General features: G+C 38.1%; 2 protein-coding genes across 2 annotated transcripts; both read left to right on the top strand.

The window, feature by feature from the left end:
• The first annotated feature begins 72777 nt into the window (after positions 1-72777).
• Positions 72778-74352, top strand: LOC146666156 (putative RNA-directed DNA polymerase from transposon BS). Its single transcript, XM_085410969.1, has one exon. It carries the CDS (start codon positions 72778-72780, stop codon positions 74350-74352), a length of 1575 nt encoding a protein of 524 aa, XP_085267095.1.
• A 7006-nt stretch (positions 74353-81358) lies between these two features.
• On the top strand, positions 81359-197760 carry brinp1 (bone morphogenetic protein/retinoic acid inducible neural-specific 1). Its single transcript, XM_085413997.1, has 8 exons — positions 81359-81661; positions 114613-114880; positions 140424-140614; positions 149249-149418; positions 164877-164982; positions 182208-182444; positions 186142-186364; positions 193164-197760. The coding sequence occupies exons 2-8, from the start codon at positions 114663-114665 to the stop codon at positions 194302-194304; spliced, it is 2286 nt and encodes a 761-aa protein (XP_085270123.1). The 5' UTR covers positions 81359-81661; positions 114613-114662; the 3' UTR covers positions 194305-197760.
• Positions 197761-237139: the final 39379 nt, after the last annotated feature.

The following is a 237139-nucleotide window of genomic DNA, read 5'->3' as shown; positions in this document are numbered from 1 at the left end:
TTTACTGTTTAAAATGAGTCCATTTGTTGAGACAGTATTCAACTGATGCCGTGTACTTCTGTGTTGTCTCAGAGAAATATGTTTTGTCAAAATTATCTTAATAAACTCCATTTGAAAAAATTTCCCTGTGTTTTCTGCTGTGTTTCTTAGGCCTTTATGTTACGCTAGCTGGTAGACCTTGGAAACAGCAAACTCCCAGGACACGACAGATCTCCCAGGATAAGCAATATCAGAGAGCAGAAATATAGCACACTTTGTAGAGCGTTGATGTGGAATAAAGAACCAGATTTACCGCACCGTCTCAAATGTATTCATAGCACAAATGAAAAATGCAAAGGAACAACAAAGAGTACAGTGTTTTTTAGCCATATTTGCCCACCATAAAAATGAAGATTTATTTGACTGATTTTTTTTTCTGTGACAACTACTTTGGCATTCTCTTGCTTACGGTCAAGTGAGAGCTTCTCTTGACTGCTGTGTTTTTGATTAGACAGCAAATCCATATGAGTATGGTGCAGAGAGTTTATACTAATAGATACATTAGATACACACTTGCGGTTACTTATCAACCCATATGGACATACTCTATTTGGTTTTGGCATATTACAGAAACGTTAAACCTTGTATGATATTAGTTTTTCACTTAACTTACAAACGTCTCCATTACTTGAAATGAATACATCCACCAAGGAGGTTGTCTTTTTGGTAGCGTTTGTGTGAGTGTCTGTAAACACGATGCATCCACCAAGGCCTTAAAGGTGAACTTAATGATTTATTGGTTGAAATAAAAAAAAAAGCCATATAACTGTGATTGCTACAAGTTTAGTGTGTATTGTCAACATATAGAAAGTACTGTGTAAGATATCATCGTACATTTGAAATGTAATCTTTCGTTCAAGGTCAATAGATTGATCTGAAGTGATAATAATGAAGCTATTTATTAAAACTATGTTTACTGCCATTGCATGTATTGACATGAAAGATATTTAGGCCATATAGGGAAAGCTATATAGGGATTCTAAATATCACGCCACTTTAAACCGCTGACATCTTCTTCAACATGTCAGCTGTTCAAGGTCAAATAAGGTCAAACTTTCATGTGTTTTATCTTTAAAACTATGATTGAAATTCTACTGCCTCTGTTTGTACTGGCAACACGTAGGAAATGATACTGGTACATGGGAATATTAAATATTACATTGTAATTTGCACCCAAATGTCATGTCATATTTGACCTCTGATCTCACTTTTACATTTTACATCTGCATTTCTTGTAAGTTGACCCCAAAATGTGTATTGCCAAATTTATTCACCTGTACTGTCAAGGGACAGCAAATGAATCCATATTTAAAAACAAAATTGTAGTCAAAAGTTTGTCAAGTATATCAAAATTTCAACTGGGCAAATATTAAAAACCTGGACTTTGCACTTGTTTTTACTGCACTCCAAACTTCATAAAGTACGTTTAAAAACAAAGAAAATAAAATGAATTTATGCAAAATACAATAGTATTCCATTAAAAGTAGATACTGGCCAGAGATTAAGGTTTGCACTCTCTTCTTGTTTCGTATGTGTTCAACAGTATCCCTGTTAGAATTTAGCTTTATGGCTAAACAAAAAAAGTGTAGTAGTACAGCTAAGTTTGTCACTTACAAAGTATTTGCAGCTGTAACATACTGTAAATAAAAGTTCAATGTTTAGCTCTAAAGTGCAATGAGATACATTCATAAAGTTGTGTAAGACATGCCTGGGTTAATGCATTTTCACCACCAGTATCGAGTAGTCAGTTTTACAGATTTTATTATTCTGTCTCAGAAAAAAGTTTGACTCATGAATGACTGAATTCAAAACACACTCTAATGACCTTGTGAGTCATATATAACCCTTTTTGTTGGGGAATATAAATGAAAAAAATGTTTTTCTGCTGTAGTCATTCTTTAGGCTCCAACTCTTCCTTTTAATACACAAGTTCAATCAGTATTTTCAGGACTGCAGCCAAGGCACACAATCCATGTTTATGGACAGCATTCATCTCCAAATGTGACCATGAAACCATTTGGCCTTGCACAGGATACATTTCGTGATGTATCCGTCTGTGTGCGTGCCTGTTCTTTCTGCAAAACGGTGCCTGGTGAAATGTGTTATCCATGCATAAAGCTCGCAACAATAGCCTCGGGGGTAAAAACAGTTGTCAGCTCTTTTCTATAGAATTAAGGTGTGAATGTGTAAGAGAGAAAGATTTTTCTTTTCTCTTGACAACATCATGCACTCCGTGTGTTTATATGTAAATAAAGAGACAGATGTCAGTCTTGTATGGAGCTGTAGGCTCTGAGGATATATTTCAAGAAGTAGAAGGAAAGAAAAGCCATTGTTGCCAAGGAGTTGCTTCCCAACGATATACATCATAGCGTGTTGCTAGGCTCTCAAGGGCAGCAGAGTCGGTAACACATTAGTGTTCAGCAATAGACCATTAGAAAAACAATTTCTTGTTCAGTCAGCTCAGATGAGTATAATAAGTAATGTACTGCAGACAGGAGTTGTTAAATATATTGGTTTTAGCCTTAACTTTTAGCCTTTCCTATTGTTAAATAAAAGTTAATTAAGATCACCGTGCAAGCTGAAATATAGAAAATTAGCACACAGTATGGGAGCACATTACTTTTAGGATTATTAACTAGTATATCGTGTTTAGACCACATTCTCTGTATATTAATAGAACCTTTACATTTATATTTAAAAGAAAAAGTAAAATATATTAATGACACAAATGTGCTAAGCAGTAGACAAACAGAAAACATTACCTCTGATCCGCTGCCATCTGTTTTGTAAGAACTGCTTAGAGTGCATTTAATAGATGGTAAAAGCACAGGGAGAGAAAGGAAAAGACTGGAAATAGAAAGGTAATCATGGGAGCTGTGCCAGTGTGTATTTGCTGCGAGGAAAACGGACGCAAAGGAATGATATCATTAAATTAGAAAACAAAATCAACCTCATACACAGAAGAAAGAAGGAAACAACATTAATAATAAATATGCAATATATATAATACGGCATTATGAATAATAATCCATATTGTAATGTAATGTAATGTAAATGTATGTTTGGATCTCCATTATGTTTTTGGGCTTCATTTACATTTACATTATTAATATATAAAGCATTTAATAAGCTGAAAAATGTAACATTCACAAACTACTCAAAAAAGTAAGTAAGAATGGGAGAAACTGGTGCAGTAGGAGTTTACCGGTGACTCTAATTTCGTGGTCTTGTTCAGTCGTATGTCCCCGAGCACCACCTTAGTACTCAATAAACCCAATTGTGTAGAGGTGACCATCGACTATGATGAAATTAAAAAGATAAACTATCCCAGTATAGATGTCATTATACTGTTAAATATTCCTTTAACACCACATAATGAGTGGCTGCGGGGAAACATACCATTCCATTTAATTACCCTGATGAATGGACTACTGCTGGCCACCACCAGATGGTGCAACAATTTGTATTTTTCTCTGAATGCACAGATTGCATGGCCTGTCAACAGAAGAAGACAATGAGCCTTCACTGGAATCAAAGTACCAAACAAATTTTCAGAGAAACACTTAAATGAAATCAATAACAAAGCAAAAGAGAAATTCAGTGTAAAAGGCTGACATGAAGCCTTATAGCCATGTTGAATTCAGGAAGCTACAACAGAGGCAACTGGAGCTGCCCAGAGTATGGCGGCTCTCCGTCAGACTTTCACACCCTGAGGCGCTGTGCTGCACACAAGGTTGTTTACACTTTTCAAGCCTGTGTACAGGCTCAGCCTCTCACCTCATCTCTCACCCACACATCACTCTCTCGCAGGCGCCCGTGTACTTGCCCACACCTCACTGAGTATCTACTGCCTGGTCCGGGGTAATCCTCTAACTTAAAGGCAGTACAGTCTGCTAGAAGCAAATTGTATTCCTTCAAAATGCAGACACCTCTGAGCTGATGTTTGGATAAAACACCTCAGAGGTGTACAGCAACACTTTCCCTTCCTTCAGTCTTTGCTCATCTTGCTCACCTACATGCAAACAGTTATTGGAAATGTGACATTTAATACAAATATCCCGGCTAGTATCATATTACTCCTGTAATTAAAAAGAAAATGATTTTTTTCAAGGCATACATTCTCTTAAAACATAGTATTTAACAGGTGAGGTGCTTCTAACAATAAGCAGCGTAACATACATTTGTAATTTGTTGCATTTACACACAAACAGGTCGACATATAAGAAAAGTGAATGTTGTGAGCATTATTATTTTCTTCTAACAGTGCTCGGATTGAAATAGTGCAAAATAAAAGCCAATATAGATGCAGACCCTGTAAGCGCATACATTTCTCTAAATTTTAAAAGACATACTGTTCTACTTCCTAACATACAGCACATCTCAGTCCAGGTGCCGCTAGTGTGTGAATGTATTTTCCTGATAGGTGAAGGGAAACCTAGTCTGCAGATGGTAGGTCATGTCAATCCAGCCATTCATCCAACTTGTTATTTTTCAGACCTGCTAGGAGAAGTAACCCACAGCCTCTCCATACCAGTGTGTCCTCAAAGTTCCACAGTTGTATCCTCAGATGTGCTAAGAACAGCTGCAAAGTGCTGCCCCTGGAGATCATCAAGGTTCAACAGTTTTAACAGGATGGTCCACAACAGTTCCCTCTGCTGGAGAAAACTTTTACCCCGACAAACCCTTAGTGGTCTCCTCATCTAAAATTGCCTGGTTGTTGCCAGCTGAATTCTTCTTGAAATTACATACCCAGAAGTAATGCCTGGAGCAATGGATTTTAAACTGCTGCAAAAGTAGCTCTGACAGACGTCCTCATGTGACAGAGCAAAGCCAGGACTGTTGCGTTTACTTATTGATTGAACACTGAGTCTTGAAACATATCGTTAGCTTCATAGCATAAGTGCCTAAGTCATTGACTTAGTCAAATGACTTAGGCAATTATGCTATGAAGCTAACGATATGTGTATTTTCTTCATTATTACGTATATTCAGCCACAGTTAACCTGTAGCCTAATGTAATGTTACTTTTACTAGAAACCAATCTTTCCTTTTGCAACAGCTCTTTGAAAAGGAATAAAGAACAGAATGGTGTCTTTTCTATCGACTCTACCTTTGTTTTCCATGATTCACAAAAAAGGCTCTTGCAGTAACATTTTAGGTGCTGAACATTTTCTGCTCTTGCCTGGTGATCCAGCTGATGTGTAATTGGTTTTGCCTAAATCCTCTACAGGTATTGGGTTTTGTTTCTCTTTTAGTTTGTCTCTCTGCTGACTGCCACAACAGATTAAAATTTTCATCAGGTTGCTCGCTTCTGCTAATGCTGGTCTATCACAGAACATTTTGTTTACCACTTTCAAATGGGCTGAACTAGGTAAGCGTTACAGAGTTCACAGTTACAGGTTTGTTTTATATATCTAGTGGATCTCGATATAACCAAACACGCCTGAGTTGTTTTGACTCGGGAATGATGGACGAGTGTTTGCACATAAAACGGTAAAGTCACAAAGGCAAAATATAAAAAAATAAGCATCTAAATATATAGCGGTACAAGAACAGATTACATAGTGTAGTCTAGTGAGTCTTGCAGATGGCTTGACACGAGTGGTTCTGATCGAGCATGCAGTGGTAAAGATCTTTCTGTGTGGAATTTGGATGTTCAGGCCAAACAGATCAATGTTAGAGATTAATGTTAGTTAGTGGGTGATTATAAATGATCTATAATGCAGGTGTGAAACTGGATAGGTAGCTGTCAGTAACGAGACGATTGGTTAGACTCTGCTTTACAAAACGTTGCTTATTAATGCTAATTAAAGATGTTCAGTGGGATGTATGGAAAAACATCTTCCATGCTTCTTACATGAAGCTCCCTGATGTTTCTTACATGTCTGCAAATTTGTGATCATAAAGCATGTGTGTTAATATCCTTGTAGCTCATATGCTGGTGTTTCTGTACCAGGCACTTGCCTAATTGGTTATGTAGCCCTAAAGATAGATAGATCAATAGATACATAGATAGAAAGATAGACATATATGTATATAGATAGATTTGACTGACAGGTGCAATTGAGCTTTGGCAAAATTGAACTCTTAAGGTTTCTCACATTAAATTCGGAGATACAATTAGATAAAATAAGATTTTGAACACTGAAATATTCTATGTTTTCACAATCCATAAGCATCCTTCTACTTGATCAAAGTGGTGTGCATTTCCATGGTGTTGGGTATTTTACCCTTCATCAGCTATTTAAGGTCCTCAAGGATATTTTCAGGATGTTTTCTTTGAAGTTGTCAAATGCTTTTCTTTTTCTTTCACCCACAATGTTGTTTTGCTTATTTTTTTAAGACCAAAATTATTATTTGACCTCATCCAGCATTGCTGTTTTCCTTGATGGTGATGATGTTATTGCATCACCATTCAATTTCTTAAAAGAAACTGAGTGTAAGCTCATGTTTTTGTAGTGCTGAAGCAGCCTGTGTTAGTTATAGCTTAAATGTGACTGATAAATTTCCTCTGTGAAGGCAACCTAGCCCCACCGTGGCAGATATGGAAATAAGTGGAAAGGAAAGCACAAATGTAAATTAGTGTAAGCAGTAAGTGTAGCTCTAGATAAACCTCTGGCTGGCTGTAAAGACAAGTGCCTCCGTGCACAGAATGCTGAGTGCAGCTATCCCCTTGTAAACAAAGCTTCTGCTATTTAGTTTCAGTTGGCTTAATTAGAATGAATGAGGGGGCCTTGTGCAAAAAAAAAAAAAAAAAAAAGACAGTTTTTGTGGGTGGGGGGGAGAGAGGACTTGGCTACAGTGGATGGAAAGCTGGACTGAGAGATAAAGTTAGTAGCGGGTGGCACGGACCAATTGGACAATGACTAACAGTGCCCTGAGCCAAAATCACAGCCGTAATGAATTTTGGGGAACAACATACATGTTAATGTGGTTTCAAATCGAATTATTATGATTATATCTGCACACCAAGGAGAGATGAAGTGTGTGTGTTTATGTGTGTGCTACACAGAAGTGAAAGAGAACATAGTTTTATGTGTAACTGCTCGAGTGCATTTCCGTCCTTCTTTTTACAGACTGATATTTAGCATTTAAGTCCTGCAGAGGCCCTTCACCATATGTTGCTTGGAACAAATTGTATTGCCAGTGTTATGGAGATTACTTTATAAAATGAAAATGACCTCTCACAGTGAAGGCTCCATGCAATGAACAAAAGCCAGGAGGATAAAAATCTGTGAAATGGCCATGTGCTTACTAAAGTCAACATTTTCAAGTAATCTTGCAGTGATTTCATTGATACATTTTTTCTTTTCTTTGTTTTTTAATTGAAAGATACTGGATGACCTTGTTATGGTACAAATGTTGTTTTTTTTTTTTGCTGTAATGTAACCATGAATGCAATACAGAAATACAGCATTCAGCGTATGCTATTGACTCCTGTTGATGTCACTTGATATCAAGTGATAATTCTTAGTAAATGTGTCTATATTTTATATAATATACTTTGTATTATACTTTTTTTTTTTACCATCCCTCTGTATCTCCTGACAATTATTTATGCACAAGGGCAAACCTAAAAGCCATCATATGCATGAATATGCTACATCCCACTCTCTGTCCGCTATATGGTTGTGTAATGAACTCAGTCAAGCACGTTTTTCTTTTTCTTTTTCTTTTTTGCATAAGACTACAAGATATAATCAGCACAGCTCCAAATCTGTGAAGCTCCACTAAGATTTAAACCAACTGAATGGAAGCATTTCGTATTAATTTTAAAACAAAGCGGGCATATGTTTTTGAACACTGAATTAATCCTGGAAGTACTCTGTGTTCTGATTCAGCTTACTTCTCTGTGCCACAGGGCTAAAATAAACTATTAAAAAGGCATTATTGAGCCACACCGCCGAAGTGACATCTTTCTTCATTCTAAAAAGCTAGACGGCGCACTTTATTTAGTCACAGCTCCGCACACTAATAACAACGATCAACGTGAAAGTGTCCACTGTTATTCTGTGGCAGCATTAAGCTACTATACCTCTCTAACATGTTTGTCATAGGTAAGCTGTGAGATTTCATGAGAGTTGTAGTTACACAAAAATACATCAAAATGTGTGATTGAAGAAACCATCAAATCCATGTTCATGCACAGTCATGACATATTGAAGGTGAGCTGTCACACCCACATGAAGAAGGTGATAATAAGGATGGTGATAATGATGATTGGAGCAAAGCAGGAAACTAATTCGGTATATGTTTCAATAATAGCACACTGGATTATAAAACAATAATGTTGCATGATATCCATCCAACCAAGAATTAAACGACTACCGTAATTGTCGGGCTATAAGCCGCTACTTTTTGCACAAGCTTTGAACCCTGCGGCTTTTAGTCAGGTGCGGCTTTTCTATAGATTTTCCATGATTTTTGTGATATCGTAAGACGATTTGTTTTGTTTGTTCCGCTGTTGTACGGCACTACGTTGCCTGGCGGAAGGATCGGGGTTCAAGAGTGGTATGTTGGTCACATGTCCATCCGCCAGGCAACATAGTGCCGTACAAGTAGCGCGAAAAACAAACTTCAAAGTAGCGCTACGCGTTCAGCGGGAGTCGTGGATGACGAGCGGCGATAAACTTGCGAAAAGCAAGTTGTGCTCAACTCCACCGGTGGATTCTGACAGCGTGGAAAAGTGTGCAAACATCCACGATCACCAACGGATTTCGAAGGACTGGACTGCTGCATGATGAAGAGGAGGACACCGCCACGGCCCTTCAGAGGGTGTTCGACTCCGACACTGACAATGACAATGAGGATTATCTTTGGTTTTGAAAGTGACAACGAAGGAAAGAAGCTGAGAGTGGATGACGAAGCCATCCTGAGCCTGTTCGTATCCAACACTGGAGAAGAGGACTTTGGTGGTTTTAGTGCGCAGGAAGATGGTGGTGAATGACTGACTTTTCTTCTTGTTAAAGCTGTGTCACTGCACCTGAGCCTAAAAGGTAGTCCGAATCTATTTTTCTGGTGTGCTGTAGGTTACTGTTATGTACTACATTTGTTACTCATTTATGAAGCACAGCACATGTGCAAATATGTACCCATAACTTGATTTTCAAAATATTAATAAAAGGGGTGTGTCTCCAAACAGCCATCTCTTTCCTGACAATTCGCTTTGTGCATATTCTCTTACATATGATAAGTCAATATTGAAACACCTGCGGCTTTTGGTCAGGTGCGGCTAATGTATGTACAAAACAGGATTTTCCCCTGATTTTAGCTTGTGCGGCTAATATTCAGGTGCGCTTTGTAGTCCGGGAAATACGGTAATTTAAATTTTTAGTAGAAGAAAGTGATAAATAAAACATTTACAATGCAGACATTAATTAATGTAATTAATCTATATTTTTTGGTGGAAACGCACAAGGCTCTGAACAGTGGTGATTAATCAACATCAATCATCTAAGTTTGCATTCTTCACCCTGTTAGTTTTATAAAGAAACAAGAAAACCCAGAGGATATTCTGTGACGTGTTCAAACATCAACAAGTCTCCCATATTGACTTTGTGTCACCCTACCACTTGGCCTTTTGTTTTGGTGGGGATGGCCTGTCACTGTGATGGCCGTAGAAGGAGGGACGATTTCTCTGAGGAAAGATGTTGAGCGAAAGGTCACGGTGAATAAAAGGCTTTTAATCTGAGTACCTTGTGTCGTGTGCCCAGGGAATATCAAAGTCATCCCATTACTAGTGAGGTCAGACCAGGGCAGCCTCCCTGTTTGCCCACTGCACTATTCTGTGTTTGTGATGCCTAAATACCCAGGGTAGGGTAGTTTTAAGAAAGGTGAGAAGCAGCATGATGTTTGGCCTCATTGTCTATGGCTCTATTTGTTTCTCTCTCTGTGTCCATGTGGTTTTGTGGACTTGTGTGAAGCACACTGCGCTGAGACGAGCTATAGAATGAGGCGGTCTTGCTGATGCGACACAGAGCGAACACCAGAAAAGGTCAGAAGTATTTTTAAGCATTTTTAAATATATCAAGAGTTGAACATTGTGATGCATGATCACAAAACTGAGTAGCTATGGGAACATTCAATAATTCTTTTAGTGCTGTTTTTCTTGCAACTCTTCAGATTTATTCAGATTTCAGCATTTTATTCACACAGTATGCAGTATATAGGGGTATTTGTCTTATTGTACTGGTGGAGCTAGATCATAAAGTTTTAATTAAATGGAAGGACTGTTGTCAGCTTTACAAAATGACTGGGCTTTTATTTTGGAATCACTAGCAGTGTAGGGGATGGGCTGCCAGTCCATTAGGTGTGAAGTGGAATCACTTTTTCCACAACGCTGGGCACAAGCATCCATCATGCCACACTTTCACAACTCTTAAACTCCACAGTGCTCGCTGGCTGCTTTTAAAGTTGCATCTTCCAAACACACACAGAGGTGTTAAGGAAGAAAACACTACAATGCAAACAAAGAAAGAAAGAAAGAAAGAAACAAACCCACCCAACCACCCCCCAAAAATTGCCCTAAACCAAAAAAATCGCCATTTTCTTTTTCATAAATATTGCTTCTTTTGTAGCACATCTATCCACAAGTACTTTCCTTACTTGAATGACATCTACTCTTAGTGGCTCTCTTTTATTATTATATACATAGAACCATTTTTTCTGTGCACAAAATATGTGCACAGGAAATATTTTTAAAATTACAGGAAGACTCATGAAAAACATTTATTTTCCTTAACATTGAGTCAGAATTAGTTGGTCTAAAAAATTGTGTCCAAAGAGGAGAAAGGGTGCATATTACTAAAATATTTCTTGAGAAGTGGAAAAACAAGCAACTGAAATAACTGTAGGTGGTGAATGCTATGGCGAATGCTAAATCCCCTGATACGAACACCTGATCAGGACAAAGCAGGTGAAAGTAATTGACACACAAGGATATTGCAAACACTGCTGGGGTGATTTCTTAAAAAAAGTAATGTATTAGACATTTCTTTTGAAAAGCAGAGCCATGTGTTACTTAATTAGTTGTTTGCATTATATTACATGACCTTAGACAAAAATTGACACAGTAACTGTTCCCACACAGTCACACACATTGACTGAAACCTATATCCTAATGAGGACATAGCCAATAGCAAAACTGAAACCATCACTGCAATTCTACTGTAGAGGCAGGTGTAGACTGACTAAGACTGACTGCTTTTCTTACCTGTTGATCAGCCTCTGGGTTCTGGGGTCATGTTCGCTGACACTCACCTTTTAACATTCCCTACTGGATTAGTACTAGCATGCTGACTTTGCAGATACTTGCAAAGAAATGCTGTCCTGTTAGCCGCATTGGATAGTTGTTTCTGTTTCTGGGCACAGTGTGCGCTTTAACAGCATGTTCAATGCTCCTTTTGTTCCGTGAAAATAAAAGTAATGCCCATATCTCCACTCCTTAAAATTTAAAGACTGGCCCAGCTGACTGTAGCACTGAAAGAGTTATTTATCTGTCCATTGCACAGATAGAAGAACCTTTGTAACACAAGTAATGATGTAATTATAAATTTAACGTGATTACTTAATTTAGTATAAAGTGCTGCATTACAAAACTACTGAAAAATGTCATATGATCGCATTAACACATAACTGTTGTGTTATTGCCAGCGTAGACTGCAATTGTAAACTACTGGATATCATGGCAAAATGTGTAATATGCGCCGGTCCATTTTATGCTTTGCCTCTGAAATGTGACATGGACACACATGCAGAAATTGCATTACTGCATGCAGAAGTTGCCTTACCAGCAAGGAGAGATAATATATTTATTTAAAGCCACAAAGTCAGTACTTAGCAAAGAAACGTATAAAGTACATTCCAGGGTCCTTAATAGCCAGAAATGATTAAGCTAATATGTATATACATGCAAATGCGTTAATAATGTGTGTTTAAATGTTTTCCCGTGATATTTTTAATGTTGGCTTGAAATAAAATATCTCCCTCTGCTGTTACTGCAGCTTACTGCACCTTCTGTCCATTTCATGTTTCGAAGTGTCAAGGTGTGAAATGGACACAGCAGAACGGCATGTCTATTACACGTTTTGCCGTGATATCGGGTTGCTCACATTATTGTAGAGAAATTTAGAGACACTCTATTTCATTGATATTTGCAGGCATTTTAATTATGCATTAAGGTCTTGGACCCTATTCTTTTCTTTTTCACCCACTCTGGTTGAATTTCTGGTGTGCTTACTCATTTTGGGCAAAACTTTAGCTGTCGACACATGGCCTCACATTTGACTAGAATAATTTAGTATGCAGTTTGACTTACTTCAATGTGCCCAGCTTCTGTGGCTTCGAAATAAACCCGACTCATCACTCTTCCACGGGCTGACAGTTGGTTTGAGGTGTTTGTGTTAATTTGCTATGTTTTTGATTTCTGCCACATGTGACCCTGTGCTTAATGGCCAAACATCATTTTGGTCTTATATATCCTAAGTGCATTGTTCCAGATGTTTTGTAGTTTGATTTGTAAACCTAAGCCATGGTGCCAGAATTGCATAAAACATAAGAACACAACATTCAATTTTCACCCAGTTGGTTGATGTTCATTGTTCAGTGTTGCGGTGACTTGAAGGATGTGTTAGTCTAGTCATTTATATGAACTACAACACCCTGATTGAGAGGCATTTAAACAGCTTAGTATCCTACTGAGTTAGACTAAATGAGAAAAGTCAGGAATGGCACGCAGGTCATGAGTCAATGTCTGAGTGACTGTTCCATGACTATTCATTTTGACAGTGTGCCTCTACCCTCACGGACTGCTTAAGTGCAGTTTAGTTTGGCTTTGTGGAAAACAAGAGAATAAAAGCATTTTAAGACAGTGGTGAAATCCCACAAACAACAACAATGGAAAAAGTGATGGCTCCTGGCAACTCAGCAGTGTTACATGTCCCACATGTTTTATGAAATTATATGGACAGCCAGCATCTGTTGCAGCAGCTTCCCTGTCACGAGTACCTCACATCAGGTTTTCTTCTTTTATAATGCTTTGCTCTTTTGCATTGCTTGTGACTCAGGTCTTTCCTCTTAAATCAGGTGAGTTTGCAGAGAAGTGATAGGTGATGGGGCTGTGCGGTATCCAACCACTTCCACTAACTACACCTACATGATTTAATGCAATGTATCAAACAGATGCAAATCAAATGCAACACTTAATTAATTATTTGATGCCAATGATAAAAAAAAAGAAGCTTTTCTACACCCACACACGCCACATATAGCTCAGACGCTTAAGATAGCTTGCTGTCTTTACCAAAGTTCTCCTAGTAAAGAGGAGGAGACTGTCAGTAGCAACCAGCTTCACTACTCTACTGTTGATTGCTCCTCCTTGGGGCTAAAAAATAATCACCCTTTTCTGCATCAGATTTGAGGACACTGATTTGGAAAATTTATCATATTTCTCCAGTCTGCCACTGGCTTCATAACGGCACCATAAAAGAGTTGAGCGAGGGACCAAATAGAAAATTATTACCCCCAACCCCAACATGATAGCATTATACAGCAACTAGTCTGCATATTAAAAAAACAAAACAACTAAACTGTTGTGTCATTAATGACTGGAAACAGAATTATCCAACACTCTCTGTTGTCCAACTGTCCCTGATCATCCATGTCACTGAAATAGTTTTTCCACACACAAAATATATTAATGACACGTCTCATGTCCCACAGCTAAGAATCTTACAACAGAGAAAGAAAGATGAAATATTTCATAGTTATATAAGAGAAGAATGAGGTTCCTTAATGAGATGGGAGTGAGATACCACTATATTGAGGTCGACAAGATATTAAAGAGAGCTGTGGCAACAGAGATGTTGCTGTTCAGAGTCCATGTTATGTATACAACATGGGGACAATGGGAGGAAAAAAAAGGGGAAAGAAATACTGCTTTTGGTCATAAATGTCAATCAGATTTATAAGAATGATCATTTGATCAATGAAGGGTGGTGCTTGCATGTTAAAAAAAGGTGTTTTGCATGGGATGTAAGATGGCCATACTTCACTGGGAAAATGTGCATCTTAGACAGGTTGACCTTTCTGGCTGGGTTCCGGTGAGGCAATGACAACACATTCAGAGAAATTCCATTCTGCTTTTATGCCTTCCTTCCCTTTAGAAAAAGAAAGCATTCATCTTTAGCATACTGAAGTATAGAAGGATGTCTTTTCAAATAATAACGTCTTCTATTATGCTGAACAGAATTGTGGGACTTTCAGTTGTGCAGTTAAATGGCTTTCAAGAGAAGTAAGGAAAATAAAAAGAAAAATTGCTTGTTGATGTGCCAAGGCATTGATTACCATGCTTAGCTTTGCAGCCTCTCATAGTAATATATTCACTTGTGAAGTAATTTAATGTAGAAATTATTTTGCATTTTTGCAGTGCAAAGTGGAGATTGGTGTTTCTAAGAGATAGAAGATGAAGCTGAGAATGAGCCCATGCTTAAAAGGATATGTCTGCCATGCGGTGTTTGATTAATGGCACCACAGGCCTGCTCATCAAGAGGTAATAAAATATGAGGGCATAAGTCGGGCTGCATCCTATGGTTCTGGCAGGTGTGCAGGTCTTCAAGCACAAGCAACTCCAAGGTAGCCGAAATAAAACATCTATGTAGTTTATTTCTAATGCTTTTACTACCATTGATCTTTCACAAAAAGAATTAATATATTTTAGGACTGTGAAAATGTACATGTTTACTACCTACACTGCAATATATATGCACAGAAAAATACATGAATACTATTTCTGACACGCCTAAGAGTAATGCGAAAACTTCAGCAGCCATGGGAAAAAAGCATGCTTTGCAGGCTTCTTCTCTTTAAAAATTGAGGCTTCAAACCCTGTGCTTTGTCTACAATCCCAGACTTCTTCACCACAGACATAGTCTGGCCAAGAAAAGAAGCTGTCACAGAACGTCATGTTGGAAGATGGCAAAACACTGAATACTGTCTTAAAAATCCAGTCATAGGAAATCTCTGTGGCCCCCAAACCGGCTGCCTCCAAGAACTTGATAGGCGAGTGTGTGAGTGCATACGACTGAAAATTACAGTGAAGAATATCAAAACTCAAAGCTGTATTCAGCTGTAGCCCCAGTTCATTTCAAGACATGACACATTTTCCTCTTCCAAATGTATGTATATGTTATTTGTTTCTATGAGTCTTTGCTATTATGTTACTTGTCTTAGGTGCAAGTAATTAAGAAATTGTATTTATATTTAATGCACACCCAGTTAATGATCTTTACACAAATATGCAACAGTCAAACACAGAGACCAGACATTGGAGAATGTGCTAATGAGACAGTAGTTGCTTTATAACAGTGAAAACCACTGACATACCTTCTAAGCAAACCGTGAGCACGTTCACGGTTTAACTGTTGTGGTTTGTTGTTTAGTGTTGCAAATGTGCTCGTCTTCTGCTCCTAATGAATCTCCACGCTGCCTAGATCCTGTAGGCCACATTTCCAGCAGTCAGTATAGGATTTTACTCCACCTGAAAGATGATCTAAACTCGTCTGAATCCACAAAACAACACCGCCAAACAAGCAAAGAGACAGATACTTGAAAAGCAAAAATAAGTTTTGTGCCCTTTATTTTGAGATAATTTGCTGAGATCCATTTTCTCCTTTCAAAAACCCGTCCCTGAAAGAGCCACACTGCAACAGTTCATTCCACTCTTATTGAGCTGTGATTCATATTAACCCACAGGCCATGAGTGCTGTTCCTTAACATGCTGCAGCAACATATTCTAGCTGATATTATCTCTGTATAGCTCAAGTATCCTGTGGATAGCAAAAGTTTAAGCAACCCTGATTAAAATGTGTTATTTCCAAAATAAAATGAAACATGAATCATTTATTTACAGATTATGTTTTATTTAAGTTTTTTACAGTTCCAAACTAATGAAAAAGGAAAAAGGCCTGAAGCAAAAGTCAAGGCATTCTTTATGTATGGTCAGTGCTTCTTTTTTCTTTTTTTCAGATTTGAACTCCATTCTATTTAGCTAAAGGCTTCGAATTTTGTAATACACTTGGGCTGTCTTTAATGCCATTTTCCTTTGAGGTCTAACAACACATTAAAAAAAAAGATTTTTAAGGTTGGGTGTCTCTGCAGGGCCTTGGTGAAACCTTTAACTTGCCTCTCTTGAAGCTGTCCATCGTAGAAGTTGAAAAGGGGATTTTATTCTCATGACATTCAGGTGTTCTTTCTTATTGCATATAACAAAAAGATCAGATGCTAAATTATCCGGTTAAACTGGAAAAGCTTTTCTTGGGAGTTTTTTCTTTCAACTTCATAATGTTGATCTCTGGTTCGAACATAGGAGGAGACTCACATCTCTTTGGGGTGGAGCTGCTGCAGATACTGGAGCAACCCCTTCTCGATAAGGGCGCAACTAAAAGTAGCTTTTTAGGGTTGTTCGTGCACGTGTCGCTACAAAGCAGAAAAGTGCAACTCTCATTTTCTACGTTCATAATGACAGCGCAAACTGAAGAAACTGCTTCACTTCTATTGCCTGATGACCTTGCGTCAATTATTTTAGCTTTTGTTTTGCCTAGGTAGATGCTGATTGTTTTAAAAAAATCACAGCACTTGCAGAATATTATTTAGGCAAAACTGATATAACCTGGCATTTCCCATCAGTGTTGGAGTAAGCAATCCTGGAGCGCTAGCTGCAATCTCAGACCTTGGCAAATAGTTATCCGAGAGTTCAGATCTGCTGGAATATGCACAGTCCTCATTTCCTTTTTTCCAATATAATTAACTAATCTCATTTTCTTTTAACTTTATGCCATTTGGAGACCAATTAATTTTCTACTCTGTTAAATGTTATAATAACAATAACTTTATTTGTACAGAACTTCACAAACTCTTTGTAGTAGCAGCAATTTTAACCATGGGTTCCTTAACCTTTTGCATACAATTGTGCCCCTGAGATATTAGAGTGCAGTTTTGCATACTGTTAAAATAATTTCTCTCTTGTCTTTTGAACAGTGCCTAATGCCTAACATTTTTTGTTGCCAGTAATAACACACAGCTGCATCTGCAAGTAATAAAATGTTACTAGAAATGCCACAATGAATCATGTTTTAAATTTCCTGTTTGCTGAGAGCTTATGATAGTAATAGTTGATAGAGTCCTACTGAGAGATAATTCTATAAGATATTAGTGAAACTGAGTCTCCTGTATAGTTGGGCTTCATAGTGTTTGCCAAAAGAAAAATACCTTTTTTTTCATTGAATACTTGGTTGTATATCATTAAATATACATATCCAGTTCATTTCTTGGACATTTCTTGAGTTGTAGCTTACAATAGTGTCAGTAATTGCAAGTATTTTTCCGACAGACTGGTCAGAAACACACAAATATATATTGCAGATCTATTTATGTGTATGAGAACAGACCAACCTTCCCCCCGTCTTGCAGTTCTAAAGAAATTTGTACCACTGTATTCAATTATTTTCTGTTCTTTAATGTGTTATCTTGCAGATAATAGTGCAAATACTCGTAACTGCAATTAAAAAGCATCTTGTTTTACCAGATTGCTTGAACTGTTTGGAAATAGAAATAGAAATTCCCCCTCCCCCCATTTGAAACCCCTCACATTTTAAAACTGACAAAGGAAACAGAAACATAAGACTGTTTTAATGTAAGAGGTCAGTAGAATAAAGGGTTCGGGGTTTTAAAAGGGGGGGTGTTTCTGGGTGTTTTCATTGGGCTCTTTTTAGATGAAGGCAACATTGCAATGTCTTCAAAAGTTCTTAGAATATAAAATTATGACAGAGGAAGAGATTGATATGGTGTCTTTTATCCAATACACTATAATGAGATGCTGTCAAAATAATTTCATGTCAGACTGTCACTTCGAGCTCCACTCAGTTAAACCAGCTCATCCCGTTCCCAAAGCATCAAATACGACCGTTTGTCCAAGCTGCTGGCATCTCAGAGATACACAGACGGTGGCTTCTGCCATTGCCAACTGCAAACACTCATGTTTGCAAAAATGTCCACATGTCCACAGGTCTGGGGAGCAGTGGCATCAGAATACTGTCAGCCATTTTCATTTTGACTTTATGTGACTTACATGCGCATTGTAACTGAAACATCTTATAGAAACTTGCATATGTGTGAGAAAAGTTACGTGCTGAAGTAGGTCCTCTATCTCCCGGGCATGCCAGAAGGCAAATACAGCTGTAACTGTGCTATTATAGGCTAATCTTTAATGTATTAATTGTGAAATAATGTCACCCATACAAGGCAGTCAAATTAATTTCTATAACATTTTTGTTTCTGAGCACTGGCCCCATTGTTTTTGTTGCTTACATGCAAATTTTTCATAACCAAACCTCAATGCATCTCTGAAACTTCCAGCTCAGACTGAGCAACTAAAGTATCAAATACTGTAGGCATTTAACTAGTATTTTCTATTTACATCCTGTTGCTTGGGCAGCGGAGGAGATGAGCTGTTGCAGAGCTGAGATGTCTGAGAAGTATTATTCCCACCAGACACTCTGAGCAATTACGAAAATTAACTTAGCTCCATATTTGATGGTCCTTTTATTCTTCTGCAACAGACAGACAGACCACAATGCATGATGGTGTTGGCTGATGAAGGCAGTGTTTTCTCTACACTTTTTTTGGGAGTGTAACATTGCCATGTTGTAGTGTGTTAATAGTTGGTGTTTGCTTTGCCAGGGTTGAACTATAGAGAAGGTCAGAGGGAGTGTCTTTGTGGATCTAGAGAAAGGACATGGTAAGGTGTCAAGACATGAACTGTAGTTCTGTATGAGAGGTGTGTGAAGGTAGTGCAAGAAATGTACGAAGACAGCGAGACAGTGATGTGGTGTTTGTTAGGAGTCACAGATGGGTTCAAGGTGGGGTTGGGATTACAGTAGGGATCGCCTTGGAATTTGCAGTGGTGATGGACAGGCTGATAGATGAGGTCATAAGGTCACGAGTCCCCCTAGACTATGATGTTTGCAGATGACTTTGTGATCCATACGTATAGTAGGGAGCAAGTGGATAAGAATCTGGAAAGGTGGAGGTATTCACAGGGGAGAAGAAGTCGGCAGAAGAAAGAAAGAATACATGTCTCTGGATGACAGGGAGAAACAAACTGTGCACAAAAAAGGGTTGAAGACCAGAGTGCAGGCAGGTTGGAGTAAGTGGAGATGGGGGTCAAGGGTGATTTGTGATAGAAAAATAGCAACAAGGGTGAAATGGAAGCTTTACCTGCTATGATGTATGGTTTGGAGATGGTGATGCTGACAAAAGAGTCAGTTCTCCAGGTGCCAGAACTGTAGATGCTAAGATTTTCATTGAGAGTGATGAAGATGGAAAAGAAAGGAGTACATCAGAGGGCCAGCTCAGAATAAGCGGTTTGGAGATAAAGTTAGAGAAGCAAAGTTGAGGTGGTTTGGACATGTGCAGAGGAGCAATACACAGTGGATACACTGGGCAATAGATACTGAAGATAGAGCTGCCAGGCAAGAGGAAGAGAGGAAGACCTCAAAGGAAGTTCATAGAGTTCATGAAGTGAACAAGGGGATGTAGAGGGTTGGTGTGACAGAAGCTTAAATGTAGCAACTGGAAGAAGAAGTGTAGTTGATGAAATTAATAGGTGATGTGGAATAAAGCACTGTAATGAGCTGATTTACTAGTTAGTGTACAATGTAGGAAACAGGAGGTCACTTCATGTATAGCCTGGTCTGTGAGACTGAGGCTGCTTAATAACAAGAACAAGCCATACATGTATTCTTAAATGCAAATGTTTCCCAAATGTTCCTGTTTCTGCATAACTAGGCCCAGATGTATTATCCTGGAGTTCCACTGAGATTTTTACATTTTCACCTTGTAGAAAAATATTTAGAAAATAAAAAGAAATTTCTTAATCTAGCTTGGCTCATGAGTGGATCATCGCAGTTTGATGATACGGTATACAAACTGCTTTTAGTCACAGTTTTCAAATTTCATGCACACAAATTTTCTTCACCAGCGTTACAGCAGAGTTACATTCTTTGAACCTTAATGCTGTGCAATATAATGTGTAGAACAAAGTCAGAATTTCTTACGGCGGCGGTTTAAATGGAAGTCATAACTTTCTACTTTTTAAACTATATGATTTGCACTGTATGTTATTCACTCGCTTCTATTTTATGATTAAAAAAAAGAGCTGCAAGTTTAAAATACGGCAGACATAATGTCTGGAAAAGAGCTTTAATTCTTTTGCATGTGTATCTTTTGTGCTCTCATTCAGATGCACAGCATGTGGATAATTAGCCTTCTCCACTGATGAGACTTTCAGGGGAGGCAGGTTATATACTGCCTCCTACTGCTATCAGAAAAAACTTCTGTTTATAATTATTCAATTAATATGACTGTGTCTTTTGTTTCTCATATTCATATGTATAAGAAGCATGTACGGCTATCTTCTTGGCAGGCAGAGGATGCATAAACCATTTAGCCACGGACACTAGTGTCTGTGTGAAAGGTGGCAAGTTAGCCTGTTATCGTAAGCACAGCAAGTTGTCATGTGATATTGCGTTTAATGTGTCTATGAAATGTCACATTGCTATGCTCCCCAAAGATGTAACTCCCCACCAGTGCTGCACTTTTGTATTTGCAGTGGTTTATACTGTGAATTTGTACTGACACATCCTCTCATTTCTTCATCCCTCTGTTGGGTTCAAATGGGGTCGCACGCAAGATGTCACCGATATTGCAGCTAAAACACTTTTCATGATGTTCATTTGAAGAAAAACACCAGTGGCTGACATTGGGGACCTTCAACAAAAGAGGGCACATAAAATTGCTCTTACTTTTCTTTTCTGAAAGGTACCAAAGGAGAGATTGGCTTTGTGGATGTGCTATAGTGAAGAGGCTTCTGTTGTTCTGTTTCCTACGTTTGCTGTTTGGTGGCAGTGTCCTGAGAATTGAAGCTGGTTGTTTTGACATGACGCTCTGCTTCACTTGCAGGTTTCTGGCTAATTAGGCCTTTCTTTTGAAAACCGTAAGTGTGCACACAGCAGCCTCACTGGCACAGACTGTAGCTCAGCTGTTAGATCCTCTGCCCTATCACCAAAGGTGTTAAAGAAATAATGATATAATGTAACAATAACAAAGCAATAGTGGTCATTTCTTGATTTAGAAGGTATGAAGACCAAAAACCCAACTTGGGTTTATTGGTATCTTAAACCATATTTTTTTCTTTAGCAAGTACATCAAGGCAAAGACCAAATCAGTGTTTGATTAGATGAAACACATAGGAGCAGGTAGCTGTTTCATGGCTTACAGGATTTTTGAGAAACGTACAATGCTTAACAAATTTCCTTGACCACCACCCATGTAAAGTTTATGCCACAGTTGCCCTAATGACTAAAATGTTATTTATGTTTCTATTATGAGTAGGCACAAGCTCTTTAGTCAGAAATAGATTTTTAATATTAAAACATAATAATTGTTTTTGTTCATGAACTTTCCAATTTACTATTTTACAAAATTAGAAGAAAGAAACAAATAGTAAAGCACATAATTATTTTCGATGATGTCGTCAAATTAGACTTATTTACCAGAAATTCTGAAATTAGATTTAGTGGTTGACTGTTACGCTTAGGTAATTTAAAACTCCTCAGAGAAGATGAATGTGCTGTGTCTGTGTTTTTGACCAGCTTCTGAAATATCTGTTTTCTTGGTGGTCTAACAAATTTGTCGAGCAGTGTACGTGCATTAGATTGCATTTTTGACTTATAAATGTCGGGTAGGATACCTTTGTGAATGACGAATGATACAGAATGCACACAAACTCCTAACCCTCAACACAATTCTTGCTGTTTCATGCATCCTGCATCAACACTAATCGTCTCCACTTAGCTAACAATTGCAATATTCAATAATTACATCAGAAGGGAGCACCCGATGGAAGTGGGACATTAAACTTTGCAAGATATAACATTTCCATTAAATTGGAGCTTTTTTCCAATCCTTTTAGTACTGTATGATAGGTGTGATTTTTGGATTTTATACCACTGGCACCTGAAAAAGCTACAATCTCCACCCTATGATGCTTTCCCCCCCTCCAAACAGTAATGATAAAAGAAAGCTGCAGCAATCTCTAGTTTATTTTCCCCATTCATTCAACTTAGCTTCATGCCATACATTTCTCCTGGTCCTCCATGCCCTCCCTGCAGTGCCTATGCTCTGTGCTCCACAGTTTGAGAACCACTGCTTTAGACCAATCTGTCAGTATGTGCCAGCTGCCACTACCAAACATAAGGCAGTAACACATTTGCTTAAAAGCTGAAGCAGAATGTGCTCACTGCTGTGAAAATGAATGCAAACAATTCTCCAGTTGTAATGCATCTCAGTGCCTGCTCCCTAAAAGACCGTCTAAATGATGGAGCCTTTTAGTGAAATCAGATTTAGTCCTAATTGGATGACAGGCGCAGTGTGGACTCCCTCAGGACAGTGATGCACATACATGGGGGTGGATGAAATAACAAGCACACATTGCGCTATAATATAATGCCGAGCAATAAAAGTTCAACAAATAAAATCACGGGAAACTTAAATAGTTCAACTTGTTGTTGGTACCACGCTGGCAAACTATGAGGTGAGAGTTTGTGCTGCTGAGGAGCAAATGCAACAGCTGGTGTTGGATCAATCTGTTGGCACTGTTTATCTTTGTTAGTACCCTTGTGTTTGGCACTTGACACATTTTCTAGTGCTTGCGAGAAACTGTCCAGCACATAAAGGCAGAAATGCATTACAAGTAATCCAGTAAGCCCCACAAGCAACCTTGTTTGAAATGCAATCACTGCCTGGATTATGGTCACAAAGAAAATTTTTTGAGTGAAGGGCATAGTGGTGGTCAAGATGGATGATAGTCTCAAAGCATGAAACTCTAGAGAATACTGAATTTAATTTCAGTTATGTGTTAACAAGCTTGCTGAGCTTTGTGACTGAAAACACTCCACTGGTTTGTCTTATGTTCTATTAGTTCATTTGTCTGAAAATGAATGATCATTTAAAAAAGTCAACATTTTTCTGACCCGTATGATGATGGTGTGATGAATTTCTGCTGTTGCTTAATCCACAGAGAGCCACATTTCCTGTAAACGGAAAACCGAGTAACATATTCAGTTTACTGAAGTGGCTTACACGGCCGTGGGGCCATGCATTTCCACCAAATGCTGTGGGAATTAAAGTTACCTAGTCTATATCTGTATAGATATTCAGCTTGATGTTTTTTCCCCCAATTCAGATCTAATGTGCTTTCAAAGTGTTCCTTTAATTCTTTTGAGCTGTATATAGCCTGAGCAACAAAGCAATGCTAGAGTCAATAATATACACGTTACTTTGCCTGATTTTCCTTTTTGGTGGTGGTGGGGGGGAAGGGTGTAAAACTGGTTATTTGAAGTGGGAAGAAGGCAATACATAAATCAACACAAGAATCTTTTTTCTTTTCTTTCAGTGAGAATTACCAAAGCCTCTTAATTACCCAGAATTCACATTGATTCTCAGTGAAATGGAAACACTAATAGGAACTTCTTCTCTCTCTCTCAGAGCTAAAACCACTGGAGCCCTTTAAAGGGTCTCTATCTGAGAAATGTCCTGCTGCTTTCCCAGAAGGAAGATTCAGGCTATGCAGCCTGTCACGATCTTCAAACATGAACAAAGACAGAACCGGCGGGGCTAGTGCCACCCCATGATATCTCCTCAGAACACACAGCACAAGAAATGAAAAATAAAATTAAGAAAAAACCCCCCAAAACAATTATATTTGGAGTAATGCTCTACAGGAGGCATCTGGGATGCTAGATTACACTTTAGTTTTCACCCAGGTACAAAACAGATGAGGCCTGTCACTAATTTGCTTTTTTCAGCATAATATAATGATGATATGGGGATAGGTGGATGATTTCACTGTCTTAAAAAAAAGGTAAGTGGTGAAAGGTGAGTTTATTCTCACATTTTCACTTAAGCCCAGTTTATAGATTCAGAGCAATATTTGATAACGGTGTGGCTTAAGTGGTTGTCAAGATAGGTAATCAATTCTGGCTTTTGTCCCAAGGATACATTGACCCTTTTTGTGCATAATTGTTTGTCACAGAAGCACAAAAATCAGCTTTTGCAATCAGCACCCCTATAAGGAAAAAGAAGATAAAGAATGGGAAAGAGAGAAAAGCTAAGTAGACAAACAGGCTGTAGCTTCTGATTTTTTCAAACCCAGAGAAATATTAAGGCTTTCAAAGTAGCATTTATTTCCTTCCTTCCTTGTTTGGCTTTCTAACATTGTTGATGGGCATTAGGAGGAGGAGGCAGGGCATCTGACTGGGCGCTGTTGCAGTCCATTGACTGTTTTCTTCAGAGGGAAAGGTCAGAGGATACAGTACGATGGGGCACCTGCTGAAGGTAATCATTAATAAGCCCGCTGTCCTGTCAGCAGCCGCTGGCTTTACCAGATGTGTTCTGCTAAAAAGAAGGAAATGTGTCAGAAGTGCCCTCACATCATTATTATACTAATTGGCAGTTCTAAGCCAACAATCAACATGGATGCTTTATGATACAGCAAACAAAATTTAGGGAATGTTTGACTTGTGTTAGCTGCACATTGTACATTTGACCATTGTCAGTGAAAACCGGATACCACAGAGTTTATTGTTCACCAGGAATCTCTAATTTAAAGCTTTATGTCAGGTTTCCAAGGCAACCCTCTTTCATACACTGAACGATTACCAAGGACAGACCTTTATATTTGAAACCAAGTTGTTCCGCAGGTATAATATTACAACATGGTTCTGCAATGGCTTTAAGATTAATTGCAGTGTTATATGTTATCATGTATTTACAGCAACTTAGGGTTTTGCAACTGATTTTAAAAAATCGTCTTGTTGAAATAAATCATTTGTATTCATGATTCTGTTTTTGCCACGTGACACTATTTAACCTCTCCTCCCTTGATCACCTTTCTCGAGCCACTGTACTCCCACTGCAGCTTCATGCAAATCAGGCCCCTGTCCTGCAGAGGAGAAAAGGTGGGAAACCAAATTGGATCGAATGTAATTCAGTTCACCGAGCAGGGAATGAATCGATAATGCTGAGAAATGGCTTTCGGAGGACTGAGTGCCCACCTTGGGTAAGAGGTTTCTTCTGTTTACAGCACAACCTAGGATTGCATGCTTATGTATTTTACGATAGGTTAATCAAGAATCCCAGTACTTTCTACTTCACTGCTGACATCTCTTCTTGAGATGCTGGCTGTGCAGCACTTCAGAAAATGTCTTGCCTGTTTGATAGTGTGAAAGGTCGGCTTGAATGGTCTTTCCACTGATTTGCATTCTCTTCTTGTAATGTATTCACTGAAAATAGCTGAGCAAACAAATTGGAATAGTTTGTATTTACTCTCAGCGACATCAAACCATTTATATGCAACAATGTTTGCATACTTGCACACACAGATCATGAATATGCACTCAAAATTAAATTTACTGATGCATTGTTTCGTCTGTTGCATTCGCTTTTTTAACACCCAATCATACAAACACATTCACACATGAATGCTCCTACAAATACAAAGAATCAGAATAAGTATGGCTCCTGCATCATTTGTAAAATAACATCACTAGATTGTGTGAGTTTGCTTTTGTTTCTCTGCCCTCAAACTTTGCAATTCCACTATCTATTTTATCACCGTGTTGCCTATGTCAAATCAAGCACACAATTCAGCCCGTGCTGAATATGCATGTTTTGATAACAGCGACCGATTATCTCACAGTCGGTGTAAGAGCTTTGCTGATGCCAATACTCTGCAGACGCTGCACTAGCTTGTCAAATTAGGACATATTTTGTGCAGATTTGACTGATGTATTTGAGAGTCATCAAAATCAAAGCTAGTAAAAAGTAAAAATAGTTAGCATGTTGAAGCATGAGGTGGTGTCATGCAGACACCCAGAAGGAATAAATAAAGGAGACTTAACTGATACACAACACGTGTTCTGCAGACTATAAAAACAGGATCACAAGATATTTCATCACTCCTCTTGCTTCTCAAACCATCTTTTTGAACATCCTTAAAAATCTGAAAAGCGTCAGAACCAGAACAGTCAAGTATGCAAGCTGCACTTGCACAGAGGGTGGTTATTAATGTGCTATTTTTATTTTGTCACTTTAAGGTATACTTTGAATCTTAGCTGGTTTGTGACACTGACAGCACCCCTATTGGAGCTCTTTTTTATTACTATGCAATTATGTATTTTTATCACTTAAAAAAACCAAACACGTGCTCATAAAACCAAATTCCTCTGAGCTATGTGGGACTGGTTATGAAGTACCAAATCTTGACTTTTCTCTTTCATATAACAACAAAAAGAAAAAAAAGAAAAGGAAAAAATGAATAGAGACAAAATAATGAATACAGACACTTCCATTCAGGGAGAAGGGATACTACAATGCATAAATTACTCAAGCCAGTGCTCATCACTGATTGGACATTTCTGACAAACTTCTTCAGTTAGTTGTGTGTCTACAGATGGGTGACAAATCAGAAGAAGACACCAACATTTGCACCAAGCAATACTGTGTATCATAAGAAGAAGGTGGGACAACCACACACTACCAGAATAGCTTCAGGATATTCTGATAAAGATTATATTCTCATTTTATTTTAAGATTGTCTAAATTATTATTATTATTATTATTATTATTATTATTATTATGTTATCATCAACAAATAATTTAGTGATGCCTCATCCCCTATGCAAGGGGCGATTACCATCTTAGAGGAGACACTCTCATCAGGGTACAAATGCTTCAGCATATAAAGTCCTGTACAAAAGTCATTGGCAACGCCTTATTTCTTTAAATTTCATTTCTAGAATATAGTTCTGGTTTTAGATTTGAAGTTCTTTTAAAGTTTCTCTATGGACATTGGCTGTTTTTTCACTCATTTTCATTTTAAGAGGAACTGGTCTTTTACTTTAAATTCTATCTATAAGCACTTTGTTACCAGCAGCCTGTCACAAAAACATCATTTGTTCCCATTTCTTTAGCTGAATCTGCAAAGAATGCTAATGATAACATAGTTTGACAGTCATAATGAATGCAATTTTGTTGTTTTACATGTACAATGTCAATAAAGGGCTAATCTATTCTGTTGCATCAGCAACGCAATTCCCTGAAACTTGGCATATTTTAGCATGTTTTGCTAAAAAGAAACAAAAAAAAAAAAACGAGAGAAAACTGGACACATGGAGGACTAAAAGATTTAAGTGGCATACCTAAAAAGCTATCTTCAGTAGATGAACAGTAGCTGAAAGTCATGTGTCAGGTTTTTGTTGGATAAATTCAGCCTGACAGGACGTGAGAGAAGTGTCTGGCTCTTCAGTTGATTCATCGAAGCCTCATCAGATATGGTCTCAGTGGAAAGGTGGATGTCAAGAAGCCATTCTTAGGCAAAAGAGACAGAGAAAGAAAAGGTATGTCAAATTGCATAAGAACTGAAAATTATCAATCAATCAGTTTTGAAAGTTTTGCCAAAAATTGTCATCAGTATGTATAGAGAAGAACAGGAGAGAGATACAACAGTGTCTGCAGCCAGCTGTAAAACACAGTGGAGGCTCTGTCATGGTTTGGAGCTGCATTTCAGCTGGTGGTGCTGGGGATTTTGTCTTAACACAGAATAGTACGAATAGTAGTTGGTCCCACATGCAGTACCATCTGGAAAGCATTTGATGGAAATCACATGATCTCCAAAATACTGCCAAAGCTGTAAAAGTATACCTGGACAGAAAAAACACACACAACAGAACAGTTTCAATCATTAACTGATCTCCTCAGAATCTGGACCTCAACATTATTGATGCAGTGTGGTGGTGTAATACAAATAAGCACTTCTGAGGGGGCAGGTGAACACAAAACATCTTGTGGAGCAATAGTCCATCCATATCATCCATACCATCATACTATTAAAAGATACAGGTCATACATAATCAAGGGATACTAAAACACTCACAACACTTATATACCCTATGTAAGCCAGATGCACCTTTAGGTTGGGGCTTTTATTTAAAATACCTGTGACTGTCCATAGGTTGTCAGTTGTCAGGCAACACCATGGCAAGCAGGGATCCATTAGCAGACCATTAGCATTTTGTTTGAAAAATTCCTGGCTGGGTTTCTGCTTAATTTGGATTGGAAGTGAGAGGAGGCGGAGAGAACGGAAGGGAAAAGGAAGTCAAATAGACAGGTTGATGTACAGAGTAAGGGGGGGAACGAAGACGGGGAGAAACAAAAATTAGCTTTTCATCTCGTGACAGCAGCAACTCAAAGAGAAAGAGGGGGAATAGCCAAGCTGAGAGAACGGAACAGCTAAAAGATGCAAAGTGGGAGTTACAAAGACTTGGAAATTTGCCGGGGGGATCAAGAGAGACACATAGTGGAAGGTGGGCTGCAAAGAAGTGAAACGAAGCAGGGCACAGTGACAGAAAAAAAAAAAGACATCAAGGTACAAGAGCAGAAGGAGAGGAAGTTAGCTTCAACCTTGTACACATTAAGAATGACTAGTGGAGGAGGGGTGTAATTAAAGTTTCATTAAGTGACACTAACATTAAATAAAAGCCGGTGCAATTAAAGTGTCTCTGTTATGTAAAAAAGTTTTCTTGTAGGCGACTGCCAAACCTACTGAGAATCAACACCTAGCTGCTGTAGCGATACACATATTCAGACAGCATGGTTGTTCGCTATTGGCTGTTATCAAGTCTCTGTAAACGCTCCAACGTTTCCAACAAGTAAGATGCTCAGGGTGAATTAGCAAACAGAAAAAGTAAAAGTGAAAACACCTAGAGATTTTTCTCTTAATTTTGTGATCGATATAGCCAAATTCTTTTGTTTTTTGTGAAGAATGTCTTTAGAGATCCCAAACTATGCAGGACTATGTTGCTCTATTAGTCTATTATTTAAAGCAACAAAACAGCAAACAAACAAAGAAACAAAACAAAACAAACAAACAAACAAAAAAGACAGTGGGCTAAAGAAAACCAGGAATAAAGAATTTTAAAAAAATTACATTCCTGTTTTTACTGAGTTGCAATTTTTTATGATGAAAAAAATTAAAATAAATAAAGAAAAAATAGCATGATCCTGAAGTTTTGTTTTCAAGAATGATTGGCCAATCTTCCCACATTTGTAGTAATGAGTTTATGAGTAATGCCATTTACTAGTTATAGCCATGCATTTTGCTCGTTTAGCCATGGACATATCTAATGGCACTTGAAAGCACTTATGATGGACATAAAGACAGATGTACCCAGTGACTCAAGTCAGCATACCCAAGGAGAGCTGTGTTGCCCTTAGCAACACTGTCTGCTGTTCTTCTCTTTACCCATTGAGAGGCCTCCATGATAAATAAGTATGTCCTACAGCATGGCTGGGACTGGCTAGCTGCCTTGCTTTCATGTAACCAAGCTCCACAAGGAGCGCAAAAAAAAGGAAAAAAAAATGGATAGAGGGGAGAAAACAATCAAAGTAGAGGTACTAAGAAAGTTAGAGAGAAAACAAAGGAGAGAGAGGAACAAAGTATAGATGAAGGGTTGGAAATAAACAACATTTAAGTTCACTGCAGCTACAGAGAACACAAAAGAATGAATTGGAATTTAATGGATTGGTCATACACACGTAATCTGATGCAGCATTGGCAGTGGCCACCAGAGAGTCTCAGCGCAATTAGAACGGGTTTTGGGGCACTGATTTTCTGATAGATGGCTACTTAGAAGCCCTATACCTCCTGAATAAGAAACTCAGGGCAGTGTCTGGGGATGTTACATCAATGCAACTCACGTAACATTCTGAAAATAGAGAGGGGAATGGCGGTAGGGGGGAACTGTGGTATTTGGATTAAATCCACTGATGTACAAGGCACTGAGCGAACATAAGCAGCCGCTGCAAAAAGAAAGGCATATTTCATATGCTACTACACAGCAGCTCCGGGTTTTTTTGTATTAAAAATATCTTTTTATACAAAACTAGGTTTTTTCAGTGAAGGAAGGTTCATTCAACCTCTACAGGGAACAGTTCTTAGACCTACAGCGGAACATTTGCAACACCTGCTAGAAACCACAGCCTTGGGTTTCTGTAGCCACTTACATTATCCATTTTTGTTTTCTTCTTCTACATTTTTCCAGCATAGTGAATGTGAATCATTAAGTGTAATTCTCAACCTTTTCTGATTTATCTTCTTCACAGGTCCTGGGCAACTGGGCCAATTTATTAAATGGTAGATATATTGTGCCCACACGAAAAGAACACTATTAATAATAGGAGCCCTGCAGGAACTGATGATGTTTAGCAAAAACCTAACAGATGACAGAAGTCATGGTTTTTGCTGCTTCATATAACAAAAAACCAAACAAACCTAGCACTCATTCATTCACTCAATGGAAATTTATCTGGAAATATTTGATGTGAACCATTTGTGAGTGCTGGGTTTCAGAGGGCATGTTGGAATTGTGCACCAAAATTTGTTTTTCTAATCCATTGAGTTTTAGAGTACATGCTGTGCAGTTTTCTGCAAGTATTTGGTTTCCAACTTGGGACACAAAGAAGAGAGAATTGACCACCAATAGGGGAAAATATCTAAGATATTTTGGATGCCCTGGGTATTTTACTTTTCAGAAACAGTGTCAATGCTTCAATGACAAGTGCAGATACTTTTTTATGAGGAAAAAGAATCAAAACTAGTATTAACCTCCTAAGACCCGAACTCTTCCACGGCATGCATTTTTAATTTCTCTTTGATATTTGGGCATATTGGGACCCGATGAATGTAAAAAGAAAGAATTACCAGTTTTTTGGTTTTTTTTTTTTTACCTTATTTTTGTTTTTAGGAAAAATAAGAGCCACATATGTGGATATTCATTTAAAATTTTGATAGAACAGTAGCAGCATAATGTCCTCGTAAATGGATATCAGGCCCTTGTAGAGGAACATTGAGTATTTTGGTCTAAATAACCCAAAATGTGATGTCCACATATGTGGACGCCAGGTCCTAGGAGGTTAATATATTTATGATAAGGACTTTAAGTGGATGAGCAAAGATGGGGTGACCTTGAAGACCTTTGATGACTGGCCTTGGAAACTCTTCAAACTCGAGCACCATTTGGAGACGATTGATAGTTTATTGGCAGATATAGTATAATTCACATTGGCTTTATACTAAAGCTGCTTGCTTTCTTCTACCAACAATTCTTTCAATAGTTACCCCTAAAACACAGATTACTGCAAGTACTTACATTTTGCAGAGAAATAACTACTGGGGGCTGTTAGGTGCCTCTGATGCTCACATTACTGTGGAAGTACAGACATCATTACTACAGCTAAGCCACAAAACATTGCATTTTTCCCAAGAGACACCACAAAGTATGTTCAAGTTATATGATTTTAATGCCATAACATATTTCTTTTGAATTATGCTTGGCAGTGACAAATAAATAAAAAAATTTTTTCAAGCTCATTAGAAATATATCACTTCATCTGCATGTTTTGCTTCAACTGTATTGATATCACTCACAAACCTAAAGAAGACATCCTGAGTTCTCACAAATCATTTGCGTTATATAGACTCGGTGTGGATTGGTTTCACAGTGTGGTTTGTAGAAAAGCTTTAGACGAAACCATCGAAGATAGACTTTGGAATATTGAGGTCTGTGAGCAAAGCTTTCCTTTCAGTATGTTCTTTTAGATTTGAGCACAAAAACCACATTTCCCCACCTTCAAAATGTAAGGCTTTGTATGGGTTCATTCTCAAGTGCTGAGAAAGACAGCAACTGGACTTTTTTGGGGGTTGTTAAGATTTTTCCCTCTCATCCAAGAAGCTTCCTCAGTTCTAAAACAGCTGACGGAGGCTCCTAGTTTTTTTTTTTTTCTTTCAGAACTGAGCAAGCCTTTTGGACGAGAGGTGAAACCTTTTTACAACCCAAAAGAAGTACAGTTGCCTTCTTTTTAAGGACTTGAGGCTACTGTGACCAGGATGACCTAGAGCCTACACAGATGTCTATTATGTATCCGAATTATTCAGATATGTGGGTGGAAGATTGTGTGTATGTGCCTCAATCTGCTTGTGGTTTAACTGAAAAGTGCTCCAAAACTGTTTTCAGATTTGCAAGTGTATTGAGATTTTTAGTGTAGATACACTTGCAAATGTGAGCATAGATATAACAACTGATCTATGTGCGTGTCGCAGCCAGGAAATTTTGAACATGAATTTCATGGATTTTAGATTATGTTTCCAGCTTTTGTTTGTTTATTTATTTTCCACACACACACATATACATGTGCATTTTTGTTTCTGGAATGAACTTACTTAAATGTGCGTGTGTCACCCATGTCACGATCCTGGGTCTTTTGACCCAGCGTTTTGAGTTTTAGTTTATGTTTAAGCCCTTCAGGTTTTCTAAGTTCATTTTTTATCATGCCTAGGTTGTTCTAGTTCTTTGTTATTAGATTCCCCTTGTGTTTTCCACCCCTGTTAAGTCTCCCTTGCCCTTCATGTGTTTCATGTCTGCGTCTTATGTTTCCTGTTTTATTTTGAAGAGGTCTTGTGTTCCTGTGTTCATCGTGTCTAGCTTTACTCTTCCACTGGGACATCGTTATGTTCATGTGTGTCAGCTGTTTCCCCCATGTGCTCCCACTTCTCTCATTAGCCTCCTGTGTGTATTTAGTCTGTGCCTTTTCATTCAGTCTTTGTCGGATCGACTGTGTTGCTCCCATACCAAGTCCTGTGTTCAGGTTTTCATATATATATATATATATATATTGTTATGGTTCAAAAATATTGGAGATGGACACCAGAGGAAAAACCCACAATAACAACACTGGTCCGGTCGGGTTGAGTCAAACGATGATTTAATGATCACACACGTGGGAGATGGACACTGTATGCAGACAGTCTCAGATCTCATCTCAAAAAACACATCACCATAGTTTTATGAAATCAGGGTATTAGAACGCCCCCTCATGCGTAGTGACAGGTGTAATACAATCAATGTTGACAATTTTATTTAACACAAAGAATAACATTGTCTCCTTCCCGAGGGCAGACGCTGACTGCCCCCGTCTCCTGGAACCGTCTGTACCCTGCTAAGACACAACATGGCAGCTACAAGGACTCTTTCATTTATTAAGACCATCAGTGTGTATTGCTCTAAATCAAGTATATAATATTAAATGAATATTGCTGGATCAGCTACTTCTACTTAAAACATATTAAAACATGACTAAGCACAAAATCATCAAGAATAACATCTTATAAGTGCTGTGTAAGCGCGTGCGGCCTTCCAAGCTCAAAGCCTTTGCCCTCCATAGATCAGCCAGACTCGCGCTGGCTGTAGCTTTTAACCTTTAATTACCTTGAGCACAACTCTAGAATGAGCAACAAACTGCAATGTGTATGGAATGATCATGGTTACATCTGCAATGAAAATCATGTTATTATTCTGGTACCTGTAAGAAAAGATCAAACTAAAGTTATCACCATCACTGTAATGCAAAGAATAATGTAAGATCAAAAACTTCAATTTATGCTTAATGCAAAGCTGGTTATATACTTCTAATGAACTAATAATGGCATATTAAAATATTAAATGATAATGAGAAAAACATCCCCTCCTTATTCTACAATTTATATATATATATATATATATATATATATATATATATATATATATCTATATATATATATATATATATATATATATATATATTATATATTATATATATATATATATGCTCATCATCATCATCATTGCCATGTTTAGAGTTTTGTCTGTTTTTCTGTTTTTCATAGTTCGTGCTTCCTTTCTAGTTTACCCAGTTTAGGTTATCGCTTAGGTTGCATTGTTTTTGCCCTTTTATTTTGTACTGTTCTGTCTGCCTTAATAAACAGCACATCATCAGTTAAGTTTGAGTTTTAGAATGTCTGCACCTGGGTCCACTCTTCAAACTCCACGCAGTTTGCCTCGGCAAACTGTGACATCCATGTATTTCAATGTACGGACCATGTATGGACTTGGCCTGAACCTGAACCAGCTCAGACTTGTTTTGTGCTTATTGGGGATTCTATACATCCTTTTAAAGTCAATGAAGCTGACTAAAAACATGAAGGATAACTGTGAATGGGTGCAGGTGTGAATTTCTGTAGCAGGAAGAATTATGAGTTCTGAGGAGGCCAATCCACGACTGATTTTGTTCCATTGTGTAATTTTTCTAACTAGTTACTCTTTTACTGCATTGGCAGTGGTTTTGGGATCACTGTCGTGCAGAAAAATGAAGCTGTTGCCCATAAGAAGCTTTTCAGAGGGCACTGGATGGTAGATCAAAATCTGACAAGTTCTTTTCTGTGCTCATAATTTCATCATTTTTGACAAGATTCCCGACACTACTGTCTGAAATTTACCCCCAGAACCATGACAGAGCCTCAAACGTGTTATACAGTTGGCTGAAGGCACTCACTATCTACTTCCTGACCTTAAAAATTGATAAGTGACAAGTGGATAAACAAAAATGAGTGAGAAAGCAGTTAATGTCCAAAGAAAAATTTAGAAAGACTTGCACAGAACTATTGCACAAGATCACATTAAAAAATGAAAAGAGTGTCTGCTGCTTGAAAAGACAATAGAAAGAAAAGACAATTAGCTCAAGACTTTTTCTCAATAATGTAATTGCTCATAACATGATAATTACATGGACTTTATTACTGAAGAATAAATTAAAGTTCCCCTTGAGCTGGACATTTATTAATTCCCACCTCTCTGTGCAGTTTCTGTTGAAGCTTAAACGTACAATTGTAAAATAGCCAGTAAGCTTATTTTGTATATTATTGAGCGTACATAGCACTTATATATAGAAACAAAACTTCACTGAGTCAGTACTGCAGTTATGCATTAAAATTGTATCTTTTGTGGGCCCTTACATCACTGAAGGACTTCCACAGGAAATTAGTAATTCAAAGAACCGTATCAAAAGCTGTCACTCTTTCAAAGAACAGCCAGATGGTGAATATATGAGCTGATGTCCAGGGAATGTGTTCTCCTACACCAAAATGGCTCAAGGACACAGAATACACAGCAAAACACAAAACAGAGCATTGTTTTATGGGGAAAAAAATGAAATAAAACAAATAAAAAAATTATCTCCTCCCTTTAAAACAAATGAGAAAATAGTGATGCTATAAAAACACTTGAATTGCATAATTAAAATGACAACAGCACAGTGCGGTATGAAGGAGAAGGCCATGGCTTTGACCACCATGGTTCACCACTAATAGAGGTTTGCAATCACAAAAAGGTCATTTCATTGTGTCCTGGTGAGGCAGGGGCTCTTTGAAGGGAGCAATTACAGCATTCACTGCTGCCAGGGCCCTGACTTATTTCTCTTCAGAGAGTGTGCTGTACACATAGTCCATTTTGCTTTTGTCCCATTTACCATCATTCTGTCTTCACATGCTGTTCTGAGCTCTTGTTACGACTGCTGTGGCTTCCAGTACAAAGACCTAATTACAGTAATGGCAAGGGATAAACAGATAAACAAGCAAGCAGACGAACTGCATGCCATGAAGGCAGTTTGATAATATGTAAACCTCCCACACTGCTTGCATAAAATCCATTCCAACCAGGCAGTTAGCTAGTCAGGGAAACCAGCTAAAGGCTACACCAAAGCAAATTAAAAATAACTATTAATATGATGCGGCTCTGTGAAATTATTCAGGAGATATCCAGCAGTCTCATAAAACAGGCCATTAAAATTAAATAAAATGTAATTCAAATACATTTTTGAACTAGAGTTTGATCATGTTTGAACATCAGCATGGATGTGTATGTGAGGTGTGAACATATTCTAAGCATACCCAGTGAGAGTAGCTCTAGGCTGAATACTCAATGGGTGACTAATGAAAACTTGTTTTACCACCGTTGCCTTGGATATCTGGATGTAGTGCTTTAGCGTGACTGTTCATCGTGCCCATCGTTTAACCATGGTACCCTGGCTCTACGAAGAGAGCTTGGTGCAGGTGTTAAAGAAGGATGAGGGAGATCTAGGAATCTTTTGTTGCCCTTGATACCGCATAGTCCAGGATTATTGATCCAAGGAAAGCCACTCAATCATGACTGTGTGCCTTCTGCAGAGCCAGCACAAATCCCTTGCTTAAAATTGGAGTCCCGAGCCCCTTTTCGTTTGTCAAACAAAAACAGACACCTAAATTGCACACACAGAGAGAAAAAAAATGTGCGTATGTGTGCATCCACAGCAATAAAACATTTATGGTCCACTCTTGCAAAATATTTTTAGTCTAGTGCTCATTTTTTTTCTTACCCAAACCACAATTCAAACAGATTTTAGAGTAAAGGTAAGACGATAGAAGCTGCACGAGAAGACAAATTGTACAAACGGAACAAATGTAACTACAGACTACTGTATGTGTTAGCTAACTGATTTTGACGCTTTCTGCTTAAAGGCAACCCAGAAGCAGGACACAAGGAGAGGTAGGGGGTTTATTAAAGGTTAAAACTGGTGGATTTGCAGATTGACTAAGCTTTGGTTTGCAGTGCAAGCTGAAACCGGAGATGGCTGTCCTAGAATAAGGCTGGCAGAGTCAGAACTGGTGTTAGGTAATGGAGTCAGGCTGGCAGTTGGAGGTTAGCAGGAAGTGTGGCAGAAGGAGAGTGGGCAGGCAGGCAGAAGAACTGATGAAGTCGAGCAACTGGGAAGACATGATAAACCTTGACACATGGAGAATTAAGTTAGTGGGAGTAAACACACAAAAAAACCCAAACTTAAGTTACCATAAAATCTGACATAATGATCTGGGGAAGATTAGATTAAACACTCGGGCAGATATACTGCTGAGACAAAAGAGGGATGGGATGCAGGCCTATTAATCTGGTGGTTGCTCCAGAACTGGTAGGAGTTGCCGCCCCCACATCTCAAGCCACATATAAGCACACGATGTGCTTTAATGCACTTATTTGTGTAGTAGATTCGTTTTAGGATTTCAATTCTGTGCACTTACTAGTGATGAGGTTTGCAGTATCTGACTGCGTTAGGTACTGCCTTTGGTGTATATTTGCAATGAACCATGTTTTACCATGCACCTAATTATTTTTCACAATGAACAATGACGGTGCGGTTACCTGTAATGCCTGGAAATATACCTGCTGTGTGCTGCTATATGTGATAATTAGCTGGCATTATCATCAGTAATGATAACACATTCTCCTTCTACTGACTAAAAATAATTTTATAGTGTGAATGCACCTATGGAACCAAAAATATCAAGTGTGCAGTCTAAAAGAGGGGAATAGAGAGATCAATAAGCAGCAGACTGGTAGAGAACATGACATTAATAGACTGGTGATCTATTTCCTGCCCAGTGCATCCCGGTCCAATTGCAAACTGGCATAGAAGACGATAACTTTTTATAAATGTACTTCTTTGTTAAGCTCAATGTATTTAAGCAATATAATAAAAAACACTGAAAACTGAATGAATAGAGTAAGTGGAAGTTCACAGGCTCAGATATTTAAAAAAAAAGTCAAAGTTTAATGGTAAAAGAGAGAGGCAATGAAGTGAAACAGGAAATTGCACATGAGCACAGAAAGCCACTCTAATTGTGAGTCTGTGGAAGTTACTGAAAATAATCAACACAAAGTCAATGTTGTGACCACTGCAGATTTAACAACTGACCATGAACCTCTGCACATGGCAAATGGAGTATACATTAGAAAGGCAAGGGAGAGGGGCTAACCTGTTTGAGCTGATTGATGATGATGTTTGTCTGACCCACTCTGGTGGCACAATTTCATAATAAACCAAGCATCCATCCATCTATCCATCTATCTATCTATCTATCTATCTATCTATCTATCCATCCATCCATCCATCCATCCATCCATCCATCCATCCATCCATCCATCCATCCATCCATCTATCTATCTATCTATCTATCTATCTATCTATCTATCTATCTATCTATCTATCTATCTATCTATCTATCTATCTATCTATCTATCTATCTATCTATCTATCTATCTATCTATCTATCTATCTATCATCCTTCCACCCATCTGCCTACAGCAGATGTCTGTCTGTGTGAGATCCAAGTGCAATTGTTTGCTTAGACTGCACACTATTATAATCCCTGAGGTGAGCTGAGATGCTAGACACAAAATTCTCTCTGAAGTGGAAAGTGGAAAGGAAAACTCCCAAGTTTGTGTGTTTTGAATGTTTTTGTGTATATTTTGAGTTTCTGCTCAGCAAAAGTCAGATCCCGCTGCTCTACAATGCACACTGGTTCCGCTTTCTAGGTTTTCCCACAGAGTAATTTAATCTTTGCCATAAATCCTCAATACTGACTATACGAACAGACACATGACAAATTAAAAGAAAAATGTGAACACTTGACCCCTACTGTGTGGGTGTAGGCTGTTATGCTGTGGGGGGTATTTTGCTGGCATGGTTTAGAGTTTCTTGTTGGCTTAGAGAGCGAAGAGTCACAAATCAATACCAAGTTTTTTTCCTGAGTGATTCCCTTTATCCGTAGATGAATCAGTTCTATCCTGATGGAAATCATCTCTTCCAGTGTGACAGTTCTTCCATCTATCTGGCACACGGAATCACTGAATGACGAGTATGAAAATGATGTAAATCATTAGCTATGCCTCACCAGTCGCAGCAGTCTCAATCCACCTGAGCACCTATGGGTGATTTTGGACATCAATGGTAGACAGTGCACTCTCACCAACATCAAATCACCCAGTGAAGAAAGAATAATGGTCTGTTTCTCTGGTAAAGCTCCAGAAACTTGTAGATAAATGCCAAGCTATACTGACGATGACTTAAAAGCTTGCTAAGATGCTTTGTTTTTTCCTTTAATTTGTCACCCATCATATAAAGTGACTGAAAGGTATTCCCGTTGCCACACTGCAATAGAACTGATTAATGCTTTGCTTTGTATATTACAAAGTAAGTAATGAAAACACATTAGAAACACCCCAGCAGAATCTGGGGAATGTGTAAATACTAGTTCAAGACTGACATGTTTACAAAATCATAAGAAAATCCTCTCAACACAAAATAAAAAAAAATAATTGAAAGATGAATAGAAAACTGTATGTAGGACACAAAGAACAGATAGTAAAAAGTGGCAGATAATTGCTTTGAGAAAAGAAACTCAGCACACATATTTATCTTGAGTTCATAAATAAATAAAAGTACTGGTAGTGGTTGAATTTAAATAAGCAACCAACAGGGTCAAAAACCAGGGGAAAAAATATGTATTTTTTTTTTCATTTCTCTGATTAGTTTTAATGTGAGGAATGATGGTGCCACAAAAGCCTCGTCATTGAGAGCAGTTGCTTGAGGAACATAAGCGAGGCTTTTGTCATCATATCATTTCTCTGCACAGAAGTTCCGATCGGGAGCATTGTCACGTCTAACCATGCTTATGCCTCGATGTTATCAGTTACCACAGCTTGGGGATAATACACAACAGTTCAGATTAGAGCTCCCCCCCCTAAAAAATCTAATTAATCAGGAGTTTAGTGAGAAAGAGTTTCAGTTTAATCTCCCAAGGGAGGATGCTTCATGTACCTCATTGAAGCATGTCAGAGTTCAGGGGTTTAAGGGATTGTGGCACAGGCTTACCTCGTCTGGACAGGGACAGTTATTGAGTGCACTTGTCCTTGGGGTCAGACAAGGCTTACGTGCTAGTGATGAGAGTGACAATAGCACTGTATTGTGATTGTTTCCTATAGTTTTTGGTTTGGCAAAGGAAAAGAAAAGAAGACTGAATAATCCATCCAGCTAATGTTAAAAAATGTAAAATGCATTAATTGATTAGTTATATGACAGAAAAGGAGTGGGCAAGATAACGTTTACATATAATTTCCATTTTGCTGTTATTATGCTTATGTTATTATGTTATTGTGGAAAAAAAAAGCAACGATGCAATGCTACATTCAGTTACTACTGTTATTGTAATTTGAACAACAAATTGTTACCCTCTCTAGAACATGTAACACGATCTTTTAATCATGCATTTAGCTGTTCGCCATTTCTTTTTTGCATATTTATGGAAATCTTTAAATTGCCATGTTGCAATTATAGCATGACATTCTCAGGGTGTTTATTGCCTGTGAAAATATATTTTATGTGCTCCAAAATGATAAAGCATTTTCTAACAGTAAACAGTGACCAAGAATATAATATCCAAGAGTGTGCTGTCAATAAACACCTCCAAGGCTGGAACTTTCACTGCGACAGAGAGCACCTTTCATTCATGGTTCACTACCCCAGTGCTGGTCCTCAAGAGTCATTTAGCAACAACATAGGATGGAGCTCAGATCACAGATTGATTCTTGGAAATCTTAGCTGGATGTGATATGTGGTTTCGGCATCTCACCTCTTATCATTTAATACTCTTTGTGTACGTCTCTGAAGAGATATCGTTAATCGCTCCTTTGCATAAAAATCCCATTAATTTCTCTCTCCTGTTATCACTGGATACGTTTTAGAGGCATGAGATCCAAAGCAGGTTCATCGCATAATAAGCATATCTACAGTATATTTAATACGGTTTTGTTCAGGTCAAACTGATTATGGAAGTAAGTGAAACGTCAAAAAGATCATATCACTGATCTCAAAATGTTTTTGAATGTATTGTCAGATCTTCGTGATTTTCTTTAAAAAGATTGGTCAGATTGAGGCAACATTAGTTTGAGAATCTGATTGGTAGAATTTTGGCATTTAAAATAATGTTAGTCTTTTGGTTGCTTACATGACAAAAATGACTTAAAATGTAATGCAACCTTTGATTGTAACTAATTATCTTATTATACTATTAAATGTTGAACTGAATTAGGTTGTACTAAGTGATTGAAAACAACATAATCAACGTGGCATCCTGAAAATATTAAATAGTTATATGGAAATGTTGCATTGATGGATCAAGAGAGGAAAAAATTATCAGGCTACGAATGTGTTGTAACTGACAGCTTATTGTGTAGAGGAGCAGACCTTTTTACATCATTAATGAAAATCTTTTTTTTGTTTTGATGTTTTTTAAAATTTAATTTGCAACATTGAGCAATCTGTCAAGTAGCTTTAATGAAGACAATGTTCATTATAGACAATCATTCATTATAGGCTAACTAAGGATACTCTGAATATTTTCAATAAATTAATAGGCACCTGCTAAAAGGTTGGATTCATTATTTGACAGGAACTGAAGCAGAGAAATGGGCAAAGGCCAGATGATGATGGCAAAACAACCCAGAGTATCTCCTTAACTGGAAATCTTGCTGGATATTTCTGGTGTAAAATGTTTAGTGTTTAGCAAAAGTAAAGTACCCAAGAAACGACAGCCAGTAACTGAACTGGTAATTGCATCACATATCCCCCAGGTGTTCTTTTGGAGGTCCACAATGCCCAGTCTACACGAATCTATATCAAACAACTTGAGGTCTTTTCATATTTTCTAAGATCCAAGTTGCACAGTGGAGACTGCAGCCAACTTCTTACGAGCACACTCACATGAAAGGTGTTTCAGAAGTATCTCAGTATGTAGGTGCTTTTAAAGAAACTGCTAACATTTTGGGGTTGCATGCACATTGTGACAGCACCCTCTTATAATGGGAGCAAGTTCAGAAGTGTTACCTCTGCTGCTAACTTAACATGGCATTCAGCAAAGATGCAAACACCTGTGTAGAAAAGGAAAAGAGAAATACAGAAGTCAAGAATTGATATGACACACACACACACACACACACACACACACACACACACACACACACACACACACACACACACAGACACACACACACACACACACACACACACACACACACACACACACACACACACACACACACGCTTTGAAGGAAATACAAACAAATAATGGCAATGTGGCATTTCCATTTGGGGAATAATAAAACTGATGAAAATGTTTGATTTTGATTTTTGAGTAACTTGTATTCATCCTACTGGACTTCAGAGTATCATGATGTGGGGCCTCAAATGTCCGAATATGCCTGACGCATTCCACATGTCAGCAAGCAGTACATGGTAATCATCAGTAACCAGGCAAGGCCCTACTTCAGAAGGAGTCAATATCTGTCAGCAGTTAGCATCAGCAACCTGCAGTTCAGGCCTGGCCCCTTACAGCAGACCTGTCAGTATGCCTCCGGCGTTGCATCATTAGTATAACCCCATGTCAGCGCTCACTCATGTTGTAGCCAAGTATCCACTGTTTTTGTTCACAAATAGTTCTAAATAAAATCTGTCTCCAAACTCCATATATTCACATTGATATTCTTCATGCAATGTGTTATTATTAATTTTGCCATGTGTCCTTATCCATCTACCATCAGTTTTATGTTTTCTGTTGCTATGTTTCATCTGGAACAACTAAATCATTCGGGGGTTACAACACTTTTAATGATGAGGTTACTGATTAGACCTGGTTTTCCATTTTTCAACTGCTTTGAGGTTGTTGATGATGCTGAACATCCTAAATAAAATGAAAACAAACAAACATAAGGTAACTAGCTACCTCAGTGTATATAACACCTCAGTTCCTAAAGGGTTGAGATGATTTGTCAAATGTAAATTACAAAAAAATAATGCAGTGATTTAATAGAACTTAGAAAACGGACCAAATGCATAATCTGAAAAAATGTGACAAGAAAATTATTAGCTCATTTTCAGTTTAATGGCAGCAACAGGGACAGGGCGATGTTCACCACTGTGTAATATTTCTTCTTCTTTTGACAACAGCCTGTAAATATCTGTGAACTGAGGAGACTGGTTGCTGGACTATTGGGAATGTTATGCCATTCCTGTTAAACTGGAGTTTTTCCTTCCCTCTGTTGCCAAAGTGCATGCTCTAAGGGGGTCATATAACGTTTGTGGTTTTATCTAAATGTTTACGTAGCTTTCACTTCTTAAACATATTGAACCATATTTCTAACTGGATGGCTACGCTGAGAAGGCCCCAGGGCCGACCTAGGGCATGTTGGTAAAATGATGGATGACTTGGAAGATATGTACTACTTAGATATCTTTTAGACCTCTAATGAACAAAAATTGCTCAGTTGGTGAATGTGCCTCAGTGAATGTTTGAAAAGAGGTTAAAGTCTTTGTAATGTTGGAAACAACAACTTTTTACTCTTTTTAACCAAATTTAGATGTACAGTAGACATCCAGATTTAGCCCTGAAAACAACATCCACGGATGTCTGGTGCTTGGGAGGCAAACGTTATCTGTCTACCCCAAGTATATGGTAAACACATGCACAATGTCTTGCAAGATAAGATTATTTTATATCCTGATTCATTCTCTGTCTGAAGCATTGGCAATAAATGTGTAGTCTGGGGAGTGTTTGGCTTCTTTCTGTGGTTTATAGAGAGACAGAATGAATGGCCACTGTCACTCATGTCAGATTCAGTGCTTGTTAGAACACATGAAAGAATATGAGCAGTCCTCTGCATGCATTTTGGATCAAACACTGCACAAATTACAGGATGCTAAGAGAATCTAGACTGAAGAATATAGGGCAACTTGAGTTCTGTTTTCCTTCAGAATTGCATAAACAGCAATATAAGATTTCATTTCAATTGCTTATTGGATAAAATGCTTGAGTTGGATGCTAAACCAATGCAATGATAAAGGCTTCCTGTGTCATAAAGAAATAACCAATAGAAAATGTGGCACATTTGGGTTAAAAACTAAAGAATCTGGCCAAAAATCATTTGCAATTTGAGAGTGCAATTTGACAGGCTTTGGGAAAGAAAAATAAAAGTTGTGACACCTATACAGTGACATAAGTTTTGCACCACAACAGATGTGCTTGCAAATGAGATGATGTGTAATGCAGTATAATGACAGAAGCAACAAACAGCCTACACAGAGAAGACCTCAAATATATCCACGTATATGCATTTGAGAAATATATATATACATTGTTGTATTAAGCAACAAGACATCTACAGAATCACAAGAATGGCACCCAAAGATCCTATGGACTTGTACCTGCTCTTTGCATCAGTAAAACAGGGCTTTGTTTCTGGGCATCAATTTTTCATCAAAATGTCCATCTATCTTTTAACTTGTGTATGAGTGCCTTTTTGAAGGCATGCCGAATGAGATGGGTCCTCTGTTTTTCACAACAAGTGATTTGTTGCTCCGAGCTGAATTCCTTAAGAATTAAGAATGAGCTCTTGTCTGTTTTTGTGAATACAAAAACACAAGGGTGAAGGCTGTCAGCGCTGTGGGTTCGGTCTGGGGAGCATGGTGGAATGCACTGTGAATGTCTTTTGAGAAACATACCAACTCCATCACTGTTTTCACTAAAGTCATTTTCAGATTTGAGGAGTCATTGTCTGGTTATCTTGGCAGAGGGATTGACTTTGATGGATCTCCAGTTGTTCTGCAGCCTGTGGGTTTGATGCAGCTTGTTTGCTAATGACCTCACCATATTACTCTCCACCACCCACGCCTCTTCTTGGAAATTATCAATAATAATGTCATGAGCTGAGATTTTTCAACTGCACTGCTCTGTTTAATAAACCACAAATTTAGACGTAGATTTACTGTGCACAAATCTCTTCCATAGACAGCATACACCTGCCTTGGCTGTGGATTTAGTACAAAAATCTTATTCCATATGTGCTTTTGGAAGCCTTTCAGCAGAGCCTTTAAGCTTGATGTCTGTCTGTTAAACAGCTGGTATACTCCTAGGCTACTTTTTTGAGGTTTGCAGGGCTGCTTTTATAATGGCAACACATTCAATAATGCTAATCTTGAGTCAAAGGAAAAGTTCTAAACTTTCATAGCATAGCGGATGCTTTTTCTTGAAAAAAAAAAAAGGCCACTGGTAGCCTTGGGGCCTGCATCATCCAACGGTGTAACAATGAAGCCACCCACCACTTTGCTATAGTCTTGATTCATTGGTAGCAGGCACCACAAAAACACTTTTTGCAGAAAGGCATTTGCAGTAAGGCATCAGGATGACAAAGTCTTCTCTGCTCTGTGTCATGGAGTGTTTGACTTGTAGGCAGACTGAATCATTATCTGTGCAATTACACAACTTAATTACGACTGCTAGGGGCAAGCCCCGCATACTGTCCATCTGTCAGGCGCCCTTGAACTCAATCCATCTTTTTTGTCCCTTTTCTTTGGATTTACATCCAAGGATGAATGAAACTGGAACTTAAGACAGCTGAGGGCTGTCATCCATCTGCTGTTTCTGTATCCTGATTGACTGTCTTGTTTTTCAGCATTTTGAGCAAGTGATGTTCAAGTTGTCTTTAAAGTTGAGATAGTATTCTTTACTGGGAATATATGGACGTTGCCTCTTGGAAATACCCCAAATCTCCAGACTCAGTGTCTGAATAGAGATTGTCTACTTTTCAGTTGACAACAGTGGCTGTGTCTTAAACAAGAAATCATTCAAAACATAGATGTAGCCATGGTGATGTTTATGAACTATTTGAATATCAGTGCATGTTTTATATATATATATATATATATTAGGGGTTATATTTGGATGGGAAAGTAGACTTGGGAAGTTAACACAATAATTAATTTGCTTGTTATTAATGAAACAAAATCAGTAATATTAATTAATAATAATACATTTTAATATTACATTAGTTTACAGCAAGTAAAGTAAGCCTTGAAACCAGTGACTGAAGCCAAAAACACAACAGAAAACTGTGATTAGAAGAGATGAGGCCATGTTCCCCACAGACTTCCATGAAATCAAAATCGCTTCCTACTGGATTAAAAAAACAAATTAAAAAAAATACAGGCATTTCTGCATTAGCCCTTTAAAATCTGGAGTCCATGTTCATCTTTTATATACAGTGTAAGGAATTTACTTGCTGGTTGTGCCAGCCTTAAGTCTTTTAGGTACTTCACTGGCTTGTTTTTCAGCCCTGAATGGCTGCAGTACTTTGAAGTAAAATAAAAATTGTTTCCATGTTTAGAATGATCTTTTTTTATTTCTATGAATTTTCCTGTAGGAAGAAAAACATATATTTTTTAACCAGATGTAAATTCATGATGTCTAAGGTTAGCCACCCCTAGATTACTGTAAGACAGCTAGACAGTGGTAGGACCTCCCACTTTTTTGTTTCAATATAGGCAGAGTGATTATGTAATGCTGTATAAGCATGAACGTGAACTCACATACCGTTTTCCCTCTCTTTTCTCTGGTATTTTTTTTTCTCCAGTGCAGATTGCATTGTAACGAGGTAAGGTATTGTTCAATGCACGAGGCAAACACTAACCCCCTCTGCTGTTTTGTTTGGCTTTCTTTTGTTCTACTCTTTCAAATTCATGTTTGTGTGTTCTGTTTGTTTGGTCCAATTTCCTTTGATTGCTTTCTTTTGTTTCATTTTTAGTTAGGCCTTAGCATGGTTTTTCTTTGTTGTGTGCTAGGCCAGCTGTTCATTGTGCAATATCATTATGCTGCCCTTCCCCAAGACAAATTTTGTCGCATAGAGCTTCATTTGTAGATGTCTGCGGATCTTTTGTAATATCATTTTTTTTTCTTTTTTTACATTTTGTGCTCTGTAATTAGCATGGCCATGCAAAAGGCAGGGAGCCGGCACTTTACTCCCTTAATTGTGTGTTTTGTACTCAGTAGTTTAGTTTCTTGCATATATACTTTTATTTAGTTTATATTATTTATTTTGTGTTTTTTTTAGCACCTTTGAGCAGGTGTTTGGTAAGGGAACCAGTCCCAATCTCCACTGGCGTCTTTTTTCTGTTTAGGATTTTGATTTTCAAATATCTCTGGCCCAGTAGTTCTGTTTAGGAATTTTGAATTAGGATAGCATCTTAGTTTTTTAACAGAACTACTGTATAACATAGTCAGAAATCCATTTACATATGATAAACTTTTTATTGTTCATTGTTTTCACCAGATTTCGTGTACCGGTATGTGATTTGTACCAAGTCCATTTTGATGTACACTAATGTTTTGTATAATCAGGTTGATGGAGTCTTCTTGTTTTGCGCATGCTGTTTCCTTCATTCCTTTTAAAGGAAAGGTCATTTACGTTTTTTGAAAATCTGTGTAGGCCATGCTTCCTCAACACTATTAGAAACCAGACGTGTTCACTGGAATGTACAGTACATCCTGGTTTGTGAATATTCTTTGTTGTGTAGCTGTTCACAGGTGTTTTTTGTTTTTTAAAAAAAATACATAAGTATTTTTTACTAACTTAAAATACATAAGTATTTTTTAAAAAAAAGCAAAATTAAGCTGTACACAGTAGCACAGCTTTTATTTTGATATTTACTGATTTGTTTATTTCAAACACCCCTTCTGATGTCTGTCAGATCAGAAATCAACAGATTAAAAATCAACTATTTCAAGAAAATGATCACTTCATAGAGACTATGGTCTTTCGTGATCACTATTTCTACTGGGTTGTTTATCAGGTGATAATACATGTCGCTCATCTTCCTAATTGCTAGATGGCCTCATTTAGGGCAGAAGAAGCTGTTCCTTTCTTTCTTTCTGTTTTTTCTATTCGTGTCCTTTCCCGGCATTGTGCAGCAATTGGCAAATGCAAAATGAACAGTACTAAAGAATAATTATAAATGAATCTGTATTAAAATTATATATAATGCTAATGGGAAAAAAGGGTAATAGAGAGTAGATAACTAGGTGACTTACATTAGGAGCTGACTTTTAATGTACACTTACATTTTGGACTTGTATTTTTAAGAAATCATCCAAACTAGTCAGTGCATCAAGCACAAGCTTTGTCATCTCTTCATCATCAGACACTCAAACACACTACATGCTGCTACTCATGTTTTGCAGACTCGTGCACAAACTTTGATGTGTTCTTTCATCTTGCTTGTACTGTACTGTTGCTTGTACCAGACACCTGGTTCACTTGTGCACGAACTGTGACTGTATGTGTGTGCTATCTTTTCATCTGAGACAGTTTGTGGTTGACACTGTACAATGATCCAAAAGATTTTGGAGTATGCCTGTAAAAAAATGAAAATGATGAAAAATATTTGTAGAAATTCCATATAAACTGACGTGTATGACTGCAGGAGGTTAGGTCAAGAACTAACATTTCTCACATTTTAATATTTGCATAGACTTGCACTTAGCTCCCTTGTCTTTCTGGTGTCAGACAAAGGCACTAAAGGAGTTCACTTATTTATTTTAAATCAGACAAGCTTACCCTTTATAAGCTAATGATGACTATTGTTGCTTGCCTTAGGGTGGCTTTAATGACATGTTGTAATAATGTTATAATCTCATAACAGTGGCAAACATAGATGAGGATAAGGCAAATACCATTGCTACCTGGCTGTCGCCAATAAAAGAAGGTCAGAAATGTGATGTTTCTACTCAGGGCTCTCAAATGTTCAGCTGGTTAAGACAACAAAGAAAGCCTGGTCACATGTGCTGTTATAGAATAACACTGTTGGGCTCTTCATGCTTTTAAGTGGGAACTGATACAACAAACCAAATTTTAATTAAACATTAATTAAAAAATTATTTTTTTAAAAAGTCATGGGTCAAAGGGGGGTGTAATTAAGCATGACCTGGGGTCTATCTGTGCATGTTTCAGGCAGTGAGTGACAAAAATTATGAGAACTGTTTATCACAACTCTGGATACTGTTCAAATCTTCTAGCTATGCAGGGATGTAGTTTTTAATTTGCTGTATTTTTCCACTTTTCATAAAGAGTCGAGTAAATCCCAGAAGCTGGGATGTGTGTGGAGTTTTTTCTTTCCCCCCCACCTTTTTTCATTTACCATCTTTTGTTGTTTATTTACAGCTAACACTAAGTTCTTATTCACTTGCTACGAAAACAACTCTATTCTTAAAAATCAATTGATATGCACAATTTAGTGCTTTCCCTGCTCCATTACCTCCCATGAATATCAATAGGATAATTTAAAACCTTCAAAACAATACAATATATCCAATACAATAAAATTACATGCAATCAACAGTTAAGAAGTGATCATGTGCATGCTTTATAATTTCCATTTTAGTGGAATGCACAGTTTAACAGAATAAATACCGCAAAGCTTGTGGTGCAGTCCATGCTGTTTCATTGATTCATTTTGATTTACCACGAATGGAGATCCCTTAATCTGCACTGTAGTCCTATAGTGGCAGACATCAAATAGATCCATACACACTCACATTATTCATGAAGCTGAAAAATGAAACCACGATGACTGACTGACCCTCTCATTTATGCAAACACACATGCTCATACATAAAAAAAGACAAGAACCGAAAAACAAACACACACACACACACACACACACACACACACACACACACACACACACACACACACACACACACACACACACACACACACACACACACACACACACACATATATCCTGTGACCATAGCCTGCTTTGAAACCAGAGTCCAAGTCAGAATAGATCTGTCAGGCTAATCAGTAGTCAGAACAAGCTTGAGAAAGAGACAAGAGATCAGTCGCTTCTACTTGCTGTTAGTATTCTGTATTTATTCTCAAACACTTTCGGGCATTTTATTATTATTTTTAGTTCGGTGCAACAAAAATATGTAACAAAAAAATAGAGGAGACACTTAGAAAGAGATTTACCCACAATCCTCTTTTAAAGTAATACATTTAGAGCTGAGATTTGTCAAAAACATTCAGTTACAGTTAGTGATGGAAAAGTATACGACTGTCCATTGAGCAAATGAATTTGTATGAGTTTCACTTTCTAAATCCCAAATTTGGGGAAGCAGAATATTTGAATAAATCACAATTTCTACATGATTTACATCTTTCTAGTCATCAACTAAATGGTAATCATTTAAGTCAGAAGTAATTTAAGTAATTTAAGTCTTCCTACCTAAAGGAAGATTTGAGAACTGAGATGGAATGATGCAAGGTACTCGTGTGAGCTATTATTACACATACTGAATGCCAAGGGACACTTATGATGACTTGTAACCCTCAACTACAAGAAGTCATGCAGCACTCATGCCACCAAAACTTCTTGCAATCGATTTCATGGCATCTTGATCCTTTTAAGAACTCAAGAAGACCTGTAATAACACTAAGAACCCAAAAGACTTGGGACACTGTGTACAATGTAAATAAAAACAGAATACAACAATATTTAAAATCTCACAATCTCATATATTTTTCACAATACAACCTACAAACACATCTGATGTTAAAAATAAGAAAACATACCATTTTAAGAAAAAATATTTGTTCATTATGAGTTTATGGAGACATCTGATTTAAAAAAAACTGCATGTATAAATTTTGGAACAACTTTAGAATAGTGCTCCTCAGTGTAACATTGCAAAGACTTCGAATATCTCATCATCCACAGCACATAACATCATCAAAAGATTCAGAGAATCTGTGTGCAAGGGACAAGGCTGAGAATCAATATTGAATGCCCATGATCTTCAGGCCCTCAGGCATTAAAAAGGCAGGATTCTGTCATGGAAATCGGTGCACAGACTCATGAACGCTTCCAAAAAAATCATTGTCTGTGAACACAGGGCTCTCCTCAAATGCAGGATAAATCATAAAAAATAAAGAACTCAGAAATGATTATAATCCAGAAACATCTTGTCTTGGTCAAAGCTCATTTAAAATGGTCTGAAAGAAACCAGAAAGCCGTTCTGTGGTCAGACAAATCGAAATTTGGGGTTGTTATCAGCAATGAGTTTAAAAGCCTGCATTCATGGTATGAGCCTACTGTAGTTCCTATAGAATTAGCAGCTAGCACTGGCATCTGGAAAGACACCATTAATGCTGGAAGGTAAATATAGGTTTTAGAGCAACATATGCTCCATCCAGACAGTTTAATTAAAGCATTGTGAAATGAAAAATACAACAAGATGACCCAGGACTGTTGAGCAGCTAAAATCAGACAAGAATGGATCAACATTGCTCTCCTGAAAGTCGAGCAACTCAACTCAGACACTTATGAATTGGTAAAACAAGAGTGAAAGCTGGTAACCATGGGGAACCTTTCCCAGCTATTTAAAGATGCAGGGCTCCCATCAAATTCAAAATGAACTAACACTTTTCCTAAAATTTTACAATTTCTCATTCTAAACATTGAATTTTTTTTCTATGTCCTATGATGAAGAAAATTTTGAGATTTAACTGGAATAAAGCAAAATAACTGGATTCTGTTTCTGTTTACATTTTACATGGTGCACCAGCATTCTCAAAATTGCATTTCTGGTAAGGCCTGTAAAAAGGTAACATTTTCAGCTAAATATCAATCTTATTTCCCATTTCTGTCACATTTTATGGGGACTGAAAGCAATAGCCTACCAAACAAATACACAGCAACTGTAGGTTGCTGGTCAGAATGCTCAGAAAATGTAGTTTTTCTTTGTGTGCGTCCTTACATCATATCATCTTTGCTATAATTTCCTCTGCGGTATGAACCTTTTGCTCTACCGCATTTACTTTGCCAACAATGTTGTTCACTCGTTGCGAGCAGGTTTTGAAGCATTTCGCTGTGTTGTTAAGAGACCCTCATCAGATCTGCTTGTTTGTGACCCTGCGTTAGTTTTCACAGCTCTTGGTAGGCTGTGTTGGTCATAATTAAAATCAGCTGGCTCTGTATGTGTTTGTTTGCTCATTGCAGTGTCATGCTTATTTGCCCTTCTTAGGAAATCTGGCCCTTATCGCATTAACCATATTCTAGTCCACAGTCCTTACTTCATAGTAGCTTGAAGCATTTTAGAAATAGCCGATAGAAAGGGGTAAAAGAAATTAAAGGGAGCTTAAATAGCAGGTTTGGGGCGATGGGAGGGTAAGTTAATTTCGACTGTAATGATCAGAACTGGAGCTGGCTGGTTGTTGTGAAATTGCTGCTGTCCATTTTCTGCAGACAGGAGTCCTGTCAACACAAAGCAAAGGAAAGCACGAGAAAATGTGCGTTTTCATGTCGAGGGTCAGTTTGTGTCCCCTGCAGTGTGTGTGTGTGCATGAGCTGTTGTGTGTCACTGCCATGTGTTTACCCGGTGTTATGAGCTACAACCTTGGCACTGTTTTTATACTCCAGACATGCTCCTCCACCCACGTAGTTCTGCTAGCGAGGAGATCTGGAATGAACCGTCCCTACCACCCACCCAGCAATGTTCTAACAAGTAGCTGTACAGTGTGAGTGTCAGTGTGTGTGTGCAGAGTAATATAGCATAGCAATAATGCAAAGTCTTTTTCTTCACTGTCCCACCTTTTTCCCGTAAAAGTTGTAATTGCAGCTGTTTTATCCAGTATTTCGCTTCAGCTTAGAAGCTGCTGTAGCTGCTTAGACTTGTGCTTACCTTTTTACATTGTGCTGTCTTGTACAACATGTTCCATGAAGGATATACATTTATCAGACTAAAAGTCTTTTACCGCCTGTATAACTCAAACTGAGGAATTTTCATTGTTTTAATTAACAATTTACCTCCCTACTTGTTTGCCCCAGAGCTCTCTTTAAAATATATACATTTAAATTTCATGTTCGGGCATTAAAAATAGACAACAAAATACCTCATAATGCAGTAGCATATCACAGCTGTGAAATGTGATAAACTGTCAAAATATAGCCAGCCCACTGGGGCCTGTGTGACCTTGAGCCCTTAGGGTTATTGCTGACAATGTAGCTTCTGTATTTAATGCTTGTGATGCGATGCAAGAGGAACAAAACACTGGATGCTCTTTAAAATTACAACCATGTGGGTTATGCTCATGATCTTCCTCCAGATTGTGATATTATTGCTATTATACTTTTTAAATCTTGGATAAATATAATGAAAAAGAAATATGAAAAGGGCTAAATAAATAAAATATGATACATTTTAACACTAATTTGAATAAGAGCAGAGCTTACATTTGTCCTACAAGATATTTGTTTAGAAAGTATATAAATTTGATCCAGCTGCACTGGATTTAAATTTAAACTTCTCTTCCTGGTATACATGTGTTCACACAGTGGGTGTTCACCATATAATATTTGCTATGATGTTGGCTGATAAACAACTCAACCTCTGCGTGTTTCCTCCAAGGACCCAACGACTGAGCTGCCCGTGCACAGATGAATTTTGTCCCTTAGCAAACAAATCAATAAAACTCATTTCCTTTTGGTCAATTGTTAATTAAATGCCAGTTTCCCCTCAATTAAAAACAGACTGAAGTGCAGAATATGGCATGTAATCATATTTTCCCTCTGCATTCCCCAGAGCAATTGCACGTATACAGAGATGATTGCTAATGCAAAATAATTTTCTGATTTGGATCTGCAAATTGCTGTTGCCTTTGTGGTATCATCAAAGCTAGGTAGGTTTTATCAGCCTCTGACTTGGTAAATTATTTTAATGTTGATGAGTTAGATTACCCTTAAAGTAAAGCTTTCCAGTATGCTAAAGGTCATTCAGTATTATCTAAAGGTTGCCTGAAAATTATGCAGAATAAGAAGGTGGTGTTAAATCCCAGCAGTAGGTATATGTATTTAAAATGTGAAACAGAAAAATGCAGCAGTCATGGTTTTCTGTCAGTACAAAGTGTTTCTATAACTGTGATATTTCACTAAGGGATAATGAAATGTCACAGTGAATCCACCACTTACCTTAGCTTTCAGTTTTGAAAATCTGCTATGGTTCATGAACAACTTGCAAAGTCTTTTGCTTTTCAGGAAGCCGTTGTGCCTTAAGAGGCACCATATTACTTGAAGCCAACACCCCTTCAACCAGCCCTCCCTTGACTGTGATTCTAAGAATTCTAATGAATTCAAAACTGGCCTTGGTGAAGTCACCACGAGCCAGGATCGTTTCAGGTACATGTGCGGAGGAAAGGGGAGGAGGGGATGGTCTGGGAGCTTAAACGGGAGAGGAATGACCATGGATCAAGCTGTGGTGCAGAGATGTTGCCCAGTGGGCTGCAGTCTGAGTGAGATACAGCATATAGCTTATGACAGATGTTTCTCTTGAAAATGCATCACCAGACTGAGCTTCAATTCATCCAGGTTCTCCTGGGTATCAAAGAGAATACCTAACTGGAATAGCCTGAGGTTTAACAATTTTCAACTTCAGTTCCCTCCTGTTTCCTGCACTTGAATTTTACATATACTTGCCACATTCAGAGACAGAAAAGTACACATGCTGTCTCTCTTCATTGCTATGCATCCACCCAAACACATACACATGAGATTGTTTCCCCTTGAGCATTAATATTCTTATACAATCTCCACAGTTGTAGTCACAAATATGTCTTTTCCTCTTTTGCAAAGCATCCCTGAAGCAAGACTGATTTGCTCAGTATTGCTTAACACACATGCACACACGTGCGCGCGAGCATGCTATTTGGATTTTGCCATTGCCTTCATTTATACTAGTTTTTTAAAAACAAAACAATGCGGTGTGAGTGTGATCAAAATGCTGAAAAAGAAAGAAAATAATATGATGCGAAATTATTGATGTTGTGGCAGTGAAATTCTAAATCTGAGTTTTATCTCTTTGTTATTGCAGAAAACCTGATGAAACACAATCATTCTGATACCTAATGGCTTATGCAATACAATGATTCAATGAAAATAATCTCTCAGAATCAGTGTGATGCTGATATGCTAAGTAAAAGGCCTCGTTGGCTTTTAACACTAAATGTAGTCAGTCCTTCATTTACCCAAGCAGATTAATTTGTTTGCGAGTGTATGAGGTAATCAACAGCTGTAATTAACTTTTGGTTTTGGTTACCTTAGCTATGATTTTAGAACTGAGGGGTACGCTATAGAGCAAGTTAAGCACAGCTAGACTTTCTTTACATTGACTGTAAAGGAAAGAAGAACATGGCAATCAGCTGTCTTTGTTATCCCAGGCTTCACTCTGCTACCATGAAAGGAGGACATCTGATACAAGATTTGACTCTCATTCCACACAGAGTAGACTGGGTAATTGATTACTTATTAATCTCAGTGCATATGGTATACTCTTCTTATTAAGCCTCATTGTAATGTGAAACATAAACACATTTAGAAATGTCCCAAAATCTTTCCAAGGGATACTGTCTTCACTAGAAAAACTGCTGATTATTTCCAAGACCTTTAAAAAAAATCTATTTTTATGTTTTTCTGTGTTATGTTGATATGCATCTCTTGTGGTTCTGCAAAATCACATTTGTCAGGAACAAAGATGAAAGTGGTGTGGCACCATTGTAGTGTTGCAAACAATGATTTAGCACTTGCAAGGAGAAGTGCTTTAAACCTCTAGAAACTAGGTTTTTAATCTGAAGAGTTTCTCTAAAATATTTAATACTGCTGAAAAAATAAGAAACTATTATACGGCTACATACACAGAAATTTTACATCATTCAACATCTTGATTTTATTTAACTGTTATTTATAGTTAATTGTTAATTACCTGTCTCTCAAAGGGATAAACCATCTGAGTTAATTTTCATTGATTTCATTTTCAATTTTTTTTTCATAAAGTTGCCTAATTTTCATACAATCTCAATACTATGACTGAGCTAAGGTAGAGGGGGTGTTGAGAAGAACTTGTCAGATCTGAAAAATAGAAGGTTTTTCTCTCTTTAGATTGCTCCCTGAGCAGGTAAGCCTTGGTGTGATCTTTTCAGTCCCCAGTTCTGAAAATCTGAGATTGATGCCAAGGATTCATACTGCTCCTCCATAATGTTCAGCAGCCTGTCCTCTGCTGTGGCGATGGCTTCAGCACTGAGCACATGGCCCACTGTTTTCATGCCAGATGCAACAGTGCAACTCCTGTTATACATTTGGAGCAGCTTGTGAGGGCGTTTGTAGGGTTCCAAAAGGAAATTATCTTCCAGCAGGTAAAGAGACAATTATTATTGCCACACAGTCACTCTCATCATAAAGCACTTATGAATATCTTGCTATAAGTGCTCATTCTTTTTGCATCTATTATTTAGTTTTAGAATGATCCACAGGCTTGAAATGAATTTATCACAGCTCCTCTTGAGTGCCATGTACAATGACAAAAATATTTCAAGGAGAAAATGCCATGGCTCACAGCCAATCAAAAGCAGGATGTAAAACATGTACAGTAAATGCACTGAGAAACCACCACCAATAAGAGCTAATTGCATTTAATGAACATTCTTTTTTAATTTTTTCAAATTTCAAAGAGAAGTAGTGAGGGTGTAATGCAGAAGCATTTTCAGCAATGGTGCCTGGGTTTCATCTTTCATGCATGAAGCCAGAACATACACCTCTGGATGATGAAGACTGGTTCTGTAGTGAGCAGGATGGATATTATAAATCATCTGCTACTGCCACTAAAGCCAAGGGGGTGGGGAACTGGTCCAGTGCGCACTGGCAGACAGCAGCAGATGATTTGAAGGGTTACCATGTTTAATTTCTAAGGCAGCAGATAAGGTCAGCATAGTGTGCTGTAAGTCTCTTTATTGCTATTAAATACTAACTTAACATATAGGATGTAGTATGTATAGAAATTTGCAAGTGTATTTGCAGATATATGCATCATCTAACAGTGAAAATAAGCAAACGTGATCTGTGTACCACAGTACAATGCTGCCGCACAAGACATTTCCAACCGATGCACTAGATTAGACTAGTTCGTATTCGGATCTTGTGTGAGTCATTTGTCTCATACTTGCACCTTTGTTACCTGTGGTGCAGGTAACAAAGGTGCGATGGTAAGAGATTGCCGCCTGACCAGGCATGATGCTGTGTGAAAGAATATGTCTTTGGGGGAAAAAAAACAACCCAAGACAAAAAGAACCCTCTCACTCCTTGACCATCATGTTTTGACTTAGAGAAAGTCTGTAAGAAGAAAGATTTGAAGCTCCTGGCCTGCTAATTTCTGCATCCTCCCATAGTCGCACATGCTAGGTTAATTGGTGATTCTAAATTGGCTCTTGGTGTTGATGCAAGGTAGATAATGTTCGTAAGTGCTACATGTGGGTGAAAAAGGTACACGTGACCTGTAGTGCAGAGCACTCTAAATGCTCAGGAAGACTTGAAAAAGGCCTTTTCAAACTGTCAGTCTATTTAAGCAAACAAACAAACATTAAAAATACAATAATGAAAGTATTGTGAAAACTGCAATTTTCTGCTTTTTTATTCAAGGAAAACTGAACTATTTTGTGGATTAAGTAGACTCTAACATGTTTCATTTCATTGTACTTATTCTTTCATTGTGACTTATAGTCTACAAACTAGCCAGTTTATTTTGTACCATATGAGTGGGTGTGTCAGGGAAATTCACAATTCTAGGTGGCAAATTATTGAAATTTACATAAATATTTCGTCTACTCTATCATAATTAGTTATTCTATTTTTGTTCTATTATGTTTTTCAGTTTTGGAATAGCAAATTTATTGAAGCTGGGTCCCGAGTTCATAGTTAATATCAATGAGCATGGACTAAGCAGAAAGATGACCTGTTCTTGCTGATTAAGAGTAGTTTACAACAACATAGCAGTTTTTAATCATCAAAAAAAGAGTATAAAAACTGGGCAGGCTAAGATGAAATTTGAGTTAATAAACAATAATCAAATAAAAATAGTATGTAATTAAACACTTAACTTTTAGATTCATTAGCATTAAATAATCATTTTAAACATTTTCCAGGTCTGGACTTTTTGTTACTTTATGTTGTATATAATTTGAAAAAGCATCAAAATGATTGGATATTTGCCTTCCTAGTCTGCTACACCTTATTATTAAGCAGATGAGTGATAAACTTGCATTTGGTCCCTCTTGACTGGACATAAGCTGAATAGAAGTGAGGCCATCATCAAAAATAGAATTTTCACTCGTAAAAAAAACTCTTAAAAAGAAACAATGCACTGCACCAGCTCAGCAGCGCTGAAAGGGCTTTAGACCACAAGAAGACAATTTACAGACATATTTCAGCAGTTCAGAAAAACAACTTCTCAACATCTAACCAATTTCAGAAGAGTCTCAAGGTGGTAGGTGTATCATTATCACAGTCCGCAACCAAGAAACACCATCACTGGTGTAAATACAGTTATTTGGTTGTTCTTGAGTTTACAACAAGATGGAAACCACTGGTTACACTCAAGAACATGTAGACCAAATTAGACTTTGCCAGAAAAACTCTAAATGATGTTATTCAGTTCTGGAAAAACATCTTTGAACAGATGAGATCAAGAATCTATATTTGAGGTTGTAGAACTTGTATCAGAGTAATGGGAATAGAAAAGTATTGAGAAGGAGAAAAATAGCTCACAATCCAAATTATATCCCATTATCTGTCAAGTCTGGGGAAGGCAATGTTATAGCATGTCTCGCTGCCAGTAGAAGCAGACCACTAGTATTTATTGATGATGTGACTTCTAATAGAAGTAGCAAGATTAAAACAGAAACCACCCCCAGAAAATCTGCTCTTCAATAACAGCTTGATTCTTTGATATAAAATAATTTAGTGGTGTACCTACAATATAACATGGGGAACATTAAGAATAACAATGAAATATCAGAGCAATCTATGCATAAGATTGAAGAGGACTGACATGCAAATTAAAAGCTCAAGCCAGAAACTGCATTCAATACAAGGGTTTCTTCCTTTCTTCAAGTAATAAAATGTATTATATGTAAATTCATATCACGCAAGTCTTAAGAAGACAGAATTATCCATTACTCTTGTTGCATCCAATATTTGTGGAGAAGTAAAATATGCGTCAGGGTCAATGCAACAGACTCAATGACAGGACACTCTGGAAAACGTTTAAAGACTTTGTTTACCTCCTTAAATGCACAATCGTAAAAATGCAGAATGTTACTGAAGTTGAAAAGTGGGGTTTTCAAGGCGTTTAGTTAGTTTGTTATTACTTTCACAGACGGAATTGCAGGTGAGACTTCTTTGTCTTCCACGGGTAAAGCTATGAAAAAGTGTTTACTGCTTTAGGATTTCTTATTTCTCAGTTGTTGTTTTTTATTACTCATGCTTAAATGTTTCAAATCAACAAAATAAATAAATAAATAAATATCCAACAAAGATAACCTGAATAAATGCTAAATATATTTTTAAAATAACAATTTCACTTATTAAAGCCTATCCAAACCTACCTGAACCCGTGTGTAAAAGTTATTGTCCCTTAAACCTGATAGCTGGTTGTTGTGTACCCTCGGCAGCAGGAACTGCAGTCAAGCATTTCCAATAACTGGCAATGAGTCTTTCACATCGCTGGGGAGGAATTTTGGCCCACTCTTCTTTGCAGAATTGTTTGAATCCAGCCACATTGGAGAGTTGTCAAGCATGAACGGCCTGTTTAAAGGTCATAACAAAACATCTCAATCAGATTTAAGTCTGGACTTTGACTGGGCCGTTTTATTTCATTTTTTTCCATTCAGAGGTGTGTTGGATCATTATCCTGCTGCATAATGCAAGTGCACTTGAGCTTAAGGGTTTAAATTGATGGCCAGACATTCTCCTTCTGGATCCTTCATGGTTCCATCAGTTACAGCAAATTGTCCAGGTCCTGAAGGAACAATGAAGCCCTAGGCCATCACACAACCAGTGTTGCTTTTTTTTTTTTAATCAAATGTTGTGCTAGTTTCATGCTAGATGTAATGGTGAGTTAAGCCTTCCAAAACTTTTGTCTCATCAGTCCACAGAATATTTTATCATCAGGATGATGTTGAGCAAGCGTTTGCATTCTTTTTCCCTTTCAAACTCTCCCATGGATGTGTTTTTTTGTGTTTTTTTTTTCTCTTTCTTCTGATCTTAACTGTAAGCTAATTTAGGCCTGTCGTACTGTGGATGGGTGCTTTGGTGACCTCCTGGACGAGCTGTTAATGCGCTCATGGAGTAACTTTTCAAAAGCCAGCAACTCCTGGGAAAGTTCTTTATTCTTCCAAGTTTTCTCCATTTGTTAATGATGACTCTCATCGTGGTCTGTTGGAGAAAAAAAAAATCAGAAAGGGGGGAAATACTTTGTTTTACAGCACTGTATATTTGCAGGGACTCTCTTTTTCTCCACAGGCTCACACGCAGGTAAGGTCTCTCCAAATCCACAGGTTTGAACTTGGGTGAGTATTTCTTTGTGAGCAGGAATGGGTCAGGCCGTTTTCTCCAGGAACAAGGCAGACAGGCACACCAGGACAGAAGCTGCAACAATGTAGGATAGATCATGTAAGCACAGAGCATGAGTTGACAGGCTAGCAGGCAAGGGCTCAAACCAAGAAGTTTTAATTACACTGCCACACTGAATAGTTTAATAATCTGAGAATCAGGGTTATATATTGCTGGTGATAGTTGATGAAGATCATCATGGGGCAGTCACGTGTATTCCTGGGAGGAGGTAATCCAAGTAAACCTCTCGCACGGGTAGAGGAGAGAAAGGAAGATAGTGGATCTGAACCGTAGAGGGGGTCTCTGATAAGATGAGGGTCTTTCAGCAATTCGATTCTCAGGTTTTTAATAGTTATTTGGTCGGTAATCTTGAATATCGCCTTTGGTAATGCTGAAGGACTTTTGAAAACATGTCTTGCAATTCTGTCTTTTCAAAAATGCAAAAAGAAAATAATTCGGGGAGGCCTAACAGTTTCTAGTCCCTGCAGTAATTTATACTTGTTATGGATATAAACTGTGTGCAGTGCCCAGAGGAAAGTCACAGAAAAAAGGTATTTTCTTCAAGTACTAGTAGGAAATAAACACACAAACATTTAAAACTAAAGGGTGATCAATTTTGATTTCACCGCAGCATAATTTAATGCAAGTTCCAATATTTTACCAGACCTGGTAGCTTTATTACAGCTGTGCCCACATATCCTAGATCAGTGGTTCTTAACCTTGTTGGAGGTACTGAACCCCACGAGTTTCATATGCGCATTCACTGAACCCCTCTTTAGTGAAAAATAAAATATGATTTATTTCAAATTCAAGACATATATATGTTTTTTATTGGTGCACAAAATGAGCCGTGCATGTCACGGTGGAGGCTCTGCTGAACCCCTGAGACCGACTCACCGAACCCCTAGGGTTCGATCGAGCCCAGGTTAAGAACCACTGTCCTAGATTATAGACACTCAAACATAGCTAACACTCTAGTTTCTTTAAAGTGAAGGTGAAGAGCCGACCAACAACAATCATACAGTTTGGATAAAATTGAGGAAAAAAATATAGAAATTTATTTATTTTTCTTTATAGGGTTGTTTGAATCTAATTGCATTGTTTCACAAGTCTTGCTAGTGGTATTGGGAATAATGCTTTTACTGCATGTTCCTAGGATTTTGCCAGTCCCAGTAGGAACACAGCTAAATGAACACATTAAATATTTATAACATATGTGAAATGAAAATAAAATAAATGGTATTAATACAGAGATAACACAGATGCTAATTGTGTGGTGCTGCTTGCATTAGTCTAAAGGATAAAACCTTTTACTAGCTTAATCCTGCATAGCGTTATTTCCGATTGGATATTAATTTACTATCTTCTGTTGGGATCATTTTGAGTTCGTCCCTCACACACTGTTTACCCTCCAACTTCACTGCTGGCTATCTATGTAACTGCACAGTCAGGTTTATCCACCCAGTCAAATTAATCCTCAGGAACAGCTTTGAATGTACTATATCGCTGCTGGATTTGGCGCATGCACATAATAAAAGTGTCATTCAGGGGGGGACTAACACACTTTTTTTGGCAGAAGCTTAAAGTCAAAATATATATTACCTACCCTCATGGTTTTCCATTTATTTTCCCAAAGTGCATGTTTCCTTGAAAATAAAGGCAAAGAAAGTGTGGTTACTGGGGAGGTCTATATTTCTCTAGAATTAGAGGCTGTTCTCAACCATCCCCCAATCACAACTTTGAAGGCCCTTAAAGAAGCCGAAATGTAAAAAGCTGGCAAGGTCTACCAAAACATTTACAAAAACTTTGGTGTTCACCAATCCACAGTAAGGTATTATTTACAAGTGGAGGAAATTCAGGACTGTTGATCCTGCGAGATCACACAAACAACTCAACATGAAATGCTGAACAAAATAAAGTGAAACAGCAAGAGATGCCTACAATTTGCTTGAGTCTTTTTTTATTCATCCATTAAGAGAAAATTACACAAATTCACAATCCTCTGGCGTGTACTAAACTGCTTTTGAAGGGGGAAAAAAAGCCTCTGCAGACCAACAACAAAACCTCGTCCAAATTGAGTCATGACCATGGTGGAGAGAGTGTTATTGTTGGTTGCTTTTCTGTCTCAGTTCCTGGGTGTCTTGTTATGACTGACCAAACAATGAATTAAAAAACAACAAAACAAACTGCATTATGAGACTTAAAGAAGAATTTCAGTTCAACAGTCCCTAAGCTAAAGCTTAGGAGAGGACGTCTGATGCAACAAGAAAATGACCCAAAGCATTGAGTAAATGAACAAAAGAATAGTTGTGAAACAGTTTATGTTTTGGATAGGTCAAGTCAAAGCCCTGACTTTAACCTGATTTAGAAGCTGTGGTCTGACTAGAGGAAAGCTGTTTAAAAAAAACTCTCTCAGACATATTGATGAACAAAAATATGTTTTTTTCTCTACAGAGGAACGTTCCAGGTCTACTCATTACATGAAGTACAACTATCTCTGTGTTATTTAGGTTAGTCAGATTGTGTTTTTCTACACTGCTGTGCAAATGTTTCGAGCTACCTAGTATTAGGAAAATGGGAAATAGGTGCAGTATGCTATTAAAACACTATTTCTTTGTGTGTTTTTCTCTCCAGATATGCTTTTACTGCATTGGCAGTGTGTTTGGGATCATGGTCATGCTGTCAAATGAAGCTGTTGTCAATCCATGCTTGTTATTGCACGGTGAATAAACATCTGATCGTACTTTTCTGTGTTCAGAATTCCATCAATTTTGACAAGATCCCCAGCACCACTGGCTGAAATGCAGCCCCATCTGTGTGTTACAGCTGTCTGTAGACACTTACTATTAAATCACTCTTCTAATCGCCTCCATACATACCATTTCAAACACAAACTTTGCATTTGGATTCATGGTTCAATATCCTGAAATGAAATCCCAAATCATTACCGAGCCTCAGACGATTTGAACCAAAAATGTCAGATTTGGATTTATCACTCTATAAGATCTTGTGTAATTTGGCATTTTTCAGCCTTTTCTCTCCCTTGCTTAAGAATGGCTTTTTGACAGCCACACTTCCACTGAGGCCATTTTGATGAGGCTTTGGCAAACAGTAGATGGATCAACTACACGCCAGATGCTTCTCTCAGGTCCTGTGGAACACCTGACACATGAGGACATGACTTTTTTTGTCCTCCACCTTTTTTTAAAGATACTCTGCACAACATGCTAAGCTGTCCCAGGTTTTTAGGAATCATCTTGTTGGTGCAAAATACTATTTAATGCCCGTCAGACTTTATCTATGTTAACTTTGGCTTTTTTCATAGACTCAAGAAAAGAAATCTGAACAAATGATGTGTTTTTGAAACATGCTGCGAGTAAGAAAGTGCCTAAAGATACAAAAGAAAATTATTGAAAAACCTTCAGAGAGCCTGGAGAATTATTGCTCATCACTTGAAGAACAGCATCTTCTTGGAAGCAAAATATGGGGAAATTAAAGGTGGTTCAAGATTTTTGTACAGCCCTAATTATTGTGACTCTGATGATGATAATACATTTTTAAGAAAAATCAAAGTAAACAAAGTACTTTAACTGTATTGTACATAAAAAGGAATGTGGAATTACATCTTTTGGAAAATTTTTGGAACAACTTTGGAAAATTTGCATGCACATGCAGCTCTAACCTTACTTCAAAGAGAAATGTTTTGAACCACTTTGTTAATGACAATGACTTTCATGCCACATTTTTCAGACTATTGGGGTCTTAGCTTACTCGTGCTCATTTTATCTAATTACATTTATCAAACAACAAAGGCCAGAGAAGGCAGAGGAGATGCACACTAATTACATTAGAGCTGGAGGAAGACTGGCACATGGGATGAAGTGATTTGGCAACTCTCAGCCTTACTGACAGTGCTCAATAACTTCAAGCCCATCCCAGCTGTTTATGAGATTGCGCTTTCATCCAGACATCAGTCACATTTAAGATGTTGCCTTAGTCTTTATGCTACAGACCCTTACTAACACGAATAGTGAAATCATGAAGCAGCAGATGTTATTGAGTAAGTAAATCATATCAGACGAGGACTGGGTGAAAAATTGTCAAGTAACAAGAGCATTAACGTGTCTGTGAACAGAATCCAAATGTACTGTATTTAGGAATTTTCCCACAGCAAACACACATCGTAGAAAAGTCTTTTTTTTTTTTTTTGTCACTACAGACTTTGGAGTTGACTTTTCTCCCATGCTATTTTAATATTGTCACAAGACTCTCATCATGATGCAAAACCCATTCTGTTTGTATTCTGCACTATTTTTTCTCCAGATGCTTGGCACAGTGAGCTCCAGGAATACCAGGCTGCTCAAACAGGTCCCGGAGAGCAAATCCAGCATCGCTTTGTGGCAGTATTTTCCCTAGAAGACAGTGTCGCTCTTACTACTGTACAAGCTTTTCAACACAACTCTGAATCTTCTGTTGACACAAAAGGGTGTTTGTGTGTCTGTGAGTGTGTATTTTTGTCTGCGTCTATGTGTTCGTCAGTGTTTACTGAGGGGATACAGACAGGAACTTAGTAGTTTGCAGCTGTCACAGTGAGATGTCAATATTTATGACATGTTGTTTGCTATCTGGTGTGAACTTTTTCTCCTTCAGACGTCTGCTTCAGACACACTATTTGCACATTCGCACAGCATTATTAAGCATCGTGAATATAAACCACAAAGCCAGGACAATTAAATTAAATGCAGAGCAATGCTTCATTTTTCAGGAGGGCCCTTTTCACACATAGCCACGCTGCACATCACAGAGATGGGAGCGCTAAGCTGCCTAGTAGAACACCCAAGTCTGTTTGCCACTGGAGCAAGGAGAATAAGGCAGAAAAAAAGCACTGATTGTTTTTCTTTTCTGCCCAAATATATTTTTGTGACTTGTCTGTGAATCAGACTGGCAACCTTATCGTTGCAATCCCCTCTTGGTGGAAGTATGAGGTAAAACCATAAAGGTCTACATGATGACTTATAAATGCAGAAACGAGAACAAAACAAAAGAAAGTGCCAAAACGTTTCATTTGTCTTTCATGGGAACGCCATGCGAATTTGTCTATTTATTAAATTGGAAAATCTAATCAATCTGGCACTGAACCAACTACACCTGCATGTGGGCATTTTTTTTGTCGCTCTTCTTTCAGGCATAATGGAACTGACAGCCATTTGACCCAGAATGAAGGCAATGCTTCAGTCAAATGGAAGGAGTTCTGACACCTTCCCCAATCCCTTTAGGCCTGGCTCTGTGCATGCTTCAGCCACTGTTTTTCTTTCTTTTTAACAGCACACAACTTTGAGCAAGCAGTCTCGCTGACCTTCTATAACTCTTTTATCCGAGATCCACAAATTCAATCTTCCACAATATATGTTTTCCCCCCCTCCTGATTCATTTACTCTCTCACATTCAGTAATGTACTGCAGTTCTCCTTCACTGTCCACATTTGTTCTCAAATTTTCATCTCGAACGCAGATCTCTTGATTGCTTCCATGCTGTGATTTGTAATGAGAAACAGGTGTGCACAGTGTTTTGTGAATCTGGGACTAAGCACAAGTACATAGATACAGGGATTTGCGTATGCAGTTTTTTTCTTAGTTGCACATTAATCAAAAATGTTCTAAACTTAAGGCCAAAGCTTCTGTGATGTGTTAAAGTCCACAAGGACCAGACATCTACAAGCATCCTTGTGCACTGGGTGATTAAAATATCATCACAGCTTAAATTAGCACTTCATTAGTAACACTGGTAATTTCACAATGGAGCACTCTGTGAGAAAAATAAAACACTAGACTTTAAAGAATAAGGAGACTAAAGAGCAATACGCTTCAAGAAGAGTTCAAATCTGAGGATGTTTTCACCGTGCTACGTTGAAAACATAAATGATGAACGAGTAAACAGGTAAAAAGGGCAGAGAAGCAAAATCCAATCTGAAAAAGGAGACAAAAAAACCACACACACACACACACACACACACACACACACACACACACACACACACACACACACACACACAGATACATACTGCAGATATAGAGTTAGAGTGGGGGAAGAGAATGCTAAGGACAGTAAGAGTTGCTGTCAAGTGGAAAATGGAAAAGTGGGAGGCGTGAGATTCCGTCACTGCTGGCTAGAATAACGCATATTTTGAGAACAGAGAGCTTCAGACCAGTCCACAGCATGCTACTGAGCCCTTTAGACAGCCTCTGGTCACATCCTAATCACTGTTTTATTATTTAGAGTGAACAACTGCTCTCAAGGCAGCTTTGTTTTCTTTTCAATTGGAATTCTGTTGCATATGTTTATTCTTCCTTTCTGTCTGGCGTGAGAAACAAACGAAGCCCAGTTTTTCTTTTTTTCTTTTCTTTACTTTTTTTTTAATTGCATGGTTTGCCAAGAGCAATAAGAGCAGAGAACTCCCTATAGTCAGCAATTTGAAAGAGTTGGATTTTTTAAATTGGACTCCATTTGTACTGAAGTTTCCCAGTGATAAACTTTTTAGTGCCTGTTTTTATATGCAAAACATCAAACATTCAGACATGTAAAACATTATCTGAAGATTATGGTCACGTGAAAATTACATCTGAAATGCATTAAATTACATTTGAGACTATCTAGTGCTATTGCGGCGTTATAACAGTGTTAGATGTCTGCTGACAACTATTACTTCTATTCCTGCTCATCTTGATTAAAACGTTAACAAAAATTTTTACAGCAGTAATTTTCTATCATACAAAATTCATTTTGTTTACATAATTCTTGCTGTTGCTGCACATCAGGGGAAATTCAGTGAATTCAAATGAACAATTTAGTGAACTTGTCTCATCCTACTAATCCCATAAAATCACTCCCTTTTGATCTAAATGCAATCTTCCGTGTGCTAGCCACTCTGCTGAGCTGGTAAAATGAATACCATTTTTACCCTTTTCCTTTGCTAATTAGTGACAGAAACCACGTACTGTGGAAACTGACTGGAATTAGCGATGGCACGACCAAGCGATAACTTTAAGGTGACATGAAAACTGAGCAGCCATGTACTTTATTTTAACTGTTAAAATTCTGACAGACATTCAAAAATACATCTTCATCTTCAAAGAAGCCCTTAAAATTTTCATTTAATTATCTGCAACACCCTAAGGTGGCGAGCACCCACACTGTGCTCAGTCCTTTGCTTTTGTGCCAGATGGGCAATTAGATGTATGGTAAGTGCATGCTGAGCAGCCACCCACATACGGGTTGCAACATTGCCACATGTGGTGAGCTAACCTGTAACAGCACTCTTACTATATTTTATGCCTCATTCAAGGTCTTTGGAACGAAGTTAAAACTTTCTTCGAATTGTCACAGCAGGTTTTAAATAGATGTTACTTTGGATGAAAATATATTTTTCTTTGATTTGCAATTTAACATTAAACACTGCGTAGGAAAAAAAAAACCTTATTACAGTAGCTTTTAGTTCACACATCTACCTTCCTGTGAAAGGTAATCAGTCTAGAAGCAAATTGTTTAAAGTTCTGCAGCCTTCTACACCACACACGCTCAACTGATGCGTCACCAATGTTGATTTGAAGCAATACACTGCCATTTAGAGTGAAGCTTAATGTCAATTAGTTTGGATCTCTGTGAAACATTTTTCTAATTGTATGGATCACAAGGACAAACTGAAATGAAATACCACGCGTCTGTGTTGGTGATGCCTCATGCCACAGAAGGATGTCTAACGCTGAAGTGCCATCAGTTCCATATCATGTTTGCATATAGCTATAAAGTACAACACAACACATATGTGTCCCTGCTTCTGTAACAGAATGTATTTAGCGCGGCATTTGCCAGGCTTTACATTTAAACACAAGGCTTTAGTGCTACGTTAGCTCCTCTTTTTTCTTTCATTTTAATTGGCCATTAATCAATTCTTTATGTCCAGTTTGTACAATACAAGGCTGGGCTACACCCTACTAAAGTCACCAATCTGTACTTATGTTTCTTGGTATTTTCTTTCTTTTGCAGTTAATAAATAGATTTAATTGTTGTGTTTGGGTGAAGTTAAAGTGCTGTTCAATTAACAAATAAGCACTCTTATACAGATTTTTACATCAGTTTTCATGTAAGTAAAACTATTAAAAGTTGTTGCTTTTGTGTGTGAATCCATCTGGCTGTCTTATTATCTAGAAGCTTCACAAAAAACGAGTATGTTTTTCATTATAGTAGCAGTAAGGCTCGAATGGTGTCATCTTCATTCATCTGTGTTTCTCCAATTTGACCCCCCTTTTCTGGGCCTTGCGAGAAAAAACCCCACAAACTCATGACTGATGGACCTGCTGGCTATTTGGACATCTGTCTTCTCCTTCATAGCACTGGCAGGGAGAGGTCTGGGTACAGTGTGACAGGCTTCCGCAACAGCGTGTACTAACACCAGGGTAGAAACATTTCTGTGGCCTAAGCCATAGAGATCAGCCATTAGTAAGTTGTCAATCTAGCATGCAGTAATAGTCTTCTGGGCAGCTAGGAGGAAGATTCAACCCATGGCTTCCAACAAGGAGGTAGATGTGAAATCATTACAGCCCTGATAAATTTAGCACCTGTAAGGGTTTTGTGCCTGGGTTGCTGTTGAATATGACCCAATTACTGTAGTTATGTGGCTAATGGAGTCGAATCTGCAAAGTATATTTTTAACTGACAGTGATATCCTTCACACCCATAATGCTGCATTGTACAAACTTTGGTAAACTTCGACAATGAGGAACTCATGCTGACAAATAATTGAACGTTGAGTAGTGGTGCATGGAAGCATGTTGCTTTTAAGGATATTATTAAGAGAGATTAAACGTGTATATCCAAGAAAGTTTTTCGCAATGGACTGATTCCAAATTAAATCCTATTTGTTTTTTTTCTAGACTGTAGTTTGTTTATTTGTTTTTTGCAGTAGAATTAGTAGTTTAGGATGCAGGACATGTTGTGTAGAGATTGGAAGGTTGGTGGTTCGGCTCCTCCGGTGCACATGTCTAGGTGTCCTTGGGCAAAATGCGTAACCCTGTATTGCTCCTGATGCATCCACTGAAGCATTAGTGTGTGGCAGATGCAAAAAGCACTGCATTGTGGGAATGTGTCTTGTAGATAAAAGCACTTAGAGTGTTTATTTAGACTGGAAAGGTGCTATAGAGGTACCAGACCATTTCCCAATTAGTGAACATCAGGGCAGGACTGGTAATCTGGCACACCCGGTACGCACTTTTGGGCTGATGGATTGACAGCGGATTGCCCAATCAAATCTCTTAACACGACCAGCCCCTACCCTAGCTTCGCACCTTGTAAAAAAGTTTCGTATGGAAGAAGTGGCGAGAATGTGGAGCTGGAAAGCTGAGAGAAAACAATGAAAAGAAAGTAAAAATAGATGCAGCAGAATGTGTCAAATTAACCAGCATGTTAGTTGTTGGGGCTGCTGCACCAGTAACACCAGGAACAACTAGTAACCTGGCCTCACAGTCACAAGAGGCTTCTGCTGCTACCAGCAGCTGTGGAGAAGGTGAAATTAACGTGGTAAGAAAATAGATGGAGGGAGATAATTAGGAAGGGAGAGATTCAAGGACTCAGGTAGAATGAATGGCTACTTCGACCATGACCCGCTGCTAATAGCCAAAGCGTAGCTTTTAATTGTCACATGCTGCAGTGCCACTAAGAACAGCAACTGTGCCAACCTGATTAAAACCTGTTTCAATATCAATAAGTCCAGTCAAACAGGTGAACATTACACATCAATAGTATCATGTACAAGTGCTGATGATGTAGTTCATCAATTTCAAAATGTTTGAGAGGTCATCGGGTTTTGTTGAATTGAGCACACTTGCCTTTTCTTAAGTATTATAATAACGCTTAATCCTAATGATAACTGATAACATTATTATTACTTGTAAAAACGTGCCCTATGGGCACTTTCTGCCAGGCCTACTGTGCTTGTTGGCTTGCCTCATGTATTAAAAGACCGATATCTATGTTAGTTTATCATTTTATTCTTTTTTATCTTCATTCTTACTGTATTTAGTCAGATGACAAAAATGACTGTTCACAAACACCAAACAAAAGAATAATAACTAAGTATATGTCTCCTTAATTTTAAGCTAAATATTGGTTGCATAAGACAAAGTAATCAATGACAGGCACTATTAGAATCACTGTTTGACTAACACTTAGAGATATGCATTAAAACACATTCCAGTTACCCCAAAGTGCCACTGGAATCAAAATTTGTCTAGCAAAATGTATTTACAGACAGCAACAACATACACGTTACATGCATGTAATTTCAGCGCCTACACGTGCTGTCACAGTTTGTTTTCAGATCAGTTACTACACTTGATATGCAGAAATAGAAAGGATTTGAATATCATAAACATAATTTCCAAAAGCTATATAGATGGTTATAATCCTGTTATTCTAGGCAGTTTAAATAAGTAAGTTTCATCCAGACAGACTAACCTAGGAGGATTTAGGGAAGAGATATAATTACGTTACGATCATTACAGAAATATTTTTTATCATTTTATGTAACTCTGCATGTACAATGTTCAGTACCACAAAGGCACCGCAGGTTATACTACAGATGTGAAAGACTTTTTTTAAATGACATCTGCAGTACATCACAGTTCTGTCTGCAATGTAAATCTAAATGGTAATGGTTTGTATTTGTATAGCGCTTTACTAGTCCCTAAGGACCCCAAAGCGCTTTACACATTCAGTCATCCACACGCCGCTGTCAGACTCTGTGTTCTTCTTCTGTTTTATGTTGCATTACCCATTTTGCTGCTGTCTGTGGATAAGATTACAGCTACCTATGTTTACGATCGCCACACTCTACTTCGGATTAAATCAACTATGAAATCTATGGATGAAACCTGGAAATATTTTCGAGGCTTCTCTCCACCTTCCGGGCGATCAGCTGTTGCCCATTACGTCCCTTGCTTGCCTGGGCCAGGGAAAAACCGGAGCCGCCGTTCCCGGACAAATCACCGTCAGAGAAGACGAGGAAGGAGAGCGGGCATCCAAGTGAGACTACGGAAATATAAGAGTACCGCTGATTTAACGGCCTGCTTGGAGTTCTCAACAGTGGATGTTTTTGCTAAGGCGGACCTCCAGCTTAATGCACAGTCTCCTCGCATGGGCTTCATCAGGACGCCGTGTCTGAAAACAGTTTTTCCAGACCATGTGAGTGACCGTCCTATTGTCCCACGGATTATACTAAACGGTAAAAAACCCCGAGGAGTATGCAGTGCGAACCTACACCAAGCCCCTCAGGGTGTAAACAGTGACACTCCAGCACCGCCGATTAACATGGCTCTATTAAACTGCCGCTCGATCTCAAATAAGGCATTTGTTCTCAACGACCTTTTCATTAGGAATAACCTGGACTTTATGTTCCTAACTGAAACTTGGCAGCGGAATATGGAATTTGTCCATTTCAAAGAACTGTGTCCAGCAGACTGTAAGTGCTTAACCACACCGCGTCTCTCAGGACGTGGTGGTGGGTTGGCAGTTATTTCTAGAAACTCCTTTTTTTGTCGGCTGGTAAAGACCCCCTCCTTTAACTCCTTTGAAATCCAGATGATGAAGATCAATAGGACTCATCCCTTCTATGTGATTTTAATCTATAGGCCACCAGGACTAGCTAGGAGTTTCTTAGTGGAGTTTGGGGATTTTCTATCCTCCACCATTAAGCTGGAAAAAATTCTTCTGCTGGGGGATTTCAATCTTCATGTTGACGACAGTTCATGTCACGCCGCTTCGGATTTTCTTACTCTCTTAGACTCTTTTAACCTTGTCCAACATGTGACTGGGCCAACACACAGTGGTGGCCACACCCTGGACCTGATATTATCACTGGGTCTGGATATCGGCCCAGTTCATTGCAGAGACATTTTTATTAGTGATCATAAATACCTTTTATTTGATCTCTCTTCTACTTATGACACTCTACCCTCTGTTTATGAGAAGCGTTCACGATTAATCAGCGACTCAGCGGTAGAAGAATTTAGGGAATTGTTTGTTAACAATTTATCTGAAACAGACGATATAGATCAGCAGATGACCTCCTTCAATTCACAATGTCAAAAAATTCTAGATAAAGTGGCTCCTCTTAAAATCAGGAAAGGCAGTACTGTCAAACGCCCGCCCTGGTTTACAGAAGCTATCCGCAGCTTTAGGCGAATATGCCGTAAAACCGAGCGCCTGTGGAAAATCACAAAACTCGAGGTTCACAAGCTTCACTTAAAAGAACTATTATCTACCTTTAATGACATGGTGTCAGATTCAAGAGCCACCTACTTCTCTCAACTACTTGCAGTAGGAAAAAGAAACCCGAAAATTGTCTTTGATACAGTGAGTAGCTTTGTCTCCCCCCCAACGCCATGTACACCCGTCTCTTCAGATAAGGACTGCAGTGAATTTTTAAAATTTTTCCAAGATAAGATTAGTTGCCTAAGACATAACATAACTCCCTCAGGAAACCCCACCAACCATGATCGTCCACACCCCATAATTATGGAATCTTTCCTCCCAGTTTCTTTAGAGGATTTATTGGAAACACTGACTCAATTGAATCCTTCAACGAGTTTAGCTGATGTCTTACCTACTCGTTTATTCTGTAAAGTTTTTGAGACCATCGGGCCCTCTGTGGTCACGCTGATAAACCATTCATTGCTATCTGGCTCTGTCCCCAGGTGCTTTAAACAGGGGGTTATTCAACCTCTGCTGAAAAAGCCTAACCTGGATCCAACACTTCAGTCAAGCTACAGGCCCATTTCAAAACTTCCTTTTATCTCAAAAATCCTAGAAAAAGTTGTTTGGCTACAAGTAAAGAAAGCGCTGGAGAAGCATAACATTCTTGATAAATTTCAATCGGGTTTCAGAAAATTACACTCTACAGAAACAGCTCTGCTGAAAGTCACAAATGACCTCTTGATGGCTGCAGACAGGGGTGATTGCTCAGTCCTGGTTCTTCTGGACCTTAGCTCAGCTTTTGATACCGTTGACCATCAGATCTTAATCGATCGCTTAAACTGCACGGTAGGGATATCAGGATCTGTTCTAAAGTGGTTCACCTCATTTCTGGAAGATAGGACGCTTTTAGTTTCAGTGGGAAACTTCCAATCAGACGTGGCTAAGCTTCTATGTGGAGTTCCACAAGGTTCGGTTCTAAGCCCCCTATTATTTTCACTATATATTCTTCCCTTAGGCCGGATCATTAGCGGTTTCAAAAATATTTCCTATCATTTATATGCGGACGACATCCAACTATACATTTCTTTTAAATCCTGGGAATTAGACAAGCTATCCACTCTTATGGACTGTCTTAAGGAAATCAATCTTTGGATGACAAACAATTTTCTGCAGTTGAACGCAGACAAGACCGAGTGCTTAATCCTAGCCCCGGAGAATATCAAGCCACAGATTAGTCAACATCTGGGTGCTTTTTCATCGTCGATAAAAGCCACTGCCCGGAATCTTGGGATAATTTTCGACCAATCTTTGTCCTTTGATGTCCATCTTAAATCCGTGACCCGCTCTTGCTTTTTTCACTTAAGAAATATTGCCAAACTCAGGACTATTGTCTCCACAACCGAACTGGAGATGCTTGTCCACGCCTTTATCTCCTCCCGGCTGGATTATTGTAATGCACTCTTTTCCTGCGTATCTAAGGCCTCACTAAATCGGCTCCAAGCGGTTCAGAATGCTGCAGCAAGGCTTTTGACCCATAGCAATAAATTTTCCCATATCACTCCTATACTAAAATCCCTGCATTGGCTTCCGGTTGAGTATAGATATAAGTTCAAAATCCTCACCTTTACGTTTATGTCTCTACAAGGTGGGGCCCCCATCTATATCTCGGAGCTTCTCCAGCCCTATTCTCCAAAGCGAACTCTTAGATCCACTGATAGCGGTCGTCTATCTATCCCACGGACTCGTCTGAAAACAAAGGGGGATCACGCATTTCAAACCCTGGCTCCTATACTGTGGAATGGTTTACCCCCCCCACTACGCACCATCGACACGATGGCTTCTTTCAAAAAACAGCTTAAAACTCATCTGTTTAGACAGGCATTTGGGAAATGTTAATGCGTAACATGTTGTTTTATTTTATATTTATATTGTACTATTGCTTTTTTTTTTTTTTTTTTTTGATGATATGCTTTTATACTTTCTTTATGTTGCTATATTGTTTGTTTGACATGTTTTCTTGTGAAGCACTTTGTAACAGCGTTTTGTCTTAAAAAAGTGCTATATAAATAAATTTTACTTACTTACTTACTTACATTCACACACACAGTCACACACTGGTGATGCCAAGCTACATTGTAGCCACAGCCACTCTGGGGCGCACTGACAGAGACGAGGCTGCCGGACTCTGGCGCCACCGGGCCCTCTGACCACCACCAGTTGGCAACGGGTGAAGTGTCTTGCCCAAGAACACAACAACCGAGACTGTCCAAGCCGGGGCTCGAACTGGCAACCTTTCGATTACAAGGCGAACTCCCAACTCTTGAGCCACGATCGCCCCATCTATTAAACTATCTTTTATTTCCATTATAACTGGATAGATTATCAGGATTTATTTATACTTCAAGTGTTGCTGGAGATTCGACCTTTCCATTTGAAAAGCCACGATTCAAAGAAATCTTCAGGAAGGTGCCTACAACTGTTGCATTCCCAATTGTTGCACTTCCAAGATCAGCTGTCTCCTGGGACTGAGACAATATCAGAAGTGTCTTACCTGGGATAAGAAAATTGTTTCGGATGAAAGAAAACTTTTCATTTACTTTGGAAATCAGGCTACTGCAGTCTGTACAGGCACTCGATCCAAGGTGTTTGAAGTCCAGCATGAAGCTTTTGCAGTCTGCAAGGAATTGGAGTGCCAGGTCATCTGCTGAAGTTGGTGGTGGTCAGTCCACTGTGTTTTGTCAAATCCAAAGTCAATACAGTTGTCTACAAGAAGATTCAGAGCAGTTTATGCTTCCATCTGCTGTAATGCTTTATAGAGATGCCAATTTTGTTTTCCAGCAGGACTTAGCACCTGCCCACAGTGCCAAAAGTACGACCAAATGGTTTGCTGACCACGATATTGTTGTGCTTGACTGGCCAGCCAACTCATCTGATGTGAGCCTCAGAGAGTCTGTGGGGTATTCGCCAGGAAAAAGGTGAGAAAGACTTGACCCCAAATTCCAGACGAGCTGAAGACCATTATTGAAGCAACCTGGGTCTCAGTAACACCTCTGTAGTGCCACAAGCTGATCATTTCCATGCCAGGCTGCACTCAGGCAGTAATTTGCTGTAATGTAGCCCCAGCCAAGTAATGAGTGTATAAATAAACATCCTTCTGATAAGGTGGACATATCCCTATTATACATGATTTTGATTGATCTTAGGAAATATTGTAATAGAGAAACAGTTTTTTTTAGTTTAATGAGGTAAAGTGAAATGAAAGTTTACCTTTTTTAATTAAATCCAGAAAATAAATGTACTTTTCCACAATATTCACATTTTTTGAGATTTAGTTGTATAATAAATGATAAATATATCAAATATATTAACATATTATATATTTTTCCATTATTTTGAAAACTATCTTTCTAATGTTGTGGAGAAAAAAAGGAAGAAATGAAACCAATGAAGCCAATAGTTAGAAACAATAGAGGGGGCTGATTTTCAGAGGTGGGACCAAGTCATTGTTTTGCAAGTCTCAAGTAAGTCTCAAGTCTTTATCCTCAAGTCTCAAGTCAAGTCTCAAGTAATGTCAGGCAAGTCAGAGTCGAGTCTCAAGTCACTGGTGTATAAGTCCGAGTCAAGTCACAAGTCTGAAACTTTGAATTTCAAGTCCTTTCGAGTCTTTAAAAAAAAAAAACGAAAAAATAATGTTGCAGTTATGCTAAATGTAAATATTAGACCATGTAATTTTAAAATCTGTGTTTTTCTCAACACATGACAAAATAGTGAACTTAGAAAATATACACAAATTGTGAAATTGCACCTCTTTAAAATGCAGCTCAATTAAACTTAGCTCCAAGAATAGTTTTCACCGACAGTTCTGAGATAAGCTGCATGTTATTCTTGGATGCGGTTGTAGGACCGGCTTTAAAATCGCATGACAAAAATATCATACACATTAAAAAAAACTGTATCACCAACGTAGCCTGGACAACATTTGCTAGTTAGATGAAGTCAGCTATCTCATCTTAGCATATTTATATGCATATTTATAATCATACGGTTCTTGGAGTGAGTGCATACACTCGTGAAGTTTAGTAACTTCAGGTCACTGCAACAAGCCCAGGTACAGTTTACCGACGGATGGGTGCAGGACCTTGAAATGCACCGTGTAGAAAGTAAAGACCATCGTACATATCATAAGTTTACCAGTCTCACAAATCGTCGTCATAAATACACATTCCTTAACCGTTTATTAATAGGACCTTTGAGCTCAACGGTAATTAATTAGTAGTGGAAATAATTTCTGGTAGCATCACAGAAATGTAGCAGTGACAATAATACTGTATGCTGTAATCGTACTGGGCAATTAGTGATACAAAAAAACCTGTTTTATCCTGTGAATAAAAGTATATGTTTTTGTCAATGTACCATAATAACAGAAGCGAAACGCAATATTGTGTCAGGACAATTCACTATTTATGCACAATAAACAAAGGAGCATAGCGCGACAATTTCTGTTCAGCGCCAGACTTGCTTGTAACTTATATCACCAATTATGTTATGAAAATGAGGTATTAACTACTAAAAAACACTGACCTTCGTGTAAATGCTTGGAGCAGACTAACCTGTGAGCTGGAGTGTTCTGGGACGTTATATTTGATCTTTGAATGGCTGCAATCCAGGCCATCCGTCGCGTCTTTGTTACTTCGGAAACATGGCTCGAACAATTTCTCTTCAACGACGTAATCCGATAACAACCGATCTCTTTACCCGTCGGCTTCCCGTGGCTGTCATGCGACCGGCTATTGCAGTTAATAATACAACAGCTTCTTGACATTTTTGTGTTTCTTTTTATCGCTGTGTAACTGATTTTAATTGAAAGCCTGCGTGCGCTAGTACCGCTTGCCACGAGTTCCCAGAATCCTTTGCGGTTCTACCCGTGAATGACGTCACATTTTCAATCTCTATATAATATGCATGTTAAATTTTATATTTGGGGTAAAATATCAAGTCTTTTCAAGTAAACTGGTTCAAGTCCAATTCAAGTCCCAAGTCATTGGTGTAAAAGTCCAAGTCAAGTCACAAGTCTTAGAACATTTTTTCAAGTCAAGTCTAAAGTCATAAAATTAATGACTCGAGTCTGACTCGAGTCCAAGTCATGTGACTCGAGTCCACACCTCTGCTGATTTTCTTCTAAACGTGTGATTACTTAAACAAACTTTAAAGACATTGGCACAATCTCCATACCTAAATAATGAAGCTTAAACGTGAGTCAAAGGCAAAGATGCAATTACAACATTTTTTAAAGCCTTAAGTAAATTTTCTTTATTTTCACCACTCATTATTGAAGAATGTGTCAGTGATTCCATAACTTTCATAATTACAGACTGTTAAAGCAGACTGAGTTGAAGGAATTGAATGTTGAGTGATATCCTTTTATGATCTGCACTTGGCAATAACTTAAGTTTAGTTTCTGCCAACAATCTTATCAAAAAGCTTAACTGGGTAACTGCTTTTTCTCCAAAAACAAAACTGATCTCAATACACCAAGAAAAGGGGACTTTTCTCTCTGAGTATCCACGGTTTTGATTTTCTGTGACCCAATAATTATATTAGTATGTTGTGTTTGTGTTTGTCTTCAAAGTCTGATTATATTTATTCTTGTGGGATTTATATAGTCTGAGACCAAAAGTGCCTGGATTTATCGAATATGCTTAAATTGCATGTAATTTACTGAGAAAATCTGAAGTCAACAAATAAAACGAAACAAGAAAGCAGATGGAAAAATGCTGCACAGTGTAATTTTGTTTGGATTTCGGTTTAATTTGAGTCTTCAATCAAACTACTTTTGACATAAAGTCTGTTAAGAAGCATTTTGATTCCAAGATATTGTGTTACTGTGCTGGACACAATTTTCTTCTGACCACAGATTTCAAATAAAAGATTGATTTTCTTTCATTGCCTCTTTCTTTACAGTAGGCCAACAGCTCTGCTAGCATTGACCCTATGGACGTAGGGAAACTCAAGATATGCATCTATCCAACACTCTTGCCATGACCCAGTCACACAAACACTCTAGAGTAGTACATATTTCATCATAGGTAAATCCCAAAGCAACAGTGGTACTTTTTTGTGTGGTATTCATGACCAGCATTCACAAAACAGCTTTTGTCTGCAGTATTGCAGCAACACATGGAATAATGCATACCGACAAATCCACATCAAGCACTTTGCTTGCTTTCTTGTGTTTGATTAAGCTTTGACAGCAATACAGTATGCAACTACACACTTTCAGTAAGTACCACTGAAAATCAGGTGGCTTATGTATCCCAGACTGGCTGATATTTACTTTGTTGGAACGTAACCACTGACAAAAGGTGTGAGTTGTTCAGTTATTGTTTGATATTATAGTGTTACTCCACCGCAGACAGCAGGAATCCAGATTTTCAAAACAAAATGAGAATAATTAAATGTAAGAGCCGTCTTGAACATGTCAGTAATTTCCCTTGGTGACAGTAAATCTTGGCAGGAAAGGGGGGAAATTTCAAATTAAAAGCTATTATCAATTGAATCGTGAAATGTAACATCAATGATCCCTGGAGCATTTTATGACTGCAACTGCAAAAGAAACTTGTCACGTGTCACCACCACTTCCAGGCTAATGACTTTGTAATGGCACCATTTATCCATTTAGCCTCATTGAGTTCCACGCAATGTTGGACCCGCCAGGTTCTTTAGCCGATGGTGGATGCTTCAAGTACTTCACTGCAAGTGGACCATTGGAGAGCTAGTGAGTTGCAAAACTCTCTGTGACAGCAGTGGATATAGTGATGTCAAAATCAGTTTAAAAGTTATCCATTTGACATGCTCCAGCTTTGAGCTACAATAAAGACTGTGAGCTTCCAAAATCTACCCCCCCCCCCCCCCCCAAAAAAAAAACAAAACAAAAACAAAAAACATAAACCCCACATCTAATAACCTGTGTCAGATATACTTTTAAAGTATCCGTTTTGGATTATCAAATAGAGTATTAGCTCCTATGACACACTGTAGTATGCCAAGCTGTTAATGCCATTTCTTCTTTTGTGTGTGTGTGTGTGTGTGTGTGTGTGTGTGTGTGTGTGTGTGTGTGTGTGTGTGTGTGTGTGTGTGTGTGTGTGTTTGTTTGTTTGTGCTTTGCATTTCTGAAAACTATTACATTGGGAGAGAGAGAGTAAACTTAACTAATAAGTACAGTGGTGGGTTCGACCGAATAAATCAGGCATAATCCATCTGTGGTTTTTCAGGTTATATCTATTCACACCTATACATATTTCCACTAAATCAGGATGATACTGCCAAACTAATGGAACCTTTAACATTCAAAAGAAAAAAATTGCCCACAAGGTACCTTAAATATTAAGTAACCTTATCTGACCTGACCAAAGATGGTTTGAGGCAAAAATTTTAGCAGCTATGTTACCAGCTTCAATGCACAGTTCATGTTTATATTTATTGAATCTCAGCAGTAAAAATGTATGTGAAGGAGACAGAAAGACAGAGCAAGCTGTTCTAAGATGAATGCTGATGTAGAAGAAGACATAATGACCTGAGGAGGATTTGTTGCATTTTTATGTTAAGAATTGTAGATGGCTTGTAAAACCTCTCAAAAGTCTTTGTTTTGAAATTTGACTGCAGATTCTACCTATTACTCTGCACTATATTTAGCAGTGCTGGAGATATCCTCATGAAGTGAGGTACAAGCTGATATAATTTTGATGTAATATCTAACGCAGTAGAGTAGAGCGCTTTTGGCTAAGCCTTTGGTCTAAGGAAATATGATCTTATGTCATGCGTATGCTGACCATATGTTGTCAGAATACACCACTCACCAGCACCATAGCAAGGATTTTAGAATGATGCCAGGGGTTCCCTAGTTTAACACCAACATGCCTATACAAATTTGATGTAGCCCCCACAGTGTTATTATAGAATATAAACCCTAACTGTCTGTCAAAGCCACAACATTGAGCACCCATGACCTTATCAGTCATTAATGAAGTGAATTTATACGTTTAATACAGTGTTTGCATTAATGAATTCAGCAGCCATGACACCTGCCACTTTGAGTTAACATTATTACCTGACACACATCACCACAGATCTACTGAGCAGGTTTCGCAGCCATCGACAGAACAACAGAATCTCCCCTGCTGCTTTTCAGAACCATGGACAGTAACCAGAACTTCACTTCAGTTGTGTTTCAGCACCTGGGACAGCAGAGCAAATTTTGCTCCACAAAAATGTGTGCATAAATTGCCATGGTTTCGCTTCCAATGCAACGTGAAACGGGGTCCACAGAGCTATGCTGAATTTTTATGAAGATGAGTTTCTCAGCAAGTCATCATAAGTTCACATTAACACAGACATACAGTCACGTTGTTTTTTTATGTAAAGAACACAGCCTGCACGTGGCATTGTGTGACACCTTCTGCGCAACTCAACGCCTTCTCACTTTGTTGCGCTTTCAGTTGTCTCAAAAAAACAAAACGAAAAAACCCAACAAAAATCCTTGTATGCTTAATAAGCCTGTGTCCTTCTGAGCCCACACCGTACCCAAATGTTGACACCTTAATGAGCAATGACCAGGCTATTTATGGTGCTCATCCTGTAGCCTCGGTGTAAAGAATTAGCATACCTATCAGCTGAAAAAAGTCACGACGCGGCTTCTTATCCTCATCCACCCTCAGTTACCTCGCCTTCCGCCTCATACAGTCCAGACCCACCCCTCACTGCCTGCCATGACCGTCCTCTACAATACGAGACTGTATTCTTTGTACCTCCCCTTTCTCGCCCTCCGTCTGTGGATCCCAGCCTCCCTTCCTAGATATCCATCCACACCTCTCTACCCGCAAACGGCTCCTAGTGTGACAAAAAAAGAGAGCAGAACTGTTTCAAACACGTCGACATAAATCCCACTTCTACAGCTCCCTTTTCTCCATTCCCTCCTGACGGACTTCATTACTTTATTCATCTGCGCGCCAATGCACGAGACCACGCAGAAACGGATGATTTTTTTCCCTTGAGCATGAAAAGGATTGCCAAATCATCCGCAATCCAACATCACCGACTGAGCCACCAGCATGAGCACTGGATACATATGCTCCAGCAGAAGTTGTTGGCGAGAGAACTAAGAAATCTTGGACCACAAATACAGCTAAGAGGGGAGAGTCAGTTTTAGGTAAGTACGGTATATGCTGGCTTAGACCTCTAACAGAATGTGAAGGTATCTTATGTATATTTTTTCCTGTTTATCACTAACCACGAGGAAGTGGTCTGGTAGGCAGGGCTATATTGTGGCACAATTATGGCGATGTTGCGTGGTCAGCATGTAACTAGGGTGGCCGGTGGTGTCCTTTTCAGGATGGAGGTAATTTTCCCCCTTTTCTTTCTCACGGCGAAGCTACCTATCAAGCTCCGCCCGGACTATATGTCGACGTAGCCCTTCGGAGGGTATTAAATTTGATACAATTTGCCGTATAAAGCCTTCATTTTAGACCACCAGGAAAATGACTTATTCTCACAAATTGCATGCGTTCGCCTGCGCTCTCGCTGCACGTTGTGAGGCAGCATCTTCCCCAGGTGATGCTGCAGAAGTGCGGATGTAAAAGGAGCACGAAACACTGAGGGAATCAATGATCTCAGTATTCGGGGTTGGCACATTACGCAGACCTGTTTCAGTGAGTGGCAGTCCGGGGGGCAACATTCAGAGTAGGGGTGTAAATCAGGCCTGCAGTAGTCAGCATCAACATTTGTACTCAAGCTTCTTTTTCTCTCTCTTTGGAGTCCAGATCTAGCGATGATTAGTTCACTCTGAAAGCTGCATTTGCTCTTAACTTTAAATGAGAGTCACCCCGGATTAAAAATAATAATAATGATAATAATAAAGAGTAAATCAATCGCGTCCATTCTTTCTGTTATTACTAGTGTTTTTATTTGCATGTTATTAATAATTATTATGAATATTTCTCCATTGTTTCGTCTCACTGCTTGATATGAGACGGATCAGTGTTTGTGCGCGCCTATGGCCCGTCCTGTACGTAGCTTTGGACGCATGAGGGTGCGCGTACATGAGAGCCAGCACGTACGTGTTTGTTTTGTTGTAAGTGTGCGCGCGCGCGTGTCACCAGTGAGGCAAAGTTGCCGTTCCGTGTTCCCTCAAGTTGCTTTGATTGCTGTTCCACCGGCTAACTGCGAGGGGAGCTCATGCTCTTTTACACTATAGGTGTCATTGTGTGGCTAAAGGCAAGATTACTGTGTGTGATACTGATACCAAGTCTATGAAATTAGAGGAGCAGCTTCTGTTTGAAATTAGTCCGGAAACATTTATCTGCAATTCCACGGCTGCCACTGCAAATTTTGCTTTGTTTGTCAATGTTTCTTTTTGAAATGCTAGCCAAAGTAGCTTTAAGGAACTTGATCAAATGTACGTAGAAAAAAAAAGAAAACAGAAAAAAAACGCAGTTGCAGTTATAATTACCAGGCCGAGAGTGCAAAGCATTAGTTTCATAATGCTGAAGTCACACATATGAGTAATGAACAATAGGGCTGGGTATCGTCACTGATTTCTAGAATCGATTCAATTCCGATTCACAAGGCCCCGAATCGATTCGATCCACGATTCGATTTAATTCGATTCGATTTAAATCTGGGAAATTTTGACAGTCAGAAATATTATAATTCAGATCAGTACATTTACATATTTTTGTATCAATAAAAAGGAAGCTGACACACGCAAGACTTTATCACAGGTGTGAGCATCACAGCAGAGGCCTTTGTGTCAAAGTAGCTGAGGATAAAACACAGAAAAACATGAAGGTGATTTTCCTGGCCTGGGATTTTATAAAAAATATTCTGCAGTACATCAAAAACGAAAGAAAACCATTAATCAACATATGAACATCACCTCTGAAGTTACAGCGGTTTTATTAGAGACACAGCGTTTTGCATTTTGAATAATTTTAAAAAGTTTAAATTTGTTCAGTATTGAACAGCAGAAATGAGGTTTTCTTTTCGGAAGAATGTAAAAGGGAAAAAACAGCGGCCGACAGCCTGTAAACAACAGTAGACTTGTGCGTAACAAGCAAGCGAATAATGAAGAAAGGGAAACTGTTCTTGAAGTACAGAGAGAGAGAGAGAGAGAGCTGTGCATCGCAGTGGAAGCAAAACAGTAAAAGTCTGAGTGAATTCATGACGATGTTTATGTGAAGCGTTTGGATCTTCTTTTGCTGCTGGTTCGGTCAATATTGTTTGGAGAGAGATCAAACTAACAGCTTTAGAATCGGCGCATAAAGGGCGTGCACACAAAGCGCAGACCCGCCGACAGATCAGAGTCAGCGAGCTGTCGGCTTTCAGCCCCGACTGTGAGAAAAGCAACATCTAACTGATTCTGATCCGCGGGTCCCGCTGTGTGTTTAAGTCTTTGTGCAGAATCCGTGTTCCTGCTCTCATTTACTGTCTTAACTGTTTGGTGGTTCTTGAAATTTTGTGAGATTTCACCTGAGATTCTGGCATTTTGGGCAAAATAAATTTATATTAAAAAATCGATGATGAATCGATTTTACGTTATCCAAGCCAGAATCGATTTTAATCGATGAATCGATTATAAGAACCCACCCCTAATGAACAATGCAGGATCTCAGTCTATACTGCACAATCAAGCCTTTGATGAGCATGCTAGAAAAGGGTCTGTGTGGCACCCCACTGTAACTAACCCTGCATACTGAATTTGAAATGTAAGTTGAGCTTTATTTATTATTTTTTTTCTCAAATGAGCATTACACTAAAAGCAAGTGCTTTAACTCTGTGATATTGTTCTGCCTTCTCTGCATGTACAGTAGAGAAAATTGCACTGGCAGCGGAAATTGCAGAAGAAAAGCTCCCTCATTCCGAATGCTTCATTCAATCTGGTGGCCTTTTCAATGGCAAAATGCTGGCAACATGTAATCATATTCAGAGGGAAAGCATTCTAAATCACGCTGCCAAAATGAAAATGCCTGCAGTGGCTTAAAGCTATATTTGTGTCATGGCTTTAGATGACCCAATGTTGATAATGCTTTCAAGGACTGAAAAGAGAACATTCAGCAGCAGAGGTCCTTTTACAGAGCTTGGCAGTGCAACTTACTGATAAATTGTCTGCAAATCATGTGACTGTGATTCTAAAAGACAAGGAAATAAACACCCATGAACATAATTAGGAGGAAATGATTACAGACTTAATGCATTGACCATATGTGCACAGCATTTCTTTATCACTCTGTGTAAAGATAAGGATATTACTTTTCCAACAGTCTGTGTGCTGGATAGAGAACAGTACCAGTCTTGTACTGGCACCAGCTCTCTCCTGCTCTTCCTCTCTGTGTATCTCTCTCTTTGTATTCTTGTATTGGCACAGCATTGTTTTTATGTGGGTGCTGGCTGCAGCTGTAGTGACCAGAAGGCTGCCTCCTAAGAGGTTTGGAGGAAAAGAAAATCTGTTTTTATCAGAAACAAACAACAGGGTCACACAATGACATGTGACAAACTCTACCAGAAATCCTGGCACGTTTACAGTATTTTGGAAACACAGCTGATCTCCACTGAGGGTTTTCTGACCTGTGTGCTGGTGCTATCAGTCCCAAAAGTACATGGGTCTAAACATGCTGTTCTTATAACGCAGTGTTCAAAAAGCCGTTCGCAGCCACAGGCTCATAATTAAAGATGATTACTAGTGCTTATTCTTGCATGTCATGAAATATTAATGCTTAGGAGGATTTCACAGTTTCAGAAGGAATTTTTACTTTACTTATTGGATGGCCATTAAAGACAACGTTTATCTCAACGTTTGCATGGAGTGACACAAACCTGCAAAGAAGGTCTCCATAGTTTTGTGAAGAAAAATATGGGTGTCGTGCAAAGCCTCAGGAGAGCACGATAACAGTGACAGTTTTATTTTTATAAACTATTTAGGCATTCAGTACACGTAATTCTTCAACTAAGTAAAGTGGCCTGTCTCTGGTTTCTCTCTATCTCCTTCTTGCTTTATTCACAGCAGGGGGCCAGAGTCTGAATAGTTGCGACTGAACACGAATACCATTTTATGTTGCATTCAAGAATTAAATAATACATCAAAACCTCAAAAGCAAACAGAAAACATTATACTTACATTAATTTAATAAATAATGTGGATTTGCTTTCTGACTACTGATGAATCTGGAGGTAATTTTATATATGTATCTATACATACATATATATATCTATATATCTATATATATATCTATATATATATATATATATATATATATATATATATATATATATATATATATATAGATATATATAAGGCTAGACCCCCTATGCTAAGCAAGCCTACCGCAGACATGAGCGAGACAGATAAATATGAAGGCATGCCGGCTCGGACGTCGCCCGGATCAACAAGGTCCGCGTCAGGTGTTGAGGAACCAGGGCACCCTGACGAAAAGTGGGCTACTGGAACAAGAAGGCATCGGTGGGCAAGAGACGAAAACAGGGCGTTGTTGGAATGCTACTATGCAAGTAACCCCGGCGGAAGGGGCTACATGAATAGGATGAGGGACCTATGGATTCTTCGATACCCAACATCCACAATGACGGCGAAACAACTAGTAGCTCAGTGTTCCAACATTCGAAAGAAGGGACTGCTCTCACAGCTAGAGATTGACGAGGTACAACACAAATGCTACGGCAAGGAGGAGTCAGGACGCCAGGTCAGGGGGGAGATATCATCACCCCCACCCGAGATTGGGTACATAGCCCCAAGTGCGATAGGAGAAGGATCGTTGAGTGCGAGAGGAACTGACCTGAAAAATAGGATCATGGCCAAGCTTGAAACCTGGATCCCGCGTAGCCGGTTACCAAGATTACGTGAAGTTCCCTCAGAAGGTCTGCTAGATGATGTTAATGCAGCACTACGGGCAATACCTACAACCACGATTACCGACACTAACAAGCTGATCTACAATACGGCAACAGTGATCAGTGAGATGCTTGGCTACAAGTTGAACAGCGACAAGGGGCAGTACCCTCCATGGAGAAGGAGGCTAGAGGGCAAGATCAAAGTAGCACGGAGGGAGGTTAGCCAACTAACGGAGTTGCAGAAAGGTGCGACAAATAAGGTGCCTAAGAAATACAGCAAGCTGTCCATACCTGAGGCCTTGGAAACTGCCAAGCAAAGACTCACAGCCTTGGCCAGCCGCTTGAGGAGGTACACCAGAGAGATAGAAGGCAGGAGAATAAACCAGCTGTTCTCCACAGAACCAGCAAAGGTGTACTCTCAGTGGCAAGGGAACAATAAGAGAACAGCACCACCAAGGCTGGAGACGGAGCAATACTGGAAGAGCATATGGGAGAAGGATGCAACCCATAACGGCAATGCTCAGTGGCTAGAGGATCTGAGGGCTGACCACAGCGACCTCCCTGAACAGGGTCCAGTAACCATCACAGTGGCAGATATCCAAGAAAGGGTCTTCAGTATGAAGAGTTGGACAGCACCAGGGCCCGACATGGTTCACGCCTACTGGCTGAAGAAGCTGACTGCACTCCACGAGCGTCTGGCAGCACAAATGAACCAGCTGCTAGTTAACGAGAGACACCCGGAATGGCTAACTGAAGGCCGGACGGTCCTGATCCCCAAGGACCCCAAGAAGGGACCGGTCCCCTCCAACTACCGACCAATAACCTGCCTCAGTACTACATGGAAGCTCCTGTCAGGCATCATATCGGCTAAGATGAACAGGCACATGGGTCAATACATGAGCGGGACACAGAAAGGAATTGGCAAGAATACCAGAGGCGCAAAACACCAGCTACTGGTAGACAGAACAATCAGCCGAGACTGCAAGACCAGACTGACCAACCTGTGCACTGCCTGGATTGATTACAAGAAGGCCTATGACTCAATGCCCCACAGCTGGATACTGGAATGCCTAGAATTGTACAAGATCAATGGGACCCTAAGAGCCTTCATCAGGAACTCAATGGGGATGTGGCGTACAACACTAGAGGCCAACTCCAAGCCCATAGCACAAGTCACCATCAAGTGCGGGATCTACCAAGGAGATGCTCTGTCCCCACTGCTGTTCTGCATAGGCCTGAACCCCCTCAGTGAGATCATTAACAAGACTGGCTACGGATACCGACTACAGAACGGAGCAGTTGTCAGCCACCTCCTGTACATGGATGACATCAAGCTGTATGCCAAGAGTGAACGAGACATCGATTCACTGATCCACACTACCAGGCTATACAGCAATGACATTGGAATGTCGTTCGGACTGGAGAAGTGTAGTCGGATGGTAACAAAGAGAGGGAAGGTAGTCAGAACTGAGGGGATTGAACTACCAGAAGGCAACATTGCAGACATAGAGGACAGTTACAAGTACTTGGGGATCCCACAGGCGAATGGGAACCATGAAGAGGCCGCTAGAAAAGCTGCAACCACCAAGTACCTGCAGAGGGTCAGGCAAGTCCTGAGGAGTCAGCTGAATGGTAAGAACAAGATCCGGGCCATCAACACGTACGCCCTGCCCGTGATCAGGTACCCTGCTGGGGTAATAGGCTGGCCAAAGGAGGAGATAGAAGCCACTGACATAAAGACAAGAAAGCTCCTTACCATGCATGGAGGGTTTCACCCCAAATCCAGCACCCTGAGGCTGTACGCTAAGCGGAAGGAAGGGGGCCGGGGACTGGTGAGTGTCAGCACCACAGTCCAGGATGAGACAACGAACATCCAAGAATACATTAGGAAGATGGCCCCAACTGACCGAGTGCTCAGTGAATACCTCAGGCAGCAGAAACCCAAGAAAGAGGAGGGAGACGAGGAACCATCATGGAAGGACAGGCCCCTGCACGGTATGTACCACCGGCAGATAGAGGAGGTGGCTGATATCCAGAAATCCTACCAGTGGCTGGACAAAGCTGGACTGAAAGACAGCACAGAGGCACTAATCATGGCAGCACAAGAACAAGCTCTGAGCACAAGATCCATAGAGGCTGGGGTCTATCACACCAGGCAAGACCCCAGGTGCAGGCTGTGTAAAGATGCCCCAGAGACAATCCAGCACATAACAGCAGGGTGCAAGATGCTAGCAGGCAAGGCATACATGGAACGCCATAACCAAGTGGCCGGCATAGTGTACAGGAACATCTGTGCCGAGTATAACCTGGAAGTCCCGAGGTCAAAATGGGAGATGCCCCCAAGGGTGGTGGAGAATGACCGAGCTAAGATCCTGTGGGACTTCCAGATACAGACGGACAAAATGGTGGTGGCTAACCAACCGGACATAGTGGTGGTAGACAAACAGAAGAAGATGGCCGTAGTGATCGATGTAGCGGTTCCGAATGACAGCAATATCAGGAAGAAGGAACACGAGAAGCTGGAGAAATACCAAGGGCTCAGAGAAGAGCTCGAGAGGATGTGGAGGGTGAAGGTAACGGTGGTCCCCGTGGTAATCGGAGCACTAGGTGCGGTGACTCCCAAGCTAGGCGAGTGGCTCCAGCAGATCCCAGGAACAACATCGGAGATCTCTGTCCAGAAGAGCGCAGTCCTGGGAACAGCTAAGATACTGCGCAGGACCCTCAAGCTCCCAGGCCTCTTGTAGAGGACCCGAGCTTGAAGGATAAACCGCCCGCAGGGGCGTGCTGGGTGTTTTTTTATATATATATATATATATATATATATATATATATATATATATATACACACATACACACATATATATATATACACACATACACACATATATATATACACACATACATATATATATATATATATATGTGTGTGTGTATATATATATATATATATATATATATATATATATATATACATATATATATACACACATACATATATATATGTGTGTGTGTGTATATATATATATATATAGATAGATAGATAGATAGATAGATAGATAGATAGATAGATAGATAGATAGATAGATAGATAGATAGATATACCAAAGAGTATCTTGATTGCATAAAATTTTGAAAGAAAGAAATTGGGTGATGAGCAAAAAAAAATCAGGGCATCATCCTTTGATTTAATTCACTAGTTAATGTGTACTGATTGTGCTCTTTTAAAACTTTTAGAAATTAGTGTTGGCAGCATATAAAATCATTTTAACCTATTTTTTTTATACTAAAATGAACAACAGACCTGAAGCAAATTACCTGCTTTCAGTCATATAAATTCTGAAAAGATACCTAAATCAGCCGCTGTGCACAAGCACCATTGAATATTAATGCTAATTAACTTCATCCACCAAGCAAGGAATTTGACAAATCCAATGTGATACAATTTTTATGCACTGAGGGAAGAGGAGGCTCCACATCGACTTTGGTCTGGGTGTAGCTGCTGCTTCTGGTTGTTGCTGTAGCGGGTGAAGCTGCCTTATAAAACATTTATTAGACCAACTATATTGACATATGCTAATTCTGAGACATTCACACTCAAAGCCCCAAGTACCAAAAACTAAACTTGTCATTATCCTAATGTAAACAAGTGAGCCTACCATTTTTAGATGATATTGCATGTGGATGGTTGAAGCGTCTTCTTTTAACACTGGTGTCATTTAGTTTAGAGCCAAGACTGAATAAACATTTAGGAAACATAAACACTAAAGAAGTTGGGGTTATCTGGCTATATTTCATTGGGTAAAGTTGCAGAATAAAGGATCCACTCTAAAGGCTGCTAATGAAGCATTTGTTTCCCAGCCACTTATAATTTAGTAGATATAGCCAATCGACCAGCTGAGCAGCTCTAACAATCATTACAGATCAATTCTATTTGCACAAGCTGCTTTCACAAAAAAGATGTCTCACTCTCTGCAGATCACCTGTGGAATGCTAGCATGGATGGCATAAAAATCCCTATAACAGTTTTTCTCATATACTTGCTCCCAGTGCTTTTGCCTTCAAAAGTGCAAAAGTGGCCTTTTCATATTGGGTTAAAACACTCTCACTCCTCTGCACACCATGCATCTTGACCTAGCACTTGGTGTTTGCCAAGTAGGAGACACTAGATAGAAAAGTGATGCTAAATTGAGCCTCCGCAACCCTGACCCATGTGTCATTAAACACTGCCAGGAAGCTTAGTTATTACTCCCTAAAATATGATAACTCGGACAACACAGTAATAACTACAGTAATTTATTTTGCCTGACATTGCCTTGGTCTTTGCTGGCTTGGTGACAGCAGTGTTGTACATCTACTTGATTTTTTTGTGGAGAAGGAGAAAGATGTTTTGATTTGCAGAGGTCTGCACTGGTCGACGATTATACATAGAGCCTTTAACTTAATTTGCTTCACTCCAGCCTCCCATGTTACCGCTGCTATATAATTTGATCTGCTCTTGTCTAGAAGATGTGTCTGAGGTATTTTGCAAAATGCAAACCTCCCAGTATAGCTTCTGGGTCTGGTTTGTATAGCAATAATGTGCAGCTCTGGCCAGTAATTGGCAGTTTTGTTTTGTTGCTGAGATTTTCCTCCTCACTTGCAAATCCTTGGTAAATTTGTGGGCAGCAACATAACTGTGCAGCCTTTTGCTGTTAAGTGTGTTCCATAATTGAGTTTGGTGTGGCATATGTTCTCTATCAGTATGTTGACGCGTCATATGTGTTTACGTACGTGCTTACCTACAAAAATTATTGTTTTTTCAGCTCTAAGGTGTATACTAGCCACATCTGATAACTAAATAAAGCTGCATTAATAAATACTTTTAATATCAAGAATGGATTGAGTTATCTGTACTTTATAACACAAAACCATTAGGCATAGAGAATTACTGCCCATCTCGTTTCTCCTCAGCTTAATATGGTTCACTGTTTTGCTTTAATAGCTTGCAGCTTAATAAACATTTTTCCTATTAAGCAGCCTACTTTTTAATTAAAAAAAAGCACTTAAATACTTGCATTGAAAGGTACCTGAAGTATAGGTTTTGGTGATATCCCCCTGATAGCTTGTCACTACCTGGGTTAAAACCAAATTTTCACATATTGGGAATACAAAACAAATTAATGCCTAAAAGATGGGAGTCTCTTTATACCATGGGAAGGGAACAGAAGCAACTACTTAAACTATTAAATATAAATTATACTTGGATGTTCCATCAGGTATCCACATTACTTGTTTGGATGATGTGAGTCATTGTATGCATGCAGATATAACTTGTGTGTCACACCTTCAGCAAAACAATGCTGATATTTTAACTACAAATCAAATGTACTGTGATTTTGTCTTTCACAATTGATTCTGGGAAAGCTTATAATGCAGATTTCAACATCTTGAGAAAATTGAACCCATGTTGAAAAAGCAATCAGTGTGACCTTTGTGTGACTCATTTGTAACTGTCACTACTAACTTTTAAAGGACTGAGCAGGTCAGATTTGATTGACCATAAATTTACAAAAAGATTCTTAGTCATTTTGAAGTGTGTCACAGCCGCTTGCCTGACCACTTGTATTTTCGCCCATGAAAAATGATCACAAAAGGCTAAAGTCACCCAAAGAACCTTCAGTTTTCCTGCCATAAATAACGAATTCACATTCTAGTTCACATTCACATGGATAAACAAACATACAATTTCAATTGTTCCACTGAATTGCCTATCAACGTAAAAGTCATAATTTAAATGTGAACAATCACGGGAAGATAATCTTTCTGAAAAAAAATGTTAATTGGATCTCACACAGAGAAGGTTTTAATCTTTTTCATCCTTCCTTGTGCTGACTAACAAGTGTAAAGTACTCCCTACTGGAGCACTTTAGGTACCCCCTAATTATTTCTTAAGAAGATAAAAAAATATTTCAAACAAGCATTTCAAATTATATGGCATTTATCACGTGAAGCTTGAATTGAGATTAGAAGCTGCCATTCTCAGTAGATTTACCATGGCCCAATTTTGAAAAATTAAACAGTGGGGGCTTTTTTGGAGAGAGAGTGGAGTCATGGACTGACCCCATGACCTTTGTGATGCTGGTGAGTCAATGTGCTGTTGGCCAATGCCAGAAGATCGCAGCATCACTGACCTATATTGCAGCCCTGGGCAGTGGCAACCTACACACCAGCAGATCGCTGATCAGAGGAGAATATTGAAAATGAGGTGCAAAAAGATTTTTTATATTCTTTTCTAGCTATGCCTTTCCTACATAAATCTACTGGTTCTGCATTTGTGTTTGTTTTCATACTTAAACAATGACTCAAGAATTTTGAACAACTGAAATATAAAATCAAAGGTCTATTTATTCACTAACAAAAATATGCTTGGTGTAAACTCAATGTTTACTATTATGTTTACTAAATTTCATATGACTGCTTGTTACGACCGAGATGTGCAGATGAGCATCTCTGAATGCACAAAACCTTGGGTACAGCAGTGGAGGACTACACCAGGTGCCTCTCTTGTCAGCTAAGAACAGGAAACTGAGGCTATAGTTTGCACAGGCTCACCAAAATTGAACAATTGAAGTCTGGAAAAACATTGCCTGGTCTGATGAACCTTGATTGCTACTGCAACATTCGGATGATAGGGTCAGAATTTGGTATGAACAACATGAAAGCATGGATCCATCTTGCCTTGTATCAACAGTTCAGGGTGCTGCTGGCGGTGGGGGATATTTTCTCACCACACTTTGGACCCGTTAGTACAAAATGACCATTTAAATGCCACAAATTGTGTTGTTGCTGATCATGTCCATCCCTTCATGACCATAGTGCACCAGTTAGATTGCTCCAATCATCCCAAACATTTTTTTTAACATGACAGTGAGCTCAGCTTAATCAAATAGCCTCCACAGTTACCAGATCTCAATCTAATGGAGCTCCTATAGGAAGTGGCTTAATGGGAGATTCATATATGGATGTGTAGCTAACAAGTCTGTAGCAAATGTGTGATGCTGTTGTATCAACATGGACCAAAATCTCAGAGAAATGTTTTCAGGACGTTGTTGAATCTATGGCAGACGAATTCAGGCAGTTCTGAATGCAGTACTAGTAAGGTGTATCTAATGATGTGGCCGGTAAGTGCAATAACAGCATTAGTGTGTTTCCCCTTAAATGTAAGTCATTAAACAACATGAGCATATTTAGTTGGATAACACAGCTTTCATTTTCCTCAACAACTCTGAGCTGTAAAAGGCGTTGGGCTACTCCAGAAGTAGCACATGAAATGACCTGACACAGCATTTTCACAAAAGTACCAACCTATAGATTTTTTTTATATAGCTGCCCTTGCCTTGCCTGTGACAGAATTTGTGTGTGTGTGTGTGTGTGTTTGTCTCTTGCACATTAAGCATCTTTTTGAATTCCTGAGGCCCAAAATCAGGTATAACAGCAGGCATGTACAGTGGGGCAAAAAAGTATTTAGTCAGCCACCGATTGTGCAAGTTCCCCCACTTAAAATGATGACAGAGGTCAGTAATTTGCACCAGAGGTACACTTCAACTGTGAGAGACAGAATGTGAAAAAAAAATCCATGAATCCACATGGTAGGATTTGTAAAGAATTTATTCGTAAATCAGGGTGGAAAATAAGTATTTGGTCACCTCAAACAAGGAAAATCTCTGGCTCTCACAGACCTGTAACGTCTTCTGTAAGAAGCTTTTCTGTCCCCACTCGTTACCTGTATGAATGGCACCTGTTTGAACTCATCATCTGTATAAAAGACACCTGTCCACAGCCTCAAACAGTCAGACTCCAAACTCCGCCATGGCCAAGACCAAAGAGCTTTCGAAGGACACCAGGAAAAGTATTGTAGACCTGCACCAGACTGGGAAGAGTGAATCTACAATAGGCAAGCAGCTTGGTGTGAAAAAATCAACTGTGGGAGCAATCATCAGAAAATGGAAGACATACAAGACCACTGATAATCTCCCTCGATCTGGGGCTCCACGCAAGATCTCATCCCGTGGGGTCAAAATGATCATGAGAATGGTGAGCAAAGATCCCAGAACCACCAGGACCTGGTGAATGACCTGCAGAGAGCTGGGACCAAAGTGACAAAGGTCACCATCAGTAACACACTACAACGGCAGGGAATCAAATCCCGCAGTGCCAGACGTGTTCCGCTGCTGAAGCCAGTGCATGTCCAGGCCCGTCTGAAGTTTGCCAGAGAGCACATGGATGATACAGCAGAGGATTGGGAGAATGTCATGTGGTCAGATGAAACCAAAGTAGAACTTTTTGGTATAAACTCAACTCGTCGTGTTTGGAGGAAGAAGAATACTGAGTTGCATCCCAAGAACACCATACCTACTGTGAAGCATGGGGGTGGAAACATCATGCTATGGGGCTGTTTTTCTGCCAAGGGGACAGGACGACTGATCCGTGTTAAGGACAGAATGAATGGGGCCATGTATCGTGAGATTTTGAGCCAAAACCTCCTTCCATCAGTGAGAACTTTGAAGATGAAACGAGGCTGGGTCTTCCAACATGACAATGATCCAAAACACACCGCCCGGGCAACAAAGGAGTGGCTCCGTAAGAAGCATTTGAAAGTCCTGGAGTGGCCTAGCCAGTCTCCAGACCTCAACCCCATAGAAAATCTGTGGCGGGAGTTGAAAGTCCGTGTTGCTCGGCGACAGCCCCAAAACATCACTGCTCTCGAGAAGATCTGCATGGAGGAATGGGCCAAAATACCAGCTACTGTGTGTGCAAACCTGGTAAAGACCTATAGTAAACGTTTGACCTCTGTTATTGCCAACAAAGGTTATGTTACAAAGTATTGAGTTGTATTTTTGTTATTGACCAAATACTTATTTTCCACCCTGATTTACGAATAAATTCTTTACAAATCCTACCATGTGGATTCATGGATTTTTTTTTCACATTCTGTCTCTCACAGTTGAAGTGTACCTCTGGTGCAAATTACTGACCTCTGTCATCATTTTAGGTGGGGGAACTTGCACAATCGGTGGCTGACTAAATACTTTTTTGCCCCACTGTATATTAATTAGAATTCTAAACATAGAAGCTCTGTGTACACTAATGTCAATCTTACATGTCCCAATGCATACATTTGCATTCCTGGCATGAGAGCTTGGCTGCCTAAGCACCACTTCCTGTCACATTTAGCATGGAAAACATTGATTGACTACAGACTTATGCATATTTGTTATCATTTGACATTGCCTTTAAGGCATTTTCTCTGTTAGCTCTTGCAACCTCATATCTTTAACTGGCATTCTTACATTTGGTCGGCCTTATTTTTCTTTTATCACTCATGGAATTCTTATATTTAATTTACTGGATGCATTAATTTAGAATAAATAAATATCTGATTCCTATAATGACCTGTCTTTTCCGATGACTACTTATGTTTTAGAGGCAAATTTGCACCTGAAGGCTACAATATTGTTGCGGATTATTAAATATGAACCAGTTTTGCCCCAAGATGGAGAATATGATTAAAAGCTAGTAAATAAAATATGCCATGTTCAAGGCCTTTATATGTTGGTGGTATTGCTTGGCCAGAAGCCCTTCCAGAAGTTTCTCCTGGAGCTCGGCAGCCAGTTTGGATCGAATCCAGGTGGTTATTTGATGCCTGTATATAAATGAATGGGAAACAAAAAGCTATAACTTAGTGGTCACTGGGACTTAAAAACAACATATACAGAATTGCCATTAAAATCTAGTAAGGTTGAGGTTTAAAACTTTTCAACACAGCTTTTAAAACCTGTGAGACTAAATTGACTACCGTCTGATGTAGTAACCGCCACATCAGATTTTCAATTTTAACGGTTGATTAGGTATTTGAGGGCAGTGGTAGTACAACAATCATCTTCATTTCCCTGACATATTTCAGGATTCTTTCTGTCTGCATGCCCTCCTAATATATTATGTCTCTACTTGGCCTCTAAATGCTGTCTGTGTTTTGGTAAATACTTCATATTTTATTTATAGTTTGACTTTTTTTTTTTTTTTTTAAAAAGGTTACTGTGTACACCCAACATGCCATGTAACCATGGCATTGAAATGCATACATTTACAGACAGCAAGTGAAACCTGCTAAATTGAATGCATGTTTTGGAATTTATAAATTGGGGACTAGCTGCAGGGCATCATTCTGTTAAACAGGTAGTGTGTGCCTAGATGCTCTTAAGTAGGGCTGTGCGATATGACCAAAATCTCATATCCCGATATAAGAATTCTATCGTCCGATAACGATATAAATCACAAAAATGTAACGAAAACCCCCCCGAAAAAAAAGGTTTATTTTTTAGCACCTGGCGGCTCTTTTTTACTTATCATCCATAAATAATCTGCTCTTTCACGTGATTCAGTTTATTTTGAAAAGTCTCAACAGGATCTTGAGCTTTATTGTGAAAGGTTTATATGGAACATAAACAAGCGGACACGTGATGCTCTTACCGTCGTTGTTGCTAACCACAACGCATAAAAACAGGCGCTTGTCCGTCTGTAGTGTGGTTATATTAAATATAAGAGAAAGAGAGAACTTTAAGAAATTAATATAGCCACTACAGTGACCATCAAAACGATGAAAAAATATTGCCGTAAACTTTTTTTTTTGCGACACCACAAAACAAACGATAGCGTAAAATGAAACGATAGACGTTTTTATATCGTCATCCGATATATATCGTTATATCGAACAGCCCTACTTTTAAGGCTGCTTGATACACTTCAGTTAACAAGCTAACAAATAACTGTTAAGGTGGCTTGAGATGCAAATAGTTGTAACAGTACCATTGGTTGGTTATGTCATGCCTCTTATCCCACCTTTGCTCTTTTTACCCCTCCTCCAAGCTACGCAGTGTTCCTACTTATCATACACAGGAATTACATAGTGAGTCAGTTTTCAAAATTAAAGACCTTGTTCAAATTAAATGCTCTGCTTTTAAAATGCTTCCAGTGACATTTAAAAGTTGTAGAAGGGACGGAATAAAGATGGACAAGAAATGCACTGGGGTTAAAAGGCAAAAAGCTGTACCTTTTTTCTTTTTCAAAAAAAAAAAAATGCTTAGGTTTTTAATGACATTTTACATTTGAAATCGAATGAACTGGGATTAAACATCTTATAAAAGCAAGTTCTAAAAATGATCCCTACCGAATCCCAAATGCTGTGCCTGCTGAAGAAGAAGCAAAGAGGCAGATGTTGCGATAGAGAAAGTATCTTAAACCAACACAGTTTCTCAAGAAAAAGTCTTCCACTCAAAAACAACCTTTTGATTTGGCCGTATTTGTAAAACGCATAAATCTAACAACTTATTTTCATTCCCTAATAAAAAGTCACTGTTCATTTTCAGACACGGTGGAGTGCCTCTTTCTTAAACAATTATTGAAAAAGTATTATTTTCCAGCTCGGCTTGCTCTCGACTGGTCAGATACTGCCACTTGATCAGGAGCCATTGGTGTCACATTTAAGCTTAATGTGCGCCCTCTTAGAATAATTATCATCGGTGCTCCGAGAGTCACCATAGAAACAAGGACAACAGTTGAGAAGCTTGTTACATTGGGAAAAGTGTTGATGTTAAGCTGTTTTTCAGTCTAAGCCATGATGTTTTCCAAATCCTTAAAGTAAACTTGTTTCTTATACCTAACCAAAAAAACTCTAGAAAGGTAGCCAATGGATTCAAATGATGATGAGGTTTCCTGATCATAAATCATTATGTGACGAGTGTCAATCAGACATACAACCAGCTGTGTTATTAATGCTTTTTTTGTGTGTTATTTTTTTGTTGTTTTCTTTCTAATCCCTCAATCCAAAGATTAATCTATATAAGCACCCACATTTTGCAGGAAAAACAGTTAGGTCAATTGTCAGCATGGTTTCTGGAAAGGAGGATGAAGCATCTGGGTATCTAAATGTAGAAAGGGAAGTGTTGCCAGAGAACTAGCGATAATAAACAGATGTTGAATATAATTATCTGCAAACTTTGTAGGATACGTTTATGGGACACACTGGGGAGCTGTTCAGATGTATTCTTTTATGTTTTAAGCTCTATGCTTAGTAATTTTGGTATTTCCTTCTGACCATGAAAGTCCTTAGCGCTGAGGTCAAAGGTTTATGCTCTGCGGCAGCAACTGCTCTTTTCACTGTCATATATTCCCCAGATCCATTGCACAGTTTTTCACATGGCATAAAATCGATAGCAATGAAGAGGGTCAGTGCAAGAGAAAGGGAGGCATCCTTTAAAATGCCAGAGTACTTATAGTTCACACTTTACTCTCTTTTGATGCATGTAAATGAAAGTAAATCACATCATTTATCATTAACATCATTATGCTGCCAAACAATTCAGGGTTAGTCAGCCGTATTGTTTCCTAACATACAAGTTACCAGTCAGATCTGGGGCACTTGGAAGTTCAAATGCCTGGTTCCATATCGCTAATTAACCTCCCACATCTAATTATCTTATTCAGCGATTCATGTAGGTCTTGATCACTCCTCCCTGTCCTAAGCATAAAGTGGCACAGATGAATATCAAATTAAGCTGTATATCACAGTGAAATGAGGTGGCCCTTCAGACTGACGATCAGTCTAATAAAGCTCAAACACTTATTAAGTGAGCCTGATTTTGCCTAACTAAGCTATTCGGGATAAAGCTTTGTGGCACATGTATATCATTACTACAGGAAAAATGTTTAATCTCCAGAGTCTTATTACCACCTGGTTCCTTGCCTGTTAAAATAAATATTCAAATTACTATACAATACTATTAGAAAGCAAAACACTGTCACTGCAGAAAAGGCTTTGCTTTCCACCAATTCTATTAGGATTGCTAACAAACAATGGCAACGGGTTGCAACTGGGGAATCCATCACAACTGCCTGGTGGTGGGGTGAGACCCAGCCATCTGGCCTTTTCTTTATTCTTTTACCACTGGTTCCAGCGACTGTCACTTACAATGCACATGTGTGGTGTTTAGTAAAGGGGAATGCTTGATCTGTGGTGCATTCATCATTCTCTGTAGGTTATAAGCCCGTCAGAGATTAAAGGAAAATGTGCTGTATGGCAGCTTACCTGTGTTTGGTTGAGAGTGTAGTGTGGTATATTCTCCCAGGCTGTAGACTGGTGGCATTGTGTTTTGGCTGCAGCTGTTTTAGTCCAGTACTGTGTGTCCCACTTCAAAGAAGTGATGATTGGAGGGTGAATAAAAGCTCCAAGTCAGTCAATTGGCTCTGAATTGCCTGAACTTAACTGCAATATCAGCAGTGCAAAAAAGTGGCTGGCGTGGTCAAGTTTTTCTCGGTTTAACTTGCTCAGCCCCTCACATTGACATCAGGGCCAGGTGGATAGGGAGGAAGTGGAAGGAGAGGAGGCTGTGTGCTCGATTTATCAGTAATTATGGAGTGCTATTTTCTCTGTCTCCCATCTATGTCTGCCCTGGGAAGCAGTAGCCATTCTTTAATCTTGACACCCAGTGATCATGTAACACAAGGAAGTGCCTATTAGAGGTGGGGAGAAATTGAAGGGGACCTCTCACCTGATTTTAGGGGTGTTTGGGGTGACAGAAAAGGTGAGTATAGGGATACATGAGTAAGAGGAAGGGAAAGAGGCTCTGACATGAGATGGAGGCTGAAGTAGTGTCGACAATATACAGAACTGGCTTTTAAAACTTCAGAGGATTTGTGCAGAAGTGAAGCTGTATATATGTGTGTGTGTGTGTGTGTGTATATATATATATATATATATATATATATATATATATATATATATTATTTGTGTGTGTAAGAGAGAGGTTGGGAAAGGATGTGAAAAATGTGAACTATAGTAGTTAAGTAGAGCAGGTCTTTGTGCTGTCACCTCTGGGCTTGCTTTACACTGAGTCAAACACAGTCTAGACAATGTTGGAAGTAATTTAACTTTGCTTTGGGATGATTGTGTATCAGATAACATAATCAGGTGATGGCGATCCAGACAAGACTAAACGCTGTATTTTAATACCTCTTTTGATCTGAGTTCAAGTCTACACCTGGTAGACTGAACGCTTCAGTAAAACAAACACCATTTTCACATTCAGACCCAAGAAGCCAGACTGTACAGCTCATTTTTAAAAAAATGTTCCAGGATAATTGCTCTGGTATGTCGATCCATATGCAGGAAACAATACATCAAACCATACCCAATTTGATTATTTCTGAAACACTTCAGAGGGCGATACACTTACTGCCTTCTAGAAAAAAAAATCAGAGACATTGGAAATACACATTGATTGAGTCTCTTACTATGAATAATTTGTCTCCTCAATTGAGTGCAGTGCTGCCGATGCTGTGCCAATCTGGCACCTCACTCCATTAACACTCCTCTCCTAATTGTGGAGTAACATGAAATTATCAATGCCAGGATTTTTTTGGGTCAGTATTAACATTTTCTTTAGACAGAGAAGACAGATATATAATAGTAAGTGTTTAAAATAATAAAATAATAAAAAAAAACTCAAATCCCAGATCACCACACTGTGGGCCTATTTATTATGCTGAAATGCAATTTTAGCACACAACCACTACAAAGTCCAACAAGCAGAGCCAGACAGGGGGAGTTTTTGTGTGTGTGTGTGTGTGTGTGTGTGTGTGTGTGTGTGTGTGTGTGTGTGTGTGTGTGTGTGTGTGTGTGTGTGTGTGTGTTTATATTAAACAGTATCCTGACAAAAAGATGGTGCGTGCTGTGCATTATAAATACTTAAGTACTCTCATATGCTTTCATTAGCCTCTTTAAATATGAACATATTTTAATATAAATTCCCATCAAATCAGTGATGTATGTAATGCTACACTGATTATTTGGCAATTTATTTTCACAATTAGGCACTATTCGTTTTTCACAAAGCCCCAGAACCTAAATTAACCTCAGAACCTATGTGGCTGTAGTTTTAGAGGTGATTTCAATAATTGCAATAATTTTTCCTAAAGTAATCAAAGACAACAGAATTATTATTGATATGGGAACTTCAAATTTGTGTTACTTCATCATGCATCACATGATCCATGTAGGTGTTTGTCTATGCTTTGTCATGAACCAGTGTGTGTTTCATTGATCCCGTTTTTATTTTGTATCACTGCTCACTCAACTACAAAATTACTATACACTCTGTACAGTGTGCGTGCCACAAAAAAAGGTTGAGTCTTAGGGGGCAAAAAAAGCACTTTTTTGTACCTACTTATGATCAAAAAGCAGAAAAATGCATACCATCCCCAAACAGCTCAGTGGTGTGTTGCTGATGGAGCTGATGTAGTTAATTTTAATGATGGAGAGGCCAGTCCAGGTGAAGCTTGCCTGTGCAGTATCCTCTCTGGTGCTTTTTGTGCTCTCAGCACACCAACAAGACAACAATGTAGGGCATGGAAGAGGCAACATGGCACATTCAAGTCACACTTGCGAGCAATAAAAGTGCAATCGTTGTAGTTTTTCCTGGACTGGAATCTGACTACACTAATCTGAATGTAACTCTTGAAAACAAATCACATTTGAAAGAAAAGTGGATTGTGACCTGTCAATGTATAATTGGGATTAGGTGAGATTTCACAAAATGTGCTTTTACTTTGATGCTTCCCCCCGTTCTTTGGTTCAGATGGTTCAGCAGGGAAGTCTTTCATCACTGTAATTGAGCTTAGCAAAAGTTTAATAAAGGAGACTACTTCATTTTTAATTCTTTCACCTCTAGGCTACTCTTTCATTCATTAGTACTCCTTCTAAGCCATACCTCTCAGCTGACATCCGTTCTTTTCCACCTCCCTCCATTATCCTATCCGTTTAAAATTCAAGAGGCAAACTCCTCTTAGTTCATCATCCAATCAAGCAAGCCTAAAATTCACTCCTTCTCTCTTACCCACATGGGAGCTAATCACTAATCAGTGTTTTCTTGATTAACACGTTCAACTGTGAGGTCATTCCTTCTGAGTGACTACCATGTCCTCTTTTCCACTTTACCAAAACAAGCTTGCTTCTCCAGTCATAAGTTATACCAGACCGTTATACCACGTACTTCACACACACACACACACACACACACACACACACACACACACACACACACACACACACACACACACACACACACACACACACACCCTGCAAAAGCCAAAACAAACACAAAAAGCGCTCAATCGAAAAAGAGGATTGCAAGAAAAAGAAGCTTGTTTTTAATTGCAGACCATTTTTCTGCTACTGTGGAATTCACTTAGGCATGTTGTTAAAAAAGCAAAGCATTTTTCAATAAAGCAAAATGTTTTCTCTGTAGCTGACGTCATAGATGTAGAAACATATGCAGTTATGTAAAAACATTTCTTTTTAACTGTAAAAATAAATGACTGGGTATAGGCCTGGGCCATATCATACCGTTCACGGTAATACCGGTATAATGTTAGGCAATGATAAGAAAATGAAATATTGCGATAAAATATGGTTAAAACGTGCATGCGCAGTGCCTTTGTTTACATACGCACATGGCAGAAAAAGCATGGCAGCGACGGAGAATGAGAAGGGCGAAAGCGAATCGTTGAATGAAACAGATGAACCAGAACTGGTTTGTAAAAATGGTGCAACTTCAGTGGTGTGGAACTAGTTTAGCTTTCGTCCGTCAGATACACAACAAAGCACATTTTTTGGTAGAGCATGCTAGCGGGCCGTCGTTATTACCGAACCAATTTTATGTGGTACACGGCGCTCAAAAATTTGTCAAAAAACGTTTTAGTAGGACTTTGCTAAGCTACGAAGCCGCACCACTTGATGGATTGTCGGAGCATTACAGCTATCGTAGTCAGGAGCCTCGCGGAGTGATACGTACAGTGCTTCAACATAATATTAGCGTATGTGTGTGTATAACCTCTTTTTAAGTTTTGTGGATATTTTACATGGTTATGCTGAGGATATGTCAGCCAGTTTCCATTGGAAATGCCTTTTGGTTAAACTGTCAGCAAGGAATTTGCATTTGTACTGTTAAATCTTTACATAACTTTAATGCACATAAAAAAGCTGTTTGTTTAAGTGAAAATACATTGATGGGTTTTTTTTTGCACTAATAAAGTTGTGGAGTTGTATTTTGTCTTGCTTCAATTATATCATCGGTTATATCTTTACCTCAAAATTTCAAATATATATTATGATAAATATTTTTGGCCATATTTCCCTGCCCTAACTGGGTATAAGGTTGTTAGCAGAAAACACCATTGACTTTCCAACTAGCCTATTTTATGGTGTTATTGGAATGTTTTAGAAAAACCTACTGTATGAATGTAAAACCTACTTATCTGTGGAAAAGTAGTGCACATTTTATAATTTATTACTTGAATGAGAGCATCATCTATATTTACCAGTGCCTCGTTTGTGTCAGCTGACCTTCCTTCTCCTTTCTTCTATATATGCAAATATATTTTATGTGTCAATCCGTCTATTGTTAGATTTTGATCTTTATGAAAACATTTTTGATGCATTTATATAAAAATCTGTCATTTCAACCATCGCTAAAGAGAGGGCTGACTTTTCAATTTCTGTATCCTTGATTTAATTATTATTAGCAGAGTTAAATCCTTTATACCCTATAGGGAAAGGATTACCTATATCTAAACCAACTCATTAAATATTTAATCGTAAAGAAGCACTTCCTGTCTTTTCTTAATGTAAACATTTGAAAAAGACCTCGGGAATTTACTCCTGTTCTTCTGAGGCTCATACCGCAATTTTGGCAAAAGAGGCCTGTTAATTATTCAGCAGCAAAAGGAAATCCTGTTATTGGCAATCATGCATTGAGGTGCATATAACAACAGCTGACTTGAATAGGTGTATAAAGCCATGCATTTTACAAGGCTTGTGACAAAGTTTGCATCTGTCTTGGAAAGGAAGGAGGCTAAAGAAGCAAAGGAGGATGGGAAAAATAAAACGCTAACCTTGTAGCGAAAGCCTCTGAGCTACGGCATAAAAAGAGGACAGCTTACGAGCGGAATATAGTGACAGTGGAAGAATTTCAAAGGCAAGAGGTCAAGAGCACTCTATTTTCAAACTTAACATGGGGAATAGGTACATGTTGGCTGCACTAACCCATATCAAGGGCACATTTTTGCAAACGATAACCTCCCAAGAAGAGCAGACGAAGTATGGTGCGGAAAGAAAATTGCTTTTCTCAGCAAAATTCCACTATCCTTTTAGTCATATCAGTCCTGAAAATGTCTGCTCGGGATGCCTTTGTGCATGGGGATCTGCTGTATACACTGCATGACTGAGTGTGTGTATGTGATAGAGCATTTCCCAAAGCACTCCTTTCTTTATTTCATTTTTGTAACCCCCCGCAAATTCCCCAAACACATCATGTGACAACAAGTATCAGCACAGGTTGAAGTAGAGCAAAACTGAAACGTTATAAATACAGAAGCTGTATATCCTTTTAACCCCATTCATACCAGTGATGTTCCCTTTCTGTTTATTGCTTCACGATATTCACATCTGCAAATGGAAATGTTCTGCAGTTATATCAAATATTTCAAGTCCGTTTCTTCACTTAAGCGCCCCTACTTCAGGACAGTGACTATAAATACTCCCTGGGTCAAATGGTAAATCCGTCCAGTTCATCTGGAGGCTAGAATCCAACAAAAGCCATATATTATGTATGTTGATAGATTAATACAGTTCACTCAGCAGTGGGTAGGCTCGTTCGAACTGTGTGGGAGAACGAGCTTGGCACCGAGCAAAAATATCTTTAGAATTTTGATAATAGTACTGACCCAAGCCATGCATAATATGGAACAGTTTAGCTTTGCAGTGCTTAATCTGCAATGAATTGAGATGGGATAACTTTTTTAAAAAAAATAAAATTTCACCATCTGCTCTACGTCTCCGCAGATTTTGCTGATTTATGGAACACAGTCTGTGCCTCCTCCTCCTTTTTCCCCCTTCCCTGACACAAATATATGGATTTGAATTAGAAACAATAGGACCGGTGACCGTCGCCTAAATGTCCCATTCCTTCTGCTGCTGAAGAGCAAGGCTGCCGGTCAGAGAGGGAACTCTTGCCAAAGTCTCGTGATTTACAATTTGTCGAATACTGAATTAGGAAGTCGACATCAAAATGGAAAGAAAATGAGGTCAATAAATTCAGAGATGGCATTGCATCAGAGTGCAGGGAGCAAATGGGGATTGCAAGAGCAAACAAAAATAACCCACTGCAGCTGGAGTAAACCTCTCTCCACATAATGCCAGTGGTCCATTCTCTTGAGAGGACAGCAGCTGTTATGCATTTCTCTCAGAAGAAGCTCCCCATAAAAAAAAGTATAAAAGAGGAATGTTGATGTGAAAAGGTGAAACAGCATTAACTCTTAGAACTATGCTGCCAAATCATTTTCTTCTCTTTCTTTTTTTTTTGTTGCAAACTTGATATATGGACATCTGTAAGTAGAAAAAGACAGTTTTAGGAGGTTAAGGTGGGGTGGCGGGACTAAGAGTGAAACACATCATTCTGTCTGAGCTTAATCTTTTGCTAGAGCTGATAAGGACCACAGTGATAAAGTATATAGAAAACATTACTTTTCCTGCCAGAGTCCTGTAGCACACATATTGAAATGGGATGAGGAAATCATGCTCTCACCTTGATAAGATGATACTTCCTCACATATGTCTTTCTAAAATAAAATGCAGTTCTGCGATCCAATTGCAATCTCACAGTTGCCTCGCAACAACACTTCTTCGCACCCTACCCTCATAGTGTGATTTGGAAAAAAACAATGTTACAGTCACTGGCAATTATGACAAATCAGTCACAGGATGGAGAAACAACGAAGGAGGATCAGCTGTTTAATTCGGTGAGACTTTACGGTCATTCTCTTCAAATAAATGCATAAATTAAATTGTTTCAGATTTTTGAGTAAAACAAATGTGTGCATACGTGAAAAAACAGTAAAGCACGATAGCAGGTTAGGTAGATTTACATCACTCTTATCTTAGAGCAGCTTATATGAGCTGATCTCAGATAAACAGCCTTCTAAGAGATTTTTTTCCTCCCTGCTCGTCCATTGCTTTGGTCTAGACCTTTTAGGGCTAGTCACTGGAAACCATACAGTGGATAACATCACTTGACATTTACATGCATGAGCACGGAAGGTCTGCAGTGCGAACAGTGTCATTTACATCCTCCCAGCAACTCCTGTTCAGGCTCTGATTCATGTCAGGGGCTCCTCTGGGTGCATTTTGAGTATGACCAGCTCGGGGACTGAAATTAATTCTGCCATTTTTGCCTTCATTCTCATATCCCTTCAGTCGAACTTTTGAACAAGAAGTAGCATACAAATTCTGTTACGCTTGGAGGATTGCGCCCTTTTTTATTTTCCCCTTTAAAGGCTTATTGGAAGGTGAGAGACGACATATTCAAAACAACGACTGTGCCCAGCGAGGTAAATCGAAGGAAAGCAGTTAGTGGTTTCTCATCAATAAAACCACAGAGTAATTAGAGAAAGCACTTGAAAGCCAATTTGCAAGTTGACAAATGATCAATCTTCATCTGTAATGCAGCCACAGTAGCCAGCAACATCAGTGGTGGATGTGGTGACAAATGGCTCGCATGTTGTACCATCTAATTTTCTTTGGTGAACGACTGTGATTCTGGCTAAAGAGGTAGAATCCTGCTGTTTTTCCCTATCAGCTTAAAACACGTTTTCCTGGAATGAGATGAACATGGAAGTAAATCAGTAATGCTATGCTCCTTTTTGTCTAAAAGTGCTATTTAAGAGACATACTCTGTTGATAATCATGTTAGCACTCCCATTCGCAATGTTAATAGAAAGGTAAGGTATTAATATGAGTGAAGGAAAAAAAAAACCCAGAGCGAAAAAAAATGATTCAACTGTCACAATATTTTTATTTCCATTGCTCAGAATCCCCCAGGATGTAAATGAATTCCATTTTTATTTCATGCTAAATTTCTATGCCCTGTGGTTTGCCAGCTTGCTTAATTTTTTTGACACCCCAATCACACACCCCAGTGTCTAAGACCATCCGTGGTCTTCGCGCTCACACTTAAACTGAAACCTTATTAATTAGCTTGCTTTATGACAGAGACATTCCCTGTTTAGAAACATCTCATAAACTGCCCCCGCATAGCTTCTGTTCAGCTGGGCAGTCATCAAATCAACCTCGATGCACGCTCTGTGCACTACATCACATGACGGATGCTCTCCTCTGCTACTCCTCTCCCCTGTTTGCATTGATCCTTCCCCTCCCAGAATAGATGTGGACACAATAATTCAGCAGCCAGGTAAATTGGAATAACTCTGACCATTAGTGAATTTGTTTGCTCTTTAAAATCAGCCATTGATCCCCGAGCTGAGCTGATTGGTTGCTGACCAACCAGAGAATTTAATTATCAAACAGAGTGTTGCTTGCTCAGCCATGTTTTCTGAAGGTCAGGGTGCCACTGCAGTCCTTTTTAAAGAAACGGAAGGACCAAGGCGAGACATTGGGTGAGGGGAAGAATCCAGTACAAATGAAGTTAGCCACGGCTGCTCCTCCCATTCCTCTGTTGCTTCCCAGCAATTGCAAGTGGCAGACCATTACCACGCCTTTCCAGACATGACTGTGAGCTCTGCAATAATAATTCTCCAAATTCAGACGACAGTGGTTTGGCATATAGATGCAACTCTGCTCTCTCACTCCTCATTCTGTCATTCCCCAGCATGAATCCTGCATACCCTTTGGTCCCATTGAGGTCATATTAATATGAACTATGGTAAAATAACCCAGAGGAGTATAAAAATTCATAGGCTGCCAGCCATCCATAACCTCGCGTCAAAGGTTTTGCTTCACTACGCGCTTTATACCTGTATCACTGGGAATAAATTCACTCTGAGGCAGCTGTGCTGATAAGAGTTCAGAGAGAATCCCATCTGCTAATATCCATACAATTCCTCTGACTGAAAATGTAGAAAATAAATATTACATACTGGTGACAAGATGTCACATATGAACAATGGACAGTGTAAAAATACAGAATACACTATCTGTTCTAATTCCAGTGAGTCTACCTGTCTCCCTGCAGTAGGCTTCTTTCTATCCTGATCTCTTGCCTCCCTGGGATTTAGAATACAAATAAGCAGAACAAGCCTCCCCATTCTTATGAACTTTATAGAATAAAGAGAGACACTTAGGGCCCCACACTAGGGAGAGAGGAATTGATTGGCAAAGCTAGTGACGGGACCAGAATGGGGATTGAATCCCCTTGAAAGAAGCAGAATGGAGGAGGAGTTGCAGTATGAATAAGGCTGTTTAAAAAGAGGATGGAGAAAACAAGCCTCCCTTGTCCTGTCTTGTGATTTCCTGAAGCAGACATCCTCCCCTTTTTACCCTGCTATTCAAGGGTAAACGTGATCCACTCGCTGTCTCTTCCCCTCTCAGTTCTGTTAATCCACCCCAAAAATAAATACCTCAAATGATATATATATATAAATACCTCAAATGATATATATATATATATATATATATATATATATATATATATATATATATATATATATATATATATATATATATATATATATATATAACAGAAAGTGAAAACAAACCCTATTTGCGCAGATGACCAAGCAAATGTGAGTATGATTTTAGATTGCCATTTGTTTTGATCTCATGCTCTACCTTTGCATAAATGCATTATCAAGGATAGTGTGTTGTTGTGCATTGCTGGTACACACATCTTTTCATCAGTTACAAGCACTCTTGACATGAGAACAAATGTAATTTGCTCCCATTCATGGATTAAAATTGATTGACTTGGCCAGCCCTGCAAATTGTGACCCTTGGTACAGGAATAGAGTTGCATGTGTATTGAGCATGTGAGGCCCAGATTCTTAACAAAGAAATACATACATATATAATCAAAGTGACATGGGACAGTTGGGGTGACCTCTGCCATTTAACGGCTTTCATATGGCTTTCTTTTTGTGAGTATGAGCATCAGCAATGCAATCTGGACTGAATCAGTGAGCTGAGTCTGTTTTACAAGGGCACAGGACCCTGAACTGGGTCTTCCCATGCAGTAGTGCAAGAAGACCCAGCTCAGGTTCTGTATTAACACCTCCTCAGGCACGTGGCTACAGGCCCTTATTCTATCAGTCCCAGTGTCCTAAACTTCTGTGCTGCATAGATATCTGGTATCCTGCATCAAGTTGCCCTAAAGTCAAATGTAATTTAAGTATCAAAGAGACTAAAATTGTCGTACCTTGGACCACATGCTAAAGACCATCTCCGGTTTGCCTGTCACATGCAGCAACATGGTGACTCTAACATCAGTGATAACGATGGCACCTTTTTTTTTCTTTCAGTGCCTTTATTTCCACTGAGTCAGAGGTTACGCAAGATAGGGGTCAGTGAATCTACTATCTTGTAGATTGCGGACTGTCTGTTGGACAGGTCTCAGATTGTGTGGCAGGGGAAGTGCCAGCTTGACGTGGTGGTTAGTAACACAGGAGTGCCACTGGGACTGCTCAGTCCTCGGTTCTATTTCTTTGTACATCTCAGATTTCTATTATAACTCCCCAATCTGCTGAAGTTCTTTAACAATTTTAAAGTGCTGACTCAGACAGTATGATTGTCTGCTCCTAAATATAACAAGAAAGAGGAAATGATGGCTGATTTTAGGGGGAAAAGAATTGTGACCAAGCCCATGAAAAGCACAGGTGAGGAGGCTGGAATAATTCAGAGCTACTAGTGGTTGGGATTCGATTTGAACAATCAACAGGATTGAAGGAGCAACACCATGGTTGTGCAGATGCATACTATGTACTCAGTTTTTTGGTGTTTTCACGAGGATGCTGGAAATCTACTAACAATCTGTAGTTCTGTCTGCATTGTTTTTGTCTGCCATGGTACCAGCTGTAGAGATACCAGATCAATAAACCAATTCAGAAGGCTGAAACTAGTATCTATCTATCTATCTATCTATCTATCTATCTATCTATCTATCTATCTATCTATCTATCTATCTATCTATCTATCTATCTATCTATCTATCTATCTATCTATCTATCTATCTATCTATTAGGGGTGGGGGAAAAATCGATACTGTGTAGTATCGTGATATTTTGTTTGCTAATGTTACAAAAAAGTTTTTGTGGACTGGAACATGCTCTGACTTCAGAGCATGTTGATCCTTTTTCTGAGCAAGAATCCTGACATTCCTTCACTGTCCAAATGTGTTTAACTTTTTTTTATGGCAGCAATGAACATGACAGTTTACTTATTTTCATTTAAGACATGTTTTATTTTAATTAAGTTTAAAACTTTTTTATTTAATGTAAAATTATATTTTGTTTTAATTTACTTTCAAATTCTTCAGTTGCTGAAGGGGCTGCATAGTTTTCACAAATTTCATAGTTCAGAATAGCTATAATTGTACCAGATAGTAAGTTGGACTAGACTGTAATACAAACCGTTCAGTTTTCAACAATAAAACTGACTGAAATGAGAGAAAGACTGAGTGTGAGACTTTGTTATTAGATAAAATGAATATTGATAAAGTTTACCTTTATGTACAGAATCTGAATATCGCAAAATATTTTTAAAAATTGCAATAATATCGTATCGTGCGTTAAGTATTGTGATAATATCGTATCGTGGGATGTATGGTGATTCCCACCTCTACTATCTATCTACATCAAAACGTGGAGAATCGTTATGAGATGTTTGAAAAAAATCATCAGTGAGGCCATGATGTTTTATTTTCTCTTGTGGGTAATGTTTAAATACAGTCTAACATAATCCTAAAAGTAAGTTATTAGAGCCAGACCTCTGTGATGTATGACAACGTGCCATTTGTATTTTCTTGCCTTAAGGCTATCTCTGATATTTGTTCTCAAAATCCTCATATTCCCTCACAGAATTTAGTGCATGCAAATGCATCCAGTATCTCTCTGTCAATGAGGGACTGGATGGTTGACACCCCATCCAGTTAAACCCTCCCTGTGGTTCTCTTCCAAATTATTTGGCTCTCCTTGTGATGACATTCATCGGTTTCCTACACTGAACAGTTCTCTTAGGACCTGGGTAATAGTGATTAACCAAGTATGTTATCTTCTCCCAAGCTAATTTAACATCACCGTCCTTAGTGGCTTATTTACTTTGATTTGCTCCTTGTGAATCAGCATTTCATGCACGTGAGCATAAGCGTGTTCATGGGAGAAATGTGGCAAATGCTCTCTGTAGCTTTCATATATAAACTGAAAGACTTTTAAACCTTCAAAAAAGAGTGTATCTGATTCCTAATCCCATCACATTTCCAGCTGTGCAGCTGGTACACTGCACCACATGCCTCAGCCCCTCAAATACCACAAGTCCATCACCTTGCCCCATGTGGACATTGCTTTTCACCAATGAGCACTGATTCATGAAGGTGCGGCCCTCACATTTTAAAGGCTTCACACAGTCAATGCGTAAACTATTATTTTAACACAGTACTACTAATAAAAAGCATCGTAAAAAATTTAATATAAATTGACCGACTATACATAGTTACTCAGCATTTAGTATAACCACTTACTCGTGCTCGGTCAAGACTCAGTTTTATCAGGTACATTTTGGTATAGAGTGTGAAAATGTTCAGATGGGAAACTCACAAAGCCAGCAGGAAAAAAATCTGTCGTGAGATCATTTTTTTTGGCAGTACAAGAGAGACAGCCATCTACGTATGAATAAACCTGACTGAGGATTTACTCTGTCAGGTGGCCATATGAATGTAAATGCGCTCACTAAGAGGTTTCAGACTAATGCTCCAGGTGGTGGAAATGACAGAGTACTGGGTCAGCTGTAGACATGGTTTTTATGGTAGTGCAACTGCTAAGAGCACAAAGTAACTAAATCAAGTGTTGCAGTAAGTCAGTAAGTAATAGTGAGAAAGACGACCAGTTAGTCATTAATATAATAAATAGGCACATAAGGACGTGTAAGGTGAATTCTGTACATGAAGAAGATGTATATTTTTACTGTACAGTGATCCTGTGATTCTTCATAAATCCTCAACAAATTATGCTTGCTGTGTTTGGTGTATGTAACATATACATACACATGTATGAAATGTTATATGTATATACAGTATATAGAAAATACACATGCTATACAGTATGGAATATTCCTATTAACTACATAATAGTAATATTACTTTCTACCAATTTTCAATTTAGTCGCATTTTGATTCATTCATGACCAGAATATATAATTAATTCTAATTAATTAATTAGTAATAAATTAAAACTTTAAAACGTCCATGAGCGTTATGCACAGAGCCGTCACAGCAGGTCAGCCTTTATCTGAAAACCACTATACCAGCTACTTTATAGGAGAAATATCCACTGATTTTATGTATATGAATAACTCAAAAGCAAACACATTTGTGAAGGAAGCAATGCACTCTCCAACCATAGTAATGTACACAAAGAGCTACGCACAAACTTTCATGAAAATGCATCATGCAAACAGCATTTGTCTCTACATTAGCAATTAAAAATGGAGAAACTTTGATTTGTCATTTCCATTATTTATTGGCCTGTTGTACTGGATGTGCATGTAGTTCTCAGATAACAATATAACTCATAACTCATTAAAGAATTGTTATTAATTATAAAGTAGACTGCTGTATGCAGACAGCACTCCTATAAACCGTTTAAAAAATTTAATTTATATATTAAAAAAAAAATCTCACATTTTCTTTTGACATGGCATTACAAAAATGCTCACTGCTCATTTTAGCACAATCACAAAAGTATTAATCCCTGGTCAGTATTTCCTCTCTCTGTCTCATTATATTGTTTCATTCTGACAGCCAAGCTCAAATTAGTCTAACGTAATTAACATAAAACATGACTGCTATTAAAGCGGGAATAAAGTGTTATTGGAGGAAAGTTGAAATTTCATTACAATCAGCTTATACTTCAAATATGGCAGTGTGATTATTGCTAGTTATATAAGTTGATATTCAAATGATCTCTGATTCTTCCAAGTATTTTTGCAAGGAGATGAAACATTGTTTAAATAATAAAAAATATAGAATTAATTTAACTGACGTGCTAATTTGAGCCATGACATGACAGAAGAAAAAGAAATATAATAATAATAATTAAAAAAAAGAAAAAACCTTCCCCATCCGTATACTATGATTAGTTTAACTTTGGCAATCAAGCAGTTCATCATGTATTTAACTGGAAAAGATTAGGCCCATTAAATTTTCCCTGCTCTTTTATGATGTGTTATTGTGTAATAAACCATGAAGGGAGGGGAAATTTTTGCATAGAGTAGCACTTAATAGCACACTGTTGCTCCACGGCCAGGGGCCAGAGTTCTTAAATGCAATTACTGATGAAAATCTTTTTTTTTCTTATCGGAAACTGCAAGGCATAATTTCAGTGTCAAATAGATATTTTCATTCAAAAGCACAAGGAGTACAAAGAGAAAATGAATAATTTTTAATGTCCAAATTTTTTTTTCCACTTTTAATTTAACAGTATTTAAGTATTAAACTGGGTTAGTAATGCTATAGCATGCACATGTTATGTATATGCTTCCCAATGAGAGGCAGGTTTCTGGCTGGTGCTTTTAGATGAACTTTTCCTATTGATTCTTTTGCTTTTATTGTGTATTGTTTGTGACATATTTACAGAACAACATTATATGTAATAATAAGATTTGTGTGATGACAAAAGCAGTGGTCTAACTGAAAGTTTCTTCTGGTAATAACTGCCACCATTGGTCAAAGGGAGATGTTGATCTTGCATGTTAGTGGATGAGTGTCTTGCATGTTAGTGGATGAGTGTCATAACAAGTCATAAAGTTGCCTCTAACCCTGTCAGAAATTATAATGATAGCTATTACATAACTGGAGAAAGTGTTAATAAAAAACAAAAACAAAAAACAGTCTATGTATGAAGAGGCAGAATGTGCATGTTTTCCTAAGAACAAAGAAAAAAAAATCCAGACATGGAGGGGGCGCAAAGCTAAGAAAGAGCAGAAAATAAATATACACCATGTCACAGTGAAGTGACAATGACAAGGGCACTGTCTTATTTGTTCGGTACAAGACAATTAACCTAACTCTATGACATCTTCTTGTACCGCTAAAATAGACTTTGTCATGTAACAACTCTCTTTCTCTGCATCTCCTTCCCCCCCTTCCCTCTGCTCTTCTCTCCCATCAGGTCTCCACATAATGGAGCGAGAATGAACAGAGAGCGGCTTAAAAAAAAGCATGAACTGGAGGTTTATTGAGGTCATCTGCTTCCTGTTTATATGGGACCATATAACAGTTCAGTCTTCCCGCCAGGATCCGTTGGCCACTGAACAACATGTCACCAAGCAATATGACTGGCTCATCTCTGACCGCGGACCTTTCCACCACTCTCGGAGTTATCTGTCCTTTGTGGAAAGATTCCGCCAAGGATTTACGACTAGATATAAAATTTATAGGTGAGTTCACTTTCAGCCTGTGTACTGATGCCACTCATGCTTTTTAGGGGAATGTCTTTTTACGGCTTTGCTATTTTCAGATTTTGAGATTTTAGTTGCAAAAAGCTGAACTCTGTACATCTTTAACCCATTAAGTGTACTTTTTTATATTTAGATGCAGCCAGTCTCACCCCCGTGAAATTGTTTTATTATATTAATGAAGTGCGGATAAGACTCCTTGCTTTAGCTTGCTACTGTACACCAATACACTGTAGACAACAGAGTAGGTTTTTAATGTTGAAGCAGTATTCTTAAAATGACTTTCGTGCTAAGACACCAAAAAAGTCAAGAGAATGGAGTCAGTCAGCTATCAGTTTCTGGTGAATTTTTATTTTAATTTTCAATGTAATTTATTTTAATTTTATTTACATACCACTGAATCACAGCAACAGTTGTCTCAAGGGGCTTTTTATTGTAAAGCAAAGACCCTACAATAACATAGGCAAAACTTGGCATTTACATCCAGTCTGTTTGTCCTGTCATCCTCCTTTCACCGCAAACCGAATGCAGTATATGATTGGCCGTCCCTGAGCAAGATCCTAGCAGAAGCTTCTTCCTGTTAAAAGGGAGTTTTTCCTTCCCATCATCACCAAGTTTTTACTGACAGGGGGTCATCTGAATGTTGGTTTTTTTCTATAATATATTTAGGTCTTTGCGTTAAGAAATAAAGGGTCATGAGGTTACTGTTGAATTGAATTGAATTGAATCACATGGTGATTAATTGTGATAAATCATTAGAAATTGTAAATTTGTTGTCATCTACATATATAGGAATACCAACTGGGTTGGAATTGATATTTTAAAATTAGTCCATCAACATACTGCACAACTATTCCTAAAATTAGTTTATTTATCATTAAGTCAATTTTTGGGGTCTGTGGGATAAAAAGAAAAAATGCAGCCACATATACAAAATAATATAAAAATAAAAATAATAATAAAAGAAGAAAAAAAGATACAAATTAAAGCTAATATATTTCAATATTACTTCACCTGTAGTGATTCAGTTACATACAGTACCTAGAACCTTCAAGGACGTTATTTTGACCCCACAGAAATTAATTTAAAACAGCAATTGTGGCATGCCAAACTGCTTAGCAACATATATTGCTTACTCATAAACTTACAAGACTGTGCGAAGTGTATATCTAGAGAAAAGAAGAATAATTACTGCAGGGCAAAACAGGTCACCGATGGGATGTTGAGCTGGGTCAGAGTGGGGGTGCGCGTGACGGTACACATGGAGAACCTGGCAAGTTACCGGCTGTGCAGAGCAGCAGGGGAACTGTAGCTGAACTGAGCAGAGAGTCCAGAGTGTGGAGTACTAATCCTAGGAAATAAAGAGTGAAATCCAGAGCAGAGCAGCCGAATCGGATGGGTTTCAGCCTGATGAGCCTGGCTGAGGAGGGGTGTGGATTGAGCAGTGTGGACAGTGGATGACAGAGATGCAGGTCAGGTAAAGTAGAGGCAGATGTGAATGGTGTGATAAACTTTGACTGCTGTACTTTTACAGTAACTCTGTGATTATTTTTTAAATGTAGGCAATGGCTGGTTCAGTCTGTTTCACAGTGAGCACTTTTTTTTTATTTTAATGTAACTAATACCACCTGTGTCGCAAAAATAATCTTTTAGGTTTTCCATACTGTTCTCCTGCAATAGTGAAATTATTGTGTGATGTTGCGAGCCATTTTTATTAGTAAATTGAAATACAAGTTTTTAACTTTATGATAATCGAAATAATTTATAAAACTGGTAAAATAAAAACCTCCAATGATTTTTTAATCCCCTGATAAATTTGTAAGCATGCTCATTTACAAAAAGTGAACAGTTTCTATTTTTTATTGTAGTTTCATTTCAATTGAGACAGACAGAACATCAACCAAAAACCCAGACAAAACGCTCCATAAACATTATGAATAGATTGGCATGTCATTGAGTGAAGTAAGTATTTGATCCCCTTCAAACCAGACAGATTTCTGGCTCCAACAGATTGGCCGTGTGCCCGTGTGATAAACAGATCACAAAGAATCAGTCAAATACAGATACTCATCATCTTGATTCATAACTCATTATGTCCATAAAAGAAAACCTGTCAACAGATTCAGTTTCTTACATTACAACCTCTCCACCACCAAAGACCAGTCAAAGGATGTCGGAGACAAGACCGTAGACCTGCACATGGCTGTAATGTGCTCAAAGACAGCAAAAAGCTTGTTGAGAATTAGAAATAAAATGACCGTCAATCACCTTCATTCTGGAGCTCCATTCAAGGTCTTGCTTCATGGGGTGAGGATGATCATGAGAATGTGAGAAAGGTGTTGGATTATCCCAGAACTACATAACACATAACACCATAATTAGTTGAAATCTTGCAAAGTCCACAAGGTCCCTCTGCTCAAGAAGGCACATGTACAGGCCTGTCTTATGCTTGCCAGTGAACATCTAAATGATTCAGAAAAGGGCTGGGATAAAATGGTGCAGTCAGATGAAACCAAAACTGAGCTCTTTTGCTTGAACTTGAACCGCCATGTTGGGAGGAAGAGACATGCTTAATTTGACCCAAAGAATACTATCCTTCACAGTCAAGCACAAATGTGGAAACCTTATGCTGTTTTTCTTATAAGGGTATAGGACAACTTTATTGCATTGAGAGGCCAATGGATGGGGCCATCTACCATAAAATCCTGGATGACAAACCTATTTCTCTCAGCCAGAACACAAAAGGAGGGTGTGAAAGCTTGAAGTTGACAAGGGGCAGCCAAAAAGCTAAAGGGAGAGTTTTGAGAGTATCAAAAAGAGGAATGGGCCAAAATCCCTCCTGAGATATGTGCAAACCTGGTGACAAACTATAAGAAATGGCTTACTGCTTTGCTTGCCAGCAAGGGTTTCTCCAAAAAGTACTAAGCTATGTTTTCTTAAAGACCAAATACTTATTTCACTAAATAACGTGCAAATTAATTTATAATTTTTATGTAATGTGCTTTTTCTGGATTTGTGGTTAATATTTTGCCTCTCACTAGTAAAGTGAAACTGCCATAAAAATTGGAGACTGTTCATGTCTTTGTAAGTGGGCAAACTAACAAATTCGGTAGGGGAATAATGAATCATTTTCCCCGTTATATTTAGTCGAATCTTATTCATAATTAGAGAAATATCAGCTCAATTTCTTCAACTTCTTGTTTAACTGCAAAAATATTTAACTGCAAGAGGACATAGGTGCTTGGCAAGCTTGCTTTAAATAGGAATATAACAACTAGTTGGCAGCCAGGTCAAGTCCCCTATTGCAAAGACTTATGTCACAGATGAGCTGGACTCATCGATTGTCTGATAGATCTGTCTGTGTTTATGAATTAGATGGTCATTATTTGCTGCATTTACCCTCAGTTAGACCGCAGCCGTTTGGAGACAAGATGCCTCAGACAAAGGTGACTTAGGCAATCACCTTGCGATCAAAAGCGATCACCCAGAAATTAAGGGTGTTGCATACTTAACCTCGTGGCGAGGGTACAGCGTGGACTAGTTGCCAATCTGTCCCAGGACCTCAGCAATTCCAGCAATTCTGTAAACAACCACTAATTTTTCAAACTCTCACGAATGTTAATATTCTATTTTTATTCTAGTTTGACTGAGCAATTAGGCCCACAAAAATGTGTTATTCACTCGATTAAATTAAACTCATTGCACTGCAGTTCACTTTGATTCAGCCCAGTTCAAATCAGTTCAGTTCAATTAAATATTAATTTTGCACCACTTACTTATTTATGCCCAAATCATATAGTTTGACATTCATTAGTTGCAACATAATCCATAACATGCAACATACATTCTGTTGCTTTACATCGCCAGCCTCCTCAGTGCTCACACAAAGAAGCAAAAGTACAAAAATCGGATGGCTTAAATCTATCTTTCTCAGAATGATGTGCTTTGATTTCCTATCATCCCCCTACAGTCTGCTAAGTCGGAATTATAGAAAGACTGCAAACAGAGTAAGAGAATCATTTGCCTCATTCTTTGGCAGTTCTTTCACAGACTTGCTTGTCTTGCTTTCCTTCGTCTCACTTGGTAACTTGCCACAGCCCTTGGTCCCCACTGACTTTCACTCCTTGATATTGTCACATGAACGGTAAACAATGCATTTGCATAATGCGTAACTTGACAGAGCAGGATGTTGCACAGAGACATGAATCTCAGAGGCAAAACTTCAGAAGCTGCTTTCCGCAGACACTGTACAGCCGTCGAGTCCTGTCTGTGATGCTGCAGTGATTTATTAAAACAGAGTGTGTGTATGTACGTCAGGTGCTTCTGGGACTATTGGTGGGCCCAGGTGGTTCCTGTTGTTTTTCACACTTAACAAACCATTAGTGGCATCAAATTCAGCCATGAGTTCTAGATATCCCCTTCATCATGACAAGTCAATTAAACCTAAAGTATGAAAAAATGATGTGCTTCTCATTAAAACAATCAACTATCCATACCTATACGAGGCATCTGTAAACAATTCAAACTTTGATAGATCTTTTTTATTTCCGTCTGACATTTAAATGATCTTGTGATGCCTATTAGTGTACAAAAATGAGAAATACTTCTAGGCACAGCATATACATTTTGCAAAAAAAAACAACCCCAAAGTATCTAAGAGGAATGCATGAAATTGTTGCCAAAGGTCAAGAGCTTTAAATCATTCCAACCTCGACCTTCAGATAATTTCAGTGATTAGCGCATCTTCAACCAGGAAGGTGGAGTGACATCGACTGATGTAGTGTTTGTTTGGAATGAAATCATACATAGCCTTGGTCCTGCTTGGCACATGATTGCCCAGGCGTGCTCTGCTCTAACAACCAATGAGGACTGAATCGCTTTGTAAATTTCCCCGGGGACTTTCTCTGCCTCAACAATTTAGTGGTGGAAAGTGGTTGAATCAGATTTGCAGAGAGACAAAGCATCCATTCCTTTCGGGTTCACTTATCAAGAGAGATTACCCCGGAGGCACGCGGTGTGGACAATGCCAACCTGATCAGCAACAAACAAATCTCCCCCATCTTTAATAACATGGGCAGTGTGCCTAATTTGAAGGATAAACACGGAATTAGAAGGTTCCAGCCCTGCGTCTAGTGCTCTGAAAAGGTCATTGCCGCTTCAAGGGGAGAGACACACACACCGGAAGGCACCAATTATCTGCTCCCTCTAGACTTATGTGTCTTAAAGAAATTATTGGAGTGTTCTTTGTATGAGTAATTGTCGCCACCCTCTCCCTGCTGATTGCAGTCTTTAAACAGAATCTTACTCTTTGTCATATATATTTCCTTTATTGTATTTTGGTCAAAAAAGCCACTTTAACTGCTGGCTGCATACAGTTTTTTATATCAGAGCTCAGCTGAATAAGGTGTTAGTGGTGAAATTCGATGGCCTGTTTTGCTCACACTAGCATCACTCGTGCTCCTGCTTGTACTCTATTATAGGGTCGAATGTGTTTCAGATGATGCGTGTTCTCTGTCTGGTCTTTGTTCGCAGAGCTCAATCTCAGGTTCTTGCGTGTTTGGGAAAAAAAATCCAATATAAATGCAAATCTGGTAGCCATTAATGCATTTTAAAGGCCTCAAATCAGCATTGCACTGTAATCAAAGAAGCAGGATGAGGGTTGTTATTTAGAATAAAAAATATTTATTAAAATGCATGGCTTTCATAGATTGTACTCTGAAAAGCTGTGCAGGATGAATAGAGAGGTCTGATAGAGCTTCTCTTGTCACTAAGTCAGAGCTCAGCAACCCTCAAAATGTATCCAAGGATCCGATCAAAATCCTGCAATGACCTGCGAAAATATTATGCTAAATTAAATTAAAATCTCATAACAAAAGAAGTTCAATCTTTGGACTTTGATTCAAAAATGTTGAACACAAGTATTATAACTTATTTCACAAAGGAAATTTAGATTTTCTTTGTTGCACTCCTCTGTTGTACTCTGTCTCTATACTGACTTAGTAAAGCCTTTTGAAAAAAACACTATAAAACCCACTTTCACTGTACTTTCGTCCCTTCCAGCCCTGCATCTGTCTCATCATCATCGGTCAAAGCTCTATTTAAGAAATGTCCTGCTCAGTCAGATTGAATCTTAATCAAACTTGCTTTCGGCTGCCTACAAAGTCTGCGCAATACCCTATTGAGTGAGTGTCTAAAGAATTTACAGCTTGTTGGTGGGCACCTAAACCAGTAGTGAGAATGCCTCTGAAGCACATTATCTCCTGTTGTGTGCTACATGTGAAAAGGTCAACTTCAAACAGTGTCCTGACCTGATTTTTTCGACATTGTCCAAAGTTGTGTGCTTGGGTTCATGTGAAAACATGAAAGTATTTGCCTCTTATTGCAAGTGTTTTTCCTTTGTTCCTTAATTCATGAGATTCTTGACTGTTAAGATAATCCAGCAGTAAAAGCTGCTTGTAAATCTGGACATCTGGACAAACCACCAGCATCTGGTAGACGTAGCAATTCTTCTCTTTTCCTTACCTGTGGCAGCAGGAGCTCAATGGCAATAATTTCCCAGAGATCCTCATGCTTTCCAAGTTGGAAATTTGGTTTGGAGAACTACTTGCGCCAAAGTGTCATAGCTACATGTGTGATTTCCTCACCGAGTCTCATTTCCCTTTTGGCGACTCATTACACATATTTTGACTGTTCCGAGACAATATTACGTGCTGTGCACTCCAAATGGCATTATTATTTTCCATGCTTTGTTTTTGTTACGGAGCTGCAGCACTCTCATGTTACTGTGGCAATTAGACAAACACACATCTCCACAGTGAGTCTGCAACAACACTTTGACTACAAGGTCGTACAGAAATATGACAAAATTTCCCACTAAAGCATTTGTCCATCATACTGTACGAAACTCTTTCTACAAAAGCAGATAAATAGTTTGAGGAATCTCAGAGAGCTGACTGCTGAGTGAAAAAATGTTATTGAATTATACGAGGTCTAATGTCAGGTCACTAATGGTTTACTAATCCTAGCTAATAACATAAGGATACACATTTAATGATATGAGTAGTTTGGAGCTCAACTGTGTTATCATTAAATATCATGTATTTCACCATACCAAACATAACAACTAAAAAGAATTTGCACTGAGCCATGATCACCATCATAGCTTGTTTTTGTTTGGCTTTTTTCTTCTTTTTTTCAAGTTTATGTTCCCCAGTTTGGCTAGTTTGATTTAGGGTTTTTGCAACCACGATAGGCTTTTATTTAATTAAATTTACCAAGAATACTTCTCAAAGGAAATTTCCTTCATGGTGTTAATTATTCCTAAATGTAATCAGTTTTTAGACGACCACTTGATCAGCACTAAAATGAATAATCTGCTATTCTAATTTGCATGTCCAAACTCATTTTCCTCCGTTTCTAAAATTAAACAGTTCATCAAACAGAAAGCTCTGAATCTCGGACCACACTCCCACCCCTACGTTTTTTTTTCCAATTGCAATATCTTAACATTTGTACATTTTAAAAGGAAAACTTAACTCATACATCAAGAGTGAATATTTAAATGTGCTGATATGTACCTCATTTGTTTTTTAAAAAGATATAAAGGTGTTACATTTGTCCGACTCAGGTTTCGAATTAGTTTGGATGAGCCATCTGTAATTGGATAGAGTGAGCAAAGGAGGATTTGATGTAGTCGGCAGATTTGCTGAGAGAGGCTGCAGAAATGTTTAATTCAGCATGCTGTAGCCAAAGGAAGTGATGGAGGGAGGCAGACGGGAAGTCAGGAAGGATGAAACAGACTGAAGAAAGAGGACAGAGACATTGAGGGTCTGGATTGCCATTAGGCAGGGAGACAGGAAGGTGCTAAAAGTGTGTGATAAAGAAAATGTATATAAGTGTTAGAGACACTGAAGGGGATCCGCTGAGTTCAGTATCAAAACAAGGAAGAGGGGAGCAGACAGGTAAACTGGCAGTGAGGTCATAGTCAAGGTGAGGATGAACACAGACGCACTGGAGTGGTTCAGATAACTCACAAATACCATGAAGCAAAGTGCAGCACTCAAAAAAACAAAAACAAAAAACCCCAACAACAACCAAAGCCTACATTATTAACACATTCTCTGCATCTAATCATGGTTCTACTTAGAAAATGATGGGTTTTTCTTCTGCCAAAATTTTTTAAACTTACATTCACTTAGACACAGATTCTTTGGACCAGGAGAAAATTGCGTAGAGTTTCGGCTATCTCTATTCATCCATGCACTTCTCTACCAATACACGTACACTTCTTTCATGTAACTGCTACTCATTTATTGTTTTTAGCTGTGAGGCAGTGACAGAGACCGTCTAATAATGACACACTGTGTGCGCAGACAGAATGAATGTAATGAGAAAACATAATAAGATAAATAACAATGCCACCTGCAATATGAAGCAAAAAGAGAGCTTAGTGTTGTTTTTTTTCTGTTAATCAACAATTGAACAGCACTATATTGCACCTTTGCAGTATTATTGTGTACAGTCTGAAGCCGTATGTCACCTGTTCTATTGTATTGTCATTGAGCAGAACACAGTAAAAGTGCATCCAGGTGGCCTCAAGGTTTAAGATGCTGACCATGTAATGGCAATGTCCCCAAGTCCAGCCATGGATTCCACTTGCAAGTCATCTCTCACTTTCTGACAGCTCTCCACAGTTGGCTGCCTACGTTAAAAAAAAAAAAAAATCACAGATAAATGCTGTAATGTATATATAAATATTTCACATTTCCTAGTGATGCTTTAGTGATTGAGCAAATTAGATGACTCACAAACATGTTGTCACCAAAAGGATTTTGGCTGCCTTCTCGTGCTTTGGCAGCATACACGAATTCCCATTTGCTGACTGAAGCAGTAACAACTTCCAGCACTTGGATTTCAAGCACTCGTCTCAGCCAATCAGGCAAGCTGAAAATCCAGCACTGCTAAAATCTCTCGAGTTGCCATTATCACTGTTGTGCATCGAATGAGCAATTATTTTCTTTTTAAAACTTCTTTTGAAAAACTTTTACGTGACAGACACACTGGAAGCGTTGTTTACTGTGGGGCACAGAAAATATCAGTTTAACTTTAATCTGTTTTTATTCCCTCTACTCTAATCTGTTTCTTTTATACACACTTGGAAGACACAAACACACACATACACACACAACACAAAGTCATCTTGGGGCTATTGCAATTACAATCACTGGAGTACTGCAGAAACTGGGCGTTGATCTGCATTTTTCAGCTTTATATAGGTTTGGGAAAATCAACAGGAGCTGATCTGGGGAGGGACTTTATGCCACTTTCCTTCTCCAACCTAGTGGTAAAAAGCCCCCGCTGTGGGATGACTTAATTACTGGCTAGGAAGGGATGGTAATTAGAGGAGAAACAGGAGGCTAGAAGAAACTGTCAGGGTTAAGTACTGACTAATTCACTGTGTGGGACGCCTGTGCCCCTCTCCCTTGAGACTGGCAATATAACATCAACAAGCACTGAAGATGAGATAACAGCGCAACCATGCATCGAATGACTGTTTTTCTGATATAGTGATCCACGCTGCCTAGTCACACTAGATGCTCAAAGAAAGCTGTTCACTTTGGTTAATGCAAGTTCCAGGACACAAACTCTGGGAAGTGGATTTCAGTTTAAAGCACACGGCCCACTAATGGTAAATGGTAAATGGCCTGTATTTATATAGCGCCTTACTAGTCCCTAAGGACCCCAAAGCGCTTTACATATCCAGTCATCCACCCATTCACACACACATTCACACACTGGTGATGGCAAGCTACATTGTAGCCACAGCCACCCTGGGGCGCACTGACAGAGGCGAGGCTGCCGGACACTGGCGCCACCGGGCCCTCTGACCACCACCAGTAGGCAACAGGTGAAGTGTCTTGCCCAAGGACACAACGACCGAGACTGTCCAAGCTGGGGCTCGAACCGACAACCTTCCGATTACAAGGCGAACTCCCAACTCTTGAGCCACGATCGCCCCATAATGCTGGCTGTAAGATTCATAAACTTCATAAACTTAAAGTATTCACCAACTGCATTTTGAAACATTTCATTCGTGTTTTAAGAATTTAAAATCCAATCCCTTATATGCAACAGAGCAAACATGGATAGCACAATCAAGCTAAGATAGAAATGTTAGTCAAATATAAAGTCTACAAAGAGCCTTCAACATACAGAGAAAAGCTCTAAAGCTCTAATCAAGCAAACTAACAGAAAACATTTGTGTGTACAGAGACAGTAGTTTATTTCTACAGTAGTTTGTTTCTATTGAGTGAACCGGAATTTGACACAGTTAAATAATATTTTGGTATCGTCATTGTATCTTTGCATTTTTCAAATGCTAGAATGAATTCAAGATTATTTGCCATTTATCTTGCAAATAATAGTTCTAATCAACAATAATCGCAGGCAAAATTACTCACTTAACAAACAAGAGATAAATACTGTACGATAAAGTCTGAATATCTGAAATGCACAACCTCAATATGTTCCAGTGCACAGCATCGCCTCTCTAAAACACCTCATCAGAGGTGTCTTTCCTCTGCTACCCCTCTGTCCTGTAGTCAGCACACAGCTTTGGTGTTGTTTTTTTCACTGTTTTTTTTGTGACCTACACAAACACAAAAAAGGTTTATTCTCAGCCTTCTGCAGAACATCTGAGTCAGTTCACTTGCAGCAAAACACTGACTCTGTTGGGCTTGTTATCTGGGCTGTCTTAGAAATGTAGCATCACAGGTTTTTCTTATACTGTGTGTTACATGTCTAAAATTATTTTCAAGTGGGCTTTTATTTGCTACCTACTGCAATATTGTGTCAGTTTGCATGGTGATCCAGGGGATACACCACCAGTGGACGCATGTACTCAATTTATTTTTAAAGTAGCCGTTTTGCAAATTAGATTCATGATCATTCAAAGACTGGATATACTGCTGGGAAATGAAACTGTCTGTTTAGATATTGTGAGTACTTAGTCTTTATATTATTTCTTATATTAAAATGCTCCTAATGTTGTAACATTCAGCCTATTTTTTATAATCAGTAGAAAACATAAATACCTTCAGATTTTCTCTGTCGTTTGTAGATAAAACTGTACGCGCTGTTTGTCGTTAGAGAGTCTAAAGATTAAGCTGACCTAAGGGAAATCAGTTAATTTCATGCATTTATTGAGGTGCTGAAGCATCTGTGCACAGGGAAAGCATGCTGTTGTACATATTCTTCACAAATATAAAACCAAAGCCCATTTGCTTTAAAGAATAGGTCTTTTACTAAAATGTGTGTGTAAGGGAAGTTTTAGAAGGAGGACACCGAGTTAGCTAACCTGACAACCTCTGGAAGGTTGTTTTCATCTCTTGGGGCTCACATAGCAAAGGCCTGATAAGTGGGTTTAACAAGTAATGACATGTTTCTCATTTTCAGACTTGAAGCAGTGAAGCAGCAATGATATTAAAGACTACAGACAAGCGCATGCTTGTGACATGATATCTAGCTGAAGTATGATTTCAAAGCGCAGGAGAAAAGTACTTTTAACTGGAGGTCAAGTGTCTAAAAAAGGACACAGAAGGATTAATTCCTGCATGTTGTTATGTCGCTATAAAACCCGTGATCTATTTTGTTTATCTGTTTCCTCCCTTGGTCACAGAATGTTGTTTGTCAACCTACGTGATATAAAATGCTAAATGCTGGTGATATTAATTCAAAGTTATTTTATTTTTAGAGCCGTAATAGTGGCCAAAGTGCTAAAAAAATATCCTGAAACATCTTATTTGCCTCAAAATTCGTCACAGTTTAATTTGCAGTTCTCATAAAGGCAACAGTTTATCACTTATTTATATCACTGCAAGGCAAAATCTAAACCGTATTCAAATTGGTTTCAAATTCTTCATTCACACGGAAATTACGATGGAATAAGGAAGGTAAATTGCAATATTTTTTTCCAGCAGGTAAAAAGATCATTGGGATTACAGAAATGAATTAGCTTAGTAATTTTATCTATTACACTCTTAACAAATGCAGTCCACAAAAACCATCAACATAATGCTTTTATTTTTTAATTTGAGCTGTGACTGACAGTTAATATGGGGTCAGCTGAGTTCAGCAGTAAATGGATATGATACAGTAAGCGACATCTAACAATACCAGCTGATTCTTTTTACTGCATGAATGTTTTGACCTTTGAAGGTTTTCATTACGTGTAGAGTGGGGGAGCACTGTTTGTCACTGTTTACAGGATAGAGCAGATGATGAAGTGTTTTATTATCTGCATACAAAGGGACTTTATATGTCAGGTGGATACATATGCAAACAAAGGATAGCAATCTAGAAAATGTGTTTATAAGACTATGAAGATATTTAGAGATTCTATATGGCTTTCATTTCTGTGCAAGCGCTCTCTCTCATCCAGTTGTATGCTGCGTGAGCTAGTAATAATTTCCATTTCTTCCCTGCCCACACATTGAGACTAGTTCATCAGCAGTACTTCTCACATTACACAGTTAATTAGATTCAAACGCATGCTCATGTCACTCACCCATGCGTTCGCTTCTGGCACAATGTCCCATCAAATTCTTGAGATTAAAGCGAATTAAGAGATTGTTTTTGATTAGATCAATTTTCATTTCATTGCCTCATCACAATTACAAAGTGTACTAACAAAGCTATTATACCAGCAATCATATTCCATTTAGACAATCATGTTCCATTTGCTGATATGCTCTAATTAATAGTTATTAACAGAGAAGCTTACATGTGAATACAGAGATGGAATTTAGGTATTATGGCATAGCCCTCGAAAGCTTGTATTTATTTATTTATTTATTTATTTTTGTCTTTCAGTAAATAAAGAGTATGATTTCATAGCTTTGAAACTTATTTCTATGAAAAAACAACTAAAAATAACTTTTGTATACATTCTCACTGTGCTGCCACTGAGCAGACTTCATTGCATTAACTGTTATTGTGGTCACAAGTTAATTCAATTTATAGTTTTTATTTCCCCCTTACTTTGACCCAAACTATTGAGATTCTTTTCTAGGGTCAGCCCATTATTCTGCAGACGCCGAAGTGAATAAAATCATGACAGAGTCAAATGATTTTCTGAGAGGCTTTATTCCAACAGCCGCACATTCACTGGAAAGAATGGATGAAAAATCATTTCCACAATCATACAAGAATGATTGAGGAAAAACACATGTATTTCATTATCCTCCCTTTCTCTGACTTTTCTGTGCAGATTACTGCTGATTTTGCTTTAGAAAAAAGAAAAAAATAACAGTGAAACTGAATTATGTTAGCTCGAGCAAAATCTACCCAAAGAAATAAAAAAATCTAATACTGCATGGGTGTTGCTCTCGCACATCACAGCTGATATAATTTTATAATTTAAATAATTTTATAATTTTCTTTCACAACTAATTATGTACTTTTTCATCTCACTGTCAAATACCAGTCAAATACAAACATTTCACACAGATGACTTCCACAGGAACACGCATGATGTTGCATCTTGAAGCACTCCTCTTTTGGAGACTGAGAATTTTTGGTTTTATTTTACCAAAACATATTCAACCTGCAGTACAATAATTATGGACCGAATGCAGTAAGCTGACTGGACATCGACTCCTAGCATAGGAGGGAAATGAGCCAAAGCGTTCTTCAAAAGCAATTCAAAACTTTGCAAGGTCGCTAAGTGGGCTATTCCACAGGAGTTAAGTACTTGAAGTATTTAATTTAACACGACTGAGCATGCAATCAACATGCATTTGACTTACAGGACTAAAAACTACAGAAAAACCTGACAGCTGACAGCAAAAGCATTGTGGGTATCTCCTCTGGTTCTAGAGTTCGGGCAGGTTTTACCTGCAAAGGATGCTTGACAAAGTATTAAAAAACTGAGAACTGTATTTATGCTTATGTTAATTTGTTCCAATTGTATTTGAATTGGAACTAAGGGACTGTGCATAAAAAAGGACTTTAATTCCCCTATAATTAATGCAATATTCAAATTAATGCTGAGAGTCTGCTGTACTACTCCTAACTGTAACTAGGATATGTAATAACAGAAATTGTGACTAAAATATCTAAAGAATCTAAAATAATATGTGGACCTAGCTGTATGCATATACTACTGTGGCTTTTTGGTCTAAAACAAAATTACTGTTATTCAGTTAGGATAGCAACAAATTACAACTACTTTAATACTTTTAAAAATAATAATACTTTTTGTATTCAAAACCATAATTACAATACAGCAATAATGTTTTAGAGCTGCACTACAGTACACCACAACCAGTGAGAGGGCATATACATTCATAGAATAGTACATACGTACATTTGGATTATCAGGCATTGTAACTACCCTAAGAGAAGGGAGAAGACTGACAGTTAATTTTAATTGGTTCACTTTTAACACCTAATTGTATCTAAATCTATCTGCAAGGAAAAGTCTCTTGGGTTTTTTATATGAACTCTCTGATGGTATACCACTATTTCTGTATAACTCCTCCAATTTCCCCACACTATTTACTCTATTAAAAAAGAAGGGAAAAATCCAGCCTATGCCTGTACTGAAGAGTAAATAAATAAATCAAGAACAAGCAAACAGCTCTGCATAGTCCTTCACTGTGCACTGGAGCATAGGATTAAGATTTTGTCTATTCTGAATAATTCTCAGTGGTTGAAATTCATGCAGGACTTCAATTGTATCCCTTTCTATTTGATTTATTGCCAAGCTTTGCCTCTTTATTATCGGTAATATCTCCCTACCCCTTCCTCTGCCTCCTTTTTCCCGTATATTCTGTCAAAATGCTACATAATACTTTGGCATCATTGCCCATCAGGGAGCGGAAACATGGAAATCTGAGTTAATGCACTGCTGATGATTAGTGTATTTTGTACCCTAGTTTAGCTGGATCATATAGATAAAACCTATTAGGCACTTCATCTGTCAGAACATTAAACTGTTAAGACATGATTTTGCTTGTCCATTAGTTATCCCACAATTTAAAGACATAGGTTCAGAATGGTAACAGTGTTATACTTTATGGCCGATCTGTTCGGCAGTTCATGTAGGTCTGACCCTGGGACTGCTGGCACAACTGGCCGATGAGAGCATTGTAAGCACAAAGATTTAGTGAAGTACAGTAAAGAGGCTAGCTTAATGGAGTTAGCCTCTTAGCAAATTCATAACAGAGAAAGGGACAGACAGCTTTGGGTGATAACAACCCTGGTGTCCAACCTTTTAGAGGTCAAACGCCAACAATATCAACTCTAAAGTATGGATCACTGGTTAATCACATGAACTAGACGAATTAAATAAGCCGCAAGCTGTAACTCATGAAAGCCTCTTGTTCATAGCTTCGACAAGTGGTCTTCAAAGAAGACAGTCTCTGAAATATGGACATTCATGAGGCCTGCTGGGCCACATATTGGTCTAGATGTAATAACATTTATCCTATATCACTGAAAAGATATCATATCTGAGTGGATGTGATCATGCAGCACTGTTACTGTGTGAGAACACCACGTACAGAATAAAAGAGAATAAGTCAATACTGTGTGGGAAGACAGAATCGCTTCACAAAGTCATTCATGGGGGAATTTCCATTATTGGATCAAAGTCTCCCCCCGTCCTAGCACTTTGCCAGCATTTTCTGTTGAGCCCTCATGGTGCACCACTATCACTCAGCTGAGCATGGCTCTGTAAAGACAGTGTGGCAAAGATTCAATCAACAATGTCTCAGGAATGTTTAATGGGCGTAAAAAAAAAACAGCATAGAATGCTATAAAACAAAGTCCCAGTGTGTAGGACAATTTACTCATTAATTTTAATAAGCATTATTCCACTCTCAGTCATTTGGCTCATACTACCAAAACCCCATCATTTAAAAAAAAAAAAAAAGCTACATCAATCATATGGGGTTTGCTTTCTGTTCAGAGTAAGTGTAAACAGGTAAATACATTGCAAGACGTGATAAGATTTCTCACTTGTGTCTCATCACTCTTAATTATACAAAATTCAAAACGACCCGCCTATGTCAGAGCCTCCTTTTACTGGGAGCACAGATCACTGCTATTTGTGTTGGTGTTCTGTTTTTCATTTAATGGTTGTTTTGATAGCTCATTATCAGCACAGGAGCTCATTTGCATAAACACTGTATTTTTAAAAGTAGTTGTTAAATTCTCATGTAAAACAGTAAGTATGCATGCCTTCCAATCCTCAGGAAGCATCTCTTTTTAACATGCAAAAGTATCTTGATATAACTTGACTCGAGTTAGACTTTAAGGTCAGTGATTTGATAGACAGCAGTTAATACCTTTGCTTTGATTGGCTGTTAGAAATAGTCTGTTACCCCTTGGAGTGATTTGTTTTTATAGCAGTGAATTAGACCTAAGTAGGTAATTCAAAATAACGTATCATTTTCAACTGCAAATATGAAGTCATCCCTGACAAACAAAGTAGTGCAACAAACGGCTGAAATTGAAAGGTTCACCCTTTATCAAAGCTTGAAAACAGTCTGTTCCTTCTCACATCAGAAGGAAGAAGAACTTGTACAAAACTGCATCAGCAGCCCCAAAATCACACACCTCATTCATGTTGTGTGCGACAGGTACAAAGAAAACAAGTGAATTCTTAAAGGGAGAGAGCCCTCTTCAGTTACGTGTTAAAATAACATTTTTCTGATGTCTACTGATTCTGCTGATCGTTGCACTCATCAGTAACTTCTGACATCAGTGACATTTTCCAGTGCCTATTGCATTACTTTCATGTTCACATCTGAACACTGGATGACAATTATTCATCGTGCAAACACATATGAATTTCTTTTTTTTTTGGTAACCATTGCAGCATGTATCACAAGGCTATAGATAACAATAGCAAAGCAACTGACTCACCAGATGTGAAACAAAGCAGCGTGTTAAAGGTGATGTGAGAAACTAGAAACAAGTCCAGAATAAATGTGAGAGGAGGAAATTGCTGTCTGTGGAGGCTTTCAGTAGATATTACAGCAGAGGCAAAGGAGCAAAAGGATTTACAAAATCATGTAAATCTGTATATATGCAGTCACCAGCCACTTTGCTACGTAAACTTGTTCAATGCAAGTATCTAATTAGCCAACAACCATTTAGACATGTAGACATGGTTGATATGCCCTGCTGAAAAAATACTCATCTGATAGGATTTTCTCACACAAACAAATCTACAACGGTCAGAAAAACAGAAAATACCCAGTGAGCTGCAGTTCTCTGGGCAGTAATTTCTGTTGATGCTATAGGTAAATGTAGAATGAGTAGATTGGTTCTAGGTGATACGAAGGGAAAAGTAATTCAAATAACTATTTGTTACAGCCAGGGTATGCAGAAGAGCATCTCTGAATACACAACAAATCAAACCTGGAAGCAAATGAGCTACAGCCACACTACGCATCACTCCTGTCTTCTTAGGAACATGAAAATGAGGCTACAATTCATTCGTACTTATCGAAATTAGACAATGGAAGGTTGCAAATCTTTTGCCTGGTCTGATGTGTCTTGATTTGTGCTGCAACATTTAGATGGCAGGGTCAACATGAAAAAATGGACCCCATCAATTGATCCTATCTCGTCACAATAATTCAGGATGCTGGTGGTGGTATATGGTGCTCGTGATATTTTCCTCTCCATTTTGTGCTCTTTAATACTAAGCATTGTTTAAACACCATAGTATTGTTGTTGACCATGGCCATCCTTTTACGACCACAGCATAACCATCTCCTTATGGTTGTTTTCGTGGGGTGAACACAGCATACTACAAAGCTCAAATAATCTCTACCTGGTTTCTGGAACATGACAGTGAATTAACAGTATTCAAATGGCTTCTGTAATCACAAAAACTCAATCTAATAGAGCATATTTGTGTTGTGGTGCAATAGGAGATTTGCATTATGAATCTGCAGCACCTGCGTGATGCTTTCCAGCACTTTGTTCACTGTATACCACAAATTTAGGCATATCTGGAGCCAAGAGGAGATCCAACCTGGTATTAGGAAAGTGTACCTATAAAGTGGCTGCTGAGTGTAATTTAACAACATTTAGAATACTTTTGTAAAATAAGGAGTTTTTTGTAGACATGTTTGACTGATTTCTAAATATTCGGAACTCAACAGAATATTTGTTCTATTATTGAGCATATTTGAATAATTACTAAAGATGATTTCAAATGTCTCATTATTCAAACAAATGCTGATATCTGTCATCTACATTGTACCCTTTAAGAATATCAGACAGACTCAGATTGAAGCATCTTTCATGCAGTGATTATTGCTGTTTAATTGCAGCATCAAAGCACTCTAAATATTACATTTTCAAAACAAAATAGACGTGTACTAAATGACACACGTCTTTGATAGAAAGACTTACTACAGATAGAGCTACTGCTAATTTATGATGTAATTCAGTACAATAACCTCAAAAAGCAGCTACAGAAATTACAAAGGGTTGAATCATCACCTCTCTGACATACTCTGCTGAAAAATCACCATTATAAGCTTCACAACTGTAAACGCTGTATGGATGTACAGGACACTGATTCTCCTTGCTCTCTCATCTGTGTCATATTTGAGGGATTATCACAGCAATGCGTTCTTCTGAAAGTACTGATGAAAGACATTCGAGGTATTCCCAGACCTGCACTTTGAGATTCAATTCAATTTCATTTTTTCTGTCTTTTACAAGGTTTGAAATAAAGCCTTAGTTCAGTGACTGTAAGTATCTAACAAATGCAATAAAGTAAAATCTGTTAACACATTTTTAAGTTAAAAAAAAAAGGTTACCTCATATTTCAAGCAACAATATACATCAAACACAACCAAACACATTAACAGTGCTGTTAAATATACTTTGCTGTAAAATTGTAGTTTTTTAACATCGTAAACACCAATTTAATTACAATTTTCTGATCTGGCACTAACCAGTGTGACTTAATGTGCTAAAAATGTCCTTATTAAACTGGTTGCTTATGTTATAAAGCGTTTATTTCTTAAAGCCCAGAGAACACAAAGTATCAAAAAGAAAAGAAAAAAATAACAGTCACGCTGTCTCTTGTTTGCTCATAATTTCTGGTTGAAAGTTAAAAATGAAAGTGATATTAGGCTTAATGGCTTCACTGTTGAAGAGGAGAGGAGAAAAGAGTGGGAAAGTGCTTGTAGACAAAGACAACTTCCAAAAGACCTGCAGTTACGTTCTCGACACTTCTCTTCCAAAACATCTGATGCATTTAGTCCACTAAAAGAGCTCAAACGCTGCTCACGACAGGCAGCAACTAAACCAACACTGTGCCTAAAATTGTCAAAAAACTCTAAGCACTCTCGGGGGGAGTAATTGAAAATCACATGAAACATGAAAGACAGAAAATATTAGTTGATGTTCTGCAAACAGTAGACTGCCAGTTGGTGTTTGTGAAAGTGCACCAACGATCATGGTAACATGAGGAACCTGACAATCTGCCAGTTTAGTCAGCTCAGCAATCTGTATGTAAATGTACTCTTGAGATGACTACAGACATGTCAGATGCCATACAATTGCCAGGTGATTTGCATTAAGTGGTAATTATGGACCATGGTTACACATGTGAACATGAAACTGAGTTGGATAAAACAGTAGAGCAGACTTCCAATCCTAGGATATGGCAAATGGTCTTCTCACTCTACTCTGAGTAGGACCACAACAGTGAGTGAAGTCAGAGTGAAACTGACTTTTGGCAGTTTTCTTTAGCAATATACATCCGTTTCTGTTGTAACATAAATCTCTAAACAATAGTGTTTGTATTTGTGTTGTTGTAGGCCTGCATTCTCCCAATCATGAAGACTGATGAGATCAACCCATAAAACATCACAATTGTGGCAAATCTGCCTAAAAATTCTTCTTCATCATAATGCAAAAGACATCTATAAACACAAAACAAAAGCTGTGGCATGTTTCTCTTCCATTAAAAAAAATGTATTTTATAAAGTAGCCTAATTGGGGGCAGGGATAGCTCAGTAGGTAGAGTGGTGGCCCCATGATCGGAAGGTCGGGGGTTCGACTCCACTGAACGGCTACCCTGAGGTACCCCTGAGCAAGGTACCGTCCCTACACACTGCTCCCCGGGCGCTGCACTGGTGGCTGCCCACTGGGTGAATGGGTTAAATGCAGAGGAACTATTTCCCTATGGGGACTAACAAGCTCACTTTACACTTTTACACTTAATGTAACGGTGGCGGATGCTAACGTCTGGAATTCCTCATTAGTGGAATACATAAAATAATCCATATGGTGCCACAAACAACTTTTTCCATCAAACAACAAACCCAGTCACTTTCTGAAACACAGAGGAACAGTTTCCAAACAGACTTCCAAGATTTTGCCCTGTTATTGCCTACTTGCATTAGCGATCATCTTCATTTTTTCGTTGTTCTCATTGTTATGATCTGGTTCAAATTGAAAAGGTTAAACAGAATGCATACTTATCTAACTGTAGGGTCAAGAAATTGGGGGCATTGCAACCATTTGACATACCAGCAACGTAAACAGCCACAGCTGCCTATGAATTATTTATATTTCATTTTAATTGGTGACATTAGTCTGAATATAATAGGCTTTACATATCTACGTGGGCAGGGTTCTTTTAAACACCACACTACTCTCAGTTGCAACTGTTAAACATCTATAGCCAGTCAAAAATAATATTCTGGCCTCTTTTTATCGTTGCAGTTTAAATCATGTTTGTCAAATGCTGAGGGCCATAGTGCTACACTTTCTGACAGCATCATATCTATTCCAAATAAAGTTGTTGATAACACTTTTACAATTGGTGCCGGATTTTTTGTTGTTTCATGATCAGTCAGTATTGTTTGCTTTAATTGAAGATAAAATGACACAGACTTTGTTTTAGATAGCAGAACAGATGTAAATGTGATTTATACCTCACACTGACACAGGTCAAGATGTAAATATAGATGAATGCATTTGACTGCAAAGGCTTTGATCTATAGTATTAGAGGAGGGCAAAGGGAAAGAGGAAGCACGGCATGACAAGCTCTGTGTTTCACTGACAGTCCTACTTTTTGTTGTGTTTTTTCCATGTCATTTATGAGGCACCAAAGAACATTTTGTGTATGGGCCTTGCCAGTTTCCCACTCAATTAGTTAGATATTTTCAACAAAGATGTGTCTCTCTTTATTCTTTGCTTCCACACTTCTACTTTGAATGTCTGTCATGCTCTCTCAAGGTTTTTTAATCTGGGCTACAGCATCAAAATCAGCTAAGTGCCTGTGGTGACACACTGTATGATGGTCTTTTCCTGCCCCTGCGAGAGCTTTAGGAAATATTCAGTGGATGTCAATACAGCCCCCAACTCTAATTGAAGCAGACGACATGCTGCCTGGAACTTGTTATGACATGCCATATTCTCACTTTCCACCACTATGTTTTCAGGGTGCATCATAATAGTCATACCACTAATAGTCATTCAAAACATATAAATACTATGTTAACAATTACAGTAAGCACTGCAAATAAATCTTACATATAAAAGCGTTGTTGTGAAGCCCAACATGCATTGATTTGTAACAATTTAGCCAGGTTTATCATCTTGAAGCACCAGGTTGAAACAAAAATAGGTCTTGCTTGCAAATTTTTGTTCATTTTGGTTGTGAGTTATGGTAGCGACCTGACCTCTTTTTTTCTAAAACAACAACACAGGCTGATAATTTCACAGCTGTCTATGTATAGGATAGTTTTGCTGAATTTTGTGGTGTCATTCCATTTTGTAGAGGCTTTATTCATGGCATTTAGTATTGAATTCACAAAGATCAAATGTTAAATGTACCACCTGATGAATTAAACAATATTTAAATATCTCCTGGAAACTGCAAGTTGGGCAAAAACAGGACACAGAAATGCAGCTGCAACATTGTTCTTACCAATCTCTCTCTCCATATGGACAAAACCATTTTTTTAATATTTCTGTAAACATTATAGAACATTTAAATGTTTTTTTTAACAAATAAAAATACAATACACTTTCCTTTTACTGTTTCACAATAAAATCAACTGTGTTCCAGTTGAACACCTTGACTGGATTAACTTGCCTCTGTAGGTGAGAGCTAGAAAAGTCAACTTTTCAGAAAAATGGCAGTGAAATAGCACCAATTTTACAGGGAAAAAAGCCATCAGTTATAAAGTTTAATCAGTTGTTTGATTGGTTTGAATTGGTTACTATTAGTTTATGTGAACATATTTCAGGTTGAACATAGACCAAACGTATGAGAAATTAATATTTTCTTTAGCAAGCAGATATAATTGAACTGACAGAAATTATGACTGTTGCTGGACGAAATGTATTCATTCATTAATTCATTCAGTTAAATTTTTACTCTAATTCTGTGTAAATCTGTTGCATATTATATTTCCCATCCAGTTGATCATTAAATGATGGTTTTCATGTCTGTGTGCAGTCTCTATACCTTGGCTGTAGCAAGAACAGACTATATTACAGACAGAACATACTGGACATATCAATATTTCAGTCAAGAAACCCAAACAAATCAATGCTACTTGTGCAACCTTTGGGTATCCTTTTCTTGCCTCAATGTATGCTTTTCTTTACTCAAAATATTGGACTTATAGTTTCATTCAATCTAAGTGTTATTACATAGATTAAGTATTTATTTGTGGATGTCCACATTATCCCTTATATTTTATCCTTTATTTCATACAGCCAGACATAATCTACCCAACCTCCCAAATGAGTTACTTAAACACCATAAAGCAATAATCACATATATCCCTGTCTTCCTTCCATGCAGCTACGATACCATTTATCTCCTCTTAACTTTCTTTGATAGGTCATTAAACCCGGTCTTGGAGCTGTGAAACAAAGCACTGAATCATGTCATGCTGTAGGTTCCATCTTCTGGCATTTCTTATCTGGGGCAGAAAGGCTGAAGCATATATGGCTGCCTTATATAGTTTTATATTAAAATGGATAGTGACCAAACTATGAGAGACATTCTGTGACAATCAACTGACATCTATGACAGAGAGAAAGAAACGAATAACAGGCACATTGAGCGAGCCTGGCAGGCAGTGGAGAGAGATAAAATTTGGTACCACAGTTGCATAACTACAAATAAAATCTTGCAGTTATTTCAGCTTAAAAGTTTGCTCTAGATTTGAGGTACAGCAACGTGTACCCCTTAAAGAGCTAAGTCATGGAACAAGAGTGGAAGCTGAATCAGCATGTACTAGCTTGAGTGGTGTGTCCTGTCCTGCCAGATGAGCACTTGTGTCTTTGCTGCGTAAAGGAATTGCAAAGTTCATGAGAAAGACTTCTGCAAATCAGCAGCAAAGACCTTTATTTATTTATTTTCTGGCTTTAAGACAATGCATAAACATATATGGTTAGCAATGCTTTTCAATTTGTTTGAAGCGTTCAAAATGTATAAAAAAAAATGTGCCCTGTGAGGACACTGTCAAGATATTACCTGTGAAATGTCTGGTACATTACGAATTACATAACATAACAGTCCACTGGCAGAAAAGAAATTGAACTTTAAATGCTAATAAGTGCTGAACAGAGTAGTAAAAATTGCTTCCATCAAGCCAGACACATTGCTGACTACATGTCAGAAAAATCAAACTAAGTGACCGATCAATTGGAGTGGGCCCACGTATTCAGGAGGAAAGCTTGTGATTAGGCTATTATAAAGCGTTCTTGAGTAATTTTTATTCATAGCACTTACTTTTTAACTGAACATTCAACAATGCATTTTTCAAATGTGATAACAAAGCAGTATACTATCGTATTCAATCTAAAAAAAACAAAAAAAACCCCCAAAAAAAACAAAGGCAACATTTTGACATTATTTTACACACACCTGCCATATCTGCATGTTTCAAAAACCTGGGTTCCTAATATCAAGCTTGTAATACTTTACTTTCTAAGGACAGTTTCTGCCATTTAGTTCAGTTCAATTCTTCAGTTCTAAGAGCAATTGGTGGAGAATCCATGATTTTTAAGTCCTATGGGAATGTCCCCAAGGGGGTCGTGGACCCCCTATTGATCCTCTACCTAATCACACGAGCCAAGGTGTGAAAACGGGCATGGGTCACAATCAGCCAAGGCTTCCGATGAACCCACAGTGAAAACCTAGCCTCCCACCCTATCATGTGATTTCCTGAGGTCAAATGGTCCAGGATGTGAGTGGGCGTTAAAGCGTCTGGGAGTTAAGGCCAAATCTCTTTCCAAGGTGCTTAGACTACGATGACCTGGATGCCTGAGAACCTTCACAGACATGTAGGACCCAAGAGGTTTTTAGTTTGTCTGTTTTTTAATTTTTTTAAAAAAAAGCTTAGTCATTAGGATCTCGTGAAATTTGGTAATGACCAAATGAGGTGACATTAGTTTTCCCTGCAGGGACTTGGTCTCCAAGATCCAGTGAGAAAACTGGAAATCCTCATGGGTTTAGGAACAGGTGGAGGCACTGGGACCAAACGTGGCCTCATTAAACGTATATTTTCCACCAGAGAGAGAAGCTGGATGTCAGACCAATCAAATTATCACGTGGTTTTTAAATAATCTAAGATGGAGTATATGACAAACAAAATCGGTGGCAGAGCTGCCGTTTCTCAGAGATGCACTGAACAGAAAATAAGGTCATAACTATGTAATGATGTAATCTGTCAAAGCCATATGGAAATTTGCAGCATTTGACGATTAGAACACACTGCAGTAATCAAAAAAGTGTTTTTCCTAAATTCTAAATAAACCTCTAGATACACATTCACATAAAAGAAATGTATGCAGAAAGAATGCAAGATGATAATGGCAATTTCTGATTAAAATAGCAATAAACAATCAATTACAGTTAAAAATACACCAGGAATTCTTGAATAGAGATATTTGTAATGTTTTCGGTGAAATCTTTTCTTGATGCGGGTCTCGATGGACCGAAACAAGCTTCATAAACATTCACACTTATTCTCCATGATCTTTTTACACTGCAAAAACATGAAAACATCAAGGGCAGAATGAGTTGTAGTTAAGTCAGTGTTGCTTTTTTTTTGTGCACTGTGTATTTTTATATTTTCTTTCTTGAGAATTAAGTCAGAGCATGATGAAGAGGAAATGACCTTGAGCAGTTTTCAGGAAAACATACTGCATTACAGAGGAACATCGCAGGAAGCTGGTCAGATTACAAACTAAGCAACAATGATTATGCATGGTTGTGCCAGACTGAATAAACACAAGAGAATACAGTGCATCTTCATTATTGGCCTCTGTTTTTAAAATTTTTTTTAATGTTTTATTGCCTCATACAGTTGTATTCACATGAAAGACCCCAGTGTGCACTAGCTTTTCAGATAGAATTTCTATAAGTAATGTAGCTGCATTGTTAATGTTAATTGTTAATGTTAGTAGTGTAATATAAGGTATGTTGTTGAGAGCATGTTTTTCACTGGTGTTTTGCAGGGAATTTGCACGTTGGAAGGTGAGGAACACTGCAATTGAAAGGAGGGATCTTATTCGGAACCCTGTGCCACTCATGCCTGAGTTCCAGCGCAGTGTACGCCTGCTGGGACGCAGGCCCACTACTCAGCAGTTCATTGACACTATCATTAAGAAATATGGAACTCACATTCTCATCTCAGCCACCCTGGGAGGTAAGAGAGGTTCACATGTTTCATTTGCTCACTTCCATGCTTGATTAACAATATTACTTGTTTTTCCACACTGGCTGAAAAAGCTTATTACACATGGCTTGCTTAAAAGGTTCATGTCAATGAAAGAATTTATATGTAAGGGAGGATTTCTTTCAAGAAAAGTCTTTCAGGTCTGTTAGGAGTTTTGGACATGCATATGTAATGTATTTTTAAAAAATCTGATGATACACAGTATAACAAAAAAAATCAAGTATTTGGTAAGTTTTATTCCTTTTTGTTAATATTGCGATCAAATGCCCCTGCATGATTTCCACTGTGAAAATTCAACCTAATATTGTCCAGGATTATTTATTTACCAGCTTGCTAACAATGTCACATCAACTCAGTAAAGCAGCTTGAGGTCAACTCTTTCTTCATGGTTTTGAAAAACTCAGCCGCAGCTACATCACAAAAGAGCAGAAGAAAGCGGACGTGAAAATGTTCTCCAACCAAATCAAAAAAGCTGGGATTTTCAAGTGACTAACAAACAAGAGCATAAGTGTTTCCAATAAAGTGTAGCTGTTTCATTACAGAGAAAATATAACCTTTAACTCTTTCTCCCATGAACATGACATTTGACGACCTCCCCTGTGTCCTTTATAATGAGTTTTGACACCTCAGAATGTGTCATTAAAGACGTGGTTTGATGAGCACTAGAGAAGGTTTTTCCAAGGGTAGCCCTAGTAAGCTGTATAGGCAGAAATCACTTTCACTAGTGCACCCAGTCATTTTGTTCTGGAGGCAGGTCTGAACAGCAGCCGCTCAGTTCAGAAAACAGAAACAAGGGTTACTCTAGTAGGCATCCAGGGGGGGAAAGAGTTAAGAATATATATAAACAGTTCATGACTATATGAAAGACAAAACATTAATGAGAAAATTACAGGAAATTGCCAGGTGTCCTGATTTGTCAGCTGTCCATGGTTAGTAACTTGTACAGAATTGCAGGCAATCAACCAAATGGAAATGGCATGCTGTCTGCTAGATTTTTCATCTGGAAACAATTTCAGAAACATGTATTAAGTAGAGAGACAAAGACACATTTCTATTTCTATTTTCAGTTCATGATAATTGATCATTTCAGTGAACACTTTTCTCAGAAAACAGATTATCAGTCTGTATGAAAACCAATAAATGTGATTATGATGATGCTTTACATGGGCACTTGAAAGGTATTAGTAAAGGAATCCCAAAGAAGTTTAGTAGGGAAGGTAAGCTGCTGTTGCACCAAAAACATAAATAAACATAGCAAGAGCTAAGGTGTAAGGGAAGGTGTAGCTGAATCAGAAACCCTTGCAAAAAGTATAATTCAACTTACATATGATCTTCAAACTTACCTTTACTTTAAGGGACACAGTGTGCACTTCTGTGATTAATCTATAAGCATGACAGATCATCAAATTTCAGTGTAGATTGCAAATATTATAGAAGATTCATTCTATAGCTACTGTTAGTTACTATGAATATCAACACTGTTCTTAATTTCTAAAGAATTAATCAATTCAATTAATTTACAGTGAAAAAGAAAAGAAAAAAAGCATCAAAAGTATATTGAATGTACTTCACCCTAAAAAAAAAAAAAAGGTAAGCACCTGTGCTCTCCTAGCCTAACAATAAATGCTTTCTCCTCGCTATGTCTTATCTTATCACAAGCTCGGAGGGATGGATGAAGGCAGCTTACTCTGATTATGTTCCCAACTGCATTTTAAAGATATAATTAGTAAGATAATCTGCTCTGTTATTCAAACCTTGAATTATATAATTGCATGCATGAAACATTGCCAAGTAGTCGCTTCACTTGTGTAAATTGCCGTTCGTACTGCAGTTTTGTAATCTCATGATCGAATGCCTCTGAAAAATATTCTTTATACTTTTGTCATTATTATGATGCTGTTCAACAGGCTTGGGTCATGTTGCTCCAGACTTGACAAAGCTTGGGAAATGTGCATTTATGTACCCCAGTATCAATTATTCAGAGAGAACTGGTGTCTTTTAATTTAATTTTTAATTAAGTAACCTCAAACTATATTTGTATGTCAGAAGTGATATCTTCAAGTGGAACTGATGCTTAAGCATTAAGGGAAAAAAATAAATCTGGTAGCAGATTTCTTTACTTTCAAATATAAAGTCGGCTTTAATTATTTAGTTACACTGTGCAGATGAATATTAGATGTGAAGAGTTAGAACTGGGATATTGTATAACCCACCCTGTAAAGTGATTCATCCTGCAACACCTTTTTTTTGGAAATTGGAAATACAATATTGAGCTGAAACATCATATGGGGGTGAAATAAAATTAGGAAGAATCCTAATACAACAGGTACATCAGATGGCTAAAACAGTTGAAAATAACCACAGTATCATTTTCACCCACAGCATCCTCCTTAAGGTTATTGAATTGCATCACCATATGTGGTTCCTCTATATTTTTACAGATATCCCCGAGCTCATCTACTTTGCCCCTGAGTTATCATCATGTTTTCTTTAACCTTCAGGCCTTTGTTTCAATTTATGGGTCAGCAAACTCTTATGTCAATCTTGGAATTGCCCATTAATGGTTATATGAACCAAGAAATGTGCATTCAATACTAGAGATGAAGTAAGAAGAGGAGGCTAATTCTCTCTTTAGCCACCTACACTTTGTGGTCTCATGAGTCATTATACACTTGAGAGGAAAGAAATGAATTCTCCTTCTCCCAGGCAACTTAAAGTTGAGTGTTCAAGTGTGAAGAGCGCCATTAGAGCCCCTCCGCCCCACCCGGAAACTGAAAGAAAATGTTACAATGAATTACCATTGTTATGTCACCTAGCATGAGTCGTTACTTCTTCCTTTCTTTGTCTTTGAGCTCTAAAGAGCTAATGAAAAGGTGTACATAGTCACAGCCTCTTCTCAATATCTTTTGTTTTTACTTTTTTTAATTAAAGGCAAAATGAATTCAGTTGGGTAGTTTGTCATTTATATTTGTTGTTGTTAAAGAGTTTCATGTAAAAGAGGTAGGATCAATGCTATGCTAATGAATGCTAATGAACTAGCTTTCTGTGTTACTAATTGCCTGCAAATATGGTGCTGTGGTAATGACAGGGTTAACTAAGAAGCAGATATTCTTATCTGAGCACTGACTGACAACGTCAAGGGAAAACATTTGTTGTCTGAACATTTTTGACTGTTTTAATTAGATCTCAGTTTGTGGCACATTTTTTACATTTTGTTCGTTTGTTTGACTTTTCTTAATGAGTATCAAGTTATGTGTATTTTGAAGTGTAGCATATGATCTGTGTAGGGCTGCCACGATTAGTCGACTAGTCACGATTACGTTGTCTATCAAAATCGACAACGACTGATTTAATAGTCGATGCGTCGTTTGAAGCTTTGTAAGATCCCAAAAGACGCAGGAATAAGTAGTAGGATTTAAGAGTGTAATAACGGACTGAAACAGAAAATGGCAGCACTGCATGTACAAGGATGCCAGCTGCCGTTAAACCCCGAAGAAGAAGAAGTAGCTCTGTCCCAGAATTCATAGCGCAGCCCAGCTCAGTTTCCAACAATGGCGGCAGCTAGTTAGTTTTAATATTACTCTTATTATTCTTTCTGGGTCACAAAATAAACGTTTAACATATTTTCAGGTGAGAATGTAGCTGTGTAAACCTCAAATATCTGCTCAGTTTATCAAGACACCACATATTTTCAAAAGCGCTCCGACGTTTTCGGAGACGTCTGTTACCCACTAGCTCGATAGCTAGCCGGGGGCAAGGCTCACTAGAGCCGGTGAGAACACCGGACTCCCGGCAAATCGTTTTCAAACCCATCTTTCGCTACTCAGGTTAAACATATATAAGTCACTTAGATAACTTAAAAATTTTATTGTTTGGCTTTTTTTAGTATTTTATTTGTTCCTGAGTAAATCGGTTTGGCTGAGATCAAAGTTATAGTTTTTGCACAGCTGAATAAACGTCCAGCAGACAGCTGATTATCAGAAGTGTGAGATGCTCGAGAATATACTCCGGTGTCCCGGTATATTTTAGATAGCAAGGAGTTTATTAAACTTCACCGAAACAATCTGCAAATTTCATTAAAATTTAATAAACTATCATCTTGTCTTTATTTTTAGTTAGCACATACCTTAAACACTTAAAACTGTAAGCTAATGATAGTTATATAAGAGCAGATGCTGCTGGTGCAATAATCTATACGTTTTATGTCCAATGGATGCATGATCTGATTAGTCGACCAATCGCAAAAATAATCAGTGACTAGTCGACAGAGATGGGCAGTAACGCGTTACTTGTAACACGTTACTGTAATCTGATTACTTTTTTCAAGTAACGAGTAAAGTAAGGGATTACTATTGCAAAAACGGTAATTAGATTACCGTTACTTTCCCGTAGGAACGCTGCGTTACTGCGTTACTAAAACCATGATTATTTGCGAGAATGTCTCACGACAGTGACGTAAGCGAGTGTGCCGTTAGTAACAACAGCTGTGTGCAGATCAACAATGGATCACATATCGATTGTGGGAGAGAGTATGAGCGTGCAGCGTTTAAAGCGTGGAAGTACTGACCTTACTTTGAGTTTGACTCCATAAAATGTGACAAAAACATTAGCGTCCATTGTGCGTGGGAAGAAAACTTCTTTTTACAGCGAAAAAAACCCCTAAACTTCCAAGCAAGCACCGAGTGCGCAACGACATAATGGGAAATTCACAGAGAAAGTCGCGGTTTCTTCAACTGACCGCGGCACACCTGCACCAGGGTAAACCTCCGCCTATCCCAGTCCTGCTTTACAGGTGAAAATAGAGCAACAGGACCGCTGAGTCTTTGACTTTATTTATTTTCTGCTGTGTTTTACTTGCATCTATTTGAAAGAGTGAGTGTAAACACAAAAAATATTTTATTTTATGTGCTGGAATGTGCAGAAAATAGCTTTAAATGTCAAACTAATTTATTCAAGTCAGAGAATGGTGCATATAATTAAATTTTTGCTTGATGCATAAAGTTAAAAGATTAAAACTGATAAAACAAGTTAAAAAAAGAGACTTTTCCATTTGATTACATTTTATATGATGGATTATGTAGAAAAAGTAGAATTGGGCTGAAAGATCTATCGCTTTATCACCTCTTCAGGTTGTAAATCGTGTTTTTAAAAAGTAACTAAGTAACTAAGTAATTAATTACTTTTGAAAATAAGTAATCAGTAAAGTAACTTCTTTGGGGAAGTAATCAGTAATTAGTTACTGATTACTTTTTTCAAGTAACTTGACCAACACTGCTAGTCGACTATCAAAATAATAGTTTGTGGCAGCCCTAGATCTGAGTTTAGCCCACTGCGGTTAAAAGACTTGAAGCAGTTAAAGTGAAAATATACCTCAGTTTATGTTTTAACTGAATTTGAAGATGAAATAAATAAATTAATAATTAAGTAAATAATATGTACATAAAACAGTTGGCACAAATATTTAACACCTCAGGCTCTTTGCCTGAGAACAATAGTGTAAGTGAAGCACATTTGCTGACAGGAAAATTCAACCTTTCGGTGTGTCAGTAGTGAAGACGTCTGCAAAAGTAAGGCTGTATATAAATGCTAGAGGAGGTATTGCTTTTAGGGAATGTGAAGGACAGATTTGCATTTTGCTAAAGCTGTAAGGAATATATTTTAGCACATCTGTCATTTTCTATCCTTCACATGCTTGAAATCATTTTTCCACTTTAAGTGAGAGAACTGCTGTTTCACTGTGACTTCCATGGGTGTGTGCACAGCCAACTATAGAGCATCTGAGTCGAGTCAGGGAATAGAGAAAAAAAGCTTAAAAGGAGACACATCCAATTAAATCCAGCAGACAACTATAGCTACTTTGGAGAGTTCATTGTCCTACATACATCTGTGTGGAGGGATTTAAAAAATACACGTTCTGCTCAAACATTTTGCAAAACAGCAAACACTGTCGCTTTAATTGACAACATTCATTTCTGCCTAGCTTTTGCCACTAAGAACTAATCTACATTAACAACAACAACCACAGTGCATTTTTTAAAAATGTATTTGTAGTTAACTGAGAAAGAGTGCATTTACTTTACGCTCTGTTAGAGCTGTTGCGCTAATAACTGCATGTTAGCTGAGGAGACTCCTTTGCCAACCAACACTCTGTTGTGATTACACAGACTGACTGAATGAAACTTATTCAGTGTCTCATATCTTCTGCCATGAAAAAAAAAAGAAATAGTTTATTGAAATGACTTGTGGTTGCCCAAGGCTAAAGTTCATATGCAGAACTATGGCTGTGCCTCTGGTTGTAGAGTAAAACTGCCCAGTGAAACTTGCCAACGCTTCTGTCAACAACAATATCTTTTACTCCATTATACCAGAATATATCTTGCATAAACCCGAAGCAAATGTGTAACTGGCAAGAGCGTTATGCCGCTGAAGAGAAGGGTAGAAAATTGGTTGTGAGTGTTACATATACATTTTATTATAAGCGTTAACCTGTTTTAATCACGAGATTATTCATAAGAGAAGTAAGATGTTTACAATAGAGCTAAGTAGTTGTTGGGTTGTGAAATAGAATTCATCCTATATTGGTTTATTATTTACACAATTTTTGTCATCAAACATATGTATATATAGTTAAGTACAAAAAATAGATGTAATTTTTCTGTAACGAAGTAACTAAAGTAACTGCAGACAGCAGCACCTATCAGCAAATGCAGGGTATGTTTGTGTGTGTCCTGTGAATCTGTGACTAGGTTATGAAGTCATTTGAAAGCACTCACTTAGGTTCTTTGAAAAGGTTTCCCACACATGTACCACTGGCATAAAATGGGGCTCTCCCTACCATTCCATTACACTAGGCAGTCACATATCCTCCATGACCTCTACATTCATGCAAACACAAGGAAAGTGAAAAAAAAAAGAAAAAGATATTCAGAAAACATGCTTGTATACATGCACGGAAACACTGATTTGAGATGAAACAGTTTAAAATACCTCTCAGCTGTAAACACATACACCCTACACGAGCTGATTATTTCTGGCAATGTGCCAGCGAGGTGCCCCGCAATAATGTAGCACAATGTATTACTTATAGAAAGGTGCACACAAATGACTTTTTTAAAGCCAGAGAGGTAATGATTTTTCCTGGCCAGCTAGCAATAACCACAAAATATTTATGTATAGAAGACCTTTATGCCACACTAAGTTGAAATAGTGATAAAAAATGGCAGATCAAGGGGCTTAATGTGGGACTATTATTCTTGTGCAGTGGTGTAAGTCGAGTGTATGTAAGTAACTTTGCTAACCCCTGAGGGACAGAGAGCATTGCAGCATCGGAGAATCGGCCCTCGTCCCCTCAGTGTTTGTACTCTAACCAGGCATGAGACATTGGCCCTGACTGCTACCCACCCCTAGTCACGGTCACCACAAGTTAAATGACCAATTCCAATGCATCGCTTGGGGCCAAATAACCATTCACAGCACTGTAAACCTGAACATATGTGACACGCTCTTGAAATAGTTCCAAGCATATGGTTTGCCATTTGAACAGCAATCTTTGCAGGATAGATTGTGTGAGCTTGCAGAAGTGAACTGATATTTGCTTGTTTGCTTTTTATGAATCTGTTTCTCCTTGTGGGAATGAAAGACTGAGAAATATGATGTGTACTGATTGAGCATCTCAGCTCTTTTTAGTGAGTCAACAAACGAGCACAAGACATGCAAACTGAAATGGTTGTCTGGTGCGCTGCAAATATTTAGGCCCTTTGCTGATCTAGACTTTCATATTCTTGACCTTACAGACACTTTCTGCAAGATCAGGTTGAATTCAGTGAGTTGACACACTTACCGGTACTTCTCTTTTTCAAGTGTTTTCTGAAGTGTAAAGACGGACTTACTTTGTCATCTTTGATAATAATAGCATTTAAATGATGAAGTATGTAATCAGTATAGGATCAGTAATGTGATTGAACTGAATACAGTATTTTTGTAAAAATATATAACTGGGGGAGGATCTGGGATTTGTGCAGTCTTCTTGAGGTAGCTAAACTGGTTCCACTACTTACTTTTACCCTTTTCGTATTTTTCTTTTAAAATATTTGCATTCAATTATTTCAAATCAATTATTTGTGTGTTTGTATCATGCCTATTCTTTTCCCGTTCTGGGTTCTTTTCCAAGAAAAATTCGGATGTGATATATTTACCACAAGACCACAGGATGAAATTCCTGTGGTATTGTGGTAAAAATTCTATATCACTACACCTCTTGTGGAAATAATGCAATCCCAATAGGGGTAAATCTAAGGGCATTTTCCGGGGATGGTGCCAGCTGGGGATGAAGCAGCAAATATGTGACTGTTCTGGGAAACCTAAGGCATCTGGTTTCTCAAGCTAAAGCTCCTAGCATTGGTATTCATCTCTGACTTCTCTGTTATATTGAGTGCTCCACCGGCAACCAAGATAAGACTGAATATGACAACTTTCACATTCAATATATGTACAGCTCTTGCTTCGCTTTTGTAGTACACTGGATTAAAAAATAATGTCTTCATTGCCTTAAAAAGTTCTTAAAAAACATGCTTATATAATTCCATTTCTTTTTGCCACTTGCAGGGGAGGAGGCACTGACAATGTACCTGGCCAAAAACAAGCTGGACAGAAAGCTTGCCAATGCTACTCAGAATGTGGAAGCCCTTCATCAGTTGGCTTCGTCTTACTTCATTGACCGTGACGGTACAATGAGGAAGCTGCATGAGATCCAGATTTCCACCAATGCCATCAAGGTTAGCAGATTTTAAACATGCACATTCACATACAAATATTTTTGGTTCCTGATTTGTTGTGCATGAATTTATGCTTTTTCATAATACATGTATAGATGTATTGTGATATTCAGTGCAAAGGAAGTGCGTCAAATTGACAAGTGAATTTCATGTGTGCTCACTTAGACAGTCAGAGAAATACTTACTTTCTCTTCCTCTAGAGAGACATATGTTGCATAATACAAATAAATTAAAGTGAAAAGACAAAAACACAAACACAGTGCATTTCATGAATATACATTAGCCATTGTAAGGATGGTGGAAATAATCTGAATGTAATACAGGGTGTCTTAATTAGCATATTTTGCCAAAGTATAGAGGAGCAAGCACGACGATAGATAACCAGTGTTAATGATGGCACCACAGGCTGAAGACTGAAAGTAGATATACTATACACATACAGTAGTAAACACTTTGATTGGACAGACAAGTTTCCTATATGGATGCTTATGAGAAGTCAGGGTCAGATGATAATCTGCAACACATACACACATGATAATGTGCATTAGTGCACAGGAATGATTTTTTTACTGCTAAAGACAATATATTTGTTTTCATCAGTGTTCACCGAATAACTGAAACAACAGCAACAAAGGAAAAACAAACACACAACTGTATTTGTAGTGTGAGCCTGCTGCATGCAACTGCTTGCTCACTGTTTATTCAGACTGATTCACCCTTTCAGTGAGGAGAGGGGGCTAGGAGCAGCAGTTGTAAAAACATGTAGATGTGCCCTGAAATGACAGCTGTACAAATACGTATGTTTATTTAACAGAAATTGTAGATTGGGAAGGACCATATAAAATCATACCAATCTGAGAAAGAACTGAGGAAAGTTGTGTTTGTTTGGAAATAGAGCAGGAAGCTAACATGCCCTGAGGTAAAACTGTGTCTGCTGCAGTCAAATATTATCTACTCTGAGTGAGTTAGCTGGTGTTAATTTCAAGCCCAGCTGATCATAATTATTTAGACTTCTCTAGTTTTCCAGGCATTTGCAATCACACAATTCTTAGTGAAAAAAAAGCTTGCAGATGAGAAATTAGGCAGCGAATGCTACCTAATATATAAATAGGATGTTGTCTTGTAAATGTCATCAAAGATATAACTATACAAGGTCAGCTGGACAAATTTTGAATTTTCAGTTGTGAAGGCCTGTTTCAAAATGTGTGCCCGAATCTATCTATCTATCTATCTATATATATACCGTATTTCCCGGACTACAAAGCGCACCTAAATATTAGCCGCACAAGCTAAAATCAGGGGAAAATCCTGTTTTGTACATACATTAGCTGCACCTGACCAAAAGCCGCAGGTGTTTCAATGTTGACTTATCATATGTAAGAGAATATGCACAAAGGGAATTGTCAGGAAAGAGATGGCTGTTTGGAGACATCACTTTTATTAATATTTTGAAAAACAAGTTATGGGTACATATTTGCACATGTAGTACATAACAATAACCTACAGCACACCAGAACAATAGATTCGGCCTACCTTTTAGGCTCAGGTGCAGTGACACAGCTTTAACAAGAAGAAAAGTCAGTCATTCACCACCATCTTTCTCTTCTTCCTACGCACTAAAACCACCAAAGTCCTCTTCTCCAGTGTCGGATACAAACAGGCTCATGATGGCTTCGTCATCCACTCTTCTTCTCTCCTTCGTTGTCACTTTCAAAACCAAAGAAATCCTCATTGTCAGTGTCAGAGTCGAACAGCCTCAGAAGGGCCGTGGCGGTGTCCTCCTCTCCATCATGCAGCAGTTTTCACACTTTTCCACGCTGTCAGAATCCACCGGTGGAGTTGGGCATAACTTGCTTTTTGGGCATAACTTGCAAGTTTATCGCCGCTCATCATCCACGACTCCCGCTGAACGCGTAGCGCTACTTTGAAGTTTGTTTTTCGCGCTACTTCGTACGGCACTACGTTGCCTGGCGGACGGACATGTGACTAACATACCACTCTTGAACCCCGATCCTTCCGCCAGGCAACGTAGTGCCGTACAACAGCGGAACACACAAAACAAATCGTCTTACGATATCACAAAAATCATGGAAAATCTATAGAAAAGCCGCACCTGACTAAAAGCCGCAGGGTTCAAAGCTTGTGCAAAAAGTAGCGGCTTATAGCCCGACATTTACGGTACATATATATATATATATATATATATATATATATATATATATATATATATATATTTGACAAATTATTTGACAGATTCTTTGCCTTATTCTGGGTAATGGCTAGAAATAGTGTTGAAACAGCAGTTGTGATGCACCTGTGCTTGCACACCTGCACTAAAATCTGCAGGATAACTCTCTTATACACCCACCAATGCTCCACCTCCCTATCTTCATTCAAGGAGCAGATCCTGAGCTTTTTGTTGTTGTGAGTGACAAGTGGATTAAGGGGGTTTGGCAGATGAGAGTCCAGGTAGCAGGAAGTCAAGCATGACAAAATTAAGCAGACCTGACAGTGGCTGCTGAGTCAGTTTCTCAGAAAAGGAAGGCAGGGCGTGTGGAGAAGAGAGACCATCCATATAGCACACATACACAAAGACACACACACACTCACAAACACACACATCGAAAGCTGAGAGGGCTACATGTCTTCTGATCCAAACCGATGGACCAATAACGTATTTCAAGAGGAGAGGGTTTTTTTTTTAAACTTGAGAAAGGGGTGGGAATGGATTGGTGATGGGTAAGTTAAGGAGCTAATGTCACGCAAGAAGGGTTTCTTGTGCTTATCACGTACTGCATGAGGGTTAGTAATGAGTTGTCTTAGACACTAAATTGATGTTTTTTGCTTTTTAACAGGATAAAATAGCCACCTAATAGGTCTGTTCTATCAAGTGAAACAAACATGGCTGTGCACAGTCAGAATGGCAGTGAACTTGTAGCGTGGGTGGTGCAATCCAGCAGTTACATAAAAGAATGGAACACAAATCCATGCTTCTATTGGTTAAAACTATGGTTCCCAAGCTCTTTTTGCTAGACCCCCCTTTGTCTTACAAGAAAAATGTTCGCCCCCCTGAAACGCAGCTGTTTCGTCCACACGTAAACGGCGTTTCGAAACACCGAAACGGAGATTTTTTAAAACTCCTTTTTTTGCGTTTACGTGTGGACGAGGAATACAGAGTTCGTCACGCAACATCAAAGGTATGTGCTTTTTTTTCACGTCAGGCTGTGCGCCACGTTATTGTTTACATGAGATGAATTGCAGAATGGCAGATAGAGACAAAATACTGTTAATCTGACTATCTGCAGGTATTACATGCTTACATACACACGTAGTTACTGTCCCTCCATTTAGAAAGGCAGAGGCGTCACGATGTAATTATTTTATGTGTAGTTGTTTTTTTCCTGTGTAATAATATTCAACATTGCTATCAATACGTTTTTCAAAAAATGCCTCTTTGTGCAAAATGAGTTCAAAAACATAAACAGCTGTGGGATACTGTTTGTCTGTGATTTGAACCGGGCAACAGATCGTGGCAGGATCAGCCTGATGTTATTTGGATCCCGCTGTAACTTTACAGTATAAAGAGCTAACATCTCCAAAATGTCAGGAGTAGTTAGTCATTATGAGAAGTGTTTGTGAACTAAAAATCAAGAATGTGGGATACTGTTTGTCCGTGATTTGAACAGCCCAGCGCTGCTCCCAACGAAGGGAAAACCAATTCTGCAGGGGAGACCTACCTCGGCACTTGTGCAGGTGACACCAAAGCGAAGATATGCTTCACCATATTTTCTAGTCTTTAGCTTAGAATAAAGTTGGTTTGGAAACATATTCAGCGATGTTTCATCTCCTGCTTTGCGTTTGTGTGGGCGCCCCATGCTAGCAGTGTCCAAGCATTTTTTTTCCCCCCTTTTCATACCGCACCCCCTCTGCAATGGCTCTGCGCCCACCCCCCACCCCAATAGAAATATGTGGTGACTAGATTAGAGTCCTTGCCCTTTGCATGTAGTTTCCTATTTTATTATTATATTGATTTACTGGAACTATTTGAGCATCAGCCTTTCTGCAGTGGGTGTGTTACACCCAGCAAGTAAGAGTGCTTGGGGTGTGAGGGGGAGACTTTTTAAGAATATCAACTTCTTTCTTTTTTACTCCACAGAGTAGCAATTGGCTATAATTTGTACTTTTGTTTAGGAATATTATAACTGGAGAGTGTCCGGATAGCTTGTCTTAATGGCTAGGGCTGCCACGATTAGTCGACTAGTCACGATTACGTCGACGATTAAGGAATTTAATTTTCGGAGACGTCTGTTACCCACCAGCTTGATAGCTAGAGGGTTCGAGGCTCACTAGAGCCGGCGAGAACAGCCTATTCCCGGCACATCATTTTCAACCCCCCCGCGGTCTTTCACTACTCAGGGTAAACATGATATATAAGTCACTCGGATAATTTAAAAATGTTATTGTTTGGCTTTTTTCAGTGTTTTATTTGTTCCTCAGTAAATTGGTTTGGCTGAGATTAAAGTTATAGTTTTTACAAACGTCAAACAGAAAACTGATTAAACAGAAGTGTGAAATGGTAGAGAATTTACTCTAGTGTCCTGTTATGTTTTACATTGAACGAACAGACGGCCGAGTTTATTAAACTCCACCGAGACAATCTGCAAATTTCATTAAAAGTTTAATAAACTATCATCTTGTCTTTATTTTTAGTTGGCACATACCTTAAACACTTAAAGCTGTAAACTAATGATAGTTATATAAGAGGAGATGCTGCTGGTGCAATAAGCTGTACGTTTTACATCCAATGGATGCATGATCTGATTAGTCGACTAATCGCAAAAATAATCGGTGACTAGTCGACTATCAAAATAATCGTTCGTGGCAGCCCTATTAATGGCACATGATACCAGTATCATGTTTGAGAAGTAGCAGACTGTTTTCTGATGGACCCATGTAAAATCAGGAGCACTTTCTCTCACATGAAAGCTGTTTACTATATTCTATTGTATGCTATTATTTGCTTTTTAATGCACACACATTTGCACATCTTTTAAGAGTAAAGAGGTGCATACTTAATTGTATTGTTTTTAGGGAAATCTGTGTTAAAAACACCTAAAACAGTGGCTGAGCATGTGCTAAAAATGTAAAAATACATTCAGCATTATATACTGTATATTTTTTAGTAATACTAATAACATTGGTAATATATGTTAACCTTGTCTGATATTCAAAATGCAAAACATATTCAAAACAAAATGCATTTAGGATGAATCTGTATTTTCCTTTTACTTGACTAAAAATAAAGGCAGCCTAAATTGCAGTTCTCCAGTCACGTCGGCTGCAGACAGACAGTGATCAAAATGTGCAGTGGAAGCAAAGTCCATCAGAAGGCACGGATCTATAAACACAGAGAACAAGGGCTTTGCTCCTCCAATATTGATTTAGTATGGCTGTAAGTCCTGCTTTGGAGTGCAAACTTACAATCAGGATAAAAAACATGCATCAATACAGCAGAAATGTTTTCCACATTTCCCATCTGCAGGTAAGCAGGTTGAAAGTCAGTTCCGTTGAAATAGTTTGTAAAATGTTCAAAATCTGACCTCTGTGAGATTCAATATTTAATACATTTATTCACTATTAGTTCATTCAGCATCTGTCTAACACTCTTATTACCCTGAGGATTTATAGTAGCTTGAATACACACAGTCTCATGAAAACGTATTTTTTATTCTTACCTGGGTTATCTTTTTGTACTCTTTTTGTACCTTCAAACAAATATTGTTTTTTTAAAGCACTGTATATACTAAAAACATGTTTAAATGTATCAATTATTTTGAACTATGAATTCATGGATTTAATATTATACTTAAATTTCTAATGTGAAGGGCAAAATAAATAAGTAGCTTTGTATTGTATTTGTATTATGTGACATATTTCCACAGTGTATAAGTCTGGAACGATAGATGGCAAAACAACTGTATCCTTAAGACACAATTGAAATGATTATGAAAGCTACAGACAACTAATGTGTCTCTACTGAAAGAACTGTCCTCCACATTGGAGAATGAAGAATTTTCTTAAAATGAAAACCATGTTTCTGTCAATTGTCTGCCTAATCGAATAGCCAATTTAACAAAGAGGATGAGACAGACCCTCAGCCAGCAGTAGAACAGCTCCATCAACAGTGTTTATATGGATATTCGTTGTGACGGGCATTCATGAGAAAGATGCTGGTGCCCTGACTGCCCTGCTCAGAGAATCACCAGAGAAGTGCGACAGCTTCTAAAGTCTTGTATGTGTTTCTTACCGTGATATATTATTATATGAGTCAAATACAAATTTCCCTGTGAAGACAGCAAATGACCTTGAACATGGGTCTATTTTGTATATTTTAATTTAGTTTGATCAAGATGATAAAAAGTTGTTTTTCTTCTTCCCTACTTTTTCATTGCTGTTGTTTCTTTGTTTTTGTTTCACTCTCACTCACATTGTCTTTGATAGGATTCATATCAACAGGAAAGGTAACAAAAGTATTCTAGAAAATGTAATCACTTGCAAAAATCAGAATTACTACGAGAAATAAGACGCACACATTTTTAAAACACCGTACTCTTATACACTCTGAATACACTCTCTATTAAGTTATACAGGTATACACATTATACAGATATAGAATGCTGCCAGATACACTGATTCCATACCTAAATCCTCATATGATTTTAAGTAAGAAAGAAAAAGAAAATCAATGATCTGCAGCACCGTAAATCAGAATTTATGCTGTGTATGACTTTGGCAAGCAATACTTGATTAACTGTGTCATTATCAGACTACTAATGAGGCGGCAGAACAGCACGTGAACATCAGGACAGCCAGCAGGGTATATCACAATCAATCTTTGATGACATCAGACATCTGTGCAGGCACTAATGCAAAGCTTCCTCATTATAAACGTAGTTTTTTTCATCAATGAGAAATACAAACAGTTGTTTGATTGTTATTGGACTCCTACAGGTTGCACATGCTGTGCAAGTTACAATGGTTGGAATACTAAAACACACAGAACACTATTAATCTTTAGTAAGAAAATTTCCCTAGGACCACTGATTGTATTGCTAAATAAAATTTGGTAATCAAAATCACTGATGGAAAAATGGTTACATTTGGCTAAAGTAGACATGGTCTAATGGTGAAATTTATCACAGGAAAAAAAAAAGCCCAACAGCATGGCACTGATTCTATATGTCTCTAAAACTCTACCGAATGGATGTTTCCATGACGTTTTTACTCATTTGGTCTTTTAGCTGGGTTTGGCTGAGGTTACCGCTGTTACATACATGTCAGCTCAAAATGTTCAATTAATTTGAGATCTAGTAACTGCAAATGTTTAGAAGATAGAGTAGGACAACTTGTTTGCCAGCCTAGCTGTAAAGGGGCATGGTTAGCGGCTTAGCTAAGTGCTGTCTTGCCAATTTATTTTGGCAGTTAGCCTGTTACTTGTGTCAGTTGTTTCAGAGGTTTTTGTATACATCCAGTCTTAGAGGAACATAGGCACTGAATTCTTACAGATGCCCACTCCACAATTGTGACATAGTGCAGTGAGTATGACATTTTAGAGCCTCTGCCACAAACCGGTCCTTTGAGTCCAATGCAGCTATTATGAGTTGGAGATGGATTATACTCCCTGAAGTGAAGATGTAGAAAAATATGTTGACTTGGATAGATGATTAAAGGGGACAAACCTACCACAGACTACAAGCTATAACATAGATAGCAAAGTGGCAATTTGTGAATGAAATGGTTATCAAGAGGGCGGGGAAATGCTCAACAAGATCGATTATTTTGTGCAAATAAAGAGAAACACACTCAAGAAGCAATGGAAACGGTATAAGATTGCTACTAAAAAGACCGCAGGGTGGTAGACATGATATCCCCCCCACTCCTTCAGTGTGTACCCTAATGATTCTTCAAATCCCCCCCAAATTCTCAACAAGCTCAAAGCCAATTATCATTACAATACACAGCACTTTCTGGATCATTGCATGAACTTAAGGCACCTGGCAAGACAGCAGAAGACTACACAGGTAAAGACGAACAACTGCTCCTGGCACTGTGGTTAGCACCACCACACATTACTGGTTGAGTATTCACTGTAGTACATGCATGGGAAACCCTTTTGACGTGCTCCACAATGTAAATCTCTTTACTGCCAAGACACTGAAAGAACTGCAAGGCACATGCAAAAATTGAGTTTTGTTTTAGTGTTCCTTCACCTATAACCACCAAATCCCAAATGAGCGGCTATTGCCAGGCCCATCCCTCTCCTGGGGATGTATCAAAGAAGTATTTCATCAGGTGAGATTGCTGCCTGAAGATCGGCCTATATAGTGATTTCTTGGGTGTGAGAGACTCTACTACCTAGAGTGTGTGAGTTGATCCTCCTGTTTGGGAATATGTGTTCACCAGGTGGTGCCCTATATATACTCCATAGCTAATGGCTATGCATTATCACAACCATCAGGGAAATGATGACTGTTCTATCAAGCACTTCAAAGTAAACAACTAGCTTCTGTTTGCCAGAAAGGCCAAAGATGTCATCAACAAACAGAGGGGCTTATTAACTTATTAATGACTTGTTAGCTTTGACAGTGGACAAACTGTTAGCTGTGTCATTAGCCGTTTACCCAAGAAGATCATCAGCTAAACATACAGACATGTACCCCATACACCTGCCCTGGGACTGTGCTGGTCATCCCACATCCCACAGTTACGCTGTGCTATAAACTAAATTGCTTTCCTCCCTTTGCCCCCATTTCTCACAGGATTTACTATGAGGGTCAAGGTTCTTTTTCACCAAATCTTGGACAAAAAGCAGTAGTGGAATGACCTTTTAGACAATAACATGCTTACAGCAATGGAAATTTGCTAACATGACCTGCAACACTTGGATGACAAAAGACTGTCTTGCTGCTATGTGAGTGCAGCTCTTGACCGTGCAGCCAGTAAGTGGGAGATTTACATCTTCTGAAATATACCCTGGCATACAGGCGGTTGCATGGGATACCTGCTCACAGACAGGAAATAGGATACAGGTGATAACTCAGAAAAACATCCTATTAATTTGTAATAACCATTTCCTCTAAAGGGACAGCGAATCCAGTTCATGCCAGCCAAACCCCCAATGCATAAGTTGTTCACTACTAACCATTTCCCTCTATGTAAGGGTCGACACTGTTCTTTCTGGCAGTCATCTGATCATGCGCTGCACAGAGTTCATTCAGTTGTTCTTTTTCACACACGCATCATCTCCAACATCCAACCCTTGAAGCAATTCCCATAGATCTATTTGCAGATTTAATTTAGCCGCTTTTCAAGTTGAAACTCTAGCCAGTCCAGCTGTGTTTGTGATTGAAACTCATGCCATCTGTGCCCCAACAATAAACCCTCTTTCAAAGTCTTTCGCTCTTGCATCTTCAGACAAGACCAGAATCCCTTTGGGCAGCTAAGCATTTCATCCATGACACAGCATCTATCCAAATGTTAACTGTTTAACTGTATCATACATTGAGCATGTATGGTTATTTAGGTTTATCGTTTAGTTTGTGATCCACTGGGATGTTTCAGTGCAAAGAGTTGTCTTCATAAAAAATGTAATGGCTATACGTAAGATTTAAGCTCATTCTTTAGATATTATATGGCATCTAAAATACTTTTGGTTAATGTAATTGTAATGCCCTGTGATCATTAATGAGACTTTATGATGAGTGTAAGTCAGCAATATAGTTTGAAAGTAAAGTCCAATTCTAATGAATTACTTTAAAAATGCTATTATATAAACATTTCTAGGCACTATGTAAGGGTTATTAGCAATTATATGATAAATATAATTGCTGCATATGTAGAATAATGCTACCTAAAAGCAGTGCAATGCTAAACTTATACATATGTTATTTCAACCAGTTACACTATTAAAACTTTGCTAAAAGCTGCCATTAATGGGTATAAACATTTTTTCAATCATATATCAATTCATTACTATCATTATTTTTAAGGTACTTATATGTATTTATATGACCTTCTTACAAAACGTTAGTGAGGTTTTTCCCCACTGTGCATAAAATCATACCTTGCTGATAGAAAAAAGATGACATATGGTTGTTTGTCTTTGTGTGGCTGAACTTCATTGCTGCAAGCTAGGACTCCAGTGGGGAGGGAGGGTCATTTAGGAATGAAAATAAGATACCCAATGGAGTGTTTTAATAGAAAGAAAATGTCAATTTTACGAATGAGTGTGTTCCCGTGGAAATGTGTGATTATGCAGCAAGACGTATGATGAGGAACTGGCTGTGTGAATGTGTGCTTGCATGCTATCTTGACTGTATGTGAGTCTGCATGTGACTGAGCGGCTGACTGTGTCGCGTACTCTATAGTCATTCATGCATGAAGTGTGCAAGTGTGCATTCCTACAGGGTGTGCTTACTGCATCCCTCACAAGGTCACCTATCCATACAGTTACTCTGGGCAGATTTACACCAGCAATCAATATGCACATTTCCTGATGATGCTGCAGTGCTGTGGGTGGTGGTAGTGTACCAGCAAGAGTCATATGATCCTTTTTCTCATCTCTCAGTCTAGTCTTGTGAGCCTTGTGTAGGGCAAGAGAAATTTAACATGTATACAATATGACCCAGATTTCTGTCGTCTGCAGAAGCCAAGTTCGGAGCAGTTTACATCTAATTTGCATTTGCCACAAGCAAGCATGACAGATTTTATATTCAGTGTTGCTTGAGTTACAACACTCGAGGGTGCCAAGTTTATAATTAGAAATGCCCTAAAGTTGATCTTTTTTTTTTCCGTATCACTTAAAACTAAAGAGTTACATTAATAATGTCTTTTACACTTGACACATGTAGATATTTAAATATTCATACAGAGAATTTTATAAATGTTCAAGGGAAATGTGCTACTACAGAAAAAAAAACGTGGTTGCTCCGTGCCTCCAGTGTGACTTAGAGGAACACTCTAGCCACACGAAAAATGATATGAAGTAGGCAGAAAAGTGTCCTGAGAGAGTTTTCACTACCAGGGTGAAGAATTACAGAGGAGCACGTCTCTTCTTTTCTATGTAGCCATAAATAGCAAGTCATTAAGAAAATGGCATGTGATGGGCAGATTAGGATGGTGCAGCAGAAGAGACGTGTAATGAAGACAGTTGAACCTTACAGTAATCTTCCCTGTCCCACTCACCCATCTTATTGCCTCATACATTGTTTTCCTTATCTCACATAGCTTCAAACCACCTTTTATTTCTCCTTGTTCTTTCTTGCAACGGAGACTAGAATAATGTGTGGTTTGGTTTCAGAGAAACATCCTTTTCAGTATAGCAGTATAGAAGTAAGATCATACTACTCCCATGACAACTTCAAGGAATTGTAGAAATAATGACAGCTTCCTATGCTGTGTAATTTTAATGAACCTGACAAAAAGTGATTTTATTGCACGCTGAAGCAGTCGATACACACTGAATCATATGTAGAGATAGGGAGATGTTTTAGGTGACAAATGACAAAGTTATCTAATACAAGGCATAAGGGGACGGTATTATGATACATCTGGAGAGATGTATTAATAAAAAGATAGGTATACACTGGCCTAAACTCATGGATGCATTTACCTTTTGATACATGTGTGCACAAACTATGAGCAAAGCTCACATAATAGCAGTTTTACAGCTACCTTTTCCGTGTTTTATCCCTAATAATTCACAGTGCTTTAGAGTCTATTTTGTATAATAATTTTATATGAGATTCTTTTTTTCCATTGCACAGTTTTCACGAAATGACCTTTACCTATGATTTTAACTGCCAAATGTTCCTCTTTGTATTAAAGAAATTCCAGTTGGCGCTTAATGAAAGGCAGGTACATTAGAAAGGTCAGCTATAGATGTGAAGTGAATGGGCCTGTGTGCTGGAAAGGCAGATACCCAATTAAAGCAAGTTAACTAGGCCAATTCAAATCAAATAAAGTGAGAAAGATGACGGACTATAAATACATAGCTTGAGATGTAAACGTGCAAATCAAAATTTTCAGATGTGCTTGAGGTCAAAATGTTTCATGGGGTAGCTACTTAGCCACTGATCATTACATATGCAACCGGTTCCCAAGAAACAAGCAACATGATTGAGTCTGAATGCACAGACACACTGTATGCAAACACACACGTTACCCACAAGTACCCACACATACTACATGCACCTGATGTACTGCAGCTGCATGGTATGTATATCATGAAGCTATATTTTGCATTTTGAAATACAGAGAACTTTGCACAGGAAAAACGTAGGTTTGTTTTTTTTTTTTTTTTTAATATATGGGGCTCGGGGAATAATATATGTGCATTAAGTCACCAACAGAACCTGCAACTTTAGATCTCCTGTGCATTATCTCTTATTTACTTGGTTAGATGATTTTCTTGGTGACAGATGACAATTAGATGGTTGTTCCAGAACTATGGTTTCTGTCTGTGGACTGTTATACAGTCCGGGCCCAGTGGGATTCCACTGTTGTGTTCTGCTTAATAATCCAAATCCTCTAAGTCCCCCTTGGCCCACTTCAGTCCTTTGATTGCTCCTTGTATTTTTATTACGTTACACTCCATTTTCATAATCTGGTGCATAGCATTCTTATGGTGTGTGGTGGAGAAAATGAAAAGACAGAGCCTAACAAGTAATGCACTACGCTCTCCTAAGGTCATCCAGATTACAAGGGTCAGTCTCTAATCCTTAAAGCCGGGTGTGCTCTTAATTTGGAACCATAATTCTTGGAGCAAATAACTCCATAGAAAAATGGCTGTGAAGAAAAATGGCAAGAAGCAAGTGTTCATATATATGCACACAATTTGTGTGAGAGTAAAGATCTAAATATGCCTTAGCTTGCCCATGAAATCACCTATTTTGTCACATGGGAGATGTCCCGAAGTGACAGGGGACAGATATCCACCTTTGTTCAGTCACCCTGGGTCGTGCAATACAACCTTTTGAAGGAGGTCATTCATTTCACAATAAGAACAACAAAAAGGGAGGAAAAGAGCTGGGTCAGCAAAAATGTGAATGGCACAGTGTGACTGCGTCGTTCTGTTATCAGTTCAGATGCACACATTAGTCAAGTGCACCTCAGCACCTCAAAACTTCAAAACCTTTGCCATTCAATTCTTTATTTCTTTTAACCAAACTAATGAATTGTGGCTAAAAACTGCAAGGAGGTGATCATTATTACCTCATTAATAGTTTTTAAAAGTCATACATGCTAACCTTTGTTGAAAGGAAATTTCTTTGAATGTGATTCAAATTAAACTGGAATAAGCCCTTATATTATGAAGACAGTAAAATGTGAATTTCTAATCTGGAAAGCAGGAGTTCAGTTACTTACAGTGCTGTAAACAGCAGGTACTGTATGCGTTTTAATTTAAAATAGTAAAGCTTCAGTGGATCAACCACTTTTTCCCATTTGTATCTTAAAGGAAAAGACCAGTAAAACATTTGGTGGTAGCAATACCAGAATGCTAGCGTGACATTTTTAAATAGTATTTCCAATCTCTGTATGTTTCTTTCACACTCCATTCATTTAATTTCAGTCATTAAAATGTTGTATATTTTTAACAAATAATATGCAACAATGGCATACCGTAATCTACAGATAAAGAATGTCAGCGTTATCGTCAAATATGAAGAACAAACAAAACAAAAACAAAAAAGCTATTGCATCTCTAGCATGTGCCCTAATATAGCAAGATTTATTCAAGAGCATATTGATTGAATATGAAGATTATATAGTTCTACTCCAGTCTGTCCCTGTCTGTCTTCTGATTTTGCCGCCTGATGCCAGGGGTAGATTTACATCTGTCTAATTTCGTGCTTGTCAGCCCACCATCTGGTATGGTATCAAAATTAAAGACAGGAAAAAATGATATCACACTGTCAATCACACACACACACACACAAATGTGCAATATAAGTTACTGAAGCTGTCTGTGGTGAAAATTCATCTCACAACAGATATGAATGTGATGGTTCTGCGTCTTGACCCAGTGTTTTGAATCTTGTATAATCATTATTGTGTGAGTGTCTTATGTTTCCTCGTTTAGTTTTCTTGCACTTATGATTGCATTTTTCTCTGTGGTTTTGGTTTAGTTCCCTTTAGTGTTTCCCTTCCCCTGTGTTTTGTCCTCAGTGTGTCCTGTAGATGTCAGTCTTGTTGTCATGCCATGTCATCTCGTAGCCTTTGTCTCTGTGTTCTGTCTTCAACGTTCCCTCAGCCTCCCCAGCCTGTCTAAAGCCCTCTGTGGATACAAAAGCTCACCTTGTTTTTCACACATTTTAATGAGTTCAGTTTTAAATCATTTTTGTTTGCAATATATAATCTTGTAAGGGCACAAAACTTTTTAAATTGGCATAATCTCAAACCAAATCTAAAAATGAAGCATTGATACAATATGTAAAATATTCTAAGAAGTTGCATTTCAATCCAAACCGTGATATATTCTCAATCCAAATATTTTTCACTGTTCAAAGGCAGGTTTGTCTGCGCCTCCTCTACCCCACATAGCTCCTAACAAATATTATTGCACTATTTAAAACTGGAAACAGTCTTTTATGTCAGGAATTTCAGGGATCTTTTTGCTTAAATGGGTAGTTTCAGAAGCCCTTCCATCATATCAGATGTTGGAATGTGTAAAAATGACTAATTTGAGGACTTGCAACATGTGGATCATTGTTTGCAAATTTTGTTGCTTTGTTTAAATTTCTTTATATTTATTGATTCATTTGTTATGCCTCTGAGATAAAAAGATTCTTTCAAAATCCTTGACACAGGTTTGACTAAGCCAGGCTAGATTTCTGATTTCAATACTTTCTGTTATGCTTACATTGTTTTATTTTTGTTCCGTTCTCTATTTTTTTGTCATAGATAAAGATGTTTATTGTTTTGTTGTTTGGAACAGAACAATCCCATAGTTCAAAAATATTCCTCCTGCAAAACAGCTTAATTTCTCCCCCCCCCCCCCCCCAAAAGATCGCATCCTTGTGGCAAGATGAACATCAGCCTTGTGGAAAAATAACCGAGTCAGTTAGTTCTCAATACATTATTTGCCTGTTGGTGTAATAACAATAGTGTGAATGCTGTACAGTCTGTACATATGAGAGTCTAAGTAGCTCAAACATAATAATACACCTAAACATTGTTAAAGGGTGGTTTGTTGTGTGATGGCTTCTTTTAAATGAGGAATACTTCATCGAGCAGAGTACAGTGAAAGCACAATAGATGAAACAAAGATATGTAGTCGTGTAATAGTGTAGTAATACTTGAACACAACGGGCACGCAGACGTTTGTATGCCCGCACGCACACAAGTACAGAAAGTGAATCTGATATGTGTTTTTCATTTGAGTCCTAATTCTCTTGCAGGTGACAGAGACACGGACGGGCCCGCTGGGATGCAGTAGCTATGACAATCTGGACTCAGTTAGCTCAATCCTTCTGCAGAGCCCTGAGAGCAAGCTTCATCTACAAGGTAAACACTGCCCACATTCATCCCCAGAATGCTGGCTGTCACAAAGAAGGAGGGTCAAACTCTCGCTTGACCTCTAAAATGAAATGACATCTATACACTTAGATGAAATAGTCTGAGGTGGACTAAAGAAATGGCTTGTGGTTTCTGAAGAATTGAAAGTCAATGCATTTTTTAATTGGCACTGGGATGGGGATAGAATTGCTCCCCATTCCCATCTGGGGATTTCAGCACAATGTTCTGGTTATAGACGTGCGCTTGTGTTCTAATGTGATTGTGTCTTAAGTCTTTCTAAGCTTTGATCAAAGACAGGTCTCCAAAACAGTTGTTTGAACAGTGCAAACTAATCAGTTATGAGAGTACAAAGTAGCACTTTCTGTGTAGCTGCAATGTGTAAAGGGACAAATGAAACAAGGTGTTTAGACAGTGTTTTTATGTTTGACAGTGCTAGAGCCATATAATGGTTTATAGGAACAAGCTCGCTATTTATACAGGAGTTTCTTTCATTAGGATTTGTCAGTATTTGAAAATGAATCTACTTTGCTCATGGATCATACGTTGGTCAGTGCACACAGCAAATTTACCTATGAATGGTGATGTTCTTTTAAATTAAAATAGGTCTGTCTTTCTAACAGAAGTAACAATTAGCTTAAGAGAGGAATTACATGCAGTGTCAGTCACCCAGGGGAAAACGAATGATGAAAGACTCTGTAACTGTGGTCAAGTGTTTGAGAAGTGTGATTGCTTCTTTGATTTATTTCAGTTTATGCAGGTTATTAGAACTAGTTTGAAAATCACATAGGCCTATTTTTAATCCACACATCTCCATCTCCCTCTCAGAAGGGATCATTATTCCTTCTCCAAAGTCAGAAAACTAAGTGGTTTGTCAAAGAAACACTTTTAAGTCCTTGGCTGCCACTTACTCAAAGCACTCTATAGGTTTTGGGAAAAGCTTTATTGTCATGCACCAAATGTATTAGCCTTGTGCTTTGAAGAGTGCTTTGTCACAGAATTGATAGATGACAGGCCCGGAAAAGATTCTTTCTTTTGGTTTGATAATAACTCCACTAGAAAGCGAATGCTTTTATGATTGGTTACAGGCTTAGCAATTTTTATTAAACTAAATTATATTGGTGTGTGTGTGTGCGTATGTGTGTGTAGTGTGTATGCTTATGTGTACCAGAGAGCGGTGGTGGAGGCGGGGGTGTTAAGAGTTTGTCTGAAAATGTGTTCTTTGGAGAGCAATCATTGTTTCTGCTTTTAATTAGAGGACAGCTGATGGTGTAACTTCTTCAATAACTGTGGTGCTCTTCAAAGTGATGGCACTTCACTCAGCCCATGAAGAGGGATGTGGCCAGTAGAGAGCTTTTAAGGTCTATGCTGATCAAATATGTTAATAATGAGACCCAACCATTTAATACAACTTATAGTTGTCAAGAAAATGGTTCAGTTTAGATGACTTTATTTTTTTTAGTTTAGTTGTAGTTTATTTATTTTTTTTGTCTCTTATTAAACAATATATTTTTCTCAGATTAGAGTAGCCATCTATTTTTGTAAAGAACATTTGTTTGCAGTCTAAGAGTCGGTATGGCTTCACTTTACATGCCTACATGCCGTTTTCCGTCATTAACAACATAAACACAAACATCGAGGTAGTCTTTATCTTGATCTGTGAGGCACTGCTGCAAAAAAGTTGGACTCTTTGCCATCCTAATTCAGAAAAAGTTTGGACTTGGAGGAAAATACAAATAAATGCAGAATGCAATGATTTGCATTTAAAGATTGTGGAACAATTTCAGAATAATGTTCTCCGGTGTAAAATTGCAAAGACTTTCATCATCTATAGTCCATAATATAAAAAGATGCTGAGAATATGTAGAAATTCAGCAAGAGTTTTGCCTTTCTGAGAGATGAAGTGGAAAATTAGTGTTGGGTGTGATAGAGTTGTATTGTTGATTGTCATTTATGCTTAGAAATATTTACTTATATATGCTTAGAGTTTTGTAATTAGTTGTAGATTGGTAGAGGTTTTGATCCTTGATAGTCTGCAAACTTTGTGTGTATTAGACAGCACTTTGGGAGCATGAGAGGTCATACCGTGTCTTATTGTTTTATGGTAGGATTAACGTAGTTGCGTCTGTTCTAGTCTAAGTGCTCTTTGTTTAGATGAACTGCAGGACTTCCTCACTGTGTTATCTAGGATGAACCATCTAGGGTGAGGGGGAGGCTACCCTCTTCCTGACCAAGGATGTTTGACCCTTTGATCAGCAGTCCACACACACACACACACACACACACACACACACACACACACACACACACACACACACACACACACACACACACACACACACACAGGCAAGGTACTCTTTGTGTATGTAGACGTCATATGTTAATGGACTTATGCATATTCATGTAACCTCAATAAAAGGACAGTGATACGGGAGAACGGACGAGAGCTACTGGGGTCAAGCGAAGGAACGGCGTTTGTCTGGTTCTCTCCCGTGCACGAGTACCATGAAGAAGTTTGCCTACTTGCGTCTTGCTTGCAGTGTAATTATATTGTCTTAACGTTCCAGCGAATAGGTTTATGCTACAAACCTATCAGGTGTCTGTGGTCTGCAGTCTCTCAAGCAGCATGACATTTAAAACATGTATGATTCTGTCATGGAAATCACTGCATGGGCTTAGAAAACACTATCAGGAATCACTCTCTCTGAGCAGAGTTCGCTGTGCCATCCATAAATGCAGGTTAAAGCTCTCTCATGCAAAGAAGATGCCGTATGTCCAGTAACACCATTGTCTTCTACAATACAGGGTGGGCCATTTATATGGATACACCATAATAAAATGGGAATGGTTGGTGATATTAAAGTCCTGTTTGTGGTACATTAGTATATGTGAGGGGGCAAACTCCTGAAGATGGGTGGTGACCATCTTGGATACAACTTTAGTTTTTTCAATTGGAAAAGGGCCATGTGACACATCAAACTTACCGGTAATGTCACAAGAAAAACAATGGTGTGCTTGGTTTCAATGTAACTTTATTCTTTCATGGGTTATTTACAAGTTTCTGACCATAAATAAAAATAAAATGTGTTCAATGTGCTGCCCATTGCGTTGGATTGTCAATGCAACCCTCTTCTCCCACTCTTCACACACTGATAGCAACACCGCAGGAGAAATGCCAGCACAGGCATCCAGTATCCGTAGTTTCAGGTGCTGCACATCTCGTATCTTCACCCCATAGACAATTGCCTTCAGATGACCCCAAAGATAAAAGTCTAAGGGGGTCAGATCGGGAGACCTTGGGGGCCATTCAACTGGCCCATGACGACCAATCCACGTTCCAGGAAACTGTTCATCTAGAAATGCTCGGACCTGGCACCCATAATGTGGTGGTGCACCATCTTGCTGGAAAAACTCAGGGAACGTGCCAGCTTCAGTGCATAAAGACGGAAACACATCATCATTTAGAAATTTCAAATATCCAGTGGCCTTGAGGTTTCCATTGATGAAGAATGGACCCACTATCGTTGTACCCCATATACCACACCAAACCATCACTTTTGTTGTTCCAACAGTCTTGGAGGGATCCATCCAATGTGGGTTAGTGTCAGACCAATAGCGGTGGTTTTGTTTGTTAACTTCACCATTCACATAAAAGTTTGCCTCATCACTGAACAAAATCTTCTGAGTGAACTGGGGGTCCTGTTCCAATTTTTGTTTTGCCCATTCTACAAATTCTGTGCACCGATCTGGGTCATCCTCGTTGAGATGCTGCAGTAGCTGGAGTTTGTAAGGGTGCCATTTGTGAGTAGCTAATATCCGCCGAAGGGATGTTCGACTAATGCCACTCTCCAGTGACATGCGGCGAGTGCTACGCTGTGGGCTCTGGCTGAATGAAGCTAGGACAGCCACTGATGTTTCTTCATTAGTGACAGTTTTCTTGTGTCCACATTTTGGCAAATCCAACACTGAACCAGTTTCACGAAACTTAGCAAGCAGTTTGCTAACTGTAGCATGGGAGATGGGTGGTCTCGTAGGGTGTCTTGAAATCTGCTGCAATGACCCGGTTACTGCGTTCACCAGATATCAACACAATTTCGATCCGCTCCTCACGTGTTAACCTCTTCGACATGTCAATGGCTGTGAACAAAGAGAAACTTGTAAATAACTCATGAAAGAATAAAGTTACGCTGAAACCAAGCACACCATTGTTTTTCTTGTGACATTAGGCAAGGCAAGGCAAATTTATTTGTATAGCACAATTCAACAACAAGGTGATTCAAAGTGCTTCACAGAGACATTAGAAACAAAAACAAATAAAAAGCATGATTTAAAATTGATTAAAACAAGCAAACAAACAAACTAACTAAACACACACATTTCACACCTGTTCGCGCGATCTGAACCCTTATCGTAAGGGGAGCTACCAGTCCTTCTGTGGACGAGCTACTTTCTATTTTAAATTCCCTGAATTTAAAATACTCTCTAGACCCAGTCTAGACCCAGTTGGGGAGCTACCCAGAGCTCTAATCCCACACCTGTTCGCGCGATCTGAACCCTTATCGTAAGGGGAGCTACCAGTCCTTCTGTGGACGAGCTACTTTCTATTTTAAATTCCCTGAATTTAAAATACTCTCTAGACCCAGTCTAGACCCAGTTGGGGAGCTACCCAGAGCTCTAATCCCACACCTGTTCGCGCGATCTGAACCCTTATCGTAAGGGGAGCTACCAGTCCTTCTGTGGACGAGCTACTTTCTATTTTAAATTCCCTGAATTTAAAATACTCTCTAGACCCAGTCTAGACCCAGCTGGGGAGCTACCCAGAGCTCTAAACCCACTTAACAAACAAACAAACAAACAAAAACAGTATATAAAATCAAAACCGATAAAATCAGAACAGTAGATAAAATCAGTAGTTAATGTAAGTTTTGAAATTTAAGCTTAACAAACAAACAAAACAGTATATAAAATCAAAACAGATAAAATCAGAAATAGATAAGATCAGTAGTTAGTGTACGTTTTGAAATTTAAGCTTAAAAGTGTGGATTTGGTGCTTTATTCAAATGCAGCTGAGAACAGGTGAGTCTTCAACCTGGATTTAAATAAACTGAGTGTTTCAGCTGATCTGAGGCTTTCTGGGAGTTTGTTCCAGATATAAGGAGCATAAAAGCTGAATGCAGCTTCTCCGTGTCTGGTTCTGACTCTGGGAACTGATAAAAGACCGGATCCAGATGACCTGAGGGATCTGGAAGGTTCATACTGGGTCAGGAGGTCACTGATGTATTTTGGTCCTAAACCATTCAGAGCTTTATAGGCCAGCATCAGAACTTTAAAGTCTATCCTCTGACGGACAGGCAGCCAGTGTAAAGACCTCAGAGCTGGACTGATGTGGTCCACTTTTTTGGTCTTAGTGAGGACTCGAGCAGCAGAGTTCTGAATGAGCTGTAGTTGTCTGACTGATTTTTTAGGTAGACCTGTAAAGATGCTGTTACAGTAATCAAGCCTACTAAAGATGAATGCATGGACTAGTTTTTCCAGGTCCTGTTGAGACATTAGATCTTTTATCCTTGATATATTCTTGAGGTGATAGTAAGCTGACTTTGTTATTGTCTTAATGTGTTTTTCTAAGTTTAGGTCTGCATCCATCACTACACCCAAATTTCTCGCCATTACCAATAAGTTTGATGTGTCACATGGTCCTCTTCCTATTGAAAAAACTAAAGTTGTATCCAAGATGGCTGACTTCTAAATGGCCACCATGGTCACCACCCATCTTGAGGAGTTTGCCCCCTCACATATACTAATGTGCCACAAACAAGACTTTAATAACACCAACCATTCCCATTTTATTATGGTGTATCCATATAAATGGCCCACCCAAAGGGTGCTGAAAGGCGTATGCAGGTTGTGAAGTAGCACTTCCTTCCGTCCAGACAATGTCTTATATAGGGAAGGTCTTGCATAGTTCAGCATGCTAAATGCATGGTGCAGCTGTTACACCACTGTGGCTTTGTCCAGGTGCTGAACTGATCTGCCCGCAGTCTTCTGATGTCATTGCACAGTGGCCTTTGCTTGATGTATGCACAGTGACTGTATGTTTAATAACTTGTTGTACACGCAGGGGTAGCACAGTTAATGTGGGGAAAATTATGGATTTATAAAGTAATTTTACAGTGGAAATAAAGTGTAGGGATTAAAACAATCAATCCATAATTGTAATACAACTCATGCATGATTCTAAATAAAAATAATATTATTTTTTCAATTATAAAAGAAGTCAATAAGCAAAAAATGTATAGCTAGAAATAGACAATACCAGGAGTGTTGCTCTGTAGCTGATTAATAGTTGAGCAAATAAATGGCTGAACATATTTTTGTGACTAATATATGGCTGCTAGGGTATACTACTTATTGTTCGGCTATTTAGGTTATTTCACATTGCTGCTAGTACGAGGATTGTATTATGTCATTTAAATGTTTGTCACATGATGGTCAGATTAAAAACAAAACAAAAACCACGCCAGTGTGTTGCTTTAAAACTCAAACAGTTTAGGTTATATTAATATAAAGGGAAGTCTTTATGGACATCTCTCTTTGGTGGAGGGTTCATCAAAAAAAAGAAGAAAGGTCTTGGTGTAAATTACCAAAATCATTATCATGACCAAAAGAGTATTTGTGAAGGAGAGTAGGCACTTAGAACTGGCTTTGGTCTCAACTGCAGGTGGGAAGTGATGAATTATATCTAGTTTCAAGTACCACACGGTGGGGAGAACACTGGTTTTCAAGAGACGAGCTGAGTGAGTAGCCGTGATTTAGCCTGTCTCGGACCAACTCTTAATAAATGAAGGGGTAATGAATGTGTAAATGATCCTGGATTCTCCTAATCCCACCACCCACATCAAGCAAACAACATATTCAGCAGAAAAAAAACGACAATGCATATAAAATCCAGGAGCCCCATGGGTTCAGTGGGATAATTGCTTTCATTGTTCTGCAGTTCCTTCAGCTAAACCGATACCGATGACATTTAGATAAGTGGAAGTGACATACATAATCAGAACACACGAAATATAAATTGTCATCTCAGCAGCATGTTTTTCTTGTTTCTCCACTGTGAGGGAGGACTGTAAGTGTCATGGTGGCTCCAAAAGCATTTTTTTCCTCTTTAGACAAACACAGTTCAATTCTCTGCAAGATTTACTGTGTCCCTAGACTGGCCTTTACATTGAGTGGCCCAAAAAATAACAGCTTTGACAGCATTGTCCTCTTTTTACAATACACCATAAATGAACTTCTCAGACTGTCCCTTGAGGAAGATGACATTGGCTGGGTCCAGTGCTACTCTAATAAGCACTAGCAGCTCTCAGCACATCTAATGAACGCCCACCATGTGTCTCATTTACAAATGCCTATTGACCTTTTACCAGACAATTAGCTAAAATGCTAACTTTTGGCATTTAAACTGTGGGGAGGAGTCACAACTGGCCAATGTGGAAGATCACAGATCACTGCCTGCTATCTAATATGAAAATACACATCACCATGCAACATCTACGTACTTGATTCATTTATCAGCGGGAAGTGTGAGCACCTCTATAAAAGCAGACATTTTGACAGTTTGCTGGCCTGAACCATTCAGGTGTGTGTTAACACAATATTCATCCCAGGAGTGAACATCCCAGCAAATTCACCCCAAGGTCAGACCCTGCAATCCTCAGAGAAATTGCAAAAAACCTAAGAGCTGCTTCTCAGACTCTACAGGCCTCAGTTAGCATGTTAAATTTAAAAGTTCATAACAGTACAGTTAGAAAAAGACTGAAAGAGCATAGTTGTTAGTTTGAGATGCCAGGAGAAAATCTCTTCTCTCTAAAAATAAAAAAAGAGAGAGACTCAGCCTGAATCTTTTTGCATCCTGATGAAGTCTGGATGGTAAGAAAGATAACATACGCAAAGTGGTTCATTTCATTATTCAAGTTTTTATGATTTTTCCATGTAGCTTCTCCTGTTTACATATATTTTCTGTACTATCTGCACTAGAAGTGCATGGGGAAAGTGCTTTTGAAGGAGCTGGCTACAGAAAGCAATTCTGAACGACACTTTTAGATGGTACACCTCCAGAATTCCTGTTTGCGTTCTGTTTAATATGTAAGTGATGAAACTGTAGTCATTTGTGATGATCCAAAATAAGACTTTTCAAGTACATTTTGTTCTCAGTTTTGTGTTTTTTTGTGTTATTATTCTATTTGTGTTCATTTGTCTTAACTCACCTTTTTCTCAGTTTCTCCACTCTGTGTTTTTTACCATTGTTTTTCATGCTATTTTTTAATTTAACTCTTCAGCAATCCAAATCATATTCCATATTGTGTACACTGGGCATTTATGTGTGAAGCTTATGCCACGTCTTCTTCATTTTATGTGAATGAATAGACGGAAATGAAAAAAGGGTAATCTAGACCAGCCATTTTAATTGCTTATGAATTAAATAAAAGGATCATATTAATATGCAGGGTCACATGAGTTACAACACAGATGCATTAATAGAAAACCCACTCTATTTCATTCTTCTATTTAAACTTTTAATCATGACTTTTTTCTGGTTTTACTATTGTATTTTTTAAATCCAGACCTCTGTACTTTATCAGGTTACAGGCATACATGCCATATGCACAAATAACCAATCACAAACCTGTGATCTGTTTTTTTTTTTTCCAGTTTTTTTTTAGTAATTTTATTCGGTAGGATTAGGTCCAGAACCTGTCACAGGCTGGGTCTTCGACCCAGCACTTTGAGTTTTCTTTGTATTGTTCTTATTTTTTGAGATGTTGTTAGTTTTGTGTTATTTCCTATTTGCCTTTAGTTTAGGCAGTTATTGTTCCTGGGTTTTCTATGTTTGAGTTCTTGCATTATTCATCACGTATTTGGTATGTTAAGTTTGTATTGTCATGTCTAGTTTTAGTGTTTCCTGTTTTATTCTGACAGTGTCATGTGTTCTTTGGTCATTGTATTTAGTTTCACTCCTCCTGGTCCTGTCATTAGATTCATGTCAGTCAGCTGTTTCCTCATGTGTCTCCACTTCCCCTGATCACCTCATGTGTGTATTTAAGCCTTCTGTTTTCTGCATGTCATGGTCGGGTCGTCTGTTTATCTTACCAGAGTTACAGTTACAGTCATAGTCTTCGCCTGTTTTTCCACCATAGTCATAGTTACAGTCTTTGTCATAGTATGTCATAGTCTTTGTTTCTTAGTGGGTTTTTTGTCAGTTTGCTTTAGGTTCCTGGTTTTAGCCCTGCAATCATCCAAATAAAGGATCGCTTTCTGTTTAAACTTACAACTCCTCGTCTTCATCTGCCTTTGGGTCCTGTTTCCATTCACATCGGCGCACCCCGCCGTGACAGAACCACACTATGACTTGGAAAAAAAAAAGTTTAAAAAACAAAAGGAAGCAAGTAATATACAAGCTAGTGAATCTAGTTGTGGTCAAAATTTCTCCTAAAGACACCTAGACTGCCTTTCCAAAATATAAGAATTTTCAAGGGGAAATGTTTTTCCCCTCCTTCCCACCCCTGTGGTCTGCTCTTTGTAAGCTGTGGGGCTGTGAGCCAAAGATAACACATTGCGGATATGACACTCCCTGGATATTCCCTTTGCTTTAACTTAAATTTAGATTAGAATGTTGTAGTGTAATCTCACATCAAGGCAGCTACCTATCAAAGCCTAAACTCAGTTTTCTCCCACAGTTTTGCTTTGTACAATGTTTTTCAAATAACTCTTGTACTCGCTCTCCTTATTTTCTCACTTTCCTTTTCAGCAATCACCAGAATTAAAATTCATGCATGACTTAGCAAAGCTTTTATCTGTTAAATATGTACCCTCCCATTGCTTAAATGTAATATCACTGTGAAGGTTTCAGTATTACATTTTGCCTGGTTTGGCATCTGAGTGCATGCTATATGGAGTATTTTACTGGCAGTCCTTGGAGGATGAGTTATAAAAAAAGTGTTTTTTCTAGACACCCATGATGAAATCATAGATTCAACATAAATTATGGTATTAAGTTGCAGACAGTGATAATATTTGGCATGATACAGTTGTATTTTTTGTTGCAACCTAATCAATTATAATTAATAATAATATTATAACATAAAACCTACAAAGGCTTTCACCTTTAATGAATCTTGTTACGTTCCCCTGAGGGGTCTAGGCGGTGAGGGGGAAGTAACAAAAGGTGTCCAGGTCAGAAAAAGGAGTCAAGGAGGCAAAAGGGTTAAATTAAAGAGTTTTATTAAAGTAGCTCAACTAAGAGAGACGGACAAGCCGCTATCACCATTTAAGAAAAACAAACAAAACTCAGGCGTTGGTCAATAAAGTAAAACGTAAGCCAAAAAGAAAGAGAGCAGCTCACTAGCTGAAAACACGGACATGCAGCTCACTAGCTGAAAACCACCAAAACACAGCTCACAAGCTGTAACCACACTAATGGCACTCTGGCCCAGAGCTCACCTTTCCCTGGGCTTAAATACTTTTAATTACTGACGTGAGTCAGCTGTGTAACAGGGAAAGGTGGCACCTCAGGCAGAAGAGGTGGTGGGACACGCCCACACAGGCACCTTCAGGAGGAGGCCCTGCTAGGGCCGTAACAATCTTTTGAATGATTGGAACATACACTTTTTAGGAATTGGCTTGTTTGTGTTTTTTATTTTAGATCTGACTGAAAGATGCACACTATTTAGTTTTACTACAGCTGGGAGTTAAATATGCTTTTATTCTTCCTCATCAATTTGTTTTTTATTTGTTCATCCTCTCTCTAGGCTAACACCTAAAAACCTGATGATATTGGTTTTGGCTGAATTCTCACTTTCAGCCTCCTCTGGGACCTAGAAGTAAAAATAGCTTACTGAGGAATGAGAATTAAATGAAAGAGGGGATTAACACATGGTAGGTAAATAGTCTAGATTTGAATGGTTTTCTTGAACTCTTGCAGAGTGTGTTTCAGGTAGCGAGACAGGAATAACAAATCTATTCCCTGCCACCTGATAGTATTTATAGTTTATTAATTTAGAAAATGTATTTTTAAGTGGCAAACTAGTAGGAGCTTTAAATGCATTAGGGCAAAGTCATAGAATATTGTTTGTGCAATGTGATATCCTACACAGAGCGACAAAACGTGTACTGGGGCTGAAAATTGCAAATTGGTAACGTATATTAACTGCATCAACGAACGATAAAAGGCCCAGCAACCTCCACAACCCATTACCCTGCAAGGATCCAATCACCTCCAGTATGGCTGTCATAAATTAGCACCAAAACAAAAGCAAACTAATTTGCTTCTTTCAGTCCCCACTGCATGCTTTTCTCTTTCTCCGGTTTCCTCAAGAGCCTAAATTGGAAGAGCCATGAGCCTATCTTGGAAGATTTATGAATATGTTAGAATAGCCTGAGCCAACAGTTTTCAAAGTGGTGAAGTGAAAATAAATTAAACTGGCCCTGTAGGCAAGTCGTGCACCGAGTGATGAATTAGATACTCATTGCTCTGTCGCTCGATGCCTGTCCCTCTTTTCAAGTGAAAATGCTGCAAACGGGGAAAGACAAACAAGCATACAAATCAATTAAGTTTCTTTGATGATGGACTTGTTGAGAAATTGATTTGGGGACTATAAGTGTATTAGTAAACACACTGTTCTGGTTACCAGTGAATAATTTACTAAAGAAAAATATCTGATGTAAATCATAAAGAGAGAGGAGCACAACAATAAATCTACAAAGGCGTTTTCATCATCTTCCCCCCCAACTCAGTCAGCCTCTCTCTTTTTGCTCTGCTTCTTTTTCTGTACGCACAGAGATAGTAGTCCTGCTGCATTCATCTGTTTCTCGCTGGGTCCTGCAAAACTAAAATTATTTGACGACGTTTAGAAATTACAGGGTAACTTTGGCTATACCCCATGGTTTGTCGCAAATGTCTGTTGAATTGCCTCTCAGAAGGACCCATGCATTTTTGAGGCAACTCTCTCCTTTGTCAAAACACACATGCTATAACATAGGATCATTTTAAAAGTGGATGGCTGCGAACACGTTTTTCACTTCTCTCTAACATGCTAAAACCCCAAACCTGATGAAATCTTTCCATGTTGACCTGGAGGTCAGCTTTCAATTGGAAGTGGCCATTCAGGTGAAAGTTTCGATTTGGTCTAGCATGATCATAAATCTCTTTTTCTTTTCTGCTTAGTCTTGCTAGCTGCCGCTTTTGAAAATGCTGTGGTTTTCCACACAGTCATCCTTTTAAAATGAATTTTTCTCATCAGTTCAGTTAGAATTGTATGTATATATTTATTCATTTATTTATTTATTATTGCATTTGGAAAGACCCATGCAGCACAGGAAGTGCTTTTGCAAACGCTTTTTGTATTTGCTCAAATGGAAAGAAATGTTGATGTGCATTTACAGAAAAGTAGTTACTTTATAATAATGAGGAACACTTTAAATGATTTCCTATGAAGTCAGAAACTGCAATGTCCATTTGTGTTAATGCTGTTAGACTATTAGGAGTACATATAACTGTAATTTTCCTGATATTATCATTTAAGTTATTGTACAGTAGATTGTCTAGAATTCAGCAGGTTTATTTATTATAAGAAGAGTGTAAAGCAAAAAGGCATTTCTCAATACAAATAGATGAACAATATGTCTGCGTTTAGGGACGTTTGATGTAAAATTTGGACTTTTGATCTGATGTGTGTACACAGCCCATCGTGACACTTTGAGGGCAGTTGTATGTTTTATAACTGAAATGGGAATGTCAGAGCTTGTCATATGTCTGCCCCCCCTCCTCTCTGGGGTTCTCGTAAACCATGTGATTTCTGCAAGAGGCTGCAAAGGGTGTGCACGTGCGCATGTACATGGGCGTATGCGTTTCTCTGTGTGCATGCGCACGATTGTGTGACTAATACAATATCTCACCAGCCGAAGCCTACTACTACAACTGCTGTGCAGGGATACAAGGCAGCACATGACAGAACAGCTTGAACAGCGCAGCTGAAGTGCACATGCAGCCAACAGCAACCACCTATCTAATTACTTGCTGAAGCCGATTTTGTATTAGGACTAAAAATCATTTCTAAATTCTACTTAAATGGATGAACACTGTTAAAGTGTTAAAGTGGGGAAAAAAAGAAACACTACAAGTCTGCATTGGTGTCCTGTTGTGATGGTTTACAAAGTCAAAGGTGGGCAGAGAAAAGCAATCACCAAATTACTTTTTACTCTGACCCATCATGTATATCTGTGTTCTGTGTGCAGCACAACTGACAATAATTCAGCATCATGTCGAGCTCATCCACCTCTCTAGACCGCCTGCCCTGCTCAATTCAGCAACTGCTTCAGCATGCAATTTCAGCAATTCCTCTTTTTTCAGATAGCAGGGACAGCGAGCTCTGAAGGCCAAGACCATTTTTATAAGTAATTTGTGCTTTTACAATGATTGCTGCACCTGCGTCATCAAAGCTAAACTTATATAGAGATATTATGTGGGACATATGTTTGGTCTTTTCACGGACACATATCATGGATTTGCAGGCTCTTGCATCTCAGTACATCATAAGGTATGTTGTCATTTCATGAAATATCTTTTTTCTTTTTTTGCTATTTCATATATACACATTTTATTGTATGCTTCTGTACCACAAAAACCACAGGAAAGGAAGGAAAAAACATTTCAAATGTGTAAATACTAATTAAACTCACAAACAATTATTCTCCACAACATTTTTTTTTTTTAAAACGTACTGTAACGCTAAATTTTGACATCTCAAGCTGCTTCCCTCTAAAGTGCTTAGAACACTTACGATAATCTGTGATAATCTACTCACCAAAGATACACCAACACATTATCCATTTGAATGCTAAGTACACCTCATTCAGAACTTTAAAAAATGCTAACATATTCTGAGAGCTTAGAATAGCTCCAGTGGAACATGTTATCCTCTGTCAGGCCCAACACACACATACACCTACACACACAGAGGCAGAGACCTAAAGCGCTTTATGCAAAGAAATGAAAAGTGGATAAATAGCTACTTCAGCTGCACCTTTACCTCATAGCTTGCTAAGAAATAGGCAAACGCAGCAAATCTCATATGGTGTATTAAGTATATAGGATCAGCAAGAATGGCTGGGTAGGCCTAGACTGAAGAGAAACAGACTCTTATCCAGTTCAGAGGTCTTTGGTTTTGTATCATGGCTGTACCGATAACCTCCAATGGTAATTTAATGCCTCCATTGAAGTAATGCACTTTATTGCACCAGTGGATTAAGTAATGATTATTTTGTGAAATTGTGGCCACACAATGGTCAATTAATCTTTAATGAAACTGTAACTTATGAGGCGGAGCGTGGCTTTCCAATAAGCAGGCAACTGCTTGCCAAAGCAGTTACAAGCCTCAGTTGCGGCCTACACACCCTATCTATCACCATGTAAAAATAGAGCACTCTCGAAAAAGACACAATGAAAAGGCGAAGTCACACTTGCAGAGTCTCAGATTTTAGCATTCATGGAATGGTAGCGGGCCTATATCTTCCAAACTACGTGAAGAAAATATATCAGCCTCGGATGTATGCAATGAGATTAACTGCCATTTTGAGGTGCTATTTATTTATTTAGAGCAAGCCAGGCACATGGGTTGCAGGGAATTATTTGCACTGACAGAGCATGAAGTTGGGGGTTATCAAAGAGCTGCACAAGAATTCCAATACAGTACAGTTTCATTTCAGCATCTCCTCCTTAATCATGGTAAGTATAGCTCCAGTATGTAGTGTTTTCCTTGACATGCACCTGCCTCAGAGCCACATAGAGAGAAGGTTTAAACCTCATTCATTTTGAATGTATTCACGTGTTGTTGCACTAACACAGCAAAGCCGAGTAAGTCACAAAGATAAATGTTTTTACTCTGATTAGTTTCTCATTTCATTTTTGGCCTGCGGGTTTTAATTCTCTCTCTCATTCTGCAATGCACTAACAAACGCTGATGGATTTACTTTCTGTTCATGACATCATTCTGCACACGAGTAGAAGGACAAGACACCACATTTCCAATTCTTGAGTGTATGCTCAGTGCGAGAATGTAGAGGAGAGCAGACGAGGTGAAGAAACGGGAATGAGGAGAGTGATTGATGGAGTGAATGCGAGCCAAAGGATGATGGAGAAGAGTCAAAGGGTATGTGCATGTGTGTGGCCAGTAGGAGTGAGTGTAATGAAGTAAGACAGTGGAGATCTGTGGGAGGCAGAGAGAACGGGACATAAACAGTGAAAGAAGAGACTGGAAAACAAGAAACTGTAAGACAAATAGTTCCTGCTGCAATTGTCCTGTTGCAAGAGTGATATCGGAAAAAGAAAATATGTACATGTTGATGCAGAGATTGAGGTATGAGGTATGGTTAGACAGACGAGGGAAGGGGGGAGGGCTGAGGCACTCGGTGTTATTGTGCACCCGGCCGCTGGCACCAGCACTGTCAGTGAGCAGCGTTGATCCGTGAACTTGCCATCTGGATTTTCCCACAAATCACATTAAAGTTTCAAGCCCAGGAATACATCAAGCTAAATGAATATTGGATCCAGACAGGCCTGATGGAGAAAAAGCCCTGTGCAACCCAGCTCTTTTGTGGTCAGACATGATCTATTCATCCTCTTTACTCCCACCATCCCTTCTTCCTTCTGTTCTCCTCTTCCCTGATAGGCAGTGGTTCTGATGAGCTGTGCAGGAGAAAGGCACTTATTATTAAATAGGTACATATTACAAGTACAGACTCTAGGACAAAGAATATGCGAGTAATTAAATTGTTGCAAAAGGTAAAACTACTTGCAGAAACCTGAAATTTGATCTAAAGTAACATAATCTAAACAAAAATATCCCTGAATATCAACCTTTATATGAATTATAAAACACTGCAGATTGAAATAACTAAACACAGCGTGCATTAGTTTTAATTCTTTTACCTGAAATCAGCTTATGTTTTAGATCCCACTTATTAAGGCCTTAATCTATTTCTCAATTGCACACAGTTATACGTTTATTGTAGAGTATGTTGCAGCTAGAAATAAGGAGGATTAATTGCTGCATGTGCATACATAATAAGGGACACTGTTTGACACCCTGACAACACATTGAAAATGATTCATGAGCACAGTATGAAATTATATGCTTACTTTCCCTTTCATTTTAGCAACATTATGTTGACTTTGCATAAATGGATTTCAGTTTTCACCGAAAGGTGAAAATAATATGTGTGTGGCAAAAATAATGCAATCATTCATCATTCAATAACATGTTTTGTTCAGGTTCCTGGTTGCATATTTTCTGCTGAAGCGCTGTTTGTGCTCAAGTAAAAGCCATTAAGAAAATATGGCCTCGCCAAGATTCTGTTTCATACAAGAAGGAAAAAAATCTATTTAGTTCTTTTCCAATCCAGTGGCTTGTAGAGCTAGGGATTTATTTTCCCCAGGCTTGGACTGAAGAGAAAGCCTGTACTGTTAGTTGTCCAGGCTTCAGTTGTGTGAGATCCCCAGGGTGAGATATGGATTGGCTTGGAGTCTAGAAATTATAAATACCTTGTCAGTGATAGTGAAGGCTGAAGAGGTTCAGCTTCAGCTCTAAATTGGGCTGAAGAACACGCATTCAGCTATTGAGATTTCTCTATAATTAGCAGAATGCTGCATAGTTTGGGTATGCAAACCACAAGCAAGTATGAATGGTAAGACACAGTAAAGTACATGCATGCATGCTAGAAAACGAATGCTGTGGGAGATAGCTTCACTGCTATATGCGAACCAATACGACACACAAGAGCAGGCATAAATCAAGGATTTATACATTGTCATCGTGAGCGACCCACCATAGAACAAGCAGTTCTAGCTGAACAGAGAAGATTGCTGGAGCACATCCTTTAGAAAAAATAAATGAGTACTTATGACACAAAGCAATCTTAGTAGAGCAGTCAGTCAATTCATTGCTTTTTCCCTCTTTTCTGGTAACTTGGTCTGTGGAGAGATGCCGTATACATCTCAAGATACAGCAGCATGACAGACAACATTTACCTCGTATTTTTCAGCATATTTTTAGATATTGTCTTTTTCAAGATGGTTTCTTCTATTATATTTTCTTCTGTATTTTATTTATTATCCCATTGTGTTTTTTAAAAAAAACCCTGTTTCACATTTATCTGTTTTTCAGGCCTGCAGGTTATTTTCCCAGAATACCTGCAAGAGAAATTTGTCCAGTCAGCTCTGAGCTACATTATGTGCAATGGAGAGGGGGAATATGTGTGCCATAACAACCAATGCATCTGTCAGTGTGCCGAGGAGTATCCCCAATGCAACTGTCCTATAACCGACATCCAGATCATGGAGAACACCCTGCTGGGGATGTATGAGTCATGGGCAGCCTCCTACAAAGACTTTGAAAGCTCTGGTAAGCTTGAATATCCTTCTAAATATGATAAGAATCATCAGATCTCATGTCCATGCATTTAAAAATTAATCTTTTTAAAATTTCTTCTTTTTTGTTTTGTTCAGTTTTACAATTTTCTATGAGAGACAAACTGTCATACATTTCGCCCCTTTAATTCTGAAGTGCTTATCAAAATTTGAGCTGAGGCAGCTCTGTGTTTTTTCCAACCCCCCCCCCCCCCCCCGAACCCATATTAATGAAAAATAACGAGCACCTTTAAAACTAGCATACATTTATATTATGCTGCTGCAAAGGGTCAGTAGCCTTGGCAATCTTGATGATCAGTCTTCATCCTCAACTAAATCGATGCATTTAGGAGGAGATCAGAAAAACACTCACATGGGACTGTGACTTCTTTTTTTTAATGACAGTAAATAGCAAAATGATCACGTAACCAGATGCTAATTACACAATGTAAAGGTGTCTGTAGAAGTGAGTGCAAATGCAGGCACAAAGGCGGCAGTAGAAGTTTGGACACAGCAGAGAAAAAACACATATTGTGCCTTATTGTTTTATGGCAAGGCACCATGTATATCTATTATTAATACGAAATAAAAGTGTCTTGATACAACCTGCCAGCAACAGATAAATATATTTATGCACCATAGGGGTAAGTTAATGTTAGTCATGAAGGTCACTGAGTGCAGTACATCTTCAAAGAAGTACTTGAAAAGAAAGAACACTGGAAGAAGCCAAATAAAAGAACATAACTTCTTTTCAGACCAAAGCACAAAGAGTTGTGCGGCCTCTGCTAAACATTTGAAAAATAAATGCTTGAGAACAGGTTCAAAAACCTCAAAGCATCAGATTGACATATGATATAGACAATCTGTATAATTCAGCATGTGTAAATGTAATGACAGGGCACATTCAGTGCCTGCTAATATTTGCAGCACTGGAGTATTCTGCTGCTTAAACTAAATGGTACACCAACATTGGTTTGTGGAAATGTTCTGTAGGTACTATAGAAAAGAGAGCTGATGTGACACTACACGATTCATTTATTGCTTAGCATTCCTTTCAAAAGACAGAGCTGTGGCAGTATAACATTACTGGCTGTGAGAAAAGCTGCAGCTGCTCTGCTTATGCTCATTTTAGCTGTGACTGTTGCTTTGTTGATATTGCTCAGACTCAGCTGCATTTGTAGTTGAATGTATTCAGTGAATTTCTCTCATTAAACTTAGTCAAGAAAAACATAATTATGCAATACATGCTTGGATTTTACAATAGTTTTTTTTTTTTTTCAGATATAAAACAACAGTCAGGCTATCAAACAATGCCTGTATGTGGTTAGTATGTAGGTAGTTTATCTGGGTATATACTGCCTCAGCACTGAGTGAGAGCACTGACCAAACTGGTTTATCTACTTATTTAGCTACAGTGATTCCCGAAGTTACACCTGTTCCTTATGAAATAGGCTATGCAGACATTATTGTGGCTGAAGATAAAACGAAGGCAATGAGCCAATACGCAAGTTATTGCAAAGTGCAGTTTTAGTGTGAAGTAAACTTTGTCCTATGGGATCCAAAACAAATGTTCACATACACAAAGATAACCCAAGTAAATGCAAAATGAATTTTTACAAAATTAAGTATGTTTTCCGAAAACCCTTGGGGATCCTAAAGATGAGTTTTTGGCAAATGTGACATGAGCCTTTGTCTTCTGGTTTTCACTTTGGAATTCTCCCATGGATGCCATTTTTCCACAGTCTCTTTCTTATCTTTCTTGTTGAATCATTTCTTCATTTGTGGATAATGGCTGTCATCATGGTTTGCTTGAGTCCAAAAACCTTAGAAATGACTTGTAGCCCTTTTCAAATTGATGACTTTGCTTCTCAGCTGTTTCTTTAAATTGTGGCATGATGTGTTGCTTCTTGAGACATTTAAATCTACTTCACTTTGTCTGACAGGTTATATTGGACTCTTTGATTCAACGTGCTGGTAGTAATCAGGTCTGAATCTGGCTAGAAAGGGGGACATTTGATTTTTTTTTTTGTTGTTTTTTATGTAGGGCTTGTTAGGTCCTTTTGATAAATGAAAATCATGAATTAAAAACATTTTAATTTAGTTGGGTTATCTGTGTATAATAATTAAACTTACCCAGTGATCTGAAACAGTTAAGTGTGACAAATATATTAAAACTACAAAATCAACACGAGGGGAAATACTTTTTTACAGTACCATAAAGTGCTACATCTGAGTATAATTTAAGGTCATTTTTTAAAATCTACAAGCTCCTGCTACATAGTTTAGTTTATCTAATGCCACATCAATTGATTTTCTTTGATTGTCTCAGATTTTTATTTTTTATTTTCACTTTTTTATACAAATGGCATAGGATATCCGTACAATCTGGTGAAAAATACATGTGATACAAAACAACAAAGTGAAATGTAATGGCACAATGGGTGAAGTATGGTTACATTGTGAGAGCTTTAATCTCTAGATAAGGTGTGCTGGATGGCTTAAGATAAGGACTATGTGGAAGCACTTTCAAGGAAGGAGTCCTTGACGGCTTTGAAGCCTGTATAAAAGGACTTGGCAACTATTAAACTGGCATTGGGAGTGACTCAATAAAAGCGATGTTTTTGGTGGGAGAATCAGATATATCTGAATACTGAGTGCTGGAGACACCCGGCTTTTCTAGGAAAAGGGAGGTACCTGACATTTCTGAAAGCTGGGTGGAGGGATATGGCAAGTTCAAAACAGGGGAGGAGAAGAAATCTGGCTTCTTTGAAGAAGAAGAGGAAAGGAGCTCTGATATGCCTGTGCGGAGGGTGGAGGAAATTCTGACATTTCACGGCAATGGTTGAAAAGGGGTTCTCAACTGTGGTTAATTCTGTTAAACTGTCTTGAGGAGGACTGCAGGAGGGTTCGGCTGTACAACTGCATCTCTTGAATATGGGATTTGTTGTTCACGAACAGAGTGGAACAGTTTTTAACTGTGTCCAATAATATTTATGTCATACTTTTCATGGTAGACTATTGCATCAAGTTTATAGCTTTAACAAACTTTTTGCATTTATAACAAACACTATAAATGCAAAATTATTGCTCTTGTTGTTCGTCTACTTTTGAACTGTATTCAGTTTAAACTGTAGGAATTAAAATGTTTAATTAATGAGCTTAGTATTAAGGATGGATGAACAATGAGTTAATCTGAATTAACTGACTCAGTTGATTAGCACGCCAAATAAAAGCCTCTTTGTCCATGTGTATTTTTGTCCATTTGTATTTTTCAAGCATCTTCATGCTCATTGTTGCCAAAAATTGAAGCTATCGTTGAAAACAGCAGTTGTCTATGGAGGAGACAAACAAGAATTTTTAGAGGCAGAAAGAGGGACACAAGGACAATCATCACCACTGGTTGGAACAAATTTGTTGAGGCAGCAATCTTGAAAAGGTGTCGGGGAGCACAGAGTGAGAGGGTGTTTACTGCGCTGAGAGTCTCATTTCTCTTCAGATACTCACAGCAGTCGAAGTACAAAAAGCACAGTACAGACATGAAAAAAACCATGTCAAACCTCACGTTTGAAGATATAAACTTGGAAACTATAACTTATAAAACGTACTTTGTTGCAAATATTACAACAACAGTTGTCTCCAGCTGTTTTTTTGTTTACTTTTGTTCTTTTAATGGTTCCCTCTCTGTCACCTAGATGAGTTCAAGTCATTTCTGAAGAGGCTGCCCTCCACTCATTTCCTCCCCATCAGCAGTGTGCATCTTCTCTGGGGCAGCGACTGGGATTTGCAGGCCCGCTACAGGCTTCTTCAGAGCTCCCTGGAGGTGCAGCGACTGAAGATCCAGCGCACCGCCCGCAAGCTCTTCAGCCTCAGCATCCGCTGTCACCACAATCCCAACCACCAGATGCCTAGGGAGAGGTGGGTAAAAAAAAAACTTCATTCAATGTTCTGTTCAAAATTAGCTATGAATTTACTCGGACAAGCCTAAGGTGCTGTTTCTGGTCTTAACATTTTTGGGATATCTGCTTTTTTAAAAGTAAAAGAAGATATTAAAATGTATCTTGCAGAGGAGTGACATCTTTCAGGGAAATTTCCCTTTTGGATTGATGTATGGGTTCTGTTTTATTTGGTGCTCCTTGAAGCGTGCACAGTGAGGATGACATCCATTATACATTTTAACTTATGGTTCTGTTGTTTCTGTCCATCAAGTCAACTTAGTGCTGAGGCTTGCACATGCCGAAAACACTCTACCTCACTCTTGTATTTCACTTTGCAATCTAAAAGGGGGGGAAAAAATAGCTGTGGGAGTTTTCTTGATAGGTCATTGCACACATCTGTCACCACCTACTGCAGTTGCAGCTTAAGAGCCTTGCTGCGGATGTGCCATTGTGTCAGCGCTGCATGAAATGCCAGGAATTTTCAACCATCCACTCTAGCAAATATCAGAAAACACTATGCAAAATATGCAAAGTTCCTGGCTTCCACATGAAACACCCCCAAAACTGTTATGTGTAGGGGATGTCACCACATAAATGGAAACAGAATCCGTAAAATATTCATTTAAGTGGTCTGAAAATGAGCCGCTGTCAACTGTCACTGACAGAAAAAGAGCACACCCACATTTGTGCGTGAGAGTTGGCAAAGGTTTGTTCTGAAGTGTTATCAAAGAGCTGCAGTATGCGCTTCCCTGTCCATGGAGTATGCATCAAGAGTGCCTGATGGCACTGGAAATAAGAGCTGCATGTTTATTTGCTTGCTTGTGTAAGACAACTTTGCATCAGATGAAGGAATTATTTGGTTTTATTATAACCGTGTGCATTTGCAGTACATATATACGTACAACATTAAGATTTTCCTTTCCGTTAAGATATTACCAACAAGGACTCCAGTCCTTCCATTTTTTCCAGTCAAACTATAACAGATAGTCAATGAAGAGACTGAGGCAAAGTTGAAGGCCTGTGTGTTTAAGATGTGTTCCAACGCATCTTCATGTCAGTCAGGCTGTGAGTTGATGAAGATGTGAAAAAAAACTATATTGCTTGGTTCCAGAGATGAAAAACTGGTGCATCGGGATTCGAAATGACAGCAACACACATCCCTTGTGAGAGATCATTTGTCCCCTCTCCAGTTCATACTGTATATCAGACCCCTAGTGGGAAGGATCCACTTGCTATTTTGCATTATTCTACTTTGAGAGTAGTGTTCATCAACCTCCGAGATATTTTACTGAAGAAAGAATTGTATTTGTACAAGCTTGCTTTTAACCCAGAATGTTTTTAACCTTACCAAACTATGATTCAGCGTAACGAAGGTAAACCTTGATAATACCCATCATCAATATGTAACTGATAAATTAAGGTTAACCGTTAATAGTTTGCGAAAGGTTAACAAATCCTATAAACATTATTTCAGCTGATATTAAGTTAAAGTTTACAATTGTTTAAAAGCATATGAGCGGGTGGCTGGACTGTGAACCTGAATAAACCTGGAACGGCTTTTTCCACTACTATTGTATTTCTTTTTTATATACAGGATTCACTTTTGCTTTTCTTTAGTTTAGTTGTTTGGTTAGGTTAAGGAAAAGATCATGGTAAATGGTTTTTAACCCTGCATGGCTTAAGATTATCTAGTGCATTCAGACTTCACTTTTGTTCTTTGTCATGCCATGTAAATCTTCATTATGAAGCCTTAATAACAGTGAAATGCATAAAATTGACAAAAAATATACTTCAGGTAATTGTTACTGTCGCTTCTCAGGATTATGAAGCAATACCTGATACACTGTAACCAGTGATGGGAATAATGGCGTTACAAATAACGGTGTTACTAATGGCGTTACTTTTTTTCAGTAACAAGTAATCTAACTAATTACTATTTCTATCATTACAACACGGTTACAGTTACTAACAAGAAAACGTGGTCCGTTACTATTTTTCAACAAGCAGACGGTTGAAGCTGTCTTCAGCTTACCGCATCTTATATCAGTTGCACAGAAGTAGCTGTAAGTAATCTGGACGCTACAGCCTTAAGCAGCTGCGCGCGCTCCCGTGGGCAGTTATCACTTTCTGGCAGACAATTACTTTTTGGCACAACACCTCGAGCTAGGGGGCAAAACAATCGCATGAGTGCTGCTGTTTGACTGAGGAAGAATAAAGTAGTCGTGGTAAGCCAATCACATGACCACTTCAAGATGACAAAGCAACAAGGTGATATATACCAGTTTTTAAATTGTGCTGAGAGGCCACGTAAAACCAGAGTCATGATAAACAATATATACGCGGCGTTTTTTCCTCAATCGTTTCGTCACTTTTACTGTCTATGGACAGCGCTAGCAGACACTCTCTGCTTATGAGCAAAAAATTAAAAAAACAAATGAACCAAAAAACAGCCCGTTCCTGTTGGTGGAAAAATGCACCATGTCGACCAATCAAAAAATTATATGGCAACATGACATTGTTTAAGGAGAGGGGGAAGTTTCAGGAGTGAAGGCGAGAGAGAGAGAGAGAGAGAGAGAGAGAGAGAGAGAGAGAGAGAGAGAGAGAGACAGCAGAAAAAGAGAGAGAGTGAATTTGGAGATGTGAGAGATTTGTGAGTTTAGCGTGTTTGGAGTGTGTAGTTAATGTGTTGTCTTGTGTAGTTAGTGTGTAGTGTTGTGGATAGTTTTGTGTTGTGTGTCAGAACAATGAGGCGACTGCTGTCTCCAGGTAGAAACAGGAGTGATACACCTGCTGCTGTCAGACTTGCAGGCATCAGGCTGTGATGTTCTCCTTTATAGTGGACATAAATTATTTTTTGGAGTGGCACAAATAATTTGTGTGGCATCTTATTGATGCAGAACAGCTGATTGTTCTGTAAACAGTTTGAATGGTTATTAAAAAGGGGTAAGGTAAATGGCTGCAAACAACTTTGTTTGCAAAACCTGTGCATAGGATTTTAAAATTGACAATTTATATTTACATTTAAAGTTATAAAATATGATTCATTAAACATGTTTGTGGTTGTTACAGCAAAAATATAACTTTCTACTCGGATTTTATGTTTTTTGCCTGATTTTAGATCAATTGTGTTAATACAGTATGTCAAAATGAAAACATAACTGTAAATTCAGACACGTGAGGTTGTGCTGAAAAGAATGATACCAAACAAGGCAAAGTAAATAGTTTTTAAAGGTGAAATGTAGAGGTCAAATCAAAAGTACCTAAAAATGGCCAATTATACTCTGGACCCCAGAGGGTTAAACATTTTTCTTAAAGTAACGCAATAGTTACTTTTCAAGTAATTAATTACTTTTAGAATCTTGTAACTCAGTTACTTTTTTGAAGAAGTTACTAGTAACTATAATTAATTACTTTTTCAAAGTAACTTGCCCAACACTGATTATAACTGATAATATATAATTAATAATGTAAATTTGTATCATAAAATATAACAAATAAGCATAAATTCGAACATCACAAATGACTAAACATTCATTCTCATTTTATTGTCTGTTAACAATTAAAATAAATGACACGCTACTGACAAAAGTTTCATAAACTACTTTTTAATATTGAGCATTATGAGGTGCTACCTGTTGTTGGGAAGAAGAAATACAGCAATGTGACAGCAGAGTTAATGCTATTAAATTACAAGTATCTCAGTGAAACAAAGATTAGAAAGGGAGAAAGGGAAATCATTCCATTAGATTTGTTAATGCTAATAAGACAAATCTAATATCAGGATCTTAGCTGCAAATACCAATATGTAATACAAAGATGATATTAGATCGGTAATTTATGAGAAGGCTGTGGCTGCGTGTTTTTTGCAATATGGTGGAGTGAGAGAAAAGGAGATTAGATGTGAAAAGGTGAAGTAAAATCTGTAATCTAATTTGGGATCATGCAAACATTCATAGTGCAGAAATGCAAACATTACACATACATATATAACTTAAAGGAGAGGGGAATATTTATCTATAGCTGGTGATAATCAGTCTGAAAGGATGAAGGTATACTTGTTTCTGAGTCCAAGTAACGATAATAAAAACTTGTTAATATTAACTTACCAAACAATTTAATACATTTTAACCTGCGTTGTCCCTTTACTAGTGCTTGCTACATAAACCCAAACAATAAACACATTTATACATACAAAGACAGGAAAATGAACACATCTGTTTTCCTAATAACATATACTTACAGGTATTCTGAATATCTGATAGGATTTTTATTTGACATGACGAGTTTATACAGTATACAATACTGTACTAAAGTTTTGACCCAACGCTCATTTGTTTATATTTTGGTTGGAAAACAAGAAACACCTGGAACAATTTATTGAAATATGTATACATGAAAAATACCGTAAACAAGGCAAAATAGAGTTTGTATTGTTGTACAGGTTTTTTTAACACAAGCTGAACTAGGCAAGTTTTCTAATGTTTAAGCAGTTTTGAAAAATAGTCCTCCAGGCTTCCTGAAGGAAATTCCAAGGCTCTTCTTTAAATGTCAGCTACCTTTTGTTCCATTTTCTGTCAAGCTGTTCCCACACTGCTAATTCTGAGGTCCGGCTCTGGAGAGGCCAATCCTTGACTGTTCTATTGTGTGTTTATCTATCCAGGTATGCTTTTACTGCATGAGCAGTATGTTTGGGATCAATGTCACGCTGAAAAATGAAGCTGTTGCCAGTCAGATGTTTTCAGATGGTATTAAATGGTGAATTAAAATCTGATGGTGCTTTTTTGTGTTCTGTGGTGTTGGGGAATTTTTGACAAGATTCCCAACACCACTGACTGAAATGCAGCCCCAAGCCATTCAGTTTGATTCAATTGAATTTTATTTATATAGCACCAGATCACAACAGCTGCCTGGAGGTGCAAACCATGACATAGCCTTCACTGTGTTTTACATATGGCTGTAGACACCCACCATTCTACATATTTCCACTTTGAATCAAAATTTTAAATTTTGATTTATTACTCTATCAGACCTGTTGCCACCAATCTTGTGTAATTTGGCATGCCTCAGCCTTTTCTCCCTGTTTCCCTCCTGAAGAATGGCTTCTTGACAGCCACCCTTCCACTGAGGCCATTTCTGATGAGGCTTCAGCGACCAGTAGCTGGATCAGCTGAAGGGCCAGATGCATCTCTCAGGTCCTGTGTCTTTGCTGGATTTTTTCCTATTTCTTAGGGACATGGCTTATAGCTGCTGTTCATCTCCTGTAGACAGTTACAAAGTGAAATATTTCTCTGAAATTGGTACATAAAATAAAGGTCCAAGTACTAAATTGATCGAAAAAGTAGGCAATGTCTACAGATAAACCTTTGAAAGACCTTCAGGAAGCCTGGGGAACTGTTGCTCAAGACTGCTTTCTTGGAAGCAAAATGTGAAGAAATGAAGAGTTACTAAAGACTTTTTCCGATATACAAATGTAGAGTTTATACAGATTTTTGACACAGGTATAGTATTTTAGGAAAACAAAGGCATTCGTATCAAAATAACACAGATTCAGCTAACCTTTTGCACCATGCAGAATATTTTGTGAGTAAGAGAGCTTAAAAAATTCAGCCAAACATCATCAAGGAAGTAGTATGCTGTATGAATTGCAACGACAAGTAAGCTTATTCACTGCTTTGAAGAAGATCCTGGGTTTTCCACCTGCATGGTCTTTGTTGGGTTTGTTTTCTGACTCTAGTCAGAAGTATTCTTTGTTATATCTGGTATTCTTTATTTTACTCTGCCATTTTGACCGGATATTGTTATTCCTTTTCACCTTTGTCTAACCCATTCACCTACTTTTGTGTTCATGCCTCTACAGCATTCTTCAGGAAAGAAATGTTATGTGTCATTGTATGTTGATGAGGGATTGCCATAAAGTCTGTCTGTCTGTCTGTCTATCAATCAATCCATATCTCAGTTTGGAGCTCATCATAGAGAAATCAAAGTATGTGCTTCCATTGTTCTCTTTGGTTGATCTTTTCTTGTTATGGTATCACTTGTGGCAATGTCATATATCATTGTCAGTACTTAAAATAATTTACTTGTCAAACTAACCTTGACCAGCAATACTTTCTGAAATCAAAATTCAGATTTCATCTTCTACAGTCAGAAAAGAAGTTCCAGTACTGTCAGGATGACAAGGAAGGATGTCTGATGGGGGCAAAGACAAGACAGGAATATCAAGCAATGCTTTCCACCAAAGGGAAATAACCGGCCCTATCTACTAAAAATTATGTCCCTATCCAACCCCAAGGCACTGTAAATTATGCTGCAAAGCAAACACATTTTCTAGTCTTATATCAGATCAATTGGAATTAATATTATGGATGTATCTGTTTTAACTCTAGCAATGATCTTTTTCACAACCCAAAAAAGTACATTTAGTTAATCACAGCAAGTGAAAATGTAATGTAGAAGTCAAACAGTAATACAAAATTAAGTGAAAATAGTAATAGTCCTACCGAGGAAGACAAACCCAAGTTACCAGGGTGAAATTATGCCTCACACATGCCTCATTCACTCCATCAACTCCTCAGGGTTCTCTTTAATATGCTGGCCTTTTGTTGGAGAGAAAATATACTTTCTTTTCCTGATGAGAATTTAACATGTATACATTTTAACTTTATAGGCATTTACTGGTGTGCGTTCTTTTCGCTGTTCTTGTCACACTAGATTGAGATTAAAATTTCCTGATCACTGCTAATGCTCTTATGCTTTTTTTCTGTCTTTTGCCTCTTTAGATCTGTGATGCAGTGGCTCAACAGGGTTCAGTCTTTCCTGTACTGCAATGAGAATGGGTTTTGGGGGACCTTCCTGGAGAGCCAACGGACGTGTGTGTGCCACACAGGTGTCACACTGTGCCAGCGACCCATACCATGTGTCATAGGTGGAAACAACAGCTGTGCCATGTGCAGCCTGGCAAACATCTCACAATGTGGCTCATGCAACAAGGGCTACAAGTTGTATCGTGGTCGCTGTGAACCTCAGAATGTGGACTCAGAACGTAGCGAGCAGTTCATCAGCTTTGAAACTGATCTGGACTTTCAGGACTTGGAACTCAAATACCTGTTACAGAAAATGGATTCACGTTTGTACATTCATACTACTTTCATTAGTAATGAGATCCGACTAGAGACATTCTTTGACCCACGCTGGCGTAAGCGCATGTCCCTGACTCTCAAAAGTAACAAAAACAGGATGGACTACCTCCACATGATAATTGGTTTATCAATGAAGATCTGCCAGATGCGAAACAGCAGCATTGACCCCATGTTCTTTGTTTATGTGAACCCATTTAGTGGTAGCCACTCTGAAGGCTGGAGCATGCCCTTTGGTGAGCATGGTTACCCACGCTGGGAAAAGGTACGGCTGCAGAACTCCCAGTGCTTCAACTGGACTCTTGTATTGGGTAACCGGTGGAAGACCTTCTTTGAGACGGTGCACATTTATTTGCGTAGTCGTGCCAAGGTCCCATCTGGCCTCCGCAATGATACAGGACAGGGCCCGGTGGACCTCGCAGACCCGAACAAGCGCCAGATCTACATAAAAATCTCCGATATCCAAGTTTTTGGTTACAGCCTGCGCTTTAATGCAGACTTGCTTCGTAGTGCTGTGCAGCAGGTTAACCAGTCATACACACAAGGTACACAGTTTTACTCCTCCTCATCTGTTATGCTCCTCTTATTGGACATTAGGGATCGGATAAACCGTCTAGCGCCTCCCTCTGCACCTGGCAAACCCCAGCTGGACCTCTTCTCTTGTATGCTAAAGCATAGGCTCAAGCTCAACAACAGCGAGATGATTCGAGTGAATCATGCATTGGACATGTACAGCACAGAGATATTAAAACAGTCTGATCACCTGACTGCTAAACTCTGTTGAACATTCACATAAGGACAGCAAGTTTAACAGAAACACCCGACAAATGAACTATGGGGGTATATTACTCTTACTTTTTTTCTCTTTTTCATTTTTTGACCTTTTCTGCCTTTTGATGTAATATTAACTTTGTAAGCATAATTCTTAAAGAGAAAAAGGAAAAGGCAGTGATGCAAAGCTTTTCTGGCGTATAAAGAAGAATACTGAAACAACTATATGGACTGTATCATATTTGTCCCAGCATGTCTGTAAATCCCTAAAAGAACTTAAAATGAGAAAGAGACAGAAAAAAACAACAAAACAAAACAAAAAACATGAAATTTATGTACTGGTAAAAAAGAGGCCTTGATTTTACTCTGAGGGATCAAAGGTTATATCTGAAACTGCCATTCTTTATTGAAAAAAAAGGAAAAAAAACATTTTTAAAAGAAATAATAATAACACAAGGGCAGACCAGATATCACTTCATTCTAGCTAATGAGCTAATCGACAGTTTAATATTCAAAATGTTTATACATTGTAAGGATTAAGTATCCCTAGTGAGTAAGTAGTCAACACATTACTGATAGACTTTATTACATTTCAGACCCACGGTGAATCTGCATTGCTCTTTGTGAGTTATGAGGCACTCTGTCATTGTTCTGACACATAAGGCACACAGCAGGGCAGTAATGGATAGTCATGTCAAAACAAAAGCCAGCTGTTTATATATACATATGTGGTTGAATGTGTGTGTATGCGAGAGCGTGCGCTTGTGTATATCCTTTTTATTATTATTATTATTATTATTATTATTATTATTTGGCTTGATGCTTATTGCTGTTTGTTAATTGAATGTGTCATTTGAGATTGACTCCAGTCTTTGCTAATTCTTGCATTTGGAGCGCTTCTTCCCGTGTTTGAAATTCAAGCTGTGTTTTCCACAAGGCAGTACCTCCTGGTGCGTGAGTGCAATATTGTGGTCTGAAGATTTAACAATCAATGCTATTTTGTACAGCTTTGCAAAATGTACATGTTGTGACTGCTGATTTGTGGAGCTTTTTAGCACCAAGAGCAAAATGTAAGCATTCATCATTCAGGCACGTTTGCAAGACAATTTAAAGCCATACACTTCCCTGAGGTAGACATAAAGTAAAGTAAGTTCATAACCTTTATTCACTTCATAACACATGGAAAAAATGTTCAAGTTATATGTTTTTGTTTTAGTCCCTCAGCTGATTTCAGATAAGAGCACAGCAAAAGGGAAGTTGACAGAGGAGAGTGTATATTATATTGAATAGGAATGTCTTGTAAAGCCATTGATTTTTCATGTTGTTACACAGGGGAAAAAAAAAGAAAAGAAAAATATGAAGAAATGGTTGAATACTAAAGTATAAAATACCCTTTTGGCAGTGTTTAATCTGTACGCTTTTGATGGCCATGTGTATAAATGTCTGTTTTCCTTTTGCGATATGAAATCAATGACATTTTTTGCATGTTCCTGGAAGCATCAACAACTCTCATCATCCAAATGAAATATAAAACACTACCTATGTATTAATGGTCAAACTTTATTTGGGTAATCCAATGATGAAATATTTCTACTACTGTTAACTTTTTGTAGGTCTAGTCCTTTGCTTGGATGTTTGTTAACAAAGATGTTGTACAACCAAGTTGGTCTGGCCATTTTCGGGAGTTCAAACTTTAAAAAAAAAAAAAAAAAAAAAGGGGGGGGGGGGGGGGGACATTGAGTAGTTGCTGTCATCTAAGCCAAACTCTGTAAAACAAAACAAAAACAGAAAGCTGTCAAAAATCCATATTTTTCCAAGTGTTCCGCCAACATTAATATTATTTTTTTTATGTGCTAGTCTCTTGATGTAGATAGTTTAACAGTATTAGTACTTTAGTTCAATTATATGTTCCTTTAACCTAACTTGGTTCTTACATTGTAATGACACTAGTCTATGGGGTCAGTCGTAAGTGTAGACAGTGGTAATGAGTTATGATTTTCATCTGGGTGACAATGACAATGAAGGTGTAATTCCTAAACCAAGCCCTGGACTAACATGTCATTACACTCACTCAGCTTCAGATTTCACTGCGTCAGAATTCCAACTTGAATAGCATCAGTATCTCATCTAACTTTGTTTTACAAAGATTACTCGTATGTTTTCTTATTATGTTGCCAGTCTTGTGAAGCATGTTTATTGCCTGGGAGGTGCTTTTTTTTAGTTTTTTTAAATCACAACTGACTATAAAGCATTATTACAAACTAAAATGACATTCAGGAGATATAATTGTTAATAGCGGAATAGGTTGATTTGTATAAGTTTGGATAACAACAGCACAGCTTGTCAGCCTTTGCTCTGTTTTGGTGAATTAATCGAGGCTGTGTCATAAAAACAATTTGCGTGTTGTAGCACTAGGACAGTTAGTTCATGTTCACATGGTAATGGTGTGTTCAGAGCAAACTCAAGTAGAATCACATATGATCAGAATTTACCAGAATCCCATAATTCAGTCTACTGTTCTCCAAGGTTTATCTAACTTTTTCAGTTTCTGTATAAAAGAAGTTAAGTCATATAATTCCAGATGCCCATACATAGCAACAATGGACTAGGCATCCATTTATGATTGTCAGTGATGTCAGGAGAATATCATCATTGGCATATTTTCATGCATGTGGAAAACTTTAGGCAAATATCAAACAGAGCTGAGGCTGACAAGGTGATGCCCTAAAATGGCCCTATATATACACATTTCTTGATTGTTTAGCATCATTATTGGACTATCCAAATGAATTGTCTCCATTTCATCATCATTATTATTATTATTATTATTATTATTATTATTATTATTATTATTATTATTATTATTATTATTATTATTATTATTAAGTGCCTGTTATTGATCCCTTTAACATGTTTAGACCTGGAGTAAAACTTTGAGATATTAAACAGAAGAATGACACTGAATTACTTTCAGAATTTAAGACCATACATGTTGAAATATACTCTTTTATTGTCCTCCTGGCAGCTACGCCGTCAGGTGTGCGCATGTGGGGAAGCTGACCACCAGACAGAGACAACAGATGACTCAAAGTAATGGTGGATATTTATTGTCTCCTGCTGTACAATATATCTGTAAATATGAACACTGTTACAGTAACATTGCTCTGCTACAGTAACAATATTATAAAATATAACAGTATTGAAAGGGAATACAAAGACTACTTCAAAAAGGCCCTCCATTTGAGTACATTAGCACAAAGTACAGGGCACTCATGTCTTATGTATCTAATTAGAATCATGACCATTTATGACTGTTTTTATATTGTCAAAGTGTATATTAAAATTTAGTTTTGAACCACTTGCAAGATCCATAAAACAAGCACATTTTCTTGTATGGCATTATGCTACCACAGTGTTGCTTATTGTATATGTATCCATGGATATGTCTGATAATGATTTTTACACCTAATACCTTGCCTATGTACTTATTTTGCTATTCTTTTGGGATCATTATCAGCTTATTTTAAATGAATGTTTCATATAATAATCTATTTCTCATTAAAATGCTATATTTAATAAGAAGAGCAATGCTTGTTTGTACAAATTCCCTATATGAAGTTTTTTGCACATCTTTAAAGTAACCTAGTTTTGCCATAGTTGCAATGGTAAATGAATGGCTGGATAATAAGTTATTTGTTTGGCTACATTTTTATTTTTTTTGTTTGCTTGTTGCTTGACCTCAGTGTTTTTTTTCTCTTATCATACAAATCAAACTGGTGTGTTCATCTGCTGAACCACTTAATAATTGTACGTTTTTGTAAAAGCATTCTGTGGCTAAAAGTGTTTGTAACACAAAGTTGGTAGAAAATGTTTTGGGTTTGATTTGTTAAAGGCCTCTGTGAGACCACACAAAAGCATAGAAGATGCAGTCTCACTTTTTATTTCAAAAGAAAAAAAACTTTTAAGGGAATAGCATTGTATTTTGTATATATTCATTTAGTTTTCTTTGATCTTTTAAAAGTACTTTAAGAATTTTGTAGTACAATAAAAATTCTGTGATAATCTTGAAAGAAAGGCAGATGTGAAAGGTAAAAGCGAAATCAGAGATCAAATGGAACATGATATTTGAATGCAGCTTTTTGAGATATTTAAAACTCCTCTATAGCTATATCATTTCCTACACACACAAGAGGAAAAGACATAGAAAAGAAAACTGCCTAAAAGGCCTCATTTGCTTTCCAGCTTTGTAATCTCTGTCTTATCTTCACCACCAACAGCTAGTTTTGCACACTCTCAGACAATGAATGAGTAGCTGCCTCAAAGTTGGACATTTTTAATTACCCACCTAGTCACTTATCTCACTCTGGAATGGAAGACCCAACGGAATAAAATAATTTTTGATGGACAGAGTTACAGTCAGGAAAAACTTTCCTGCTGAGAGTTAGAAATTCTGCAAAGATAAAAACGGATGTGAAATCACAAAAAAATGTGTGACTAGCTATTTTTATTTAAAATTTCCTATAGCTATCGTCATTATCTTAAAACGAATTAACACAAGCACTCTAAAAGTTGCTATCCACATAATCGTCTTTTTTTTGGGTTTTTTTTTTAATTTCTGCGTTGCAAGATTTCAGTAGGTATGGAAGGACGACATGTTTTTAAACAAAACAGTATATTTTGTTTAATTCACCACAGGTTGTTCCTTTATAGAAATTGTTCTGCCATCTTAGTCAGTGATTTGAACTAAAAGGATAGGTTTTACAAAATGAAACTGAAGGAAAGCTTTTAAGATAATTTGATTCAAATACAATGTAAGTGAGGCAGCTGTTCTAACAGTTACAGGACACACACCAAAGAGCTTTGCACTCAAGCCACGCAGAAAATTCCAGGCTACTTTATTAAAAATACATAAATAAATAAGTCAACATAAAAAAAACATATCCAGGTAATTTTGGTTAAGTCACTTTCCTCCTGTCTCTCTGGGTTATACCTCATTGAACGAGGAATATATAAGTTCTAAGAAAGCAGTCTAAATAAGTCACAAAAGACTACACTGTGATTCTAACTGTAATATTTGAATACTGTGGAGAGGCAGCCTTAATGTTATGGATGTAGTTACTGAAGTTATTTTGGTTGCTTAATTTTCCAACTCCAGGTTGCACATAATTTTCATTTTCATGTGCTTGTATTTGTATGTTGGACCAGGAAAAATAAGTGGCCTGATATGTGCCTGATGTCTCATCTATACGATGCTCAGTTGTTGGAGCACAGCAGGGTGTATGACCTTTATGTCATTGTTGGTGAGATCCCACACTGAGTGTAATATTGACACTGCTGAGGAATTGGGCCACCTCAGACAGCCGATGCTTTCTGCCAAATTATTAAAAGGTCACAGACCCTTAATTGATTGAAGTCAGTAATTATTGTCCTTTCTCCAGGGAGCCCTTGTATCTTATTTAAGCCACACTCAGTCCTAAGAAGTGTTGGGTTTGCAACTACAGACATCTCTTTGGGATCCTGTATTTCAGAAAAAGCAAAAGAGGAAACCCTTTTTCTTGAGATGCTGGGCAAGGCTTTTCTAAGAAGAAAATTAAAGACAACTGCAGAGAGGGTGCCAAGCGCACTAGCTCCTGTTGCCTAAGAGAAATTGATTCAGGAGAAGGGTGCTGGTCCCCCATCTCCTCAACACCCACAATGGCCAACTCCAGTACCTGAATGTTTCTTTTGATGAGTATTTCTGTTCTGCCTTCTTCTGCTCAGTCTCATTTTCCTAAAACAGGGTTAACGGCAGTCAAAATGATAAACTCCAATTTTTAAACCTTTCTCTTGAATATTAGTATTTGCATGCACGTAAGATTGCCATGTACCATTTGAGAATAATTCCAAAACTAACAACAGTATTAACTGAAGGAATGCATTGCATGTAAATGGAGCTGTGATATGCTTCAGTAATAACTAATCAAATCACCCACTTCAAAAGTGACACAGAAATGCAGGTTGTATTTCCCATATCACATATTGGTGTACAGATTTAATGTATAATAATGTAAAAGTATCTTGTGTCTACTGAGACCAACCATTCACACCTCTTTTGAATACGCGAGAAGTGCTACCCAGTACTGGTAATAATGGTACCAGGAAATGGACCATGATGCACTGATGCCCCTCATTCTGTCAGAGGATCTGGCTGCCTCTAGGGCACCTACAGGAAATGTTTATATATGTATCTGTGCAGGCCAGGATATCACCTCAATAGGTAGTTTTGCTATTTGGTGTGAAGTAAACATTTGGCCTCTCTATCCACCATCACTACACCTGGAGCACTTCCTCACTGGCACCTCCTTTGCATCAGTATTCCTTGCGAATGCAGACCAGAGGGAAGTGTGGGCAAAAAAAAATGCAGTGAAGACACCCGTTAGTTTGGTTTGAAACCTGAAATATCCATTGAGGAGACTGCAACCAGTGTTTTAGCAACATTTTATTTGGATCCCTTAATCATGCCACATGTGGGCAGTCATGTCATGCTACTGGGCCGCTGTCCAATTAATTCTACTTACCTTTCATTGTTTTGAAGTTTGAAATAAAATAGTTTTTAAACTAATACTAAAACTAACATTTCAGTTAGTTAACTTTTAAACACACTCTCTTTGTTAGTGGTTAACCACTGTGTGGTTCTATTTCTGGTTGTTGACTACTCTGTAAACAAAGAGAGATTTTGCCTCATAGGCCATGCAGAGTCTGCTGGTACCAATGCTCAACTCTCCTCCTGGCTGTTCTGGATGCCTTTGTTTGACAGAGAAAACCATTGGATCTCCATCCTCTGCCAAATCCTAGAGGATGAACTATTGCTGACTCTTTCTTTTCTGTAGAAGCATTTTACAATCCATCACCACACATCCATGGACTGGTCCTTCACTAAACACATAATCTGAGTCATTGATGGTCACATCAATCCATGAGGAAGACCGTGGCTGCAGGCTCCTAATCCTAATGCCTAGAACCGTTTCACACCTAGTGCTTCAGAACCATGGACATCATCCAGACAGGAGAAGGAATGAGTAAAAAAATTATATATTCCACCACTGCGATCTGTCTCACTGGTCAAAAGGGTCGAGGTGCTAAGCAAGATTAAAATGTCTATTTGACCCAATGGTAACTCCAGCCAATGACCAACCCTGAAGTTAACTGTCTCTGGGGTTGACCCTAGTGTTGGGAGTCACCCCGCTTGAATTCCTCACAAAGCTGACCAGGTCCAAGTTCATTAAACCATGCTTACCTCATGCTACAACTCTCATCACTGGTCACTTGATCATTAGAAATACCTTGGTTACTTTGCTCAATCATGGCATAGACATGTATGGTTAGTTTATCTAGTTATTCTCCATTATACCACTATATAAACTCACAAAGTGAAAAATATTGCTGCTAGGCACCTTACAACAGAATGATATATACATGTAATAATGATATGTTTACATGGAATGAAAATACAAAAGGCAATGGAAATGGAATGTATACATGGAAATGTAAGTCTCTGGTTTTAATACACATTCTACCCTGCTGGATTCACATCTTGTCTGTCGATCTAAATTTACCTGCAGGCTGATCATTTAACCTCAAGCTGCTGCCTTCATAGTAATTAATTTTCATTTGAAACGCAGACAGCTGGGAGATCGTTATTAACACATTATATAAAAGTTATAAATTATTTTGCATGTCAGTGGGTGAAATAAATATTTCATCCCCCAGTAAAACATGGCTTAATACTTGATGGACAAACTCTTGCTGACAAGCACAACAGTAAGACATTTCTTATAGTTGGCCACCAGGTTTACACAAATCTCAGGAGGGAACTCTTCTTTACAGAAACTCTCCAGATACTTTAGGTTTCTTGCCTGTCGCTTAGCAACTCTCCACACTTTTTCTGTAGTGCTGAGGTCTGGAGACTGGCTAGGCTACTCCATGACCTGAATGTGCTTCCTCTTTAGCCACTCTTTGGTTGGTTTGGCAATATGGTTTAGGTCAATGTCATATTGGAAAACCCATCCGTGACCCACCTTCAGTGTTTTGGGTGAGGGAAAGTGGTTTGTGTTCAAGATTTTACAGTACATGGTCCCATCTATTAGCCTCTCAATAGTGTTTAGTCATCCTCTGTATATTATAATAATGATTAGCATCGACCAAATATTTCAAATAAAAATACAATTTGACACAAAATTAAGCGGTGCAGTTCTGTCGCAGACACACATTTTGGTAACCATTAAGTACAGCCAGTATATGTTGAATGTGACACATGAAAGAAATGCAAGCAGAGACCCTCAAATTTACAGTGGGATGGTTAAAATATCTTGATGAAATAAATCTGAAAATCAAAAGAATAAGTTAAAACAAATCTTTTTTTTAAATTATAGATTTTAATTATTGCTGTTTGTGTTATGATGTTTGTGCAAAGGTTTGTTCAGATTGACCCATCTGCTTAGGAGGAGATAGGGGTAGATACAGACATACATACAAAAGCTATAATCACGATAGCAAGATATTATAGGCATTTACCTTTATGACAAGCATCAGCTACCTTTAACCCCATGAACTCTTTATTCAAATATTTTTAAATTAAGTCACATCAGTTGTTGTTGTGCTCCTCCTCTGGTTGCTCTGAATTCCACAAAAAAGAATTGCCCTTCTAAGTTCAAGATCTAGCTGCTTCCTCTGCACAATTTATTGATCTCCATCTTTCTCAAGCCTGCTGAAGGTGGGGAGTTATCATTTTTTCTTAATAAGGAATGGTTTAAGTGTCCTTTTGTTTCCTTAGGTATTTTTACTGCACTTAAAATTCTTAACATTGTGATTATTGGCATTGTTCCTTTCGTTTTGATGCATGCTCAATCATCCAGGTAAGTAAATCCCCAAAAGTTGATTCCATTCATCATGACGTAGCGTTTTCAGTGCAGGGCTCTAGACTAACTTTTTGACATGGGCGCACCGGTACGCCTAACTTTAAAAATTTAGGCGTACCGGCACAAAAGTTAGGCTCACTCAAATTTTTCAACCGCATCGCTTAACACCGCAGTTTTACATGTGCACTTTCTTTGGGGGGGGAAGTCCATACAGACAATATTAATTTCTAAATTATTAACTAACAAACTTGTGCTTAAAGTGCTTTGTCAATATTGTAGAAAATGTTAAAAACTTAATCATCATCTTGGCCTCCTCTGACGACCTGTTTGCTGCTGTCTGCTGCTGAAAGGCCGTGGGGAGAGGGGACACTTGGGCAGTGCATTTACTGCAGCATATAATGTGTTTTCTGGATACACTGTGCTTTTTCAGCATTCAAATATTGATGGCACCGTGTCAGAGCACTGGCTATGAATTTCAGACAGATCAGGCCTTAACTTAACAAAAAAGTTATCAATAGTTCTTTTCATCTTTTCTTATTACCCACAGCTACAGTACATCCACTTCTCTCAGGCCTAGGCTGCTCACTAGGGCTGAGTATCATCACTGATTTCTATAATCCATTCAATTCCGGTTCTCAAAGTCCTGATTTGATTCAATTTAGCCTCAGACAGTCAGAAATATTATAATTCTGATCATTTATCAGTACTGATACACATGAGACTTCATCAGAATTGTGAAAATCACAGCAGATGCCTTTGTGTGAAAGTAACTGAGAATAAAACACAGGAAAACATGAAGGAGATTTTCCTGGTCTGGCTTTTTATAGCAGATAACCTTAAAAATATTCTGCAATTTTGCATAATTTTAAGAAATTTAAATTTCTTCAGTATTGAACAGCAGAAATTAGGCTTTCTTGTCCGAGGTCATTTAAGTGAAAAAAGAAAAAGCGCTGTAAACAACGCTAGACTGGTGGGTAATAAGCGAATGAATAATGCAGAAAACAGATTTGAGACGGGAAACTGTTCCTGAAGTACAGAGAGAGAGAGAGAGCTGTGCAGGAAGTGTGATTTTTATCGTGGTGGAAGCAAAACAGCAAAAGTCAGAGGGAATTCATGACGACATTGATCAAATGTGAAGCGCAGTTTGCTGCTTCTTTTGCTGCAGGCTCGGTGAATTTTGGTTGGAGAGAGGCAAAACCTGCAGCTCAGAATCAGCGCAAAAAGACGTAAACACAGCGCGGACCCGAAGAATCGCTAAGCTCCGACAGCGTGTCCGTGTTCAGGCCGTCGGGTGAGAAAGCCGAGAAAGACGAAGCTGATTCTGATGTGTTGGGTCCGCTCCGTGTTTAGGTCTTTGTGTGGAATCCGTTAATGAATTGATATCGCTTTATTCAAGCTACTCACCTCTCTCTTCCACCTGCACTTTCAACTGGACCACGGCCAATCAGAGAGGTCCCGCCCCTGACTATCTCTGATTGGTTTAGTCCACGATAGGGGCATAATGTGTGTCTGTTGTTGACCACACGGAGAGTTACAGAGATTTTTTTTTTGTTACCGGAACAGTTGGTCGCACCTGTGCGACCAAATATTTATTTTTAGTCGCACCACTGAAAAATTTGGTCGCATTTGCGACCAAATTGGTCGCACTCTAGAGCCCTGTAGTGGGAAAAATGTTTCGTCACTCATCCAATGACTCAGTCTCAGCTGACTGCAGGTTTCCCCAACCTTATAAATAGAACATTTGCATAATGAAGGAACAATGGGCTGGCAGGTCAAGTATTGTTCGTTTGTTTTGTATTTTTGTTTATAGACCCCCCAAAATGCAGCAATTCTTATTCTTAAGTCAGAGTTCTTATTCTTGGTGACTTAAACATTCCCGTATGCCACCCTACACACCCTATGTCAGGTGATTTTTTGAGCTTACTGATTTATTTAACCTCCCACTTTCAATGTACAGTTATATCAAGGGTAATAGACACCAATAATTTGAATTTAAGCTTATTAAATAATAAAGAATAGGTTTATCACAACACAAAGAAAAATATTTTATATGTGACAAGTCACAAATCTATATGTGACTTATTTCTAACTGATTCTTTTTCTCAAACTGCACAACTAAAACCATGGGTTCCCCCACGTGCCAAATTCCATTTTTTTTATATTTGCCCACAAGTAGTTATTAGTGCACTTTATCCACTGTTTTTTCTTTTGTTGTTGTTGTTGTTGTTGTTGTTGTTGTTGTTGTTGTTGTTGTTGTTGTTGTTGTTGCTGCCTGTCCCAGTATTTTGTATTGAATTAATTGAAGATTGGGATTTCTAATTAAGTTAAAGGTTTTTAAGCATATCCGAGACCAGAAGTTTTGGTCTACGTTAACTGATAAATCCGCTTCCCATTTTGCAATAGGAAGTGATATTGATTCATCTGTTTAGAAAGCATTCTGTATATTTTGGAAAGCAATTTGGGGGGTTTTAAGAATAAGAAATTGTACCACACTTGGTGGTGTCTGTAGTTCAACTTGACCGGGTTTAAATTTCTTTTTTACTATGGATTTAATTTGTTGATATTCTAAAAATCTTTTCTTGTTGATCCCATATTGTGTAACTAGTCTGTCAAATGAAATAAATTCTGTTCCTTCTAATATATGTTCTAAGTATTTGACTCCTTTACCACTCCAATCTGGAAAGTTTATCATATTATTGTTTTGTAATATGTCAGGGTTATTCCAGATAGGTGTACGTTTGCATGGGATTAATGAAGACTCCGTCAATTTTAGAAACTCCCATCATGCTGTCAGAGAAGAGCTGATGCTGATGCTTCTGAAGCGTTCATGTCGTTGGATGTTTGAGCTGATAAATGGTAGGTCTGAAATCTCTAGATTATTGCAAAGTGCTTGTTCTACATCTAGCCAGGGCTCATCTAAGAAGGTACGTTTTAGCCATCCTGAGATAAACTGAAGCCTGTTGGCTAAGAAGTAGTGCTGAAAGTTAGGTAGTTCTAATCCTCCTTTATCCTTGTTTTTAAGCTTATACGTGGGGGTTTATTTTTCCAAAGGAATTTGGACATATATGAATCTAGAGATCTGAACCAATCTTGTGGCGGTTTAGTTGGGATCATTGAGAATAAATAATTTATTTTTGGTAAGACCATCATTTTTCTTCCCCTCTTTCTTTCTCCCCTTCTTTCCTCCAGTCAAGTCTGTCCCGTATTCAGTAAGTGAAAATAAAATAAACAATAAAAGGTGAATCAAATGGACCATTACGGCAAGGCTGGGATGGTCAATTTGGTAAAGTAAATCCGTTGGGCATCTTTCTTTGCCTTTAGACAACAATTCTGATGGCAAAAGAGCCAAACGGGACAGGCAAAAAAAAAAAAAAAAAGACCATCATTTTTATAGTGGCGACCCTTCCCATGGGTATGGGTAGAGATTTCCATCTAGCCAGATCACCTTCTACTTTCTTTAAAAATGGGATATGGTTTAATTTAGTTAGATCTGCAAGCTTGGGAGAAACATTAATACCTAAATATTTTATATTTCCCGATTGCAGTGGTGTAGAAGAAGAATTATGGAAGGAGCAATTAATCGGAAGGACTGTAGATTTTGACCAGTTAATTGAGTAATCTGATATTCTTGCAAAAGAGTTTATCAATTCAATCACCCCAGAGATATTGGTTTGTGAGTTTTGGAGAAAAAGTAACACATCATTCGCATAAAGGCTGATTTTATGTTCTACGTTCTTGCATTTTATGCCCTTAATTACTGAATTCTGTCTAATTGCTGCTGCTGCTGCTGGTTCAATAAAAATTACAAACAGTGTAGGGGAGAGTGGGCATCCCTGCCTGGTGCCCCTCAGGAGACAGAAGCTGGAGGATTTTTGGTCATTTGTTTTGACACAAGCTGTTGGGGAATTATATAATATTCTTAGCCAGTTTATGAAAGAGGTTCCAAAACCAAATTTGTGTAAAGTTGGAAATAGAAATTTCCACTTAACTCTGCCAAATGCTTTTTCTGCTTCTAAAGAAAATATTGTAGTTTTGATGTTTTTACTGTAGGAGTAGTCTATCAAATTAATCCTCTAAAACCGGTCGGAGCGGGCACGCTCCGTTTTGCGTAACTATTTTTAAATCCCTGTAGAACCGGAACCGCGTAAGCTAGCGTAATAATTTTTTTGTATATGAAACCGGAGGAGTTGTACTTACATCTTATGCCATCAGCTTGTCCTAGGTCATGGCTTCCTTCCACATATAGCTTTGCAAATATTGCATAAAAAGCGCTTGCAGGAACAAAAACATAATATTCCAGAAACACGCTTTGCCGATCTGATCAGCCGTTCGTAACACTTCCCACATTGAAACAGACATCAGCGCAAACGATCACATGTCCGCCATTACCTGCCCGAAACCAGAGGTTTTTTTTACTTGTAGGCCTTAAAAGCCTATACTGGTGTTTTTATAAGTCATGTTTGACTTTATGCTTTTCTGAATAGTTGCTGGGATGCTTAGAACTCAAATTGCACTGCTTAAAATAGTTTATTTTGATGCACATGCTGTTTACTTTCCAAATTTGCATCATAGGATTGTTTTTCGTTTTTCCTGCAGTATATAAAAGTTGGTGTATCTCAAAAATAAAACAATGAAGACACTCAAAATAAATTTCCTGTTGTTGTAAACTATTTTTTGCAACTTTTTTGTATTTAAAGTTTTGAGGGATAAACCTCTTAAATTTGTCCAGGTAGAAATATATGTTAAAAAAAACCCCAAAAACGATTTTCAATTTTTTTGTAGTTTATTGCACTTTGTTTGCAATTAATGTAGTTACTATGGACTTAATGCATACATATTATTAAAATATGGGCTATGACATTTGTATTGATGTATAGCAACTTGAAATGCTCCCAAAAATGGCACTACAGCATGTAAAAATATAAAGTAAGCTCTGGCGGCCTTGGTTCTATGGTAGGTCTTAAAGGGTTAAGTAATCTATGTGTATTTGTTGTTTATTTGTTGATGAGTGCTTATCTTTTATGAAACCAGTTTGGTCAGGATGAATTAAGAGGGGGGTTATTTTCTCTAATCTCTTTGAGAGAGGTTTGCAGATTATTTTAAGGTCTACATTTATAAGGGATATTGGACAATAGCTTGAGGGATATACAGGGTCTTTTCCTGGTTTTAGCAGGAGATTAATGTTTGCAGAATTCATATTTGATGGAACTCTGCCCTTTTCTTTGATTTCCAACAACATTCTGTAAAAAACTGGTGCTAGAATCGTCCAGAGTTCTTTGTAGAATTCTGCAGGAAAGCCGTCTGGACCTGGAGCCTTATTATTGGGTATGCTTATCAGGGCTTCCTGGAGTTCACCTGGCCACCTGAATCCAGAGCCATTGCTTGAGTGTCTAATAATTTTGGAATAGTTATGCTGTCCAAAAACTGATCAATTTCCTTTTTAGATGGGTTTATTTGTGGTGAATACAAAGTTTTATAGAAATCACTGTTGTTTATTTGTTTCGGTCATATATTGTGTTCCCAGATAAATCTTGAACAGTTGTATTTATAGTTGTTTTTTCTTTATTTATTTTTAGCTGGTTTGCTAGAAATTGACCGGATTTATTACCATGTTCATAATTTTGTAAGCGTAGTCTTTGTACTAAGAATTTTGTTTTTTTTCATCAAATATCTCAATTAATTCTAGTTTTGTTTTGCGTATTTTGTTCAATGTTTCCTGATGTTGGTGTGACACATAGGCTTCTTCTAAGGATTTGATGGTTTTTCTAATTCCTGAATATTTTTATTTTCCTCTTTCTTTTTATGTGATGAGAAAGAAATTATTTTACCTCTCATCACAGCTTTCCCTGCTTCCCATAGAACAGAAGCTGATGTTTCGGGAGTGTCATTATAGTCCAAATATGAAGTCCACTCTTTTTTAAAATATTTAATAAAGTCTTCATCTTTAAGCAGTGATGTATTAAATCTCCAGTTTTTACTTGACGTAGTATTATTCTTGTGCATTAGTGCTAAAGATACAGGAGCATGATTGCTGACAGCTATAGGGTGAATCTCAGTGTCTGAAATGTCACTCAGCAGTGAACTGCTGACCAAAAAAATAATCCAGATGAGAGTAAGAGTGATGGACATGTGAAAAAAAAGTATATTCCTTACTGTTGGGGTGAAGGGAGCGCCATACATCGCAAAGGCCAAAGTCACTCATACTGTTTGATTATATTTGTGGATTGCCAATTACGCTGTGTTGAGCCTATCCATTTCTTCATTTAGTCCAAGGTTGAGGTCGCCTCCAAGAACAAGTGTGCCATCTAAGTGTTCAGAGAGTGCACTGAAAAAACCGTGAAAGAATGACGGATCATCAACATTTGACCATATACACTTACAATACATAGCTTTTTATCAAGTATAGATAGTTTAATGATTAAGAATCTGCCCTCTGGATCTATAACTGTATCGAGTACTGTGAAATTAATATTTTTATGTATTAAAATTGCTACTCCCCTTTGTCTAGAATTATAACAAGAACACATTAGGAAACTCAGGTGTTTTAAGTTCTTTTAAACCTCTAAGAGGTCTGTGGGTCTCTTGTAAAAGGACAACATCTGCCTGTAGTTTTTTGAGTCGGTTAAATATTTTTAACCTCTTTTCTCTGGAGCCAGCTCCATTTATATTCCATGTAACAAACCTTAGTGTGCCCATAGATGTGTTTGTATAACTAGGGTGTATGCTGTGTGTGTCGCTTAGACAGGTGGAGAGAATACATCACTTGTTCATAAATAAAGAGAAGGAGAGAGAGAGAAAAAATGTGTGGCGAGATGCTCCCTGAGTCTGACTATGTGTGTGCATATTTACTAATATGAGTACGCTTGACTTAAGTGTGTGTATCCTGTATGCGCTGTCTGACTGATGTACATGTTCTGCCGTTGAGCGCATGACTATGCAGGATCGTGCTGTGCGTATAATGTTGAAATAAAGGATGTTGTTTGTGGATGAGTCTGGAAGCAGGTGATCGAAGCAGTGAAAGAAAATAAAAAAGAAAGAAACCAAGGACAGGGGTGAGCAGCATAAAAACAAGATGGGGAAAAGAGGAAAAAAAAGAGAAATCTTTTTTACCATCAAAAGTTGTAAAGCATACTAATTTTTGCCTCTTTACACACAAATTGATCAAGTAATGTTTTTATTTGCTTTTTTCGATCCACTTAGCAGATAGTTGAAGAACATGCAACTTAATCAACAACATTGATGCCTATAATGTGATTACTGAGTTTAGTGATGTGTTTCATTTAATTTTATGTTACAGAAAGTTTGTAATTGTATTAACACATGCTATACTCGATACTGAAAAAATCTGACGTAACAATTTTGCCTATTGCATGAATCCAAACTGACAGAAGTCTTTGCACGTCTTCCTAAAACTCAAATTGCCAGGGATGCAATGCAGTCAAAGTCAGTAATGATTATTATATTGTTCTTTTTCATAAACTGTATTATGCATTATATGATTAATTTTACAGGGATAGTACTATGACATATCCCAAGCCTTCAGTTTGAACCCCCGGCCCCCACAAAAAACAGAGAGAAATTCGTAGTGAAACATCTCAGATGTCTACAATTTACTGTCATAAACTGGCTGTGTGGAGGCAGATGAGGACCCAAACGCAAAACTCACGGAGACAGGAACTGAACTCAAAATCACTGCTTTATTGCAGGCCTTACAAAGAAACAGAACTAAACTCGGAATGCTAACAGAGGACCGAGGTAACAGAGGAATGCACACAGGTTCGGGGAGGAGACATTGACGACACGACACTGAACTGAGGGAGACATGCACATAAATACACAGAGGGTTAACGAGGGAAGTGGGAGCACACGGGGAACACAGCTGACACAGATAATCATAACGAGACACGGTAGTAGTAAACACAACACTGACGGGAGACTGTCAAAGTAAAACAGGAAGTACAGAGGTGCAGACATGAGGAGAGAGAGCACAGGCAAAGCGGGCTGGGGAAACAGAATAAAACAAGGAGAGGCGACGAGGGCTCATAGATACACAGAGGGACACACAGGGAGAAAAAGTTACAAGAAGAAATCAAAATAAGGAACAACTTAACAGAACAACCTAGGAACCACGGCATAAATAAAGAACAAAATACAAAACACATGAAAACTAAGAATACTGGGCCAACATGGCCCAGGACCATGAATATTTACACTCCTGTGTCTTTATTTACTCTACATTAAATTAGTATGTTGTATACGCATTGTTGTGGAGCAGTGTCTGAAGTCTTCTACTTAACACCTGGCAGAGAGCAACACAGGAGCAGAATACCTAGAGGAGAGAGATGCCTTCCATCAAACATAGCAAACATTGCATCCAGTAGGAGTTTGGCTCAGGATCAATGCTCCGTGACTCATTTAATTAGAACAAGGTGACAACAGTGTGTGTCACAAGGTTTGAAATATGAAAAATCAAAAACATAATGCAGCCGGAATTTGTGGGGGAAGTGCAAAATCTGATTTTGATTCCCACTTTTCCACGCCTTGGTTCACATTGGTTCACAGTTCATGTTTTGAAGTATTATCTTTTGAAGCACCCAAAAGACAAAAAGGAATATATTTCACAATAGTTCACTAAACCAAAACCCTCCAGTCAATAGCAAAGCAACCTAGAATCATAAAAAGTGGGGCAATGACACATGCACCTTATATAATGAATAAATGGGGAAAACTATTCAGCCTACTTTAAGTAAATGTCAAATAAATAAAGGTTATTACCAAGAAACAGGTGAACCTAAGTTTGTGCTTTCCTTTGGGTGGAAAAACAGCTGACAGGAATAAACACACTTGTTAGTGTACACTCTTGCCTTGCAAGGAATTAGACACAAGCTGGCAGGTAGCTCTCCTGATAATTGAAGACACTACACCGTAAACACCTCAAGGCTGTTGTTATTCTAGAATCTTGTTAACAGCTGTGGTTGACAGAAATGTGTGAGTGCTGATGTTAAGGGCATTCTACATAGTGAATTTTGTGACAAGCTGCACAAATATAATGGCATAAAGTATTTTAGTTCCAAAATGCTGTCATATGGTTTGAAGCTACAAGAAAACGACTTAAAACACCTGAATACAATTTTCTGCATATTGAAAACCAGCTTAAGTTCATATTATGAGGGTCAGGAGCAGGAGCAGAAAAACAAGACAAGGAATAGATGAAATAATAATTAGCCCTGTGACAAGTGATCTGTCCAGTGTGTAGCTTGCCTGTCAACCTATGACAGCTAGAATAAATTTGAAACCCCATAAAGCTGGACAGGTGGTTAAAGAAATTGATGTCTGAATCAAAGCAACATTTCAAAACAAAAAGTAGAACAAAGACATAATAAGTCTACAAACTAAGACTGTGGCTTTAAAAATAACACAAAGACTCAACTTTCAACTAAAACCAATTTTCTGAGATGTAATTTTTAATTTTGGTTCTGCCTTCATTTTTTCTTTTTCTGCAGAGCTTCTTTTTTGATCTGCAATTACACCTATTAGAAAACCAGGGGTTGAAAAAAGGACTTTTTATAAAGCAAAAAAAGAAGATATAATTGTGTATAGCACTTTGCCGTTCTTCTTATTTTCTTTTATTTGGGTTAAACAAGAAACACTCAACTCATAAGCATGACAGAATCACTTTCAATAAACCTGAATTATCACCAACCAGCTGATAATGAGTGCTATATATAAAGTCCCACGTTCTGCATAAATGAAACAATTAATGTTGTTGATTATAAAGGTGTTGATGTAACTGTAGGGATCATTGCTTAGAGAAGTGATAATTGGATACCACTTTGTTGTGATAGACTGTATGTAGGCAGAGGACTCTGAAATATTCAAAGTTTTCTGCATTCAGAGTATTAAAGTTATTGGATCCCAGTTTTCATTAATTTTTTATATTGAACAGAATATAATTTAAAATACAGCTCCTAAAGTCATAAAAACTAGAACAAAATTGTCCGATCAGATTTTTAGCCTGACTGAGTAAAAACAATTTTAAGGTCTTTCTAATCAAATGGAATCATATTATATTGTGAAATATTCATGTTACCATGGCATGTCATACTTAATGATCTCACCATACTACGTAAAACTTACAGCCCATTCACAAATAGTCCAAGTCAATCGAACTGGTGTGTTGCGTCGAATTCTTAGTGGAATCAGGCAAGAAATCCATTCAAAGTAACTCACCAAAAACACAAAAACTCTACTTCAACATTTAGGTTTCAGTGTCACTGTGTCAGCAGTAAATATCATCTATGTTTTTTGGTTTTGCATGACTTTATTCGGGGTTAGATAATAATATCTATCTGTCATTTATTGACAGAGCCTGGTAATGGACCCAGGACATGATTTTATTTTTGGGTCACTGATTTGGATGGTGCACAAGTTTTCAAGGTTTGCCTCATGCTACAGTCACATTAGGGAAAACAGTGGTTGCAGACCTTGGCGCAACCAAAATTATTTTGACCATGTACAGTGTACAGTCTCATTGCCATTTTAATAGTCACTTTGAAGACAGGGACAAGATCTGTGATTACTTGCAGTAAGTTGCCATTTTCCAAATCATTTTAGTGTATCAAAATAAAAGAGCAACAAGATGACTTGTAGAAGGCACTTGCAAACTTCTATCAGTCTGCTACCAGTCTGCAAGTGAATAACATCAAATGGGAATTACATGCAATCCATTTGTGATAAGACATTAATTAACTCTGATAAATTGTTGATAATCCCAAATCTTTTGCCATGTGTTGCATATCTGTTGCTATACGAATACACAGGAATTCCCATTAACTACTTATATATAAATTACACTCAGTACCTCATGGAACCACAAAATCCTCCACAAATAGTCATGTAGCTACTGCAGAATGGTGATTTAACAACAAAATGACATGGGTTCTTACACAATTTGCTTTTACACAGTAATATAACCAAAATGCATGGCATGGCCTTTTTTCTTTATTTGTCTGCAAATTATGACTAATTGTTTCTCAGTCTGAATGTTTTTAAGCTGAATTATGTAAAAGCAGCAAAACACAGGGCATTCCTTAGAACTGTTTTCATCCCTATTATTTTAAGTGAATGTCAGGGCTAAGCAAGTCTGTGGCTTTTATTCTGACTGATCTTTTCTTTTTAGTATTTTTTTTTCATGTAAAGTGACATTATCTTAAAATGGAGTAAAAAAATATGAAAAATTTAATTTCTTTAACATGTTGTTTCTCTCCAGTGCACATGTGCCAGAAAATAGTCTTAAAATGCTGTTCATCACTTAGGATCACCAGTTTTACTGTCCCAGTTTCACTCTCTGATTGATAGAATGGGGCAATTTATTTACATACTAATGACCGACAGCTTCACCTTCACTACTTAGTTCTTCACATGAAGAACTTCACATGCTGCTAGCGGTTGTTTTGTCTCTGAGGTCTCAGAGTAGTATAGCATAACACACTCTTTGTGAACACTAACAAACTAGCTCTCCAGCCTGCTTGATCTAGACAGGCACTGCTGAGATTGATGGCTGTGACTTGAAAGTTGCATTTCAGAAACTGCCTGCTCTCCCCTGACAATATTCTATAAACTGCTTCCTCTGGTAAATCTGGTTGCTCTCACTCCATCTGTCTCTGTCATGGGGGAGACACACACATGCACCATGATCACAGTTTCAAAACACAAGCGAGGAGCACCTTTCTAGCCTTCCTCTCTTAGTACTTTCTAGGGATTATAGTAGGATGTAGTAAGATTACAGGAACAGATTAATATGCATTAATCAGTATTAGGATGGTTGAGGTCAAAGAGATGAAACCACATGTTGTCTACAGAAAGGGTCACTGTGCTACTTTTATTAGGGACCTGCTTCTGTTTTAGGGACAAGTTTCTCCTGGGTGTTGAGGGGAGCTCTGAGAGCTAAATGCCCAATTAACCTTGCCTGGCCCAGGCACATTTTTACAAATTTAAATGGTTCCCAAATGACAAAAGGTAATTAATTAATTTAATGGGATGGCATGCTCACCTCATTGTAGAAAGGTGCTGAGTTCACATGGCATTAATCAATGGGATTACCTTTGGCCTTATTTAGCATGCCATTGAGAGGAATCTTGGGCAAAACAAATTATGGTTTGTAGGACGAGTAATTAGTCTAAGCTGGTACCACTCTAGTCAGCTATCACAAGACAATAGAAAATGTATCAATTTGACATATTGAATTGGCTGCTAAATGATATATTTAAAGAATATAAACAGGCATGCAAATGTTTATTTGTAATTACCAAAGACTTCTTCGTTAGTTAGTATTAATCTCTGGCTCAGTAGTATGTCTTTTGTCCCGCCTCCTTTCCCTCACACCCAACTGGTAACAGTAGATGGCTGCTCCTCGCTGAACCTAGTTCTGTCAGAGGTTTCTTCCTGATAAAAGGAAGTTTTTTCTTCCCACTGTCACCAAGTGCTTGCTCATAGGGTGGCTCATCTGATTCTTGGGGTTTTCTCTGTTATTGTAGGCTCTTTATTTTGTAATAAAAAGCAACTCATGATAAGGTAATATATAAATAACACAGAACTGAATTAAATTCTAGGCTTTTTTTAGATTAACGCTTTAAATCCCCTTTATTTGTACAGGCTTGGTTGACATTAACCTAGAACAATCACGAAATAAATTAGTAAGAGAATTTGACTTCTTTGCAGTATAGCAGCTCACCTAAGAAAAAGATCCCTGGTTTTCCCCTTGGTGGATGCATCAGGGTGAGTATCTGGTGTTTAAATCTGCTGAATCAAACACACAGAGCTATTTGATTCAGCAAATAGCTGACTCATGAAGCAGCCAAATTTAGTTTTACAATTACTCAGGTACTTTATGTTTTAGAACAAAAGTAAAATGCAAAAGCACTACAGTACTTTGGATTCCTGTCATGACATACATACAGTCCTGTTATGCTAGGTAATTCCCACTGTCTAAACCGTTACACATAGACTGATTCCAAAAGATAATCCTTGTGCTATGATTCTTTAAAAAAATATATATATGGAGCCATGCAGACATAGCCTATAGGTCAAAAACTGAGAAAGTTGTGACATTCCTGTCTAACATTAACCTTTAGGGCAATTAAAATTGAGAGATACTTTCAGTTTTGTGTCACTAATCAAAGTGTTTCTAACCTTTGACGATTGATGGCAGGCGTGTACATTTTCTGCCCTACATTGTGACCTGAAACTAGAAACTGGAAGCCCAACAAGCTTATGGAACAAGGAGCCTGCACATAGACACTCAATGCACTGGGCCATATAGATAAACCAATGACGATAGCCTCACTAACAGCTAAATTTATCACAAACAGCTAAAGCGAAATACAAATCGGTGTGCTAAATTGTGTGCTAGGCTAAAATTAATGAGCTTAACATACAGATGTTAGAAAACAAAGATCGATGAGAATAGGCTCAGGCTCGCAGAGTTGGAACAATATCCTGGTAAGATTCAAACAAAAGAAAAACTAGGGAATAGTTCCTAGCTGTGGTCCAAAACTTATGTAAGAAATATACACATAATGGAAAAAAGATCAAAAGCCTGGGGCACAGTTAAACACAGGATTAGGCAGATTTCAAACTTGACAAAGGCTTACTGAATTGAAGGTTATCTGGTCATTGTGTAACTATCTATAGAATAAGTATATGAGTAGCAGAAAGGTTAAAAAGAAGATAATGTGTGTTTTGAAATGCCCAGTTGTCTCAGACCACCACTGAAATGTTAATGAACCAATGCACTTTTTAGGGAATAATTTTGAAATGTTCACCCTTGTTATTGTGCAAATGTCATTAGCAGCTATCAAGAAAATATCTGATGGAGGTCTTTTGAAATGAAAATTCTGATGACTCAATTGGTTCAGTGAAAATATGAAAAACAGAAATGCATATTTTTTAGTGTGATTGTGTTTGTCTATAATCATCTCATATTGAACTGTATTTTATGAGAAGTCAATATAGAAATCTGGACTGAGTATAAATGATCATCTGCCACCTGATGACTGAACAATCAATTAATATCACTTTATTTAATAATAATAATAATAGATATTTTATTGATCCCCATGGGGAAATTACTTGTTTTTCTCTGCATTTGACCCATTCACTCAGTGAAGCAGTGGGCAGCCCACTAAGCAGGCGCCCGGGGAGCAGTGTGTAGGGACGGTACCTTGCTCAGGGGTACCTCAGGGTAGCCGTTAAGTGGATTCGAACCGCCGACCTTCCGATCATGGGGCGACCACTTTACCTACTGAGCTATCCCTGCCCCAAATTATTTAGCTCTATTGACCATACAGAAGTATAAAAGAAAATATGCCACCAAAGTCTGAACATTGTTTGATGTTTCAAAATCATTTGTATCATGGAAATATGCTTTGAGAGAGGTATATTACTTGTGAAATGTTTCTTCAAAAGGTCAGATTTAAGTTTTATGTTCAAATTAAAATATTTTCAACAGAAGGTATGCTATTTGTGACTTAAGTATTTCTAAATTTCCTTTGGGATCAATAAGTTATCTGTCATCATCTTCACAGATTAAGTTTTGGAAGCTAGCAACACTTAATTTCAGATAAGAGTAAAGCTATGCTTGTAGCTAATTGTGGGGAAAAATACAAGTAAGAATGTCAAAGGAAATTATTGCATGTCAAAGAGCAGTTGCCAACAAAAATACTTATGCTTAGTTTATGTTGTCAATGTGTATTATTTGTGTAACAGAAAGTACATTTATAGAGTGAGCAAGAAAGATCAGGCCAATTGTTATCTGCTTGATAACAAATAAAGAAAAGAAGCTTTTCTTTATTTGCTTAAAATAAAGAAAAGCTTCTTAATGCTACATATAAAACGTATGCTGAAGCCAAGAAATACTTTCGTATCTTCATTTACGAAGATTTAAAGGATATGACAGCAAGCCATTTGGATTCGCCCATTTTAGCCAATACACAATAACAGAGACTGGTGAAGCGCATGCAAAACTGTCAGGACTGATGAGCTAAGTAGGGCAGGGATTCATCTAGACTTATCAGATTTTTAACTATGCAAAGATGAGTGTGACTGATTCACTCTTCAAATTGATGAGGTGATTGCACAGCCCATCGTGCCCACATCAGGACAGAAAGGCCATTAAATACAGTGACCTTTTGTCTTTCACTGTCACCGCAATAAACTGTTGAGTAGAGCTGAACATTTCAACAATTTCCTGTCACCCTCTTTAAGTCACCCTCTGTTTGGCCCATGCTCGATCTCTTACTTTTTACACACTATTGTTGCTATCCTTCCATCTGTCTCCCATTTTTAATCCCTTGTTCTACTCTCCCTCTCTGTGCATTCAACCCCCTCTCAATCTGTTTTGATCCAATTCCTAACAGCCGTGTGCGCTTCTGTAAGTAAGAGTGAATCACCCAGGGGGCTCTCATCAAAGGGCTGCCAGGAAGACAAAGAGGCTGGGCAGCTCTGTGCTAACTGCCAATGTCCTTAAAGGGGACTTGCTGGCAATGCCACCTTTGATCAGTCCACCATGACTGTATTTCCCACAGCACTGAAGCTGTTTGACAACTTTCTGTGTATAACTACAGAATTCAAACACTGTAGCCTATTACCAAAACACCTTGTGTCAAGCGCATCAAAAAATAAATAATAAAAATCCTGCTGAAGATGCTCTTACTTCTTAGAGGAGATTTTTTTTTGAGTTGAACTGTGAAAATCATCAACATAAAATAATGCTTGCCGTGTATTATCTTTTATTTATTTATTTATTTATTAGTCCAGAGGGAGAGAAAAGATATTTAAAAGTGGTAATGAACCATACTGCTGTCAACGTCTCAGTAGGGGATGGTCAGAAACTATAGAGGGGTTAGATTGAGGGTCCTCCTACCTCATGCAGAGAAATAGGACAAGGTTTTTGATATGGCAAGGTCAGGCCAGAGTTTAGGCCACCTGCTGTAAAAGCACAAGGACAAGGACAGCCTTGCAGAGCTGAGCCAGTGCTGTGTCAGTCAAGCTATGCACCAACATAACTACTGGCCTTTCCTTTTCTTTACTGCTTCCTTCTAGATGCCAATCTAGAAAGGACGAGCAGAGGGTGGGAATGGTGCTGTGTCCCTCCCCTCCATCTGGTGCCGCATGCCTCTGTCAGGATGTCAGCCTGCACATAGTAATGAAGGGTGTCATCAAGGTTACTGCAGGCTGGAGTGTTGCCGACTCCTCTTCTCTCCCTCTGTATCCCTCATCCTTGTCTCTTGTAGCACATATTCTCTATGTAAGATGCAAGTCACTGGTAATCAGCATATATTTTCTTCATTAAATTATCTTTACTTAGTAATTTAGACATCTTATCGATCCTTGCAAGGGACCACTGAACACTACTTAAACTAATTTTAAAAAAAAAACAATAAAAAAATGCATTTTTTGATACACAATTTAAAGTATTAATTTTAACATGTCTATTAATTTTAGACTAGAAGTAAGGTGATGGTACAAAATGGCAACTGTTCATAAGGACTACAATATTTTATCTTATCTGGTGCATAGCAATTTGACAGGTAAATGAGTAAGCAAGTAAATAAGTACATAATGTTTATCTACAAGTTTATACATTACCTTTGGTTTGTCACAATGTATAGTAAAATATACAAGAAAATGAAATGCCCTAAAAATCATACTAAACAAGGTAATCTGGATAAACAAAAATTGTTTTTAACCATTTTTTTAAAGAATCCACAGAGACAAATAAATATAATTGCAGAGGGAAACTGTTCCAAGGCCCCATAGTCTTCAGTCTTCTACACTTCTACACTTTACAAGTTTGAAAATGTAATTACCTCTTTTTTGATGAATATTATTGTAGACACAGCCACATAAATAGCAATTTATGATAATAAGTCATACTACACATACTATCATTATGCTATAACTAACATAATATAAACATACTCTCGCGAATGTGCAACAATGGACTGTGTGCATACTGTTTACCAGAACACTACCCTAAGGAGTTACATTTACATGGTAACTGGTGCACTGATGCATTTCATCTGTCATCCATTATATGAGGCAAACTGGAAAATGCTGACTCATGACAGCAAGGAACTTTTGGATTCAGTTAAATTCTGTGATTGCAGTGATCATTAATAAAGCATTAGCTTTTAATTGCTTCACTATGTTTGTTACCCTTCAATTATCATGATGAATTGTTTCTTCCTAAACCTGATCTATAATGTGTTATTAATGGTACTGTGATTAAAAGAAGGGGGTTCTGAGAATTGTCAAAAGAATTACTTTTGTTGTTCCAATTCAATACAGAATATTCTTCGTATTGCGAAACCATTCTCAGTATATCATTACCATTACTATTTAATTTCACTTCTTTGCAGTGATTTTTTTTAATGCTGCAAAGATCCAAAAGCTTTTATAGTGACAATGAAAATATCTGTGATGTAGAACAATGTGGAAAACATTTTTTATTCAGTGTCAAAGCATATTAATGAGACATTTATCATCATGTTGGATTGGTGATAAACAAAGAAAGCTTTATATTTACGTCCCCTTAATATTTGCGGTAAGACATCGTGCTTTTTTGAGGGTGAATTTAGCTGATCTCTCTAGTGTATTTGGTCAGTGAACAAGTGGCATGGCTAAGCTCTGGATCTCAGTGACATTAATTTTCCAGTGTCACTGCTGATATATGAGGGTACTGGATGAACATGGTAGGGAGGGCATGCTAACCTTGTGGGAAACTGTTAGGGGTCAATCCTTACCCATCTCAGAGTCTGTCCTGAGGAAGGGATGCACAGCGCATAGTTTGGTAGATTAGCAGAGGGGAAGCACTGCTATTTATTTTACTGGAGATTGTGTGCTTTTTTGATAGCAAACAGGTTTTCAAACACAAGTCTGGTTTATTGTGCAAGTTAAAAAAATGAACAAAAATATACAAACCTTTATTCCACTTAACTAAAGTTTTAATTTCACCTTTATATGGAAATTGAATAATACACAGTACATGATTTAAAACAAATATTCGTAAATCATTTTGATATAAACCTTTTGAGAGTGAGGTAATAGGACTGAATCAATTTCAAATTGTCAAACGTGGTGGTATATACATTTTTGTGTCACCTCTTTATGGCATCTGCCTCATCCATCTCTGCTCTGGGAATTGGGACACAGTGGGGAAATAGAGACGAAAAGATGCACATTCTCAATCACTCACTACAGACCTTTGGATTAAGATCATGACATGAAGCGTTTTGAGCAGCATAATGTCTCTGTGAATCAAGAAACACTCTATATCAGCACACCTAAAATAGCACTCTTGAAAGAGGGAAGGGCCAGTGAGAGACAAGATGGGTCCTGACCACTGTTACTCAATTTTGTCAGGGAGCAAAGGGAACACATCTCCCCTATGCTTTTAAAGGACTATTAATGTCATAGGGTCTGACACAAGGTATGAGAAGACTACAGAGGAAACAACTTGATAACCGTGGCTTTACAGAACATGTGAAAGACATATGCTCCAAAAGTGCTTGAAAATACTGAATGCCAGTACCAGTAATCCAAGTCTGTGTGTGTGTGTGTGTGTGTGTGTGTGTGTGTGTGTGTGTGTGTGTGTGTGTGTGTGTGTGTGTGTGTGTGTGTGTGTGCATTGTGTATGATGTTGAAAAGTTATCTCATAACTTTTGACACTCAAGGCCTAGTCCACAACCAGCTGGCAACCAACTATTGATAAGGAAAAATTGATATTCTCCAACTTGTTTGCAAAATCTAGATGCAATTTGTATTGTTCCTACCATATTGCTGCAGTTGTGGTTTGAATAGAAGTGAAACTTGGAAAAACTGTTGGAAACAGGGAAGGTTTGAATTAAAAGTAAAAGTTGTGTCTTTTAATACATGTTGGCTATAGTACTTAGTTAATTGCTGGGGTCTGCTCCAAAGTCTATCAGACACTTGGAATTGGTATTGTGTGTTGTTCTAGTATTGATGAGTCTCAGCTCTGGGTCTGTCTTTTTGCTATTGTTCTCTTGCAGCTGAGATCCTGGATGGGCTTTGGATAACAGGCCATCTATTGTCTTGGCTTCTGCTTTTCTGTTCTATCTTTCCAGGCAGAGCTGTAATTCTTTGTTTGGCAGTTTCTAGAGCCTAAGTTACTGACATTTTATTTTATTTTGATCAGTGTGGCTGCTCTACCAGGTGAAACAATAAAGTTTAACATCCAGGAATCCACCAAAACAGAATTTATGGAGTTTAATGGTGTTTGAAGTTAACAGGGAGTTAGCTTGCTAGTTTTCATCTAAAGATGACATACCATGTTCTGACTGAGGGATTTCAGAAAAATTAAAACGTACAGCACTGCTATCACTTTCGACATAAATAAAGACAAATCCTACAAACATAAAGACAAATGTTTGTAGGATTACTGAAGTTGGGCTAGCTGTTATATAATGATGTGCTACGTGGTGGCTAGCTACAGAGCTATGGTTAGCATAGTAAAAAACATTAGCACAGTGAAGCTGGAGGATGAAAGCTAACTTTTTTCCACTCAATAAAAGTTAACGGGATGGTTCTTGATGGTTAGGGACAAATGCAATTGCATGGCAATTGAACGGACCAAACTTCAGTCAGGAAAACAACTGAGATAATCGACCCACAATACGAGGTTAGTCATTAATATACTGCTGCATGGGCTGGGCTGTAGTTAAATCATTAGGTTTTAAAAACTGTGCTTTAAAATGTGCTGCCAATGAACAGTGGTAATAAAACCTGAGGGAGGTCGACAGTGATCACTGACTTTTTTTTAGGGGCTTGTACAGATTAAATAGAACAAAATACAAAGCATTATGTTAAAAACATGTTAAAAACACAACAGCCTTAATAGATGCAAAGTACTTTGGACCTGGGCGCAGGGTTCATACATCATCACTTAAAAACTGGTACCTTTCCCCTTTCCCTCTGTTAGATAACTAACATTCTTCCAGGCTTCCCTGATTTTGTCTTCAACACAAAATCAGGGAAGCTTCTAGGATGACTGTGGCTGTGCCATATGTGAGCTCACTTGCTTCTGTGATTCTGGTGATGATTAAGAGCTGTGTTAACAGCTGGAGGAATGGTGGTCTTGGTTGTGTGGTCTTACATCTGGCCACAGTCTTCATCCTCAGCTCAACAGATGCAAATATCAGAGGAGGTGACGATGAGAAACTCACAGAAGTAATGTAAACTTTAACCACCCACTAAGAATTCTAAACCACAAAACTAAAAAACGCTAACCAATAGTAAACATAAATTCAAAGTTTAAAAAAAGCTAAAAAAACAGGAAATGTAAACTGAAATATATATTTATAGAACTCATCTCGAATGAAAGAAAGAAAGGAAAGAAAGCAAAAAGATTGCCATGGGTCAAAGAGAGAAATATTAATGGTGCTGGAAGAGCTCTGTGGCTTTTAAATCTCTGGCCTAATGGACTGTATTGACCACATTAATAAAACAAGATATGTGTTTCTAATGTCCTCTCTGTGGTGCATTAGGCTTTGCTTGGTCTATGGTTCCATTTGTTTGTCCGGATGCCAGCTGGGAGCAAGCAAAAATATGAATCTAAAACTCATTTGATCTTTAGCATAATCCAGCCAGGAAATCTCAAAATCTCCCCTTCAATCTAATGAATGTTATGAAAACAGGAAGTTTGAAAGATAATGGTGTGTATAACACTGAACAACAACAACAACAACAACAATAATAATAATAATAATAATAATAATAATAATAATAATAATAATAATTTCAGGATTCAAGATTTCAAGACCCCATGTAAGGATATATAGATAAATAGGACCTACTTGAAATATGAAATTAGATTAAAGAAAAACATAAATAATCCACCAGTAGAATTTATAAGTAGTAAGTAGATTTATATAATGTTATATAATGTGATTTTTTCTCATTTTTAGTTCAGTTGGAAATAAAATTGTTCATAAAGTTTATTTGAGTGGTTTTAGACAACTGGTCTGACTTTTCCAAGAACAGCCTCATTCATAGGCATTGTTATGATTGCTCTGTCAGTGATCAGAACCGAAAATTATCATATCCCAGATAACTACAGAAAGCTTTGCCTTTTAGTTTTGTAAAGACATGTCTGGTCACAAGATATTTGTGGTTTCTTGCTCACTTTTGTGCTTCCCTGACTTTTCATGTAGTGCCACCAAAAGACTGTTTCACTTGTTCTGTGAAAAATGGTTTGACACTAAATTTGACAGATACATTCGCGGTTCCCATGGCCTATTAAATGTGTTGACTCTCTGATTCTGCTATTGTGACATTGACAGGTTTGGTTTTTAGCAAAATGTCAGTAACTTTTAGATGTTTTGAAATTAACCTATTTATCAATGCTGCCTTCAGATTGAATTATAAGAACTTTGATGATCCCCCATTTTTCCATTTAGTGTTACCATCTGGCCATTAATTTGTCAAACACTGAAATACGAAAGCACAAAAAGAAAATAAATATATATCAATATAGTACTATGCACGAGTTTGAATTGCCATAATTTCTCATGATCAGCTTACAAGGCAAAAGACTTTATTGCATTATTTTAATGTGGTTTTGAGCAATACTTTCTGATGGTCTTTCTCTTTGAACATTGGCTTTTTCCACAAATTGTCATTCCAATACGCATGTGTGACTTTTTTCTGAATGTTTTGTTTTATCTGTCCTTTTAAGCAGCTTAACACTGACCTACCAATTCATCAATCCATCCACTTTCAATTCAATTATATATATATATATATATATATATATATATATATATATATATATATATATGCTTTAAACACCCTTCAAAAAACCTGGAATTTTTTTTCCTGAAGACAACTTAAAGAAATCTCTCCAGCGTGTCCTGGGTCTGCCCCGGGGCCTCCTCCCGGTGGGACATGCCTGGAACACCTCACCCAGGAGGCGCCCAGGGGGCATCCTTGTCAGATGCCCGAACCACCTCAGCTGGCTCCTTTCGATGTGGAGCAGCAGCTGCTCTACTCTGAGCCCCTCCCGGATGGCCGAACTTCTCACCCTATCTCTAAGGGAGAGGCCAGCCACCCTTCGGAGGAAGCTCATTTCTGCCGCTTGTATCCGCGATCTCGTTCTTTCAGTCACTACCCACAGCTCGTGGCCATAGGTGAGGGTAGGGACGTAGATCGACCGGTAAATTGAGAGCTTCGCTTTTACACTCAGCTCCCTCTTCACCACGACGGACCGGTGCAGCGTCCGCATTACTGCAGCTGCAGCCCCAATCCGTCTGTCGATCTCCGGCTCCCTTCTCCCATCACTCGCGAACAAGACCCCGAGATACTTGAACTCCTCCACTTGGGGCAGGAACTCATCCCCGACCCGGAGTGGGCACTCCACCCTTTTCCGGCTGAGAACCATGGCCTCAGATTTGGAGGTGCTGATCCTCATTCCCGCTGCTTCACACTCGGCTGCGAACCGATTATATCTCTCGGCTGGCCTGGGAACGCCTTGGTATTCCCCCGGATAAGCTGGAGGAGGTGGCTGGGGAGAGGGAGGTCTGGGCCTCTTTGCTTAGGCTGCTGCCCCCGCGACCCGGCCCCGGACAAAGCGGATGAAGATGGATGGATGGAACTTAAAGAAATTACAAGAAAGCTTGTCAAAAGGTGGTCATAGTAAATATGTGCTAATTTAGAACTGTACAAACTCAGTTTTGCCTTATTTTCTGTTTCCGTGTATCTTTTCAAATTTAAATGAAGCACAGTAATTACTTCACATTTTCCTAACAAGGGTACTGGCACAAAACGTTTGCACAAAAAGATATATGTATGTGTTTGTATTTGCATTTCATTAATACATCATATCATGCATTATTATCAACAATACTGCCATGTTTGTGCATATTTGGCAGCAAGATATGTCTCAGTTCCTTCTCCAGTCTGACTGTACAGCACACATGGCAGTTAAATGAAGTACACACGTTTCTGTGGCTTGGTAAATATTCCCATTACTCTCAAAAAATGCTCTTTCATTTTTTAAACCAGTCGACCACAACCTCAGTGTTGTGTTCAGTCCTTTTCACCCTTGAGCAAGCATTGTAGAGTGGAGATTCATGGCTTTGCTAATTATATTTTTGCAAACCTGCTGGAGCCCCTGGTAGCCATTACCTGCCAACAGGATTTTGATTAACTGGACATGAATCCACTATTATCTAGAGTTACTGTTTGGCGCTTCTAAACATCAGTCCCCTAATTAAAAAGAATAATGCTGCACATATCATGTTCAAAGCAATCTGCATCTTACTGAGCTGTTAGAGTGGAAGTGAGGAAAACCAAACACCTCTTAAGGTTATGCTTAAAATGTAACAAAAATGAAACACTTCAAGTTTTGTTGTATTTCACAATTCAAATACACATTCAAATTATACACCCTCCTTTTTGTGTTCAACAGCACTAGGGGATAAAAAAAAAAAAAGGGCTCTTTTTTAACCACATTGTATATAGCACAGAATGTTGATAAACAACAATCATGTTAACAACCACTAGTTCCAAAAGATTTCATAACTATTAAATGTGTCAAAGCCAACACTGATTTTGTACTAGCACAGAAACAGTAAGGATGATGAAATAAACAGATCAATGAAAAAGTGAAAAATTTAAATGAAAACCTGGTCAACAATGGCCGGCGCCAGATTTACTTTTCTTATATCCATCAAACAAATGTTGGTGATACCAAACACAATCCCTTTTATCAGATTCCTGTGGTACAAGAAGAGCTGCAGTAACATGTTAGAAGTCAATTGTGTTATTCACCACTATGCAACACTATTCACTTTTTTTCTTCTTCTCCTTCTTCACAGGCGTCATTGCACATTTGTGACAACTACAAAACCACTGATTAATGTCACTTGACATGAGACGCAGTGGGCTACTTCGATGGGTTGTTAATACTGGAACAGCAAAGGTTTGCAGCCTCTCCTCCCCAGACACAACTGAACCTCTTGCTCAGATGTGACAATTGAAACCACTGGGAAGTTACTGGTAAAAATGTAAACATCTTGAAAGCATCAGATGATTGAAAAAGTAAGAGACAGCACGAGAACGTCATCTGTATTTAAAATTACAGCCAGTTCAGATGAGCTGATTTGTCAGTTTATTTGTTATCTTAAATATCATTTATCTAGGTACTACATCTACAACTACGGTAGTGTGTATATTATATATATATTATTAAATTTTGGGTAAGAGCAAAACAACCATATTTTAAAGATCCATAGAGGGAAATGTATATACCCAGAGAACCACTGAAATAGGCTTTTACTATCTCTAGCTGATCTGAAACCAGATAAAACAACCTTGCAAATGGTCTTTATCAGTTCTGCTTTGAAGAAGATGGGCAATTACTTCTAAGTATCACCCTTTGAAGGTTGCCCTTTAAGGACATCTTTCACTTTGACATCAGTTTTAGGAATCAGTGTGGATATTCCACGGGATGTTAGTGCAGATGACTGCCGATATCAGCCAAACTGCTTCAAAGAAAGATTCATATATTCAATACTATATGTGAATGGACAGATATAACTTTGATTGTAATAAAGCCTTACTGAGATACAATACTATAACAAATTTTTACCACTTTGTGTTTTTCTGAAAAAATACCATGGCTGACTTGTTTCAGAAGATTTTATTTTATTTTATTTTTTTTTTAATTTAAACCCACCAGCAGAGTTCAATTTTGTTGTGGTCTGCCACAGGCCACATCATAATAAGACATAGTGTAACTGAGCCTTACCTCTCCCTGAGTCTGAGGATATTGTGACCTTTCATTATGAAACTAATATAAATTCAGTTTGTTGCCATAGCTTAGGGATTAGGAAGGGGATGGAGTGGATTGGGTTAAGAGAAGACTAGAGGAAGCACTCTTCTTAATGCTGGCACTGGAGAGATGTTTGAAAGTACTCCAGGGCTCTTAAGCAAAGACCCTTTACCTCAATTAGATTGATTCAGAAGCCAGTGACTTTAACCTCTGCTGGGACACAATTTGTGTCATTTTGCTCTGATTTTAGAATGTCTGAAGCAATTTCCCAAGTGGCTACAGATTTCTCAGCCTGTGTTGGTTGTCTTGCATATTGCTTTTACGTTGATCCATCTTGAATGAGTGTATTTAATGATTTTACTGTTTATTGAAAGTGAGATGTTTGACGATGTATATTCACAACAGAGTTAACAGGAAATGAAGTGTGTGATTCAGTCATCGTGTCCAATACTGAGTATGACTTATCCCATTTACATCTGTAGCTTTCTATATATAAAAAGGTTTCCTTCTGAAAGTAAAGTGGCAACAAATATCCCAGAAATGTAATAACCTAAACAAATAAGCAAATAACATAAAATGTGTAAAACAAAAATGCAATGGTTTGGTATGGGGTAAGGGGTTTCTATAGGGGTTCTGCTTTTCATGATAATAGTATTAAAGAAAATACTTTTGTATTACTAATAACCAGATCACATTAAAAAAAAAAAACCCAACCAAACAAAAAAACAAGCTGCCATGCACACCAGTGTAGTGTATGAAAACATGGCAACCTTTATGCTGTTTTTATGTCCATTTTTTATGTCCTTTATCCTTTCGGATAAATATCAAAAGATAAGGTGAAGAGCAGCACTCGATCTTCCCATATTATCACCACTGAAGTACTCTTGCTCAAAGCCTCCAACACTCAGCTCTGGTGAAGCTGCTCTTTGGCTACCAGACTCTGTGGCTCCTGTAATTTTGTTAGGCAGTTTGAAGGTGTTTGAAAATTGTGTGAATGAACAAGGTGTTGCTGAGAAAAAAGAGCACTGGCCTCCTGGAAACTCCCTGGATAAACCATTCGAAAAAAACGATTGTCTTTAAAACATTGGTATATGCATGTTACTCAAAGTCTTACAAGATCTTTATATATCTTTATATTTCCATGGAGCTCTGGCAAAGGCTTTTCTGCAGTCTCATAACAAGTGTTTAGTGACACAGAAATAAGAATACAATTTTAGAGTACTCAGGTACATCTTGGTTGCTTAAAATGTATCCATGATTACTGAGGCCAAACAGTGCAAACCAAGGTCAGTAAGCAATTAAATGGCCAAACTTAAACTATTGATCAGGTAGGGCTACTTACAAATATCATTTAAAGGCTCATTGAGTAATTTTTTTAGGTTATTTAATAGAAAAAAGAATACTATACTCATAATATATATAGAAAAATGGGAAATTAATCTTCCAACAAAATGATACATTCTCATAAGCTGTCAGGGCTCTGTGTGCAGGCAGGCAGGGATGAGGAACGCAAACGCAAGACTCATGGAGACAAAATCGCAACTCAAAACCACAGCTTTATTGCTGGCAAAGAACAAAAACAAAAACTAAACCATGAAAGCACTAACTAGAGCACACAGGCAAAATCTGAGGTTATGACATGACACTGACACAGAGAAACATGGGGCTAAAATACATAGGCGTACAAGTATTTTAGGTATATGGCTAGTGATAAGTCACATACGTAGTATGGCATAAGGCAGAGGAGAGGAGGAATTGCACGAGTTTCCTATGCTGTGGATGGATATTTAAATTTGTGAGACCAGTGACATTCAGTCAGGACAAGCAAGGCAAGCCCTGCTTGCCTGTCAAATCTAAAAATACACTTAAATTAAAATGTACCAAAGTAAAGCGAGTTTTCTTCTCTCATCTCAGACGGTATGTCATAAATCTGTTCGCCAGTCAGCTGGACTTTACATTACTGCCATCATGTGGCCACAGTTACGGAGGGCGTGTCTGTCTCCAGAGGCCAGCAGCTTGTTTCTGCGCTTCATAATTTTAATAAGTCATACATTATCAAGGAAAGTGTGACAATCATGGACAGGGGGGCAGCTCTGACCATATCCAGTCTAATAAAACAGACAAGCTGAGTAGATGGAGGCTCAGGAGCACTTTCAGATTTGCATCTGTGAGAATGGCTGAATCTAATATGTTTAACCAAATGTTTTACCAACATAATTTTTCATTCATATTTTTAATTCCACTGTAAATGTTGACTTTCAATTCGGGTGATTTTTTTTGTTATTGATATTTTGATATACTTTTTGAAAAATCAAGATTGAGGCATGCGTTTCTGAGCTCATGAGCAATCTCTGCTTGCCTTTCTGTAGAAGTCGTCACACATCACTGTGTGGGGTCCCCATCACCAAAGAAGTTTAAAAGTAAAAGAAAGAGACAACGTTACTGGCATCTGGATAAAACACCAGCTTCTTCCTCTTCATCTCAAGCCTCATCTCCTGAACACTGGACTGACAATCTTCCAGAGGTAAGAAAAACTGGGGTGGATCCAGACCTGGTCCAAATGGTAGTAGAAATGTTGGTCAGTAAGCCAAAACATGTTTTAGCCGACTATAACAACTCTGTCCTATAGGAGTCACCATAGCTATGATTATGCTAATGTAAAATGTAAAATGTGGTGAGTAAATATAATGAGCATCAGCACCTTAAACATAAGTTGATGTCTGTTTTCTGTGATGTAACTATAGAGCTAAACTGCCTTGTATTTTCATGCAGTTTTTGAAAAACAAAAAATTTGTATTACTTCAACTTGTACTACTACAGCTTTCACAAAAATATAATTCAGCAATATGTTCTGTATAGACACAATATAGGATTAAAACAATAAAAACAATGAGGGCGCTACCCGTAAGATTTAGGTTTATTAACTTGCTGATCAATCCTTAGCTTTGAGGAGAATTTCTCATTTTTCTTTACTGTTCTGTCCTTTTTCATCTCTAAGTCACATGTTAACATTTTTTCAATCTCCCTGGGAAATGTGCACCAAGCTACATACACTGCACAGAAACAGATTAAACTTAAATCAATTAATTAGATGTTAAAGTACCTAGACCATAACTTTATGTCTGCACTATGGTCACATCACAGGGATGAGAAAGAAAAAACAATTTGTTGACGGTGTTGATCAAGTATCTCAATTGCATCAATTAGAAGCAATGTCAGACTGCAGCACAGATGAAATGTACTTACTCATCAGTATTATGCATTAACCTATTAGACATAATGTGTCATTATTGAAAGTGCCAGAATGCCATTTGGAATATTTCAGCCAACTTTACTTTGGCCATCCCTGATTGCACTATGCCTCTCTGCCTGTATCTTCCTTTTTTTTCTTAGGCCCTGTTCACGCGTAGACTGATATTTTGGTAAGCATAGCCTTTTCTATGTAATTCAGACTTTTTCCCACATGTAGACACTGTTTTAGATAACTAAAAATGGAGCTTAAAAAAACTCCTTCAAGTGTGAATATCAACCGTAACTCGATTTCTGTGTTTACATGTGGATGAAGAAAACTGAAAATTTGCCTTGCAATGTCAAAATGTGCATCTTTATCTCCTTTTTCAACATCAGACTGTGCACCGTGTTACTGTTTATAGGCTTCTGAATAGATTATTTTGCCACCTGTTATTCTGGCATGCTCTTGACAGCACTTGACATAGTTTTTCTCGTTTTTATGTGGACAGTGATATTTTCCAAAATGAAAGCAAATGGAAAAATACTAGTTTTAAAAAACATCTTTGTATATGCGGATGCAGCCTTATGCATTTGATTTTCAGTCTGTAGTCATGACAGTATTTCAGTTAATAGGAGAATTTATAATTACTGGCATTATTGTGTTACCTTTGTCAAACAATATGATCATTAAAATGTTTGTGTGTGTACAGATTGACTAGCAAGCATTTTTTTCCTCCAGTTTGAATTCAATTTAATCATTGCTTACTTTCCCACATATAAACTTGAAGTTACTCTATATTATTAGCCATGAATATGAGATATTATATCAGGGTCACTATATTTACCTCTTGACATGTTGTGAAAACTAGCCTATAGAGTTTTGTGTTTTTAATTTTATTAAACACGTTCTGTTTTATTTATGTATCAGTTTATGGTGCATTTTATTATGTATGGATTCTGACTTAAATGTGACCAGTTGAAATCTTTACTAAGGCTCTAACGTTGACCACATACTGTAAATGTGGTCAAAGAAAGACATAAAATGATAAAATACCAAGAGGAAGAGGTGTAACCTATGCAACTGTAGCAAGGCAACTACATCTGCAGATTCAAAAATAGTAGTCCTGGGAAAATCTGTGCAGTTTTTCAGCTGCAGGACAGTTTAATCACATTTTTCATATGATAGGGTAAGTATTAGAAGGAAAGTAGAGAGAAGAAAATGTCTCAAGGACAAAAGTATGATGCATGCTTTGCAGTTTGATGACTGCAGATAGAGCCTATCTCCTGGATATCTTTTATTGCTTTTATATTTGCTCCTGTCCTTGGGTTCTTCATGAATTGGAATTTGTTTCCTTGAAGTGCATTTCTCCCTGCACATTGAAAGCACATTCAAATGAGAAGCAAGATACTTACCTCTTAAAGCTTTCCAGGTAAACAGTATTGTTAAGTAAAGTGGTAATTGTAGGCCATTTATTATTTAAGTTTGCATCTAAGGACTGAGTAGTTCCACCACATATACTAATAATAAGGTTATATAAGACACACCTAATTGTTTATATTATTATTTATGCATCTGGCTATTGTAATACTTGTGATCATAAAGTTGCAGCTGATAAAATGGGGATGGGGTGTGATGGAGATTGGAATTTGTCATGGTTCAGTTGTGTGGCAGGCAGGAGGAGGACCCAAATGCAGGACTCTAGAGATGGCATATGTGACTTAAGGTGGCAGCTTTATTTGCTGGCAAAAAACAAACTGAGAACATAATGCATGACTCAAACTCAAACTAGGAAGAATGACCTACACTGGGAGTTCATGATATAACCTAACAAAACATGACGGGTGAGGAACACACAACTAATGCAAAGGTACAACAAGACACCGAGCAGAGGAAGACTGAGAACTAAAATACACAAGCAGGAATATGAGAGGATGGGAAATAGGTGGGAACACAGCTGGGTTTAATCAGACATAAAGAGACAAGGGAAGGCAAAACTAGATACACTGACGAGGGACAAGGACTATTAAAATAAAATAGGAAACACACAACAGGCCCAGAGGCACGGACTTGATACAGGACACAGGAAACACAGAACACAGGGCCAGGAGTGACAAGAGACACAACTGACTGCGGGAACAAGATAATAAACATGAAGACTGAACTAAACGTACACTAAACTAGAGATGGCACGATACCACTTTTTTATGTCCGATACCGATACCGATATCATAAATTTGGATATCTGCTGATACCGATATGAATCCGATATAGTGTTTTTTAACCCTTTAAGACCTACCATAGAACTAAGTCCGCCAGAGCTTATATTATATTTTTACATGCTGTGTAGCCATTTTTGGGAGCATTGCAAGTTGCTATACATCAATACAACCATTATAGCCCAAACTTTAATAATATGTCTGCATTAGGTGCATAGTAATTACATAAATTGTAAAAAAGTGCAATAAACTACTAAAAAATTGAAAATCGTTTTTGTTTTTTTAACATATATTTCTAGTTAGAGAAATTTAAGAGGCTCATCCCTCAAAACTGTAAATACAAAAAAGTTGCACAAACTAGTTTCCCACCACAGGAAATTTATTTTGAGTGTCTTCATAGTTTTCTTTTTGAAATACACCAATTTTTATATACTGCAGGAAAAACGAAAATAAATATTATAGTGCAAATTTGCAAAATAACAGCATATGCATCAAAATAAACTATTTCCAGCAGTGCAATATGAGTCCTAAGCATCCCAGAAACGACACAGAAAGTCATAAACTCAAACATAACTTTTTAAAACACAAGTATAGGCTCATAAGGCCCCGATCGTAAAAAAACTACATCTCCGCAAAATGACGTCACTTCCGGTTTCGGGCAGGTCATGCGGTCATGTGATAGTTCGCGCTGATGGACGTAGGAAGTGTTACAAACAGCTGATCGGATCGGCGAAGCGTGTTTCTGGAATATCATGTTTTTGTTGCTGCAAGTGATTTTTATGCAGTTTTTGCAAAGCTATATGTGGAAGGAAACTGTGACCTAGGACAAGCTGATGGCATGAGATGTAAGTACAACTCCTCCGGTTTCATATGCAAAAAAAATTATTGCGCTAGCTTACGTGGTTGCAGTGCTACCGTGATTTAAAAATAGTTACGCAAAATGGAGCGTGCCCGCTCCGATCGGCTGTAAAGGGTTAATCAACAAAACTGTTTTTTAAATATCTTGCTGCATTTTGTATAAGTTCATACTCAAGTTTAAAACAACAACTACACTAAAGCTATTCTGTTATACCTGTATGCAAAAAAAAATATTTCATAGTTCAGCAATACTGATCAATCTAATAAACTTAAACCTACACCATCCTCCCTATTCTGGTATTTTAAAGAGTACTTAGCATAAATATTAAGCAACCTAACTAATAGGGTTCCAACTCCCAGCAACAACAAAAATAAATAAATAAAAAATAGGGAACCACCCCTCACGCTCCACCTCATGATGCTTAATCGACGTAATCAACCTTAATTTGATGCAGTGTGAAAAAAAATGCACAGAAATCAATTATTTTTCAAGAAATATTAAATAGATTCAACATCTTTCTTCAACAAAATTGCAGACTGCACAGATGGTACCTTCCCAAAGGAAAAAGTACTATAGCTTACTAGGGTATATATATTAGACTTAATAGTTACTATATACAGTAATTGACTTCTATTCATTTTACATCAAATTAAAAGTTTGGGTGTCAGATAATTATTTATTAAAAGCTAGACATTTTAAATGAGAATAAGAAAGAAAAGTATGTCTTTGTGCCCCCTTTTCCCTGTTAATGCCCTATCGGCCCCCCTGGCTAAACTTTGCTAGATCCGCCCCTGCACAGTTACCAGCGTCAGCTACGTAGAAAAAGATCCTGGAGTAGAAAGTAATATTAAATACATTCTAACAATAGCTGATCAAGCTTAAACGTGCTGCTGTTGTTCAGCCACTGGTTTCCTCTTTCTGGTGCAAAGTGGGCCAAAAGCAAACTAGAGACACGGACTCGCGACAGAAAAGCCGATCAGCTGATCGTTAAGCAGTTTCACCATTGAAGTAGCAGCAGGAGAGGCAGTCGCTTGTTAAGCTTAACGCAGGAATGCTTTACAAACATTCAGAGATGGACTTACACACTTGCTTTACTTCTCTCGGGATAACTTTGTCGGAGATGAAATGCCGGGTTGCTAGCGAAGCTCCAAATGCTATCCAGACCACTGACAGGTCCCGCATGCCACAGCCGCTCTATCACGTGATGCATACTGCTCCGACGTGCTAACGTTCTGAGGTGAGTTACGGCGTGTTGCAAGTTTTGTGAGGTGCTTTCGTGATATTTAATGGATCGGATTACATTTTTTATTTTTCTCCGATATTTGATCCAGTAATTTAGGTCAGTATCGGACCGATACCGATACGTAATATCGGATCGGTCCATCTCTACACTAAACACGGGGGCACAGGAACAAAACCTAAGAAATAGAATTCACAGAGCAAAAGAGGAACTAGAGTGCTAGAAATACAAAACGGAAACCAAAACACTGGTAGACATGAACCATGATGAAATCAAAACTCAATAATAATGATCCAAAAATCAAAACACTGGACCACTGACCCAGGACCATGGTATTTTGGTATTTTTCTTTTTGCCAGTATTGTCACTGGGTTATTCTTCCCTGAATGATGGTCAAATAGAACAGCAGTATTTACCTACTAATATCTGCTAGAAAGAGACAAGATTAGTGGTAGTGTTTTGTTGTTGTTTTTTTAACTTTTTTTTTCAGTGGTCAAAGCAGTAATGGCTTTGCAGGTAAACACTATGTGGAGCATAAGGGGGGGGGGGGGGGGGGGGGGATGCATTTTCCATAATAAAATCTTGAAACCATTAGCAAACATCTGATGATGGCTTAGCTTTGTATTTCCTATTTTCAATTTATCTGTTGTTGTAAACAATGGCCAGGTCACAGAACAGGTAGTCTCTGCCTGGATATCTCCTGGTTATACTGAATGCTCAAAACATTAGTTGTTGTCAACAGAGGCTGAATCATCAGATATTGTTTGATGGGTTACTAGATTGAATTCAGATAGATAAAGGGTTAGTAGCTCTGGCCTTTTATACAACAAATACTGACTGAATTCTGTGTTGAATTGCAGACAAAAATAGGTTGCAAAAAAAGGGACAGCGCGATAGATTCTTGTGAGAATCTGTATATCTATTCCACATAATTCACTTGAAGGTAGGAAAAGGAGCACCAGCACAACACTGGGAGCAATGGGTGAATTGAGGTAATGTTGCAGTTATAAATTCACAAAGCTTGTTTAAAAAGAAGCTCTGAGTGAACATATGAACATAAGCATTTTAATCATTAGGTTCTGACCACATATTGAGTTAGAATAGTTAGAATCACACTCATTAACATTTTCGTTGTGTATGCGTTAAAATGGAAATGATCAGAGTTGTACCTATTTGATTAAACTTACTAGTGAGTTTTCAGCAGTCTGTTCTATTATATCCAAAGCAAACAACAAGTGACCTGCACTGACATTCAAAAGAGATCTAGTGTTCTGGCCTGTTACTTAGTGCTATTTATTATAATTGTGCCATCCGTTACACTCTAACTACACTCTCAGCAACACTGTTCCCAAATTTCGAAAAAACAAAATGGACTGAACTTGGCGTAATGAGTGGGTTGATAAAAACACAATATGATATTCAAGGAATCCCAAAGTTGACATGACTATGACTATTTCCCAGTCTTACAATAACAAAACCATAACAGCAAAGGAAAACTGTTCCCATTTAATCCTTCATTATTTATTTTAATATATATGTTTGTGGTAACATATT

The sequence above is a fragment of the Rhamphochromis longiceps genome, linkage group LG7, assembly GCF_057381845.1.
Source record: "Rhamphochromis longiceps isolate RC_006_pf linkage group LG7, R_longiceps_female_GT1.1, whole genome shotgun sequence".
Taxonomy (NCBI): domain Eukaryota; kingdom Metazoa; phylum Chordata; class Actinopteri; order Cichliformes; family Cichlidae; genus Rhamphochromis; species Rhamphochromis longiceps.
The sequence above is the reverse complement of the archived record's forward strand: the minus strand, read 5'-3'. Positions and strand labels throughout refer to the sequence as shown.

Bases quoted from the DNA above. Each gene is read 5' to 3' on its own strand.
- LOC146666156 (XM_085410969.1), top strand. From the start codon at position 72,778: ATGGAATCTTTCCTCCCAGTTTCTTTAGAGGATTTATTGGAAACACTG.
- brinp1 (XM_085413997.1), top strand. From the start codon at position 114,663: ATGAACTGGAGGTTTATTGAGGTCATCTGCTTCCTGTTTATATGGGAC. The intron at 114,881-140,423 runs GTGAGTTCACTT...GGTGTTTTGCAG, and splicing joins ACTAGATATAAAATTTATAG to GGAATTTGCACGTTGGAAGG. The intron at 149,419-164,876 runs GTTAGCAGATTT...ATTCTCTTGCAG, and splicing joins TTTCCACCAATGCCATCAAG to GTGACAGAGACACGGACGGG.